The following is a 243,793-nucleotide window of genomic DNA, read 5'->3' as shown; positions in this document are numbered from 1 at the left end:
TTTGCTTTAAAATAGCTTTTTTTAAAAAGAAAAATAAACTTTTTTTGTAACAAAACAGAGAACAATAAACTGTGTTGTGAAGGCAGGGTTCTCATATCCCTATGAGGAGGAAGTTGCTGCAGTGTGAAGGCAAGGGGGAGAGGCAGCCATCAGTAAAACCCTGAAGTAAAGTGAGGAAGGAGTGTCACTTTAGTCAGTACTACAGTGGAACAATTCTTTTTCCACTCTAAACACGTGAAAGTCACTAAGGCATAGAGAATGCTGAGGAAGGACATCTAGTTGGTGGAGCTTAGAAATTTATGATTTTAAATATTAAGATCTACCAGGGGACTCCTGGAGCCAGAGTCAAGGGTAAGTGGCAGATCATTCTGCTTGCTAGCATTCTATGCCCATGACACATACAATTAATCCAATACACCAGCAAAACATTTAAAAATTGTATTGATATTAAAACTTGAAAAAAATGAATAAGGAGTTTAAGGATTGATACTCTGATGTGCTAAATTAAATTTGAAAATGCAATTGATTTAAATTTTTGAAAATAATTCTGTCAAGCTAATACTTGAAACACAAGTAGGTCTAAGACTGAATCAGTAGGGCGTTGGACACCCTAACTCAATTTAGAACCAGTGTGTGGTGGCAGGATATGATCACTCAGCCCAAAGGAACTCTGAAAAGTCTGAGACAGAGCAAGAAGGCACACACTGAATCCTTAGTGTTCTAAGAAATGCCTTTGGCAGAGCCTGGTTTGGAGGTGAAGTACTCCTGCTCTCTCCGTTCAAGTGTTAAGGACCTAACTTTCTTCAAGAAGCACCATATCTGCCTAAGTAGAAGGAACTGAATGGCCCCATGGGTAAACTCCCTATTCTCAGTTCTCAAACTAGGTTCTCAGCTTTCCAGCACAACTTTTCTAATGTCAGCTATGAGACATTCCACTTGTATTGAAATTCCCACTCACATGTAACCCATCAATCATGCCTTAGACTGCAGGATCACCAGCTTTTCATTTTGTGGCACAGAAAGCATGAAACATCTAAAGTTAGAAAAGAACTACAGTGGTGTAACAAAGATGGGGCCATACAACAAATTATAAATGACAAAATCATAAATTGTCTAATGTAGACTGTTTATTCTACACACTTTAAAAAATGACAAAATGGTACTTTGTTCTTTAAATTTTTCTGATACATTGAAATTGGATATTCTTTTATGTCTAATTCAGCAGTTTCAGAAACACGGAAACATTCTGTATACAGCTGTGCTCCTACTCGCACAGACTCAACATCTGCCAAAGCAAATATTGGTCTCTCCCTGTAATTCTACCACTCCACAGGATTTCTCCTGTATTTATGGGATGGGCGTGTTGATTATAAGCTAGACTTCTGGTGTTTGGTTCTTGACTACATTGTATTTAAGTTCATTCTATGTGTTTTTGGTTAGAACTTGAAAGCAATGCCACTTTTAGATTTGGGAGGGTGCAAAGAAATAGAGCCAGACAGTTACATTATACTCATGACATATCCTCATTATATGTCTTTGGATGATGTGTATGTTTGAAGTGCTCACTATTTCTTTCATTCCCTCCAAAAAAGAGATTTTAACACTATACTACAGATTTATATTCTGTAGCAGTTAAGAATACAAAAATTGAATCCTTACCATTTTAATGTATTTTGTGCTACAGAAAAATATACATTGATGAAAGGGTTTCAAAAGGCGTCAGTCATTATATTATTCTGGGAAGCTGATTTCTTAAGTTTAACTCCTTTTAAGAATGAAAAGTTGCTCTTAATATTGGCCAGTTTAACAAGGAGTAAAATGTTACTGATCTGGAACAAGGTAGATGAACTTATGTCTCTGATCTACACTCCTCTCTATGCTCATCGTTTAGTCATCTGATAATTACATTATGACTTTTCTTTTCAATAATTACACTATACTTCTACTTTTTATAGTTTTCAAATGGTAATATGCATCTGTAGTAGAAGAGTAAATAAAATTAGCTTTCATGCATTTAATCTTGTTTAATGTGGTAGGCAGTTTATTCGATATTTGCACATGTATTACAAAGTTGGATCAGAGCTATATCAGTAAACTAGATGTATATATTCTTGGCATGCCACACTGCACTTGAATGTGGTTACACATAAAGCTTTTTTGAAATTAACTTTTTAAAGCTTATAATATAATCTCATCATTTCTCTCTTCTCTTTCTTCCTTCTAAACCTCCACACAGAATTCCTTAATTTTTTTTCAAATTCATGGCCCTTTTCCATTAATTGTTACATATGTGTGTGTACATGTGTATGTATGAATATTCCTTCATAAGTACAACCTACTCCATTCATATAATGTTACTTGTACATATGTTTGCAGGAATGATCATTTGCTATTAGATAACAAAGTGGTGCTATCTTTCCTGGAAAGACAATTTCTCCAAGTCTCAGCATTCTTAAGTTGCCTGTAGTTCTTTGTGTAAGACTGAAGCTCTCTGGTCTCTTCTCCATCCATTTTGGAATGTCTATTGTAGTCCTTGATCAGGTCATGTATAGCAGTTGTGGTGATGAGATTTTGAATGTGAAATTTCTGAAACTAAGGAAACTCAATCTGAAAATCATTAGCAACCTTCCAGGTACTTTAGCTCTTCTAGTTCCCCCTCCTAAAACAATTTTTCAGCTTCAAGTACAGGAATTGTTCTGTAGATGTGTCTACTGGGACTTTGCTCCACAACTCTATATTCTGACTCATTGTAAATTTCTGTAATGGTCTCTATCTGTTGCAAAGACAAGTTACCTTGAAGAAGATGAAGACTACACCTATCTGTGGTTATAGGTCAAATAGTGAGAATGTATTTAGGGATTGTGCTGGTTTTGTAAAATGGTGGTTGTTAATTCAAGATGTATGACTTTACTTTCCCTGAGAAGTTTGCAAGGTTTCTAGTAGTAGGCATGGCTTTCCTCTTTTTAAGGAAATCCTAAGTACAATTAGAGAACTGTAGGTAACTACCAAAGTAGACATGCTATTATTGTATCCTTAGGATTATCATTCTGTATGGATCATCATTGTGGTTCAACGGTATTATCCTATCTGGATAGGATTATTGATTACTTCCCTCATTTGGAAGCTTGTAAAATGTTTGTATGTAAAACTTTATGCAAAGCTTCTTAAACCATGCACCTAGTCTTCAATAGGACAGGTTTTAAAGTCAGTTTCAGCTCTGGCCCACTGAGCACTTTGTCTGAAGTACATGGTATTTAAAAATAGGGAATTACCTCAACTTCTTTTGGGCAAGCAAGGGTATTAGCAATAGCTTGTAATGTTTGAGAATGTCTTATATACCTTGACCGGCATCTCAAAAGAAGGTTTCTCATGTTTGATTTAGGGGATTTTATAATGTGGCATTTGTGTTTGGAGGAAACATTGTCAGCTTAGATGGGAAAATTTTGTTAGTATTATACTTACTTTATTCTAATTTTAACACAAGAAATCCTTTGTTTTTTATTCTCTGCTTCTCTAATCAAAATTTTCTCCATATCTTCAAGGAAAGATGGTTATATTTCTTCAAAAAGTGAATTCTTTTTAAAAAAATTATTGTATATTTTATATATTTACATTTCAAATGCAATCTCCTTTCTCCCTCTTTCATGCCAACTCCCCCTGCTTCTATGAAGATGCTCCCACTGCCACCCATCTACTCCCACCTCAATACTTGGCATTCTACTACACTGTAGAAAAGAGCCTTCACAGGACCAAGGGCTTCTCCTTCTATTGATGCCAGACAATGCCATCCTCTGCAGGTGGAGTCATGGGTCCCTCCATTTGCACTCTTTGGTTGGTTGCACTCTGCAGGAGGTCTGGAGGGTCTGGTTGGTTGATATTGTTGTTCTTCCTATGAGATGGCGAACTCCTTCAGCTCCTTTAGTCATTTCTCTAACTCCTTCTTTGGGGTCTCCATGCTCAGTCTGATCATTATCTGCAAGCATGCTCATCTGTATAAGTAAGGATCTGGCAGATCCTCTAAGGAGACATACATATCAGGCTCCTATCAGCAAGCGTATCTTGGCATCAGCAATAGTGACTGGCTTTGGTGGCTGCATATGGGATGGATCCCCAGGTGGGTCAGTGTATGGAGGTCCTTTACTCCCTGCTCCACATTTCGTCCCTGTAGTTACTCATGTGAGTATTTTGTTCATCCTTCTCAGAAGGACTGAAACATCCACATTTTGGTCTTCCTTCTTATTGAGCTTCATATGGTCTGTGAATTTTTTCTTAGATAATACAAGCTTTTGGGCTAATATCCATTTATCATGGTAATATCCATTTACCATGTGTGATGATATTCACTTTTTGTGACTAGGTTACCTCACTCAGGTTGATATTCTCAAGTTCCATCCATTTACCTAAGAATTTCATGTAGCCATTGTTATTAATAGCTGAGTAGTACTCCATTGTGTAAATGTACGATATTTTCTGTATCCATTTCTCTGTTAAAGGACATCTGGGTTTTTCCATCTTCTGGCTATTATAAATAAGGCTGCTATGAACATAGTGGAGCATGTGTCTTTGTTGTATGTTGGGACATCTTTTGAGTAGGTATAGTTGGGTCCTCAGGTAGTGGAATGTCCAATTTTCTGAGGAATCTCCAGACTGATTTCCAGAGTGGTTGTATCAGTTTGCAATCCCACCAACAATGGAAGAGTGTTCCTCTTTCTGCACATCCTCACCAGCATTTGCTGTCACCTGAGTTTTTATCTTAGCCATTCTGACTGATGTGAGGTCAATCTCAGGGTTGTTTTGATTTCCATTTCCCTGATGACTAAGGATGTTGAACATTTCTTTAGGAGCTTTTCGGCCATTTGATACTCCTCAGCTGAGAATGTTTTGTTTAGCTCTATACCCCATTTTTAATAGGGTTATTTGGCTCTCTGGAGTCTAACTTCTTGAGTTCTTTGTATATTTTGGATATTAGCCCTCTATCAGATGTAGGATTAGTAAAGACCTTTTACCAATCTGTTGGTTGCCATTTTGTTCTAATGACAGTGTCCCTTGCCTTACAGAAGCTTTGCAGTTTTATGAGATCCCATTTGTCAATTCTTGATCTTAGACCATAAGCCATTGTTGTTTTGTTGAGGAAATTTTCCCCAGTGTCCATGTGATAGAGACTCTTACCCACTTTTTGTTCTATTAGTTTAAGTGTATCTGGTTTGATGTGGAGGTCCCTGATCTACTTGGACTTAAGTTTTGTACATGGTGATAAGAATGGATCTATTTGCATTCTTCTACATGCTGAACCAGCACCATTTTTTTTAAATGCTATCTTTATTCCATTGGATGTTTTTTTAGCCTCTTTGTCAAAGATCAAGTGACCATAGGTGTGTGAGTTAATTTCTGGGCTTCAATTTTGTTCTACTGATCTGTCTGCCTGTCTTTGTACCAATAACATACAGTTTTTATGACTATTGCTCTGTCTGTCTAACTGACTGCTTTAGGTCAGGGATAGTGATTCCCCCAGAAGTTCTTTTATTGTTGAGTATAGTTTTCACTATCATGGGATTTTTGTTATTCCAAATGAATTTGCAAATTGCTCTTTCTATCTCTATAAAGAATTGAATAGAAATTTTGATGGGGATTGCATTGAATCTGTGCATTGCTTTTGGCAAAATGGCCATTTTTACTATATTAATCCTGCCAATCCGTGAGCATGGGAGATCTTTTTATCTTCTGAGATCTTCAATTTCTTTCTTCAGAGACATGAAGTTCTTATCATACAGATCTTTCACTTGTTTGGCTAGAGTCACACCAAGATATTTTATATTATTTGTGATTATTGTGAAGCTTCTCCCTAATTTCTTTCTCAGCTTGTTTATCCTTTGAGTAGTGGAAGGCTACTGATATTTTTGAGTTAATTTTATATACACTCAGTTTGCTGAAGTTGTGCTGTTAAACTGGTAGTGTATGCTATCTCTAGTTTTGATTTGAAGGCACTCAGAGCTATGAGTTTTCCTCTTAGCACTGCTTTCATTGTGTTCCATAAGTTTGGGTATGCTGTTCCTTAGTTTGCATTAAATTCCAAAAGGTTTTTAATTTCTTCCTTGACTAAGTTATTATTGAGTAGAGTGTTTGCTTCCCTGCATATGTGAGCTTTCTTTTCTTTTTGTGTTATTGAATATAAGACTGAATCCATCATGATTTGACAGGATTCATGGGATTATTTCAGTCTTCCTGTAACTGTTGAGGCCTGTTGTGTAACTGATCATATGGTTGATTTTAGAGAAGGTATCATGAAGTTCTGAGAAGAAGGTATATTTTTTGTTTTAGGATGAAATGTTCTATAGATACATGTTAAATCCATATGGTTCTTAACTTTTGTTTGTTTCACTGTGTCTGTTTAGTTCATGTTTCCATGATCTGTCCACTGATGAGAATGGGCTATTGAAGTCTCTTATTATTGTGTGAGGTGTAATGTATTCTTTGAGCTTTAGTAATGTTTCTTTTATGAATATGTGTGACATTGCATTTGGAGCATGGATTTCCAGAATTGAGACTTCACCCTGTTAGAACTTTTTACTGTGATGTACATGAAGTGTCTTTTCTTATCTGTTTTGATAACTTTTGGTTCTTTTGACCATTGTTTCCCAGCCTTTTACTCTGAGATAGTAACTGTCTTTGTCACTGAGTTGTGTTTCCTGTGTGCAGCAAAATGCTGGCTCCTGTTTATTTTCCAGTCTATTAGTCTATGACTTTTCATTAGCAAATTGAGTCCATTGATGTTAACAGATATTAAGGACCAGTGCTTGTTGCTTCCTGTTATTTTTGTTGTTAGAGGTGGAATTATGTTTGTGTGGCCTTCTTCTTATGATTTTGTTAAAAGAAGATTACTTTCTTGCATTTTCTAGGGTGTAACTTCCCTCCTTGTGTTGGACTTTTCCGTCTCTTGTCCTTTGTATGGCTGGATTTGGTGGAAAGATATTGTGCAAATTTGGTTTTTTCATGGAATATCTTAGTTTCCCCATCTATGATAATTGAGTTTTGGTGGTTTATAGTAGCCTGGGCTGGCATTTGTGTTTTCTCAGTTTCTATGGCATCTGCTCGGGATCTTTAGCTCTCGCAGTCTCTGTTGAGAAGTCTGTGTAATTCTGATAGGTCTGCCTTTATGTTATTTGACACTTTGCTCTTACTGTTTTCAATATTCTTTTTTTTTCAGTTTGTCATTTGACTGTTATATAATGAGAGGAATTTCTTTTCTCGTCCAGTCTGGAGTTCTGTAGGCTGCTTGTATGTTCATGGATATCTCTTTCTTTAGGTTAGGAAGGATTTCTTCTATAATTTTGTTGAAGATATTTACTGGCCCTTTAATTTTGGATTTTTGCTCTCTTCTGTACCTATTGTCCTTAAGTTTGGTCTTCTCATTGTGTCCTGGATATCCTGGATGTTTTGTGTTAGCAGCTTTTTTGCATTTTGCATTTTCTTTGATGGTTGTATCAATGTTTTCTATGGTATCTTTTGCCCTTGAGATTCTTCCTTCTATCTTTTGTATTCTGTTGGTGGTGCTTGGGTCTATGATCAGTCAACTCTCCCACCACCAAGCATGAAACAATCTCAGGGGCATCTAAATCACCTGTTCCCCTCTCTCACAGGCAGCCAAACAGGAGCTCCACAGGCTGCCTCACCACCTAAATTGAGCCATGTATAATTAGTCAGTAAAAGTCCCTGAAAATCCCCCAAAGCCTTAACCAATCACAAGGGCATCTATACTCCTGGAGAAAAAGCCAACCAATCAAGGGAAAGAAAGGTAAAATTCACCCACTCCTACCTTAACAGGCTGTAAATTGGACCTGCAATGTCTACATATCTTTCTTCTACCCTGAAGTACGGTAGATCCCTGCATGCCGGTTCTTTGTAGAATAAATGCTCTTTGCTGGTGCGTATTATTTGAGTCTGGGTTATCTTGTTTTCTTTGCAAATCATAAACCCTTATAATATATTCCAGCAAAATCTTTCAAGCAGTATAACATTGCAATGTGATCACAGTTTTTTCCTTCTAATTAATGATTATAAAAGAGCAATGTGTTCTCCAGTAACTTTTACAGGAAATAATATTATTATTATTAATAAATTAAATATTAAAATATTATTATTAATAAATAATAATATTATTATACAAGTAAATAAAACTAATTATTCCCAAGGACCCATGTACATTTGTAACTAAACAAACTGTTATAGATTAACAAAATGTAAGCAAGTAAAGTAGTTTTCTCAGCCTTTTTCTCTCACTAGCAGGCAGCAATTTTCTGATACAGAGAAAAAGAAATTATTTTATTATTTATCTTAAAACATAACCTTGTAAAAATCTTGAATCTAAAAATCTGAATTTTTATAAAAAATCTGTCATATCTACCTTACGTCCTCATAATGCATATCTGCTCATCAGCAATCCTTCATAAATCATATCATGAAGCTGAGAGCAAAAATATGGGTAAAAGAAATCAATCATCACCAGTCCAGCCTCAGTGAGAGTCATGTCAGTCAGTTTTGCTATTTTTCTTGATCCCTGACCATAAATGGTCCCATCTTTTAATGAGTGTGCTTTTCTGAACTTCAAATTGTTCCTAAGATTTTTCTACATAGAACCCAGTAGTAAGCATTTTCCCTTCCGGTTTCTGCCTTTGCCCAAAGCTGAACTGGTCCTACAGATTTCTACCGAAATTTCATGGGGGTTGGGGGAGGAGATCTGGACTCTTAGAAATGAGGACAATCCTGAGAGCTCAGGGGAGACCATCACTTCTGCTCACATTCCTGGTCAAAGAGTAACCTGCTTAGTGCCCTCTGGGCACAGGAAGCTAGGAGGAGTGAGTGGCAGGACCCTCTGGTTTCTATCTGGGCCAATAGCTGAAAGTCAGTCATCAGGAGCGCTAACACTCCTGAGAGCAGAGGTAAGACCGACTCTGACTCTTCTCTTCCAAGCAAAACCACATGGAAGCCTCAGGACACACAAACCCAGGAGCAGTCTGGGACAGGACCCTTCCATTATCTGCCTGGCCCATAGTTGAACTGGTCCCACAGCCCTCTGAACCCAGCACTGACTGTAAGAAGACAGGTCTACAGGAGTGCTGACACACAGGTTTACAGGGGCGGGGGGGGGGGCGTCAAGTCACTGTCAGAGACTGCAAGACAAGCTAACACCAGAGACAACCTGAAAGCAAGAGGCAAGTGCAGGAACCCAAGCAACAGAAACTGAGACTACTGGGCAGCTTCAGAGCCCAGTTATCCCACCAAAGCAAATACTGGATATCCGAATACACCAGAAAAGCAAGATTTGCACCTCATGATGATAATGGAGAACTTTAAGAAGGACATCAATAACTCCTTTAAAGAAATACAGGACAACATATTTGCAAACAGGTAGAAGCTCTTAAAGAGGAAACACAAAAATCCCTTAAATAATTACAGGAAAACACAACCAAATGGGTGAAGTAATTGAACAAAACCACCCAGGATTTAAAAATGAAAATAGAAACAATAAAGAAATCACAAAGAGAGACAACCCTGGAGATAAAAACCTAGGGAACAGATCAGGAGTCATAGATGCAAGCATCACCAACCTAATACAAGAGATTGAAGAGAGAATATCAGAGACAGAAGATACCATAGAAAACATAGACACTGTCATGAAAAACATGAACTCCTAACCCCAACATCCAGGAAATCCAGAAAACAATGCAAAGATCAAACCTAAGGATAATAGGTATAGAAGAGAGCAAAGACTCCCAAATTAAAGGGCCAATAAATATTCTCAACAAAAGTATTGAAGAAAATTTCCCTAATATAAAGAAAGAAATGACCATAATGAACAAGAAGCCTACAGAACTCTAAAAAGATTGAACAATAAAAGAAATTCCTCCAGTCACATAATAGTCAGAACACAAAACGCACAAAATGAAGAAAGACTATTAAAAGCAGTAAGGGATAAAAGTCAGGTAACATATGAAGGCAGACCTATCAGAATTACACCAGACTTTAACAGAGACTTTGAAAGCCAGAAAATCCTGGGAAGATATCATATAGTTCCTAAGAGAACACAAATGCTAGCCCAGGCTACTGTATCCAGCACAACTCTCAATTAACATAGATGGAGAAACCAAGATATTCCATGACAAAACTAACTGTACACAATATATTTCCACAAATCCAGCCTTACAAAGGATAATAGATGGAAAACTCCAAAACAAGGAGGGAAACCACACCCTAGAAAAAGCAAGAAAGTTACCTCCCTGAAACGAACCCAAAATCTGCTTCCTGAAGACAGGCTGCCCCAAGGAGGAGTGGATCATGGACTTAGGTGGTTTCATGGGGACCTTCTCCCCATTCTAAGTGGTCAGATAAAGGCTGGAGCCTGTGATTGGGCAGTGGAAGGGAAAGTGGGGCTGGAGGTCTTAGAGAGTGGAGGAAGGGAAGGGAATGGATGGAGGTAGAGGAGGTGTAAGAGAGGTGGAGCAGGACCACATGGCCTGGAGAAGCTGCAGGTAGCAGGGGGTCTCAGCTGGGGACAGGGTAGATCTGCTCAATCTAGGCACACAGTTTATAAATATAATTGGGTTGTGTCTTCTTTGCATGGGTTTATTGGTGTTGGAGATTACTACAACAGTCATGGCACACCGAGGTTTACCCATGTGCTCTGGTAACCGATGGGATACACTTCATGAGTTCTAAAGTCATTTATTGTTTCTCCTGTAATTGTCTAGGATTTGGCAAGAATGAAGCCTCAGACTCAAACAGTACACAACAGCAAAGAGCGTTCATTCTGCAGAGAGCCTGCATGAAGATGTCAACCACACTTCCAGGATGAAGACAGACACGTAGACCTTGCAGGGTTCATTTAAAACTTGTTAGGATAGGAATGGGTGACTTTTACCTGTCTTTCCCTTTATTAGTTAGCTCTCTCTCCAGGGGTCTGGGTCCCTTTGGTTAAGGCTCTGGGGAAATTTCAGAGACTTTTACTGATTAATTTTACTTGGCTCAACCTAGGTGGTGAGGCGGCTTCTGGAGTCCCTGTTTGGCTGCCCATGAGGCTGGCTCTGGTTAGGTGTTAGGTTAGCTTTATGGTTGGCTGCGCGTGAAGGATGTTTTTTTTTTTCTTCTTCTGGAATTGACTTGTTTTGAACTCTCACAGCTCTGGCGAACAGAAAGTTAGGCCTAGTCTTCCAAATTGCCAGTTTTCAGCCTGTCATGGTGCCAGCATGGTTCGGCTGACTAACTTGGTCCTCTCAAAACATTCACATCTCAAGTAAAATTTAAAGCACTTTACTTGCCACACTGGCAAATTCTTAAGCAGCAATGAATGGTAGAGAGTATTTCTTTGGAGTATAATAATTTTGCTGGGTGTGTGTATATAAATTAATAATAATATAAATAAATGTATATATTAATGATGTATATTATTTCTATTATTATATATAATTATATATATTTATACATGATATAACCTTCAGTTTTTTTTAATAATGTTGGCATCATATAGTAATGAATATTTGTACCTTTTCCACAGAAAATCCTATGAACATTAATTGTTGACAATAAAATTTTATAATCACTCAATGTCTCACTTCATATGTAAGTTTCATTAAAAATAACCAATGTTATTTGTAATTGTCCTCAATGCCCTTTTATTCTTACCATTGCTGACACCTTACTGTTTTCTTTTTTAAGTAACTTGAATTTGAGTATTCAAACTATTTTTTATTATTGCTTCCTTTTTCAGGCAACTAAAACCTAGATGGTGTCTAAGACACTTAAAATGAACTGTTGGCTTCATCTTTCTATTAAAAACTGTTTTTTATTTTTAATTTAATTTTATTATTTTATTTTTACTATAAACACATCATACCCTTTATGCAAATAGTGAATAGAGTAGTCGTCCATTCAGAAAGAAATTGTGAAAGGGGAAACAAGTTGTGTAAGTAGAAAGCATTCTCTTTAATCACATTCAAACAGTATTTGCTGGTTAGTGCATTTTCTAAAGTTCTGTTTAAATTCCCCCATAATGACAATACCTTCCAAGATTACTTGTGTTTCTTTTACCCTTATTCTTCCAATGTTTTGTGTAACTGTATCTTTTATTTTCTCTGAGGAAGGGATTAGATGAGAGCTGTACTTAAGCTGTATGAATACGCAGCGTAGGCTGAGCCCAGAACATTTCTTTATCTGTTCTAACTATTCCTGGACCTAAGCCTGGAAGCATCTAGCCTCTGTACAATATAATCTAGGCTTAGAATTTACAGCTGAATAAGCTGATCCTTTCTAATGCTTTCTGAACTCTGGCTGCCTAGTTTAACTCCCATGGTCTAGCACAAACTCCTCTCCAAACTGACTGAATCAATTTGGCTTCTCTTGGTTTCCCACTGAATTGCTTTGCTTGGCCTCATAATAACTCTAGCAATTTTTTTCTAATCTCCTTGCTCCTTCTTATTCTCTGGCTTCAACTACCTCTGTACAAACTCAAGAGTAAATGCAACTATGTAAACTGACTGAACAAACTGAATGAATAGACCTCAATTCCAAATAACTGAACAGAATGGACTGAATCTATCTCCCTTAACTGGTCTCTCTCTCTCTCTCTCTCTCTCTCTCTCTCTCTCTCTCTCTCTCTCTCTCTCTCTCTCTCTCTCTCTCTCATCTTTATTAACTTGGGTATTTCTTATTTACATTTCGATTGTTATTCCCCTTCCCCATTTCCAGACCAACATCCCCAAACCCCCCTCCCCATCTACATGGGTGTCCCCTCCCCATCCTCCCCCTATTACCGCCCTCCCCCCAACAATCACGTTGACTGGGGGTTCAGTCTTGGCAGGACCAAGGACTTCCCCTTCCACTGGTGCCCTTACTAGGCTATTCATTGCTACCTATGCAGTTGGAGCGCAGGGTCAGTCCATGTATAGTCTTTGGGTAGTGGCTTAGTCCCTGGAAGCTCTGGTTGCTTGGTATTGTTGTACATATGGGGTCTCGAGCCCCTTCAAGCTCTTCCAGTTCTTTCTCTGATTCCTTCAACGGGGGTCCTGTTCTCAGTTCAGTAGTTTAATGATGGCATTTGCCTATGTATTTGCTGTATTCTGGCTGTGTCTCTCAGGAGAGATGTACATCCAGTTCCTGTCGGCGTATATGTATGGGCCACGTGTGGGGCAGGCTCTGAATGGGTGTTCCTTCAGTCTCTGTTCTAAACTTTGCCTCTCTATTCCCTCCCAAGGGTATTCTTGTTCCCCTTTTAAAGAAGGAGTGAAACCTTCCCATTTTGGTCATCCTTCTTGAGTTTCATGTGTACTGTGCATCTAGGGTAACTCGAGCATTTGGGCTAATATCCGCTTATCAATGAGTGCATACCATGTGTGTTTTTCTGTGATTGGGTTACCTCACTCAGGATGATATTTTCCAGTTCCATCCATTTGCCTATGAATTTCATAGTCATTGTTTTTGATAGCTGAGTAATATTCCATTGTGTAGATGTACCACATTTTCTGTATCCATTCCTCTGTTGAAGGGCATCTGGGTTCTTTCAGCTTCTGGCTATTATAAATAAGGGTGCTATGAACATAGTGGAGCATGTGTCTTTGTTATATGTTGGGGCATCTTTTGGATATATGCCCAAGACAGGTATTGACTCTTTCTCTCTTTTTTTTTTTATTAACTTGAGTATTTCTTATATACATTTCGAGTGTTATTCCCTTTCCCGGTTTCCGGGCAAACGACTCTTTCTCTTAAATTACTCTTTTCCTTAGAGTTGGGAATATCTTATCTCTTACTTATTTTAAAAAAATCTCTCTGTTTTGTCACTTTGTCTGCCTCTAAATTAAACATCGTTGTTTGGCATTAAATGTGTGTACTGAGGGTGTGGCCTAGAAGGTCTTTGAATGTAATTACAGCAGACACATTGCTGGCTGAAAATTCCTCTATAGTTACTTATACTTCCATAGAGCTCAGCTCTACACTACAGGTAGAATAGATGTTGGTGCCTGGATTAACCAACTAATCCTCTATAGGGCTGGGACTGCTCTGTAAACACTCATGTCACTCAAGTGTTTTCTCACCATTTGTGCATTACATCAAAAGATGCACAACCTTGCCATGAAATCCCCCTCAACCTTAAATTGGGTAAGGACATTAAGATGAACAAAGGACATTGAAGACAAGAGTATGGTCACTAATGCTGATATCTGAGGAGCATGGCAATTTTTTAATTCTTCTTACTCCTTTTAATTTCCATGTTACAAAGAGCTGAAATATTTCAGGAGATTTCAACAGATTCTTAAAAATGTAGTAATAGAATTCATGTAGGAAATAAAGCATTCTATAGCTTCAGGAATTGAAGTGCTTGAGTAACTACAGGATAAGCATAAAATTAATAAAATTATCTTTATGCAGATGAATGGATATAAGTTGAAGGTTAACAAGTAATGGACAGACTTTCTAAGAACTATTCACTTGTCTATGCTTTGTATTTTATACACAGAAAGATATTTCAGATATTTTATCAATACTTTTCCGGGGCCTTTTTGTTTTTGAATGAATGAGGTAAGCATAAGGCTGAAAAGAAACCCCATAGGAAGAACAACAATATCAACCAACCAGACCCCCCAAAGCTCCCAGGGACTAAACCACCAACCAAAGAGTACACATGGAGGAACCCATTGCTCCAACCTCATATGTATCATAGGATGGCATTGTCCAGCATAAATAGGAGGAGAAGCCCTTGGTTCTGTTCAGGCTCATTCCCCCAGTGTAGGGGAATGCCAGGGTGTTGAAGTGGGAGTGGGTATGTGGGAGTGGGAGCATCTTGATAGAAGAAAGGGAAGCAGAGAGGGGGGATAACATTTGAGATGTGAATACATAAAATATTTAATAAAAAAGAAAGTCAAAGGACATTTGTAAATCCCTACTCATTCAGTAACACCTTAAGATCCTATTTGTTCAAGAGAAAACAAAAGTTGCAGTAAAAAAGTGAAACTTTTGTGTTCTTTAGAATTTTATGAGAGTATGCCACTTATACACCAAAATTAAAGCAGTACTTGTCCCACTGGTGAGTGCAACCTGTGATAGAATCTACTATGCACTAAGAATAGTACAAATCTTGTAGGAAGTGATCACATTGAACTTTGTCTTTTATTTTTTCTGCCAAGGAGCATTCAGGTTTATGAAGATATGATAATCGAAAAAAGATTTAAAATCAAATTCACAAACTGCTTTTTAACACCTCTTTTATATGAGTATTTATTTAATGCATATGTATACATGGAATTATTCTATAATAATTAAGGTAAATATACAGAATGCTTCTGATGTCAAAATCAATGAGTGAGCACTCTGGTCATGTTTAGAATATTGGAAAAACCTGAATATATAGTAACTATATTTTAATTCATAATTCAAACCTCAATTGTGATGGATGAAGTTTAATTCAATTTACGTTTTTGAACTCACTGATTATGTTAAAGATAATTGCAATTTACGTATCTAATATATTTTAAATCAGGAATGTAGATAGCTTTTAACCAATTATTTAGACACATATGTAAAGAATTGTGTTCTGAGAATCTGAGCGGAAGTTTCTATTGCTCTGTATTAATTAAACCTGAGCCCTACTCTTCATTTTCCATGCAACATACTCCAGTTAAGAGAGGGAAAACAGATGATACTTTTATTAGTCAAAAATTCTTTAAAGCATATTTTTTAAAATGTTAGCATTTCATGCTTCTGACACATTGATAGGTGGGATGATTACTTTTATTCAAACACTAAACAAAATTATAACCTATAAAACACAACACCACAGAAATGGCACTCAAGCAGGTTTGCTCTCTGTCCTGTCTAAGACCTAGTTTACAGCAGTTTCCTGATCTCCCTGCAAAACAGAACTTACGGAAACTACAAGAAAGTAGCTCCCCCAGTCCCAGAAATATTAAAATTTTAACACAATATAAATAAACTTATAAAACAGGATAAAATATGTCACATGGTTTCCCAGCTTTCTACTGCCCTCTCTATATCAAGAGAAGACATAGGTCCAGGCCCCTGGGCACCATATAATGGTTAATTGAACAATGAATGCCAGACCTTGATGAGCTGAAGGGTGCCCTCTGTAATGACTATCCAAAAATTTTTAGTGCTTGAACTTTTTCTAAGCAGACAGAAGTGGTGGCCTGTTCATTTGCTATAAATGGCTTTTGGTGTCAGTGAGCTACTAGACAATTTGTCCTTTATAATTAGTACCTAGACTTGCCATTTTAAACTTTCCCCCGGGGAAGCCCTGACTCATGGCTCTTATTTTAGCTACAGAGAATTGTCTATTCCAAATCAATCATCCATGCCTCAAACTTACTAGACTTAAAAATAAGTAATAAATTAGTGATTTTAAAAGAAATAAAGGTTTAAATTATGAACACAAAAACTTAAAACAAACTACTTATAGATAAGATATAGGCCAACAGGGATGAACTTTAGAACCAGACACAGAAAATTGATCATAGAATGAATCTATACATCTAACAATCTAGAACAAGCTGTAGAAAAAGGAAATTAGGTCAGGCTGTCAGGCTTAGATAGCAGGGAAGGCTTACTCAAAATAGAAGACTTTGGGGAGGTAATATGATAATATCAACCCTGTAGCTTGCTATCATGATTATGTTCTCACACATTTGGCATAATCCAAAAAATTGTATACCTTATAATTTATCTTTTATTCTGTATAAATCCTCTACAATAAACACAATACCAAAAGAAGGGGTCAAGTGGAATTTAGTCATTAAATTTTTTAGTAAACATGTTTTTTAATTTTTAAGGACAAACTAGAGAAGCACAAATAAGCTTACTTATTAGATAGGCACTAATACACCATGTTTGTGCTAGAGATTTCCTAAAATCCTTATAACTGTGAACGCATTGTATTCTCATTACAATGATGAGGCAGATGATATTATTAACCCCACTTTTCAATGAAGAGAGTGAGTTAAAGAGAAGACATGGGATTTCTTAGGACCACCAATCTGGTAAACGGAAGGAGGATCATTTGAGCTCTCTGGTTGGCTTAAGGACCATGCTGCATTTTCATGGAATTTTTTTAAAACTTTTTTTGAGTTAATAAAATTTGGGTAACTTTTATATTATTAAAGACAGTTCGAGGAATGCTCAGACATATAAAGTTATACTTGAGAATCATCCTTTACCTTAGTAGAGTTCTGAAATCAAGTTAATTAATGTCATTGATATTTTCTATGGAGATAAAAGCAAACATTTATTTTTTTTCCAGTCAGTGCCACTGATAACAGACTAATGAAAATTCTACCCATCTAGCTTGGTAAAACAGTAAATCTACTGAAGGTACTTAAAGAACTTGCAGAGATTCAAAGGCAGCTACATCACTGAAAAGCCTGTCAGCATGGATAATAACTCATAAAAGCAAATTTGCAGGAAGCTAGGCCCCGAGGAAAGTCCCTTCTTCCCAGTAAACCTTACTGCTTATGTGACCTTGGGAAGTAGCCTTATGGATCTTTTAAGTTTCAGGCACTTGCTATGTCTGGGAGTTTTGCTTGCTTTCATGAATCTTAGTCTTTTCCATTGCCCAAAAGGTCTCTGTTCAGGAAGGATTGTTTCAATTCAGAGAAAATATCTTCATATAATTAATTGCTTTGAATCTCAGTAACAAGGACCATCACATGATTATTATTGTGAGTTACCTGAGATGTTTGAACTTGAATAGTGTTTGTAGAGTAGAATGCTATAATTGCCAAAGCTGTTTAAGTTATGTTTCTAACCTTGATTTAGAGAACACTCCATAAATACTAAATATGAGTGGTTGTTGCCTTAGAAGATAATTTAATATTTTTAACTATAAAATATGAAAATTTTCTTAAAATATTACTCAGCTAAAGTATAATTCATATTAAATGGAAAATTCATATAGAAGGAATTTATAATTTTCTAATATAAAAAGATCTCCTATTATGCAAATAAATACATTTCTAATGTGGGCATTTAAATGGAAGTAACAAATTTATGAGGTTTATATATAGATAACATTTATAATAAATCAATTAACACATATGTTTATTTACTTGAAAAGATTGTATGCCACCCGTGAGTGCCTCAGCAAATAAGGATACCTGCAACCTCCCTTTGATCCCCAAGATCTACACTGAGAAGAGCACTGACTTTTGCAAGCTGTTTTTTTTTTTTTGCTGAAAAAGAGATAATAGCAATTTCAAAATGAAATGAGAATGAAGTGGTTTTAAATATATAATTTCACAGAGAGGACATGAGCGTAGAGAAGGTGCAGAAATGACTGATATACTGATTTGGTGAAAGACACTGGTTTTTCAAGCACCCATACTGTAAGACAGTTCTGTCCTCTTTTTCCTGGATTAAGACTTGTCCCCTTCTCAAATTTACTACCTCACTGGTTTATGAGACAATGCCTTCAGCAATGATTCACTTAGGTCCTGAGAATACACCCTGGTCTAGTTATATGTTCAACTCTTTAGCAGACTCCCTGTAATCTCCCTGTAATACTTCTCCTTTCAGAGCTCTGAGACAGGTAGATGCCCGTCATCAGGTAGGGAAGAGTGGGTTGAGCACATCCTGTTTCTCTGTAACTCTGAAGTACTTTAAGTGTACCTCTCAGTGTGACAAGTGGACCATCACAATCTAATTCCTACTCTCTGAAGTCAACACATGTGTCAGGGCATTAGAATGTCCTCACACATGCACGCATACATGCATATATATGTGTATATACACTAAATAAATGAACAAGAGGTAATTTAAGAGAATTAAAGATATTAGAAAGATCATCTGATTTTTACACTATTGCCACATGTTTCAGAAAATTAGTGACACAATTTAAGGTAATGAAATAAACATTGCAAGATAACTTTGAATTCCATTCCTCTTCTAAAAGATTGCAGCCAGGGCTTCAAATCTGGATCTAATACTTCTCCTATATGTTATTTGATTCAAGTTATTAAAATTCTGTTCTCAAATTCCTTCGTCATTGAGAAAACAAGCAAATTATAGTTCTTCCTTGGTAAGTTTAATTTGAATATTAATTTAGTTAATTAATAACATGTAGTGGTTACATGGTATTTAATAATACTAACCAAATTATTACTGTGCTAATTGTTTTCACAGTGGCTTCTATTCAGAATATATTAATAAAGTAGTGTTTCTTTCTTCAAACTCACATGTTGCTCTTTTAAAGAATTCATATGTATAGGCACACTAATCCATGACCTGTTCTTTTTCTGGTCAGTTACCTATTCGTCTTCCTTGTATGGTAGAGATATTTCTGTCATTTTTCCAAGAATCTGGAGTTAACTGTGTACACATTTATTTATATTGACTGTAATTTCTCTCTTTGACCTAAACCACCTTTTAGATTATTTATGAAACAGTATGTATTCAACAAACAACTACTTGGCATAATAAGCAACAGAAGTCTTTGTCATCCAGGAGCTTTCGATATGGTTTAAGATATAGATAAATAAAGTGTTATATGGAATACATGTGTATACACAGGTGCACAGAAAATTAGCCATGAGCTAAAGGTAAAAGATAGTGACTAGGCTTCAGCAAATGTACACTCGAGAGGAAGAGATGCTGTATTAGTCAGGGTTGTCTAAAGGAAAAGAACTGACAGAAAAAGGAATGTATGTCTATTATAAATGAACACACACATGCACACATACACGGAGGCATGGAGTTCTTAGAATGGCTTAAGGGCTGTGTTCTGTGGACTAGGTAGTCCTACGCAAGCCGCCTCATGCTGGAAAACTCAAGACTCCAGTTGTTCAGTTTCTGAGACTGGAGGTCTCTCTCACCAGGGCTGTTCTAGGTCTGGAGTTCCAGAGAAGTCCTGGAGAGCTGCTGCTATTCAGGCTATCTATGTTGGAATCCCCCCCCCCCAAAATGCTCCTAACTTCAGCAAAGAGATGCTTTGACAATAAGATAGATAAAATTGGCAGTGACTGTGAGGGCAGTAGGCAGAAAGCACAAGCTTCCTTCTTCCAAGTCCTTTTATATGGGCTGCCAGCAGAAAGTGTGGCTGATATTTAGAATGAATCTTCTCACCTTAAATAATATAATCAAGAAAAATTTCTTACAGGCATGTACAAGCGGTTTGGGTTTTAGTTGACTCTGGATGTAGTTAAGTTGACATGTAAGACTAGCTATCCACATTACCAAAGGAGAGAACGAACATAATGTCCCAAGATAAATTGAAGAGATAAAATGGATAGAGAAGAAGAGATCAACTCTGAAAGAGTGCTAATATGTATTTTTACCTTGAGATTAGAATATGATATTAGGTCTAGGAGGAGCCAGCAAGCACCAGTAACACTTACTTTGAGGTTAATCATCACTCAAGTAGAAGCTTAAGAGTACTAGTCAGGCAAACTAGATCAGGTACGCTTCTTTTATGTATATATATATATATATATATATATATATATATATATATATTGAAAAGCAGTAATAATCTTTTAGGATTGTTATGAGAACTGTTGCAGATTCACTCAAGTACTTGTAGTGTGTGGATGGATTGCTGGGGTGCTTCATGGGGACGGGACCTGATTTCTGATGTCCCCAGTGATGGCTTATGTTCATTCTCAACTTCTCTTAAGACTAAGAAAAAAATGGCACTTTCCCAGAAACTCAACTACATCCATTAAACTGATACATCTGGTGTCACCAGTGTATATTCTAGAATTTTCCACATTGTTGTATAGGATCCTAATGATAAACATGGAACAAAAGCTCTAGCTAGAAAAAAGTTTACTGTTTATGGTATGATAGCAACAGATGGCAGACGTTCACAGAGAATGAAAAATATAGATACTGAATTATCTCAGTCCCCAGGAAAATATTCCTTTGGTCTTATGTTACAGACTTGTGCTGTGAAGCAGAGATTGTAGAAACCATTGGAAATTGAGAAAAGTTTTCATTGTTATTTGAATTTTCCCCATGAGAGTTGTTTTTATAGTTAAACTTAAATCGCTTTTATTGATAAGCATATGGCAACTATTAGAAGAAACGGAAGCAGATAGGAACAGGTGATGGGGAGTAGGTGTGCTCAGTTTGGACAGATCTTCTAATCTTACCTCACCAGTTTTGAACGTTCAGTCCACAAATAGTTTCCAATAGTTCTAGGTTCTCTACAAACCTCTATTATCTCAACACTTCAGTGAAGATTACAAGACACACAAAATTTTGGCCCATTTTTGGTGCCAGGTGATGTTGGTGTCTGAAATGGTCTTAGAGTAAAAGAAAACTGGTAATCTCAGAGAGGACTATGTTTTACCTGTATTTATTTATTTTTCCGTCACTCCCACTGAGTATTTAATGAAGTAATTAATCAAAGTACTTAATGAAAGCATTGGTTCCTTTTTCCTTTCATATCATACTTTTACAAATTCATGGCCTATTTTTTCATAGTTGTTACATACATATATGTATACATCTAGTTCTAAGTGTATGGATGCACCCAGCTCTGTCTATATCAGGTTACCTGCATGTATATTTTCAGAGCTGACCATTTGCTATTGCATAACCAGTGGTATACTCCTCTCTGGGGTATGTTCTTATGTTCAGCATTCCTTAGATGCCTGTACTTCTCTGTGTAAGGTTGAAGCCTCCTGGTCATTCTTCTGTCAAGTTGGGCATGTTTATTGTTGTTTTCCTTGTTCAGTTCATGGTGAGGCAAACATGGTGGTGAGATTTTACGCATATAGCTTCTGACATTTCTATGATTCCTTTATTCTTACGGACTTTCTGCCTCTTCTTCCTCAATGTTCTCTGAGCCTTATGTTCAAGAGTAGTTTGATAGATATAACATTGAGACTGGGTTACATGATTCTGCATTTTAATTGATTGAGGTTTTCTGAAGTGATTTCCATCTGTTGCAAAACAACATTCCTTTGATGAAGGATTAACAAGAGCTTTTACATCATGGGTTTTTTCAGCTATTGTTCAAATAATTAGAAGAAATTTGATTTTTGTTCCTTATTTAACCCATTCATTAAGTGTGAGCAAGACAGCCATGGGAACAGCAGTATGTTGGTGAAAGAATTCACTAGACATAGACAGGTCTTGATGTCAAGTTATTCTCTATGGTACAGGGCGAGAAAGTTATTTTGGGAACTTCTCCAGAGCCTAGCTCTACCTCTTTTGGATTTTTTTCTTTTATTAAGGAAATTAAACAGTAAATGAAGTTTTATATACCTATTCTAATTTTAGACTATTCTTTTTTTGTATTTATTTTGGGTTTAATTCATTCCACAAATAGCTGTATATCTGGTTTGTATTTTTTGTTTCATATAGATGTATTTTTTTCAGCATTTACATAATACGTTTTTTAAAGGTGATAGATTCTGCCTTTGTTTCCAGTATGCCATATTCCCTCCAATATTCAGGGTGTCTCAGAGTACCTGTTCAGTGCTGAGAAACTACGAAGACTTGAGTCATACGTGTTGTGTGTGACTTAATTCTGTTCCTCGAGAACTCACAATATCAAATGTATTAGACTTTTAAAAACACTGAGGGCATTTAAATCTTGTCAAGCTTGAGTAGGGCAAAAAGTTAATGACTTGCTCTTAAGAGACATATACAGCTGGGACTACCATGTTCCCTGGAAAGCTGGTGTGGGGGCTAATGACAGCGCCATCCACTTTTATGTAGCTCTTTGCAATTTGGAATCTAGTTAATAGCATATTACTCAGTTTAGTATCACCAGATCCTGCACACTCGTCAGGCCAAAGCCCCCTTTCCAACAAGAAAATTGGACAGATAAAGACTATGTATAAATTCACAAAATTGGTGAGTGGCAGATCTGATGTGGGAACTCACCCTTTCTGAGACCTAAAGCAGTGTGTTTTCCTCAGTCAACAAGCTTGGTGGACTTTTTTTTAAAAAAAAAAAAAAACACAGTAAAATGCTCTGTGACAAGGAGAATGTATAGCTATGCCTCCTTAAGCGACATGGAAGCAACTCAATGAAAAGGACCTCAAGTTCATTTTGAGTCGGGTGTATTCTGCCTCTTCTCTCTTCCAGAATCCTCTCACAGCATGAGAAAGGGAGCACAGTGAAAATCGGGACAAGAATCATTCCTCTGCTGTCAAAAGAACAGGTTAAAAAGTGACGTTTTAAAGGCTTAAGTGATGAAGAGAAGTCTGAATTATCTAAATGCAAAAGAAAAACAAATCCACTAAAAGGCTGTAATCCTCCCTAAAGCTTTTTTAGTGTCTCTGGAAAAAGTCAGTGGGTGTGTGTCTGGGGGAAGAGTTAGGGAGGGAGGAGCAGACTCCTTCTAATAGGCTTTCTTTTAAAAAAAGAGAAGAAAAGAAAAGGCATACACACTCAAACAGAAGAAGAAATAAAAGTTCGTCTCTGTTGGGAAGCTGCCTCTGCGCTTAAAATCTACAAGGAATACTGAAAACTCAAGTCGCAGAGTCCTGCGCTCTGATTTGGTTGCTTACCATCAATCAGAGGGTTGCTTGGCAGACACTGGATGGTTATGGGCCTGAACAAGCTGAAAGGGGCAGGAAAAGAAGTGGAGGCAGCATTCTTCCTATTTAAAGCTGCGTCGCTTGAAAAAAGTTTTCACAGACTCTGCTGGAGCTGGTGCTGAAACAGACTGAGGCAGCCCCTGGGACTGGTGCTGAAAAAGAGACCCCAGCCAAATTCATGGTGCTACAGTGACCTCCATATCTACTCTTCGATCCCAGGAGGACCCACATGTCTCATATTTAGGCATGATGGCAAACTGGGTGGTAGCAAGACCTCTCCTCATTCTTTCTGTTTTATTAGGGTACTGTGTCTCAATAAAAGCCCAGGAACAAGAGAATGGTGAGTTTGCCTTTTGCTTTGCTTATGGTGTTTATGGCTTGGTTTGGGAACTAGATGGAATGTTAAGCTTCAGGAGGAGCGTGAAGGGAAGACTCTGGTTTGAAGTTTGAGAAGGGGGCTGTAGGATTTGCACCTGGGAAACAGCTTGGCTCTGGAGACTAGGCACGTCTGCAAATCCGGAGCTTCTGTGTGTGCCCTGGCAAAAAGTTAGTTTCTGACATCCTCTAAGAGCGAGGATCCGATCAGTCCTTTTGCCCGAACGTAAGAGTGTGATGTTTAAAAGAAAAGAGTGCTTAACCGGAGGCACTTTTTAGTTAGAGGTCTGTTGTGTGGGCTGGCGCTTTCCAAGCTGGGAAAGCCGCCGCCGCCACCGCCGCTGCTGCTGCAGAAGCAGGGCAGGGTGGAGTCTTTCCTGTTCGAACTTCAGCAGCAGTCTTTGTTTAGAAAAACCTCTGCAGCAACCCTGATAGTTCGGAGTTTCCTTTGTCTTTGCTCTTCATTCCTTTCTTTCCAAAGCTTTATCCTCCCCTCCTAACGTTTTCATCTCTGATCTTAAAATCTTGTTTGCTTACTGAGAGGGAGTCAAGTTTATTTCTTCATGACAGACGCTGATAGAAACCAGATTTCTTAAACTGCGGTACTTTCCCACCCTACTGACTTGATTATTGGGATAGTGTAGTTCCTGGGAGAATGGCTGAAGGCAGACAATCAGCACGCCTTATATATAACTTACTTGGAATAGAGTATTGAGAAGGACTTTTCCCTTAAATCCATCCCTCCCTCCCTCCCTCTCTCTCTCCTTCCTTCCTTCCTTCCTTCCTTCCTTCCTTCCTTCCCTCCCTCCCTCCCTCCCTCCCTCCCTCCTTCCTTCCTTCCTTCCTTCCTTCCTTCCTTCCTTCCTTCCTTCCTTTCCGGTTCCCTTCCCTTCCCCCTGTTCCTTCTATTTTCCTTTCTTTTAAGGCATATCTTGCTTGGTTACTGTTTTCTTGTTTGTTTGTTTGTTTCCCCTGTGTGGGTTACATATGTTAGTGGTGAGTCATATTGTTAAGCAAAATGGCATGGCTACTATAGGACAAAACTTTAAAAAAAAATAAAATAAAACGGGCGTCATTGATATTAACCTTAACTTTTGAAGATCGAAGTGTCAGAAATAGACACATTCTCACTGTAAGAGGCCAGCATAGATCTTCGTCACTGTTAGCATCAAACTCAAGCTTTCAAAACTTTGTAATGTGTTAACCATGTCTACTATTGTCTTTCTCATGTGTATATCCATCTATCTGTATATGTTTTTTTCCTGCCTTTCTGAATTTTTCTCTAAAGATATTTAGAAACTATTTAGCAGTTTTAGAAATCCTATAACGTTCTGGAGATAAAATTCAAGTCTGTCAATAGTCCCATAGAGGGGGCACTTTTCTAAAATCTTGAAACTTTTAAAATCAGTTTCTATGTTTCAAAAAGAGAGGGAATTTATGAAGGGTGAAACGAATTTCCTCATAATGCCATGAAAAGTCTGTGTTGTTTTCAAACTGGAGAACAAAGAAGTCAGAAAAGAGGAAAGCAGACTGCAACATTAGGATAGAAGGAAAATGTCTGAGTATCAGTGAATCTGCTCACTCCCCTCCCCTACCAGAAAACCTACTCTAAAATATCTATAGAGACTTTATTCTAAATTTATATTAAAACGATGCACTTAACTTTTGTAAAGTACAAAAGTAATCAAATATGTATGTAAATGAAAATATAGGATGCTCAAAAGCTTTTGAGAATAGGTCTTGTGCTAAAACTCTCATCTAGGTCATTGAATTTATTCTCTAGGTCTTACTTAAAAATGAGGGGTTTACTGTTCTCTAATATTAATTTACATACATTAAGAATAGGAGGTATAGTTCAGAAAGTCCTGCCTTTGGGCCAAATCCTTTTTCCTTGGTGTCATTAAATAGCAGACAAACTCCAACCCCAAACTAAAGGTTTTTACCAAGAAAGTGAATTATCTCAGACAGTCCAAATAGTAATTCAGATAGTTGTAATGAAAATTAATAGCAGAAACATGTATGTCCGAGTAAGGAAAATATTGATGACTCAGTAATCTGGTGTATTCAGAACTCCTTAACTTATACTTCCCTTGCATGCCTGGGTGTGCCCTGATACCGTGTGGACACTTCTTATACGTCATTTACCCTGTTAGAGCCTAGTCATTCTATGTAATTTTTGAATTTGAGGAAGAGCCACTATGCTTATATTAAAGAAAAGTCTAAGGCCTACATGTCAAGAATATACAACTTTCAGATCACTGCTATAAGTAGCATGGGTTGTGGTATTTCCTCTGTGTTCCATTTAATATGTGTTGCAGAAATCAGGCACTGTATGTGAGTATGTATGTAATAAGCTTAGCCTTTCCCTTCTGTTAGTATAGGATACAATTTTCTTTCTGACTGTGGAGTATGAAATAAGCAAGGTCCTTCTGACAGGGGCATTTGTGGAAGCTAAGGTAGAGTAAGTAAAGACTTAGACATTTCTGGACAAAATCTCTTTCACTAAAGTTAACAATTAATTGGGATTTTAAAAGATTGTTAGTAACTAGTTTTATTGGCTGTAGAGATAAAATACAGAATCAACCCAGATGTCCAACAAAATTAAATAATACAATTTGTACGTATATGCAAAAAAAGAGGAAGAGTTTGGGAGTTAGGCTAACTTTAAATTTAGTTGAAAGTATAATGAAGCCAAGAGTCAGAGCCAAGATGATAAAAACAGCTTTTCAAGACACCCCTCTCTCTCTCTCTCTCTCTCTCTCTCTCTCTCTCTCTCTCTCTGGTGTTTATTGTGTAGGGAGGCTTTGGAATGTCCCACATTTGTTTTTCGTAAAAGAAAAATGCTAGACTATTTACAGTAAAGATTTATTTCCAAATCAAACTGTAACATCTAGGGAGCTATGTACACTTTTGCTATTAGCACTAGGCATACTTAATCTTAGGGAATGATCTTTGTTATGAATCATTTTATTCAATATCATATGAGTGATGGAGAGAGAAGGTGTAGAAGGAGCTTTCAGAAGCCAGGCATGTAACATAAGCAGTGATGTAATAGTTTTGTGTTTGATGGGACTTGTAGAAAACTGAAGACACATACATGTCCACTTTAAACTTTCCAAATTAGTATTTTTCAAAAAGTATTGCACAAGACAAATTCAATATATATAAGATCCAAATCTGCCTCATGGACTTTTCATTGACTAATTGTCAATACCCATGTTGCAACCCTACACTGATATTTGGTCCCAAGCCAGCTGCTAACTAGGAAGTGAAAAACTTCACATAGGATTTTTAATATTGAAGTATCTTACATTTTATGATGCTATATTTGTGATTTATCTCATAAGAATATAAATAGGAATCATTAGATGTATGATACTCAGAAGTACTTAGATAACAGCATTAGATACTTAGTACTTAGCATCATTTCAAAGGAGGCACAGAGAAACAGAATGAATATGTCTTAAGATATTTGTATTCATAGATTGTTCTAAGTTGAACTATTGAAGTGGTTTTAGAGGGCTTCACATAGTAGAACATAGTTTCAACAAAGAGGAATGCAACAGAATCTTCTTCTCTTACTCAAAAGAGGCTCTCAAGTAGAGTGAAGAGCTGGTATATTGAAAATAGTTGCAGACTCAAACTTTAACTCTCTTTGTTATTTTATTCCTAGTGTACTGTCTTTGACTTCACAGTCCTTCGTGGCTGCTGGTGATCCAGCTATTGCATGTAGTTTCTTAGGTGATTCTACATTTCTTAAATGGAATCTTTTTCTGTCTTCAAAACATTTAAACTCATCTACATTTGGCTGGAATTTAATCTTATGGTCACACAAAGATGTAAGAATTAGTAGGAAAATGTAGAATTTTAGGTGGACTATATGGTCAGATACTCAACGATGGAAGACAGAAGAAAGAATTGCTTTAGTGGACAGAACACATGAGTGACACACTGGATACTATTCATTTCTGAGCAAAATGCAAAGCCACGACTATGTCAGAAATATATACTGAACCACAGTGTAACATCACTCTGAAAACTCTCCCCACCCCCTCTCTGTGCATGAGAGACTAGGTAATTCATTATATTGACCAGCGCAATATGTGCTTCCCCCTTGGTTTAGGACTCCATAAAGTGTCATCTGCAGATATAGCTTCCAGGTTTTATCCTCTTAAATATATCAGTAAACTTGGACATGATATGAGAATCAGACCTTTGTGGGTGATCTCTGATCGCACTGGTGAAGCACTATATCATGCTTTTGACTAGCCTTATTTTAATATTGCTACAGATCCCATGATTTTTAGGCAGTAAAAAGGTTCATTTTACTTATCCAGCTGACTGAAGTTTGTAAGTAAATCACTACAATTTTGACATTTGAGGAGAAGATCATGCAAAACCAAACCTACTCATGGTATTAGGTAAATAAATTTGCTATACAGAGGACACATGTAATTCCAGTGTATGTTCAGGTAAATGTGAGTTCACTTTCCATTCCTCTTCCTGCTCTTCACACACTTAACACTATCACCTCAAGCCTGGGTGGACTACTGTGCTCATCCCAAACACTCACTTAGCTCAAGGTACAAGATACAATGGAAGGAGCAGGCTTTGTGTTGAGAAAGTATGATGAGAAGGCTGGAATCTGCTGATCTGAGGTGACAGTATGAAATAACTTTAAACATACAGTTTGCTCCATTTCAAAGGATTGTGTCATTGGACTTTGGAGCATATGTAAGGGTTGGATTGGGGATATTTTGACCTAATGTTTGCTGTTTCTGAGATCATTGAGAAGTACATGTTTACATATGAGAGAAACAGTAATGATAAAAGGAAAAGATTATAATATTTAGTTATTAATTTAGTATGTAAATTTGAGTAGATTATATAAGGTTTTTAAAAGTTAAATTTATCTTAGAGGTGATTAACATTCTTTTATTTACTATTCTTTTGTTTGTTTTATTTACTATTCTTTGTGATTTATTTCTGTAGATGTTGATATGTGATAAAATACTATCAATTTACTGAAATTTTGAGTGTTTTGGACTATTTCCCATGAATGTGTACATGTTCATGTTTGTACTTGGGTGTGGGTACACATGTGTGGAGGCCAAAAATTGACATTAGGTATTGTCTTCAATTGCTTCCCAATCTCACTTTAAAATGTATTCTTAGTGCATGTATGTGCATGTGTGTTAGTGTATGTATTCGCATGATGTATGTCAATGTCACATGTACACATCATGGTTAGAGAACAATTTTGTGGGGACATTTATCTCTTTCCATCTTTGAGGTTGATTTGGGGGATCACTTTTAGATAAATAGGATTTACCGTATGAACTTTTGGCCTTCAATTTTATTTTTTATTTTTAAAAGATTATCCATTTATTTTTATTTTGTGTCTCTGAGTATTTTGCCCTCCTGTATGTGTGTACCTGGTGCTTTCAGAAGCCAGGCCATCAGATTCGGAAGTAGAGTTAGGTGTTTGTGAGCTGCCACATAGATGCTGAGAAGTAAACCTGGGTCTTCTGCAAGAGTGACAAGGGCTTTCCTTTGCTGAGCCCTCTCTCCAGTCTCCAGTCCCCTCAGTTTTGTGTTTAAGGCAGGATAGTCCTCTGGTTGTCTAGAATGATGGGCGGTATGTCTCTTGTGTCTGATTCTCTTGTGCTAGGATTGCAACACAACTTTTATATATGTACTGTTTATCCTAATTTAAGCTCTCATATTTGCACAGTGAACACGGTACCAGCTGAACCATTTCCATAGCACCTGATCATTCTTATAACAAAAAATATCACACTAAAAGTTAAAATAACCAGAAAGATATTGACAGGTTTTTTACTTTTAATTGTCTTCCTCTGTCAGTATCGTATAAGACTGAGTTGTCCTTCCCATGGCTCATCCACATGGTAAACACTCCTTCCAGCTTTTTCCTTAAGGTACTGCTGTATGAATAATTTTATCCTGTTATAATTTTTATAAACTGTACTTCAAATGATATTAATGTGAATTTACCTTCTAAATATATTCAATAAGGAAAAATACAGTGAAGCAATACTTTCTTCAATATACCTTGCTTTTTAGGGATAAATCATGTCAATTATATTAATAAATTAGTACAAAACATTAGTGAAACTTTATCCCTTCAACATTTGGATATGATATTGAAACTGAAATGTTTATCTTTTTTCAAAGGTTAGATCTAGGAAAAGAGAATGTCACCATTTGTCTTGTCTTTTATTTTCCTCATTCAGAGCTGGCTTTAGTTTTTAGATGGGAGCAAGCATGTGCTTGGTTGCAGCCCCAGTTGTCATTAATGTCAGCCTTATTGTCATTCCCATCACTTCTCAAGAGTCAGTACTTTCTTGCTGGACCCTCTACCGTGTGAGAACTGTGTTCTTGACATTGCTGCAGCTTTGCCACCATTCATGTCCTTTGCATTATTATCCTGAATGCTAAGAAATAAGTCAAAGCCTTGCAATCTGATTTTGGAGCTCTTATCTGAGATATAGAAAGTGATATGAATATGTATTTCAGTCATGACAAATACACACACTAGTAGCATTTTTTTCCCTTTAACCAAATCTTTGAATTTTTTGAAGTATTCTTTGGATTTGGACATCTGTATTTTGCTTGTTTTTCATCTTAAGGAACTTTATTAATCATGACCTCATCAACTATTCCTTGTTATTGGCTCTTTCTTCCTAGCCTATGAACAAGTTCAAACATCTCCCAGAACTTGTGTTTAATTTCTCAGTCCAGCTTCCCTCAATGAAGAATATTCAAGTTTTCTGTCTCATCCTTTTCCTACTGTCCTCTGACTATAGACCCTCCAGTCCATTTAAGCTACTACAGTAAGAAAAATAGCACACGTCCTAACCACATTGACCTTTTCTCTTCAGTTAGTAAGAACTTTCTCTTGTATTAATACCACTGAGCACTCTACATTTCAAAAATGCACTTCTCTGAATGTCTTCCACACCTTAATGGCTTCCCATTCTTGTTCCTTTATAGGTTCCCTCTTGATCTCCCACTTTACTGTTTTTCATTTCCTATTGGTTCTGTCAGGATATTGTCTTTCTAGGCTACCAGGAAGCTTCCATATTTTCAAGAGTTTACTTTGTATCTAATTGCTAATTCATAACTCTGCTGCTAATCCTGATCTTTTATATGAACTCTAGAGAATATGTCTAGCTACTGAGAACCATTTTGAGTTTGTTGTGTTTGAGTTGGGTGCCTTGCAGGCTTACTGCTGAATAAACTCACCCTTTCCAGTTTTTTCTTCTGAACTCTGGCTGGATCATTCAACTCAGTTCTCCCTAAGCTGTCTGATTCAAATTGGCTTCTCTTGGCTTCTTACTGAATGGTTCTTCTTGGCTTCAAACTAACTCTGACAATATTTTCTAATCTTCTCACTCATTCTCATTCTCTGGCTTCTTCTAACTTTACCTGTGAACTTGTCTCTGTAAAATTGTTCCAGTAAAACTGCCTCCTTCCTTTCTGACTCTCTGTGCTGCTCTCTTACATTGTATATCCTACCTCTGACTCATTCTGCCAAGTCATTCTGATTCATCACTTTGTCTGCCCCTCAATTAGATGTCATTTTCAAACATGTCTGCTTCCTTTTATGTCTGTGCCTTCATTATTTGGATTAAAGGTGTATACTGAGTAAATGTCTGAATTCCAGACAGATCATGCTGTAAACCAGGGCAGATCTGAATAGCAGCAGGATCACATAGACCTAGGTCTTTGGTTGTGATTTCTTGCAAGAACAGCCATGTTGCTGGATTAAAATTCCTCTATAAACTACCCTACAACAACTGGCCATTTTCCTGCATAGTATTTCTGTCTGTTCATGGCAACACCATTGTGTCATTCAGTCAGTAAATTTCCACCCGTCACTAATTTTGCCATTTTATTTGCTAAATACTTCTCATATAATTCTTATTCACCCTTATTATAGGTTTTCCCATTCTTGCTCTCCTCATTCATCCCTTGGTTACTGCAATGTCAGCTAAATTCATCTTCTTGTCTCTCTGTGGCTATTTTCCTTATACTCTTTTTGCCTGTGCAGTTCAACAGTAAATGTAAGTCTGTTTTTACCTTTTAATTCTTCCATAGCAATTCTTAGTTTCAGGAAATGGTAAAAGTAATGTTTGTTAACTTGCACACATTCTTAATGTGATTAATTTCTACAGCATTAGTCACACTGCTTGTCATTCTTTACATCACCATAAAACGTCACTTGTAGTTTTCATGCCCAGTGCAAGCAATCATGCACACATGTCATCAGACACATACATGCAAAACAGGCATGCATATGTGTACATACAAACATCACTCACCCATGTGCACATACACAGATCTCTCTCTCTCTCTCTTTCTCTGTCTCTCGATCTTTCTCTTACACACACACACACACACACACACACACACACACACACACACACAAACACACATTCATTTTTTCTTTTCTCAAACCACCACTCTTCAGAGAGCACTCAGAGTTTTAATTTTCTCTGTAGTGGATTATAGTGACAAATTTGAAGTTTTAGTTTCTTTGAAAAACACGTGACTATTATGGAAATATGTTTTCAACTTAATTCCAGGTGTGAGATTTGACGTTGCTTCTGACTGTCCACAGCAGCTGACTATGGTTTGTCCTGTGTTCTATTGGGCATGATTTTGCAAGCTGCAGATTTTTTTCTGCAATTGAGTGACATTTGGAATCCTGGGGACTTTTCAGGGGGTGTATAAATATGGGGCGATTTGTTGGCTGGTAGTTCGTTGTTGTTGGTTGTTGTTGGGTGCTGTTGGTTGCTATATGTTTAATAGTGCAATGAAATTAGATATCCTGGCAGCCAAGACTAAACTTGCCCCAAGGATTTCGATGCCCCTAATCAGTAAGAAGTAGGCTAATAATAATGTTGTTCCCTTTCTCCTCTATCCATTTTTCTCTCCTATCTAGTGTTAGGAGGTTGTAAGGGTAGAAAAGTGGCGAAGACAAGTAGAAGAAAAAAGAACCCACAAAGTAGCCAAAGTCCAGCTACAGTTGATCCAGTCTTCTACTTTCTTTTTTCTCACAGAACTCAACACATCTTTCCCTGAATGAGCCATATGTGGAGTTCTGCCTTATCTATCTTACCTGTTCCTGTAAGATTTTTTTTTTTAAAATCTTATGTTCACCTCATAATCTTCCAATTTGGCAATTTATTCTGACTTGCCCACTAGTCAATGATTAATATATTCTATTGATTACTAATATTCTTTTCTAAATTTAAAGAATGTTGGAATTATCCCTCTAACTTTCAAGGCTAATGAACTCATTTCCTCTATGTCAACAGCTATTATTATTTTTATTGATGCTTAATACTATGGGGCATCTTTTCTCATGTCAACACAATGTTTTAATTGTTTAGTTTGTAGTGATTAACCTCTTTCATTTCTCTAAATGTTCTCTGAGTGAGCAAGTATGTTGATGCTAATTCACTGCCTTTTGCGAATTAGAGAATTAGAGGTTATACCATGAATTCATTTCACATTTTTTTCTCTTATCAAGTCTTTGAGTTGTTTTACACTCGGTTTTTCTTTTCTTTTTTCCTTTTTTTTCATCTTTATTAACTTGGGTATTACTCATTTACATTTCTTTTTTTTTTTTTTAATTGTTATTTTCTTTATTTATTGCTAAGGGGATGGCAATGCTTGCTACATGCATAGTTTCCTCTTTAGGATGGTGATAAACACCATTTTTTTTTTTTTATTAACTTGAGTATTTCTTATATACATTTCGAGTGTTATTCCCTTTCCCGGTTTCCGGGCAAACATCCCCCTCCCCCCTCCCCTTCCTTATGGGTGTTCCCCTCCCAACCCTCCCCCCATTGCCGCCCTCCCCCCATAGACTAGTTCACTGTGGGTTCAGTCTTAGCAGGACCCAGGGCTTCCCCTTCCACTGGTGCTCTTACTAGGATATTCATTGCTACCTATGGGGTCAGAGTCCAGGGTCAGTCCATGTATAGTCTTTAGGTAGTGGCTTAGTCCCTGGAAGCTCTGGTTGCTTGGCATTGTTGTACTTTTGGGGTCTCGAGCCCCTTCAAGCTCTTCCAGTTCTTTCTCTGATTCCTTCAATAGGGGACCTATTCTCAGTTCAGTGGTTTGCTGCTGGCATTCGCCTCTATATTTGCTGTATTCTGGCTGTGTCTCTCAGGAGAGATCTACATCCGGCTCCTGTCGGTCTGCACTTCTTTGCTTCATCCATCTTGTCTAATTGGGTGGCTGTATATGTATGGGCCACATGTGGGGCAGGCTCTGAATGGGTGTTCCTTCAGTCTCTGTTTTAATCTTTGCCTCTCCCTTCCCTGCCAAGGGTATTCTTTTTCCTCATTTAAAGAAGGAGTGAAGCATTCACATTTTGATCATCCGTCTTGAGTTTCGTTTGTTCTAGGGATCTAGGGTAATTCAAGCATTTGGACTAATAGCCACTTATCAATGAGTGCATACCATGTATGTCTTTCTGTGATTGGGTTAGCTCACTCAGGATGATATTTTCCAGTTCCAACCATTTGCCTACGAATTTCATAAACTCGTTGTTTTTGATAGCTGAGTAATATTCCATTGTGTAGATGTACCACATTTTCTGTATCCATTCCTCTGTTGAAGGGCATCTGGGTTCTTTCCAGCTTCTGGCTATTATAAATAAGGCTGCTATGAACATAGTGGAGCACGTGTCTCTTTTATATGTTGAGGCATCTTTTGGGTATATGCCCAAGAGAGGTATAGCTGGATCCTCAGGCAGTTCAATGTCCAATTTTCTGAGGAACCTCCAGACTGATTTCCAGAATGGTTTTACCAGTCTGCAATCCCACCAACAATGGAGGAGTGTTCCTCTTTCTCCACATCCTCGCCAGCATCTGCTGTCACCTGAGTTTTTGATCTTAGCCAATCGCACTGGTGTGAGGTGAAATCTCAGGGTTGTTTTGATTTGCATTTCCCTTATGACTAAAGATGTTGAACATTTCTTTAGGTGTTTCTCAGCCATTCGGCATTCCTCAGCTGTGAATTCTTTGTTTAGCTCTGAACCCCATTTTTTAATAGGGTTATTTGTTTCCCTGCGGTCTAACTTCTTGAGTTCTTTGTATATTTTGGAAATAAGGCCTCTATCTGTTGTAGGATTGGTAAAGATCTTTTCCCAATCTGTTGGTTGCCGTTTTGTCCTAACCACAGTGTCCTTTGCCTTACAGAAGCTTTGCAGTTTTATGAGATCCCATTTGTCGATTCTTGATCTTAGAGCATAAGCCATTGGTGTTTTGTTCAGGAAATTTTTTCCAGTGCCCATGTGTTCCAGATGCTTCCCTAGTTTTTCTTCTATTAGTTTGAGTGTGTCTGGTTTGATGTGGAGGTCCTTGATCCACTTGGACTTAAGCTTTGTACAGGGTGATAAGGATGGATCGATCTGCATTCTTATACATGTTGCCCTCCAGTTGAACCAGCACCATTTGCTGAAAATACTATCTTTTTTCCATTGGATGGTTTTGGCTCCTTTGTCAAAAATCAAGTGACCATAGGTGTGTGGGTTCATTTCTGGGTCTTCAATTCTATTCCATTGGTCTATCTGTCTGTCTCTGTACCAATACCATGCAGTTTTTATCACTATTGCTCTGTAATACTGCTTGAGTTCAGGGATAGTGATTCCCCCTGAAGTCCTTTTATTGTTGAGGATAGCTTTAGCTATCCTGGGTTTTTTGTTATTCCAGATGAATTTGCAAATTGTTCTGTCTAACTCTTTGAAGAATTGGATTGGTATTTTGATGGGGATTGCATTGAATCTGTAGATTGCTTTTGGTAAAATGGCCATTTTTACCATATTAATCCTGCCAATCCATGAGCATGGGAGATCTTTCCATCTTCTGAGGTCTTCTTCAATTTCTTTCCTCAGTGTCTTGAAGTTCTTATTGTACAGATCTTTTACTTGCTTGGTTAAAGTCACACCGAGGTACTTTATATTATTTGGGTCTATTATGAAGGGTGTCGTTTCCCTAATTTCTTTCTCGGCTTGTTTCTCTTTTGTATAGAGGAAGGCAACTGATTTATTTGAGTTAATTTTATACCCAGCCACTTTGCTGAAGTTGTTTATCAGCTTTAGTAGTTCTCTGGTGGAACTTTTGGGATCACTTAAATATACTATCATGTCATCTGCAAATAGTGATATTTTGACCTCTTCTTTTCCGATCTGTATCCCTTTGATCTCCTTTTGTTGTCTGATTGCTCTGGCTAGAACTTCAAGAACTATATTGAATAAGTAGGGAGAGAGTGGGCAGCCTTGTCTAGTCCCTGATTTTAGTGGGATTGCTTCAAGTTTCTCTCCATTTAGTTTAATGTTAGCAACTGGTTTGCTGTATATGGCTTTTACTATGTTTAGGTATGGGCCTTGAATTCCTATTCTTTCCAGGACTTTTATCATGAAGGGGTGTTGAATTTTGTCAAATGCTTTCTCAGCATCTAATGAAATGATCATGTGGTTCTGTTCTTTCAGTTTGTTTATATAATGGATCACGTTGATGGTTTTCCGTATATTAAACCATCCCTGCATGCCTGGGATGAAGCCTACTTGATCATGGTGGATGATTGTTTTGATGTGCTCTTGAATTCGGTTTGCCAGAATTTTATTGAGTATTTTTGCGTCGATATTCATAAGGGAAATTGGTCTGAAGTTCTCTTTCTTTGTTGTGTCTTTGTGTGGTTTAGGTATAAGAGTAATTGTGGCTTCATAGAAGGAATTCGGTAGGGCTCCATCTGTTTCAATTTTGTGGAATAGTTTGGATAATATTGGTATGAGGTCTTCTATGAAGGTTTGATAGAATTCTGCACTAAACCCGTCTGGACCTGGGCTCTTTTTGGTTGGGAGACCTTTAATGACTGCTTCTATTTCCTTAGGAGTTATGGGGTTGTTTAACTGGTTTATCTGTTCCTGATTTAACTTCGATACCTGGTATCTGTCTAGGAAATTGTCCATTTCCTGAAGATTTTCAAATTTTGTTGAATATAGGTTTTTATAGTAAGATCTGATGATTTTTTGAATTTCCTCCGAATCTGTAGTTATGTCTCCCTTTTCATTTCTGATTTTGTTAATTTGGACACACTCTCTGTGTCCTCTCGTTAGTCTGGCTAAGGGTTTATCTATCTTGTTGATTTTCTCAAAGAACCAACTTTTGGTTCTGTTGATTCTTTCTATGGTCCTTTTTGTTTCTACTTGGTTGATTTCAGCTCTGAGTTTGATTATTTCCTGCCTTCTACTCCTCCTGGGTGTATTTGCTTCTTTTTGTTCTAGAGCTTTTAGGTGTGCTGTCAAGCTGCTGACATATGCTCTTTCCTGTTTCTTTCTGCAGGCACTCAGCGCTATGAGTTTTCCTCTTAGCACAGCTTTCATTGTGTCCCATAAGTTTGAGTATGTTGTATCTTCATTTTCATTAAATTCTAAAAAGTTTTTAATTTCTTTCTTTATTTCTTCCTTGACCAGGTTATCATTGAGTAGAGCATTGTTCAATTTCCACGTATATGTGGGCATTCTTCCCTTATTGTTATTGAAGACCAGTTTTAGGCCGTGGTGGTCCGATAGCACACATGGGATTATTTCTATCTTTCTGTACCTGTTGAGGCCCGTTTTTTGACCAATTATATGGTCAATTTTGGAGAAAGTACCATGAGGAGCTGAGAAGAAGGTATATCCTTTTGCTTTAGGATAGAATGTTCTATAAATATCCGTTAAGTCCATTTGGCTCATGACTTCTCTTAGTCTGTCTACATCACTGTTTAATTTCTGTTTCCATGATCTGTCCATTGATGAGAGTGGGGTGTTGAAATCTCCCACTATTATTGTGTGAGGTGCAATGTGTGTTTTGAGCTTTAGTAAGGTTTCTTTTACATATGTAGGTGCCCTTGTATTTGGGGCATAGATATTTAGGATTGAGAGTTCATCTTGGTTGATTTTTCCTTTGATGAATATGAACTGTCCTTCCTTATCTTTTTTGATGACTTTTAGTTGGAAATTGATTTTATTTGATATTAGAATGGCTACTCCAGCTTGCTTCTTCTGACCATTTGCTTGGAAAGTTGTTTTCCAGCCTTTCACTCTGAGGTAGTGTCTGTCTTTGTCTCTGAGGTGTGTTTCCTGTAGGCAGCAGAATGCAGGGTCCTCGTTGCGTATCCAGTTTGTTAATCTATGTCTTTTTATTGGGGAGTTGAGGCCATTGATATTGAGAGATATTAAGGAATAGTGATTATTGCTTCCCGTTATATTCATATTTGATGTGAGGTTATGTTTGTGTGCTTTCATTCTCTTTGTTTTGTTGCCAAGACGATTAGTTTCTTGCTTCTTCTAGGGTATAGCTTGCCTCCTTATGTTGGGCTTTACCATTTATTATCCTTTGTAGTGCTGGATTTGTAGAAAGATATTGTGTAAATTTGGTTTTGTCATGGAATATCTTGGTTTCTCCATCAATGTTAATTGAGAGTTTTGCTGGATACAGTAATCTGGGCTGGCATTTGTGTTCTCTTAGGGTCTGTATAACATCAGTCCAGGATCTTCTGGCCTTCATAGTTTCTGGCGAGAAGTCTGGTGTGATTCTGATAGGTCTCCCTTTATATGTTACTTGACCTTTTTCCCTTACTGCTTTTAATATTCTTTCTTTATTTTGTGCGTTTGGTGTTTTGACAATTATGTGACGGGAGGTGTTTCTTTTCTGGTCCAATCTATTTGGAGTTCTGTAGGCTTCCTGTATGTCTATGGGTATCTCTTTTTTTAGGTTAGGGAAGTTTTCTTCTATGATTTTGTTGAAGATATTTACTGGTCCTTTGAGCTGGGAGTCTTCACTCTCTTCTATACCTATTATCCTTAGGTTTGATCTTCTCATTGAGTCCTGGATTTCCTGTATGTTTTGGACCAGTAGCTTTTTCCGCTTTACATTATCTTTGACAGTTGAGTCAATGATTTCTATGGAATCTTCTGCTCCTGAGATTCTCTCTTCCATCTCTTGTATTCTGTTGGTGAAGCTTGTATCTACAGCTCCTTGTCTCTTCTTTTGGTTTTCTATATCCAGGGTTGTTTCCATGTGTTCTTTCTTGATTGCTTCTATTTCCATTTTTAATTCCTTCAACTGTTTGATTGTGTTTTCCTGGAATTCTTTCAGGGATTTTTGCGATTCCTCTCTGTAGGCTTTTACTTGTTTATTAATGTTTTCCTGTGCTTCCCTAAGTGTGTTCAGGTCTTTCCTGAAGTCCTCCAGCATCATGATCAAATATGATTTTGAAACTAGATCTTGCTTTTCTGGTGTGTTTGGATATTCCATGTTTGTTTTGGTGGGAGAATTGGGCTCCGATGATGGCATGTAGTCTTGGTTTCTGTTGCTTGGGTTCCTGCGCTTGCCTCTCGCCATCAGATTATCTCTAGTGTTACTTTGTTCTGCTATTTCTGACAGTGGCTAGACTGTCCTATAAGCCTGTGTGTCAGGAGTGCTGTAGACCTGTTTTCCTCTCTTTCAGTCAGTTATGGGGACAGAGTGTTCTGCTTTCGGGCGTGTAGTTTTTCCTCTCTACAGGTCTTCAGCTGTTCCTGTGGGCCTGTGTCTTGAGTTCACCAGGCAGCTTTCTTGCAGCAGAAAATTTGGCCTTACCTGTGGTCCCGAGGCTCAGGTTTGCTCGTGGGGTGCTGTCCAGGGGCTCTCTGCAGCGGCAGCAACCAGGAAGACCTGTGCCGCCCCTTCCGGGAGCTTCAGTGCACCAGGGTTCCAGATGGTCTTTGGCTTTTTCCTCTGGCGTCCGAGATGCGTGTGTAGAGAGCAGTCTCTTCTGGTTTCCCAGGCTTGTCTGCCTCTCTGAAGGTTCAGCTCTCCCTCCCACGGGATTTGGGTGCAGAGAACTGTTTATCCGGTCTGTTTCCTTCTGGTTCTGGTGGTGTCTTAGGCACAGGGGTCCTGCCGCTCCTGGGCCCTCCCCCACGGGAGCCCAGAGGCCTTATACAGTTTCCTCTTGGGCCAGGGATGTGGGCAGGGGTGAGCAGTGTTGGTGGTCTCTTCCGCTCTGCAGCCTCAGGAGTGCCCACCTGACCAGGCGGTTGGGTCTCTCTCTCACCGGGTCTGGGAGCAGAGAGCTGCTGCGGGCCGGGATCCGCGGGTGTGGGACTTCCAGTAAACACAGAACGTGCCCGGTTCTAGAGAAATTCTGCTTCCGTGTGTCCCAAGCTCACCAGGCAGCTTTCTTGCAGCAGAAAATTTGGTCTTACCTGTGGTCTCGAGGCTCAAGTTCGCTCGTGGGGTGCTGCCCAGGGGCTCTCTGCAGCGGAAGCAACCAGGAAGACCTGTGCCGCCCCTTCCGGGAGCTTCAGTGCACCAGGGTTCCAGATGGTCTTTGGCTTTTTCCTCTGGCATCCGAGATGTGTGTGCAGGGAGCAGTCTCTTCTGGTTTCCCAGGCCTGTCTGCCTCTCTGAAGGTTTAGCTCTCCCTCCCATGGGATTTGGGTGCAGAGAACTGTTTATCCGGTCTGTTTCCTTCAGGGTCCGGCGGTGTCTCCGGCAGGGGTCCTGCCGCTCCTGGGCCCTCCCCCACGGGAGCCCAGAGGCCTTATACAGTTTCCTCTTGGGCCAGGGATGTGGGCAGGGGTGAGCAGTGTTGGTGGTCTCTTCCGCTCTGCAGCCTCAGGAGTGCCCACCTGACCAGGCGGTTGGGTCTCTCTCTCACCGGGTCTGGGAGCAGAGAGCTGCTGCGGGCCGGGATCCGCGGGTGTGGGACTTCCGGTAAACACAGAACGTGCCCGGTTCTAGAGAAATTCTGCTTCCGTGTGTCCCAAGCTCACCAGGCAGCTTTCTTGCAGCAGAAAATTTGGTCTTACCTGTGGTCTCGAGGCTCAAGTTCGCTCGTGGGGTGCTGCCCAGGGGCTCTCTGCAGCGGCAGCAACCAGGAAGACCTGTGCCGCCCCTACTCATTTACATTTCAATTGTTATTCCCTTTCTGTGTTTCCGGGCCAACATCCCCCAACCCCTCCCCCTCCCCTTCTACATGGGTGTTCCCCTCCCCATCCTCCCCTCATTACTGCCCTCCCCCCAACAATCACGTTCACTGGATGTTCAGTCTTGGCAGGACCCAGGGCTTCCCCTTCCACTGGTGCTCTTACTAGGCTATTCATTGCTACATATGAGGTTGGAGCTCAGGGTCAGTCCATGTATAGTCTTTGGGTACACTCAGTTTTTCTAAGAACATCCTATTTTCTTTCACTTAATCTTCATCTCCTTGAGTTTGTTGCATCATGATTGACACTTTTCTGTAGAACCAACAGATGACAGATTTTTGTGCCTATATATTAGCTGAATATTTCTGTAAAGATTTGAAAAATGCTAATACTATTTATTCAGTTGTGAGTGAACTGAATTTGAAAGTGTGATTTTTCAAATTATATTTGCATAGTCTTGGGAAATTTAACATTCTTGATTCTTGGTTTATTCATACATAAAATTACAGTAATATAATTCACTCCAAATAGTTATAGTATGACTATCAGGTATATATTTCGATTGATTATAAGTTATTTCCTATTAATGGCAAATATTTGTTGATACAGAACAAATACACATTTTTTCACTCCAAGAGATGAAAATCAAGCATAAAACTCAAGGTACAAGTTCTATCTAAAACTCATATCATTAATGCAAATATTGTCAATAAGCGCTCTTAGCCTATTGATAGATGAATTCAATTTTAAAAATTACTTATGGTTCTCATCTTTATTTGTCTCCTTTTTAAAGCTGAGACAAGCAAGGAAAGAAAAGCTTCTTACTCACGAGACTGTTCAGGGAACTTGGGCCAGGAGACTGAGTGTTCTCCTGTTTTGAATTTTCCTTCTCCACAAAGCATGCTCCACCCATGTCCCAGTGGCACTCTGAGCTTGTACCATCTGTCTACTGCAGACTTGGTTTTCGAAAATATGTGAGTCATAAAAGCCTTTATTGAAGATTGGAAGTTGACTTTCCACTCTGCCTGGCTTGGAGTTTATATTTGGAAGGAGAGGAGCTGCTTAGAGACATGAGGATTTACAGGGCAGCTCCAGGACTACCTGAGTACAGTAAGGAGCTGAGCATCCTTCCAAACTACAGAATCTCTTCTGTCTCCTGAGGCTGCTAATACACTTCAATCCCTTCACCACCACAGGATTATTGTGGTTGACTAAAAAAAACACAAAAACTCAAAAAACCCCAACTCACTGAAGAACAAACAAACAAACAAATAACAACAAACAGACAAACAAAACCCTGACTGCCAGGTGACTAGGCACTTTTCTGATTTCAGAGTTCTTTTCTTGCTTTTTGGTTTTAAAAATGTAAAGAAAACATCAACGTCAACAGCATGATGAGAAGAGCATGATGGGATTAATTCTGGAGAGATGCAAATAGAATCTCACTCAATGACTTGTTACACTGAAATTCCATAATTCCATCTGTGATATCTAACATGGTTGTTCTGTCTTATTATGTAATTCTGAACATATATACTTATAGATAGGACAAATATACTTTAATTTAGAGACAATATTTTCCTTACGTTCATATTTTATTTTCTCCTGCAGTGAAATAATCTAGCAGGTTTATTCATACTAATTTTAAAGTATTTTTAAAGCCTCTTTTTTCTCAGTTTTCTAGGGTTGTATCTGGAATGAGCGACAAGTTTCAATTTAATTCAGAGAATTATAGTTCTCCTGCAAATACTAAAAGTTTTAGTCAAAATTTATGATAAGATGCTTGTTGGATCTTGTTGGATATGTTTGTGAGATTGATCGACTATCAAGAGAAAATAAAATGCTTCTGTTCTTAATTAAAGATACTAGAGACACGAAATCTCTCTGGAATGTGATCAGAAAAACCTAGAATGGCTATTTCAAGGCAAATAAAATATCCAGATGTAGTAATCTTCCCTTGGAAGAATTTGTACTGAATAAACAAACAAAATATAATAAAGCCCCAAAGCTCCTGTTTTAGTTAAGTTTCTGTTGCTCTGTTAAGACACTGTCATAAAGAACAACTTAGGACGAAATGGTTTATTTGGCTCATAGGTCCCAATCCATCATTGATGGAAGCAAAGGAACGAAGGAACACTGCTTACTGGCTTTCCTGATAGTTTGTTCAGTTTGCTTCCTTATACAACCCAGGACCACTTGCTCAGGGACGGTACTATCTACTGTATTGTAGGCTATTCCTCATCAGTCAAGAAACTGTACAGACTTGATCACATCTTTTCAGATGTGTCTAGTTTTATATCGAGTTTAAAAAGACACATTGTCATCATAAGATGTCCTTTTAGTTGCTTTTAAAATGTTTTCACATGCCTTAATCTTTTCTTTTTTAAAATATACAATTTTATTTATTCTTTGACAATATTATAAATGCGTACAACACATTTCAGTCATACCTATCTCAGTCTTTCCTTTAATTACCTGCCCCATACTCCCCTCTAAATTCATGCTCTTTCCATTTTAAAGAGTATAGCTCACTGAGTCCAAAGACTGTTTCAAAAAACGTATAAAGGGGTAGCCATCCACTGGAGCATGACCATTTTACAGAACTCTAAAGAAAACTGGCCTTTGTTCCATAGCAGCTATTAACTGTCATTAGTTCCTTTGATATGGTTGGAGTCTCCTTCATCCAGGCTAGAACATTGACTGTCTCTATTTTGTAGGAAACTGTGAGTCCCTGAGTACAGCATCCTGTCATGTTTGAAAGAGAGATTTCCTCAGTCATCACAGCCTCTAGTTTTCACAATCTTACAGCTCAGGATGATTTCATTATACTTAAAATCTGTGAAGTTTATTAAAGATGAAAATTATTAGAATAATTTCAACTCTTTTATACAGAATCGAGGCAAATTGAAATGGAATTAATTTCAGATGAGTCAGTGAAGACACTCAGGTTTCCCTGTAGATATTTGTGTTCAGATAAATGGAGGATGACAAAAGGAAATAAAATTAGTACAACATATGATATTTTCATGCAAAGTTTGGCTCATACATTTAGTAAATATTCAGTTCCCTTGGGCTGCCTCATATACCTACCATCTATCTGTTCCTTTGGTGGAATGTGCTAGAGTAGTGGTTCTCAACATTCGTAACACTGTGACCCTTTTATATAGTTCCTCATGTTTTAGTGACCCCCAACCATAACATTAATTTGTTGCTACTTTATAACTGTAATTTTGTTACTGTTATTATTTGTAATGTAAATACCTGTGTTTTCCAGTGGTCTTTGGCAACCCCTGTGAAAGAGTTGTTCAACCCCCTTGGTCACAACCCACAGGTTGAGAACCATTGTGCTTAGAAAGAAGAGCAGGTCCAGATCTTAGTTAAAAAAAATCAATTTTGCTAAGATGTTGAATCAAAACCATTCAGGATTTTGATACCGTAATCACATTTGCCTCTGCAGGCTCTTATGCTGAAACTTTATGTGGATGCCACTTTCTTTGATGATTTCTGTTTTTTGGAGGGGTTCTCTACATAGCCCAGGCTGTCCTGGAGCTCACTATGTAGACCAGGCAGGCCTCAAACTCAGAGAGATCAGCCTGCTTATTCCTTCCCATTGCTGGGATTAAAGGCGAGACCAGCAAATCCAAGTTTGGATGCCATCTTCTTAACCTTTTTAAAATTTACGTCAAATTTGAGATTCTCTATTATAGCCTAACTGCCTATCAGAATTGCCCATGGCGGTATTTACTTATACTCTTCTCTGTGGGGAACTATTACATTCCACATGCTCTCCTAGTTATTGTCCTACTGTACAGAGTAATAGTATTTTGTGTAATGTGGCCTCCTTTATGGTAATTTGTCTTTGAAACATTTTCCCCAATATTCTATAGCCATTAGAGTGTGCTAACAAAGTGTCTCTGGTGACAACAAAAACAAAAACAAACAAACAAGCAAACAAAACAAACAAAAATCAAAAAGCCAAAATTTATTGTCTTGACTAGACACTTGAGCTCAACTCTAGGTGAACTTCAGTTGACATAGATGTTCTATCCTTGTCCATGACATTTACCAACTAGAACATTGCAACCACCTCAATTCTATTTAAAAACAAAACCTGAAAATTCAAGTTTTTGTGCTTATACCTCTAAGGTTGCTATATCAGACATGGCTCAATGGAATTGTGATTTGCTTCCTAATTAACAAATCCCGCAATGAATTCCAAAGGAGTCCTTCAGACCTCTCTTCTTTATGATGTGTCTGCAGTGCCTCCCTTTTCCTGCTGTAGGTGGTTAAATATTTTTGATTTTCTTTTCTTCCTAAGGAATCCTAACAACTTGATATTTGAAGAGAATCGTTGCTTCATGTAGTCAGCCATGTGGGAATTTCGGGGGAGAGAGTTTGGAGAGCACTAAGTAAAGAAGGGACTTCAGAGAGTGCAGTCAGTTAATTCCAAAATACAGTTGAGTTAGGTGAGCCTAAAAAAAGAAAATATACTATTTCATGCTACATTTCTATATTTTATATCCAGTGTCTCTCTCTCTCTCTCTCTCTCTCTCTCTCTCTCTCTCTCTCTCTCTCTCTCTCTCTCCAAAATGTAGCTTTCTGATAAAAGGTGAAATATACTATCATTATTACCTCTTCTTTATTCTTGCCTCATCAGGAAGCTTGTCTCCAAACCAGTTAGTTCTGATGCTCTGTTTGGAGCTTGGCATCTTTTTTACTGTGGGTTGAAAGCGACTTGTAGCAAGAAGCTGACGAAAATCCCCAGCAATCAGCTGAGTGTTTATATAAAGGCTCCATCATTTCTCAGGCTTGTCTGTCTTCTGGTATATTTTAAGACTGCTTGTACAGAGAGAAACATGCAGTTAGTGAGATGAGAGCTTCAACTAAACAGGCCGTAACTTTCTTTCGTGAATGAATTTTTGAAATAATTTTAATGAGAAACTTCTAACTTAAAACTAGACCAGGACACAGGAATTATGCATTCTAATTGCATCTGTGTCCTGGGTTTACTTGGTGATTTTGTGGAAGTGACTATAATTCTCTGGGCTTCAGAAGTTTCCTTCAAAACATGTGTGTAATAATGTTAAACTATGAGAGTCTGCAATGACAGAATATCAATGTAAATTTTTTTTCACATAGGTCAGGCTAATGGTCTAATACTACAGAATATATCCTTCGCATAGTTTGACCATTGGAACTATGATGCATAATGTCTGTGGTTAATATATTTGTGTCCTTTAAAAATAGTATTTAAAATTTTGATCCAGGTTTCTGGTTATTTCTATGAGAATGTAGCTATGAGTTATAGTTGCTATTTTCCCCAGCAAATAACATAACTATTGAAGAGTTTATTCATAATGTGACAGCCAAACCTGTTCAGAACTAAAAAGAGAAGGTGGAGAGTAAAAAGGGATGAAGAGGAGAGAAAAAGGAAGAATGAGAGAAGGAAGTAAGCTGCATTTTGACTGGCTATGGGGACATGGAATTTCCATATTTATTCTCATTATTCTTAATTTCTTACTCTTCTTTACATTAATGTTAATTGGAAGATGTGGAAATGTTCAGTCTGAATACTTAGCTCTGATTTATTGTATTGTTATTTCCTGAGACCACCTGAGACACTTTAGACCATGTTTTGTGACCTTTTTTCATTTCTGTGTTTTTCTCTCTCATTTTCATATACATGAAAGATGAATGAGTTCTGTGAACATTCATGTTCCCAAGTTCTGCTGGGATTTTCACTCTCAGACATTCTAAGCAGAAAATAGGACTGACAAAACCGAGGGCCAAATTAAAAATGTCAGATATTTTGATATATTCCAATATATTGATTTATGAATTAACTTCATATAAGAGCTATTTACATCATTTTATTTGACTGAATTAAAACTCAGGTAATTTCTTTTATTTTTATACTACTTTTTCAACAGAGGAGCCTCTTGAATAGTAATGAAATAAGGAATATAATGTATTAGGTTTTTGCACTGTGTTTTTGCACCAATATTTTTATACTAAGAAGTGTTTATAGTGCTATTAAGATAATATGTCAAGTGAAGGACTATGATTTAATTACGAGTTAGTGAAATCATGGCTTATAACTATTTAATCTACACATGAATAATACTTTCTACTACCATATATATATATTAGCATAATTTCCCACAAAGAATCCATTAATATAGTACCAGTCATTTCTCTTATCTTTAGGTATTACTGTGATGAATCTTAGGAGTTCAACAAATCATTATTGAGCCATTGTCTATAACATTTGCAAATAAAAGTCAGCAAATATTCATTGGATATCTAGTATATTTGGATATTATTCTAGGTTATGGAGATGCAATAGTATGTACAACATGAACTTATTGCCTATGAAGGGAAAGAGAAATAAAGGTATAGAATATAAAAATTTAAAAACTAAATGCCTACCATTTTCTATTTAAGACAGAAAGAAAGTGTAATGTATGAATATGTTATATTCTAACTAGTTTATATTTCTAGTGATTTCATTGATGCTAAAAGTAATGTCTTCAAGCTAGCACACGGCAAAGGAAACACGACATCCTGAAAAAACACTTGGCAAAGATTACATCAAATAAGAATACCACACTGAAAAATAACTCCACTGAAAAATTAGCCTACATTTTTGGTTTTCATTACATCCCAGCCGCTCTTTTACTGGTATGCATGACAGACACTTTGAGGAAGACAATAGTCTAGATTAGAATTCCATTCGGTAGACTCTATGAAGTCAGGTTGCAAAGTGATCCAGCTATTACCTCTTTAAACAGACAGCATGGGCACACTTACATGATTATTACTGAAGGCATAATATTAAAAGTATTCTTATGTCTTTTGTGTATTTTATTTAAATGTTCTTAGAAAGTATTTTAGTAAATGTTTTATACTTTTTCTATATAACTGTTTGGTCTTTTGCTTGCAGTTAAACTTGTAGATGTATTTTAAAGGCTTATTTACTTATATATGTGCATGTGTATGTGTGAGAGGAGGGGCAGAGTATCACTCTCTGGTCTATTTTTTCTTTTTCTTTCTCTCTCTTTTTTTTTTTGAGATATAGTCTCTCTGAGAATCTGGGCCTTGTTCCTCTCAACCTCAAAATCCTTTTATTAGTATAGATTCCCAAATCCTGGGTTCATAAACCCATCTTTAAATTTTCCTTTTGGAAAAATGTTTCTTCGAAGTATATTAAAGCATGTACCAATAACAAAGTATTTTGGGGCTTAAAGAGATGGCTCAGTGGCTAAGATCATTTTCTTTCCAATCATTCACAAGGCTAGACATCAGTACTCATGTAAAAGCCACATATCCTGCATATGCCTGAAATGCCAGCTCAGAAGGGCATGGAGAAAGGAACCATTCCTGAGGCTCGATGGCCTTTAGGCTGACTTTAGAAGAAGTACATAATTATACACCACTTTAAAAACTGACTATAAAAATTATAATAGTGAACAATAGTAAAGAGGAAAGAGAAAGGAAGTAATTTGATATGATGGTATAATTTTAGGATGGATTTTATTTGGTATATAATATATATCAGAAACATCATTTAGGAAAAATATATGTAGAAAATAGTTTAATTTTTTTTTAGATTAGCTGCTTTCTTCAACATAGCATGCATTCCATTCACTGTGATGGGCAAAATATAGATGGTTAGAACTGAAGTCATATTACAAAACATTTAAACTTCCACTTCCTGAGTGGATTACAGGTATGCAACAGTATACCTAGATAAAAAGGAATTTGAAGAGTAATTTATTCAGTAAATACTCATTTATTAAGTGTATGTAGTTGACCCAACCATTTTTTTTAGGCTACAGTAGTAGTAGTGAGGCAGTCCACAAGCATATAGACCTGAAGTCTGTACTAGAGTAGAATTTATGTTCTAATTCTAATATTCATTGGAAATGTATTATCTCTAGTAATAGATAGACCTGAATTTAGATACCATTGATACATTGTCTTTCTGTGAACCTAGGGTTTATTCCAATCCTTTTGTTACTGCAGCTAATCTCTCTAATCTCTATAACCCATGTTTATATTGCCTACTGCAGAAAAGGAAGGTAAAGTTAGTTGAAGAAGTCACGGTGGCCAAAAGCTGGCCTCTAGGTTAGCCTGCATTAACTGGCTAGGCATCCTATGAGCACCAAAGTGATGGAAAAGGAAGAAGGCAGAAGAGATATTGTCCAGAGGAAGGCAGGGAAAAAAAGCAAACCTCAGAGCTAGAGTGACATTTGAAGGTGTTCTCTGATTTTGGTAGGAACAGGAGAAATTCATGCTGTTTCTATGAAACAGAAAAAGACAAAGACATGGGGTATATTCTAGGATCTCCAGAGGGGCAGGCCTGATAACACTGTGAGGTTAGTCTGGTGAAATTCATTTTAGACTCAATAATAAAAGAACTTCCTGGGGAATCACCATCCTTGACCTCAAGCTGTGTTACAGAGCGATCATGATAAAAACTGCATGGTACTGGTACAGAGACAGGCAGGTAGATCAATGGAATAGAATCGAAGACCCAGAAATGAACCCACAGAGCTATGGTCACTTGATCCTTGACAAAGGGATTAAAGCCATTAAGTGGGAAAAAAGAGCATTTTCACCAAATGGCAGTGGTTCAAATGGAGGTCAGCATGTAGAAGAATGCAAATTAACCTGTTGTTTACTCCTTGTACAAAGCTCAAGTAAAAGTGCATCAAAGACCTCCAGATACACCGACAATAATAGAAGAGAAAGTGGGAAAGAACCTTGAACACATCCTGAACAGAGCACCAATGGCTTATGTCTAAAATCAAGAAATGACAAACGGGACCTCATAAAATTACAAAACTTCTGTAAGAGAAAGGACATGGTCTTTAGGACAAAATGCAACCAACATATTGCGGAAAGATCTTCACCAATTCTTCATTTGATTGAGGGCTATTATCTAAGAAGTTAGACTCTAGAGAACGAAAACCCAGAGCTAAACAAATAATTCTCAACTAAAGAATACAGAATGTTGAGAAGCACCTAAATAAAAGTTCAATATCTTTAGTCATCAGGGAAATGCAAACCAAAACAACCCTGAGATTCTACCTCATACCAGTCAGAATGGCTAAAATCAAAAACTCAGGTGACAGTAGATAGTAGGGATGATGTATAGAAAAAGGAACACTTCTCCTTGTTGTTGGGATTGCAAACTGGTACAACCAGTCTGGAAATAAATCTGGAGGTTTCAGAATATTAGACTTAATACTAACTGAGGACCCATCTATTGGTAAATCTCAGGCATACACCCAAAAGTTGCTCCAACATATAACAAGGACACATGCTCCTCTATGTTCATAGCCCCTTTATTTATAATAGCCAAACGCTGCAAAGAACTCAGATGTCTTTCAACAGAGGAATGAGTACAGAAATTGAGGTACATGATGGTTTTAGCTCCTTTGTCAAAGATCAAGTGACCATACAATTTTTATCACTATTGCTCTGTAATACAGCTTGGTGTGAGGGATGGTGATTCCCTCAGAAGTTCTTTTATTGTTGAAAATAGGTTTCACTATCCTGGTTTATTTTTTGTTATTCCAAATGAAACTGTAAGTTTCTCTTTCTAACTCTATGAAGAATTGATTAGGAATTTTGATGGAGATTGTATTGAATTGATTTTGGCAACATGGCCATTTTTACAATATTAATCCTGCCAATCCATGAGCATGGGAGATTTTTCCATCTTCTAAGATCTTCAATTTCTTTCTTCAGAGACTTGAAGTTCTTGTCTTACAGATCTTTCATTTGCTTTGTTATGGTTCTCAGCCTGTTTATCCTTTGAGTAGAGGAAGGCTCCTGATTCTTTTGAGTTTATTTATATCCAGCCACTTTGCTGAAATTGTTTATCAGGCTTAGTAGTTCTCTGGTGGAACTTTTGGGGTCTCTTAAGTATGCTATTATATCATCTGCAAATAATGATATTTTGACTTCTTTCTTTCAAATTTATATCCCTTTGACCTCTTTTTGTTGTCTGATTGCTCTGACTTTGAGTACTATATTAAATAAGAGCAAAGAGAGTGGGCAGCCTTGTCTAGTCCCTGATTTTAGTGGAATTGTTTCAAGTTTCTCTCCATTTACTTTAATGTTGGCTATTGTTTTGCTGTATATTGTTTTTTTATGTTTAGTTATGGTCATTGAATTCCTGAACTTTTCAAGACTTTTAATATTAACTGGTGTTGAATTTTGTCAAATACTTTCTCAGCACTTAATGAGATGATCATGTGGTTTTTTTTTTCTTTTAGTTTTTATATATAGTAGATTACATTGATGGATTTCCATATATTGAAACATCACTGCGTCTCTGCCTATGATGGATGATTTTTTGGATGTGTTCTTAGATTCAGTTTGCAGGGAATTTATTATGTATTTTTGTTTCAATATTCATAAGAGAACTTGATCTGAAGGTCTCTTTCTTGTTGGGTCTATGTGGGGTTTGGGTATAAACATAATTGTGACTTCATAGATGAGATTGAGTAGTGTTCTGTTTGTTTCTAGTTTGTGGAATAGTTTGGATAGTATTGGTATGAGGTCTTCTATGAAGGTCTGAAAGAATTCTGAAGTAAACCCATCTGGTCCTGAGCTTTTTTTGGCTTGGAGACTTTTAATGAGTGCTTCTATTTCTATAGGGGTTATGTGACTGTTTATGTGGTATCTGATCCTGTTTTAACTTTGGTACGGGGTATCTGTCTAGAAAATTGACAATTTCTTCCAAATTTTCTAGTTTTGCTGAGTATAGACCTTTGTTGTAGAATCAGATTATTTTTTTGAATTTCCTCAGACTCTTTTGCTATGTCCCCTTTTTATTTCTGATTTTATTAGTTTGGATACTGTCTATGTGTCCTCTGGTTAGTCTTGTTAAGGGTTTGTCTATCTTCTTTATTTTCTCAAGAACCAGCTCCTAGTTTTGTTGATTCTTTGTATAGTTCTTTTTGTTTCTACCTAGTTCATTTCGGCTCTGAGTTTGATTTATTCCTGCCATCTACTCCTCTAGGTTTTTTTTTTTTTGCTTCTTTCTGTTCTGGAGCTTTTATATATGCTGTCAAGCTTCTAGTGTGTGCTCTCTCCAGTTTTTTCTTGGAGGCACTCAGAGTTACGATATTTCCTCTTAGCATTGCTTTCATTGTGTTTCATAAGTTTCGGTATGTTGTGCTTTCATTTTCATAAATTGTAAAAAAGTCTTTAATTTCTTCCTTGACCAAGTTATCACTGAATACAGCATTGCTCAACTTCTTTGTGTTGGTGGCTATTCTTTTGTTTTATTGAAGACCAGCCTTAGTCCGTGGTGATCTGATAGAATGCCTAGGATTACTTCAATCTCCTTGATTCTATTGAGGCCTGTTTTATGACCAATTATATGGTCAATTAGCAAGAAGGTACCAGGAGGTATATTCTTTTGTTTTAGGATAAAATGTTCTAGAGATGTCTGTTAAATTCATTTGGCTCATAGCTTATTTTAATTTCTCTGTGTCTCTATTTCATTTCTGTTTCCATGATCTGTCATTTGTGTTCTCTTAGGGTCTGTATGACATCTGTTCAGGTTCTTCTAGCTTTCATAGTCTCTGTTGAGAGTTCTGTTATAATTCTGATAGATCTGCCTTTATATGTTACTTGACCTTTTTCTCTTACTGCTTTTAATATTCTTTCTTTGTTTTATATATTTGGTGTTTTGACTATTATATGACAGGAGATCGCTTCTCGGCCTTTTGGCTAAGATCAAGTGTAGACAGGAGAAATTTCTTTTCTGGTCCAATCCATTTGGAGTTCTGTAGGTTTCTTGTGTCTATTTGTATCTCTTTCTTTAGGTTAGGGAAGTTTTCTTCTATAATTTTGTTGAAGATATTTACTGGCCCTTTAAGTTGGGACTCTTCATTCTCTTCTATACCTATTATCCTTAGGTTTGATCTTCTCATTGTGTCCTGGATTTCCTGGATGTTTTGGGTTAGGAGCTTTTTGTGTTTTACATTATCTTTGATGGTTGTGTCAATGTTTTCTGTGGTATCTTCTGCCCTGGAGATTCTCTCTTCTAACTTTTTATTCTGTTGGTGATGCTTGCATCTTTGACTCCTGATCTCCTTCCTAGGTTTTCTATCTCCAGGGTTGTCTCCCTTTGTGATTTCTTCATTATTTCTATTTCCATTTTTACATCCTGGATGGTTTTCTTCAATTCTTTCACCTGTTTGGTTGTGTTTTCCTATAATTCTTTAAGGGATTTTTGCATTTCCTCTTTAAGGGCTTCTACTTGTTTCCCTTTGTTGTCCTGTATTTCTTTATGGGACTTCTTTCTTTCTTTCTTATAGTCCTCTATCATAACAATGAGATTTGATTTTAAATCCAAATTCTTGGTTTCACGGTGTGTTAGAATATGCAATGTTTGGTTTGGTGGGAGAACTGAGTCCTGATGATGGTGAACGGCCTTGGCTTCTGTTGCTTAGCTTCCTGTGCTTGTCTCTTACCATCTGATTATCTCTGGTGTTAGCTGGTCTTGCTGTCTCTGACTGTGGCTTGACCTTTTTGTAAATTTGTATGTCAGTACTCCTGGAGACCAGCATTCTTCCAGTGGGATCTGGGTACAGAGATCTGTGACACAGGGTCAGCTCAAGGCACAGGCAGAAACTGGAAGGATGCTGGCCCTGACTGCTCCTAGGTTCCTGTGTCCAGAGGGCTCCAGGTGGGTTCCTCTTGAGCCAGGAATGTGAGCAGAAGTGGTGATCTCCTTTGTGCTTTCAGGATTGTCTGCACTTCTGAGAGTCCTGCTCCCTCACTAGGGGATCTGGGCACAGACAGCTGTTGGACTGGGTCAGCTCCAGGTGCAGGCAGAAACTGGAAGGATCCTGTCCCAGACTGCTCTGGGATTCCTGTGTCCTGAGGGCCAGGCAGGTCCCTCGGAGCAGAAGTGTTGGTCTTACCTCTGCACTCAGGTGTGTCAGAGTCCCTGGAGCAGACTGTGAGTTCTCTAGTTTGATTCCTAAAGACATACACATTGTTCAGAAATGTTTCCCAGTTATGATTGATGGCTAATTTTCCATGTTGACCTCATACATAATTACACACTTAAGCAAACCATAACAACTGAGGCTACACATAAAATTTTACATTTGCATTGTACTAAGTTGGAAATTGCTGCCAAACAGCACATACATAATTTTTGGAAATATGTGTTTAAGCCCCTTCTATGAACAGTAAATAAAAGGCTGTCTTTTAGTAAATGTTACTGTGGAGTTTTCCTTTCGAAAAATCTGACTAGTGAAATGGCCTATTGGGTAAAGGTGTTTGCTGACAAGCCTGATGACTGAAATACATTCTTAGAACCTATGGTAGAATGCCACATGGCACATTAGAGAACATAACTATGCATCCCAAGAGATGTGTTGTATGTTAATCAATGAATATATCATTGAAAATATTATCCTACCTATGCTACCTACTATCATATGATCTAGTGAGTTTTTGTTAGAAAAATAAATGCCATCCTGAGACCTGCAAGGAACCAACAACTACAAGCTATCCTCTGACTTCCACATGTGTGTACCTGTGGTTACACACACACACACACACACACATATTAAAAAATAAATAAATGTAAAAGAAAGTCTTCATCTTGCTCTCTTTTTTAAAATCTGTCTATTAAGTAAGAGAAATGCCAGTATATGTAACCGTGGAATTTTATTTACTTATTTATTCATTCATTCATTCATTCATTCATTCATTTATTTATCCTGAAATATAATTACTTGATAAATTACTTGTGTTTTTGTGTGCCATATTTTACAGCCCTTACAACTTCAGTTACAGTTAAAATGGGTTTCAAATTTAGATTCAACCCAATGAAAAGAGAAGCCATCTTTTATGGCATTTATAATGGTCAGTTGCAGTTGTCTTTGTTACATGTGAATTGGCCTTCATCCTTACATGTTAATTGTGTTGTCATTTTAATGTAATGATTTGAGGGGAGGTGCCATCTTTTATTTCATTTGTAGTATCCATTTCAGTTTAACTGTACTGTCTTTGTAATGTGAAATTTGAGGGGTTAATGATGTGAAAGTCATTGCTTTTTTATAGTGTAATGGTAAGATGGCTACAAGTAAAACTACCTTGTGTGTTTCTTTAAGAATTATTCATGCTTAGAATTTGATGAAATTTATGCCCCTCATTAAATATATTGACTAATACTTCCTTTGTGATTGTGGAGAGTTTAAGTTTAGTTATCTTTCAAATATTAATGTTCGGGATTATTAACCAGTTAAGTATTTTTACATTCCTTTTACAAATAAATTAATTTTGTTCAAAGTTTACAGTCAGTCATCTTCCCAGTTAGTTTCTGGAGCAACATACAGAAATTAATGAAGGAGAAACCCTCACCCAAGCCTGTATTCCCCTGATGGCTAAGATTGTTGAACAATTCTTTAGGTGCTTCTTAGCTATTCCATATTCCTCAGGTGAGAATTCTTTGTTTAGCTCTTTACCCCATTTTAATAGGGTTATTTGATTCTCTGGAGTCTAACTTTTTGAGTTCTTTGTACATATTGGATATTAACCCTCTATCGAATGTAAGGTTGGTTAAGATCTTTTTTCCAATATGTTGGTTGCCATTTTGTAATAATGACAGTGTCCTTTGCCTTACAGAAGCTTTTCAATTTTATGAAGTCCCATTTGTAGGTTCCTGATCTTAGAACATAAGCCATTCATGTTCTGTTCAGGAAATTTTCCTCTGTGCCCATGTTTTCAAGGCTGTTACCTACTTTCCCTTCTATTAGTTTCAGTGAGACTGGTTTTATGTATAGGTACTTGATCCATTTGGACTTGAGCTTTGTACAAGGCTATAAGAATGGATCAATTTGCATTCTTCTATATGCTGACTTTCAGGTGAACTAGCACCATTTGTTGAAAATGCTGTCATTTTTCCACTGGATGGTTTAGCTCCTTTGTCAAAGATGAAGTGGCCACAGGTGTGTGGCTTCATTTCTGGGTTTTCAATTGTTTTCCGTTGATCTGCCTTCTTGTCTCTGTACAGATACTATAGAGTTTTTCTTTTCTAATAACTATTGCTCTGTTATACAGCTGGAGGTTAGAGATAGTGATTCCCCCAGAAGTTCTTTTATTGTTGAAGATACTTTTCACTATCCTAGGATTTATGTTATTCCAAATGAATTTGCAAATTGCTTTTTCAGAATTTATGAAGAGTTGAGTTGGAATTTTGTTGGGGATTGCACTGAATCTGTAGATTGCTTTCAGCTAGATGGTCATTTTGATTATACTAATCCTGCCAATCAATGAGCATGGGAAATCTTTCCATCTTGTGAGATCTTCACTTACTTCTAGAGATTTGAAATTCTTGTCATACAGATCTTTGACTCTCTTGGCTAGAGTCACACTGAGGTATATCAGTTATGACTATTGTGAAAAGTGCTGTTTCCCTAATTTCTTTCTCAGCCTGTTTATCCTGTGAGTAGAGGAAGACTAATGATTTGAGTTAATTTTATATCCAGCCTCTTTGCTGAAGGTGTTTATCAGTTATAGCAGTTCTCTGGTGGATAGTATACTTAAGTATACTATCATATCTTGTGCAAATAGTGATATTTTGACATCTTTCTTTCCAATTTGTTTCCCTTTGACCTCCTTTTGTTGTGTAATTCATTGCTCTGGTTAGGACTTGGAATACTATATTGAATAGGCAGGGAGAGACCGAAAAGCCTTGTATAGTCCCCGATATTAGAGTGATCACCTCAAGTCTCTCTCCCTTTAGTTTGATGTTGGCTATTGGTTTGCTGTATATTGGTTTTACTATGTTTACTGACTTTCCAAGACTTTTATCATGAAGGGGTGTTGAATTTTGTCAAATGATTTCTCAGCATCTAATGAAAAGATCATGTGTTTTTTTTCTTTGAGTTTGTAGACATAGTGGATTAAATTGATGGGTTTCAGTATATTAACCCATACCTGCATCCCTGGGATGAAGCCTACTTGATCATGATGGATGATCATTTTGATGTTTCCTTGGATTGGGTTAACTAGAATTTCATTGAGTGTTTGGCATCAATATTCATAAGGGAAATTAGTCTGTAGTTATCTTTCTTTGCTGGGTCTTTGTGTGGTTTAGGTATAAACATAATTGTGGCTTCAGAAATGGAATTGGGTTGTGCTCCTTCTGTTGTTGTTGTTAATAGTTTGGAGAGTCATTGTATTAGGTCATCTTTGACAGTCTGAAAGAATTCTGCACTAAACCCATTTGGCCCTGATTTTTGTTGTTGTTGTTCAGAGACTTTTAATGATTGCTTCTATTTCTTTAGGGGTTATGGGACTGTTAAGATCTCATTTCTGATCCTGATTTATCTTTTGTACCTAGTATCTGTCTATGTCCATTTTCTCCAGATTTCCCCATTTTGTTGAGTATAGGTTTTTGTTGTAGGATCTGATGAGTTTTGAATTTCCTCAGTTTCTATGATGCTCCCCTTTTCATTTTTGAATTTATTAACTTAGATACTTGCTTTGCGCTCTCTGGTTTCTCTGGCTAAGGCTTTATATATCCTGATGATTTTCTCAAAGAACAAGCTCCTGGTTTTGTTGATTCTCTGTGCAGTTCTTTTGTTTCTACTTTTGTTGATTTCAGCCCTGAGTTTATTTCCTGCTATCTACTCCTTTTGGGTGTATTTGCTTCTTTTTGTTCTAAAGGTTTCAGATGTGCTGTCAGACTGCTAGTGTATGTTCTCTCTCATTTCTTTTTGCAGGCACTCCAACGAGCTATGAGTTTTATTCTTAGTACTGTAAAAAAATTGTTTGCCATATATTTGTGTGTTTTGCCTTCATTTTCACTAAATTCTAAAAAGCTTTTCATTTCTTTTTTATTTCTTCTTTGACTAAGTTATCATTGAGTTGATCATAGTTCAGCTTCCTTATGTATGTAGTCTTTCTGTCATTTTTGTTGTTATTGAAGATCATTCTTCTTCCACAGTGATCTGATAGGATGCATGGAATTATTTCTCTCTTCTTATATCTGTTGAGGTCTGTTTTGTGTCCAATTATATGGTCAATTTTGGAGAAGGTACCGTGATTTGCTTAGAAAGTATATTCTTTTGTCTTAAAGTGAAATGTTCTGTAGATATATGTTAAATCCATTTGGTTCATAACATCTGTTAGCTTCACTGTGTCTGTGGTTTAATTTCTATTTTCATGATCTGTCCATTGATGAGAGGGGGCTGTTGAAGTCACCCACAATCATTGTGTAAGGTGGAATGTATGTTTGGGACTTTAGCAAAATTTCTTTTATGATTGTGGGTACCCTTGCATTTGTTCAGAATTGAGAGTTCATCTTGGTAGATTTTTTTTTTGATTAGTATGAAGTGTTCTTCCTTATCTTTTTTGATAACTTTTGCTTGAATGTCAATTTTATTTGATTTGAGAATTGCTACTCCAGCTTGTTTCTTGGAACCATTTGCTTGGAAAAAAATTTTTCCCCATCCTTTTACTCTGAGGAAATGTCTGTCTTTGTCACTTTGATGTGTTTCCTGTATGCAGCAAAAATCTGGGTCCTGTTTATATATCCTGTCTGTGAGTTTATGTCTTTTTATTTGGGGGGAATTGAGTTCATTGATGTTGAGGAATATTAGGTACCAATATTTGTTGTTTCCTATTTTTTTGTTAGATGTAGAATTATGCTTGTTTGACTATCTTGACTATCTTGACATTAGGGTGTAATTTTCTTCCTTGTATTGGAGTTTTCTATCTATTATCTTTTGTAGGGCTGGATTTGTGGAAAGCTATTGTGTAAATTTGGTTTTGTCATCAAATATCTTCGTATATCCCTCTATGGTAATTGATAGTTTGGTGGATATAGTAGCATGGGCTGGCATTTGTGTTCTATTAGGGTCTGTATGACATCTGTCAAGGTTCTTCTAGCTTTTAAAGTCTGTTGAGAATTCTGGTATAATTCTGATAGATCTCCCTTTATATGTTACTTGACCTCTTTCCCTCACTGATTTTAATATTCTTTCTTTGTTTTGTGCATTTGGTGTTTGACTATTATATGACTAGAGGAATTTCTTTTCTGGTCCAGTCTATTTGGAATTCTGTAGGCATCTCTTTCTTTAGGTTATGGATGTTTTCTCTAAAATTTTATTGAAGATATTTACTGTCCCTTTGAGTTGGGAATCTTTAAGCTATTTTATACCTATTATCCTTGTCTTTGTTCTTCTCATTGTTCCTGGATTTCCTGGATGTTTTGGCTTAGGATCTTTTTGCATTTTGCATTTTCTTTGACTATTGCGTCAATGTTTTCTACCATATCTTCTCCTCCTGAGTTTCTCTTGTCTATCTCTTGTATTCTGTTGCTGATGCTTGTGTCTATGACTCCTGATCTTTTTTCTAGATTTTCTATCTTCAGGTTGCGTGATTTCTTTATTTCTACTTCCATTTTTAGATCCAGAATGCTTTTATTTAATTCATTCACCTGTTTGGTTGTGCTTTCCTGTAATTCTTTAAGTGATTTTTGTATTTCCTCTTTAAGGACTTCTACAAATTTACCTGTGTTATCCTGTAATTCTTTAAGGGAATTATTTATGTCCTTCTTAATGTCTCTAACATTATCATGGGATGTGACTTTAAATCAGAATCTTGCTTTTCTGGTGTATTGGGGGTATCCTATACTTGCTGTGGTGAGAAGAACTGGGAATGACCTTGGTTTCTGTTGCTTAGTTTCTTGCCCTTGCCTCTCGCCATCTGCTTATCTTTGGTGTTAGCTGGTCTTGCTGTCAGTGTGTATCAGCACTTCTGTGAGACCAGCTTACTCCCATCAAGATTTGGGTGCAGAGAGCTGTGGCACAGGGTGGGTTCCTGACCCAGAAGGAAACTGGAAGGAGTAGAGCACATTTGTTTTGAGTCTTTAACTTCTCAGGCTCAAAGCTTGATATTTTATGTATAGTTCTCCCCAAGTTCATACTTTTTTGGGTTTGTGTTTGATTTTGGTGTACTCTTATCTATTTTTGTATCTTCATTTAAATGTAAAAACCTAACATGCATTTTCCATTTCATTATATTATATTATATAATTATAATTATGTGTGTATGCATATTATGTATTTGTGATTCTGTATGTGTAGTCTTCACTATACTATTAGTATGAAAAATAGCATTTTCCTTGACTATCATCAAGAATGACTCCAAACTCTGAGATTATTCCCCTGGGTCTTTCCGATCATAATGAGCTTGTTAAATATGTGAAAATGTCTCCACTTATAGAAGTATATTCTCTATGAGTGCAAATAAATTATCCATAAGGAAGTTCATTAGTCCTTCATCTATGTATTGAGGATCTTCTTTAATAATAGTCAATTCTAATGTTATTTTTATTCTCCAGAGGAATTAGGACTGTCCAACAGTAGTTGAGTCCAAAGATTTGGTCCAAATGCTGAAGCCCTTCATGACCATGTTATCTGGTAGATGTGTAGAGTTTAGAAAAGGGAGAAATCTGCTTTTTTAAAAACCTTCTCTGATTCTTCCTTTTCTTTCTCTCTGTCTTTTTATTCTTAATCTCATCCGCAAAATTTTATGGAGGTATCCCAGAGAACTAAGAAAGCCACTGAGCTGTGTTTCAACATAAAACCGTAAAATATCACTTTGATTTTATCTATAATTATCTGGATTGTGTTGTGTGAGTAGTTACAGCATTCAAAATCTTGTAAATCTCCACATTTAGCCTTCTCTATCTGAAGAAACACTTTTTCTTTCAAGATTTGTTTGTGTCTTAAGTTATGTCATCTTTCTATTAATGTCTATGCATCTTCTAAATCCTGTAATGAGAAAATATTTACGTTCTTATCCTTATATATACTCTTTGAAAATACAAATAAATTATATCTATCAATGCCCATTTAGCTTAATAATCCAAAAGATTAATTGCACATTACTTTCATTTCCAGCCCCCTGATTCCATCTGGGGTCTGATATATTAAGTAAGTATGATGTATGCATATCTTCTTTGTAGTAGATCCCATCTAATTTTATGGGTGCATTTTATTTTTAGACTATCAGAACATACAAATGATTCTGTTTACAAATGGGACTAATGTAGACAGTTCATGGATTTTTATTTTGGTTAATTCATTTCTGAGAGGTTACATGACTGGCTCATTGTTCAATATCTCATCTTTATATTCACTGATAATTTTGTGTATAAACTATAGTTTCTCAAATATTTGTGTCTAGTTTTATAAGGAATAAATGACGTGGTTTTGATAGTTTATTTAGTACTTCTTAAATGTCAACTAAAACTACATTGAAGTATTCAAATTATTAAATAAAAAATTAAGACATGAAAAACAACTAGTGATCCTTTGAATATTTTCCAAACTTACTATTTTATTATTAGGATGCCTTTGGGTCCTTCACTTGGGTCCTTTTCCTGTGTTTGACATTTTTAAGTATCTTCTTGTTGGCTTTGAAATGTCTTGTAACATAGTTTCACAAATAGTTTTCTGCTTTGCATTGTGTCTGACTTGTTACACTTTGGACACCTTTCTTTTTCCCCTCATTAGTAAGCTTCCTGTTTCATTCTTGTTTATCCTCATAGTCAGCATTTCTTGCAAACATGTGAACTGAAATTAGTTAGTTTGTTTGTTTGTTTGTTTATTTATTTTTATCCTTGCATCTGTCTTGTAAAAAGGACTTTTTCTCATCTCAGTCACTTTCACAGTCTCCCCTCATCTTCAAGTATTAGATTTCTTTCACGGTTTCAGGATCTGTTCAAAGTGTATGCTTTCCTTTAAAATAATAAATTTACATAGTAGAAATAATTGTTAAAATTTCTGTGTTGATCTAGGCAATACAATAGATAAGAAATAAGTAACAGATAAGGTTTTAGGATGCTTGGATTCATGAGGTTTCTGATTCAGTGTGTGGTCAATATAATATTTAATTATCAATTATTTGATTTAGACCTCCAATTATAAAGTAGTAATAATGTGGATTTTTATTGTTCATCCTTCAATGGGCACATAGAATATATATACATGTTAATGTTTTTCATATTTGCTTCTATTCTTACTCATAATCATGAATTATTTTAATTTGTTGTTTGCAAGTTCTCTTTATCAATTTACATTTGCTCGAATGCTTTCATTTTGTATGTGTGGAATTAAATATAACATCTATATATTAGTTGTTCAACTGTGGTGAATATTTAACAAATATTCGGGGGTTATGCTTATGAATATATTATCATATTTGTTTCATTACTGCACTGAAATCTACTATATCTATATTACTATATTTTAACATTGCTTTGAGAATGTAAAAAACAAAGAGAAGAAAGGTATGTAAGGGATAAATTATTTTTAATTCTAATAATTAGTCTAGGTAATTTCTTACTTATTTTGCTTGCCTCTTGAGTTGATTTGAATTGATAGTTGACAGGTCACAATGTTTGTATGAATGCAATTATTTTCACATCCTATCTCATTTTATTTGGCCAGATCCCATTTATGAAGTTTTTATATAAGCATGAAAGCACTCATCACTTTCATCTTTCCAAACTGTATGGATTGAGAGAGTAGCTTGTGATCTCAGAAGATGATTCTGGTTGTAAAGTAGAGAAACTCAGGTTTCTATGAGGTTCCAAACTCAAAGAAGCGCCAGTTTAGCATGGATCACTGTAATAATAGAGAATGGCATGCTAATGCACCACAGGAGCTGGGAAAATCCCTTATCTTATTAATTTGGCCAAACGGAGGCCCTCTTCTTTAGAATGCAATTTCCTCTCTAAAGGATGTGAGTCATCTGTTCCTATTCAGAACCCAATAGGGAATGCTTCATCTGTATTAGTTATGCTGCTTAGTGTTCAGTGTGCTTGGGGCTCAGGATACTTTCCTACTGGACTAGTTAGCACATCTCATATCTCATGTTATTTTTTTGAAAAAACTCCAAAGTATCATTTAGCATATATGTATAATATATATGCAAATATATTATATGTGCACATACATTTTATTTGACTTTACTCTTGAGTATATTATGCCTCGAAGAACATATTGCATCTACTATTTCTTTATGAAGATAAACGATACCCATAAGTTCAGTTTTCTAACTCAAAATTTAGAACAAAAAGTCTTATTTGTCTTCTTTTTTCTTTAAAAATACATTTGCTGTCCAAACTAGGTAAAATGAATCAACTTATCACCCATTTGTTTAATAAACCAAGGTTCTTAGTAGAGGGAGTTTATCCCCCCCCCTTTTTTTTGATTTCTGAACCGCTAAGAAAACTCTCAAGCACTTTTGTATTCTCTGTTTTTAGAGGCCAAAGTTTGCATCACAGCAATTGGGGGTTCTGTACGGGGAGAATGCCTTTGAGTGTCCACGCCCTGTTCTACAACCATCTGCTTTGCAGATGATACATACGAGCACTGACTTTTTTTCCCTCCTTCAAGTTCTGAAAAGCAGATTGGAATCAAAATTCTACCCCAGTAATGCTTAGCAAATTAATCTTCACAATTGTATCAAATTGTTTAGAAATGTTATCCTTGAGCTCTTTGTTTATTTCAAGAATGGACACATCACACTTATCAATTATCTTCTGCAGAAAATCTTCTTCCTGCTGTGATGCTGTCCGTTTTTTCCCCCTGAAGCCTGGTTATATCTCATTTCTTTTCCAAATTATATTTAAATGTTGCTCTTCTGTGAAGGGTCTTCTGTATCTTGTTCATTACCTAGATCACTGGATTTATACCACATCAACATTTACATTGGCTCAAATACCTCATCTTTGTGTTTGCTTCTCTAATCAGACTGTGACTCACTTGATAACAGAATTCTTTTTTGTTATGCTGTCTCAATACAAGGGACATTCAGAGCCTATCTGCTGAATTGATACTAAGTCAATGCCATTTAAGAAGCCTAATTCTAATAAAGAACATGGGTGTCTTTTAAAAAACTGTGCAGTCAGAAGTTTTGGAAGTTGTTTCTGTTATCCTGGACAATTTGGCAGTCAGGAACACCAAAACAAAACAAAACAAACAAAAACAAAACAAAATCCCACACAAGCAATAAGCAAACCAGAACTGCATCCTCTAATGGGCAGAGCTTCAAGCTAGACCTCATAGTACAAGATGGAAAAGAAACTCTGGATCTGATGTCAGCCCATAGTAGCCCTTGTAAACCTGTGTGAGTTTACAAACTTCCACACAATTCTACTCAGGTTTCTGCTGTGATAGAAGAAGCAGGGGAAGAGCTTAGTGGATTGTGAGGTAGCTAGTTTCACATAACCTGTGCTAGAAGCCAGACATTTGAGAATTTCATGTGACCCACTGGGAGAAAGATGTGAGTAGTTCTTTATGATATAGATATAGGGTTTTGAATTGGCATAAGAAAACAATCTGAATGAAAATAGATAGTCCAGAGAGTAGGGGATAATGAAGTCAAAAGAATAGCAGATAGAGCCTGTAAGATGTGAATATCCAGAGATAATGAAATGACACAAGTCTCAAGGTGACAATGAATTTGTTATTAAAACAGAATGTGTTTCAGAACAATTACTGAGGTTTGGAGAGGGTGAAATGGTTGAAATAACATTTAAGAAGCCAGTTTTTTTTGATTGGATATTTTTATTTACATTTCAAATGTTATTCCCTTTCCCAGTTTTCTGGCCATAAGCCCCCTATCCTATCCTCCTCCCCTTCTTCTCTAAGGGTGTTCCTCCTCCCCAATCACCCCTCTTCTGCTCCCCCAACATTGCCCTACACTGGGGGGGTCCAGCCTTGGCAGGACAGAGGGCTTCTCCTCCCATTGGTGCCCAACAAATTGTAGGATAGTTATAGTAAAATAATATCTGTATGTCAGTGACATTAAATGCTGAAAAAAATGGAGCAATGATTAAGGCAAAATACATGCAACATATGGTTGACTTTATGTATGCTTCCAATCTTGGCAAGAGTGCTTAGGAAATTAAAAAGATGGAATAAATAATGATAGCTATTATATTTCATGGATATTTATTAATAATATTTATCATTTTAAAATGACCATTTCTTAAGGTCCTAATGAGTAGACTGAGTTATTAAACTTATATGAATTATATTCTTATAAATAAAGCAAGAACTATTATGATGGCATTAGCAATATTATCTCAGCATAGATACTTAAAACTTTTTATTGGACATTTTGTTTATTTATATTTCAAATATTACTCCCCTTCCTGGTTTCTCCTCCGAAAGCACCCTATCCCATCCTCCCTGCCCTCTACTTCTAGGAGGTTGTTCTCGCACCGACCCACAGACTCCTGCCTCACTATCCTAGCTTTCCCCTACTCTGGAGCATTGAGAACCACCGGCCTCCTCTCTCATTGGTACCAGATAAGGTCGTTCTCTGCTACATATGTAGCTGGAGTCATGGATCCCTCTGGGTATACTCTTTTGTTAGCGGTTTAGTCCCTGGGACTTTTGGGGGATCTGGCTAGTTGATATAGTTTTTCTTATGGGGTTGCAAACCCCTTCAGTTTCTTCAGTCCTTTCCCTAACTCCTCCATTGGGGTTCCCATGCTCAGTCCAATGGTTGGTTGCAAGCATCCACAGCTTTATCAATAAGGCTCTGGCAAATCCTCTCAGGAGACATCTATATCAGGCTCCTGTCAGCAAGCACTTCTTGACATCAGCAATAGTGTCTGGGTTCGGTGGCTGCATATGGGATAGATCCCCAGGTGGGACAGTCTTTGGATGGCCATTCCTTCAGTCTCTTCTCTACTCTTTGTCCTTGTATTTCCTTTAGACAGGAGCAGGTCTGGGTTAAATTTTTGAGAAGGGTGGGTGGCCCCATCTCTCAATCAGGGGCCATGCTTAATCTCTGGATATGGTCTCTACAGCTTCTTTTTCTCTCTCTGCTTTGTTGGGTATTTCAGCTGATGTCATCCCGGTTGAGTCCTGGGAGCTTCTTGCTTTCCTGGCGTCTGGGATTTTCTCTTGACTACCCCAGTTCTCCATCTTCCATTGCTACACCTCTGTTCAATTTCTTGACCCTCGATATATCTCCTCTGTCTCCACCTACACCTGCTCCTGCTCCCTTTCTCCCTCTCTGTTTCAAATCCACACAACCCTCTACCTCCCGTGATTATTTTGCCCCCCCTTTATTTTATTAGATATATTTCTTTACTTACATTTCAAATGTCATTCCCTTTCCTGGTTTCCTGTCCATAAACTCCCATCCCCTCCCCCACCCCATACGGGTATTCAACCCACCCATCCCCCTTACTAACCCCCAAATATTCTCCTGCACTGAGGGTCCAACACTGGCAGGACCAAGGGAGTCCCCTTCCACTGGTGTCCCAATAAAGCTATTCTCTGCTACATATACAGTTGGAGCTCTGGGTCAGTCCATATATAGTCTTTCGGTAGTAGTTTCGTCATTGGAAGCTCTGGTTGGTTGGCATTGTTGTTCTTATTGGGTTGAAAGTTCCTTCAACTCTTTCAATCCTTCTTCTAATTCCCCCCAAGGGCGTCCTGTTCTCAGTTCAGTGATTTCCTGCTAGATTTGACCTCTGTATTGGAATGCTCTGGATGTGTCTCTCAGGAGAGATTTATTTGGTCCCTTTCAGCACGAATTTTTTAGCTTCATCAGTCTAATCTAGTTTTGGTGGCTGTATATATATATATGGGCCACATGTGGGACAGGCTCTGAATGGCCACTCCTCAGTCACTGCTCTAAACTTTGCTCACATATCCCCTCCTTTGGATATTTTTATCCCCTTTTAAGAAGAAGTGGGAGCATCCACATTTTAGTCATCCTTCTTCTCGAGCTTCCTGTGGTCTGTGGATTCCATCTTGGGTAATTCGAGCTTTTTGGCTAATACCCACTTATCAATGCGTGCATACCAAGTGTGTTTTTCTGTGATTGGGTTACGTCACTCAAGATGATATTTTCTAGTTCATTCCATTTGCCTATGACTTCCGTGAAGTCACTGTTTTTGATAGATGGGTAGTATTCCACTGTGTAAATGTACCACATTTTCTGTATCCATTCCTCTGTTGAAGGGCATCTGGGTTCTTTCCAGCTTCTGGCTATTATAAATAAGGCTGCTATGAACATAGTGGAGCATGTACCTTTGTTATGTGTTGGAGCATCTTTTGGGTACATGCCCAGGAGAGATATAGCTGGGCCCTTAGGTAGTACAATGTCCAATTTTCTGAGGAACCTCCAGACTGATTTCCAGAGTGGTTGTACCAGTCTGCAATCCCACCAACAATGGAGGAGTGTTCCTCTTTCTCCACATCCTCGCCAGCATCTGCTGTCACCTGAGTTTTTTTTTTTTTTTTATCTTAGCCATTCTGACTGGTGTGAGGTTTTGATTTGCATTTCTCTGATGACTAAGGATGTTGAACATTTCTTTATGTGCTTTTAGGCCATTAGATAATCCTCTGCTGAGAAAGTTTTTTGTTCAGCTCTGTACCCCATTTTTAATTAGGTTATTTGGGTCTCTGGAGTCTAACTTTTTGAGTTCTTTGAATATTTTGGATATTAGCCCTCTATCACATGTAGGATTGGTAAAGATATTTTCCCAATCTGTTGGTTACCGTTTTGTCCTAACTACAGTGTCCTTTGCCTTACAGTTTTGCTTTGCAGTTTTATGATGTAACCATTTGTCCATTCTTGATCTTAGAGTATAAGCTATTGGTGTTTTGTTCAGGAAATTTTCCCCAATGCCCCTGTGTTTGAGACTCTTCCCTACTTTTTCTTCTATTAGTTTGAGTGTATTTTGTTTGATGTGGAGGTCCTTGATCCACTTGGACTTAAGCTTTGTACAGGGTGATAAAAAAGGATCGATTTGCATTCTTCTACATGCTGACCTCCAGTTGAACCAGCACCATTTGCTGAAAAATGCTATCTTTATTCCATTGGATGGTTTTGGCTCCTTTGTCAAAGATCAGGTGGCCATAGGTGTGTGGGTTCATTTCTGGGTTTTCGATTATGTTCCACTTATCTTTCTGCCTGTTTCTGTACCAATACCATACAGTTTTTATGACTATTCCTCTGTAATACTGTTTGAAGGAATGGTGATTCCCCTAGAAGTTCTTTTATTGTTGAGTATAGTTTTTGCTATCCTGAGTTTTTTTGTTATTCCAAATGAATTTACAAATTGCCCTTTCTATCTCTATAAAGAATCGAGTAGGAATTTGGTGGGGATTGCATTGAATTTGTAGATTGCTTTTGCCAAAATGGCCATCTTTACTACCTTAATCCTGCCAATCCATAAGATCTTTCCATCTTCTGAAATCTTGCTCAATTTCTTTCTTCAGAGACGTGAACATTTTGTCATACAGATCTTTCACTTGCTTGGTTAAAGTCACACCAAGTATTTTATGTTATTTGGCACTATTGTCAATGGTGTCATTTCCCTAATTTCTTTTTCAGCCTGTTTATCCTTTGAGTAGAGGAGGCTACTGATTTGTTTGAATTAATTTTATACCCTGACATTTTGCTGAAGTTGTTTATCAGATTAAGTAGTTCTCTGGTGGAACTTTTGGGGTCACTTAAGTACACTATCATATCATCTGCAAATAGTGATATTTTGATTTCTTCCCTTCCAATTTGTATTCTTTTGACTTCCTTTCAGTGTCTGATTGCTCTGGCTAAGATTTTCAGTACTATATTGAATAAGGAGGGAGAGAGTGGGCAGCCTTGTCTAGTCCCTGATTTTAATGGGATTGCTTCAAGTTTCTCTCCATATAGTTTGATGTTAGCTACTGTTTTGTTTTATATTGGTTTCACCATTTTTAGATATCGGCCTTGAATTTCTGATCTTTCCAGGACTTTTATCATGAAGTGGTGTTGAGTTTTGTCAAATGCTTTCTCAGTATCTAATGAAATGATCATGTGGTTCTTACCTTTGAGTTTGTTTATATAGTGCATTAAATTGATGGATTTTCATATATTAAACCATCCCTGTATCCCTAGGATGAAGCCTACTTGATCATGAGAGATGATCGTTTTGATGTGTACTTGGATTTGGTTTGCCAGAATTTTATTGAGTATTTTTGCGTCAATATTCATAAGGGAAATTGGTCTGAAGTTCTCTTTCTTTGTTGGGTCTTTTTGTGGTTTCAGTATAAGAGTAATTGTGGCTTCGTAGAAGGTATTCGGTAGTGATCCATCTGTTTCAATTTTGTGGAATAGTTTGGACAGTATTGGTATGAGGTCTTCTATGAAGGTCTGATAGAATTCTGCACTGAACCCATCTGGTCCCGAGCTCTTTTTGGTTGGGAGACTTTTACTGTTTCTATTTCTTTAGGAGTTATGTGGTTTTTTTAGATGGTTTATTTGTTTCTGATTTAATTTTGGTACCTGCCATCTGTCTAGAAAATTGTTCATATCCTCCAGATTTTCCAGTTTTGTTGAATATAGGTTTTTGTAGTAGGATCTGATGACTTTTTAAATTTCTTCAGATTCTGTTGTTATGTCTCCCTTTTCATAGGACTGAAGCATCCACACTTTGGTCTTCCTTTTTCTTGACCATCATATAGTCCATAAGTTATATTATAGGTATTCTAAGCTTTTTCCTAATATCCACTTATCAGTTAATGCAGCGTGTTCTTTTGTCATTGGGTTACTTCACTCAGTATAATATTTTCTAGTTCCATCCATTTGCCTTTGAATTTCATGAAGTCATTTTTAATAGCCAAGTAGTATTCCATTGTGTAAATATACCACATTTTCTGTATTCATTCCTCCATTGAGGGACATCTGGGTTTTTTCCAGGTTCTGGCTACTATAATTAAGGCTGCTATAAACATAGTGGAGCATGTGTCCTTGTTATACTTTGGAGCTTCTTTTGGGTATATGCCCAAGCGTGAGAGAGTTGGGTCCTCAGGTAGTATGATGTCCAGTTTTCCAAGGAACCTCCAGACTAATTTTCAGAGTAGTTGTACTAGCTTGCAATCCCACTAACAATGGAGGAGTCATCCTTTTTCTCCACATCCTGGCCAGCATCTGCTGTCACTTGAGTGTTTGATCTTAGCCATTCTTACTGTTATGAAGCAGAATTTCAGGGTCATTTTGATTTTCATTTCCCTGATGACTAAGGATGTTGAACAATTCTTTAAGTGATTCTCAGTCACGGGAGATTTCTCAGTTGAGAATTCTGTTTTGCTCTGTACCCTACTTTTAATAGGGTGATTAGGTTGTCTGGAGTTTGATTTTTTGAGTTCTTTCTATATTTTGTACATTAGCCCTCTATCAGATGTAAGGTTGGTAAAGATTTTTTTCCCAATCTGTGGGTTGCCATTTTGTCCTGTTGACAGTGTCTTTGCCTTACAGAAAAGCTTTGCAATTTTATGAGGTCCCATTTGTTGATTGTTGATCTTAGGGCATAATCTATTGGTGTCTGTTCAGAAAATTTTCCCCTGTGCCCATGTGTTCATGGCTCTTTCCTATTTTCTCTTCTTTTATATTCAGTGTATGTGGTTTTACATGGAGGTCCTTGATCAACTTGGACTTGAGCTTTGTACAAGGGGACAAGAATGGGTCAATTTTCATTCTTCTACATGTCGACCATTACTTAAGCCAACACCATTTGTTGCTATCCCTTTTCCACTGGATGGTTTTAGCTTCTTTGTCAAAGATCAAGTGACCAAAGCTGTGGGTCTTCATTTCTATTTCTATTTCTATTTTCATTTTTGGGTCTTCAATTCTATTCCATTGAGCTACCTGCCTGTCTCTGTACCAATACCATGTGTTTTTTTTATCACTATTGCTCTGTAGTTTTTAAGTGTTATTTAACACAGTCATTTGATGAAATCAATTTGCAAACTATATTTTTTTTGGTACAAGCTAACTTCAGCATTACTCACATTCCGAAATCATGTGGTCAGAGGTAGGCTACATTAGCCAGTCACTCAGATAAATTTAAAGAGCAAGTATTTTTTTAGGTTTCTACATTATGTTTGTACATATGGTAGAAAAAACTATATAAATGATCAAATTTGAGACTATTTCAAATTATGTATTACATAGAACCCAACTTAAAGTATATCTTAATGAGCCAAATATGGTGGCACACACTTTTACTCACAGCACTCAGGAGGCATAGGCATGCAGATTTTTGAGTTCTAATCCAATTTGACCTATAGAAGGAGAGCCAGGATGCCAGGAGTACACACAGCTAATCAATCTTGAAAAATAAAATAAAAAGTGTATCTTCAATAAACAATTAAAAATAAAAAAATAATGCATACATATATCACCAATGGATGCACATAAAATTGTAGTTACTGTAAAATAATATGAGACATGAGAGAACTAATTTTCACATTGTGTGTCATGAAGGTTAAGCTTTAACCTTATTACTAAAAATAAGATAACTGGAATTTCATGGTAGGATTACACATGTTTTAATATGTCTAATGTGAGAGGTAGATTTTCAAATAGAAAATACTTTGCTATTTTAATAAAATTTTTGTTCAAAATTGTTTTAAACAAGACTAGTAACATAATTTTATATCTTCTATGACCACGTGATCCTTTTGAGTACATATTTTAGTGAGCAAGAGATCCAGAAACACTAATGAATCATCCCAATCAAGTTTTTTTTTCTTCACTTCGTATTACTAGAAGTCTGGCTAAAGTCTCAGAAGAACGGGCTCTTTTGGGTCACATAAAACTTCTTTTCAGAACTAGACTCATTGTTGAGTTGGTAAAATCATGTCTCTTCAAAAGCTCTAATGCCTTATCTGTAAAATCTATCTGATGCTTCACGTGTGCATCAGATGAGTTGACAAAAGTGTACATATGCAGGAAGACCCTGTCATTATTATTTTTTTTATTAACTTGAGTATTTCTTATATACATTTCGAGTGTTATTCCCTTTCCCGGTTTCCGGGCAAAAATCCCCCTCCCCCCTCCCCCCTCCCCTTCCTTATGGGTGTTCCCCTCCCAACCCTCCCCACATTGCCGCCCTCCCCCCAACAGTCTAGTTCACTGAGACCCTGTCATTATTAACGCTGTGGACCGAGAACATCTGTAGTACACCATTGCTTTTCTTCATGTGTTGCTCAAATATTTCCAACAGTGACTCGACACCAAGCTCTTCAGAATCACAGTTCATGTTTCCCGTCTCCCAACTGTGCCTGTTGCAGTTTTACTTTTCCAAAAAGCTCAACGTAAACATGTCCTAAAATGAACGCATAGAGCTAGTTTAATAATTTACTTTAAATAAAGCAATAATGGTTATCGCAGAACACTTTAAAATCCCAAACATCAAGGTGTGCTTTTGGGTGCATTTTAGGTAGACTGGTTTGTTTTTGAGATGGGAACTTCCTGTATAATCTAGGCTTGTCACTAATACAAAAATCTTCCTGTGTCTTCCAAGTTCAATGTATCACTCTCCAATAGAACATAAATATGGATCAACCAATAGGGAGTGTTTGTGTAGTACTTAGTAGTCAAAAACCTTTTTTCATGCAGCTTCTTTCACTACCCTTAATGCAATTGTTAAAATGACTTTTTATTAGAAGAACTGGTCCTTAGACACATGACTTAGTACAGATCTCCCTGATGGTAATTCTAATTATAATGAAAATCACGAGCGTGTCTTCTGATGCCAGAACGGGGTTGTCTTATACACCAAGACAGAAGGGGGAGAGGGAGGCGACCTCAAAACATAAGCAAAGGATTGAAATTTAACTTTTCCCCTATAGTGTGACATACTTTGACTAATTTTAGACCATTCTAAAAAAAAATTCCATTCTCTTCTGCATTGTGTGCGTATCTGAATATACATCGACATAAAGTTTTAGCATCCTTAATCATTGTTGTATTAAATGTAACCTCAGCCTTCTAGTGTATTAATATGTAGAACACTTCCCTAATGGAATAAAGGACACAATGGAAGATAACCTACAGGGGAGGGTACTAGGGTGGGATTTATAGAAATCAGCTCACCCTTAGAGCTTTTGCCATGACTGCTGTATCTTAAAGCACCAGAATAATTTTTCTATTCTATATGGATTTTATGGCGTATTTATGAATGTAAAAGTAATATTGTTTTAGTAATATTTTTGAAACTTTGAAATTTATCTTTGTTTCTGTGTTTTTAATACATGGACAATTTTGAGTGTTAGCCAATTTTACTTTAAATACATCCTAATAGATGTTCATTAAAAATACATTTCTTAAAAATACACCCTAGAAGAACAACAATATCGGTGAGAGAGAGACCCAACCGCCTGGTCAGGTGGGCACTCCTGAGGCTGCAGAGCGGAAGAGACCACCAACACTGCTCACCCCTGCCCACATCCCTGGCCCAAGAGGAAACTGTATAAGGCCTCTGGGCTCCCGTGGGGGAGGGCCCAGGAGCGGCAGGACTTCTGCGCCTGAGACACCGCCGGAACCTGAAAGAAACAGACTGGATAAACAGTTCTCTGCACCCAAATCCCGTGGGAGGGAGAGCTAAACCTTCAGAGAGGCAGACAAGCCTGGGAAACCAGAAGAGACTGCTCCCTGCACACACATCTCGGACGCCAGAGGAAAAAGCCAAAGACCATCTGGAACCCTGGTGCACTGAAGCTCCCGGAAGGGGCGGCACAGGTCTTCCTGGTTGCTGCCGCTGCAGAGAGCCCCTGGGCAGCACCCCACGAGCGAACCTGAGCCTCGGGACCACAGGTAAGACCAAATTTTCTTGGTGAACTCAAGACACAGGCCCACAGGAACAGCTGAAGACCTGTAGAGAGGAAAAACTACACGCCCGAAAGCAGAACACACTGTCCCCATAACTGACTGAAAGAGAGGAAAACAGGTCTACAGCACTCCTGACACACAGGCTTATAGGTCAGTCTAGCCACTGTCAGAAATAGCAGAACAAAGTAACACTAGAGATAATCTGATGGCGAGAGGCAAGCGCAGGAACCCAAGCAACAGAAACCAAGACTGCATGCCATCCTCGGAGCCCAATTCTCCCACCAAAACAAACATGGAATATCCAAACACACCAGAAAAGCAAGATCTAGTTTCAAAATCATATTTGATCATGATGCTGGAGGACTTCAAGAAAGACATGAACACACTTAGGGAAACACAGGAAATCATTAATAAACAAGTAGAAGCCTACAGAGAGGAATGGCAAAAATCCCTGAAAGAATTCCAGGAAAACACAATCAAACAGATGAAGGAATTAAAAATGGAAATAGAAGCAATCAAGAAAGAACACATGGAAACAACCCTGGATATAGAAAACCAAAAGAAGAGACAAGGAGCTGTAGATACAAGCTTCACCAACAGAATACAAGAGATGGAAGAGAGAATCTCAGGAGCAGAAGATTCCATAGAAATCATTGACTCAACTGTCAAAGATAATGTAAAGCGGAAAAAGCTACTGGTCCAAAACATACAGGAAATCCAGGACTCAATGAGAAGATCAAACCTAAGGATAATAGGTATAGAAGAGAGTGAAGACTCCCAGGTCAAAGGACCAGTAAATATCTTCAACAAAATCATAGAAGAAAACTTCCCTAACCTAAAAAAAGAGATACCCATAGGCATACAAGAAGCCTACAGAACTCCAAATAGATTGGACCAGAAAAGAAACACCTCCCGTCACATAATTGTCAAAACACCAAACGCACAAAATAAAGAAAGAATATTAAAAGCAGTAAGGGAAAAAGGTCAAGTAACATATAAAGGGAGACCTATCAGAATCACACCAGACTTCTCGCCAGAAACTATGAAGGCCAGAAGATCCTGGACTGATGTCATACAGACCCTAAGAGAACACAAATGCCAGCCCAGGTTACTGTATCCAGCAAAACTCTCAATTAACATTGATGGAGAAACCAAGATATTCCATGACAAAACCAAATTTACACAATATCTTTCTACAAATCCAGCACTACAAAGGATAATAAATGGTAAAGCCCAACATAAGGAGGCAAGCTATACCCTAGAAGAAGCAAGAAACTAATCGTCTTGGCAACAAAACAAAGAGAATGAAAGCACACAAACATAACCTCACATCCAAATATGAATATAAAGGGAAACAATAATCACTATTCCTTAATATCTCTCAATATCAATGGCCTCAACTCCCCAATAAAAAGACATAGATTAACAAACTGGATACGCAACAAGGACCCTGCATTCTGCTGCCTACAGGAAACACACCTCAGAGACAAAGACAGACACTACCTCAGAGTGAAAGGCTGGAAAACAACTTTCCAAGCAAATGGTCAGAAGAAGCAAGCTGGAGTAGCCATTCTAATATCAAATAAAATCAATTTCCAACTAAAAGTCATCAAAAAAGATAAGGAAGGACACTTCATATTCATCAAAGGAAAAATCCACCAAGATGAACTCTCAATCCTAAATATCTATGCCCCAAATACAAGGGCACCTACATACGTAAAAGAAACCTTACTAAAGCTCAAAACACACATTGCACCTCACACAATAATAGTGGGAGATTTCAACACCCCACTCTCATCAATGGACAGATCATGGAAACAGAAATTAAACAGTGATGTCGACAGACTAAGAGAAGTCATGAGCCAAATGGACTTAACGGATATTTATAGAACATTCTATCCTAAAGCAAAAGGATATACCTTCTTCTCAGCTCCTCATGGTACTTTCTCCAAAATTGACCATATAATCGGTCAAAAAACGGGCCTCAACAGGTACAGAAAGATAGAAATAATCCCATGCGTGCTATCGGACCACCACGGCCTAAAACTGGTCTTCAATAACAATAAGGGAAGAATGCCCACATATACGTGGAAATTGAACAATGCTCTACTCAATGATAACCTGGTCAAGGAAGAAATAAAGAAAGAAATTAAAAACTTTTTAGAATTTAATGAAAATGAAGATACAACATACTCAAACTTATGGGACACAATGAAAGCTGTGCTAAGAGGAAAACTCATAGCGCTGAGTGCCTGCAGAAAGAAACAGGAAAGAGCATATGTCAGCAGGTTGACAGCACACCTAAAAGCTCTAGAACAAAAAGAAGCAAATACACCCAGGAGGAGTAGAAGGCAGGAAATAATCAAACTCAGAGCTGAAATCAACCAAGTAGAAACAAAAAGGACCATAGAAAGAATCAACAGGACCAAAAGTTGGTTCTTTGAGAAAATCAACAAGATAGATAAACCCTTAGCCAGACTAACGAGAGGACACAGAGAGTGCGTCCAAATTAACAAAATCAGAAATGAAAAGGGAGACATAACTACAGATTCAGAGGAAATTCAAAAAATCATCAGATCTTACTATAAAAACCTATATTCAACAAAATTTGAAAATCTTCAGGAAATGGACAATTTCCTAGACAGATACCAGGTATCAAAGTTAAATCAGGAACAGATAAACCAGTTAAACAACCCCATAACTCCTAAGGAAATAGAAGCAGTCATTAAAGTTCTCCCAACCAAAAAGAGCCCAGGTCCAGATGGGTTTAGTGCAGAATTCTATCAAACCTTCATAGAAGACCTCATACCAATATTATCCAAACTATTCCACAAAATTGAAACAGATGGAGCCCTACCGAATTCCTTCTACGAATCTACAATTACTCTTATACCTAAACCACACAAAGACACAACAAAGAAAGAGAACTTCAGACCAATTTCCCTTATGAATATCGACGCAAAAATACTCAATAAAATTCTGGCAAACCGAATTCAAGAGCACATCAAAACAATCATCCACCATGATCAAGTAGGCTTCATCCCAGGCATGCAGGGATGGTTTAATATACGGAAAACCATCAACGTGATCCATTATATAAACAAACTGAAAGAACAGAACCACATGATCATTTCATTAGATGCTGAGAAAGCATTTGACAAAATTCAACACCCCTTCATGATAAAAGTCCTGGAAAGAATAGGAATTCAAGGCCCATACCTAAACATAGTAAAAGCCATATACAGCAAACCAGTTGCTAACATTAAACTAAATGGAGAGAAACTTGAAGCAATCCCACTAAAATCAGGGACTAGACAAGGCTGCCCACTCTCTCCCTACTTATTCAATATAGTTCTTGAAGTTCTAGCCAGAGCAATCAGACAACAAAAGGAGATCAAAGGGATACAGATCGGAAAAGAAGAGGTCAAAATATCACTATTTGCAGATGATATGATAGTATATTTAAGTGATCCCAAAAGTTCCACCAGAGAACTACTAAAGCTGATAAACAACTTCAGCAAAGTGGCTGGGTATAAAATTAACTCAAATAAATCAGTTGCCTTCCTCTATACAAAAGAGAAACAAGCCGAGAAAGAAATTAGGGAAACGACACCCTTCATAATAGACCCAAATAATATAAAGTACCTCGGTGTGACTTTAACCAAGCAAGTAAAAGATCTGTACAATAAGAACTTCAAGACACTGAGGAAAGAAATTGAAGAAGACCTCAGAAGATGGAAAGATCTCCCATGCTCATGGATTGGCAGGATTAATATAGTAAAAATGGCCATTTTACCAAAAGCAATCTACAGATTCAATGCAATCCCCATCAAAATACCAATCCAATTCTTCAAAGAGTTAGACAGAACAATTTGCAAATTCATCTGGAATAACAAAAAACCCAGGATAGCTAAAGCTATCCTCAACAATAAAAGGACTTCAGGGGGAATCACTATCCCTGAACTCAAGCAGTATTACAGAGCAATAGTGATAAAAACTGCATGGTATTGGTACAGAGACAGACAGATAGACCAATGGAATAGAATTGAAGACCCAGAAATGAACCCACACACCTATGGTCACTTGATTTTTGACAAAGGAGCCAAAACCATCCAATGGAAAAAAGATAGCATTTTCAGCAAATGGTGCTGGTTCAACTGGAGGGCAACATGTAGAAGAATGCAGATCGATCCATGCTTATCACCCTGTACAAAGCTTAAGTCGAAGTGGATCAAGGACCTCCACATCAAACCAGACACACTCAAACTAATAGAAGAAAAACTAGGGAAGCATCTGGAACACATGGGCACTGGAAAAAATTTCCTGAACAAAACACCAATGGCTTATGCTCTAAGATCAAGAATTGACAAATGGGATCTCATAAAACTGCAAAGCTTCTGTAAGGCAAAGGACACTGTGGTTAGGACAAAACGGCAACCAACAGATTGGGAAAAGATCTTTACCAACCCTACAACAGATAGAGGCCTTATATCCAAAATATACAAAGAACTCAAGAAGTTAGATCGCAGGGAAACAAATAACCCTATTAAAAAATGGGGTTCAGAGCTAAACAAAGAATTCACAGCTGAGGAATACCGAATGGCTGAGAAACACCTAAAGAAATGTTCAACATCTTTAGTCATAAGGGAAATGCAAATCAAAACAACCCTGAGATTTCACCTCACACCAGTGCGATTGGCTAAGATCAAAAACTCAGGTGACAGCAGATGCTGGCGAGGTTGTGGAGAAAGAGGAACACTCCTCCATTGTTGGTGGGATTGCAGACTGGTAAAACCATTCTGGAAATCAGTCTGGAGGTTCCTCAGAAAATTGGACATTGAACTGCCTGAGGATCCAGCTATACCTCTCTTGGGCATATACCCAAAAGATGCCTCAACATATAAAAGAGACACGTGCTCCACTATGTTCATCGCAGCCTTATTTATAATAGCCAGAAAATGGAAAGAACCCAGATGCCCTTCAACAGAGGAATGGATACAGAAAATGTGGTACATCTACACAATGGAATACTACTCAGCTATCAAAAACAACGAGTTTATGAAATTCGTAGGCAAATGGTTGGAACTGGAAAATATCATCCTGAGTGAGCTAACCCAATCACAGAAAGACATACATGGTATGCACTCATTGATAAGTGGCTATTAGCCCAAATGCTTGAATTACCCTAGATCCCTAGAACAAACGAAACTCAAGACGGATGATCAAAATGTGAATGCTTCACTCCTTCTTTAAATGAGGAAAAAGAATACCCTTGGCAGGGAAGGGAGAGGCAAAGATTAAAACAGAGACTGAAGGAACACCCATTCAGAGCCTGCCCCACATTTGGCCCATACATATACAGCCACCCAATTGGACTAGATGGATGAAGCAAAGAAGTGCAGACCGACAGGAGCCGGATGTAGATCGCTCCTGAGAGACACAGCCAGAATACAGCAAATACAGAGGCGAATGCCAGCAGCAAACCACTGAACTGAGAATAGGTCCCCTATTGAAGGAATCAGAGAAAGAACTGGAAGAGCTTGAAGGGGCTCGAGACCCCAAAAGTACAACAATGCCAAGCAACCAGAGCTTCCAGGGACTAAGCCACTACCTAAAGACTATACATGGACTGACCCTGGACTCTGACCCCATAGGTAGCAATGAATATCCTAGTAAGAGCACCAGTGGAAGGGGAAGCCCTGGGTCCTGCTAAGACTGAACCCCCAGTGAACTAGTCTATGGGGGGAGGGCGGCAATGGTGGGAGGGTTGGGAGGGGAACACCCATAAGGAAGGGGAGTGGGGAGGGGGATGTTTGCCCGGAAACCGGGAAAGGGAATAACACTCGAAATGTGTATAAGAAATACTCAAGTTAATAAAAAAAAATAAAAAAAAAATACACCCTAAATCAGATACCTTATATGAAGTCTTTAGACTGACATATTCTTGCACAAAGATTTGGTTTGACTCACAGTAAAAGTTTCCAGGCCCAATTTTCGTTCTTCTAGAGATTCTATTGAAACATAATGAATTGATATTGATAGACCCTTATAAATAAAATAAATTTTATTTACATTTCTTTGGCCTTTATCTCATGGCATTTTCCTGTCCCAGAATCCCATGCAACACAGTGTTGCACTTGATGAGTCCTTTTCTCTAGGCCCCTTTGGTTGGGACAATTTGCCAACCATATCTTATTTTCATGACTTCGAAAATCATTGAGAAGATTTAATGAGGTATTTTGTATAATGTTCCCCATTTGGGATGCGATTTTTCTTTTCTTTTTCATGAATAGACTGGTGTTCAGTATTTGTGAGGAAGCTTGTCCAGGTCAAATATAATAATTAACTGACAGTTAAATTTATAATGAATTCATATTAAATTTAAATTTATATTAAATTTATTTACATTATTATTTATATTGAATTTATATTAAATTTAAATGATAGTAAACTAATTCGTGTAGTGGTTCTCAGTTATCTTCATTTTTATCTAGCATTTCATCCCATACTCTTAGGAAGAACTCAATGTAAATACACATAACTTCAAACAGTGGAGTTACTCTCTATCTCTTTGAAGTTGGAATATCACACAAATTGTTTGAAATTCTTTGTGGACTTGTTCATTTATTTGTTTATTTTTCGTTGTGAAGTCTCAGATATTTATTTCTGGAAGTGCTGGCTTCTATGTCCCTGTGACTAAACCGATCATACCTTCTTCCTTTTAAATTCGGATGTAACTCCATCATATGCACCCTCCCTTTCCAATACTGATATAAACTCATCATATGTACCCCCTTTCACATTTTCCCTTCTTTAATGACATTTAATTATGAACCATTTCATGTATGTCTCAGGCTAGTTCTAAGATCTTGCATTTCTTCAAACTGGCTCTACATTTTATTATGGGATATTAAAAAACCCCATAATCTCTGATCTAGTTGTGCTTGCTTTCATACCTACTTAGCTGACAGAGCATGGACATATATATGTGTGTGTGTTCATGAATATATTTTATATGTATATACATATGTATTTATAGACACATAACTATTTCAATGAACTATACAGTTCTTACAATGTTTGGAGTAGACATGGTAAGATGACCTAAACTTCTGTATTTCCTATGAGATCACTAGAGGAAGCAAGCCAGACCATGTTAGCAGATAGTAAAACTAGGCAGAAGTTAGAAATAATGTTTTGAGCAAGAAGAGTGGATTGCAGGGACAGGGAGATGAGAGGAGGACTGGGGAGAGGAGGAACAGGAAACTGCTGTCAAGATGAGAGAATAAATAAAAGCAAATTATCCAATAAGAAAGAATATTTTGAGAATGTACCATAAGTCAAACGTTTCTACCCAGTCATGGGCTGAATATGCCTGCCCATGTATTTTGTTTGGCTCATAGAAAACTTTGTAAACAGTTTGAATTGCATCCATGAGGTCAAATGCAATACTCATTTTTAGATACTCCAGGACTCACATTTTTAGACACTCACGTCTGGGAGAACTTGTACCTGTATTCTCTACTTACCCATTCTCTTGCACTGATCAGCAGTGCCAACGTTAGTGAGGACCATAAAATCACTGTTTTTCCAGACTGAATACCCATGCCCATACTCAACTCACACTCTCCTGTGCCCTGAGAGCCAACTCAGGCCCCAGATGCACATGTACTGTTGCTTTTATTCTAATATAGAAGAAAGAAAATTGTCTGTTGAGTCCATGACTAACAAATTTGGAAAACGAGAGAGAAAAATAATTTCATTTGTCTAACGAATATTATTTATAAATAAAAAAGTGTGTACTCTATTAAAATACTTATTTGAAATTCTAGTACAAAATAAATGTAGCTTAGTAAAATTTGACTTCTGTCAAAATCCTGATTCTCTAATGACAATCATAAATCTGTCTTCCTAACCCTGTTTCAAAATAACCTAAGGAATATGAACCAATATAAAAGTTAGATTTATAGAGATGAAGAGATGGCTTAGAGGTTGCTGTTCTTGCAAAGGATCTGATTTCAGTTCTCAGAATCTTGTCACTTGTGACAGTTCACAACTATATGTGACACAAGCTCCAGGGATGCCAACACCTCTGGCCTCAAAGGGCAACTGCAGTCATGTGCACTTATCTATATACAGGCACACACATCTACATAGAATTAAAAATAAAATTTTAAAATTTGGATTTTGATGTAGTTAGATAAATATGTTGTTATTATATGATCTATATTTTAAAATGGCAGGAGATATTTCTTATATAAAAATAGAATTTTATTTTTTGGTAATTTTTTATATGTTGAACTATACTGAATTCTGTAAAAGGCTGGTGATAGATATGAGTTTATAACTCACATACTTTCACTACATTTAAAGGCTCAGGGTTGAGATTTTGTTTGTGGGGTCAGCTTGATAAGTCCTAAGGGTAGAAAGTGACAGGGTGTGAGCATTGGAACACTGCAAAACATGGCCACCAACCCAAGGATGGGTCAGTTTACCTTTATTGAAAAACAACATTAATTAAGGAAAAGGTACTAATTACAAAGTAAGTATTTCTGATATCCTAAAGATATAAGCTATTTTATTTAACATTTGACTTCTGTTTTATCAAATAGTATGAAACAATAAAAATCTGATCCATCAATAGTAAAAATTCAAATAAAATCCAGATCGTAAGCAGCTGGGAGTGAAGCAACCTGGCAGCTCTCCGGGTGTTGCTGACTGAACTAAAATAAAATTATGTTACAAGACAGTGAGCTTACAATATAATGAAAGTTGAACATTGTAATTATCACAATGTGGTGAATTTAGTTAAATTTACAGAGTTAAAATAAATGTAGCATAAGTCAAAAATGTAGCTAAAATAACATTAAAATATGTATGTCAAGTCTGCACATTTGGCTTTCTTCTCTCCTATCTCCATATGGGTGCATGGTTTGTTAGTGTATTTCAAAAATACTTGCATGTATCTCCCTGTACATGTGCATGCACAAGCCTGAAATTTCACCATGTTTGCATATATTTAGTTTTATGTACATATAATATTTATTAAAAAACCAAAATCTATAGCGGTTAATGTATAGGTATTGCTATAAAAGGTAATATCTATACATATAATACACAGGTATAAAATGATGCATTATATGCAAATATACATATACTTTTTAATCAGTCCTAGTGTACAAACACAGTTATAATGACTATAATGCTTTCATTAGAAGATTTTGGTTAACTCTCTGGAAACTTCTTACCTGCATAAGTTTTGACTACTCTGTTCTCCCCTTATATAATAACATTTCCTCTGAATAGACATAGTGTAGGTTAGATTTAAAATTCAATCGTGAATGCTGATTGAGTTAACCAGGAATTTTCTGTACTTTCAGTGCTGAGGAACTGGAACTTCATCAGGCTTCTACCTAGGAAGGTCCCAATCTAGTGACATTTTATCCTAATGTGTGCCTGACCACAACCCATCCATGGAATTAATATCTATCCATGCATTTCTCTGTTCATTTTCAATACTTGTGAAAAAGCTTTCAGCAATAATAACACACCTGCTTTCGATTTGGGACCTGTCACGTATTTGGTGTGGGAACTGCTCTCAGCTACTGCCAGTAAGTCATCGGATAAATGGGCCTGTATTTGAGAGTTGATTATGTCTATAATGTGAAACACAACTCTGCTTAATGTATTTAAGTTCTCAAGAAATATTAGCTTCTAATTTTCAGTTTTACCCCTACAACTATGATCACTGCCATCTTAAACAAAGACACTTAAATTTAATTATTTTTATTTTAATGTCATTTATAGAATTAAAGAAGAGGCCAATATTGAGTGCTGAATTACGAGTTATTTGGCATTAATCTGAAGATTTCCAAGCTTTTGCATGTGGCCTTAGTATTTGCAAAGAACAAACAACAGGATGTCCAAGATTAACCTGTTCATACGCAACATTTATAACACCCAGGAGCAAGGCTTAACAGCAGTCATTAGATTGCCTCTTTTGTGAATGGAAGTAGTATTTCTTTTACTGAGGAGACACTGGACATTTCATGAAACATCCAAAGCTCTTGAGATACTATCGCAAAAAGCCCAATTGGATGTATGGCAATAATTTATCTTATTCATTTATATCATAAACTAAAAAATGCTCAAATATCTAAGCTTGGGAAGTGGTTTCATGAGGGGTTGAGTTAATTGTACTTGACTATCTATGGTAGGTTCTATTTAATTGATTAGTCTGAATTAAATTTACTGTATTTAAAATTAAAATATAAACCAATCCTTCTTTCTTATCTAACTGGAGTGTACCCATAATTGTAAGTTGCAATGAAAAATAGAAATAGAAAAAAACAGGAAAATTCTTTAACTTGAATTGAAGATTTATTTCATGCAATATATAATCATTATATTCTATCTCCCCCCATCCCGACTAACCCAGTCCTGTGCTCCTGGACTATAGATACTGAGATACTATCTTTAGTGGAAAGATGACTTTCTGAAACTTTGCTACTAATGCAGCTTTGAATGCATGAATCTATAGTGTCACACAGGAGATAGAGATAAAAAAGATGAGACTGTAACTAGAAGCTTTTCCTTTGTAAAGATCCAAACAGACACTCCATGATTCTCTTAACTCCATTCTTTTATTCAAATTTAAGACATGTACTTGGAAACATTTTTATGAGAGAATTCACTTCATTTTCCTGAAATCTGCCTTTGGCTTGTGTTTTGTAACTCTCAGATTTCAGAAAGGTGTTTTATTATGATTTAAAACATCCATTTATTGAATGTAAATTTACTTTATGAAGAACAATTAAAATTATAGACTACAATAGCATTTAGGAGGTTGTCAAAAGGTTATCTTTACATTATCAGTTGCCATAGAGGAAATCTCAGAAACTTGTTATAAATTACCATTGCTGCTATAAAGCTTCCTGGTTAGAGAGAGGATGAGGCTCTGGGTATCAAAGGGTATTAATAACTTTATAAATGGAATGAAAAAATGTTAAAAATTGTCACTTTATGGATTCAGATAAACCTGGTCAGCGTGCTGATTAGTTTTTGTCAATTTCACATAAACTCAAGTCAGTTTGGAAGAAGGATTCTTACCTGAGGAATGGACTTTATCAGACTGGCCCACTGGCCATGTCTAAGGCTCATTTTCTTGATTAATGATTGATGTGGGAGGGCATAGGTCACCGTGAGTGGTGCCACCCGTGGACTGGAGGACCGGGATTATACAAGAAAAGTAGGCTAGTAAGCAGCTGTACTATAGTCTGTCTCAGTTTATGTTATCAGGTTTCTGCTTTGATTGACTGCTTTGGCTTCTTCGTATGATGGACTGTGACTGGGAAACTTAAGATGTAATAAATCCTTTCATCCTCAAGTTGCTTTTGGTTAGTATTTTGCCACGTCAACAGAAAAGCTAGGATTGTCAGTACACAGTTTCAATATATTTTTCTTGATGTTTAGGTAAGCTTGAGAAGACTCTATCTGGCCATATCCCCAATACACTGAGGTGGAAGAGACGAGTTCATGTGCGTCTCTCTAGTACTTTGTTTAGAAAGCTCAGCCCATTTTCCAACCCCACTTCACGCCATCAAAACAGAGTGATAGCTCATGCATTTGTCAGAGCAGAGCAAGGTAGGGTGTTTTCTTATATGAAATATAATTTCTGAACTTCTGTTTCTGATATAGACACTTAGGTAGGTGGTGTGTCTTTCCAGCTGCTGTCCTCCTCCCTTTCTTTTGTTCATAGCTCGTAGGAGGTTACCTTGTAGATTTGTCTGCGGATTCTTAACCACTTTTCTGTTAAATTTTGTCCTTTACCTAGCATATCTGGAGATCCATCTGGCTATTTGCCGTTTTTCTGCTTCCTGAAGTAAAGATATTCATGGAATCACATCACCAACCATGAATTCCAACCTACAGTAATAGCTAATGTTCTCTGTGTCAATGTTTGGAGGCAGTCAGTGCTCTCTGGCATTTTGCCTACTTTCTACCAAAGTAGTCTCTACCCTAGTATTCAAACAAGACATTCCATCCTGAACGTCTTTGTCTCTGATTAATTACTTGGGTGTTTCCTGAGTTGTTATTTCTAAAGCCTCTTGATAGTGATACCTGAGCACAGTCCATACTGTGTTATTGTTTTTGCAATTAATTAACTGGAGAGTTAGCATCATATAAAATGTATTTTTATTCTTATTATCTTTGGTTGTTTTACTTTCAGTCGTTTTTTGATTCTACTATTATTTTCAAAGAACGTCAGTTATATCCAGTTAAAATTAAATGCAGTTATAATCTTAGAAGATAAGATAGATTTTACTCAATATTGAAAGGCAAAAATAAAAATGTTTTCCATCTCCTTTAAGGGTACAAAATTTATGTTCTCTAATTAACACAACTTTTAAAGCGTATAATTACAGGGTAATCCTTCCCAGAATAGTTTCATAGTTTCATTCTTTCTTGGATGTTATGAAGTTGTCTGTACCAAGATGATACTATTTTTTTGGAATACTGATGTGGTAAGAAACTTAGACTTATGTCTCTAGAAACTAGGTCATAATTACATATCGTTAAGATAGATGTGAAATGTGGCTACTCTGGTTTCTTGGGGATGAGATTGCTTGATCATGTGTTTGTATAGCTAGTTGTTTTTTGTTTTAAAAGTAACAGACATAGTATATTATAATCAGGAATGAATTTCAGTGGTAACATAACATCAATATTATAATAAACATTTGTCATCCTCTAAGTTAACTCAAAGTTCAGTAATTATTTAGCATTTGCATTAAAGTTATTTTGTTTGAGATATTTAAGTAAATTTATTGATTAACACACAGAATCTCATCCTTTTTCCCTCCCATTTGTTTGCCCAAGTCTAAGAGGCAAACCTGGTTAGGAGGACCTTGGCAATCTCTTGGAAGGACCTTACTCTTGTGAGACAACACTAGAATATTGATATTTACCAACCACTACTTAGTGCACATTTCCTTAGATTTTCTAGATTTTCATTTTTTTAGACACAGTAGGCATTATCTGTGTGTTCTTTTTTTCTGAGGTCCAATTTCACACACACACACACACACACACACACACACACACACACACACACACACACACTGTGTTTTCCCTCTGCAGAGCTTTCTCGTCTCATTGCACGTAGTGAGCACTCTGTTCCCAGTCATTCCTATACCTGAAGGATTTATTTAAAGATGATATTTCCACTGGAATATAATGATTCTTTGACAAACAAATGTTCTTAGTTCTTTCTCCAAATATTTTAATGTTTTTTTTGAGAAAGAGGGTTTTATGTAGTTTAGGTTGGCCTCAAAATTATTTTGTATCAAACGATCATCTTGACTTCTAATCCTTAAGTTTCTACCTTCCAAATATTGGTATTACAGACAAGTACCTCCGTGACAACTTTATGGGCTAATGATTGAACTCAGGGGTCCATGCATGCTAGGCAAACACTAACAACTGAGCCATGCCCTCGTCTCCTTCCATAGATATTAATATAAAATTTAAACAAATAAACTACACAGCAACTGTATGTTCTTTAATTTCAAATTTTGAAAATAATTTCCTAAGGTTGAAAGTCCAGAAACCCCAATGGAAAAGGAATCTGAAAACACAGCCCAGACCTAGCTGACAGCCTTTTAGCACTGGCAACTCCAGCCATGTGTTTTCTATAAGGCAGTTGTTCTCCCTTATTAAATTCTCTATGTGAAATGCTTTTCTTGAGATTCCTCTTTTTCTTTGTGAATTCTGTCCTGTGATAAAACTTACTAGGGGACCATAGAAGTACATGAGCATTCTGGGACCTTTGCAACCTGCATTCACACCAGAAGCTCACTGATCTGATAAAAACCAGACCCTTGGCAGGGATACTTTTGACTGACATACTGAATGGTTCTAGTGATTAAAGTTTGTCACTTTGTCACAAACAATAGCCAGGAAAAGCACTCAATGAAGATGGTCATACATAGGCATGGCAATATTCTTGTTCCTGTGTTTAGTGAAAAAGACGTCACCGTGAGGGCAGCAGTAACTACTCCCATATCTGCACCCAGACTTTGAGAGAAGTGTCAAATAAATAGTGCTTTCCTGACTCATAGCAAAGGTAGAATCAGTAAGAGCAAAAGGCAAGAATTAGTATTAAAACAACTCTTGAGACTTGGGTTTGAGAAGAACCAAGTTAAAAACAAAGCTAAATTTAAAATGAAATTAAAAACCTTCAATTTGAGAGATACACAGTATTTAAAAAATCACAAAACACATAATTTTTATGGGACTCATTTTCAATGAAATGTTTGAATTAAGGAAGTAAAAGATCATAAATATATGGTCTTAAAAATAGCCTGGACCTTTACATGACTCGGAAAGATAACAGAGGGATCTGCCTCCCCATCCCACATGCACAGACACCTACTTTTAAAACTTGTAACTGGCAAAATATGGGTTATATTGGCAGAAATCACAGAAGACTTCATAGCTTAAAAGCCTCTTGTTAAGATGCCGTGTAATTAGCTTCAGAAGTTTCCATCCGTGATGCTGTTAAACACAGGTGCATTGCTCTGGGCAAGCTGCTCATTTATTGTGACATTAACAGCCCCAGTTCTTCACTACAGCTGTGTATTCACCATCACATATTAACCCAGAAACGTTCTTATTGGGCTGGAGAAATATAGTCCCTCTGTGCCACACTCTTATCACTTATGCTCTTCAAATAGGAATGCTTCAGGTTTGTAACATTGTTTAGTCCCGAGTTGATCCCTGAGTGTTTTATAGAAGAAGCGAGATTTGTCCAGGGAATTGGTAACCCTACCCTATATGAACAGGTTTCTGCCCATTCACTGACCTTGTCCTCTTTGGGCTAGTGTACATTCTGATAGGCTTCTCTTAAAAAGAATAGTGACACAACCCTACTTACACAAGAATGGTTGAGTGATAGAAGACGAGTCTGGGAGACTTTGTGCTTAAATAATAATTTTTTTGTATTTTATGTACACTAGTGGAATTTTCCAGACCATTTTTATTTTATAACAGTTCAAGATGTAGTACAACTTTAAGAGATGGGTGTACTGAGCCTAATTAAGATGAAGAGTAAGCTGAGGACCAATGTATTGTTTTTTGCCAAAGGCTACAAAATATGTACTTTTTCAGGGTTAGAGTGAAAAGTAATGGAGTATGAAGAATTTAGGTTTCCCTAAATATTCAGTCAAAATGATACTGAAATCTGATCTGTTATAGTAAATCTGCCTTCTCTCCATTCTTCTTTCTCTTGTTCTTTCTTGACAGTGTCCTACTTTCTTTGAGGAGGCGTTCAGATAAAGCACATCAGAAATCACTGTCCTTAAGATGCTACACACAGATTCCTGCCAATGCTACTCCTCCCCACCCACCCCTCTTTCTTCATAGCATCTCTTCGGCTCATAACATATTTCTTGTTGTCTGAGAAATCACTATATAGACCACATTGTCCTTGAACTCATAAAGATCTTCCTGCGTCAGCCACTAAAGAGCTGGGATTGAAGGTGTGCATCATTCTGCTCATCCTCTCTTCCTCTACCTTACTTCTAACCTAGTAAATCATATATGCTTTCTCAATAAACACTCTTTCTTTTCAACTCTCAGCTGGTGCAGCAAGTCTGCTAAAAATATCAACCTGATCCTCAAAAAATGTGCCATAAACAAGCTGAAGCACGAGACAAGCCTGTGTTAGTTGTATCAGGACTCGTGCCATCATGTACTACAGTTGCCTGCTTGGACACCTTCTTCATGGCACTGTATTTGTTTTTAATTATACTGATACATTTCCTAGACTCTAGAATCTAGAGCCTAATTGAAAAAATGTAATAGTCATCAACATTTTCTGCATAATATTCTCTGTGCAAAACCTGCTTCAGCATTCCTTGTAGTGTTCCTACAGATAATTCTTAAGAAGCCTAATCTTCCTCAGTCAGTCAAGGATTTCAGAAATATACAACAACCATGCTGGAAGTACTCTTAAATGTACAGTTTCATATATGAAGAATATTTCCAACATTTTCCCCTCCCTTGCCACCCAATTATGGAAGTACTTTTGGTACCATTAGCGTCTATGTTACCTCTACAAGAGTTAATAGATTTGACATTCATTATTTCACTTAGATGATTTATTACATACATGTATATATATATGATATATTTATGTGTATATGATGTGTGTGTGTGTGTGTGTGTGTGTGTGTGTAAAATAAGAAAAAATAACTTGTGCCTCTTGAGTTTTAGGAACCAGTGCACTAATTTCCTCTGTGGATTTTTTCCTTTTTCTTTTTTGTATGTTATTCTGTGCTGTCCTTCATGGGCTACCTCATTTCCTGGAAAGATAATCTCATTTTGCAATGTGGGAAAAGATAAAACTTTGCATCTTTTGTTTAAAGACGATAAGGAGTTTGTGGGTATGTGTGGTGTGTAAGCTGTGCGTGCTGTATGCTATTTATGTAGTTGCTTGTGTAAATGTGTGTGGGGGTCCATATGCATTTGTACATATAATATAAAAGTCATAGGTTGACTGGCTACATTTTTCATTGTTCTCTACCTTATCGAGTCAGATTCTTTCTTTGCTTTTCCTTTTTTTTAATGCAACCCATTCTGACACAGTTTCCCTGTACTCAGTTCCTCCAGTTCCATTCAGCTTTCTCTACTTCCCCTCTCCCCCAGATTTAATTCCCCTCTGTTTCCCTTCAAAAAAGGGCAGGTCTCCAAGAGATAACAATCAAATGGAACAAAACAAGATATACTAATTCAAAGTATATTGAGTCTGGATAAGTCAATTCAATAGGAAACAAGACCCAAGAGTAGACAAAAGAATCAGAAACACACTTGATTCCACTACTAGAAGTCCCACAAAACAGCAAGCTAATAGTCCTCTCATAAATGCCTAATATGGTCCATGCAGGCTATGTGCTTGCTAGTTCAGTCTTTTTATAGACATATGAACCCACACTATAGGGCACTTTATCTAGGGTCTCCCCCTTTGAGTCCTGAGGATCTCTCACTTCCCAGGTCTCTGATACATTCTAGAGCATCCTCCCAACCTCCTTCTTCCTGAGGGCACCTGTTTCCATTCTTCCTGCTGGCTCTCAGTGCTTTAGTACTTTCTCCCCCACCCAATAATAGATCTTGTTCCCCTCTCCCACCACAACCATCCCCTTTCCTTTCCCTGTCCCTCCCTCCCTTTCCCCTTTGTGGTTGCTTTCTTCTCCCTCCTAAGTGGGACTGAGGTGTCCTGACTTGGGCCCTTCATCTTGTTAACCTTTTTGAGTTCTATGTTCTGATGCAACCGTTTACTTCATATACTGTTCAAGGATAACAAAACCCAGAATTCAGGGCGATAGACAAGCTTATTTTGTTGTATGATATGAGGTAGAACAATGTTGAGAAGTGCACAGTTACTCATACTCTGCAGTAGAATAATATTGAACACAGGCATTGATACACTTGCAGTTTGATATGAATACAGAGAATGATTTTATCTCTGTCTCAGAGTTCCTAACTGCTAGAAAAATCTAGGTGATGAGTTTAATACTGCCTTTCAATCAACTGTTCTGTTTACCAATTCAGATGCTTCTGATACATTCCTCTTCCAAAGTTGATCTCTATATCATAAGAGACATATACTATTAGAGATAGACCTTCTTTTTCTCTTTACGTCTTGCAAATTTTATCTCATTTTATAATAAAGTCTGATCATTCCAAATATGTTTGACATCATGAAAAAATCATAATTAATAATGACCTGTTAGCCATTGCTATTTCATTAATGTCACCAGAACATCTAGAATTTACTATCAGTTTCTATTATTCAAATATTCAAATAATTGCATTTAGATTTTTATAAAGGATATGTTGTCATGGTATAAAGGAGCATTCACAATCATATTTTCCCTATATTTTACTTTTTTCCCAATCCTGAAAGCCAGTTAACCTACTGCACCCAACTTAACAAGCACAAGGAAGAAGACAGTTATACTTGGGCTGTGTTGTTCGCGGATGCTAGTTTTCAAATTCCTTTGCAAAGCAATTAGAAAACATCGAAATGTAGTTGAGAAAATTTAAAACTAGTTTAGACTTAAGAAAAGGAAAAGGAAATAAAGATCCAAGTATTACATAATTTACAGCATAGATAGCTGATGGCTTATTTTAAGTTGTACATTTCAAAAACATTATTTAGTTAGTTTAAAGAAAAAAGAGTGCAATGTTATTGTTTGTTATGAACAAGTCATTTTTAAATAATAAAAGCTGAGTATTCTGGGGGAAATTCATTTCCTTTGCCTGGTAAAGTAATTTAGGAAGGTAAATAGTCGGTATGCAGTCATTTGCTCACCATATTCATGCAAATCTAAAAACTTATTCAAGACACGGATTTGGTTCTCTCATCATCCTGGATCACTACAGGAAAGCTGACTGTAATCTCACCGGATATTAGAATGGAATATTTGGTGGCTGAATAGACCATGTGCCTCAAGATAGAATTCTGGCCACTAAAGATTGAGAAGTAAGGAGAAAGTATAGAGTCATTTTCTTCCCTAGAATAGCAATCTCAGTTTCAAATACTGATTGTTTTAACCTCTCCTTTCAAAAAAGTTAACCTACTTCATATTGTTTTCCTTCAAGTTAATATATGCTCTTGGGCTTCTTCCTTTCATATATGTGAATATATATATATGAATAAAATGTATATATAATATATATTTATATATATGTAATGTGTTATATATGTATATATATATAATATAAATTTATTTTTACATTCCAGATTTTATTTCTCTCCTGGTCAAACCCCTGACTGTTCCACATCTCATATTTCCTAACCCCTTTTACCCTCCCATCTCCACAAGGACGTCCCCACCCCACCCACCCCACCAGACCTCTAAACTTCCTGGGGCCTCCAGTCTCTTGAGGGTTAGATGCATCTTCTCTGACTGAACCCAGACCTGGGGGTCCTTTGTTATATGTGTGTTAGGGGCCTCACCTCAGCTTGTATATGCTGCCTGGTGAGTGATCCAGTGTCTGAGAGATCTCTGTGGTCCAGGTTAATTGAAACTGATGGTCCTCCTACAGGGTTACCCTCCCCCTCAGCTTTCTCCAGCTTTTCTCCAATTCAACCAAAGGGGTCAGCAGCTACTGTTCATTGGTTGGGTGCACATATCTGCATCTGACTCTGTCAGCTGCTTGTTGGGTATTTTGGAGGGCAGTCATGATAGGTCCCATTTTGGGAATGCCCCATAGCTTCAGTAATGTTGTCTTACTGAGGTCTTAGGGCCTCACCTTGAGCTGGATCCCACTTTGGGCCTGTCTCTGGAGCTTCTTTTTCTCAGGCTTTTCTCCATTTCCATCCCTGCATTTCTCTCAGACAGGAAGAGTTATGGATGAGAACTTTGATTGTGGTATAGCAACCCAGTCCCTCACTTGATGTTCTGTCTTTCTGCTGGAGGTGGGCTCAACAAGTTCCCTCTCCCCACTGTAGGGCATTTCATCTAGGGTCTCTCACTTTAGTCCTGAGCATCTCTTAGTTCCCAGATCTCTGGTACATTCTAGAACATCCTCCCAAACTCCTTCCTTCTGAGGGCACCTGTTTCCTTTCTTTCTGCTGGCTCTCAGGGCTTCAGTCCTTTTCCCCACCCCAATAACAGATCATGTTCCCTACTCTCCACAACCCCATCCCTTTTCCCTCCCCTTTACCCCCTCCCCATCATGGTTGCTTTCTTCTCCTTCCCAAGTGGGACTGAGGGGTCCTCACCTGGGTCCTTCAGCTTAAAATATCATCCCGAGTGAGGTAAATCAAACTCAAAAGGATATGCATGGTGTGTTCTCACTGATAAGTGGGTATTAGCCAAAAATAAAAAAAAAGTACAGAATACCCGAGATACAAGCTACAGCACTCAAAAAGTCTTCTTTCCTTCATGTAAGACAATTATCCGTTTTACTGCTTTCAGTTAATCAAATTCCAGATTAGATTTTAAATTTCAAATTTTTCTTCATGTATATTATCTTTTCTAATTAAAAGTCTGTTCTGCCAATCCATGAGCATGGGACATCTTTCCATCTTCTGAGATCTTCATTTTTTTTCTTCAGTGACTTGAAGTTCTTGTCAAACAGATCGTTCACTTGCTTGGTCAAAGTCACACTGAGGTATTTTATATTATTTGTGACTATTGTCAAGGGTGTCATCTCCCTAATTTCTTTCTCAGTCTGTTTATCCTTTGAGGAGAGGAAGGCTCCTGATTTGTTTGAGTTAACTTTATACACAGCCACTTTGCTGAAGTTGTTTATCAGACTCAGTAGTTCTCTGGTGGAACTTTTGGGGTCACAAGTATACTATCATATCATCTGCAAATAGTGATATTTTGACTTCTACATTTCCAATTTGTATCCCTTTGACCTCCTTTTGTTGTCTGATTGCTCTGGCTAGAACTTCAAGTACTATATTGAATAAGTAGGGAGAGAGTACACAGCCTTGTCTAGTCCCTGATTTCAGTGCAACTGCTTCAAGTTTCTCTCCATTTAGTTTAATGATAGCTACTGGTTTGCTGTATATTGCTTCTACTGTGTTTAGCTATAGGCCTTGAATTCCTGATCTTTCCAGGACTTTTAACATGAAGGCGTGTTGAAATTTGTCAAATGCTTTCTCAGCATCTAATGAATTTATCATGTGGTCATGTAGTTTTTTTTTTCCTTTGAGTGAGGATGTGTAGAAAGAGGGACACTCCTCCATTGTTGGTGGGATTGCAAGCTGGTATAACCACTCTGGAAATCAGTCTGGATGTTCCTCAGAACAGTGGACATTTCACTACCTGAGGACCCAGCTCTACCACTCCTGGGCATATAACCAAAAGATTCTTCAACATACAACAAAGACACATGCTCCACTATGTTCATAGCAGCCTTATTTATAATAGCCAGAAGCTGGAAAAAACCCAAACGCCCTTCAATAGAGGAATGGATACAGAAAAAATGGTACTTCTACACAATGGAGTACTACTCAGCTATCAAAATAAATGGCTTCATGAAAATCATAGACAAATGGATTAAACTAGAAAATATCATCCTGAGTGAGGCAACCCAGTCACAGAAAAACACACAGGAATGCACTCATTGTTAAGTGGATATTAGCCCAAAAGTTTGAATTACCCAAGATACAATCCACAGACCACATGAAGCACAAGAAGATGGATGACCAAAGTGCAGTTGCTTCACTCCTTCTTAAAAGGGGGAACAAAAATATCCATAGGAGTGGATCTAGAGGCAGAGTTTGGAACAGAAACTGAAGGAATGGTCATTCAGAGCCTGCCCCACATGTGACCCATATATTTACAGCCACCAAATCTAGGTAAGATGGATGAAGCTAAAAAGTGCATGTTGACAGGAACCAAATATAGACCTCTCCTGAGAGACACAGCCAGAGCATGTCAAATACAGAGGCAAATGCTAGCAGCAAACCACTGAACTGAGAATGGGACTCCCGTTGGAGGAATTAGAGAAAGGATTGAAAGAGCTGAAAGGACTTCCAATCCCATAAGAGCAACAATGCCAATCAACCAGATTTCCCAGGGACCAAACCACTACCCAAAGACTCTACATGGACTGACCGATGGCTCCAACTGCATATGTAGCAGAGGATGGCCTTGATGGGCACCAATGGAAGGAGAAGCCGTAGTCCTGCCAAGTTTGGACCCCCTGTGTAGGGGGATGTGGGGAGGGGGCGAGCAGGGGGATGGATGAGAAGGGGAACACCCTTATAGAAAAAGGGGAGAGGGATTGAATAGGGGGCTTATGTTCAGGAAACCGGGAAAGAGAATAACATTTAAAATGTAAACAAAAATAAAAAAGGTTTGTTTTTGTAAAGTGTAAGAATGACAATAACATAAGCATCCAAACATTAGTTCTACATCTCACTGGGTTTCATGGGGCTTGAGAAAATTATTAATACCTCTTTTATGTAATTGAAATGACCTCTTCTTGTCCTACCCATATGATATTTTTCTTCTTCTCAATGCCTCTTTCATGGAATCCCCTCTCATCTTCCAGGCAGTGTTACTCATTGCACCATGTGGAATTGCTTGAATCCATTCTCCTTACTTTTAAAAATTAACTAAATTTGCTGTTAGATAATTTTGAACATGTATGCCATGAAAGCTGACCATTTTCACCCCCACCACACCTATCCTTGCTCTCTCCTGTACATAAATCTACTTGCGGTTAGGTGTATTTGCTTTGTTTCATGACCCAATAAGATAAACTAAGGCTGTCTGCGACCATGTTTTTGGATTTATCCATTGGAACTGGTTTGGTTCAGCAATAGGTACAAACCTAAAGGCATTGATTCCTCCTTTCTCAGATTGTGTCAACGGTCATTAGCTCAGCAGTGAACTGGAGGAGCCCATTGACCGGCTTCACCCCACCTCTTCTTCCATGATTGATGCTAGTGCTGTTTGGTATGCGTGCAGTGCAAATAACTACAGTTGGGAATTCATGGATGAAATAGTTATATTGAAGCCAAAAGATGGCTTTTTGCCACCCTTCACCCTATTGTCTATGTGTTATGTATTTTCTGGCCCCTTTTCCACATATTTTAACATTCGGGTATTAGAGGAGGTGATAGATTAGTATTTTATAAAAATAAAATACATGACTACTTAAAATCATTTAAGGAGTAACTGGTCAGAAGATACCTAATTTAACTAGTTCTTAGCAAAAACGTTCTTTGAAAATATGATTTATAAGCTTTCTCTTCTTTTCCTCACCTACAAACTCCTCTGGAGTAGTATGTGTAATTCTTATATCTTCTTGCACAGATATAGTCAATCATATGGTTAAAAAATCAAGTAATCTATGAAAACTGATGTAAGTGGATTTTCTAGGAAAAAACTAAAAGTGAGATCCTTGTACAAATGTTTGGTACCTCTCTAAATGTTCAGTGTTTACTAAATTTTAAATCAGCACCTGTGTAGAAAATTTAGCTATTTTACAAAGTAGACATTAAACAATGCATCTTTTTTGAAATGGAAAATGTCATAGGGATATAATCCAGAATTCTGAAACTAAATTTGAAATATGGCTATGGAATTGAACTTGGAGAAACACATTTATGGAATAGCCTACTGTTGCCAAAATAGTCACTGGCAACAGAGTTTCCCTCTCTGTTTTACTGTGCAGCCATGTCCTGGTTTCTGGGGGGTTCTGAAGAGTGATAAGCTACAATCTTTTCCCAAGGCACCTATTGTGGATCCTGACTGATTCAGATACAAGTATGCTATTGTTTGATTGGTAGAAAATGAAGAAGAGGAAAGATGGTAAAGAAATCAAAGGATTTGGGAAACCACCATGTTTCTTCAGATGTATCCCAGGCGATTGGCAAAGAAAATGAGTCTGTTGCCAGTTGCTAGCATGAGCCAGGAGTAACACTACTTATTCCACAGCTTGGAAATGGGTTTTTGGAAGGAACCACTTTGGATTTTGGTTTTCTTCCTTAAAAAAAGAATTACTCTCAGTACAGCAAAGAAAGAAAATAAGGCATTACAGAATTAGAATCATTGAAGTTTTTGATGTCTCTGCCCTCCAGCCTAGGTCCTTCTAAGCACTCCAACATCCAAGTCTGCCCCAGTTTTATGTTTAAAGACTTTAAACTATAAAGACAAGAAAGAATACATCGATTAACTTATTTTTATTTCTAGTGTTTAGCCTAATAATAGACGATAGATTTATGTTGAAAGAATAGCATTATCAACAGACGTTCATTATATTATTTTGTCATTTGTTACATGGGTAAATTGTCTATTTTATAATTTGAAAATAATTTTCATTGTCAAAGGTGGTAAAAAATTAAAACATTTAAGAAAAGATTGAACACAGGGAATCTTGACTTAGTTACTTAGAACACTACACCCAAGGGCTCCTAGCTTGATGTGCAGTATTGGTTTTCCACTCTTCTTCTGCCATGTGTCCTGATGCTTTAAGTCGAAGGCTTGAATTATGTTCCATTACCGAATCAGACCCCGAGGATGGCTGATTATCCCGTTTCCTTTTAAGATAACTAACGCAATTTAAAGTTGTATATTCCTTCCACTTCTAGCTTACTTGGTGTCTGTTCTTATAAAGGCATCCTCAACTCCTTTAAGAAGGATTGAAGGCTGCTATTGTTTTACATTCTAGGAAAGTCTCATATGAATGCTGTCAGGATTTAATTTTAATAAAGACAAAAATGTACACAATTAAGTAAACTCTTGCCAAAGCAGTGGATGCTTCTGGGATACTATTTTTAAAGCCTCCAAAGAGCGACTAGGTTTGTGGGAAAATAGAATTGAGTTTATGACTGTCAAGCTCTTATATTTGATTGGTTGATCCCCAATTGGTAGAGCTATTTGGGAAGGAATTGGAGGTACAGCCTTGTAGGAGTAGGTGTGTCTATCTCTGGGGTCAGGGATCTGTGAGGTTTCAAAGGCCACACTATTCACAGTTAGTCCTTTCTTTCTGCCTTGTGCTTGTGGATCACATGTAAGCTATCAGCTACTGCCTGCCTGCTGCTATGTTCACCACCACAATGACAATGGACTCTAACTAAACCTCTGGTTCCATAAACCTTTAAATTAAAGGCTTTTTTTGTAACTTGCCTTGCTCATAGGGATTTGTCACAAAAATATAAGAGTAACTAAGACATCAATATACATTTAAATTTAATAATGTATGTAAGAGAATTGTGAATATGTACAAATAGATATACTTCTTTAAGAATTTAATAACTTTCTGTAGCTTTTGTATGTTCTGATTATTTGTAGGTCGGTAACTGTACCTTAAATTTCTCTTTCACTGGCCTCAATTTGTTCCCTCCCACCTCTCCACCCCAGGAATCACCTACATTGGGGATCTAGCCTTCACAGGATCAAAGACTCCCACCAAAGCATCTCCCACTGATGCCTGACAAGCACATATGCAAGGAACCCTTGCTACATATGCAGCTGAAGCCAGGGTTCCTACTGTGTACTCTTTGGTTGGTAGTTTAGTCCTTGGGAGCTTTGGGGAGTCTGGATGTTTGATATTGTTGTTCTTCCTATGGGGTTGCAAACCTCTTCATCTCCTTCAGTCTTTTCTCTAACTTCTCCATTGGGGATCCCATACTCAGCTAAATGGTTGGCTGAGAGCATTCACCTCTGTATGTGTCAGGCTTTGGCAGAGTCTTTCAGGAGACAGCTATATTAGACTCCTGTAAGCATGGGCTTAGCATTTACAATAGTGTCTGGTTTTGGTGACTGTATATCGGAAGGATCCCCAGGTGGGGCAGTATCTGGATGGCCTTTCATTCAGTCTCTGCTCCATACTTCGTTTCTGTATGTCCTCCTGTATTTTGTCCTCGTCTAAGAAGAACTGATGCATTCGCACTTTGGTCTTCCTTCTTCTTGAGCTTCATGTGGTCTTTGAATTGTATCTTGGGTATTCAGACCTTTTGGGCTGATATTCAGTTATCAGTGAATACATACTATCTGTGTTCTTTTGGGCTAATATCCACTTATCAGTGAGTGCATTCCATTTGTCTTTTTCTGTGATTGGGTTACCTCACTCAGGATATTTTCTAGTCCCACCCATTTGCCTAAGAATTTCACAAAGTCTTAATTTTGATAACCGAGTAGTATTCCATTATGTAGATGTACGACATTTTCTGTACCCGTTCCTCTGTTTAAGGACATCTGGGTTCTTTCTAGCTTCTGACTATTATAAATAAGGCTGCTATGAAGATAGTGGAGCATGTGTCCTTGTTATATGTTGGAGCATCTTTTGGTTACATGTCCAGGAGTGGTATAGCTTGGTCATCATCTTCTCCATGTTCAATGTTCATGTTTTTTCTCTTTTATGCATTAATAAGTACAGAAACTGAGGCATATGTTTACTTTACTAATTTAAAGATAAGTCATTAATTAGTAAACAACCTAATCTTTTAGCTTCACTTTATATTCCAAATTTAAACAAATATTGATATATTCTTCTACAACTACTTATTGAAATAATTTTAAAATCTGAATTGTCATTCATATTTGAAGAAATACTGGGTATGTGCTTTTCCTTTATATATTTTTCAAAGTCATACTATTTAGAAATTTGTCATAATGATTAAAATAATAATTAAAATAACTAAAAGCAATAAAATTTATTTATACTCGAAAACTTTAAAATTATATTAAAGCTTATGCATATCCACCTTGCATCTGCTAAAGATTTAATTTGATTTGTGTTTATTTACTTGTTAAGAAGATATCAAAGCAGATACACTCAAACTAATAGAAGTAAAAGTGGGGAAGCATCTTGAACACATGGGCACTGGAGAAAATTTCCTGAACAAAACACCAATAGCTTATACTCTAAGATCAAGAGTCGACATAAAACTGCAAAACTTCTGTAAGGCAAAGGACACCGTCATTGGGATAAAACGGCAACTAACAGATTGGGAAAAGAACTTTACCAATCCTACATCTGATAGAGGGCTAATTTCCAAAATATACAAAGAACTCAAGAAGGTAGACTCCAGTGAGCCAAATAACCCTATTAAAAATGGGGTACAGAGCTAAACAAAGAATTTTCAGTTGAGGAATATCAAATGGCTGAGAAGTACCTAAATAAATGTTCAACATACTTAGTCATCAGGGAAATGCAAATCAAAACAACCCTGAGATTCCACCTCACACCAATCAGAATGGCTAAGAACAAAAACTCAGATGACGACAGATGCTGGCAAGGTTGTGGAGAAAGAGGAACATTCCTCCATTGTTGGTGGGATTGCAAACCAGCACCACCACTCTGAAAGAGCTGAAGGGGCCTGCAACCCCATAAGAGCAACAATGTCCAACAACCAGAGTTCCCAGGGACTAAACCACTCCCAAAGAGTATACATGGACTGATCCATGGCTCCATATGTAGCAGAGGAAGGCCCACCTTGTTGGGCACCAATGGAAGGAGAAGTCCTTGGTCCTGCCAAGATTGGACCCCCAGTGTGAGGAGTGTTGGGGGGGGTGGGAAGAGGCAGTGAATGGGAAGGGAACACCCTTACAGGAAAAGGGGAGGGAGACGGAATAGGAGGTTTATGTCCGGAAACCGCGAGAGGGAATAGCATTTGAAATGCAAATAAAAAAATCCAATAAATAAAAAAATATATGAAGAACTTGGAAAAAAAGATATCAAATCTTCCCCCAAATGAGATCTGTTTACAAATACAATTTTGGACTTCATTATTTGTAGTTTCCCTGTCTAGCCCATAGTTCAGAAGTCTGTCTTGAACTTGCCTTTGTCGTCTATTAAAGCAACATGGAAATCCCCTTCAGTTAGTGGAGGTACAAGAGAGATGCTGGCTTTGCTTGTTAGACTTTTGCTCTCCTTTCCTGACTTCATCCCTCCTCTCTGTCTACACTCCATCTTCTGCCTTTTGCTTGTCCTTTTTATCTCCTGAAGCAGAAAAATGTCCAGTGAGTATCTCTAATGTGTATCTCAAAAGTTGTTATATGAGTCTCTAGGTATCGCTTTGTTGTTCAGCTGGTTCTGAGATTGAAAACAGCAAGTCTTTACTTTAAACATATAGTAAGTTTACTTTACATAATTGTTAATGCATAGTAAAGGACAAACTGAGAGTAAAGACTAGGAAATGTATTTAACTCTTGAGTAATGATTCCAGCCTTACTTAGAATCCAACGCTTGTTCTGGCAATGACATGGAAGAGAGACTTATAGTAAAACTGATCTTTGCATTTATTCCTTCAATGAGATTACCTGATTTTTATTAGTTACAAAATAATGAAACTGAAGCCTATGCAGAGAAGAACAAAATCTAGTGTTAGTTTACAAGTATTTGATAAAACAAGAAATTTCCCCTTGGGATGAGAATGCTCCTTTCCTTTCGCTCTGTTCTCCAGAACCCAATTCAGAGGGAAGAGATGCAAAAGAGGTAATGCTTGAAGTTCTCTTTAGAAACTTTCTTCAAAGTGTTGCAAACATTTTTGTAATGAAATGAATGGGATTAAAGAGCCCTTAAGGACTATAGAGTGTTTGGTTGATTGTAAAATAAAAAATGCTCAAAATGGGTAGCAAATGGGTAAAGAGGTAAAGAATAAATTAGAACAAAAAAGTTGACTCTTACAATATCTGGTTCTCTCTCTCTCTCTCTCTGTCTCTCTCTCTCTCTCTCTCTCTCTCTCTCTCTCTTCCTCCCTCCCTTCCTCCCCACCCAGGTCAAGTTGGCTTTGAACTCAATAAGTAAATGAACTTGAACTTGTACTTTTTTTCCAATTCTTCTGCTTCTAACTCCCCATTACTTGGATTATAAACATACACCACCTATTTTGATTATGTGGTGCTGAGAATGGCACCCAGGACTTTGTGAGTATTAGGTGAGCACTCTTTTGACTAGGGTAATCCACAGCATTCAATGTATAGGTTATGTATACAGACACTAATTATTATTTCAGATCAGGAATGATGGGAGAAGGTTAAATAGAATGTAAAGACAGTTAAAAGATATAGAGTTAAAGTGATTTTGAAAAACTCTCTTAGACAAAATGTCTAATTTTATACCCATCTGAGTCTCTTATACTTAATATTAAAATATTATAAAATCTTTTTAATAAAAAATTAAACGTATAAAATGTCCATTTTGGATTAAGATATCTGTACTGAAAGTGTTAGTATTATATAGTATCCTCACAGTCTCAATTGCTTGATAGTTTTCTAAGTATGGACCACACTTGAAATAAACAAGTTAAATGGTGTTTTTGTGAAAATCATGTAATAGACCTGGATTAAAAGATTTCATGACTGCATCCAATATAGTCTATATCTCATTATTGGTCTCTCTCTACTACATTTCTACTTTTTCCTCTATCTCTATGTGTATATGTGTACATGTAAATTACTTGTATGAAGTATGTTAGGCCTTCCTAACTACTGTAGGAGGATAGGTTCACCTCATCCTCTGCAGTGTTTTTGCAGCTCAGGGTTTTGAGCTTGTATTATATCTCTGTGTGTAAGCAAATTAACAACAGTATGGTAGTTTGGAAGTTAAAATATTGGAAATTATATCACAGAAATTAGAAAACAATAAAAACCCTGCCAGATCTCAACCTCTTCTAGATTTTAGGAACCTCAATAAATTATAAGTAAGCAACGAGTGTCAGTAGTACTAAATTTGTAGAATGTTGAGTGTTTGTCTATGTCTCTGTGTGTTTTATAGAACTTGACTTTAGATTCTAGATGCTGAGTTGATTAGCAGAGTCTTGAGGGGACTATTGGATTTCTCAATATGTCTTTGAAAATTCGTAATATTTTGTACTGACACAATAAAAAGGTGATGACATAATTTTTGTATTTCCAAACTGATTTCCGTTTAAGTAAGTGCATTGTACAAACAGAAGGGACAACGGCCACACTGTGTACAGCTGCCACCTCAGAACACAGAAGCAAGAGTGGAAGGTGCTGTTTTGTAGCCTTCCTCGCTTGGCACACAGCTTTCATCACAAATGAACAGCGAGCCTTCACTGAGCTTTCTGTGATGGCAACAAATTCTTGTGTGGGCGAGGAGAAGGCATGTTTGGTCGTGAATGTGGTTTTTCATCTCCTTACTATTTAAAAGCATTCCAAGAACACGTCCATATCATCTTAAATTTAATTATAAATTTTCAGGAGAAAAATACCAGTAATGAATCTGGCTATAAAACCAGCTTTTAGTGTTGCCATTTAAAGACAAAGCAATACAGTGACCCACTTCCCTGCTCCGTGAGTTGAGGTCACATAGTCTGAACTTGCTCTTATTTGTGTTAACGCGGGACTGAAAGGGTGAGTCTTTTTTTTCCCAACCCTCCTACTTCTTTTTTTCTTCAGGCCCAAGAACAAGTTTCTTTGGCATCCAGAGAAAACACTACAGATGAATTGAAAATCCCAGTAATCATTAGGAGATGATTTAGGACAAGACATGCCTTTTGAGTTAGAAATAGAATAGAAATAGCTTACTAATGAAGACAAAAATACTCCAAATAACACAAGTGGATGAGTGAGTGAGCTGGTTTGGAAAGCGTTTTTGGACCGTCTCTGGAAGTACCTTCAGAAATAGATTAAGCCATTTGTTGAAGAGGTTCTTATACAATTCCACAATATCTAATTGAAAATGTACACACCATCCTGCATATCTTCTTGACTTCCCTATTCTTATTTTTTATTTCATTTAATTTACATTGTCTATGTTATACACATCTAATAATATACTGTATATAAGAGTATTCATTATAATGTATAAGATTAAGTTGGTAGTTGATAGCATGCTAAAAATTAAAATTATATAGCATAATATACTCTATAATTATGTTTAGTAACACTTATATATTTATATAAATTTGTTTTTTATTGTATCAGTAACTATAACTTGAAATGTTGTATATAGTGTTATATATAACAATTCATAGATATAAACATATGATGTTTCATAGTGATACAGTTTTAAAAACAGAACACCTATGTATTCATTATCTGATCAATTAGCACATACCTGCTAATACCTCATCCATGTTAATATGTTTGAACATTATTGACCGCCAAACTTGGTAACCCAAATCGTGAGAGAGATAGCTATTTGGCTTTATGGAGAGTTTCATTCTTAAGCAATGAGTTGAAAACTAATAAATAGATAGATACTGTTTCCGTAATCATAAAGCTTAAAGAACAAATTATTTTATTTTAAAATTACATTTATTCATTTACTTACTTGTGCATGCCCACGTTTGTATGGAGGAGACGGGCACTTGAGAACAGAAGTCAGAAGACAGCTTTGGGCTCTGCTCTCTTTCCACTCTGTGGATTCCATGGGTTTGGCTAAAGCAGACTTTACCTACTGAGACATCTTGCTGGCCCAGCAGTTATTTTTAATTTATGTAGTTAATGTAATTGTTCAATTGTTTATGAATATAAGTCCATGTTTTTATATATATCATGTTTAGAGATATTTATTTTGGAAGTAGAATTCTTAAAATGGTTTTAACACAAACACAGCACATTTTATTGTTTGAGCATTTCAGACATGTACATGATGCAATTTAATTAGTACCTGCTCCCATTTTCTCCTCTCCAATTTCTCTGTTATCCCCTTGTCACTTAGTCTTCCTGATATTATGTGCTCTTTTTTCTTTAAACCCAGAGTTCATGCAGTGCTACCTGAATGCATATGGGTGTAGGGACATATACTGGAGTTGGGATAGCCATTCAAGGGGCATCCATGAAAATAACCAGACTCTCTCTCTCTCCCAAAAGCCATTAGTTGCCAATAAATCCTCGACTATGGGTAGAGCCTCATAAACCCTGCCCCAATTCATACTGAGAATTTTGATTGGTTTGATCTTGTGCAATTAGTTCCAGCTAATGTGAACTCTTTTATGTAACTGTGGTATGCCTGGGACATACTGTTTGCTAGAGACAACCATTGTTTCTGCATTTAACAGTCCTTCCTTCTTCTCTCTCTCTCTCTCTCTCTCTCTCTCTCCCTTCTTTCCTTCCTTCCTTCCTTCCTTCCTTCCTTCCTTCCTTCCTTCCTTCCTTCCTTCCTTGTGCTTTTTGAAATATGGACGCATGGTCTTACTGTGTAGTTCAAACTGACCTGGACAGATTCTCACAATCTTACTGCCTCCTCTGCAGCTGAGCCTAGAGGGTGGGACTGTGATGGAATTGTCCTTGCACAGTCTCTTGTCCTCAGCACAAGACAGATGGCCTGTCTATTGATGAGAGCTGGGTACAGTCTTGTTATATCTGTTTTTGTCCTGGGACTGGAGAAGTTTGTTGGTGGTGTACTCCACCTTCCCTTCTCTGTTCATTTGCCTTTCTTCTTTCCATGGAGGTGTTTCAAATGTTCAGGTGAGGACTAAGTCTTAATATAGTTGACATGTCCATTTTTCTCTATAGTGTTATTATGGGAAATTACAGAGGGACTAAGCAAGGGAACTTGCTGTCGTCTCCTTGCTGAGAAGGGCCATACAGCGTTGGATTGGTACTAAGGAGCTGAGAAGACCCTTAGTATTGAGCACTGTGTGATGATCCACTTTGTGTTTTAATTTACATATGTTGGCTTCTTATAAAATTGAAGCTAAACATAATATGTGTATTTTTCATGTTTTATAGCTCTTTTTTTTTTTTTTTTTTTTTAAGTGGAAAAACCAGAAACATGAAAGTGAATTTATTTATATAGTTATATAAATATGCATAACATGGCTATCAGGTAATTTACATATGTATTCACATATATACATATGTATTATTTATTTATTTTTTTTTCTTTTTTTTTTTTATTAACTTGAGTATTTCTTATATACATTTCGAGTGTTATTCCCTTTCCCGGTTTCCGGGCAAACATCCCCCTCCCCCCTCCCCTTCCTTATGGGTGTTCCCCTCCCAACCCTCCCACCATTGCCGCCCTCCCCCCATAGACTAGTTCACTGGGGGTTCAGTCTTAGCAGGACCCAGGGCTTCCCCTTCCACTGGTGCTCTTACTAGGATATTCATTGCTACCTATGGGGTCAGAGTCCAGGGTCAGTCCATGTATAGTCTTTAGGTAGTGGCTTAGTCCCTGGAAGCTCTGGTTGCTTGGCATTGTTGTACTTTTGGGGTCTCGAGCCCCTTCAAGCTCTTCCAGTTCTTTCTCTGATTCCTTCAATAGGGGACCTATTCTCAGTTCAGTGGTTTGCTGCTGGCATTCGCCTCTGTATTTGCTGTATTCTGGCTGTGTCTCTCAGGAGCGATCTACATCCGGCTCCTGTCGGTCTGCACTTCTTTGCTTCATCCATCTAGTCCAATTGGGTGGCTGTATATGTATGGGCCAAATGTGGGACAGGCTCTGAATGGGTGTTCCTTCAGTCTCTGTTTTAATCTTTGCCTCTCCCTTCCCTGCCAAGGGTATTTTTTTTCCTCATTTAAAGAAGGAGTGAAGCATTCACATTTTGATCATCCGTCTTGAGTTTCGTTTGTTCTAGGGATCTAGGGTAATTCAAGCATTTGGGCTAATAGCCACTTATCAATGAGTGCATACCATGTATGTCTTTCTGTGATTGGGTTAGTTCACTCAGGATGATATTTTCCAGTTCCAACCATTTGCCTACGAATTTCATAAACTCGTTGTTTTTGATAGCTGAGTAGTATTCCATTGTGTAGATGTACCACATTTTCTGTATCCATTCCTCTGTTGAAGGGCATCTGGGTTCTTTCCATTTTCTGGCTATTATAAATAAGGCTGCGATGAACATAGTGGAGCACGTGTCTCTTTTATATGTTGAGGCATCTTTTGGGTATATGCCCAAGAGAGGTATAGCTGGATCCTCAGGCAGTTCAATGTCCAATTTTCTGAGGAACCTCCAGACTGATTTCCAGAATGGTTTTACCAGTCTGCAATCCCACCAACAATGGAGGAGTGTTCCTCTTTCTCCACAACCTCGCCAGCATCTGCTGTCACCTGAGTTTTTGATCTTAGCCAATCGCACTGGTGTGAGGTGAAATCTCAGGGTTGTTTTGATTTGCATTTCCCTTATGACTAAAGATGTTGAACATTTCTTTAGGTGTTTCTCAGCCATTCGGCATTCCTCAGCTGTGAATTCTTTGTTTAGCTCTGAACCCCATTTTTTAATAGGGTTATTTGTTTCCCTGCGGTCTAACTTCTTGAGTTCTTTGTATATTTTGGATATAAGGCCTCTATCTGTTGTAGGGTTGGTAAAGATCTTTTCCCAATCTGTTGGTTGCCGTTTTGTCCTAACCACAGTGTCCTTTGCCTTACAGAAGCTTTGCAGTTTTATGAGATCCCATTTGTCAATTCTTGATCTTAGAGCATAAGCCATTGGTGTTTTGTTCAGGAAATTTTTTCCAGTGCCCATGTGTTCCAGATGCTTCCCTAGTTTTTCTTCTATTAGTTTGAGTGTGTCTGGTTTGATGTGGAGGTCCTTGATCCACTTCGACTTAAGCTTTGTACAGGGTGATAAGCATGGATCGATCTGCATTCTTCTACATGTTGCCCTCCAGTTGAACCAGCACCATTTGCTGAAAATGCTATCTTTTTTCCATTGGATGGTTTTGGCTCCTTTGTCAAAAATCAAGTGACCATAGGTGTGTGGGTTCATTTCTGGGTCTTCAATTCTATTCCATTGGTCTATCTGTCTGTCTCTGTACCAATACCATGCAGTTTTTATCACTATTGCTCTGTAATACTGCTTGAGTTCAGGGATAGTGATTCCCCCTGAAGTCCTTTTATTGTTGAGGATAGCTTTAGCTATCCTGGGTTTTTTGTTATTCCAGATGAATTTGCAAATTGTTCTGTCTAACTCTTTGAAGAATTGGATTGGTATTTTGATGGGGATTGCATTGAATCTGTAGATTGCTTTTGGTAAAATGGCCATTTTTACTATATTAATCCTGCCAATCCATGAGCATGGGAGATCTTTCCATCTTCTGAGGTCTTCTTCAATTTCTTTCTTCAGTGTCTTGAAGTTCTTATTGTACAGATCTTTTACTTGCTTGGTTAAAGTCACACCGAGGTACTTTATATTATTTGGGTCTATTATGAAGGGTGTCGTTTCCCTAATTTCTTTCTCGGCTTGTTTCTCTTTTGTATAGAGGAAGGCAACTGATTTATTTGAGTTAATTTTATACCCAGCCACTTTGCTGAAGTTGTTTATCAGCTTTAGTAGTTCTCTGGTGGAACTTTTGGGATCACTTAAATATACTATCATATCATCTGCAAATAGTGATATTTTGACCTCTTCTTTTCCGATCTGTATCCCTTTGATCTCCTTTTGTTGTCTGATTGCTCTGGCTAGAACTTCAAGAACTATATTGAATAAGTAGGGAGAGAGTGGGCAGCCTTGTCTAGTCCCTGATTTTAGTGGGATTGCTTCAAGTTTCTCTCCATTTAGTTTAATGTTAGCAACTGGTTTGCTGTATATGGCTTTTACTATGTTTAGGTATGGGCCTTGAATTCCTATTCTTTCCAGGACTTTTATCATGAAGGGGTGTTGAATTTTGTCAAATGCTTTCTCAGCATCTAATGAAATGATCATGTGGTTCTGTTCTTTCAGTTTGTTTATATAATGGATCACGTTGATGGTTTTCCGTATATTAAACCATCCCTGCATGCCTGGGATGAAGCCTACTTGATCATGGTGGATGATTGTTTTGATGTGCTCTTGAATTCGGTTTGCCAGAATTTTATTGAGTATTTTTGCGTCGATATTCATAAGGGAAATTGGTCTGAAGTTCTCTTTCTTTGTTGTGTCTTTGTGTGGTTTAGGTATAAGAGTAATTGTAGATTCGTAGAAGGAATTCGGTAGGGCTCCATCTGTTTCAATTTTGTGGAATAGTTTGGATAATATTGGTATGAGGTCTTCTATGAAGGTTTGATAGAATTCTGCACTAAACCCATCTGGACCTGGGCTCTTTTTGGTTGGGAGACCTTTAATGACTGCTTCTATTTCCTTAGGAGTTATGGGGTTGTTTAACTGGTTTATCTGTTCCTGATTTAACTTTGATACCTGGTATCTGTCTAGGAAATAGTCCATTTCCTGAAGATTTTCAAATTTTGTTGAATATAGGTTTTTATAGTAAGATCTGATGATTTTTTGAATTTCCTCTGAATCTGTAGTTATGTCTCCCTTTTCATTTCTGATTTTGTTAATTTGGACGCACTCTCTGTGTCCTCTCGTTAGTCTGGCTAAGGGTTTATCTATCTTGTTGATTTTCTCAAAGAACCAACTTTTGGTCCTGTTGATTCTTTCTATGGTCCTTTTTGTTTCTACTTGGTTGATTTCAGCTCTGAGTTTGATTATTTCCTGCCTTCTACTCCTCCTGGGTGTATTTGCTTCTTTTTGTTCTAGAGCTTTTAGGTGTGCTGTCAAGCTGCTGACATATGCTCTTTCCTGTTTCTTTCTGCAGGCACTCAGCGCTATGAGTTTTCCTCTTAGCACAGCTTTCATTGTGTCCCATAAGTTTGAGTATGTTGTATCTTCATTTTCATTAAATTCTAAGAAGTTTTTAATTTCTTTCTTTATTTCTTCCTTGACCAGGTTATCATTGAGTAGAGCATTGTTCAATTTCCACGTATATGTGGGCATTCTTCCCTTATTGTTATTGAAGACCAGTTTTAGGCCGTGGTGGTCTGATAGCACGCATGGGATTATTTCTATCTTTCTGTACCTGTTGAGGCCCGTTTTTTGACCAATTATATGGTCAATTTTGGAGAAAGTACCATGAGGAGCTGAGAAGAAGGTATATCCTTTTGCTTTAGGATAGAATGTTCTATAAATATCCGTTAAGTCCATTTGGCTCATGACTTCTCTTAGTCTGTCGACATCACTGTTTAATTTCTGTTTCCATGATCTGTCCATTGATGAGAGTGGGGTGTTGAAACCTCCCACTATTATTGTGTGAGGTGCAATGTGTGTTTTGAGCTTTAGTAAGGTTTCTTTTACGTATGTAGGTGCCCTTGTATTTGGGGCATAGATATTTAGGATTGAGAGTTCATCTTGGTGGATTTTTCCTTTGATGAATATGAAGTGTCCTTCCTTATCTTTTTTGATGACTTTTAGTTGGAAATTGATTTTATTTGATATTAGAATGGCTACTCCAGCTTGCTTCTTCTGACCATTTGCTTGGAAAGTTGTTTTCCAGCCTTTCACTCTGAGGTAGTGTCTGTCTTTGTCTCTGAGGTGTGTTTCCTGTAGGCAGCAGAATGCAGGGTCCTCGTTGCGTATCCAGTTTGTTAATCTATGTCTTTTTATTGGGGAGTTGAGGCCATTGATATTGAGAGATATTAAGGAATAGTGATTATTGTTTCCCTTTATATTCATATTTGGATGTGAGGTTATGTTTGTGTGCTTTCATTCTCTTTGTTTTGTTGCCAAGACGATTAGTTTCTTGTTTCTTCTAGGGTATAGCTTGCCTCCTTATGTTGGGCTTTACCATTTATTATCCTTTGTAGTGCTGGATTTGTAGAAAGATATTGTGTAAATTTGGTTTTGTCATGGAATATCTTGGTTTCTCCATCAATGTTAATTGAGAGTTTTGCTGGATACAGTAACCTGGGCTGGCATTTGTGTTCTCTTAGGGTCTGTATGACATCAGTCCAGGATCTTCTGGCCTTCATAGTTTCTGGCGAGAAGTCTGGTGTGATTCTGATAGGTCTCCCTTTATATGTTACTTGACCTTTTTCCCTTACTGCTTTTAATATTCTTTCTTTATTTTGTGCGTTTGGTGTTTTGACAATTATGTGACGGGAGGTGTTTCTTTTCTGGTCCAATCTATTTGGAGTTCTGTAGGCTTCTTGTATGCCTATGGGTATCTCTTTTTTTAGGTTAGGGAAGTTTTCTTCTATGATTTTGTTGAAGATATTTACTGGTCCTTTGAGCTGGGAGTCTTCACTCTCTTCTATACCTATTATCCTTAGGTTTGATCTTCTCATTGAGTCCTGGATTTCCTGTATGTTTTGGACCAGTAGCTTTTTCCGCTTTACATTATCTTTGACAGTTGAGTCAATGATTTCTATGGAATCTTCTGCTCCTGAGATTCTCTCTTCCATCTCTTGTATTCTGTTGGTGAAGCTTGTATCTACAGCTCCTTGTCTCTTCTTTTGGTTTTCTATATCCAGGGTTGTTTCCATGTGTTCTTTCTTGATTGCTTCTATTTCCATTTTTAATTCCTTCATCTGTTTGATTGTGTTTTCCTGGAATTCTTTCAGGGATTTTTGCCATTCCTCTCTGTAGGCCTCTACTTGTTTATTAATGATTTCCTGTGTTTCCCTAAGTGTGTTCATGTCTTTCTTGAAGTCCTCCAGCATCATGATCAAATATGATTTTGAAACTAGATCTTGCTTTTCTGGTGTGTTTGGATATTCCATGTTTGTTTTGGCGGGAGAATTGGGCTCCGATGATGGCATGCAGTCTTGGTTTCTGTTGCTTGGGTTCCTGCGCTTGCCTCTCGCCATCAGATTATCTCTAGTGTTACTTTGTTCTGCTATTTCTGACAGTGGCTAGACTGACCTATAAGCCTGTGTGTCAGGAGTGCTGTAGACCTGTTTTCCTCTCTTTCAGTCAGTTATGGGGACAGTGTGTTCTGCTTTCCGGCGTGTAGTTTTTCCTCTCTACAGGTCTTCAGCTGTTCTTGTGGGCCTGTGTCTTGAGTTCACCAGGCAGCTTTCTTGCAGCAGAAAATTTGGTCTTACCTGTGGTCCCGAGGCTCAGGTTCGCTCGTGGGGTGCTGCCCAGGGGCTCTCTGCAGCGGCAGCAACCAGGAAGACCTGTGCCGCCCCTTCCGGGAGCTTCAGTGCACCAGGGTTCCAGATGGTCTTTGGCTTTTTCCTCTGGCGTCCGAGATGTGTGTGCAGGGAGCAGTCTCTTCTGGTTTCCCAGGCTTGTCTGCCTCTCTGAATGTTTAGCTCTCCCTCCCACGGGATTTGGGTGCAGAGAACTGTTTATCCGGTCTGTTTCTTTCAGGTTCCGGCGGTGTCTCAGGCGCAGAAGTCCTGCCGCTCCTGGGCCCTCCCCCACGGGAGCCCAGAGGCCTTATACAGTTTCCTCTTGGGCCAGGGATGTGGGCAGGGGTGAGCAGTGTTGGTGGTCTCTTCCGCTCTGCAGCCTCAGGAGTGCCCACCTGACCAGGTGGTTGGGTCTCTCTCTCACCGGGTCTGGGAGCAGAGAGCTGCTGTTTTATAGCTCTTATTCATATCTACACGTGCATACATAGTTGTAAATATTAAAATAACTTTCTAAATATAGAAAGGTAATTATTGAAGTTATATAACATGATATTGTTTTTGCTATAATTACTCTTTATTCATTTGAATGTAAAGATAATTCCCTTATTATCTTTATGAGTTCTGTGTTTCTTTCACAGTTTAACAGAAACTATATAGATGTAGTATACTACATATTTGTTTGGTATGAATAATGGAAACCTAATCCAAGAGACAGGAAATGGTTATTTCATTTTCACTTCATGTTTAAAACTATTCTCAGACCATCAATATGATACTCTTTGGAAATTTCTCCTAGTACGTGAGTCCATTTGAACTCTTTGTATGGGATTTACTTGTATGAAAGTAAATTCAGGCATGTAGGACTTACATGTACTGAGGTTACATATTCTGTTTAGAAATCCTTATTTGCTCTTTTTCAGATATTATCATGTTTAGTCACTCATAATTTAAAAAATAGAACCTTGTGAGAAGCATTCTTTCACTAAAAAGCACATTTTTTCTTTTTGTTTCTTCCTATATTAGGGCAATGTGTATTTCATTTATTAATTCATGAGGAACGCTTCACTATTTTATGTACATCCTAATTGCAAGAAGTTCATCTGTCTTTCAACTCTCTTAAGGAGAGATTTCTCTTTCTCTTCTCACCTCTTCCTCTTTCTAATCCTCCCCAACTCCTGTGTGCCTTTGTTAAAGACAAAGCCTGTGGTTGGGTATCTATCACAATTGTTTTCTATCTGTTTTCTGGGATAGGATCTCTCACTAAACTGTCCACCTGACAGCTCTTGGCTAGCTTAGCCATTTACATGGGTGCCAAGGCTCCATTCTCAGCTTGTCATACTTTTCCAATAGGGACTTTGCTGACTGAGCCAGGTCCTTGGCTTTAGGAGGTTAACTTATAGAACGTTTTTAAACTGAAAAGATACTTTATTATCTTAAACATTTACCAAATTATAAAATTTCAGATTATCACCTTTTTGTTTTATTTCAGATGACTATGATGAAGAAATAGCCTGTACACAACATGGCCAGATGTATTTAAATAGAGACATTTGGAAACCTTCTCCATGCCAGATCTGTGTCTGTGACAATGGTGCTATCCTCTGTGACAAGATAGAGTGCCAAGAAGTGCTCAACTGTGCCAATCCTGTAACACCTCCTGGGGAGTGCTGCCCAGCGTGTCCACAGACATCTGGAGGTGGAGATACAAGTTTTGGTAAGACTGCTCAAAGCTGTTTCAGAGGACAGCTAGCAACTCACCTTTATCTTCCAGTGATTGTTGCTTTTCAAGTTTAACAACTCACATGAATAATCATAGCAACTAACTCAGTGACCTCAGGGATTAGTGATTTTGAAATTATTTTTATATATATATATATATATATATATATATATATATATATATGTACACACACACACACACACACACACACACACACACACACACAATTCTAAAGTGTGGTGAGCTTCCTGGAGTTAAGTAGGGAACCTTTTTACCCTACTTAGGCCATTAACATTGAAATATAGAGTAATTTTTTGTCTTCTTAATTGTCAGAAGATCTTAGTTTGAAGGGTTGTATGTGCCTTCTAGATGACTGCTATTATTGTGTGTATGAAAGGTGCCTCCATGATATTTAGTTGACTTTCTATTGTATTGCTTTAATGTCCAAGAAACACAGAAAACATTTATTTTCTCTCATACAAGTTTCACTCTAGAGAATGCAATAACTGTTTTTAATATAATTTATTGCTCTAGCAACTTCTCTTACATTGTCTCAACAATCTACGGAATGTGTAATGTGGACCACATAATAGAAGGAAATGGAATCAATTTCTTGGAGGAAAGAATGGTACAAGATTCTGGGTTCAAAAATACTTTTTCAGGAAAAAGTATCTGTGTTTAATTGATATTATACTTTGGATTATGCATCAAATATACAGACATATATATTTATGTTATTTGCATATTTTAATGAGCTAGGTAAGACCAACATTAAGCATTTAGGTTGTTTGCTTCAGTCCTTGTACCAATTGTATCAATTGCCAAAACATTATCAAAGCTTCATTTTTTTCAAATTCCATTGAAAATAGTAATAAATATAATAAAAATATTCAACAGTACACACAGAGAAATATTAGACACATACATCTTTTCATCTTGGAGTTATTTAGCAGAGACTGCATCTAAAATAATTATTTAAACTTAAATTTATAATGTGTGATAAAATTGGGTCATAGTATGATAAAAATAACACACAAAGGCTACTGGAAGCAATAATTTCATAGAATCCCAGGAGTAAATACAATTAATCCTGTGGGGGGATAAACAAATAGCACGTGAGAGTAGTCATCAAATATCAGAAAGCAAAATATATAACTTCCTGCCAGTAAGCAGTGTAGGGGAGCACAACTCATTCAGGGGAAGAGTGATATTGGGCAGCACTAGATTTATAAAAGACATCAACAGAGAAGGGTGATTGAATTCCATTGACTTTACGAGACAAAGGACATACTGGCATATGTCTGGCCACAGATTGGGCAAAATTTCTGGAGATGAGTAGAGTGGCCTATGTATTTAATTCTAGGACTTGACAAGTAACATAGGAGGATCGCCAGTTCAAAGTCAGCCTGAACTACAAAGACCAGCCAGCAGGAGCTCAAAACTAGATATCAAGATCAAACAAAACTAACCCATACCAAACTGAACTAATAGAATATTTAACCAATTATACATCTTCTTATTTTCTTATTTATTTATTTATTTATTTATTTGTCTGTTTGTTTGTTTGTTTACAGACAAGTTCTCATGTATACCAAGCTAGTCTTTAACAAATTTAGCCAAGGATAGCCTTGAATTTTCTAAGTGCTGGGTTCTTTCTATATACATAAGTGGTACTAACTAAGTACTAAGTTGTGCCTTCAGCTCAAAACCTAGTGAAATCATAGATGTGTCTAAGAAAGACGGGTTTTCAGCAGAAACAACATTCAATGAATAGGAAAAAAAGCAAGCCTATGAAAGATGAAAAGGAAGTTAAAGAATGAGGCAATAATGGCCAACTTACAGAAGAGATATAGATGACATCCATGAGAAAAGAAAAATAATAAATTAAAATCAAGAAGAATTAAACACATTACAAGACATAGTACATGCAAAAGATATGTGTATTCTTGAAAAGTTCCAAAAGACGACACTGATGTAATAGAGCAGAACAAATCATTCAAAAAAAACCATCTTAATATTGACAATGCTTGGGCAAGAAATTTTGTTAGTTGGGCAAATAGAGCAGATATTTGGAAATTATAATTTAGGCTTCTGTACATTTTGTATTACTAGTAACATATAGTAGGAAAGATCTCCCATGTTCTTGAATTGGCAGGATTAACATAGTGAAAAGGGCCATCTTGCTCTTGCAGAAAGCAATCTACAGATTCAGTGCAATTCCCATCAACATTCCAACTCAATTCTTCATAGAGATAGAAGAAACAATTTGCAAATTCACTTGGAATAACAAAAAAAAAAACAGGATAGTGAAAACTAATCTTAACAATAAAAACTTCTGGGGAATCACCCTTCCTGACCTCAGGCTATATTACAGAGCAATCATGGTAAAAACTGCATGATATTGGTACAGAGACAGGGAGGTAGATCAGTGGAATAAAATTGAAGACTCAGAAATGAACCCCCACACCTATGGTCACTTGATCTTTGACAAAGAAGCTAAAACCATGCAATGGAAAAAGGACAGCATATTCAACAAATGGTGCTGCTTCATCTGGAGCTCAGCATGTAGAAGAATGCAAATAGATCCATTCTTATCGCCTTTTACACATGGGCACAGGGGAAAATTTCCTGAATTTTCCAGTGGCTTATGCTCTACGATCAAAAATTGACAAATGGTACCTCGTAAAATTGCAAAGTTTCTCTAAGGTAAAGGACACTGTCAATAGGACAAAACAGCAACCAAAAGATTGGGAAAAGGTCTTTACCAATTCTACATCTGATAGAGGGCTAATATCTAGTATGTACAAAGAACTCATGAAGTTAGGATCCAAAGAACCACATAATCCTATTAAAAATTGGGTACACAGCTAATAGTAAAAGTAGAAGTTATATTTTTATGGACCTAGTAATAAAAATATCTTGATTTATTACCCACATTGCCACTTCCAAGCAATTCTGAGCATTTCACATGTCTCTGAGCTGTAATTTTCTTACCCGATAAGTGGGAACAATAATCACCATTTTAGAGACATGTTTCTAAGCTCTGTTTCCCTTCCCTGACACCTAGCAAGCCCTCTAAGCATGCTCTCCAGGAGAGCAAACCAAACATTCACCCATTAACTTGCCCTCATCAGAGGCTACTGGCCATTTAGTTATATTTCTGAGAACTAATAAGTTTCCTCATGCTAGACCTAGCACAATTACTTCATCCTGTATCAAGAGTCAGGTTACTCATTATTCTATTTCTATGGCCTATATACTCTCTTCAGATGATAAATACATACGTACTTCAGAGGATAAGGGCTTTGGAATACTTACATTAATTTATGGGAGTTCCTGTGTTTTTATTTTATCAACTCCATTTGAGAAGAGGCAACATGGCATTGTGGAGAAAGCATACACAATGGAGTGTGGCTATCTGAACTTGGATGCTGTAGGAATATGGCACTGAGAAAACCATTTGACATTTGAACAACTGAATTTTCTCTTTGTGAGAAAGAAAAATGGTGTGCTCTGGAATGTGAATACTCAGTAATATTTCTATAGCATCCCCACTCGTCCTTCCCCATTTCTTTTCTTTCCTTTCTCCTTCCAAGCCTTCTTTACCCTCTATCTGTCATTCTTCCTTCTTGATTCATCAGCCAGTGTTTTTGGTATGAGTTATGACCAGGGCCAATGAATTATTTTGGGAGATGTTTTTATGTAAATAAAATTCCATCTCCTTTGAATGACTTGGGCAATAGTATATCTATGTTGTACACATTATCCCAAAACCTAGCAGTGCTTTATGTGAATTTGGAAGCATTTACCTTTCTATATAGTAATGCTGTATCTCCAGAAAACTGCCTATCCTGTGGAAACAGCTACAGTTTGAATTCTTTTACAAAAAAGTCATCTTTTTTCTACAATGGGGCAAAAGGGGAGCATCGCCAACCCTGTGGCAATGGGCAAACAATGAAGTAGGTATTGCTGCACTTAGCAGAGATCGGGTATCAGATCCGTGAGTGGCTAAGAAATTATGTACGAGTAGTGAGATGAGATGACCTTTCTACATCATTATTATCCATAATAAAAGCACAAATCCAAAAAAATTGGGTACAAAGAATTTTTAACTGAGGAATATCAAATGGCTGAGAAGTGCCTAAAGAAATGTTCAACATCCTTAGTCATCAAGGAAATGCAAATCAAAACAAGCCTGAGTTTCCACCTCGCACCAGTCAGAATGGCTAAGATCAAAAACTCAGGTGACATCAGACTGGCAAGGATGTGGAGAAATACAACACTCATTCATTGTTGGTGGGATTGCAAGCTGTTACAACCACTCTGGAAATCAGTCTGGTGGTTCCTCAGAAAATTGGTCATAGAGCTACCTGAGGACCCAGCTATACCACTCCTAGTCATATACACAAAAGATGCTCCAACAAGGAACAACAACACGTGCTCTACTATGTTCATAGCAGTCTTCTTTATAATAGCCAGAAGCTGGAAAGAACCCAGATGTCCTTCAACAGAGGAATGAACACAGAAAATGTCGTACATTTATACAATGGAGTTCTACTCAGCTCTTAAAAACAATGACTACATGAATTTTTTAGGCAAATGGATCGAACTAAAAAATATCATTCTGAGTGAGGTAACCTAGTCACAATAGAACACACATGGTATGCACTAACTGAATACCCAAGGAACAATTCACAGACCATATGAAGCTCAAGAAGGAACAACAAAATGTGGATGCTTCATTTCTTAGAAGGGTAACAAAATACTCATGGGAGAAAATACAGGGACAGAGAGTTGAGCAGGAACAGAGACTGCCCCCTTGTGAATCAATCCCACCAAATCAGTCACTATTGCTGATGCCAAGAAGTGCTTGGTGACAGACTGATATGGATGTCTTCTGAGAGGCTCTTCAAGAGCCTTACTGATACCTATGCAGATGCTTGCAGTTAACCATCGGAACTTAAGGGATGTGCAACCCTGTAGGAGGTCATCAATACCAACCAACCAGACTCCCCAGTGCTCCTGGGGTCTAAACCACCAACCAAAGAGTATACATTGAGGGACCCATAATTCCAGCTGCATATGTAGTAGAGGATGGCATTGTCTGTCATCAGTAGAAGGAGAAGCCCTTGGTCCTGTGAAGCCTTGTTTCCACAGTGTAGGAGAATGCCAGGTGTTGAGGTGGGAGCGGGTGGGTGGGAATGGGAGCATCTTCATAGAAGCAAGGGGATAAGGGAGCATGGATGGGAAAGGGAGGACAGTGGATAACATTGAAATGTAAATACATAAAATATCCAATAAAAAAGAATAATGAGAAAGGTAAAAAATATTACAAACAACATTTGTTAAATATAATTCATTAAATATAATTCATTAAATATAATGTAAATAATGCCTAGTGTTTTGCCAATACTAGAACCTCTATGAATGCAGGATGTTTTTCATAGTTGTTTTTCCATATTAATGACATTATTTTTCTTTTTGTAGGTAGAGGAAGAAAGGTGAGTTTTACTTCCATGATTCCTTTTGCATAGGCAAAATTCTTTCTGAGACTATCTCCATAGAACTGTGCTCTGAAATGTCTGGAAACATCTTAAATATCAATCATAGATTCCACCCACTCACTGATATTCAAGGATGTTCACTGTAGTTCTATTTTTTAATGTAACAGTTTAAGATACAGCAGTGCAGCTTTGATTAGATAAACAAGTGTGCACAAAAATGATGTGATATGTCAGAAAGTTAGCCCTGGCTATATTCAAAGTGCTCAGTGAAGTAAGGTCTTCCGAGTATTTGCTTTGTTTCCAAAATTCTCTACTGCCCAAAAATTTGACTTTATAATTAGGTAAAATAATAATGTATTTAAGAGAAGAAAATTAAGTAAATTTAAATGCATTTCTCCCACAGTCCTTGCTCCTAGAATTTATTTGTTGAAGTCATACTTCTTTTCTCCAGTTGCTTGATTGAACATGTTAAGATGTGATAATTGATATTAATTAATTAGTAATGATTAATTCAAGAAGAGAATCAAGGAAGTAAAATAGGCAGATACAATGATGTCATTAAGGAAATCAAAATCACAGGAAAATACTGAGGTAGATAACACTAAATAGTATATGAGTATGTAAACGTCAGACGATATAATTACAAAAACACTTCAAGAATCTGTAGTTCTACTACTCAAATGGAAAGCCACTTATGTCTACTTTGTTTGCTGTGCCTGCACTGAGGCATGTAGACTAGCCTGGCAGTCTCTTCCTATGCAATTCACTTTTTCCAACTCTCTCCTCAGAGACTGGGCAAGTGCACAACTGCACCTTTTATTCAGATGAGAGAAGCATATTTACCTTCAGTTACTCTTGGCATTTTCTATGAATTCTGTCACAGAGAAACAGGTGGCAAGAATGGTATTTGATATTCCTGAGAACCCTGTCACTTAGTGTGTGAAATGCAAATACTCTCCTCTGGTTTTCTTTGGGAGATGTTTCAGTTATGTTCTGTCTTTATATCTTTTTCCCTGACCTTTTTTTAAAATTCTAGTCAATTCTTTGCTATTGATGTAGTAAAAAATGGTGTAAACCAAAATTTTTCTCATTTCATATGTACTTTAACTGAGTGGAAATTTTATTGACAGTAATATCTGGCTGAATGCCTTGATTATTGAACATTAACTTTTTGTTTTTGAGGTTAACATTCCTAGAAACTGCCAGTATTTTCTATAGCCTAATGTGACGTTATTATTCTAAATACTTTCTATTTTCTAATTGGCATCTTTTCTGAAAATAAATCTTTCTAGGGACAAAAAGGAGAACCAGGATTAGTTCCTGTTGTAAGTATATATGTGTTTGTATGTTATATTATGTATATATGTATATTTATCTCAGACATAAATATAGGAGTTGTATATTGTTTCTTTCTCTCAAAAAGCAAATTATTTTATAATAAAACATTTTAATATAACATGAACAAGATATAATACAATATTATTTGATACAATATTCTACAACATTAAATTTTATAATCATATGATTGAAAGTACAAAATCATGATTTTATAATATTTAATGTATCACATGTATACATACTGTCAGTTAATGTTAGTGTTCTTGGTTGAATGTTCCACAATTTTAGAAGTGTGTTATACCTTGATCCTCATTGACATTTCATGTTACTACAAAGATCCTTAGGGTATATTTATTCTTGTAGGTAACCAGAAGGCTTACCAGGGTATTATGAAATTGCTATCATTTCAAACCACGGATTTTTATGGCAGTTTTTAATCAGTCTGTTATGGGAAAAGACTACACAGTTAATTATTTGGTGTTAAACATATTTTCACTTTACCTTTAAATTCCATTTCCTTAGTTTTTCTTAAAAGTAAACATTTCCTATAGTTTCCCCTTTTCATGTTTGATATATCTTAGATTCCAAATATCTGACATTTATTAAGACACGTAATTCTATGTGGTTATTTCCTACACACCATTTGCATTTGTGTCTTCCTGTAAATTTTCACTTGAAGAAGCTTAGTACACAGAGATTATGTAATCAGTTCAAGGTCACACAGTTGTCATGTGGGTGACACTCTGAGTGCAGTGTGGATGTTTCAGTTTCCATTGCAATTACTACATTCCTTTGTTAGCACTCAACCTAGATGACCTTTTAACTCATAAGGCAGGGGGAGTACAACTGGTTAGGAACACCTACATTCTTAAAAAGATTCTGCTGTGCTTTTGTTTTTATTCATCGGACTACTGAATTTTCCATTCCTTGTGTAAAACTTGGTCTTTACAAATTTCCTTGTTTGGTGTTTAGGTAACGGGCATACGTGGTCGTCCAGGACCTGCAGTAAGTATTTTTCTCCAGTATTTGTTAGGAATACTGAACATCATTTTTGCCAAGGCATACATGTAAACACAGTAGGACATAGAAGAGCGTGTCAAAGTGTTTTGCTTCAAATCGTCTTCAGATTTTGACTTTTTATTTTGAAATACAAGATGGTACACAAGGGTCAGTTTCATCCTGAAGTTGATAAACTTTACTTTTCCTTATGCATTAGTTTTTCTCTCGGTGAAAGGAAAAATAGGCTATGTTTAAATTGTTAATTTTATATTGACCTTGTTCTTTAAATGAGAGTGTATTTGTGTGATGAGTGATTAAGAGATTTATTTACTTAAATAATATATCACAATAGAATTTGAGAAGTATGCTTGCATGAGAGATTTCTGGCTTTGCATGAAGACTAATTATCTTGAACTCTGACTAATCAACAGCGTTTTTAGGTAACTAACGAATAATATGTGCTCATATATACACCATTTCAATTTCAAAAACCCGTTAGATCTTTTGAAATAAAATACTAACATAGCTCTAAAGACTCATTTTAGGCTATTGTAAGTTTCTGCCTTTACATAGTGTTGCAGAGCAGGGCATGGGATTAAGACACATAGTTGCTGCTTTTCAGGAGGCTGAAGCAAGAGGATCCTTAGAGCCAAGGAATTTCAAGGCTAGTCTGTAAAACAACTTAGTACAAAATCAAATAAAACAACAGGAATAATGCCGTTGGGTGAAATAAATAATATGAAATAAAATGTTTGTAAGTAGAACAGCAACTGTGACAATTACAAGTTGAGACATTATAAGTAGATTCAATTTGTCTGTATGTGTATGTATATGCAGTAAAAATAACACATTAAGTCACCTAGTGTGTATACACAAAGCAATATACACAGTCAGACCAGTGATGACTGACCTAGAGCGTTGTGCACCTGTTTGAATGCACATACTTTTTTTTACCAGATAATTGAAAATTTAGGGTCCACACTTTTATGTGAGTCTCCACACCTGAACTCTTCTTTGTGTGTCTAGATCTTAAGGGCTAATTCGGATCTATATTGGGAGAAGTCTGTAAAAATGGTATTTAAAATTTCACAATTACAAGTTACCCTAATGTGCTTAGCTACACGGCCTCTTCATGTGTCATCTAATTCTTTACAGATGTTCAAACTTCACTCTTAAAGCACCCTGCCCTTTGGTGTATGATACATTCACATGCATAGACTTTGCTGTCCAGCCTTCCACTGCTCTCAGTTGGAAATGTGATGTTTCTGGGTCAATGATCTTATTTTAACTGAATCCTTAGAAAATGATTCATAAATGCTTATGTGCATAATTTTAATTTATGTTCTAGGGCCCTCCAGGATCACAAGGACCAAGAGGGGACCGAGGCCCCAAAGGAAGACCTGTAAGTTGGCAGCTGTACTCCCCTGACCCCCAATATGCATCAAATACACTTTCTGCTCTGAGGCACTGTTACAATAAATTCCACAAAATTTATGATCACAAAATGATCTTACATTTATCCAAATTCAGAGCAAATTACTGCATAAAAATTATTGCCAACTGTTTTCTAGAGAGCATTACTGCAATTCCTTATTCTTTATAAGGTCAAATTAAAGTCAACTTGACCAAAGAAACAGGGATAATGTATTGTGGTGAGGTCAGAAGTTAGCATTCATTGACAGAAATTGAGAAGAACGTGTAGTCAAGGTAAAAACCTGAACTTTTAGTTAGCTGTGGGAATACCCAGCTGAATAGAGGAAAAAGACATTATTAATGAGTAAAATTCACTTTCATGGCGTTACACTGATAATTTATTTCCTAGGAAGAATTATTTTCTTTGCAAGGTACAGTTGCTATAGAGAGCCAAAGCACATCGTCCACTTGCTGTATAGACTCATTATTTACTTTCATACACGCTGTATTATTTTCTCCATGTAATTGTATTTTTCTTACATTTCCCTCTAAAATAGAAGGTATTTCCTATTTTGAATGACTGAATTAAATTTTATGGCTATTATTTATTTAGAAAAATATTAATGTCATTTATTTTTTATATCTAATTGTAGCTACTAAAATTCAATTCTCAGTGGAAGTTTAGCTGTTTAAATGTGCTTTTGTCAGTATGTAAGTGGAAGAAACAGATAAGCAAGGGGGCCGTGCAGGACTTATGTGAGTAGAATATATTTTAGGTCACACAATTATGAATACTTGCTGCTATTTTCCTTAAAAGACCTTTACATATTTCACCAAGAATGGGACACTTCTACAGTGGAGCTGTCATTAGGGTAGGGATGGGATTTGGAGGCCTATAGGTGAATGTCAGTGCCCCCAAGCAAGTTGGGACCACATGTGGGGGAAGAAATGATATTCTTTCATTCTGTCACACACTCTCCATTGCTGTCCCACTGACTTACTTCACAGTATTAGTAGTTTAAAAGCTTTTAGCTCTTCAGGGGTCACTAGAGAATGAAAATGACAGGCAGAAGTTGAATTCTATTGGGTGGGGTCTGGGTGGTTACACACAAAAAAGACTGTTTTGCCAATGTACTTGTACATTATATATATTTGATGACACTGCCCAATGTATACATGGAAGTTGCTATGGAAGTAATGATTGCACATTCAGAATTCCTAGTTAGAAAACAATGAATCTAATCTCCAGCCGCTCTCCCTTTTTGTCTTTCATACTGAGATAGTTGTTTTCTATCTTAGTCCCATGGTAGAGAATGTTGATCAGATATAATTCTGTGTGTGGATATAAAAATAATGGAAAGTAGTTATTTAAAAGAGCATAGGTCAACTACAATGGGCACCGTCGTCTTCTTCCTCTTCTTCCTCTTCTTCCTCTTCTTCCTCTTCTTCCTCTTCTTCCTCTTCTTCCTCTTCTTCCTCTTCTTCCTCTTCCTCTTCCTCTTCCTCCTCCTCCTCCTCCTCTTCCTCCTCCTCCTCCTCCTCTTCCTCCTCCTCCTCCTCCTCCTCCTCTTCTTCTTCTTCTTCTTCTTCTTCTTCTTCTTCTTCTTCTTCTTCTTCTTCTTCTTGTGCTTCCTCTTCTTCTCTTCTTCCATCTCCTCCTCCTCCTCCTTTCAACTCCCCCCGTCCCAAAATCTACTCCTCTATTTCCTTCAGAAAAGAGCACCTTCCCAGTGATATCAACTGAACAAAGCATAACAAATGCAATAAGCCTAGGCATAACCCCTCATACTATGGCTGGATGATGCAATCCAGTAGGAGGAAAAATGTTCCACAATCAGGCAAAAGTGTCAGATGCTCCCACTCTCACTGTTCAGAGTCCAACAACAACAGAAAACCCCAGTTAAACAGCCACAGCAGGTATGCAGATATCCCAGTGCAGACCCATTAAAGATCCATGGTTGCTGCTTTAGATTCTTTGAGCCCCTGTGAGCCCTGTTTAGTTTATTCTGTGGACTCTGTTCTCCTGGTGCCCTTGACCCCTCTAGCTCCTACAATCTTTCCTACCCATTTTCTGGTATGAATACATTACTCTGATAGTCCTAGCAGTGGAGGGATATGTGATGGCAGGTTAATAATTAGCATTCCTTAATTTCTTCTTCTGATTTGTAACTTTTGCTGATTGCCTTGGTATAAATATCACTAATTTCTAGCTACAAGCACACCACAGAATACCGATAGGTAGAAGATTTTGATTCAGGACACAATACTCCTTGGAGGTGTTTGCTGGATTGAGGTCTTTACTGTCACAATAAGGAGTGCTATAAAACTCATTGCAGTTTTATTATTATCGAACAATACAGATCATTGACACTATACAGTGTGTGGTTTCTCAAACTCAACAGTATAAAAGTCTTGATCCAGATAACCCCTTATGTTGTGGGATTGTTGTCGGCTCTACATACCAGAGGCCAGTAATACCCTTTTTTCTCTTCTAATTGTTGCAATACAAATGACTTAATGCTGCCAAATCTATGCACAAGTGTACTTCATTGAGCAATACTAATTTGTTAGAAACTCATGAAGCCAGTGACCACCGCGATTCTCTTATCAAAAGTTCCTGGTTTACAATGTATTATTCAAATTGCTTCACACTCAAAAGTCTTTGATCTTAAAGTACATTATTATCCAGGTTACTTCATGTTGACAAACTAGACACTTATCTGGAGATGAACATTCAATGGAACGTTAAGTACAAATGCACATAATATCTAAGGAATCATCTGTAAAGTAACACATATACAAGTTATTGCAGCTGTAACATTCCACAATACATGTGCATGTGTTTGTGCATCAAATTGCTAACCCATGGGAGATAAAAAGTTCTTGTGGAATATGTAGCTTTTCTTCATGTGAACGTTTAAAGTTTGCCACCTAGTGGCCATCCACAAGTACTTTTATGCAGAGTGCTGCCTGAGAGGAGTCTGGCAGATGGAAGAAAATGATGATACACAGAACATTTGCTTACCTTAACACAGAATTTATATGATTAAGTTTAATTGGAAATATAAGGTATATTTTAATGTATTCCTAATTATAGTTCATTTTATGTTTATCAGTAAAATGTCTACATAATGATTTCCTGATTCTCATTAAATTGTTTACATTCATTTTGTTTTAGAAAACTTAAACATTTATTAATTTAAATTTTAAAGTGTGTTAGACTAACACACAACGGATATTTAAAGGCAATTCCAAGAGACTACAGACGAGACCAAATCAGACCCAGCTTGGCATCAGTTTCGAGAATTAAACTAACCAAATCTCTTTCTGTTCACATATAAAATAAATATAGTTTTCTATTTATTTTGGGGATTTTTTAATTAACATTTTATTTCCGTTACTGTTTTGTATATAATAACAGTTATCATTTAGTAGTTTAATTGGGGTGGGGAGAACTATGAATAAGCTCTAGTACTATTCCATTGTTCTGGTGTAGAAGTAAAAGGTGTCCTCGCACTGTGCAATCTAGGAGCCTGAGTCAATAGCTGGAATCAGCTTTCTCACGCATACAGAAAGAGCTTAGTGAATTGTCAGTTGTTTAGGGGCAAGAAGAAGGTTGATTTTTAAAATATAAGAATGTTTTTCAAGAAGTTATGTTTTGAATTTTCTTTCTTAAAATTGGATACACTTCTTTATTTACATTTCAAATATTATGCCCTTTCCCGGTTTTCTGTCCATAAGCCCCTCCATTCCCTCCCCCTCCCCCGTAAGGGTGTTCCCCCCATCCACCTCCCCTTACCATCCCCCCTTTCTATCTTAATCCAAAGTCATAAATGTTGCTTTTTCGTCCACTACTGAAAGACAAGGATGCTTGAATATAGAAAATTGTGATTAACCAGCTTCTTCAGCTTGTCCCAGCCTTCTCACCTGCAATATTGGTCCTGATTTGAATTGCTGACTGTGGGCCAAGAAGAGCTCCTCTCTTGACTAAGAATTAGAAGCTTCCGTTATTTTTAAACAGCAAGCATCATACCACTTTACTTAATCACCATGTTTATTGCTAAAAGTGAAAGTATTTGATAACTTCTATGTTCTTCTCTTTTCTATCAGAGTTTATTAAGACTTTTAAGATTAACACACACATGCACACGCACATACACACACATATATGAAGACATGCATGCATCACATGCATACATGAAGACCCAAACATGCACACCCATACATGCAGACACAAATACACACACAGACACACATGCACTTACAGACACACATGCACACACACACAGGCACACAGGCACAGACACACACACACACACACCCCTAATGAGAATGATGAAGCTAGGAGATCTAGCAGACACAAATATACACCCATAGACACACAGACACACATGCATTCACAGGCACACACAGACACACAGACACACAGACACACAGACACACAGATACACACACACACACACACACACACACACACACACACACCCCTAATGAGAATGATGAAGCTAGGAGATCTAGCAGACACAAATATACACCCATAGACACACAGACACACAGACAGACAGACAGACAGACAGACAGACACACACACACACACACACACACACACACACCCCTAATGAGAATGATGAAGCTAGGAGATCTAGCAGATACAAATATACACCCATAGACACACAGACACACATGCATTCACAGGCACACACAGACACACAGACACACAGACACACACACACACACACACACAAACACACACACACACACACACACACACACACACACACACACCTGATGAGATGGGTGAAGCCAGGAGATGTAGCTTTTCCAGACTTGAGGACATGGCTATTCCTCAAGCTGTCCTCAGAATGTGTGTTAGAAGAAGGGTGGGGCTTGGCAGCAAGGCTCGTTGCTCACTCTTCTATGAACTAGATTCTCCTCGTTCACAGTGCCTTGCCTCTGAATTTTCATTGGTTTGGTTGACCACTTGGGTGGGAAGGAAAAGAAAATGTGCCAGACTTAAAGTATAGAAGAGTGAAATGTGCAAATGTTATCCACAGTATTGGATGACAACTCTGCACCAGATATTCTGCAAGTCTTGTGGACTTTGGACGATGTAATAGACCTGCAAACTCTACTGAGGTCCTTTATATTTTCAGATAAGATAAGATGTACTCAGATTAAGCAGGTTCTTTCACAGTTAACTGTAACAAGTTGTAACAAGACAGACAAGTGAATTTAAAGCCAAGTTTTAAATTTCACGTAAGCCTCGAAATCTCATTAAACAAAGCTCATTCTAAATGCTAATAAGGTGAACTGATTTTCTAATTATTGTACAGTTTCTACTTCTAAGAAATATACTTCAAGTAAAGTCTTACCAATACTATGTCTCCATAGCAGAAGCTCTGGCCAGTGTTGAAACTGACAGTGTTTAGATTGTCTGTTGTAATTATCATGATTGTCATCTACAAGTATGTGCATTTAGCTTTCTACTAATGACACATTCTGTGATGGTTCTAATGACCATTGTTTTCTTTTCTAGGGTCCTCGTGGTCCTCAGGGAATTGATGGAGAGCCAGGTGTTCCTGGTCAGCCAGGTGCTCCAGGGCCTCCTGGGCACCCCTCTCACCCAGGACCTGATGGCATGAGCAGGGTGAGTTGTGTGATCTGGTTAGTGTAACAATTAGGTTACACACAAATCATCAATCCACTCCTATGGTGTTAGACTGTATCAGTTCAGAGGTGAGGGCTTACTCCAAAATCTGTGTAGTAAATGCAGCCCTCTATGCACAACAGTGAAACTGATAAATCCGTGATAGGTTGTTTAAAAAACACAAAGTATTATTTTCTGAAGGCTTGTATCAAATTGTTTGTTTTCACCCCAAACCTTTGTCAGTGATTTTGCAGTCTGCAAAACAGCAGGACAGAAATGTATGCTCTTTAGTTCATTATTAAAAAAAAATCAAAGTCAAGCCTGTATCCTCCTGGGAGAGGATATCATGTCTTTGATGATGGAAAGAAAAAAGTTGTACAGACTCTTGGAGTAGACCCTTTTCGTCACCATGGCAAATGCTGACAAGAAACAGTTTAAATAAGATTTTGTTTATGTTTACAGTGTAAGAAGTTCCATCCATGGTTGCTGGCTCCATTGTTTCTAGGTCTGTGCTGGGCCAGAGCATTATGGCCTAATGCTGGAAGAGCAAATATGCTCCTTCTTCATGGCTAGGAAGAAGACAAATAAAGGAAAGAGTTTGGAAAAAGATATAGGTCCCAAGAACATGCCCCCAGTGACTAATTTTATTCAACTAGATTTCACTTGTGTTTCTTCATCTCCCATCAGTGGATGGATTCATTGATCAGGCAGTTCCATGGACAAGTTACTGCCACATAGTAACTGTGAACATTATCCTGGGGACCAAGATTATTTATTTATTTATTTATTTATTTATTTATTTATTTATTTATTTATTTATTTTTGAGATGCCCTCTACCCCTGCCATTTGCAGATTTTCATTCCTTCTTATGACCATCTGGCCTTCTCTCCTGTCCTTCCCCATACCTGATCCTGACACCACCCCCACTCTCCTTCCCATCCTCTCTCCCACCCTGTCCCCTCCCTCTATCTACTACCTATGGCTATTTTATTACCCCTTCTAAGTGAGAGTAAAGCTTCCTCACTTGGGCATTCTTTCTAGTTTAGCTTCTTTGGGTCTGTGGGGTGGAGTATTGGTAACCCGTATTTTATGGCTAATATCCACTCATAAGTGAATACATACCATAAACGTCATACCTCACTCAGGATGATATTCTCAAGTTCCATCTATTTGCCTACAAAATTCATGATGAATTGTTTTTGATAGCTGAATAGTATTCCATTGTGTAAATGTACCACATTTTCTTTATCCATTCTCTACTTGAGGGACATCTAAGTTGTTTCCAGTTTCTGGTTATTTTCAAAAAAGCTGCTATGAATAAAGTTGAACAAGTAGAGGGCTTAGATTTTAACACAAGTCTTTTGGGTGTGTTGGGGGAGCCACAGCCAAACCATAACCAGATTACAAATATTCCTTACACTTTAATATGATTACAAATAGAATGTCTTGTTCTGTCTACTCAGTTGAACTCTTGATAGCTGTGTGTGTCACATAGGAGTATATTACATAGTACAAGTGACCTTATGGGGTCTGAAGATTATTAGTGTTTTATAACTCTTCATGCATTTGCTTCTAATTGAAGAAAGAATTGTCAGTTTATTTTTTGAGCAATACAGATGTTTACCCACTATAATCTGGAAATTAAGAAAACTGCTGAAATATAGATGAACAATTTTGGCCAGTTTAATTGCCAGAATATTTTAAAGGTCATAGAGAATAGGTAAAACTTTTTCCATTTCCTGGAAAAAGCAGAAATTGATTGAGATGATTATGAAAATTTTGTCAACTTACATTAAATCATTTTTAGGTTACTTTTCATGAGTGAATAAAGAACACCATTTACTTAAAATGTAATCTGGCATCTTTAGGATAAATATTTAAAATACATTCTTTAATCTTTGTGCTGTTACTAGCATGTCCAGGGATGGAACGAAGGCAGATGAAGTTCTCATAATCCATAGCTGGCAACTGGGTTCCCTTGCCTTTGTCTGGACCCAGACATGTACTCCATTGCACCAGTTCTTCTCTGAAACAGTATACATACAAAATGCACTGGGGGAGAATGGTCCATCAAAACCACATACAATGAAAAACAGCTAATTTGTTTCCTATGTGCCGAATGTAAATGTTTAAAATGGCTCTAAAAGAATTTTGTCTGAGCATGGCAGAATGTGCACATTTCTTACTATTAAAAGCATGTTGACATGCATTTTTTAACAGTGGAAACAATGTCACCACTTTATTTTACAGCCCTTTTCAGCTCAAATGGCTGGGTTGGATGAAAAATCTGGACTTGGAAGTCAAGTGGGACTCATGCCTGGCTCTGTGGTAAGCATAAAATTACTGATAAAGTATTTGTTGAAAGAAGCTTAAGTTAGCTTGTTAAAGGCCAATGAGGTGACTCAGCTAGTGCTGCCAAGATTGCTGATTTGAGATCAACCCCCAAAAAACATATGATAGAAGAGTACAGACACTACAGACTTCCCCATGTGCAACATGGCACACACACACACACACACACACACACACACACACACATCCCACACATACACACACACACACCCCACACATATACGCACACAAACATACACTCATACACATACAGAAACACACTGAGACACACTCACGTGCACATGTGCACACATCCACATTTGTACTTGTATACATGCAGAGATACATATATGTACATAGGAATACACACAATCACACACAAACACAGACAGAGAAACACATTCACACATACACACATACTAACACTCAGAAAGACACAAATGATCACATATTCACACATACATGTTCACACACATATATACATTATACATGTACACACAAACATGCAGACATACACAGACCCACACACAAACTTTACACATACAAAGAAAATTAAAATATTTAAAACACACTTATTAATACCTTTAATTTATTTAACAAGTCCTACTGTGTGCAATTTAGAAGCCCAGTGATGTTCCATTTATACCCATGCTAAGCATTTGTGAAAATCAGTAAACTCTATCTACATATTTCATTTAGTACTTGAGGATGAAGAAGACATAACTACCACCATGATCTAAAAGTATATTTATTATATTTTATTATGTTGATTAGAAATACTGACTTGGCAGAACTGTCAACCAGATTTCCATTTTTATGACTTCCTACTCACCTCACATGCTTTGGCCTCTTTATTCCAACAACTCTGCTTCCATGGCTAGTCTTCTTTTGTCTCTGGTCTCTTAAATTTTCCATCTCCCCTGGTTAATTTTTAAGTTGGCTATTTGAAGAATTCCAGACTCTGAGAAAAAAAATTAACACTCTTCAAATCAAGTCTCCCATGCTTTTTGATTACAATAATTCAAAATTGTTCCATGTTAATGAAATCTCATACAGTAAGAAGTGAAGTCACATCTCATAGATCCTCACCTCACTTTTCATCCTTAAGGCCAGCTTTAGGATACCTAAAACATGATTTGTGTGTTTTCTAAGTTACCCATGGCACTATTGACTGGTTGGTTTGGTTTGTGATAATTTTCTAAGAATTCAGACTTATATATGTAAAGTTTAAACTACAAATATTTATACTTATTAAAATTTTATTTTTAAAGTTTTTTAACTTAAAATTAATGTTTTATTTGCATATATTAATTGTACATAACAATGGGTTTTCATTATATCATCTTTATATATATATACAGAATTTGATAATGTTCATTCTTGAATTTTCCTTTTTTTTTCTTTCTTTTTTTCTTTTTTTTTCTTTTTTTAGGAGCTGGGGACTGAACCCAGGGCCTTGTGCTTGCTAGGCAAGCGCTTTACCACTGAGCTAAATCCCCAATCCCGAATTTTCCTTTTCTATTAATCTTCTTTCTCTGCCCAAGCACCCATTCTTCTACCTCCACACTTTAAAGATCTTTTTACTCCTTAGTAGCTAGCATGCACAATAAGCTAAAAATAACTTATTGATTGAACTTAATTTTAGTTAAACTGATTTTATTTTATAAGGTTTGACATTAAGTTTTGTTGTCCTCATACAGAAATAAAATTTCATGAAGCCTGCATTTCTCTCATCCCTGTTTCTTGTGCTTCAGCGAATAATTTAACGTGTAGATAAGAAAGACTGTTTATACTTTTAATATATGTTGTGAAAGAAAGAAATGTTCCAGAGAACTCAGTGGCTGGATAATTTTAAACTGACATTGGAAATAATCTAACAAAGACTGTCGGTTTCATAAACTATTAACTTAGCTTGTTATTTAAGTTAGGCTGCTGTGGAACTGAAGCATCAAACTGGCCGTCTACCAGGACTATGTGCTTGCCAAGATCTTCCCTTTTTAAGTTGGTTTACTTTATTAGAACAATCCATTAGCACATGTGCAGGCCCTTGCCCTAAAGACAATGGGTGTGTACAGGCACGGTCATCTGTCCTTATGGCACAGATGATTCACAATGAAATCATCACGACTGTTACTCAAATTTAATCTCTGATTCCATATTCCTCCCAGAAGAGCAAGACTGGGGCATGCCGTTATGGCCCTCTAGTCAGTCTTCACTTTCCAGGTTCTAAAATACATTCAGCATTTTAAAAATGTAAGTTGAGGAGTTGAAGAGATGGCTCAGCTGGTAAGAGCACCAGTTGTCTCAGAGAACCCAGGTTTGATTCTCAGTACCCTCATGGTGGCTTTCAACTATCTATAAGTCCAGTACTAGAGGATACAATATTCTTGTATGGCATCCAAGAACACCAGGCATAACATGTGGTACACAGGCAAACCTATGAGCAAAACACTCATCTACCTAAAATAAAATAATCTAAAAATAATATAAATACAATGTGACACAAATATAATGTAACTTTTTTTCCACTTGTTTTTAAGGGTCCTATTGGCCCAAGGGGACCTCAGGGTTTACAAGGACAGCAAGTAAGTGTCTTTTATAATTAATTTATATGCTGTAATAAAGAAGGCTCAGGACTCATTACTACTTTGGACTGAACATTAAACTGTAGAATTCTCACTTGGAATGACATCTACCAATTTTTCCTACTGATTTAGAAGCACATGTAGCCTTCTTTGTTGATAGTTTATTTTTTTTAAATAATGTGCGTGTGTGCATGTGCATGTGTGTGTGTGTGTGCATATGTGTGTGTGTGTGTGTGTGTGTGTGTGTGTGTATGTGTGTGTGTGTAGACTAGAGGCTGAAGTCATGTATCTTCATTGTTCTTTGCTTGATTTCTTGAAACATGGTCCCTTGCTGAACGTGACCACTCATTAGTTTAGCGAGTCAGGTGACTAATTTGCTCCAAAGATGCCCTGTTCCCATTTCTGTTTACCAAGCACTGGGATTAGGGTGGCCACCATATCTGCCCAGCTTTCACATGAGTGGTGGAGTGGCCCACAGTGTGATCATTCTCATGATTGCATAGGAAATGCTTAATCCACTGAGATATTCCCTAGTCCTCATAGTTTCTTACTTGCCCCACATATTTGTCATCTGATTTCTTTACGTGACTGCCCTCTAACACTTGGAGTTATGTTATGTGTCCTTGCTTCGAAAAAACAGAACATACTTCTTGTCTTATAACATTCCCATAATTGATTTTTCCAAGTCTCTGGCTTTACAATTAGATAATAAAAGGCCACTTGCAATTAATATTTTTTTTGTGTGAATTAAAGCCAAGGTGGTTATTCTGGGGAATCTTACTTGAAGAATGTTCTAAAACTACATAGTTCCTTCTCACATCTAACAAGTGCAGGTAAAACTATGATGCAGAAATATTTGACTCTTTATAATAATTTAATGGCTATTACCTAATAATATTTCAAAAGAAAAATCTTTACCTTAACCAAGGTAATCACGTTGTCATGATCATTTGTATGAATTGTACTTTATCACATTGCTGAACAAAAAGGTAGTTGCTAATGGTGAGGAAGGTGGTGGTGATGATGGTAAGTACTGTTGTGTGAGCACACAATCTGTGCTAGCATTAGTCTATTTTAACACAATTTATCTAAATGGACCAATGAACTAAGTCTTAATCTTAGTCCAGTTCTTCACATGAAGAAATCACATTATATTCAGTGACAATAATTTATTGGAATTACATATCTGGGAAGAGGCAGAGACCGATATCAACATTGTACCTTGTCAACAGTACAGAAGTTGGTATACTGCTTTCCTCTGATTCATTTATCATTTGTTTTCAATTTTAGGGTGGTGTGGGACCTGCAGGACCTCCTGGTGAGCCTGGCGAGCCTGGACCAATGGTAAATGTAGAATAAGGATGTCAGCCCATTGAGCATGGGCCTAACTTCCTGATGTGTTTTGAGATTTTTGCTCTCCTAGGCACAAAAATAATAATCATGGCAGCCCTGTACTGTGAATTATACCTAAGTTCTGTGCATTTTACTCAGTATATCAATGTTGTAGAAAGTACTGATACTAGATTTGAACAATTCAATGTTTCTCTTCTTGTGCACCAGATTTGAGACACACAGATAAAATTCAGAACATTAGTAATGCTAATTGATGGTTTTTCATTGTCTTAATAGTACTCGAATAGTGTTGGAAGGAAGAGGTTGGATACTCGTTTTAGCTTTTATTTTTCCTCTTTTCTTAGGGTCCAATTGGTGCCCGTGGACCAGAAGGCCCACCTGGGAAGCCTGGAGAAGATGTAAGTTTCTATGGAACACTCCTTTGGAGTCTAAAAGAGGTTAACAAGGAGCTTCAAGGGCCAGGAGAGGATTCTGTTCTGATTCCTATTCATTTTCTCATTCCTTCAGCTCCTATTAAATCCACTCTAAAGTGGAGAACACAGGTTAAGGTTTTCCAAAATCAAGAAGGACTCTTTATTATGAGAGTGCTAAATTATTAAATTCTACATTGTATTCTCCAATAATTTTATTAATATTTATCTTTGAAAACAAATGAAAACCCAACTTTTTGTCCTTTAGAAGGCTAAAAAGAACTTACTCTGAACATCTAACACATGCTTATTTTACTTTTTACTGTGCTGGAATCAAATGGTGTATTGTGTATGATAGACAGGGTCTCTATTTTGAGCTGTGCCCAGCCCTTTGCACATAAATTCTGATGTTCTGAAAGTGGCAGATCCACTTTGCATCCATCTGTTCTCATTGATATCTTAAACAGTAGGATTAAGTGTTACCGGAGATAAAGCCTAGGTTCTGTTTTGCGACATAACACAAAACTTACTACAGACATTTCATCTGTAATTTGTCATGAAATCTCAGATTATAATAATCTCTCTATACATCTTACCTTCTCTTTCCCATTAAGGGTGAACCTGGAAGAAATGGGAATACAGGTGAAGTGGGGTTCTCAGGATCACCAGTAAGTAATGGTTACTAGTAAAATGACACAAAAGTTAAAGAAAGTGAATCTTCCAGCTTGTGGTACACATGTGCATTAGACACTGGGTAAAATGCGGACACACAAGTGATATCCCCTTATATCAAAATGTAAACTATGGAAGGATATTTTGCCAGCATTACAATGAATTCTAGTTCTCAGAATTGAATTGGTCCCAGATGAAAACCTTAAAGCTAAAACAATTTTATCATGACTATAATACACAGATACTCCCAAAACTAAAAATTTCCACATTTATGAAGTATTTTAAGAAGTCATCAATGTGAACTATTTACAATGTAAACACCTGAGTTTTGTTGAGCTCTAAATATTTTTATTATATAGCAGCTCATCTGTGTGAAATAACAACTTTGGAGTTTGTTGCCTTGTGTGTGTTTTTAATCAACTGGATACAAAACTGTGGACAGGATGCTCCTTTGGCTGCTCACCAAGTTTTAATGTGTCCTGAAATCCTTTATTAGTATCTTGGGGCCTCAAATCTTAGGAAGAGATGTACTTATTGCCAGGATATCTAACACAGCTGTTTTCTTCCCCCTCAATTCGCCCAAGGAACACATATGTGTGAACCAATTCTATCAGAATTCAAGATCTGGAACCTTGTACATTCCTCAAGCCTGCCTGTTTGGTTCTCATGTTGCTTTGTTTAGTTTCTTTTATAGTATGCTAGATTGGAATCAAGAAAATAAGAGACAGAGAAAACAAAACTTGTCCTCTATCTTGCCAACATGTGTAGTTTCTCTTACCCAACAGCTCCCAGCTTAATCCAGCCCCTCTTCATTTTAGGTTTTAAAATTTCCTAATGTTTTTATGCTTATTATAGCCACCCAGTACTGCATGACCCCCTTTTACTTTCTGGAAATTGATGAGGTTCATTGCTTGGATTTTGTTTTAAACAGAGGACTGTTGATCCTTGACTGGGATTTATAGGGCTCTAAGGATTATTAATTTTAAATGATGAAGCCAACCCCCCATCTCTCTGCTTTCTTTCTTTCCTTTGCTCTCCCATCAGCCTTAGTATAAGTGCAAACAAAGGCATGAGATTTAGCCACTAGGCCAGATGTCCTTTTTCAACAAATTCAGGCTGGAAACTCCTATGACCTTCTGTTCTCCTGCGTGGACTCAGAACATGTATGTCCATGGGGAGGAAAGTACTCTGCCAGCACAGCACAGATGCCCTCTGCAAGCTCATTGCAACAGCATGCGTTTGTGCTGTGATGACAGCCCCGGGTCAGCAGAATGAGAATGAGTCACTGTGAGTGTTAGTACATCTAGTTCATGTCCTTCTTATACTAGAATATGTAATCACACTGGAATTCCCCCCACACCATAAAAGCTGAAGTTAACTGTTTACTTGAAATAAATAGCTCGTTTTTTTTCTCACGTAGACTTGGATGAGTGTGCCCGGAGTTGCTCGGTCAAGGTGAAGGGAGATTTATCTCAGCAAAAGGGAGGGCACTAGTAAAACACACACACAAAACTGGAAGGGACTTCTTGATGTGAAAGATTTCCTAAGGAAGGTTGTGTCAACAGAATTAGTAGCATCTCATCTCTTCTGAGGGACAATTAGTATACCCTTAATTTTGCCACTTTCAAAACACTAAAGAAATATTTGTCCTGCAGAAGTCACAGAAAATATTGCTCTGAGATTTTTATTGCCTTACTTATTCATTTGGTAAATAGTAAATAAAGACTATATGTGTGTTAGAAGGACTCTGCCGTACATGGAAGCTCTGGGGCAAGAGATGTTCCTCTGAACAGTTGGCGGGAAGTGAGGCGGTAAATCTTTCAATCAGTTGTCAAGCTAATGATTATTTATAGTCTAAGGCTTTATGTTAGGGACCTTATTGATGATTAAAATTTATAGTTGATATTTGACAGTAGTTTGATAACAGCAATATGTACTATCTGGGTATAGACCCTTCCAGTGGCAGTAATAATGGGAATTCAGTGCAAAAATAAATTGATGCAGGCAAAGATAAGATATTTGCATGTGTTTGAGTTTCTGGAGCCTTATTAAAGAAGCATATATGAAAAAAACCTTAAAATTGTTTCAAAGTACTTATATAACTAGGTTTATGGTTGTATTTCTATTCTTTGTTTTAATGTGCTTGAGTAGAGGAAAGAGTATTAGCAGAAACATAGAAACGACTAACTCAGAACACAAAACCACCCTCACATTTCCTGACTTTTCTGCTGGATATTTTAGCTCCCCATTTACTTTTAAGCAGTCGTCACTTCCATAAAGCTTGTCTTGAACACTTACTATTTAGAAATGAGGATTATATTATATTATCATTCCACTGCCAATGTTCAGACAATAATAAAAATAATCAAAATCCTTGGCTTGCACCATATAAGGACCTCTTTTACCACAGTTGAAACTCAATGGAAAGGAGACCCTTCCACCCACACATCTTTGTGTCATGCTTCCATTTCCAACAGTGTGTTTGCATTTCTAGTTTTGATCACACTAGTAACATATTTATAGACAAAATCCTGTTTTTTCCTTTATTATGTTGGTGTATATGATGTGTCAGTTGATGGGGGGGAAGGCATACTAAGTCACTTTTTTATTTAACCACAATGCACCTTTGTACCTTTCTCTAAGGGTGCTCGAGGCTTTCCTGGTGCTCCTGGTCTCCCTGGCTTGAAAGGTCACAGAGTAAGTTGTCTTATTTTGTGTTTTTACTGAGTGGGGCATGGGGATAATTCAATCAAAAGGTTTGCAACTCCCAGCGACAATTGTCCTTCATTTCTTGCCATTGCAATGTTCTTCTGCACTACTAAAATCATAATGCCACACTAAGATTCCGTTAAATTCCATATGATTCTATACTGTATTACATAAAATGATATCATGGTGAGAAGAGTCTCCGACTTACAATGTCAGGTGATAAATGGATGCTCTTGATAAAAGAGACAATTATTGTATAATGCAATGAGTTACATAATGAAAATAAAGTACACTACATCAAAAGGCCCAACAAAGAAGGGTTCTAAACTTAAGATAATGAATAGGTAATTAATAAATGTACTGCTCATAAATATATAGATAGATTAATCATCAGCCATCTGCTATATATGTGTCTGTATTGGATATAGGTATTATCTCTTTATCTTCTATCAAATTATATATCTAAAACCAAAGCCAATCAGTTATAATAAATGGGGAAGTCATTTTTTGAGTAGTTGAGAAGAATGTGTATGGCTGTGCTAGTTATCAAGTAACATTTTTGATGTCTTTTAGAAATTTGTTCCAAGACAATCCCTACCAAAACATGGGTTAAAAAGAAACTTATACAAATCCTATTATCTGCCTAGGGTTAGTATAAGTTTTTTGCAATGTAGATTAAATTTCTGGGAAGTCATCATATTTTTGATGATCCATGCTTTAAGCTGATAATTTGTGACATTTTAGAAATACAGTGAGCAATGATTTTTACTTGTGATACTTGTTTTCCACGAGGCACTTTTTATAAATGTAATTTGATTCTTTCATCTTTTATGCTTTTAAAACTGACAAAAGCTAAGCATATTTATGAATCTATATTGTTATTCTCAGGGAAACAAAGGTCTTGAAGGCCCCAAAGGTGAAGTTGGAGCACCTGGTGCTAAGGTTGGTCCCACACTAAACTTGACTTATGGCAGCAATTCAGATGCTTTGAGCACCTTTTAAAAAAGGAATAAGATGGAGAAGGATGTAAATGAACATCCATGTAAATAAAAACTTTCCTGGTTACTATATTCTATTCCAGGACCTTCTAGCCCTTCTTTTTCACGCAAATGATTTGCGTATATAGATAGGGAAAATAGCACAAATGTATCAAGGAATTCTTAGGAGAACATAATTATAATATACGTGCATAGAAAATTGCTTTAATATTTTTATTTGTCAATTTCCTAAGAAAATAATTTAGTTACTTTTAACATTGTTAAACTTTATTTGGGATATGTTAGACATGTAAATGCCCACTGACTAGAGATGACAATTTATATCAATCTTCTTTAAATCCCCAGGTTAGATTTTATTTCTATCTTTGATAATTAAATTTTCATTTTATTCTCAAGGAAAGATAGTAAAACAAATTCTGAAGCTTTCCCTTAAAAGCACAATTTTCGAGTGTCCTTTTTGAAAATGTGCCTTCAAAATCATGTATGTATGGACTAGTAGTTTGGTAATGATTTTTAGATTTCTCACCCTGTGATGTATCCTCCCCTCTGCTGTAGGGTGAAGCTGGCCCCACCGGTCCAATGGGTGCTATGGGCCCTCTGGTAAGCATCACATTCTTTATTTCTTTATTTTTAAGATCAAAATAAGAATGTTCAAATAAAAAGTACATGTTAGCTAGTAAATCACTCTGAAAAGCAGCTGAGAGAAAAGCAACCGCAGGAGATGGATGCTCCATGTGAAAGTTTGTCCTTCCAGGATGTCACTGGTCTTCTTGACTGCTGAATTCTCTTGTTTTCAGTGCTGCAATCAAGAACGATTCTTATCTATTTTGTTTTTAAAATGCAGGTTATGTTAAACCTATTTGTATCAGGATTTGGATTTCCTTAGATAAGCAGATGTTCACTACTTGCAATATTGCTTTTTGTGTTAATCATATTATTTCATAGGTCTCATACTATGTTCAAATTGGATGGGGAAGTGAATTAAAACCAGCCTAGAACTTATATAGATCCTTACTTTTTTCCTCCTATCTTACTTATAGGGACCAAGAGGAATGCCAGGAGAGAGGGGAAGACTTGGGCCACAGGGTGCTCCTGTAAGTACCTATACTTGATCATGTATTTATTGAGAACTATATTTAACTTTTTTAAGTTATGTTTTACTGGATTTGTTTTCTAAATTAGAGCAAAGCAAGGCTTACAACTTTATGGTGGGAATATTTTATTTTGAAATAAACTTCAAGTTTGAAATGCTAGCCAGCATGCCATGACATTCTGAAAGTTGTGAAGAGAATTCATAGAATGTACTTCCTTTCAGATTCAGCCCCCATTATCCTTTTGGTCTGTTATGCACTAGGCCTTCCCAAATACCTGAGATAGCTATTGTATGCTTAGTCCTTTCCTTTACTGTGGATGCTGTCTCAGGGCACTGTTGGAGACAACCACAGCAAGCCAAGAATGATCCCTTCTCCATTTAATGCCAACTGGCCACTGGTTATTGAGGAATCCAGATTAAATTGACTAATTCAGAGTCTGTTCTCTTGTAGCACATTTGACACCAGCAGACTTTGGGTCTTAGGTCAGTTTTCTTAGACATCAGCTTGAACACTGTGACGTGTGTATGAGAAATTGAAGGGAGTGAGAAGGTATACCAAATGAGAAAATGAATAAAGGAAGCAGACTTGAAAGGAAAGGTAGATGGTGTTCCAATTATAACAGAGATCTCTGTAAATACCCAGGGAATTACCAGCCTCTGTAAATATGACCAAGGAAAGGGCAGAAGAGGAGGAAAAAACCTGATACAATTTTTAAGGAGAGTGTCAATTACAGACTTCAGCAAATGTTATCCCATTGACTCAATGGACCTTGACGGGGATCTGGGTGAACCCCACAGAATCGATTTGAGCTTAATTCTTGTTTGTGCCTCATGTATTATTTCCTTTATTTTGCAAAAGCTCTTGTCCTCAGAGTTAGTCTGGTCAATAAAAGGCCAAGATGCTCAAACTGTCATTGTGTCTGAGTTTATCTGACACAGGGTAATACAGCTATGTAAAGAGAATAGGTTGCTTTTTACTGACACAAGGATAAATATGTTTATTGTTACTTTATCTGCTTTGTAGAAACTCATGCCTTCTAGTGGTTTTGGTTATCACTCAGCCTTAGTATTTTTCTTCAGTCTTTTCACTGGAAAATGTTTGGGAAACCAATGAATTATGAAAAAAACAACGTGAAATTCTCTTTTTAAATTCTCATCTTTTCTGCAAATTAGGGACAACGAGGTGCTCATGGCATGCCTGGAAAACCTGGACCAATGGTGAGTTCTGTTATTTTTCATAATAATTAATCTATTATTAATTTGTATATTTTTATTACTCATTTATTTATCCATTATTTTACTTAGTTTGTGTAGACATTTACAGAACACCTGTGTTCTACACAATTGGATTAAAATTATGATTAAACACAGTTCTTATTTTTGAAAACTGGATATATTAATTTATATAAATGTGTAATACTACTATTAATGTTATTGTATAGAGTGAATTTGAAATATAAGAAAATAGAGTAGGATGAGCTCTAACCTGCAATAGATGAAGGATGTAAATAAAAAAATTAAAAATTAACATCAATAAAACTTTAAGTCATTGATGTGTAAAAGGCATGGGTATAATTGTACCTATAGTATGAGTAAATGAAACAAACATGAGGAAGTACTAAGGGGTCCTGTTCTCAGTTCAGTGGTTTGCTGCTAGCAATGACCTCTGTATTGGACATGCTCTGGATGTCCCTTTCAGCCTGCACTTTTTTGCTTCATCCATCTTATCTAATTTTGGTGGCTGTATATATATGGGCCACATGTAGGCAGGCTGAATGGCCATTCCTTCAGTCTCTGCTCTAAACTTTGCCTCCATATCCCCTCCTATGGATATTTTTGCCCCCCTTTTAAGAAGGAGTAGGAATAATTTTTAATGATAATTTATTTTTATGAGTAGTGCTACCTTGGTTTTCACAAAAGTGTTAAGTTCCATTTATAGTTAAAATGGTTATTCATAAAATATACTTAATATCATAGATTTATGATCAAATAGCTATGAAGATGTTTTGGAAAGAATAAAAGTTAATTCAAGCAGCAACACAAGATAAATTGTGCTAATATTATAAAACCTCATTAATGTGAAGTAGAAAGGACAAAGGGAGTTTTTTGATCACATAGGCCAATTTTAAAGCTTGAAATTTTTTATATTCCCCAAAACAAATAGAAATATATTAATCAAACTGTTTGACCCCACGTATTTTTCTTCCCCATGTTTCCCATAAAAATGAAATGAAATTTAGGACAATATGAGTATACTTTGAAAGGATTATATTAATCACAACTCATGGAGTCAAAACATTATTTAAAGAACTGAGGTAATTTAGTACTGTATCCCTGAAGTCATACTGTTTAAACTGGTTTACACTGATCACAGAAGCCATCATGGCATTTCTAAACATTGAAAGTTGTAAATAGCACATGATAGTGCCTTATCCAGATGGCTGTGAGCTGCCTTGTGGGTACCACGAATAAACTCAGCTTCTGCAAAAGCAGGAAGTGATGTTTTTCCTGCAGCACCATCTCTTTAGCCTTAGTAGCTCAACTTTTACGGTTGGTATGATTTGAGAACTACTTTAGGATAGTGTTGGATGATGGTTAGAATTTAATAATACTGTTCTTTGTTATGTACACATTGTATCTACCTATTGAAATACAAATATTTCCTCAAAGAATAGGAAAAAAGGCATAATTGTATATTGATTAATATGTGAATACTTTATGGTTTTTCCCACACTTAGGGTCCCCTTGGGATACCTGGCTCTTCTGGCTTTCCAGGAAATCCTGGAGTGAAGGTAAGTTAGTAACAATACTTGATAAGTGAAGAGTGTAGAAGCTATTTTTAACAAGAAAAGAGCCTAGAGTAGTAGGTCCTTAAGCAGGAAAATTAAAAAAGAAATGGGGAAAAATGAACGCTGTTGTATGATGTGCCATTAATGGAAAGTTATTTCAAGCCGTGTAATTGGACTCTAAAAACAGACTTTTGAAATGACTGTAAGGAAGACCATTGATGAACTGAGTGAACACTGTTTGTGGAAAGTAATCAAGAGCAGACTGTTTTAAACAATGGGAAGTTAAATTAGATCTTGCCAAAAAGATCTAATTATAATGTTGTGTTATAACATGTTGACCATTATTCTGCCCCTCCCTCCCAAGCCCTTAAAGATGTGAGCAGGAAGGACACTTGGATTCCCCTGTGGGAATGGATTAAAATATTTGGTGGGAATTATATTCTATCACAAGTTGTTCTTTCAGTTTCTTTGGGAGAGAGTTAAAGATTATTCTAACTAAATCACAAAGTCAATCAAAACACCAATTCTAAGTTGTGTGCCACTGGCTTTGATTTCCCCTTACTCCAGCAGCAATAACTTTCTTTATCTTGAAAATGAGATTTCCTTACAAGATTCAGCTTGCCAATATGACTGCATTTATAGCCCACCAGGAGCCTCTCTGTAACTTAAGACAGAATTCTGTCTTAAGATTAGGTGTGATTATCTGTACAAATCCTTAATATAAAGGGGAGAGGAATCCAGCCAATAGGTTCATGCTTCTTGTTAGTAGCTGTACTCAGTCTGCATTTGAATTTAGAAATTGAAAGAAACTGCCATTTTAGGTATTTGAAATGTGAGAATCATTAAGTCAAACTCTCCAAGTCGGAAGCTTTAAACTGAAGTCTGAAATCATTTCAGCAACTAGTTCCTTCTCTCAGTGAGACCCTCTTTGTTTCTTTAGGATTTTGATCCTTCTGAAGTTCATATTTATGTTCTTCCTCTTCTTCCTCCTCCTCCACCTCCTCCTTCTCCTTGTCTACTCATCCTCCTTTTCCTGGTCCCGTTTCTCTTACATAACACTTGTTCTTCTTCCTCCTTCTTCTGCCCTTCTCTTTTCTAATACTAGGGTTCAAAGCTATGGCTGCACACATTTAAGCAGGTATTGATTGTTGTGCTACACCCCAGCAATGAAGTTCAAATTTTATTTATTAGATACACATGGATACATAATCTTGACACAAACTTCCTCCATGCCCTAATGAAAATTTATGACATTCCTTAACACTTCTATTGAGCCTTCTCATGCTCTGACTAAGTGCTGGCTAGGAAAAGAAGGAAAGGATACTCACTGAGCCTTGGTCTATGAACTTGCAGAAAGAGGTTTGTCTTCATTCTGCCTGGACATTAGTTCAACTTCGCTAGCGACTTACACAACTAATTATTAGTGCTACTGGCAGGTACACCTGTGCATTTGGCTATTGCACCCTTTTGTTTTGTTTTATAGGTAACATGGGGCACTCAGTTTTGTTTCCTGTCTTGCTTAACTAAAATAGTGAATATTTTGGGTATTTTTACATCTAGTAAGTGATCCATATATGAAAATTAGTGGGTGCCTAGGTATTAATATAGTAAAACTACAAAATCCAGACAAGTCTGCTGGTAACCTGTCATAGGTGGGATCTTCATACCTTGATTTATATGAATGAAAGCCAAATGAATATGGTGTCTGGATGAATGTCTTGGACTGAAGCAAAGGTTGCCATGGCTGTCCACTTCATTGTTATTGCTGTCATTTTAACATCTTTTAGTCTCTAGAAGAGAAAGTGTTTTGATTTGTTAAGACATTCACTTTTCTCTTTTATGTTGCCAGAAGTCATCAAATTTATTAGCCATTTCAAAACCTTGTGTTTTTCATTTTATTTAATAAATATTTCTTTGAGGTTAATAAATGAACATTTTATAATTCAAAACTTAACTCTAAAATACAGTTATATTTTATTAAATATAATTACATAATAAATTACTATATATATTACTATATATATATATGGTACATATATATATATATATATATATATATATAACATAGAACAGAAAATTTTCTTGTCTCTAAATGATAGTGTGAATTTCACATGCAATTTTATGGTGAGTTTAACCCATTCAAGGAGTTATTGGGCTGGTAACAAGTTTTAGCTATAAAATACTGCTGAATTGAGCTACATTTGAAATCTTCCGTTGCCTTCTGTATTTCAATTAAGCTTTAATTGTGCAGTCTCTGGTTGGAATTCCAATGTCCAGGCTTACCCTGAAAAGAAACAAGCACTTGTAGCTTCGGGTACTTAGATTGAAAATGACAAACTCCAAACATGCAATTACCTTTACATCACAGTGTTTTACCTAAATTAACATTTTATTTCCCATTCCTTTAGGGAGAAGCAGGTCCTACTGGGGCCCGAGGCCCTGAAGGACCTCAGGGACAGAGAGGTGAAACTGGGCCACCTGGTCCTGCTGGCTCTCATGGCCTTCCTGTAAGTTCCTAACATATCTAAAAGATAGCCCAGAAAGATGCTTATTCATTACGGTATCAGAAAAATGTAGCTTAGTTAATATAATCAATTCTGAGTTATTAGCATTCAAGAAAAAATACTTTACATGTCAATACAGCCTACTTTTTCTATCTTATGGAAAGGTTCCTAACAAAAAGTACTGTTATAATTATATAATTATATATAAATTATATATATATATATATAATAAAAATGTTAAATTTTGCAATTTTTTCTGCCTATTCTTAGGTGATCTGAATACTACTAGGTGTATCAGATATAGTTTAATATTTCAAAATATGGTTCATGTACATTTTAGGGTGCGGTGGGGACTGATGGTACACCTGGCGCTAAAGGACCCACAGTAAGTACCAGAACTTATGTCAGGTGATTCTCAAAGGGATGTAGTCCTTGGCTTTAGATGCTAGTGAGTCCTACGCTCATCATGTTACTCTTGCTATTGGTAGGGCTCTCCTGGAACCTCTGGCCCTCCTGGCTTAGCAGGGCCCCCTGGGTCTCCTGGGCCTCAGGGCAGCACTGGACCTCAGGGAATTCGAGGACAACTGGTAATGTCTGTTAAATTATGGTTGAATTGTTCTCAGATTTTAGTGTAATTACATCATTTTATCACTTCCCCTTCCCTTTCATTCCTCCAAATCCTCCTGTATACCCCTTCTCGGTCTCTTTCAAATTTGTGACCTCCTTTTCCATTAGTATTGTTCCATAAATATATATGTATATGCATGCTGGGCATGGACGACCATGGTTTTAATCGTAGGGCGTGGGAAGTGGGGACAGGCACACAGGTGCCCATTCACTCTTACATAAGTCCTCTTACTCCACATGAACATGCACATATGGACAAAATTTATTGCATTTTATTTTAGTACAAATACAGTATAGACTCAGCAGCCTGAGTCACTGTACTTAGCTAGAACAGAAGGAACTGTATAAATTCCTTGCTTCTTTCAACGAATGAAATTTTATTTTAGGGTGATCCAGGAGTTCCAGGTTTCAAAGGAGAAGCTGGCCCAAAAGGAGAACCAGTAAGCCTTCATTATTTTAATGTTAAAACTATAAATATGGTCTAATGGTATATTACTTAAATTTTTCATGTATTTAAAATAATTAAACATTCTTTAAATTGTTTAGTGACTTCATTATATGAGTTTCCTGACTTTTACTTACTGAATGACTCTTCCTGGGACCTGTCTTTCTGTCTTAATAGGGGCCACATGGTATTCAGGGTCCTATTGGTCCACCTGGAGAAGAAGGCAAAAGAGGTCCTCGAGGGGACCCAGGCACAGTTGGTCCTCCAGGACCAATGGGAGAAAGGGTAAATATGAATAATAAAATTATTGTTTGTCTCCTCTCCTGAACATGTGTTTTTGAAAGTCGCATGAGTAAAATTGTGAGTAGAAAGGAAACAGAAAGCAAGAAAGAGATGGTGCAGATGCCTCGCAGAGCATAGTGTTTATCTTGATGTAAAAAGAGCCAAATGTTTATTTAAGCTTCACTCATTGATTCAACAAATATTGTCTGACTGATTAGTGTAAGCCAGCTCTACATTGAGTGTTTGGGATATATCAGTGGACAAGAAACTTGTGGTCCTAATCCTCATCTGGGTTGTAGTGGATGGACTTAGTGGGTAGCAAACAGTGAAACACATTGTAGTAAGTGCCCTATACAGTTTTAATTGGTGATAGTGGGGACTAATGATGGGTAGAGATCAGTGACAGCTGCTATATTAGGTGGTAGGAGACACAGGAGTATGAGAAGATAGCAAGTAGGTTGAATCTGGAGGAGAAAAAACCTGCTAGGGAACATGTCAGACAGAACACTCAGTTCTCATCAGAGAAGCAAGAGAGAACTTGGCAGGTTCTCTTTGTTTGTTTGTTTGTTTGTTTTTTGTTTTTTGTTGTTGTTGTTGCTGTTGCTGTTGTTGTTGTTTTTATTTTTGTTTTTTATTGGATATTCTTTTATTTACCTTTCAAATGTTATTCCCTTTCCCAGTTTCCCATTCATAAGCTCCCTATCCCATCCTCTCCCCTTCTGCTATAAGGGTGTTCCCCTTCCCCAAACACCTCCTCTTCCTGCCTCCCCTCCCTGATATTCCCCTGTACTGGGGGGTCCAGCCTTGGTAGGACCAAGGACTTCTCCTCCCATTGGTGCCCAGCAAGGCCTTCCTCTTCTACATATGCAGCTGGAGCCATGGGTCTGTCCATGTGTATTCTTTGGGTAGTGGTTTAGTCCCTGGTTGGCAGTTTTAAAGAATAGAAGAGGGTGGGTCAGTGGGGTACAAGAAAATGGACATGAAGAAACAATGCTGATTTCAATTTGTATAGTTTTAGTATAAGCCAAAGTCTACAAGATGACAGAAAATTCTCTACTGATGACACTTTGATCACTATAATCAGTAACTGTGCTTCTTGTTTCTATATATTAGATTTTTTTGTATTTATTTTACAATTAATTTTTAGAGGGTTTCTTTTGAAAGGTTTGGTTTACTACTCATGTTTGTCAAAATTTCAAGTAATTTTTCTAGTAAGATTATTTTCTTTGTATTTTTATTCTGCTGTGTTAACTTGGTCAGAGCTCTGAAAATCTAATAATACCTGAAATAAATCCTTTTACTAGGTACATGTGCCAATGATAAATATCTCAAAACTGCATTTTTGGTCCATTGTAGGGTGCTCCTGGCAATCGTGGTTTTCCAGGTTCTGATGGTTTACCTGGACCAAAGGTAAGATCATACGAAAGCTGACATTTCCAGGTTGGGGATGTGTCCCTGGCCCATGTGAATCCATACCCATAAGGGATGCAGAAGCAGGTATTGGACCTAACCACAAATCTATCTTGTCTATTTCCCCCCTTATTCAGCTTTAGGAAGTCCTGGGAGATAAATGGCAATTTGAATAATATGAGACATTGCTTCTAGGCTTTTCCAGCTCACCCCTGAGAACAAAAGGTTGCCATGCTTTAGCTTGGATGGAATTCTAAATCTAAAATTCTTTCCTTATTGGAGTGAGTTTGCAATTTCAGCTTTCTTTCCTTAATGGTGAATAAGGTATTTTTTGTACAGGTTGCAGGTTAGAACAAAATATTCAGTGATGTTGTTTTCAAATACATCTTTGTCACATCATGACAATAATTGCATTTTGGTATGTATTTGGAAAATAAGACCTTAACCTCTTTTTGTTTTTTTCTCAATTTTGCCCTGTCTGTCTTCTTTGGAACAGGGTGCTCAGGGAGAGCGTGGCCCTATAGGTTCTTCAGGGCCTAAAGGAGGCCAGGGAGATCCAGGACGTCCAGGCGAACCTGGACTTCCAGGTGCTCGGGTAAGAAGTCTACTGTAGTATGCTATGGTAACCCCAAGTGCTTCCACAGTTACTAATGTTTCATTTTCTAGTTTTATATTTAACTTGTTTTTACAACCTTGTTTTGATAGCTATGAATGGATGCATTATTTTAAAAATGCTATTGTGCTCTTGCTGATACCCACCTAAAATGCAGTAATTTCTAAAAGACCCTTTGTAGATGACCATATACAAATAGCTTTGACACTTGTTCTTGCAAGATTATCCATCTGTAAATTTTTAGACTTTCAAATTTCATGCTAAAAATAACTTGTTTGACCTTTGGTAAAGAAAATTCTTATTTAATTTAACAAAATGTCATTTAAAATTTTACTTGAACTGTGGAATTGCCCTTCTGCTTAGTTCGTTTACAGTAAAATATTGTTTTCTTTTCTGTTTAAAGTCTTTACTTCAACTGCTTTTCAGCAACAGATTAACAGTTGATTTTCATTGTCAGGGCCTGACAGGAAATCCTGGTGTTCAAGGTCCTGAAGGAAAACTTGGGCCTTTGGTAAGAAATTTAAATAATTGTATCACTTTTAACAGTTTCCCATAGATATATAAGTTATATTTATTTATCCTGTGAATGATGGTCATGGTTACATTTTGAAGTGTCCACTAGTAATAATTTCTTAGTATCTTTGGATTTTCAAATTGAACAAAACGTAAGTTAAATTTTCTTGATTGAATGTTTGAAATTGAAATTACCTCAATGAAAACATTGCTGTATTCAAATAATGTTAAAATTTTTTTAATATTCTCTTTCCGTGATTGTGTTCCACTTTTACATGTTTAGAGAGAAATATATTGTCAGCTTATGTATTTTAGTCGTTTTTAAAGTAAATATAACGTGAAGTTGTAATTTTAATGTTTAAGACTACAAAACAGAGTAAATAAAAGGAGGTAAGGCCTGCCCGTTAATATGAGAGGGCTAGGAGATGGTGACAATGAGACCTACAAGTGGAGCAAAGTTAGAGCTTCTGTTCTAAATGCTCAAAATACTTCAGGGATTTATCAGGAAATAATAGCTAGCTTTTCTCATTCGCTGAGATAAACATAAAGAGATTAATATTTTCTTAAAGTGACTTCTATTGTTAGGAAAGACCGGCAACAATGTGTGTGGGGTAGAGTGGTGCTTAGAAACAGCTCACGCTCAACTTAACTTCCTGATGTCAACCCTGCAGGGTGCTCCTGGCGAAGATGGCCGACCAGGTCCTCCAGGCTCCATTGGTATTAGAGGGCAGCCTGGAAGCATGGGCCTTCCAGGCCCCAAAGGTAGCAGTGTGAGTACTCTGAACAATGTTTAATAGCCCACTGGAATCTGCTGTTGGAGTCCAAGGTATATTGCTTGACTTAAGTGAATTAAGAGTACTGTTTATTTATTCTTTAGGGTGACCTTGGGAAACCAGGAGAAGCTGGGAATGCTGGCGTGCCTGGGCAAAGGGTAGGAATTCATTTTTTTGGTATTGAAATAAAGGATGTAAAACCATACAAAATCTGACGGCCTCATCTAAAATGCCCATGTGATCCTAGGGGGCTCCTGGCAAAGACGGAGAAGTTGGTCCTTCAGGCCCCGTGGGACCTCCGGTATGTGACTTTCTTCGATGGTATTGCACATGTGAACGTTGCATTTCTCATTGTTTCTCCAAAATTAATCATAAGTAAGTTTCAGTGAAATGGAATGAGGAAGTAAGAGACTGAAGATTAATTTCAGTTTTTACTTTATTTCTCTAATGTACTGAATCCCCCCCTTTTTTTAATAAAAAGACTGATCTAATTTTAAACTGTAAAGTGATTTATAGTGACGAAGTCTGCCCTATCAAATTTGTATACCATAGTTGAAGAACAATAGATCAATTAAGGAAAATAGTGTTTGAAAATATTTATAATGTATTTTATTTAAAATGTATAAATGCAGGATTATACATACATTTGATAATTTCTTTTATTAAAAATATGTATTTAAGTTGCCTGGTTTTGAAAAGGCAAAAAGAAATGATCTTCATCTTTTGATGCTAAATTTTTATTCTCAGATTTTTAAATTATTTATCAGAGATATTTTGACATATTTAGCTTTTGTGAGGTCAGGTTAAGTAGCCTATTAAATGTTAATATTGCTTTTTAAAATCATTCTATTTTGAAATTATGAATGAATTATAATGAATAGAAATAAGCATCAATAGAAATACAACCTCTTAAATTGGATATAGGAAATAACACGTTTCCAATATTTCATCTGTGGTTAGCTCTAGGCCTATTATGTTTGGACTAAAAACAGCAACATCAACAACAAACCATGCTGTAATTTCTTCATTGGCTTTTTAAATGAAATTTTTCTCACTTTCAAGAAATTCAAATAATGTCTTTTTGTGATTTTTATTAATATTTTATTATCTGACTAATATGTAAATTGGACGGTTGAAAGAATTACAGAATGATGAATACTACTAGTTTATAGAAACAGGAAGCAGACATAAAAGTCTGGTGGGATTCATGCTTTTCTTTTTCTTTGACTTAGGGCCTAGCTGGGGAAAGAGGAGAACAGGGACCTCCAGGTCCTACTGGCTTTCAGGTATGCACTAATTGAAGTTTTCATTTATACTATGAATTGCTTTTTAAAATACTTTTTCTTGTTTTTAAATAATATAGGAAGTAGCCAGTTGTCAATGCTCGCACCTGCCCTTCTACCAACTGGGAAACTGAGTTGGGGAGGGGGGCTGTGAGTATACAGCCATCCTGTGCTACCTACTAAGTTCCAGGCAAGGCTGGAATTTATAGTAAGACCCTGTATATGTGAGTATGTATTTATACAAACACACAATAGATGTTTGATTGAGGCAAGGTTCTTTAATTTTCAAAACAGACATCTTTATTAGATAGTATAGATGGTTGTATTTAACCAAACATTATTGTTCAAAGATACAGAATGTCTTGTCTCTGAAAAAAAAAAAAAACAGTTCAAACGCAAAGCTGGTAAGAAATTCACAATATAAAACGTTCCCAATATCTCAATAAGGCTTATTAACTTAAGCTTATGTGGTTTTACTGGTACCTTCACTAAAACTTCTTGTTAAATAAATGATCACAGATTGCTTCCGCATAGTATACATTATTTAAAGGCATAAAAATTAGATTATGGAAACTTCAGGCCATTTTCCAGTAATGTTCTAGCATTTTCAAACTTAGTGCTAGAGCCATAATAGAGTCTATGAACATGAAGGACCTATTATATTCTTACCTTAATTTTTAAGTGGTATGGATAAAGAAGAATCTAGCTTTATAAATTTACAATCTCCTGTGCTTTATAATAGGTGGCTTTCTTAATGTACGTGGACGATATTTTCATAACTTTTGCTTTTACTTTCATTGTCTTTTGCATGAAAAAATGATGGAGTATAAATGTAAAATATTTGGTATTGGTGGCTGATCAAACTTTCAATAAATCGCTGGTTTTATTTGTCACTTTTGTTTTAGGGACTTCCTGGGCCTCCAGGGCCACCTGGAGAAGGTGGAAAGCCTGGTGATCAAGTAAGTTTTTAAATAATATCAGAAGTATAAGTTGTTGGATTATAACATCATCTCTGAAGAGTAAAGCTATAGGTTTTTCTGAGAAGCAATTCAAGGGACTCACATATTAAGCAAATTCCCCAAAGTCACACAGCTCAGACCATTTGAACCCAGCACACGTGCTTCCTGTGTTCACAACTCCCATCCTTCCTGTGTTCAAAACTCACATCCTCCTTTCCTTCCACTTCTCCCAGTCTGTCTTCTTACCCCCATCTCCTGTAGATCCTCTCCTCCATTTTTATTCAAGACAAGAGAAGCCTCCCAGTAATATTAACAGAATATGTCATAACAACTATAAGACCAGGCACATATCCTCATATCAAGCCTGGACAAGCAAACTTGTAGGAGGAAAAGGTTCACAAGACAGGGAAAAGAGTCAGAAACACTGCCACTCCCACTTTGAGGAGTCCCTCAAGAACATCAAGCTTACAACTATAGCATGTGTGCAGAAAGCCTAGCGCAGACCGGTACAGGTTCCTTGTTTTCCACTTCAATCTCTTTGAGCCCCAGTGAGTCCTACTTAGTAAATTCTGTGAGCCATGTTTCTGGTGTCTTCAATCCCGTTGTTTCCTACAATCCCTGATCCCCTTCTTCCAAAGGGTTTCTCCAGGGTCATTAAAGAAGACGTTTTGAAATAATATTAGGTATATCTTATTCCCACAATTCCAAGTGAAATATATAATATATATCCTAATGTGGAAAATATATATAAACACAATTTATTTACTAAATTCAATATCACTGAAATTGATAAGTTGAAATAGCTGGCGCTTATATATTTTTGTATGTTATTTTCTTACTATTTGCATACTCTATGATAATTGTTTTTAAAAAGACACTGTAAGTGTTCTGTTGTCTCTGAAAAAATATAATCTATTTTTTTCTTTTTTATTGGCTATATTTGTTTACATTTTAAATATTATGCCCTTTCCTGTTTTTACACCCATAAAACCTCTTTATCATCACCCTACCCCTGCTTCAAAGAAGGTGCTCCCCCACCCACCCACCCACCAACTCCCACCTCGGTGCCCTAGCATTCCCCTACACAGGGGCATTGACTTTCACAGGACCAAGGGCCTCTTCTCCTATTGATGCTAGATAAGGCCATCCTCGCCTGTGCATGCAACTGGAACCATGGGTCGCTCCATATGTACTCCATTTGGCTGTTTAGTTCCTAGGAGTTCTGGGTGATTTGATCATTCCTGTTGAGTCCTGGGAGCCTCTTGATTCCTTGAAATCTGGGACTTTCTGGTAGCTATCTCTAGATCCCATCCCCCATTGCTGAACACTCCTGTTCAATTTCCTGACCCTCTGTATATGATCCCCATCTCCTCCCATACCTGATCCTGCCTCTTTTAGGCATAATGAAACATTTAGCCATAATATAAATCATTACAGAAAAATCTATTTTTACATTGATATCCCTCAATTATAATAGCATATATGTTTTTAATTCTTTAATGTTTATTGTAATGGTATACTACAGAAAACTGAATGTTTGATTTGGAAATACTTACAATAATATGAGATCTAGGTCAATGCTTATCTTCTGTTTTTTTTTTTTTTTTTTTCAAATCTGTTTAGGGTGTTCCTGGAGAGCCTGGAGCTGTTGGGCCATTAGGACCTCGGGTAGGTGTTTTCTTTCGTGTGATTAATTTTGTTTCCCACAGGCTACATATTAAATTGAAGTCTTTTATCTTAAGGAGTGCTTGATGTTAAGTATTAAGCTATTCTACTATTTGAAAAAACCTTAACTTGTGAATATAGAGTATCTTTAATTCTAATTAATTTCTTTGCACTAAATTAGGAAACCCGAGTCATTAGCATAGCTCTACTACCAAAATTTTACCAGTAGAAAACATTTTAGAAACATTTTAACTTATTTTACATTAATATTGAGGTGATTTCACATCTTGGTGTCATACTAGGGAGAAAGAGGGAATCCTGGAGAAAGAGGAGAGCCAGGGATAACTGGATTACCTGGGGAGAAAGGCATGGCTGGAGGACATGGCCCTGATGGTCCAAAGGTGAGTGCCATCCTGACCTGGTCTTTTGAAAGCTCTAGAACTTAACAAATGCTTCTGGAGTCATCTTCTCTCCACATTTCAGTAAAACCTGATTACATTGTTTCTTAAAAAAATAAAGCAAAACAAAACAAAAAACCCTTCAATGGGTGCATGATGGGCTTTTACTGACAACTAGAAAGTGATCTTTTGTGTTCACATATACCACCCACCCACCCACCCACCCTTCTGACACTTGTACATTTTGTTGGTTGCCACTATGAATGAACAGAGCAGGAAATGGAAAGTCATACTTTATTAGCAGACAAAACAAACTGTGTGCCCCATGTTCTTTGCCTTGTCTCCACAATTATAGTTACTGATTGTCTGAAAATGGACAATTTTAGCATTGGTAGCTGACCATGCAGTCAGATATCATATGAGGAACTGAAGTGAAATTTTGCATGATTATTAGATTACCTTAACTTTATCAAGATCCAAAGTGATGGAGCAAAGGCCATCTCAATTTGATTGTGCAATTAACTTGGAACCAGCTTAATCTCACAATTTTTCCAAGGAAACAATGTAATGCTTCTGTTTTCTAAGCACAGTACCTTCTTTTTTTTACTAATATGTCTGTCATGGCCAACCAATGGAAAAGCAAGAGCAATTCAAGCCATTACACTTGAAAAGACTTTAATTTTTCTTTTTATTTGAATTAGTATTTAATTTTCTATAAAGAGAGGATGGGTATGCATCATAAAACTTGGATGAGGACCATGGGAGAAGGGAAGGGATATTGACTTTGACAGAGCATATTTGACATAGAAGTAGAAAAAACCATGGGAAGTGGTATAATGCAAGAGGTTCCAAAGGGGTTTGGGGGGGATGAGATGGACCCTCATAAACAAAACTATGGTCAAACTTCTACATTGAATCCTAATAATCTATATGCTAATACCAAATAAAAATTAAAAGTATATTAAGGAACAGTTAAGTTAGGGAAAAGAACAATATGATAAAGAGGTTCAGGTGAACAAAACAAAGAAGTTGGAAATATAAGCCAAAAATATAAATGCAAATCTAGGTTGTTTTCAAGAAATCCCACTCAGACACAGTTTCCATAATCTCAGAATCAGAGCATTAATCAAAGCTCGGTCTAATTGTTAATATTCAATTATAGAGGGATTCAACAGCAAATTCACAGTCATTTATTTATTTTAGGGCAACCCAGGTCCAACTGGGACCATTGGAGACACAGGGCCACCAGGTCTTCAAGGCATGCCAGGAGAAAGAGGAATTGCAGGGACACCTGGTCCTAAGGGTGACAGAGTAAGTCCTGTCTTTTGTTGTTGTTATTATTGTTGTTTTGATTGTTTGTTTTGTTTTTCTTTTTTATTGGATATTTTTTAATTTACAATTCAAATGTTATCCCATTTCATGGTTTCCCATTCATAAACCCCCTTCACATCCACCTTCCCTTTATTCTATGAGGATGTTCCCTCACTCATCCACCCGCCCGTTCCCAACTCCCTGCCCTTACTTTCCCCGACACTGGGGAATTTCATGAAGTCATTGTTTTTAATAGCTGAGTAGTATTTCACTGTGTAAATGTACCACAATATCTGTATCCATTCCTCTGTTAAGGGACATCTGGGTTCTTTCGATCTTCTGGCTATTATAAATAAGGCTGCTATGAACATGGTGGAGCATGTGTCCTTGTTATATGTTGGAGCATCTTTTGGGTATATGTCCAAGAGAGGTATAGCTGGGTTCTCAGGTACCACTATGTCCACTTTTCTGAGGAACCTCCAGACTGATTTCCAGTCATTGTACCAGCATGTAATCCCACCAACAATGAAGGAATATTATTCTTTTTCCACATCCTCACCAGCATCTGTTGTCACCTGAGTTATTCATCTTAGTCATTCTGACTGGTGTGAGGGGGAAATTTGGGGTTGTTTTGATTTGCATTTCTCTGACAACTAAGGATGTTGAACATTTCTTTAGGTGCTTCTCACCATTCAGTTTTCCTCAATTTCAGTTGAGAATTCTTTGCTTAGCTCTGTATCCTATTTCACAGTAGGGTTATTTGATTCTCTGGAGTCTAACTTCTTGAGTTCTTCTTATAAATTGTATATTAGTCCTCTATCAGATGTAGGATTGGTAAAGATCTTTTCCCAATCTGTTGGTTGCTAATTTGTTCTAATGACAGTGTTCTCTGCCTTACAGAAGTTTTGGAATTTTATGAAGTTCTATTTGTTGATTCTTGATCTTAGAGCGTAAGCTATTGGTGTTCTGTTCACGAAAAATTCCCCAGTGTCCATGTGTTCGAGGTTCTTCCCCACTCTTTCTTCTATAAGTTTGAGTGTATCTGGATTTATGTGGAGGTCCTTAATCAACTTGGACTTGAACTTTATGTCAGGTGATAGAAATGGATCAATTTGCATTCTTCTTCATGTGACTACCAGTTGAACTAGCACAATATGCTGAAAATGCTATGTTTTTGTTTGTTTGTTTGTTTTTTACTGGATGGTTTTAGCTCCTTTGCCAAAGAGGCAGTGACCATAGGTTTGTAGGTTTATTTATTTCTGAGTCTTCAATTCTATTTCATTGACGTACCTTCCCTTCCTGTTTCTGCACCAATACAAAACAGTTTTTATCAAAATTGCTCTGTAATAAAGCTTGAGGTCATGGATGGTGATTCCCCCACAAATTCTTTTATTGTTGATGACTGTTTTCACTATCCTGGGTTTTTTGTTCTTCCAAATGAATTTGCAAGTTGCTCTTTCTATCTCTATGAAGAATTGAGTGGGAATCTTGATGGGGATTGCATTGAATCTGTAGATTGCTTTGGCAAGACGGCCATTTTTACTATATTAATCCTGCCAATCTATGAGCATGGGAGATCTTTCCATCTTCTGAGATCTTCTTTAGTTTCTTTCTTCAGAGACCTGAAGTTCTTATCATACAGATATTTCACTTGCTTGGTTAGAGTCATACCGAGGTATTTTATATTATTTGTGACTACTGTGAAGGTTGGCATTTCCCTAATTTCTTTCTCAGCCCGTTTATCCTTTGAGTAGTGGAAGGTTACTGATTTATTTGAGTGAATTTTATGTCCAGCCATTTTGCCGAAGTTGTTTATCAGGTTTAGGAATTCTCTGGTGAAAATTTTGGGGTCACTTAAAAAGATTATCATTTTACCTGTGCATAGTGATATTTTGACTTCTTCCTTTCCAATTTCTATCCCTTTGACCTCCTTTTGTTGTCTAATTGTTCTGGCTAGGATATCAATTACTAAATTGAATAGGTTGGGAGAGAGTGGGCAGCCTTGTCTAGTCCCTGATTTTAGTGGGATTGCTTCAAGTTTCTCTCCATTTAGTTTGATGTTGACTGGTGGTTTGCTGCATAACTCTTTACTATGTTTAGGTATGGGCCTTGAATTCCTGATCATTCCAAGATTTTATCATGAAGAGGTGTTGAATTTTGTCAAATGCTTTCTCAGCATCTAATGAGATGATCGTGTGGATTTTTTTTAACTTTGAGTTTGTTTATATAGTGGATTACATTGATGGATTTTTGTATATTGAACCTTCTGTGCATCCCTGGGATGAAGCCTACTTGATCATAGTGGATGATCGTTTTGATGTGTTCTTGGATTTGGTTTGTGAAAATTTTATTGAGTATTTTTGCATCGATATTCATGAGTGAAATTGGTCTGAAGTTCTCTTTCTTTGTTGGGTCTTTGTGTGGCTTAGGTATAAGCATAATTGTGGCTTCATAGAAGGAATGCGTAGTGTTCCTTCTGTTTTTATTTTGTGGAATTGTTTGGACAGTATTGATATTAGGTTTTCTATGAATATCTGATAGAATTCTAAAACTAAACACTCTGGTTCTGGGCCTTTTTTTTGTTTTTTGTTTGGGGGACTTTTAATGACTGCTTCTATTTCAATAGTAGTTATGGGACTGTCTAGACAGTTTATCTGATCCTGCTTTAACTTTGGTATCTGTATCTGTTTAGAAAATTGTCCACTTCAACCAGATTTTCAGTTTTATTGAGTACAGGCTTTTATAATAGGATCTGATGATTTTTTTAATTTCCTCATTTTCTGTTGTTATGTTTCCTTTTTCCTTTTTTATTTTGTTAATTTGGATACTGTCTCTCTGCCCTCTAGTTAGTCTGGGTAATGATTTATCTATTTTATTGATTTTCTCAAAGAACTAGCTCCTGATTTGATTTTTTGTATAGTTCTTTTTAGTTTCTACTTGGTTGATTTCAGCCCTGAGTTTGATTATTTCCTACAGTCTACTCTTCAGGTTTCTGGAGTATGTCTTTAGACTATTTATGATTATGATTTCCGAAGCAAATTATTACTCTTAGCCTGAATTATAAGTAATTTCTTTCTTATAATCTTCATTGGTTGAGAATATGCATAGTCTTGTGTTGTCATAGTCTTTAGTGTGTAAAGTATAAAGGGGACAAGTAAAAGCTTGCCCTCCTGAAGCTACATCTGGAATGTCAAAAAGACAATAAATGAACAACTGGTGCTTTGTTATTGTGTGTTTTTTCAGGGTGGCGTAGGAGAGAAAGGTGCTGAAGGAACAGCTGGAAATGATGGGGCAAGGGTAAGAGACATGGGAAGGGCCTTTTCCACCATGGGCTACAAACCTACATTTCTGCTCATTACCCTACAAACTTCCTGTAAGTTTTAGCAACAAATTAATCATGATGTTTTATAGTCAAGACTACAAGAATGATGCAATTTGAGACTGGATGTAGATTGATAGTGCCTACTTATTTTACTTACCCTGCATTAGTGAAATAGAAAAATGCAAAGTCCTTCCTGAAAGAATAAAAGGAAACAAACAACTATCCCTATATCTCTGGCACTTAGGAAAATATGTGTGATAGATCAGGCTAAATACAATTATTGTTCTATTTGTAGTAAGTGCAATACATTGTTTTAGGAAACAGTCATTTTCTATAAGGAAAAAATAATGTCTTCTTTGTTTTAAGAACACCTCCCCTGTAGTAATAGGGAACTTACTTTTTGTATCCATATAAGCAACAAAGTGATTTTATACAGTTTTAGAAAAAATATTAGAAAAATATATAATATGTTTTCCATATTATATCTGGAGAAAAGAATGTTTTTCTCAAGAACATACAATTAATAAATCAATATTATTCTTTACATTCTTATATATATGTATATATATGTATATATGTATATATGGAGAGAGATAAAATATTGAGGGGCCTATGAGGAAGAAACATAAAATTAACAGAGAACTTGTACAGAACTCCCAAAAATTTATTTAATTATTGTGATTATGTGTTGTGAACCTCCAAGTCCTGCCCCATGTGGTGGCCCCATTCTCCCTGTGTAGAGAACAGCACCAACAGCAATGAACCTTGACTGTGGATGGCTATTTTATCAACAATGAAGACATTTTACTGTAACTGTATTTTAAATAAAAGAATTACACTTTTTTATCATATTAAAATTAAATATATTACAAAAGAAAATTCAATTTTCAATCTCTTCTCAACATTCAAAATAGATACTAACAAAATTAAATGGGTTACATTAACAAAATGCTGCTAATTTAGAACTTACTTGAAGACAGTTTCTTATACTGAGCAGAGTTAGATGAAAGAAGTCAAAATGTTTTTTAGAGAAAAATCTCATTGCTAGATTATGGATGACATAGCAAATTCCCAAAAGTGGTGTCATCTATAGTAGATAATGACTTGCAAAAGCAATCATGCTACAACAAAATAGCTGGTTTGTTTGTCTATTTAATTAAACACGAAAACTTCTGTACACTCTTTTCCTCGGTATACTTACGTTTTGTTAATTTACAGGGTCTTCCTGGTTCCTTGGGACCTCCAGGTCCTGCAGGCCCTACTGGAGAAAAGGTAAGTTGGAAGATGTTAGACCCAAATTGTTACTGTTTCTCAAGACTCTGTTTGAGGTAGACTATCTCAGAGTTTTCCCTACACTATCTACTTTCACATGTGCCTAGTAGTCTCCAATTGTATTGTAGATCAGATACTTAGCTATGTAAAATCTACTTTATAGGGTGAACCTGGTCCTAGAGGATTAGTTGGCCCTCCTGGCTCCCGTGGCAATCCTGTAAGTGAAAACCTTCACCTGTTTTTGTTTTTGTTTTTGTTTTTTTTGTTTGTGTGTGTGTGTGTGTGTGTGTGTGTGTGTGTGTATGTGGTAGAACAGTAAAAAGATTTATCTCTTATAGATCTAACTCTCTCTCTCTCTATCTCTCTATCCCTCTCTCTCTCTCTCTCTCTCTAATTTATCATTTATTTATATGTCATCTCTATATATCTTCTATTATCTGTCAGTCAGTCATTAATCACTGTCTGTCTAACTGTTAATATAATTTTCATGCTTATTGTGGTTATTTATATAAATTTCTGGATTTCAAATTTATTAAACTTAAAAAAAGTTGTCAGCTTTGAAATCTATAAAGTCAAGACAAGTAACTTGTTTGCTAAGTAATTAAGCAGTTTCTTTGACCACCAATTTATTATTTCACTTAAGGTTCTTCCTCAAGCAATGTAGTTTATATATATATATATATATATGTATATATGTATATATATGTATATATATGTATATATATGTATATATACATATAATATATATATACAATTATCTATATAAAATATATATTATATATGTGAAAGCTACAATAGTATTTGCCTCCTTTTAGGGTTCTCGGGGGGAAAATGGTCCAACTGGAGCTGTTGGTTTTGCTGGACCCCAGGTAAAATTTCCAAGTATTTCTAACTTACAAATTAACACCCTTTATAGTAGAGTAATAAGTTTAGGTACTACTCAAATATGTTTTGAGTTATATATTAACATTTTCATTTTTAAAATATTTTGTGTATTATTCAACATATTTCAATAGGTGGAATGAACGTTGATGCTTATAATATTTAAATTTATGTAGTTATTTTCTATGATGAAAATATGCTGGCACAGTTTAAGAAAGTTTCAAAGAAGGTATTGCAAGTTTTCCATACCATGCATACACTAATTCCACAGCAACATTCTATAAGACTAAATGTCATGTTAATAATAATTACTATGAAATAATTTGTTAATAAATTTTAAATATGGTTTCTTATTTGAACAATTGCATTTAGGGTCCCGATGGACAGCCTGGTGTCAAGGGTGAGCCTGGAGAGCCAGGGCAGAAGGGAGATGCTGGGTCTCCTGGACCCCAAGGACTTGCAGGATCACCTGGCCCTCATGTGAGATATAAAAAATCAAAAAGAATATTTTGATACCAGAGCACAGTATTTATGATGCACAGCTCATGCATTGGGCTTACTCTAGTGGTCTTTTGTTCTTCCATTTAGGGTCCTCATGGTGTTCCTGGACTGAAAGGTGGTCGAGGAACCCAGGGTCCACCTGTGAGTCTCTTTTATTTTTCTGGGAATTGTGCACAGCCAGTTGCAAATATCTAGTGTGCCCTACTCATATAAATGTTAGCTGTCATCTAATAATGTAATACAATGTTATTCTATGTGTCAACTGCATTATAGAGCAAAGTGTGCTTAGCTTAATTTGGAGATCTGGGGGGAAAGGATCTGGGAGAAAAATCCGTTTTGTTAATCTTGAAACCCAAGTGCTTTCTTTATATGGAGAATAAATATTATATATTGAAGTAAAAACACTTTATGTAGTTGATTATATAAAATACCTATGTGACTTTAGGTCTACTTTTATATTTTTAAAATAAGTAAAAGCCGTAAGAGGAAAACAATGTACCTCTACTGGCTAATACAGAATCTGTAGAATATTTGCCACACGAGCAGAATAGAAAACTTCACGGTCATAAATAAGCAATTGGATCCACAGACCCAGAACCTCCCAAGTGAAATGAAGGCTTCAGGAAAGTAGAGAAATAACCAATATGTCTGTTGTTCCCAGGGTGCTACAGGATTTCCTGGTTCTGCTGGAAGAGTTGGGCCTCCAGGCCCCGCTGTAAGTCAACTTAGATTTTCACCATTATACATGCATGTGCACCCACACAATGTGATATTTTAATTATTGTTTTGATTTAGTCTCTTATGATTTCTTCTCTTTGTTAAGTCTTCTAACAATCATAGCGTAGTTTAATCAAAACAAATTCAATGTTACAAATCAATTACCTTAGAGGAGATGATTTGTAAGTTCTTTCTAATCCAATGTCTGGCTGTTCTTCCATTTGAGTACTAAGTACTTTATTGTTATGTGCTGATAATAAATCTCAGTCAGAAAGCATCTCTAGACTCTCTGAAACTTCCTTTTCAGAAGCAAGGATGATAAGTATATCTGTATATCTGACTGTGCCTGCATGGGTTTATGGACCATGTGCATACAGTAGCTTGTGGAGGCCAGAAACTGTGTTAAATCCTCTGGTGTTTGTGTGAGAAGCAGGTGTGGCCACCATGTAGATGCTAAGTATCACATCCATACCATCTGCCACAGTCACAAGGGCTTCACGATCACATCAACCCCTAAACGTTTCCATAGTAACTCCTATCATAAGACCAGTTCAAACTGGTTCAAATGAAATAAATAACATTATAATCTATAGTGAGAACAGCCTTAAATAGGTTTCAAAATTAATTTCAGAACTTTTTAAAATAATGAATGGTCATCTGAAAAATGGAATGTAGGCCTCTCTCAGGGCATTAATCTACAGCTATACTTTGTTTCTTTTGCTTTACTTAAGTATGCTCAGTGGCCAATTATCTAAGAAGATAAGAAGCAATCCTGTACAGCACTGCTCTCTGCCCGAGGGCGAGCCTTCTCAGTCCATTCTTCTTACTTGGCTTCCACTTTGCCCTCCTCATTGCTTCTTTCTGTATGATACCAGGGAGCTCCAGGACCTGCAGGGCCCATAGGAGAACCTGGGAAGGAAGGACCACCCGGTCTTCGTGGGGACCCTGGCTCTCATGGGAGAGTGGGTGATAGAGGACCAGCTGGCCCACCTGGTAGCCCAGGAGACAAAGGGGACCCAGGGGAAGATGGACAACCTGTAAGTTTGGCATCTGTTTCACTCCAACTGAAATATTTATAAAACTTACCACAATATTATTCTGGAAATATTTCTAAATGCTTTCATCTCACTAAGTTTCAATTTTTAATTCTCTGATATAAAAGTACATGGTTTTCTAAGACTAAACCTTCTTGGTTGAATGTTTTCTTTGTGAAGACTAAATATTAACAATGTTTAGCAGTCCTTTAAATTTTCTTTTTGTTCTCTTAAATGGGAAAAAATAGATTTTATTTGAAATAGCTCTCTTTTTATTTTCACTACCTAGCAAGGTCTCCTCCAGGTGTTGAATAATATCGGAGGCTATGCTAACATTCAAAGTGTTCCCATTCATGCTTGGATAAAACAAGAAGTTTTTTGGTTGGTGGTTTTGTTTTTTCTATTTTTATTTCTCATACCTCCCAAATTCTATAAAGCCTTAGTTAACTATATAATTTCTTTAGGTATGAAATCATCCTTTATAGTAGTAACTATAGTCTATCACCATTAGGGTCCAGATGGCCCCCCTGGTCCTGCTGGTACCACTGGGCAAAGAGGAATTGTTGGAATGCCTGGACAACGTGGGGAGCGAGGAATGCCTGGCCTTCCTGGCCCAGCGGTAAGTAGCTGTATTAGTCAAGGCTCGTCTGAGATGTTATTTACTTTTTTTGTGGAAAGAATTGGATTCTTTTGCTTAATGTGTTTGTTCAGAGAGTCTTAAGCTGACATTACTTCTTAGCTTTTAAAAACCTTTTGGTCTTAAATATTAAGTGCTAACACACTTGACAAACATATCTGTTTAACTTTGGGTCAAGAGATGTAGATAAGTGTTTGGATTTTTGGTGACTCAGTATTTCTTCAAAGATAAAACTGATGCCTGGTGCTAGAGAAGTGGGATTACCTCCTGGTCATAGTATCTGTTAAAATAAACATCCTTAACAAAACAGCCCTACTTCACAGTACACAACCAAAGAGAAGACATAGCTGAGCTAAGGCCACTTCAGAAATCGTTGCTGGTGAACTACAATCCCCTGTTCCTTTTGGGTGCTTGGGGTTCTTATATTATTCTGAGTATGGAGGAAAGTTTCACTTTATTAAAACTTTAAAGGAACTAGATTTTTCCAGTTGACAATGCTTGAGGGAGAAATGATGTTTTCATGTGGAACATAGACCACTGGTACGAGAATCTAGCAGACTATTGGGTACAAATATGAAGTGAACAAATTAGGAGTTAAAGTTTGTCTTATTGATATCGGAATTGAGTCAAGAATCAGAAAGTAAAAGTTTTAAACACATTTTAAAAAATGAGCAGAAAAAGCAGGAGTGATAAAGGTATGTATATCTTTGATAACAGATAAGAGAAGCATAGCTATAGTTGACTACATATGATAAGGGTGTGTATATCTTTTAAGTGATACAGGAAGCAGAAGCATAGCAAGAATTGACTACATAGATTCAAACACAAAATGCATACTGAAGCAGGAGATGTGGGATGATTTTGGTCTCTTCGATATGTCTTGAGCAATGTGATAAGAAGTAGACATGTCTTTAAGCAATCATGGGTACTGTATGATATGGACAGTTATACTGAAGTACTACTGAATAAATGGGCCTGTAGAAATTGATATTCTTACATTTCTCTGCAGTGTTTTACCTACTTGTGTTTTAATTTCAGGGTACACCAGGAAAAGTAGGACCGACTGGTGCAACAGGAGATAAAGGTCCCCCTGGACCCGTAGGACCTCCAGGTTCCAATGGTCCTGTGGGGGAACCTGGACCAGAAGTGAGTACTATGGTCCTTAACAAAGACACCTTTATTTCAGACACATATGAGGGGTATAGTTCTTTCATTATCAAATTGATGTAGATATGTGGAAATGGATTGCACACATGAGTTTAAGAAAGATGTTTGTCACGCTGTTTGATGTACTCCTCTTCCCTAGAGATTTGGCTAAGTGATAGAGAAACCGAATTAGCTCCTTTCCACTGACTTTTAGAAAAGCTGAAGGGAGTGTTTTGGTTGACTTAGCTTTTGGCAAATTGTTTTGAAGGTGGAAGGATATAGCCATTCATCTTTTTCCTTGTTATTATTTCATTATGTAATGGAATATTTATCAAAATTGTCAAGTTTTATGGAGATAGGATTAATGAAACTATTATGGCTCATGAAAAAGGGAAAGTAGAGTGTGTTTCTCTTATCACTATAAAGTAACATTATATTTGTCATATTCCTTTCATCTTTTTTTTGAGGAAATAAGGCTCTAACAGGCATTTTGAGAAGCTAAAGAATAGAATATCCTCTGTTTAATAGCTTAATGAGTAAATTACCAAAACATCACATTTTTTCCTGAAAGTATTAGTCAATGATTTTAAAGCTAATTGTGTGTGTGTGTGTGTGTGTGTGTGTGTGTGTGTGTGTGTGTGTAAAATGATCAGGAAAGAATAGTATATACTTTGAAACATAATCTTATATAACATGAACACAGTCATATAGTTTCAAAGTCTGAAAAACTATTATTTGGATAAACAAAGTGAGAATTCAGGTCAAATGCAAGAAAGCAGCTCAGGGATTGTGATTGATTTCCATGCATCTGGGGAGTTTTTCTTTAATGAGAGCTAGCAATGAGCAATAGGAGTAAATAATAATATGGTAACTTTACAATCGTTGACAATAAAAAGAGAGGGGAGCCACTTCTCTCCTGCCAAGGTCCTGGTGAGTGTTGACTGCCATTTTATGGTTTTAAAAAGAGGAAACATGTTGGTCAGTTTCCTGTCGACTAGGCTGAAAGTTTAAAAACCTCCTTAGGAAGCTGTGTCTAACACTATTCTTTTTAGGGTCCGGCTGGTAATGATGGTACCCCAGGACGGGATGGTGCTGTTGGAGAACGGGTAAGTGCAATGTTGATTAGATAGAATTTTAAAACCATGTAAGAATGAAATCATCATGATTCTAGCATAATAATAATTTTAATGAAAATACTTTCTATCCCTAGCCCCAGTGAAACTCTGATTTTTCTGATGGCAAACTTTTTACTAAGGTCATAAGCTTGGATAATCTTGTAAATGAAATAATATCTGAATGCATGACAAAGTATGATACATGTCTTCAAAAGCAAGAAACCAACTTGCTTTTTCATATTTGGTGTAACATAGAGGCCTTGGATGAAGATGGTAAATGTATATTCTAAATTTCTGTATCACTCACTCAGCTAAGTGACATCTACGCTTTTCTCTTCATTCTCTAAAGAAAGTAACTTACAAGAATATAAGCAATGACACGCTCTAAGCTGTAGAGGTGGTATGTGTTTTTAAGTTAGTCCTGCATTGAGCTGATGATTTTACAAGGTATAACAGCAGCTGAGTTTCTTTTGGTGGTTACACAGCTGTTATTTAGGGAACAGATCTGGCCAGTAAAGGTAAACCAGACATTGAAAGTATTCATATGCTTAAATTTTTCTTCAGGGTAAGCACACAAGAATGCTATCATGTAATTAATAGGAAGATGGAAAAATGTGGAGAAATCCTGGGCTAAGACTCTCCTTATCTAACACAGTCATTAGAAATTGTCTGACATCTGGAACCTTTGCCTTTGTTAGTGTACTGACCTAATGTGGAAAATATTCAAAGGTCTTGATATTCACTCCCAGAAATATTATTGCTGTTCCATGAACTCCTATGTGGACTTTAAATTGCTGTTTCAACTTAGTCACATGGGATAGTCCGAGTGAAGTTAGGGGGAGCTATTTCTCCCCTAATTCTTTCAAGTGAGATATGCAATCTGAATACAACTTTGTTTGCCCCCAATTCATTGCCCTTTGAGGGTATTATACCGTAAGATGCTTGCAGTTAGCATGGCAGCTGCCCTTCTTGCATAGCATAGGGGAAGAGCTCTTTTAAAAAATGCTCAGAATGATTTTTCTGAGCGATTGTGCGTGGATCTGAAAAATGGATGAAGTGGTTTCCACTGTGAAATTGCATTGTGTGCTACAAATGTGGACACTCCTTGAAGTCTGGTAGTCTAGGAAATCAGACTAGCAAATCTTCAGTTCTAGAGACAAACACTACTGTCCTCTAGTACTCTGGACTTAGGGAACAGCAGGAATCAAGAGTGGACAAGATCTAAAGCCAAGGTAGAACAGTCCTATGCCTGAGAATTTAATTTACTGACTAGTGAATAAAAGTAAATAATTAAATGAATAATAATAAACATGTTTGAAAAGATATATTTTCATATTGTAAATAATATGAGCAATATTGAACACTGTTGCTCTTATAGAATAATTATTTAAAGAATAATATATTTTTTGTCAGGGTGACCGTGGAGACCCCGGGCCTGCTGGTCTACCAGGTTCTCAGGGTGCCCCTGGGACCCCTGGCCCTGTCGGTGCACCAGGAGATGCAGGACAAAGAGGAGAGCCAGTAAGAATGTCAACTTCATATTGACAGTTATATGACATTGATATACTGTCCTGTAACTATGTGTCTATGCATCCAATCTTAATTATGTTGGTAGCTGAGGACTCTAAATAATGATAAACAGACAATTATGAATTAAAATATATATTTAGTTTTAAAGCTAATTTGCATTTGAATATGGATTTAATCCTGATATAGTTACTTTAATTATTTAAATAAGTTGTGATTTATAGGAACTGTAATACATTTGAATAACATTAAGCAACCAATGTCATTTACTAGAAAATTAAGGTAAACTTTATTTGACCAAGCTAGTATTTGAAGTTCACTGTGATGTGTTACTAGAGTGAGGGTATTCTTGCCTGATGTAAAAACATTTGACAGACACCAATGTGTACATTATATTTATATCTATGCTTATATTGAGATGTTACTCTTAGATTTATATTCATGTGTATATTTATGCTTGAAGATCCTAAGTTTTATGAAAAATTTTCTAGGGTTCCCGAGGCCCTGTAGGACCACCTGGTCGAGCTGGAAAGCGTGGTTTACCTGTAAGTGCTATGTTTTCTGAACAAATATTTTTTTCTGTGTAAAATATATACCCAAAGGGAAAATACAGCTTAAGATTCATAAATAGAAGGGGAGAAAGGCTCTTGGAAAATTACGGATCCCTAGGAGCCAGAGACTCTCTTAGGTGGTGGTAGCAATATAGTATGATAGTTCGGTACCAAATATTTCAAAAAGCTGAAAGACAGATTTGAAGGATTTTAGTACAACAAAATAATGTGGGTGACAGTACACATTATCAAAAATCACAAGGGAGTTGGTCTTGAACCTGGTATGGGGAAAACAGAGGTCCTTGGAGAGCAACAGCAGCTTTCTTGCTTCAGATGAGCAGGAGCTAGGGGCCAGAGGGGATGGCTTTCCCAATCCTTTTCCAGTCAGTGGCTTTGAATTGGGTGGCTATTGGTTATCCTGAGATACAAATACACCGATTTAGCCCTACTTTGTTGCTCAATGCAATCTTGGCAGTCCTAACTCATCAGTTTATTTGCATATGTAAATTTAGTATTCCTAGAGAAAGCACGGAAGGTAAAACTTATTTTAAAATTTAATTTTAGAGAAACTATTTAAAAATAAAATAAATAAACCATAAAGCGTAAAACTGCAATAAATTCTAGTCTTAATTAATGTTCATGATTGACTATTTCTAGGGACCACAAGGACCTCGAGGTGATAAGGGTGACAATGGAGACAGAGGTGACAGAGGTCAGAAAGGCCACAGAGGCTTCACTGGCTTGCAGGGTCTTCCTGGCCCTCCTGTAAGTTATTTTTTAAATGCTGTCTTTTCCTGCATATGAGAATATATTAATACATTGAAAGAAACATCTATGGAATAGATGTTTAAATTATCTTTATGTTTAAATTAATAGATTTTAAATTTAAAATTATCTTGATGGATAATTATATAGTTACCTAATATAAATACCCATCTATAGGCTAAAACATTGTGGGGAAGAAATGATGCATAACGCTACATGCCCCTTTACCTACATAGCTGTCTTTGGTATCAGTCAGATGTTAAAGAAATCAATGGCTTTGTTTGTAGTGCTAATATTAGAAACAGCATACCTTTAATGATACAATACAGCATAATAGAGATCTAGGTGTTTTGGCAACACTTTCATTATTCTTTCTCTGTAGGGTCCAAATGGTGAACAAGGAAGTGCTGGCATTCCTGGTCCTTTTGGCCCAAGAGTAAGTAACAGAAACTATTAAGCTTCAGGTATACTATTTCTTGAGTACAATACTTCTGGTAATTAAAATTTATTCTTTCATGTTCTCTGAGGTGGGCGGAAAATTTATGGGACAAATTTAGCAAGTAATGTAAACTAGAAATATCCTGAAATATGGCATATTTTGTGTTGTAAAATCTATTACCTAGGTTTTACATATGCTTGTGTACAATTTCATATTTGTGGTTAAATTTCCACTAAACATAAATTCTTAGAGATGATTGGTACTGCTTATGAAGTAGAATCGAATTTTGAAGATAGACATTTTTTTCTTTAATTGTGATAAATCCCTAGAAGCTTAGACAAAGATAATTTGGAAGCAAATCATAGTAGAGAACCAATACTTGAGGCTTTTAGAAATTCTAGAATCATATAAGTGCTGTTTCTTATAAATCATTGTTGTCCTAAGACTGTTCACACAGATATTTATGGAATAAAAAAATAGAAAGATTAATTAGCAAAAAAAATCTGCTATATTTAAGTACAGTGTAAATATACATAAAGTGAGAATAGTACTAAGGAAATTGCTAGGGTTTGATGTGGCTCTGTGGTATAAGTACTGGTTTCAACCATAGCACACACTCAACTTACATCATTTCCTTCTAAATCAATTGAATTTTCAACCAAGTTTATTAACTGTTTGATGAAACAGTTGCTACCAATAAAAGTTGGTGATTAACCGCTTTACATTTTAAACTTATTTTGGTCCTTTACTCAGAATTAGTGATGGACAGTTCACACACAGTAAAATTGTAAATATAACGAAATGCTGAAAGGCTACTTATTAGTTATTAAGACTAGAATCTGAGCAGTCAGGGCAATTACTCCATCTCTATAATGGTTCTTTTATTAGAAAGACATTGTGCAGTAGTTCTAAAATACATTTCTGTATTCTGACAGGGTCCTCCAGGACCAGTAGGTCCTTCAGGAAAAGAAGGAAACCCTGGGCTACTTGGACCAATTGGACCTCCTGGTGTGCGGGGAAGTGTAGGAGAAGCAGGACCAGAGGTAAGGTCAAAAGAGTTTGCATGGAAGATACTGTTGCCAAAATTTAGTCTGTCCAATAGTATATGAGGAACCTTACCAACAAGAGTTCCAAGAGACTCTTAAATAAACCTAGAAGTCACAGCAAGGTTAATTACTTAAGTAATTATTTCTTGTCTTTTAATGCTTGGTATTTGGAGCATATAAAATGAGAATTCATCAATTACAATGGGACATAAAATATATTTTAAAAACTGTATCACAGTAATAAGACAGAGAAGGGAAAATGAAGCTACCCGGGAGAAAAGCTTTGCAGAGTTGAAATTAATTTGATATTCAACAAACTGTAATAACATAAGTTACAATGTTTACTCTCATTCCTAGGGTAAATATTAAGAAAATTAAAAAAAGAGAGCTCGAGATACCAAGTCTTTGAATTGATATTATACCAAGGTTAAATATCAAGCAATGATTGCATTCTTATCAAAGTTAGATAAAATTGCATTGTCTGAAATTATAATTGTCTCAGTTTGCTTTCATGTTGCTGTTAAAAACTCTGACAAAATCAAGTTAAAAGGGTTTCTTTCCGTCATAGGTCATGATAGTGCCCCATATGGGGGGAATGCCAAGGCAGCAGGCGTTGGAAACAAAATAAAGTTATATGAATTTGAAAATTGTCTTCCCTGAAAATGACATTTAAGATTCCATCTTTCAGGTTTCAATTTTAGATCTAATGGCATTTAGTATAAGATAATCCCAAACACTAAACCACGTTAGTTACTGTCTTCAGACATTCAGCATCTCGCTACGCATGTACCTGCTCTGTACATTTAAAGCGCGTCTGATTGGGCTTTGATCTTATTTATCTGACCCCACCGTCTTAGTCTTTATTTTCCCAATGGCAGTGCCATTGATTCAAATATTTATTATCTATTATGTGGCTGTATAAGCTCATTCTTCTTCTAGTCAGGAAAGTTTCACAGACTTCCATTTGACTTGTGTGGCTTGATTTGCTCTCTTATGGCTCAGTGGTCTTACAGAGATGGGACTCTTCCTCTCATATTAGTGTAGGGTGTGTGAAATTGTGATGATCCCCTAGGAAGTCAATTATCTATCTCTTCATATATCTATCATGTGTCTCTCTCCCTATCTTCAGAAAGCACTGGCACAGGGGTTAAAATATCTTCCCTGAAGCCTCGTTAAGCGGCAGAGCAAGTAATAACACATCAGCCTCTGACACCAAGGGTTGTACTCTTTACCTGAGGTGTGTCTCTTTAGTAGTTACTTGGCTCTTTCAAGACTCTTAAGATCTTCCTCTGAAAATGCAGAAGAATTAATGGAGAACACTCAGCTTGTAATATTTGTCATTTGCGGGGGGGTTATCTAAGTGGTCACATTCTATCAGATCACCCCTGAAAACAGAAGAACAGGAGACACTTTTAAGGGTATAAAAAGGATAATGGAAACCTTTTTTATACATGCAAAAAAGCTTCCTGTGTTTTTTTCCTTGATTTGAACAAACCAAAACGTTCTCTAATGAGGGTCTTGTAGTTATTATCCTGTATTTACATGCAGACATATAGAACCAGCTCTCAGAGGCTGGCATCCTTTTTCTGCCTTCTGCCCACAGCTCTGTTAAAGAATTCCAGTAATATTTTGCTCAAAATTGTTTTGAAAAGAATGTAACTCTGAAAGTTCTTCACATGAAATACATCATATCTTCAAAGACAACATCAAAGTGAAAAGTTTGGCTTTAAACTTTGTTTATCTCAGAGCCTGACTGGTGGATACTTTTCTTGAAAAGCAGTTCCAAATCACTCCTCATTTTGCAATGTTATCTCTTGACAGGCTAGCCCTGCCTGTCTAAGAAGCATGAATCACACTTCTTCAGTATTAACTTATTACTGTGCCAAGTTGTAACTGTTCCTACCTAGCATAGTAGCAATTTAGTGAAAGAAAACAAAATGCTATTAAATGTCTTCCCAACTTCTCCTTAATTAGGGCCCTCCTGGTGAACCTGGCCCTCCTGGCCCTCCAGGTCCCCCTGGTCATCTTACTGCTGCTCTTGGTGATATCATGGGACACTATGATGAGAACATGCCAGATCCACTTCCAGAATTTACAGAAGACCAGGCAGCTCCAGATGACACAAACAAAACTGACCCTGGAGTCCATGCTACTCTGAAGTCTCTCAGTAGTCAAATTGAAACCATGCGGAGTCCTGATGGTTCCAAGAAGCACCCAGCCCGCACTTGTGATGATTTAAAGCTTTGCCATCCTACAAAGCAGAGTGGTGAGTAGACAGGGGCCATTTGAGTAAAACATGCTGTTTGCATTGAATTATTCTCAACTGCTTCCCAAAACGTATTCTTAACTTTATAATTAATGATAGACACAAAGGTATATTGTTGAGCATGCTCTAGAATTCAGAGTTTTGTGGTTGAGACAATTATATGAAAAGATGATAGATAACATATATAAATAAATAATAAAGGTGATATCATATGAAAATTGAGGACATGGTATATATATGCATATATATATACAAGTAATATTGCTCATGCATAATTAAAGATATATTCTTACCTATATCATCATTCACAGTTTTAATTAGGTAAATCATTGAGGGGTCATTAAAAAACATGTTTTCCTAATTGACTTTCATATGGAATCAATTTATTGCACTTTAATGATCTGCAAATCAATCTTTTGCCATCCTGCCTGGCAAGGTCATGGGTAGTGAGCTTTTATGGCGGTTGGAATGAAATAGTGTTTCTACCTTAGTTGTGTGACAGTGTTCTTAGTTTGCCTCCTTCAATAATTTTAAATCAGTTAATTAGTCCCAGAGAAGAGGGATCTAAGATTTGAAGGAGTTGGGAAATATCAGGGTTTCAGTTAACTTCGAACTTTGACATCGACAGAGACAAAAGTGTTCTATGTAAGGAATATACACTTTTTGTGCTATTTAATTTGTGTCTTGCCATTTCCCTTCCGTTTTATATAAAATTTTATTTTTTGCAGTTTATGTGTAATAGTACAAGTGTGTATATAAACCTATATAAATAAATGTAAATGGATTTGTCTATGTAATTATAGATCAAGCATAAAAAGCACTATCCTGGTTTAAAAATCACTTGGATGTTTTGAGTCTTTAGTTCATGGTTTGGAAAAGTGCTTTTGAACAGCAGTTAGCATGAGGAAGGCCCCCAGTGCTCAATAGCTACCTTTCCCCCTATGTATATATGTGAGTGTCTACATGCATGTTTACTTGTATGTCACATGTGTGGAGCTGCATGTGAACATATGTGGAGAAGGCTAACACGAGGTATCTTAATTACTATACATCTTATATTAGCATATAAGATGAGGTTTTTGCTGAGTCCACAGCTCCCCTTTTTAGTTAAGTCTAGCTAGTCAGCTCACTCCAGGGATCTCTTGCTTCCGTCTTTCCACCTGCTGGGATTGCAAGTGGGCGATGATAACCCTCTAGCCTTTGTGTAGATTTTGGGAATGGAAACTCAAGTCCTCATGTTCACATGCAAACACGTCACTTGCTGAACCTTCTTCCCAGTCCCTAAGTAATTATATTTTGAATAAAGGACCATGACTCTGCTGATTAATGTAGAGAATCACAATCATGTTTGAGATAATCTTCACTTAGCACATATTTCTATCTTGGAAAATAGGTGAATATTGGATTGATCCTAACCAGGGATCAGCTGAAGACGCAATCAAAGTTTACTGCAATCTGGAGACAGGAGAGACATGCATTTCCGCAAACCCAGCCAGTGTTCCACGGAAAACGTGGTGGGCCAGCAAATCCCCTGACAATAAGCCCGTGTGGTATGGTCTCGACATGAATAGAGGATCTCAGGTGATTTAAAATATTTACCCAGATTATATTTTTACTTTTTATTACTTATTATATTTTCATATTTACTAAAATGATGCTATTATTGTTTGACTGGATTTGATATATTATGTTTACTTTTAAGTGATATGTTCTCATTAGAGATTATTGCAAACATTACCTAAACATGTTTTGCCATGAGGTAACTTATACAAACTTATAATTAATTTTACTTTTTAGGAGAATTAAATAAATACTTTTTAATATTAGTTCCCTTAATACATGTTGCTGACTATGGACGACATTGAAAGGGGACTTGTCTCAACTCCAGGAGACCTAGGCCACAATTAGAATTTATAAAATTACTAAATCCTTTAAAACCTTTTTGCTACTTTAATCTAACGGTGATAAAGCTGACCTCCCCATCACTACTAATGTTAGTTATTAGTGTAGTGTCTGAAAAGATAAATATACATATTAGGTACATTTTTAAAATACTGTAATTTCTTAAAACCTGTGAAGTATTTGAATCATTATTTTAATTAGGTGAAATATGTGATACCTTTCTGAGTTCCTGTATACTTAATATTCCTATTAAGGTCTAGCTGGTTCAGAGTTTCTTCAGATCTTGGTTGTCCTATTGCAATATCAATATTTCATCTCAGCTTACCCCTCTGCCCCCAACCCTGCCCCAGTTAACATACTATGCAAGTGTTATAATTTTGTATATGATAAGTTACAATCTACTATAATTTGATAAAAGTTTAATTTAACATATGTGAATAGCTGAATTTAAGTATAAATGGCTGAAATGTAATATAAACAAAATAATATGTCAGACTCCAAAATGAGACCATTGAAAACAGAACTCAAAGCTGAAGAAGAATAGGAAAGAGTTAGTTGGAAATGAGTTTTGATAACTTGTCTTATAGAAAATAGTATTTCTGATATGTTTGTAATTATTCAGTAAAATAGATTTATACCTATACTTAATTCATATTTTTATTCTAATTAATGATAAAGTTGAGTTGTATTTATTAAATACAATTAAAATATAATTAAAGCAGATTTTAAAATATTTAACTTTTCTCTAGGAAATTAAAATCACTCAGCTTTTCACCTCTTCTCTGAGGTCATAAAGACATGGATTCTTATTACTGTAGATAGATATTTGAAAATATTTTTATATATAAAATAACTTATTTTATATACATCAAGAAATAATCTTCAAAAGTGATTTATCTATAGTCTGTTAATCATCTATCAGTTTATCTGGCACCAACCTGGCATCTCTTTGGGTAGCATTATGAACCCCTTTAGTGTGTCATATTATATAGATTTTTTTCATTTCTCTAGTTCACATATGGAGATTACAAGTCCCCTAACACAGCTATTACTCAGATGACCTTTCTGCGCCTTTTATCAAAAGAAGCCTCCCAGAACCTTACTTATATATGTAAGAACACTGTTGGTTATATGGATGATCAAACTAAAAACCTCAAGAAAGCTGTGGTTCTTAAAGGGTCAAATGACTTAGAAATAAAAGGAGAAGGAAACATCAGATTCAGATACACCGTTCTTCAAGATACCTGTTCAGTAAGTGCCTTTTAGACTATGCTTTTCTATTGCTTCCTCTCTTTTTTCAGCAAGGCAGGATTCTGACCCACTTTTAATCATAAGCTTTTTAGAAGTCTACAATAGAGAGTCACTGATTTGTATTTCTCCTTTCTGCCACACACAGTGGTTCATAATTACCAGAGCTGTATATAATACTGCTTTTTGGTTTTTTTTTTTGTTTTGTTTGTTTTTGTTTTTTAACTTCTTTTTTTTTTTCATCTTTATTAACTTGGGTATTTCTTATTTACATTTTGATTGTTATTCCCTTTCCCGGTTTCCAGGCCAACATCCCCCTAGTCCCTCCCCCTCTCCTTCTATATGGGTGTTCCCCTCCCCATCCTCTCCCCATTACTGCCCTCCCCCCAACAATCTTTCACTGGGGGTTCAGTCTGGGCAGGACCAAGGGCTTCCCCTTCCACTGGTGCTCTTACTAGGCTATTCATTGTTACCTATGAGGTTTGAAAGGTTACTTGTGCACATACGTAGGGTGGGGTGTTCCTGAATAAACTTCTTGGATGGATATATTTATACACACACACACACACACACACACACACACACACACACACACACACACACGCACACATAATCCTTTGTCCTTTTGAATTTCAGAAGCGAAATGGAAATGTAGGCAAGACTGTCTTTGAATACAGAACACAGAATGTGGCCCGCTTGCCCATCATAGATATCGGTCCTGTGGATATTGGCAATGCAGACCAGGAATTTGGCTTTGAAATTGGGCCAGTTTGTTTCATGTAACAGAAGTCCAGAAGTATCGAGACTACCATCAATGACCAACACAAGAACTGTGACTGTTTGAAGTTCATCCTGAGACTCTTGAAGTAATGGCTGGTCCTGCATCAGCTTTGTACATATGATCTGAAGTGCCTGACCACCTTATCCTTCAGAATATTTATTTTACTTACAATTCTCAAGTTTAATTGACTTAATTTTTTTCAATATGGCAGTTTAGATTAAAACAACGACAATGACCACCTTTACAAAAAGTAAACTGATTAAAAAATACATATGTTTTCATCAATTTATTTCACTATAATGAATACGTTGCTTAGGTATTTATGAGGAAATTCTTCTTAGCAGGTAGCTTACATGATGGCACATGTTGAGTGTGCTTGGCTGCAGTATGAAAAGTAGAGAGTTATGCCCCTTTTATCCTCTTATCGCCAAATCATCAGTGATAAATGAACACCTCTATACGAGTCTTAATATTATACTACCATTATAGAAAAAATTTAAGTTTAATATAATATATCACTTTTCCACTGTCTTAAATGATATATTTAAATAACATAGTCATTGATTTTAGGAGGAAAAAGAATCCATGAAATTGCTTCAGCTTTACAATTTATTTTGTAAAGACTGGTAGACTTTGAGTTTTTTCCTTGTTCAAATTTAAGAGTAACATTTTCCTTTTTGTTGTAATCTTTCAATACGGATAAAGGTTATATTTGTGGTTTCTTATGTAAGAAGATACTGGGTAAAAACCCCAGTTGCCCACACAGTTTTCTAATACACATACACAGTAATGAATGCTGAGACTCTCCCACAGGCACGTCTCATTTCCTGAAGCTATCACAAAGAAAAGATCGAGAAGCCCAGAGTTTTGATGATCACTCAAATAAAATTAGAACATTCATAAGAAAATATGACCCAACAGTTTTTAGCATGAGCTACCTCATCTCTACAAGTTGGGATGGATTTCCTGTTTTTGTTTATTCTTTTTAGGTGTTGAAAGGTACTATGCTTCTGTTGATATTCCAAGACTGGAGATAGGCAGGGCTAAAATTATTACTTTTAATGATGGTGCTATAATTCTTTCTATAACATTCTTTAGAAATAAAGAATCCATGCCATTTGTGAACACAGAACTGTTAAACATCCTATTTCTGAGAGACAGATCATGATTTCAGGGTCTTTAACTGTTCCTCTCATATTGTATTTAGAATATTGTTTAATACTTGCATGTGTCTTAACCCAAAACACATAGGTTCCCTTGTATATCAAGACTTTTTTTCTTAATTGCAGTTGTTTGCTCCACTGGTGTTTCTTACTGAGAAATAAATAACCCAGGCCATCCCAAAGGACAAGCCACACACACACAACTTTGGTCATGTATCTCTGCAAAGCATCGAATTAAATGCACGCTTCTGTCATGTCAGTCATTCTCAGTTTCTTGAATTCTTTGAACATATTAGATCCTTTTAGATTCTAATAGTGAAAACTAAGATCCCCTTGTAGTTTTTGTTCACAATTTAGTAGAAGATGCAACAAATATCTACCATTGTGTTTGCACTGGCTTAGAAAAGAAACCTACCTGTGACATTTCCTGCCAAAGCATGATGACATCAATGAAGACAGTCTATGCCTTAGAAAACTCAGGCTAGTGATTGGTAAAGAGTAAAGGAAATGGAAAAATCCATGGTTGAATAGACTAATAAGAAACCATGCCTCAGTGTGTATCAAGTATAAAATTAGCCCGAACAATATCAGAATTCTATTTTCAATGTCTGTTTCACTGCTTCATTATTTTTTTTCTAATTTGGGCTACTTACCTTGAATTTGACTCTATAACTATGGATATTTGTACATTTTCTTGGATTTTCTTTATGCCCAACTTGTGTAGTTTGTACAGATTTATAAAGGTAGTCCAGAAACCAGTCTATTTCCATTAAATGAAAATACTAATAGTTTCTACTCACAGGAATACTAGCTCTGACCTAAAGGTCAAGGATGCTTCTAAGACCCCTGAAATTAAAGCAAAGCTTTGCCCTTTGTTCCAGCTACACAGCTCTATACTGGTATGTTTCTTTACCTGTATGACCTAGAGGTAGCTCAGATGCTAGATGATCAAAAGCAAATTAATCTACATCTAGGAGGACAATGATATCAATTTATTAAAAATAGTAAGAAATACTCTCATAAATTAGCTTAAATGCAGGAAAAAGAAGCAAAGAGGGCAAAGAAAACAAGCACAATGCTGAGACACGATGAGTTCATTATGAAATCTGATAAATCCTGGCTGTGTTTATTGCGATTTGTTCTAATTTTCAAAATATTTAATTTTATAAATTACAAACAATAACCTCTCCCTACAGATGACATTATAGGCCTGTTTTAGTTAGGGTTTTGATTGGTGTGATACAACATTATGACCAAAATCAGCTTGGGGAGGAAGGGGTTTAATTTGCTTACCTTTTCTCATTATAATACATTATCAAAAGAAGTTGGGGCAGAAGTGAACTAGGGCCAGAACCTGGAGGCAGGAGCTGATGCAGAGGCCATGGAGGAGCTGGCTTGTTTCTCATGGCTTTCTCTGCCTGCCCAACGATAGCCCAGTCAGCAAGACTGGGTTCTCTCACTTAAATCATTAACAAACTAAGAAAATGTCTTAGAAATTTGTCTACAACCTATCCTATGGAGGCATTGTCTCAATTAAGACTTTTCTTTGCAAGTGACTCTAGCTTGAATCAAGTTGAGAAAACACTACTTAGCCTGTAGAGAGCTGCGACTTGCTGCACCTAAAAGTTGGTGCTGGTTTCCGCCTTCCACCCTCCCAAAGGTGAGCGCTCCTTGCAGTAAACAAGTCCTTATTTGGCTATGTCTGCCTGACCCGCTAGCTTCCGCATAGTGACAGCCTATCTACATGACCCACGTGGCTTGCTAGGACTGGCCAGTGCTAGCTATTTAAGTGTGGTGCAGGGCGTTCCCCGGGAGGAGAAAAGAGAGTGTCAGAAGGGAGAGAGTCAGAAGAGAGAGAGAGTCAGAGAGGGAGAAAGAGTAAGAAGGGAGAGAGTCAGAAGAGAGAGAGTCAGAGAGGGAGAGAGAGTCAGAGAGGGAGAGACAGTCAAAAGAGAGAGAGAGAGAGAGAGAGAGAGAGAGAGAGAGAGAGAGAGAGAGAGAGAGAGAGCGCGAGCCAGAAGAGAGAGAGAATCAGAAGGTTGTATCAAGGTTCCTGAGTAAAACTGCTTGAAGAAAGATCTCCTGTGGTCATGTCTTCCTTGCTGGTCGAGGTTGGGCGCGGCATTAGCCCAGGTCCAATAAGAAAATAAAGCAAACAAACAAAACACACAAACCAAAAACACAGAAGCAATGTTTGGAACTATCACACTTACGAAATGCTATCTTACCATAGCTCAAAAGACTTTATTTTCTTTTTCAAATTATAAATGCTTCAAGAGTCATAAAAAACATTAAGAGTTTATTTTGGAGAAAAAAGACTTACAGTGGCATTACGGGCCCCAACCCACAATCTGTAGAACACCGGACATGCCAGTCACGTGATTTTCTTTTAAAAATCAAAATGGCTATGCCAATCAAAAGAAACTTCCCACTTAGTTAACTCGTGCTGGGGCCAACATCTTGGATCTGACACCAAGTGATTTATTTTAGCCATATTTTTTCTTTTATTGGATATTTTTTTACTTACATTTCAAATGTTAGTCCCTCCTGGTTTCTCCTCCAGAAGCCCACAATCCGATCTCCCATTCCCCTGCTTCCATAAGGTGCTTCCCCATCCATCCATCCACACCTTTCCACCAACCCACCTCTACCCAAAGAAATGTTCAACATCTTAGTCATCAGTGAAATGCAAATAAAAAAAATGGGATTCCACCTCATGCCAGTCAGAATGCCTAAGATCAAAAACACAGGTGACAGCAGGTACTAGTGTGGATGTGGAGAATAGGGAACACTCCTCCATTGTCGGTGGGATTTCAAACTGGTACAACGATTCTGGAAATCAGTCTGGAGGTTCCTCAGAAAATTGGACATAGTACTACCTGAGGACCCAGTTTTATCAGTCCTGGGTATATACCCAAAATACGCTTCAACATATAACAAGGACACATGCTCCACTATGTTCATGGCACCCTTATTTATAATAGTCAGAAGCTGGAAAGAACCCAGATGACCCTCAGCAGAGGGATAAATAAATTTACACAATGGAATACTACTCACCTATTAAAAACAATGACTTTATGAAGTTCATAGGCAAATGGATGGAACTAGAAAATATCATCCTGAGTGAGGTAACTCAATCTCTCTCTCTCTCTCTCTCTCTCTCTCTCTCTCTCTCTCTCTCACACACACACACACACACATTGTATGAACTCACTGTTAAGTGGATATTATCCCAAAAGCTCTGAATACCCAAGATACAATCCACAGACCACATGAAGCTCAAGAAGGATGACCAAAATGTGGATGGTTCAGTCCTTCTTAGAAGGGGAAACAAAATATTCATAGGAGGAGATACAGAGACAAAGTTTGGACCAGACACTGAAGAAATGGCCATTCAGAGTTTGCCCACCTGCGGATCCAACTCATATGCATACAGCCACCAAACTCAGACAATATTTCTGATGCCAAGAAGTACATGCTGTCAGGAGCCTGATATAGCTGTCTCCTGAGAGGCTTTGCCAGAATATGACATATACAGGGGTGAAGTCTTGTAGCCAATCATTGAACTGAAAATGGGATCCACATTGGAGGAGTTAGAGAAAGGATTGAAGGAGCTGAGGTGGTCTGCAACTCCATAAGAACAACAATACCAAACAACCATAGCACCTATGGACTAAATCACCATCCAAACTGTACACATGGACAGATTCATGCCTCTAGCTGCATATGTAGCAGAGGATGGCCTCGTTGGGCACTTGGTTGTTAAGAATTACACCAAGATATTTTATATTGTTTGTTGATATTGTGAAGGGTTTTGTTTTCCTAATTTCTTTCATAGCCTATTTATCCTTTGTGTACAGGAAGGCTACTGATTTATTTGAATTAATTTTATATCTAGCCACTTTGCTGAAGTTGTTTTATCATCTGTAGAAGTTCTCTGGTAGATATTTTTGGGGGCTTTCTTATGTATACTATCATATCATCCACAAATAGTGATACATTGACTTCTTGTTTTTCAGTCTGTATCCTCTTGATCTACTTTTGTTGTCTTATTGCTCTAGCTAGAACTTTGAGGACTATGTTGAATTATATGGAGAGAATGGGCATCCTTGTCTTGTCCCAGATTTTAGTGAGATTGCTTCAAGTATCTCTCTGTTTAATTTGATATTAGCTGATGGTTTGTTCTATATTGTGTTTATTATGTTTCGGTAAAGGCTTCCTGATCTCTCCAATACTTTTGACATGAAACGTTGTTTTATTTTGTCAAATGCTTTTTCATGTGATTTTTTGAGTTTTTTTCATAGAAAGGATTACATTAATGGATTTTTGTATAATGAACCATTCCTGCATCCCTGGGATGAAACCTTCTTGATTGTAGTGAATGATCGGTTGAATGTGTTCTTGGATTCGGTTTGCCAGAATTTTATTGAGTATTTTTGAATTGATATTCATTGGCAGTATTTGTCTGAAGTTCTCTTCCTTTGTTTTTTGGATCTCTGTGTGGTTTAGGTATCAGAGTAACTGTGGCTTCATTGAATGAATCAGGTAGTATTCTTTCTGTTTCTATTGTACGGAATAGTTTGAGGAGTGTTGGTATTGGGTCCGCTTTGATGGTCTGGTAGAATTTAGTTGGTTGGGAGGTTTTTAATGAATCCTTCTGTCACTCTAAAGTTTGTGGGACTATTTAGATAGTTTACCTGCTCTTGATTTAACTTCAGTATGTTGTATCTGTCTAAAACGTCATCCATTTCATCTAGTTTTTCTAGTTCTGTTGAGTTAAGGCTTTTATAGTAAGATCTGATCATTTTTTGAAATTTCCTCAGATTCTATTGTTATGTCTGTCTCCCTTTTCATTTTTGATTTTGTCAATTTGGATATTATCTCTGTGCCCTTTAGTTAGTTTGGCTAAGGGTTTATCTATCTTATTGATTTTCTCAAAAAAAAAAAAAACCACCTGGTTTTGTTGATTATTTGTATAGTTTACTTTGTTTCTACTTGGTTGATTTCAGTCCTGAGTTTGCTTATTTCCTGCTTTCTACTCTTCTTGTGTGTCTTTGGTTCCTTTTTTTCTAGGACTTTCAGGTGTGCTGGTAAGTTGCTAGTGCAGGAACTCCAGTTTCCCTATAGAGGCTTTAGTGCTATGAAATTCCTCATACCACTGCTTTTGTTGGGTCCCATAAGTTTGAGCATGCTCTGTGCTCCTTTTCACTGGATTCTAGAAAGTTTTGAATTTCTTTATTTTCTCCTTGAGCAAGTTATTATTGAGTAGAGAGTTGTTCAACTTCCAATGGTATGATTTTCTGATTTTATTTTTGTTGTTGTTATTATTGAAATCTAGCCTTTATTCCTGGTTATCTGATAGGATTCATGGAATTATTTCAACCTCTTTTATTTGTTGAGGCTTCTGTTGTGACCAACTATATCATCAGTTTTGGAGAAGGTACCATGGGGTGCTGAGAAGAAGATATATTCTTCTGTTTTAACATAATGTTCCATATATACTGTTAAATCCATTTGGTTCATAACTTCTATTAGTTTCACCATGTCTCTGTTATTTTCTGTTTCAATGTTCATTGTTGAGAGTGTAGTTTTCGAATCTCCCACTATGATTGTGCGAGGTTCAATGTGTTTTTAGTAAACTTTAGTAAAGTTTCTTATATGGATGTGGGTGCCCTTGTATTTGGGCATTTGTGTTCTGAATTGAGATTTCATATTGGTGAATGTTTCCTTTGATGAATATGAAGTGTTCTTCCCCATCTTATTTGATAACTTTTGGTTGAAGGTCTAATTTATTGGATGTTAGATTAGCAACTCTTGCTTGCTTCTTGGAACCATTTGCTTAGAAATCTTTTTTCTAGCCTTTTACTCTGAAGAAGTGTCAGTCTTTGTCCTTGAAGGCAGAAAAATGCTGGATCCTGCTTGTGTCTGTTAGCTTCTGTTTTTTATTGGGGAGTTGAATGATGTTGAGAGATATTAAAAACATATGATTGTTACTTTTTGTTATGTTTGTCTTTGGATGTGGAATTATGGGTGTGTGTGTGTGTGTGTGTGTGTGTGTGTGTGTGTGTGTTCTTTTAGATTTGTTGTAAGATGATTAATTTCTTGTTTTTTCTTTGGTGTAGATAGTCTCCTTGTGTTGGAGTTGTCCATTTTGAGTCCTCTATAGGGCTGGATTAGTAGATACATATTGTTTAAGCTTTTATTTCTCATGGAATATTTTGGTTTCTCCGTCTATGATGATATTTTTCTGAGAATAGTAGCCTGGGATGGAATTTGTGTTCTCTTATAGTCTGCATGGCAACTATCCAGTATCTTCTGGCTTAGAGTCTCTGTTGAGAAGCTTGGTATGATTCTGATAGGTCTTTTTGTAGATGTTACTTGGCCTTTTTCCCTTACAGGATTTGATAGTCCCTTTTGGTTCTGTGCACTTTGTGTTTTGATTATTATGTGACAGGAGGATTTTCTTTTGTGGTCATATTCATTTAGTGTTCTGAATGGCCATCTCTTAGTTTAGAAAAGTTTGCTTCTGTGATTCTGCTAAGGATATTTTAGGCCCATTGACATGGGAATCTTCACTCTTTTTTATTCCCATTATTCTTTAATTTTGTCTTTTCATTGGGTCCTGGATTTCCTGGATACTTTGGGTTAGGAGTTTTTTATGCTTTGTATTTCCTTTGACCATCATGTCAATATCTTTTATGGTATCTTCTATGACCGAGATTCTCCATTCTATTTCTTGTATTCTCTTGGTGATGCTTGCATCTGTAACTCCTAACCTCTATCCTAGGTTTTCCATTTTCAGGGTTGCCTATATTTGTGTTTTCTTTATTGTTTCTACTTCCCTTTTTAGGTCATGGATCACATTGTTTAATTCCGTTACTTGTTTGATTGTGTTTTCCTCTGATTCTTTTAGAGATTTATTTATTTCCTCTTTAATTGTTTCTATCTGTTTAAGTATGTTATATTGTATTTATTTAAGTTAGTTATTTAAAGGTCTCTATGATCTTCAAGAGTTGTGATTTTTGGTCTGCATCATGCTTTTCAGGTCTATTGGTGGTATTCATGCCTTGCTCTGGTGGGAGAGCTGGGTACTGATGGTGTCAAAGTATATTGGTTTCTGTTCATTATTATCTTGTACATGCCTCTCACCATTTGATTATCTCTGGTGCTGTCTGGCCTGGATGTCTCTTTGTGGAGCCTGCCTCTTGGGTCTCTGGGTTACTACAGGTCTCCTGTGGAATCTATGGCCCTAGCTGCAGCTTAGATTCTGGTAGACTTGCAGACTGTTGTCCTGGCTGCAGTACATCTCCTAGGAGGCCTGCAGACTATGCAGTGCTGACTGAGAGGAGGAGACAGGCCGATCTGCCTCCACAAAGGTGTAGACTAGAAAGGAGATGGCTTTCTTGAATGGGTATGAGTCCTGTGTCTGCTGGGCACCTGGGAGTTCCCAGCTGCTGTGGTTATTTGAGCCTCTATCCTACATGTTGCACTGGCTGCAGCAGATCTTCTGGGAGCCTTGCAAATTGTAAGGTGTTGAGAGAAAGAGGGATACAGGTTGATCTGCCCCCAAACAGGTGCAGATCTGAAGGGAAGGAAAGAGAGCCTTTAAAGGAAGAATGCTTGACCACACCTCTGATTCCATGATGGTGATGATGGCATAATTTTTGGCCACTCATTTCCAGAATTTCTGATTAAATTCTTGAAAATAAATGCAAGTAAATATGGTGGAAGCTAAAATTCTAATTGAAGATTAACTAGGTAAGGCATTGTAAAGCTCTTATGAAGCCATAGAGATAAAATTGATCTTTTTATTATTTATTTACATTCCAAATGTTGTCCCATTCCTGGTTCTTCTTCACAAGTTCTTCACCCCATTCTCCCTCCCCTTTGTTTTTGAGAGAGTGCTCCCCCACCCACCCACTGACTCCCACACATCCAGGAATCCCATCTCACCACACTAGCATCCTGGGGTATCAAGTTTTTACAGGATTAAGCTTATTTTTTCCCACTAAGACCAGACAAGGCAGTCTTCTACTATCTCTGCAACAGGGGCCACAGACCATCCCACATATGCTCTTTGCTTGGTGGCTTAGCCTCTATTAATTCTGAGGAGTCCCAGCTAGTTGAAACTGTTGTTTTTCTATGTGGTTGCAATCCCCTTCAGTGCTTCCCCTAACACTTCCATAGGGATCCTACTTCAGTCCAATGGTTGGTTGTAAGGATCTGCATCTGTCTCAGTCAGCTTCTGGTAGAACTTCTCAGAGGACAGCCATGCTAGGCTCCTGTTTGCAAGCACAACATCAGTAATAATGTAGAGGTTTGGTGCCTGCACATGAGATGAATCCCAAGTTGGCCTGGTCATTGGATGGCTTTCCTTCAGTCTCTGTTCCATGTTTTTGTCCCTACATTTCCTTTAGACAGGAATAATTCTGGATTAAAAATTTTGAGATGAGTGGCTGCTTCCCTCAAATGGGGGCCATGCCTTTCTTCTGGCGGTAGTCTGTTCAGGTTCTATCTCCCCTCTGTTGGCTATTTCAGCTAAAGTTATCCCCATTGGGTCCTGAGAGTCTCTCACACCCCTGGCATCTGGGACTTTCTAGTGTTTCCCCTCGGCTCTTCCCCCAACCCCTACTGCTATACATTTCTATTTATACTTCTGGCCATCTGGACTTCTCTCTTGTCCCTTCCCATACCTGAACCTATCCTCTTTTTTTCCCTCCACCCTCTCCCACCCAGGACACTCCCTCCAATTGCCTCCAGTGGTTATTTTGTTCACACTACTAAAAAAGACTGAAGCATCCACACTTGAGCCTTCCTCCTTATTAAGCTTCATATGATCTGTGAGTTGAAACATGGGTATTCTGAACTTTTTGGATACTATCCACTTTTTTATTGGATAATTTTTAAAATTACATTTCAAATATTGTCCCCTTTTCCGATTTCCTCTCTGGAATCCCTCTATCACTCCCCCCTTCTCTGCCTCTATGAGAGTGTTCACTTATCTACCCACACACTCCCTCCCATCCCCCCAACCCAGGGATTCCCTTACATGGGAGCATTGAGCCTTCACAGCGCCAAGGGCCTCCCCTCTCATTGATGCCCAATAAGGCCATCCTCTGCCACATACGTAGCTGGAGCCGTGGGTCCCTCTATGTGTACTCTTTGGTTGGTGATTTAGTCTCTGTGAGCTCTGGGGGTTCTGGTTGGTTGATATTGTTGTTCTTTCTATGGGGTGAAAACCCCTTCAGCTCCTTCAGTCCTTTTTCTTAAACTGCTCCATTGGGGCCCCAGCTTTCAGTACAATGGTTGGTTGAGAGTGTCTGGCTCTGTATTTCTCAGGCTGTGGCAGAGACTCTCAGGAGACAGCTATATCAGGCTTCTGTCAGCATGTACTTCTTGGCATCAGAAATATTGTCTGGGTTTGGTGACAGTATGTGGGATGGATCCTCAGGTGGGACCGTCTCTGGATGACATTTCCCTCAGTCTCTGCTCCACACTTTGTCTCTGTATCTCCTCCTGCGAATATTTTGTTCTCCCTTCTAAGAAGGACTGAAGCTTCAACTCTTTGGTCTTCCAATGTCTTGAGCTTCATGTGGTCTGTGGATTGTATCTTGGGTATTCTGAACTCTTGGGCTAATATCCAATTGTCAATGAGTGCATGCCATGTGTGCTCTTTTGTGATTGGGTTACCTCGATTGGGATGATATTTTCTAGTTCCATCCATTTGTCTAAGAAGTTCATGAAGTAATAGTTTTTAATAGCTGAGAAGTACTTCATTGTATAAATATACCACATTTTCTGTATCCATTCCTCTGTTGAAGGACATCTGAGTTCTTTCCTGTTTCTGGCTATTATAAATAAGGCTACTACGAACATAATGGAGCATGTGTCCTTGTTATATTTTGGAACATCTTTTGGGTATATGCCCAAGAGAGGTATAGTGGTATAGCTGGGTCCTTAGGCAGTATTGTGTCCAATTTGCTGAGGAACCTCCAGACTGATTTCCAAAAAAGTTGTACCAGCTTGCAATCCCAATAGCAAAGGAGGAGTGTTCTTCTTTCTCCACTACCCACCAGTATCTTCTGTCACCTGAGTTTTTGATCTTAGACATTCTGAGTGGTGTGAGGTGGAATTTCAGGGTGGTTTTGATTTGCATTTCCCTGATGACTAAGGATAGTGAACATTTCTTAAGGTGCTTCTCAGCCATTTGATAGTCTTCACTTGAGAATTTTTTGTTTAGCTCTGTTACCCATTTTTAATAGGGTTATTTGATTCTCTGGAGTCTAACTTCTTGAGTTCTTTATACACAGACACACACACACACACACAAACACACACACACACATATATACATATATATACACATATACATATACATATAATATCCAATATATATTGTATATATATATATATATATATATATATATATATATATATATATATATATATTAGTAGAGTGATATTAGCCCTCTACTAGATGTAGGATTGGTAAAGATCTTTCCCCAATCTGTTAGGTGCCATCTTGTTCTATTGACAGTGGCCTTACCTTATAGAAGCTGTGCAATTGCATGAGGTTCCATTTGGCAATTCTTGATCTTAGAACATGAGCCATTGGTGTTCTGTTCAGGAAAATTTCTCCTGTGTCTATGTGTTCAAGGCTCTTCCCCACTTTCTCTTCAAGAGTTTGAGTGTATCAGGTTTTATGTAGGTCCTTGATCCACTTGGACTGAAGCTTTGTACAAGGTGATAAGAATGGATCAATTTGCATTCTTCTACAGGCTGACCTCCAGTTGAACCAGCACCATTTTTTGAAAATGATGTCTTTTGTCCACTGGATGATTTTAGCTTCTTTGTCAAAGATCAAGTGATCAGAGCTACCTGGGTTCATTTCTGGGTCTTCAGTTCTGTTCCACTGATCTATTTGCCTGTCTCTGTACCAATAGCATGCAGTTTTTTTTATCACTATTGCTCTGTAATACTGCTTGAAGTTGGGGATGGTGATACCCCCCAAAATTCTTTTTTTGTTGAGAATGGTTTTTACCATCTTGAGTTTTTTGTTATTCAAAATGAATTTGCAAATTGCTCTTCCTAACTCTATGAAGATTTGAGTTAGAATTTTGATGGGGATTGCATTGAATCTGTTGATTGCTTTTGGCAAACTGGCCATTTTTACTATATTAATCCTGCCAATCTATGAACATGGGCTATCATTCCATCTTCTAAGATCTTTTTCAATTTCTTTCTTCAAAGACTTGAAGTTCTTGTCATACAGATCTTTCACTTGCTTGGTTAGAGTCACACCAAGCTATTTTATATTATTTGTGACTATTGTGAAGGTTGTCATTTCCATAATTTCTTTCTCAGCCTGTTTATTCTTTGAAGAGAGGAATGTTATTTGAGTGAATTTTACCTCCAGCCACTTGGCTGAAGTTGTTTATCAGATTTAGGAATCCTCTGGTGAAATTTTTGATGTCACTTAAGAATACTATCCTTTTATCTACACATAATGATATTTTGACTTCTTTCTTTCCAATTTGTATTCTTTTGACCTCCTTTTGTTTTCTGATTGCTCTGGCTAGGACTTGGAGTACTATATTGAATATGTTGGGAAAGAGTGGGCAGCCTTGACCAGTCCCTGATTTTAGTGGGATTGCTTCAAGTTTCTCTCCATTTAGTTTGATGTTGGCTACAGGTTTGTTGATATTGCTTTTAGGTATGGGCCTTGAATTCCTGATCTTTGCAAGACTTTTACCAAGAAGGGATGTTGAATTTTGTCAAATGCTTTTTCAACATCTAATGAGATGATCATGTGTTTTGTTGTTGTTGTTGTTGTTGTTGTTTTGTTGTTTTGTTTTTTACTTTCAGTTTGTTTATAAAGTGGATTACATTGATGGATTTCTGTATATTGAACCATCCGTGGGATGGCCTACATGATCATGATGAATGATCATTTTGATGTGTTCTTGGATTCAGTTTGCAAGAATTTTATTGAGTATTTTTCCATTGATTTTCATAAGGGAGATTGTTCTGAAGCTCTCTTTCTTTGTTGGGGCTTTATGTGGTTTAGGAATAAGCATAACTGTTGATTCATAGAATGAATTGGGTAATATTCCTTCCATTTCTTTTTTGTGGAATAGTTTCAAGAGTAGTGATATTAGATCCTTTTGGAAGGTCTTATAGAATTCTGTACTAAATTTATCTGGTCATGGGCTGTTTTTGGTTGGGAGACTTCTATTGACTGCTTCAATTTCTGTAGGGTTGATGGGACTACTCAGATATTTTATCTGATCCTGACTTAACTTTGGTACTTGGTATCTGTCTAGAAAATTGTCCATTTCTTCCAGATTTTCCAGTTTTATTGAGTATAGGCTTTTATAGTAGAATCTGATAATTTTTTTGAATATTCTCAGTTTTTGTTATGTCTCCCTTTTCATTTTTGATTTTATTAATTTGGGTATTTTCCCTGTGCCCTCTGTGTAGTCTGGCTTAAAGTTTATCTATCTTATTGTTTTTTTTTCAAAGAACCAGCTCTTTTTTAATTAATTCTTTGTATAGTTCTTTTTGTTTCTACTTGTTTGATTTCAGTCCTGAATTTGATTATTTCATGCCTTCTACTCCTCTTGGATGTATTTGCTTCTTTTTGTTCTAGAGTTTTCAAGTGTGCTGTCAAGCTGCTAATGTATGTTCTCTCTGGTTTATTTTTGGAGGCACTCGGGGCTGATCTTCCTCTTAGCACTGCTTTCATTATGTCACATAAGTTTCGGTATATTATGCCTTCTTTTTTTTATTAAATTCTAAAAAGTCTTTAATTTCTTTCTTTATTTCCTCCCTGACCAAGTTATCATTGAGTAGATCATTGTTCAGCTTCCCTGTGTATGTGGTCTTTCTGTTGTTTTTGTTGTTTTTGAAGACCAACTGTATTCCATGGTGATCTGATAGGATGCGTGGGTTGTTTTCAGTCATCTTGTATCTGTTCAAGCCTGTTTTGTGAAAATGGTCAATTTTGGAAAAGTTACCATGAGGTGCAAAGAAGAAGGTATATTCTTTTGTTTTAGGATGAATCATCCTGTAGAGATCTGTCAAATCTATTTGGTTCATAACTTCTGATAGTTTCACTGTGTCTCTGTTCAGTTTTTGATTCTATGATCTGTCCATTGATGAGAGTGAAGTATTGAAGTCTCCCAGAATTATTTTGTGTGGTGCAATGTATGCTTTGAGCTTTAGTAAGGTTTTTTTCTCCTTGTTTTCTTTCTTTTCTTTCTTTTTATTTTTTTTTTATGAATGTAGGTGCCCTTGCATTTGGAGTATAGATATTCAGAGTTCATCTTGGTGGATTTTTCCTTTCATGATTATGAAATGCCCTTCCTTATACTTTTTAATAACTTTTAGTTGAAAGTCAATTTTATTTGCTATTAGAATGGCTACTCCAGCTTGTTTATTCAAACTACTTGCTTGGAAATTTGTTTTCCAGCCATTTACACTGAGGTAGTATCTGTTTTTGTCACTGTGGTGTATTTCCTGTAAGCAGAAAATTCTGGGTCTGGTTTATGTAACCAGTCTGTTAGTCTATGTCTTTTTATTTGGGAATTAAGTCTGTTGATGTTAAGAGATATTAAGGAGTGAATATTATTTCCTGTTATTTTTGTTTTTAGAGGTAGAATTATGTTTTTGTGACTATCTTCTTTTGGGTTTGTTATAGGAAGATTACTTTCTTGCTTTTCCTAGGCTGTAGTTTCCCTTCTTGTCTTGGAGATTTCCACCTATTATCCTTTGTAGTCCCGGATTTGTGGAAGGATATGTATAAATTTGTTTTTGTCATGGAATATTTCAGTTTCTCCATATATAGTAATTGAGAATTTTGCAGGGTATAGTAGCTTGGGCTGGCATTTGTGTTCTCTTAGGGTTTGAATGACATCTGTCCAGGATCTTCTAGCTTTCATGGTCTCTGTTGAAAAATCTGGTGTAATTCTGATAGGTCTGCCCTTAAATGTTACTTAACCTTTTACCATTGCTGCTTTTAATATTTTTTCTTTGTGTTGTGCATTTGGTGTTTTGACTATTATGTGACAGGGAGAATTTCTTTTCTAGTTCAGTCTATTTGTAGTTCTGTATGCTTCTTGTATGTCCATGGACATCTCTTTATTTAGGTTAGGGTAGTTTTGTTCTATAATTTTACTGAAGATATTTACTGGTCCTTTAAGTTTGAAATCTTTGATCTCTTCTATACCTATTATCCTTAGGTTTGATCTTCTCGTTGTGTACTGGATTTCCTAGATGTTTTGGGTTAGGAGTTTTTTGCATTTTGCATTTTCCTTGATTGTTGTACCAATGTTTTCTATGGTATCTTCTGCATCTGAGATTCTCTCTTCTGTTTCTTGTATTTTGTTGGTGATGCTTGTGTCTATGTCTCCTCATCTCTTTTCTATGTTTTCTATCTCCAGGCTTATCTCCTTTTGTGATTTTTTTATTGTTTCTATTTCCATTGTTAGATTCTGGATGGTTTTTTTCATTCCTTTACATGTTTGGTTGTGTTCTCATGTATTTCTTTTTTATTTTCATTTTTTAAATTTTTTTATTTGATATATATTTTTATCCTTTTTTAAAGATTTATTCATTTATTATATATATGTATACTGTAGCTGTCTTCAGATACACCAGAAGAGGGTATCAGATCTCTTTACAGATGGTTGTGAGCCACCATGTGGTTGCTGGGAATTGAACTCAGGACCTCTGGAAGAGTAGTCGGGTACTCTTAACCGCTGAGCCATCTCTCCAGCCCCCAAAGGTAAGGTAATTCCCCTTCCTAGGTTCCTTTCCATAAGCCTCCATTCCCTTCTGTCCCCCTCCCCCATATGGGTATTACCCTTATACATCCACCTTACTGCCCCCCTCCCCAAATTCCCCTGCACTGAGAGTCCAACCTTGGCAGGACCAAAGGCTTCCCCTTCCCTGGTGCCTCAACAAGGCTATTCTCTGCTACATATGCAGTTGGAGCCCTGGGTCAGTCCATGTATAGTCTTTCGGTAGTAGTTTAGTCCCTGGAAGCTCTGATTGGTTGGCATTGTTGTTTTTATGGGGTTGCAAGCTCATTCACCTCTTTCAATACTTCCTCTAATTTTCCCCAAGGGGGTCCTGCTCTCAGTTCAGTGGTTTGCTGCTAGCATTGACCTCTGTATTGGACATGCTCTGGATGTATCTCTTAGAAGAGATCTATATCCAGTCCCTTTCAGGACGCATTTTTTAGCTTCATCAATCTTATCTAATTTGGTGGATATATATATATGGGTCACATTTTAGGCAGGCTCTGAATGGCCATTCTTTGAGTTGCTGCTCTGAACTTTGCTTCCATATCCCCTCCTATGGATATTTTTTACCCCTTTTAAGAAGGAGTGGAAGCATCCACATTTTGGTCATCCATTTTCCTGAGCTTCATGTGGTCTGTGGATTGCATCTTGGGTAATTCAAGCTTTTTGACTAATATCCACTTATCAATGAGTGCATACCAAGTGTGTTTTTCTGTGATTGAGTAACCTCACTCAGGATGATATTTTCTAGTTCATTCCATTTGCCTATGAATTTCATGAAGTCGTTGTTTTTGATAGCTGAGTAGAACTCCATTGTGTAGATGTATCACATTTTTTTTAATCCATTTGTCTGTTGAAGGGCATCTGGGTTCTTTGTAGCTTCTGGCTATTATAAAGAAGGCTGCTATGAACATAGTGGAGCATGTGTCTTTATATGTTGGAGCACCTTTTAGGTATATGACTAAGAGAGGTATAGTTAGGTCTTCAGGTAATGCAATGTCCAATTTTCTGAGGAACCTCCATACTGATTTCCTGAATGGTTGTACCAGTCTGCAATCCCACCAACAATGGAGGAGTCTTCCTCTTTCTGCACATTCTTGCCAGTATCTGCTGTCACCTGAGTTTTTTATCTTAGCCATTCTGACTGGTGTGAGGTAGAATCTCAGGATTGTTTTAATTTGCATTTCCCTGATGACTAAGGATGTCGAACATTTCTTTAGGTGCTTTTTGACCATTTGATAATCCTCAGCTGAGAATGTTTTGTTTAACTCTGTACCCCATTTTAATAGGTTTATTTGGCTCTCTGGAGTCCAACTTCATGAGTTCTTTGTATATTTTGGATATTAGTCCTCTATCCTATGTAGAATTGGTAAATATCATTTCCCAATCTGTTGGTTGCCACTTTGTCCTAATGACAGTGTCTTTTGCTGTACAAAAGCTTTGCAGTTTTATGAGGTCCCAGTTGTTGATCCTTGATCTTAGAGCATGAGCCATTGATGTTTTGCTCAGGAAATTTTCCCCAGTGCCCATGTGTTTGAGACTCTTCCCTACTTTTTCTTCTATTAGTTTGAGTGTATCTTGTTTGATGTGGAGGTCCTTGATCCACTTGGACTTAAGTTTTGTACAAGGTGATAAGAATGGAATGATTTGCATTCTTCTACACGCTGACCTCCAGTTGAACCAGCACCATTTACTGAAAATGCTATCTTTCTTCCATTGGATGATTTTAGCTTCTTTGTCAAAGATCACATGACTATAGGTGTGTGGGTTCATTTCTTGGTCTTCAATTCTGTTCCACTGATCTATCTGCCTGTCTTTGTCCCTATACCATACAGTTTTTATCACTATTGCTCTGTGATCCTGTGATCCTGGGCCTGTTAGAGCACCTAGCTGATGGGCTTCCTCTGGGTTTTGAGGGAATGGGTGCTGAACCAGAACCCAAGGTCTGCTCAGGACACAAGTTCAGAACTGATTGGAAATGGGCAGCCGGCTAGGTGAGGGTTCCTGTGTCCCTGGGCCAATTACTCTGGGTGTTGGTGCAGATCTTCTGCCACTCTTACCTGTGTTCCTAGGTGTGTTAGAGCACCTGGATTTTGGGCTTACTCTGGGTGTTGTGGGAATGGGTGTGGCACAAGTTCAGACTGGAAGGGCTACTATCCACTTATCAATGAGTACATACCATGTATGCCATTTCACGTCTGGGTTACCTCACACAAGGTGATATTTTCTAGTTCCATTCACTTGCCTGCAAAATACGTCATATCTGTTGAGCAATATTATATATTATGTTTGCTTATAATTTTCTTTCACATAAATAACCTTAAGTAATTTAATTTACATTTTAAAGATAAGGAATGTATCTAATTTTGTTCAAGAATATGATTTGCCAAAAAGTAAAGGATAACATATTGAGCACACACAAATATAAAAATGTTGGGTCAAAATCCATATATTTTGTAAGTAATTGGGCAGCAATTGGGTGTAAAATATCAATGGAGATTCAAGTAGAAGAAGACAAGACTGTGGTGGTATTGCGAACAGTTTTCTCTTTTGTAATATAAGGCAGTTGGAGATAAAGAATGACTACAATTGTTAGTTTAATGAGAACATGAATTGGAAACATCTGTATTTAGAATTGGAGTTCTAAAGTTCAAGAGAATACTGAGGTCTTAAGTACTGTGAGTCCTCCTACAGGTGTGTGTGTGTGTGTGTGTGTGTGTGTGTGTGTGTGTGTGTGTGTGTGATGTTGACTCTGTGTCATGTTATGCAGGCTCTGAAGAAAAGCTATGGCCTCCTGTGATGTTGACCATGGCAGGATTTGAGGAACAGCTGCCTTCAGACTGTGATTTTGTTGGCTCTAATGATGGCAGAGTCAAGAGAAGCTTTGAAAACCAGACTCATTTGTTTTATCATAACAGCAATGCTATCTGCCTTCTGTTTAATTTCCTTTTTGTCCCTATAGCCTTTGTCAGCCTTCAAAATTAAATCTTCCAATTACGTTAAACAAACTCTGTGGTCTCAATGCATCTTTGTATGGTCTTTTGTCTATATTACCCTGTCATAAGTACCCTACCCCATAATTGTATGTTCTGTTCTCTGAGGTCATTGTTTGGAGCCAGCTGATTTCATCATCCATCTGTACAAGAATAGTTTCCACATGTACTTAGCCACCCCTGACCTACTATTCTCCAATCACTCACACATTTCATCATATTCAGTTACCCTTCCCAATGAATCATTTTGTGTCTAACTGCCACGTAGGAGACTGTTAGAAACCCTAGAGTGAAGCAACTTTGCACTTAGTGTTTTCTTTAAAGAGACCTTTCCCACACAGCTGTTGAAGAGACGATTTCAGCTGCCCACTCTTCTCTCCTTCACCTTATTTCACAACATTTGTGTCTATACTCTTTCTCAGAGTAAGTCCTTGAAGTAATGTGCTGTATTTCTTGTTCTGAACTTTGTCTCATCTTTTCCTGTAAATTGTTCTTTGTGTTTCTTTCTTCCATCATAAATACGGCTGGTTTGTTCCCTTTGAAACTCATTCTGAATCCCCACTGTGTGATGTTAAAAGACTAGTTAGGTCAAATTACCTTTCAAATTCATGGTTTTCAACCTTTCCAATGCTGTGACTCTTTCACACTGATCCTCATGATGTGGTGTTCCCCAACCATAATATTATTTTGTTGCTACTTCTTAACTATAATTTTACTACTGCTATGAATCATAATGTAGATAAATGTTATACAGGATATTTGATATGTAATCCTTATGAGGGTTGCGACCCATAGGTTAAAAAGCACTACAAATGATTATGTTTTAACTATATATTATTGCTGATATCACTTTTGATTAGAGAAGCTTCTAGTTGAAACAAAAAGAAGTAACTTCAAAGATTTAAACCTATTTACATTTCTAAGAATAAGTAATTGCTGAATAATTAGCCATAAATAGAATATCTCTGTCAGTCCCTACAAATCTCTGGGGATATCAGAGAAAGGAAGAACACAACACCCAGAGAATGGGAAGGTATACTGTGAAACAACGATTTCTGTGCATGACTGGTTGTTCAAAAGAAAAAAAAAAAAAAACTCTTAAGAGTCTGGCACTCGTTTAATGCAAACTATGTACTACCTTACTGGTTTTTACCATGTGTGCATGTACAAATAGATTGATATAGAAGATTTTCTCTTTACATTTTTTCATATGAAAGATAGTTCTAAAATATTCTTAATAATTGTTTTTAAATCGATCGATATGAATAAAACTTCAAAAGATTAGTTTTACAAAGCAAAGGATCAGGGCCCAGTTGTTACCATTAATAAAGGATCAGGCTTACATTCTCATGAATGGAATCATTTTTATGGTTAATTCACAACTGTATTAGAGGTTACGTTCTGAGTGTAAATGTTCAACACTTGCTACCTTATAAACGTTTTAGCTCAGTATGTTGCTAGCATGGAGGAAGTCGCCTGGTGTGTACATAATTCCTAGAGTGAAAACAATAAGTCAAAACAAACCCCTTGAACAAGAATATCCTTGGCTGGGAATAGGGAGGCAAAGTTTAGAACAGCGGCAGGAGGAGCACCCATTCAGAGCCTGCCCCACATGTGACCCATACATATACAGCCACCAAACTAGATAAGATGGATGAAGCAAAGAAGTGCAGGCCGTCAGGAACCGGATGTAGATCTCTCCTGAGAGACACAGCCAGAATACAGCAAATACATAGGCAAATGCCAGCAGCAATCCACTGAACTGAGAACCGGACCCTTGTTGAAGGAATCAGAGAAAGGACTGAAAGACTCGAAAGGGCTTGAGACCCCATATGAACAACAATGCCAACCAACCAGAGCTTCCAGGGACTAAGCCACTACCTAAAGACTATACATAGACTGCCCCTGGACTCTGGCCTCATAGGTAGCAATGAATAGCCTAGTAAGAGCACCAGTGGAAGGGGAAGCCCTTGGTCCTGCTAAGACTGAACCCCCAGTGAACGTGATTGTTGGGGGGAGGGTGGTAATGGGCGGAGGATGGGGGAGGAAGCCCATATAGAAGAGGACGGGGAGGGGCTAGGGGGATGTTGGCTGGCCCGGAAACCTGGAAGGGGAATAACAATTGAAATGTAAATAAGAAATACTCAAGTTAATAAAGAAAAAAAGAGAAAAAAAACCCTTTCCTTATAACCTAGCCAATTGATGCTTTTATCTTAAAAACAGTGGGAAATGGTGCCTTTCATTGCCTGAAAGGGGATCATGGTTCCTCTCATGTCTTTGAGTTTGTGCTTTTTGTCCAAGCAATATTTTTCCATAGGTAAAATCTATCCAGGACCATGCAGGAGAGCTGGCCATGGAGGCATTAATTTGGAAAACTTGGCCCCACCCTTTGCTTGGTCAGTGTGAGAGATAAAACTTCAAAGCCAAGACATAGAAGTGAGATGATACATGCACAGAGGACTGAGGTTATTACAGGAACAGAGTTTTTGGGTATGTGGGGGGGCAGCAGTTTTATTTAATTATTTGTGTGCTTATTTATTTTTAGAGCCCTTTTTCTAATCTTTATTCTTATTTTCTGTTTTCTTTTGGGAGGAAGCTACAGTGGTAGACAGCAGATATGGAAGAGCTGGGAGATGTGTGAGATGGGCCAATGATGCCTCACAGCTCTGGATGTACTCATTTATTTCTTCCTCTAATTTAAAACACAATGCTACATGTTGGAGCATCTTTTGGATATGTCCAGTAGTAGTATATCTGGGTCTTAGGTACAACTATTTCCATATTTTACAGGATTTGCCAGACTGATTTCCAAAGTAGTTTTACCAGCTTACAATCCACCAGCAATGGAGGAGTGTTCCTCTTTCTCCACATTCTCACCAGCATCTGCTGTCACCTGCATTTTTTATTTTCGCCATTCTGATTGTTATGAGGTAGAATATCAGGGTCGTTTTTATTTGTGTTTTCCTGATGACTAAGGATGTTGAACATTTCTTTAGGTGCTTCACAGCCATTCAAGATTCCTCAGTTGAGAATTCTCTATTTTGCTCTGTACTCCATTTTTAATAGGCTTATTTGGTGTTCTGAAATCTAACTTCTTAAGTTCTTTGTATATTTTGGAAGCCATCTATCAGATATAGGGTTGGTAAAGATCTTTTCCAAATCTGTGGGTTGCTGTTTTTTCCTATTAACAGTGTCCTCTGTCTTACAGAAACTTTTCAATTTTATCAAGTCCCATTTGTCAATTATTGATCTTAGGGCATGAGCCATTGGTGTTCTGCTCTGGAAATTTCTCCCTGCGTCCATGTGTTCAAGGCTCTTCCCCCACTTTATCATCTTTTAGATTCAGTGTGTCTGATTGCGAAGGTCCTTGATCTACTTGTACTTGAACTTAGTATGAGGAGAGAAGAGTGGATTGATTTGAATTCTTCTACATGCTGACCTCCAGTTGAACCAGTATATTTGTTGAAAATGCTACTTTTTTCCTATTGGATGGTTTTAGCTTTTTTTTTTTGTCAAAGATCAAGAGACCATATTGTGTGGGTTCATTTCTAGGTCTTCATTTCTATTCCATTGATCCACCTGCCTATCTTTGTACCAATACCATGTGGTTTTTATCACAATTGCTCTATAGGACAGCATTAGGTCAGGCGTGTTTATAGCAGCCTTATGAAAATTTACTTATGTTATATGTATATAGTCTTCAAAAGCATCAGAGATCCACAAAATATGACATTTAATGTTGTTTCACTATTAAAGATCATTTGATTAGGAAAAAAGAAAACACAGTGTTATATAAAGTTTTTCCATATTTGGTACTCAGTGTATGAGAGTTCAAAGAACATGGTTGTTCTTTCCTTACTTCCTTCTATTGCTTTGAATTTCTCTATTAAAACTTATGCTGACTCTTCTGGCATGAGTACGTAAGTCACCATGTTTTTGTTAAATTCTGTGATTCTCCCCGAATCTTGTACTTAGCTTTGCCCTGATCCCTGTGTTTATTAATGACTCACTGATGAGTCTAGACATAGACTACAAGTCTTGATTGTATTTCTACTTTTGTTTTGTTTTTTAGCAATGAAATAGATAGATAGATAGATAGATAGATAGATAGATAGATAGATAGATAGATAGATAGATAGATGATAGATCTTTTAAAAGGCTATCTTGACATGACAACCATACAGGCCAATACCTTTTTTAATTGACTCTTAATATCCCTTATGTTTAGTCAAGCTCAATTACTGTGTAGTTTTTCATCTTTAAATTTTTGTCCCATTTTTTTTCTAAGTCCAACATATGTATCCTAGACAATGCCTTTCTATGTGAAACCCATTTTATGTAGTTTCCTCTTATATTGCTCAGTAGAGTATAGGATGGTCTGTACTGGAGGACTTGATATTTCCTTCAGAGTCCCTCTCCATTGTCATAGTTGATCTACCTGCTGTAAATATTTGCACAGAGCTATAGAGAATCCACAGACATGCCACTGCTGATGAGTGCCCTCTGTTACCAAGTCTGTCTTATTGAAGATCCCCAAGATCCTGGTCCACTTAATAGGAATTTAATTTAGACATAAAACAATCTGTCTTCTAAATTGGAAACCTTGTAGAATCTTCAGAAACTTCAGTGACTCTTGCAAGTGGGTCAGCTTCCCTTTTAACCTGTCTTGTTTTTTACATTTCCTTAAAAACACATCTTAAAATGACTCCCTAACCAAACAATTTGTGACCTTAGAGGCAGTTTCCAGAGAGTTCAACCAAGACAGAGTTAAAATATTATTTTATCACACATAATTAATTATGTAATTTCTCATTTTTACGAGTTTAGCAAGAATAGCACTCCTTTCACATAATCACTAAATTGATTTCATAAAATATGATTACCATTTCTAAAATTAAAGATCACAAAGACAGCCTGATTCTTTACACTAAGTGCCATGTCAGATGTTGCCCAGAGATAAAGTAATTCAGTGCATTTTAGTAAAAGAATCTATGAGTTTTAAGGAGAAGCATGTTTTAGAAGAAAATTTATGGAGATGTGAAGAAAAGGGAAATAAAAAATATTATTATAGAAGAATTTTGTTATAACAATTCTAGCCATGGATAATGGACATGGGATCCATGGATAGCATTTCTTTTTTTTTTATTTTTTTTATTAACTTGAGTATTTCTTATATACATTTCGAGTGTTATTCCCTTTCCCGGTTTCCGGGCAAACATCCCCTCCCCCCTCCCCTTCCTTATGGGTGTTCCCCTCCCAACCCTCCCCCCATTACCGCCCTCCCCCCCCATAGTCTAGTTCACAGGGAGTTCAATCTTACCAGGACCCAGGGCTTCCCCTTCCACTGGTGCTCTTACTAGGATATTCATTGCTACCTATGGGGTCAGAGTCCAGGGTCAGTCCATGTATAGTCTTTAGGTAGTGGCTTAGTCCCTGGAAGCTCTGGTTGCTTGACATTGTTGTACATATGGGGTCTCGAGCCCCTTCAAGCTCTTCCAGTTCTTTCTCTGATTCCTTCAACGAGGGACCTATTCTCAGTTCAGTGGTTTGCTGCTGGTATTTGCTGTATTCTGGCTGTGTCTCTCAGGAGCGATCTACATCCGGCTCCTGTCGGTCTGCACTTCTTTGCTTCATCCATCTTGTCTAATTGGGTGGCTGTATATGTATGGGCCACATGTGGGGCAGGCTCTGAATGGGTGTTCCTTCAGTCTCTGTTTTAATCTTTGCCTCTCCCTTCCCTGCCAAGGGTATTCTTTTTCCTCATTTAAAGAAGGAGTGAAGCATTCACATTTTGATCATCCGTCTTGAGTTTCATTTGTTCTAGGCATCTAGGGTAATTCAAGCATTTGGGCTAATAGCCACTTATCAATGAGTGCATACCATGTATGTCTTTCTGTGATTGGGTTAGCTCACTCAGGATGATATATTCCAGTTCCAACGATTTGCCTACGAATTTCATAAACTCGTTGTTTTTGATAGCTGAGTGATATTCCATTGTGTAGATGTACCACATTTTCTGTATCCATTCCTCTGTTGAAGGGCATCTGGGTTCTTTCCAGTTTCTGGCTATTATAAATAAGGCTGCGATGAACATAGTGGAGCACGTGTCTCTTTTATATGTTGAGGCATCTTTTGGGTATATGCCCAAGAGAGGTATAGCTGGATCCTCAGGCAGTTCAATGTCCAATTTTCTGAGGAACCTCCAGACTGATTTCCAGAATGGTTTTACCAGTCTGCAATCCCACCAACAATGGAGGAGTATTCCTCTTTCTCCACATCCTCGCCAGCATCTGCTGTCACCTGAGTTTTTGATCTTAGCCATTCTCACTGGTGTGAGGTGAAATCTCAGGGTTGTTTTGATTTGCAATTCCCTTATGACTAAAGATGTTGAACATTTCTTTAGGTGTTTCTCAGCCATTCGGCATTCCTCAGCTGTGAATTCTTTGTTTAGCTCTGAACCCCATTTTTTAATAGGGTTATTTGTTTCCCTGCTGTCTAACTTCTTGAGTTCTTTGTATATTTTGGATATAAGGCCTCTATCTGTTGTAGGATTGGTAAAGATCTTTTCCCAATCTGTTGGTTGCCGTTTTGTGCTAACCACAGTGTCCTTTGCATTACAGAAGCTTTGCAGTTTTATGAGATCCCATTTGTCGATTCTTGATCTTAGAGCGTAAGCCATTGGTGTTTTGTTCAGGAAATTTTTTCCAGTGCCCATGTGTTCCAGATGCTTCCCTAGTTTTTCTTCTATTAGTTTGAGTGTGTCTGGTTTGATGTGGAGGTCCTTGATCCACTTGGACTTAAGCTTTGTACAGGGTGATAAGGATGGATCGATCTGCATTCTTCTACATGTTGCCCTCCAGTTGAACCAGCACCATTTGCTGAAAATGCTATCTTTTTTCCATTGGATGGTTTTGGCTCCTTTGTCAAAAATCAAGTGACCATAGGTGTGTGGGTTCATTTCTGAGTCTTCAATTCTATTCCATCGGTCTATCTGTCTGTCTCTGTACCAATACCATGCAGTTTTTATCACTATTGCTCTGTAATACTGCTTGAGTTCAGGGATAGTGATTCCCCCTGAAGTCCTTTTATCGTTGAGGATAGCTTTAGCTATCCTGGGTTTTTTGTTATTCCAGATGAATTTGCAAATTGTTCTGTCTAACTCTTTGAAGAATTGGATTGGTATTTTGATGGGGATTGCATTGAATCTGTAGATTGCTTTTGGTAAAATGGCCATTTTTACTATTTAATCCTGCCAATCCATGAGCATGGGAGATCTTTCCATATTCTAAGATCTTCAATTTCTTTCCTCAGTGTCTTGAAGATCTTATTGTACAGATCTTTTACTTGCTTGGTTAAAGTCACACCGAGGTACTGTATATTATTTGGGTCTATTATGAAGGGTGTCGTTTCTCTAATTTCTTTCTCGGCTTGTTTCTCTTTTGTGTAGAGGAAGGCTACTGATTTATTTGAGTTAATTTTATACCCAGCCACTTTGCTGAAGTTGTTTATCAGCTTTAGTAGTTCTCTGGTGGAACTTTTGGGATCACTTAAATATACTATCATATCATCTGCAAATAGTGATATTTTCACCTCTTCTTTTCCGATCTGTATCCCCTTGATCTCCTTTTGTTGTCTGATTGCTCTGGCTAGAACTTCAAGAACTATATTGAATAAGTAGGGAGAGAGTGGGCAGCCTTGTCTAGTCCCTGATTTTAGTGGGATTGCTTCAAGTTTCTCTCCATTTAGTTTAATGTTAGCAAATGGTTTGCTGTATATGGCTTTTACTATGTTTAGGTATGGGCCTTGAATTCCTATTCTTTCCAGGACTTTTATCATGAAGGGGTGTTGAATTTTGTCAAATGCTTTCTCAGCATCTAATGAAATGATCATGTGTTTCTGTTCTTTCAGTTTGTTTATATAATGGATCACGTTGATGGTTTTCCATATATTAAACCATCCCTGCATGCCTGGGATGAAGCCTACTTGATCATGGTGGATGATTGTTTTGATGTGCTCTTGAACTCAGTTTGCCAGAATTTTGTTGAGTATTTTTGCGTCGATATTCATAAAGGAAATTGGTCTGAAGTTCTCTTTCTTTGTTGTGTCTTTGTGTGGTTTAGGTATAAGAGTAATTGTGGCTTTGTAGAAGGAATTCGGTAGTGATCCATCTGTTTCAATTTTGTGGAATAGTTTGGATAATATTTGTATGAGGTCTTCTATGAAGGTTTGATAGAATTCTGCACTTAACCTGTCTGGACCTGGGCTCTTTTGGTTGGGAGACCTTTAATGACTGCTTCTATTTCCTTAGGAGTTATGGGGTTGTTTAACTGGTTTATCTGTTCCTGATTTAACTTCGGCACCTGGTATCTGTCTAGGAAATTGTCCATTTCTTGAAGATTTTCAAGTTTTGTTGAATATAGGTTTTTATAGTAAGATCTGATGATTTTTTGAATTTCCTCTGAATCTGTAGTTATGTCTCCCTTTTCATTTCTGATTTTGTTAATTTGGACACACTCTCTGTGTCCTCTCATTAGTCTGGCTAAGGGTTTATCTATCTTGTTGATTTTCTCAAAGAACCAACTTTTGGTTCTGTTGATTCTTTCTATGGTCCTTTTTGTTTCTACTTGGTTGATTTCAGCTCTGAGTTTGATTATTTCCTGCCTTCTACTCCTCCTGGGTGTATTTGCTTCTTTTTGTCCTACAGCTTTTAGGTGTGCTGTCAAGCTGCTGACATATGCTCTTTCCTGTTTCTTTCTGCAGGCACTCAGCGCTATGAGTTTTCCTCTTAGCACAGCTTTCATTGTGTCCCATAAGTTTGGGTATGTTGTACCTTCATTTTCATTAAATTCTAAAAAGTTTTTAATTTCTTTCTTTATTTCTTCCTTGACCAGGTTATCATTGAGTAGAGCATTGTTCAATTTCCAGGTATATTTGGGCATTCTTCCCTTATTGTTATTGAAGACCAGTTTTAGGCCGTGGTGGTCTGATAGCACGCACGGGATTATTTCTATCTTTCTGTACCTGTTGAGGCCCGTTTATTGACCAATTATATGGTTAATTTTGGAGAAAGTACCATGAGGAGCTGAGAAGAAGGTATATCCTTTTGCTTTAGGATAGAATGTTCTATATATATCCGTTAAGTCCATTTGGCTCATCACTTCTCTTAGTCTGTCGACATCACTGTTTAATTTCTGTTTCCATGATCTGTCCATTGATGAGAGTGGGGTGTTGAAATCTCCCACTATTATTGTGTGAGGTGCAATGTGTGTTTTGAGCTTTAGTAAGGTTTCTTTTACGTATGTAGGTGCCCTTGTATTTGGGGCATAGATATTTAGGATTGAGAGTTCATCTTGGTGGATTTTTCCTTTGATGAATATGAAGTGTCCTTCCTTATCTTTTTTGATGATTTTTAGTTGAAAATTGATTTTATTTGATATTAGAATGGCTACTCCAGCCTGCTTCTTCTGACCACTTGCTTGGAAAGTTGTTTTCCAGCCTTTCACTCTGAGGTAGTGTCTGTCTTTTCTCTGAGGTGTGTTTCCTGTAGGCAGCAGAATGCAGGGTCCTCGTTGCGTATCCAGTTTGTTAATCTATTTCTTTTCATTGGGGAGTTGAGGCCATTGATGTTGAGAGATATTAAGGAATAGTGATTATTGCTTCCCTTTATATTCATATTTGGATGTCAGGTTATGTTTGTGTGCTTTCACTCTCTTTGCTTTGTTGCCAAGACGATTAGTTTCTTGCTTCTTCTAGAGTATAGCTTGCCTCCTTATGTTGGGCTTTACCATTTATTATCCTTTGTAGTGCTGGATTTGTAGAAAGATATTGTGTAAATTTGGTTTTGTCATGGAATATCTTGGTTTCTCCATCTATGTTAATTGAGAGTTTTGCAGGATACAGTAACCTGGGCTGGCATTTGTGTTCTCTTAGGGCCTGTATGACATCAGTCCAGGATCTTCTGGCCTTCATAGTTTCTGGCGAGAAGTCTGGTGTTATTCTGATAGGTCTGCCTTTATATGTTACTTGACCTTTTTCCCTTACTGCTTTTAATATTCTTTCTTTATTTTGTGCGTTTGCTGTTTTGACAATTATGTGATGGGAGGTGTTTCTTTTCTGGTCCAATCTATTTGGAGTTCTGTAGGCTTCTTGTATGTCTATGGGTATCTCTATTTTAGGTTAGGGAAGTTTTCTTCTATGATTTTGTTGAAGATATTTACTGGTCCTTTGACCTGGGAGTCTTCACTCTCTTCTATACCTATTATCCTTAGGTTTGATCTTCTCATTGAGTCCTGGATTTCCTGTATGTTTTGGACCAGTAGCTTTTTTTCGCTTTACATTATCTTTGACAGTTGAGTCAATGATTTCTATGGAATCTTCTGCTCCTGAGATTCTCTCTTCCATCTCTTGTATTCTGTTGGTGAAGCTTGTATCTACAGCTCCTTGTCTCTTCTTTTGGTTTTCTATATCCAGGGTTGTTTCCACGTGTTCTTTCTTGATTGCGTCTATTTCCATTTTTAATTCCTTCAACTGTTTGATTGTGTTTTCCTGGAATTCTTTCAGGGATTTTTGCGATTCTTTCAGGGATTTTTGCGATTCCTCTCTGTAGGCTTCTACTTGTTTATTCATGTTTTCCTGTGTTTCCCTAAGGGAGTTCTTCACGTCTTTCTTGAAGTCCTCCAGCATCATGATCAAATATGATTTTGAAACTAGATCCTGCTTTTCTGGTGTGTTTGGATATTCCATGTTTGTTTTGGTGGGAGAATTGGGCTCCGATGATGCCATGTAGTCTTGGTTTCTGTTGCTTGGGTTCCTGTGCTTGCCTCTCGCCATCAGATTATCTCTAGTGTTACTTTGTTCTGCTATTTCTGACAGTGGCTAGACTGTCCTATAAGCCTGTGTGTCAGGAGTGCTGTAGACCTGTTTTCCTCTCTTTCAGTCAGTTATGGGGACAGAGTGTTCTGCTTTCGGGCGTGTAGTTTTTCCTCTCTACAGGTCTTCAGCTGTTCCTGTGGGCCTGTGTCTTGAGTTCCCCAGGCAGCTTTCTTGCAGCAGAAAAATTGGTCTTACCTGTGGTCCCGAGGCTCAAGTTCGCTCGTGGGGTGCTGCCCACGGGCTCTCTGCAGCGGCAACAACCAGGAAGATATGTGCCGCCCCTTCCAGGAGCTTCTGTGCACCAGGGTTCCAGATGGCGTTTGGTGTTTTCCTCTGGCGTCTGGATGTGCGCAGAGTGCAGTCTCTTCTGGTTTCCCAGGCGTGTCTGCCTCTCTGAAGGTTTAGCTCTCCCTCCCACGGGATTTGGGTGCAGAGAACTGTTTATCCAGTCTGTTTCCTTCAGGTTCCGGCGGTGTCTCAGGCACAGGGGTCCTGCCGCTCCTGGGCCCTCCCCCACGGGAGCCCAGAGGCCTTATACAGTTTCTTCTTGGGCCAGGGATGTGGGCAGAGGTGGGCAATTTTGGTGGTCTCTTCCGCTCTGCAGCCTCAGGAGTGCCCACCTGACCAGGCGGTTGGGTCTCTCTCTCACAGGGTCTGGGAGCAGAGAGCTGCTGCAGGCCGGGATCCGCGGGTGTGGGACTTCCGGTAAACACAGGACGTGCCCGGTCCTAGAGGAATTCTGCGTCCGTGTGTCCCGAGCTCACCAGGCAGCTTTCTTGCAGCAGGAAAGTTGGTCTTACCTGTGGTCCCGAGGCTCAAGTTCGCTCGTGGGGTGCTGCCCACAGGCTCTCTGCAGCGGCAGGAACCAGGAAGATATGCGCCGCCTCTTCCGGGAGCTTCAGTGCACCAGGGTTCCAGATGGCCTTTGGCATTTTCCTCTGGCGTCCGAGATGTGTGTGCAGAGAGCAGTCTCTTCTGGTTTCCCAGGCTTGTCTGCCTCTCTGAAGGTTTAGCTCTCCCTCCCACGGGATTTGGGTGCAGAGAACTGTTTATCCGGTCTGTTTCCTTCAGGTTCCGGCGTTGTCTCAGGCATGGGTCCTGCCGCTCCTGGGCCGTCCCCCACGGGAGCCCAGAGGCCTTATACAGATTCCTCTTGGGCCAGGGATGTGGGCAGGGGTGGGCAGTGTTGGTGGTCTCTTCTGCTCTGCCACCTCAGGAGTGCCCACCTGACCAGGCGGTTGGGTCTCTCTCTCACGGGGTCTGGGAGCAGAGAGCTGCTGCAGGCCGGGCCATTTCTTTTTTTTTAATGTCATTGACTGAATGAGTTACTCTTTTTTTCCTGTGTGATATTTATGTAAATATATTTTTTCATACATATAACACATATGACTACATATAATATAATTATACAATACATATATGTATCATATATATACATGTTATCTTTTATGTATTATATATAACATAAGTACATATTGCATATACTTGTATATATGCATACATATATATTATATATAACACATATATGTATCATACATAACATGGAATTTTGTATATTTTTCCCATTTGTCTTAAAACAATATTTTTGAAATTCTGATTTCTCATTGTCTTGAGTAACACGCTCCAAATCTAAGCCTGTTAATGTTGGCTTCTAAAGCTATACACATGATACAAGAAATATACTTGAAATATTTCTTTGCAATCCATCATCCTGTCTTAAGTTTTCACTAATGAATCAATATACATGAGTTTCTCCATGTAACTTTTATACAGGCAGAAACTTAGAAACTCAGTACATCTTCTGCTGTTTATAGAATCATAACTGAGGTGTTGACAGTCATTTCTGTAAACCTTTGGTATGGCGGAATGTAGATAGAGATTTTAGAGAACTTTTTTGTATGAATGGTCTTATAGAATGCTTTATCAGGCTTTCCTAGTAACTTTTACTTCACTACAGAATAACATCTGTATGGAAAATACTTTTCAAAGTTTCTGCCTCACTTATAAAAATAGGAAAATTTCTCTAAGATAGAATCTAGACAAGTATAATTGTAGTATAAATCAGAAAAATAAGGTTTCTTGATGTTTTTCTTTTGTTTCAGAATATTGCTTTAAAATGGTTTTATATTTTCTCAACTATTACCAAGGTTTGAATAATACTTTATAGATAACAGTTGTGTCATGTTTAATTAAAGCATCAGGATGCAAAATTGCATGCTCAGTGTTGTCACGATCACCTTCAAATATACCTGGAACAAAGGAAATGCTCACCAGTACTGCCGTAGATAATCCATTTCTTTTATCAAATATTTACAAATATGTTGTAATGGTTATTGTTTTATGGATTTTTTTATGTCATACAATGCTTTCTTCTAGTCATGACATGGCTGATGAATCCTAAAATATTCATTAGCTGTGGTCACCTGAAGGAGAACTATGTAGGAATGGGTCCATTAACGTCCAATGACAGGTGAAGAGACTTATGGGGCCATTACCTTTCCAAGAGTTATAAAATGTCTAGTTCCTGGGTAGCAGAATAGAAGGCTCCTGAGGCCAGGTTCATCTTCAAGAATATATAGAATATATTAGTTTTCTTCTTTTCTTCTGTAGCACAGCCACATCCATAAGTTAATGATGAACTTAGAATGAAATCCTCGTCCACACTCCTATAAGCAGCCCTAATTGAACTCACTAATTCACCAAACTGGACTTAGGGTATTTCTTTGGCCTGTTGCTTATACACAGTCTGAGATAAATAAGCAATTGTTTCTCTCTTCAGAAAAAGTTCTTACAACAGTATAAATTGAGCTTCAAATCTAGCCCCAGGTCAATTTATACATGTCCTGTAACCATGTGAGTAGTATCTGTGCCAACAGGGACTTAACATATATTTAAAGAAGTTAATAAGGGCCAAAAGAGTAAGAAAGATGTCATTATCAGTTCTTTCCTGATGAAACCTTATTGTAAATAACATGAATGGGGAAAGTATCCATAATCCATGGTCATTCTCCATAGGTCATTTTATCCTCTTATGCTAGAGCACTGTTTTGGGGCTGCTGTAACTGGCTCTTTGAAGCTAGGTTTCTTGACATGGCTTAGACTATATTTTTACCTACCATGGCTGCTACTAGAGTTCGTTCCCTGCCCATTGGCCCTTCACTGGCCATATCTGGCTGCTGAGAGATGTCTGGGATAGTCATTTCTATCTCTATCCCTAGCACAGTTTCTTGCTGAGGAGAAATAGGGCAGCATATTCAAGATAAATACCCACACCTAGATCAACCTTAATTTTTTCCTTGTGCTACTCTTTTATTGGCTTCCTTCACACCCTGTTAAACAAACCATTGATCAGGCTTTAAATCTTTTCAGAAGCAGAGAATATACGTTTCTGAAAAGTTAAAACTTTAACTTTTAACTTTTGGTTAGTTCTTGTACTAGAAACTCTGGTTTACACAAATTTTGAAGAGTTTGCTCTTTAGTAACATGAAAAGTAACATGATTTCCCCCGTTTTAATTTCTTTCTGAATGTTTTATTATCATATGAACTAAATTTACATGATAGGTTAAATTATTTAGAACACAGAGCCTCTTCTACCTCATAAAGATCACATCTTATTATGAGGTCCAGCAAAGCATTTAAAGTCACGTTCTGGTCCAGAAGTCCTCCTGACTCTAGACTTATTTCGTTCACTAGACTGTAAAATATTATGGCATCTGGCATTCTCTGTTTCTTCAATAATGTATGTCCTCCCTATATTGTCTCCCAGGTCCTGATATTCATAAAGATCTCAGATGTCAAACAAGCATCTATGCTGGCTTCTACGAGTCAGTCTATCAGAGTTCCCTAGTTTCGTCTCAGGTTATGCAGCCTTTGCTTCAAGGAGGAATGGGTAGCCATATCACACAGTGTTTCTATTTAAAGAGCAGGCAGATGGATCCCATCACCCTCCATGAGTCACAGTCCTGTGAGCCAGGCTCTGAAGATTTGTGTCATTCCTTGCTTAAAAGTCAAGCACTATGCACGCTGATTCTTTTGTGATTGTCAAATATTTCCGATCCTGCAGGCATAGATTAGGATTTTGTGTGCCTTTTCAACTACGGTTTTCACTTCTGCATTAAAGTTCAGAATTTAGTGAAGTCTTATAGGATTCTATATTCCTCTCTTCTCGCAACTGGCCTAGGTTTCAAGCTTTTAGACGGGAGGAAGCACATATCTCATGGGTCTTCTCTTTCCCTGCCAACTGTGAGAAACAACAAGCCAACATCTCCATTTCATCCCCCTATCCTTTTACTTTTTCTGCCAAATCAGACATGGATGCAGAGAATAATAACTACAGGTCTTTTCCCCATTGCAATTTGTCTCCTTTGTGGAAAGATATTATGGTGTAGAGAGCTGAGTTTCAGGTTTTTTGTCTTATTATCCACAACCAAGACCATTCATCAGCCTTCATGGTCTGCATACAGTCAAATCCACATGTACTTTTCAGGGACTGTATTCATTGTACTTACTATAAGTCATCTTGGGATACATTCTTGTATTTGTGTGGCAGATTCTATTTATCAAGGAAAATTATGCCACCCAATACCATGTAGAAGAAAAACAGCAGGCCTTAGAGTTCCCCTAAAAACATTTTACTTTCGAAAGGATAATACTTGTTTTTGTGTCCTTTTAACCATCACATGGAGCATACAACCGCCAATACAGCAACAAAATATAAAAAATCTCACATTACACATTTATTATCATCAGGTAGATGAATGTCAGTTGCCCACGATATTATCTATACAATAGCTCTTACCTAACACGCCTTTGGCTATGTCAGTACCACTTTGGGCGTTGATTGCATTATGTGGCTTTTTTAGTGGAGACATGAACAGATATCTATTCATCTCAGAGGGGTACTAACAACAGACCAAAGGAAGATTTCACTGAAATCCACTTGGTGAACCAATGGTTGTATTAAAATTATATTTAAAAACATCATTTAAGATTACTTACAGGTGTCTGGGTGGCAACAATATCACTAAACTGCTCACCACAGCAGGTAAGAACACTCACATAAGTCACATGGCTGGACGTCTATGCCCAACTTGATGGCTGTTCCGTGGAAGTAAATTGTTTTCTTATTATTTTATGACTTTTGGGTGGGGCCTCATGAGTTTTCCAACTATATATTATAGCTCCAAAATATGAAGAGCAACCACTGTCTGTTTGTCAACTATTCCACTACCCGGTCATTTCTTCCTTCTGTTCTGTTGAGTTTCCTTTACTTCCTTTGGGTCATTGTGATAGTTTGTAAGCACTGAAATACCTTAGGTCTTGTTGTATATGTTTCCTCCTTTCTAAGATTCAATAGACTGATGGTTTCAATTAGTTTATTGCATCAATGATAGGTATCTAAAACATAATGCACTCTGTTAGGAATGTTAATCTCCTTGATATTTTGTACTTTAATCATTTCTGGCAACTTTTTAAATTAATTAATTTGCTGTACTTTGAAACAGGTTGTGACTACATAGCCCATGCTATCTCCAACTGCACAGCATTCTCCTGCCTGAGCCTACTGCGTGCTGGGATTACAGATGTGTATCTTCTTGCAATCCTTTTCTTTAGTTACTCATGCCAAATGCCTTGGTTTATGCCTCACTTTCCTCTTTGTCTTAAACCACATACCCAATTTGTTAGCAACTCATGTTGTCTATGTATCAAAATGCATTCAAAATGCAACTACTTTCATCCCATCTACTGTGACCACTTTGGTAGAGGTTACCATTATCCTTGGCCCAGATTATCACAATAGACTAAATTATGAACTCTGCCTCGTGCAATATTATCCCATAAAACCAGTCTAAGCACTACTCGGTAACTGTTGAAAACATCTGTTACATTCAAATGTTTATCTTCCTCAGAGAAATGGCCACAACCTTCACTTGGCTTAGTAACAGTAAAAATTCTATAATATCATCAAAACAAGAACATTGATTGCAATTTGACAAGACCAATAATTCCCTAGGAGATAAGTTTCTTGGCATGCCATGACAGATTTTCCAGATTATTCCAGAATGGTTCTGAAGTATTATCTAGATAATCTAAACTGAGATGATAAGACCCATCCTAAAATGGGCAGCACTATTCCATGAGCTCAGTTTCTTGGAACAGAATAAAAAGAAGAAAGGTAGCTGAGTCCAAGCACTCAAAATTCTCTGCTTCTTGAGATGGACACACTATGCGTAGTGTGGAACTTCCAGCCTTTCAAATCCTTCCTGAAGTACCTTTTATCTAGTATTTTGTCACAGCAACAAGACCAATACTATCATAGAAAATGACATCTACTAGAAAATGAGTGAGTCTACCAGATACTGTAAGCCTATGCCAGCATTTCTGTCTTTTAATGTTTCAGAATTATATTATTTGCCTGCCAGAAAGTTTCAGATGTCTCAAATTTGTTTGGTTTCAGCATATCTGAGATCGGGGTTTACTTAAATAACCATGTTAAGAAATGCTCCAACATAGAAGGGAAGAGGGAGTGGTTAGGGGGATGTTTGCTTGGAAACCGGGAAAGGTAATAACAATTGAAATGTAAATAAGAAATAACCAATTTAATATAGATGGAGAAGAGGAAAAAATATTAGTGGTGATTTAGAAAGAGACCAATATCACTGAGGTAAAATCTTCTGGAAGTGTTTTCTGAGAGCACAAAAAAGCTGTGTTCCAGAGGTAGTCAATGTTATACCTCATGCTACAGCTGAACTTGGTAAGTTTTAAGAATCACACAGGTGGTACTACTGGTTTTGAAGACATGAAAGGGTCATGAAGAACAGCTGAGGCTTGACACTCTGAGAGGCCATTGAAGGCCATTGGTGAGAAGTAGAGCCTCAGTTGTAGTTGACAATCCAGGACTGAAGGGGTCATGCAAAGGAGTTGAGGCTTGGCACCATGAAGAGAACCTATGAGAGGCTATTAATGAAGCCTAGTTACAACAAAAGACCCCAGTGTATTAGAGATGCCAGTACCATGGGATGATCACCAAGGACAGCAGCAGCAGTGGAATGAGCTTAGAGTGCTATGGAAGGCAGAGCTGGAGAAAGACCCTTTGAAAGGCCCTTTGAAAGACCATGTGTAGACCCCAGACATTGAAACAAGCTGTAACATTGAAACTGCCTTAGAGACCCAAAGATGTTATTGATGCCAGAGCTGCAGGCTGTCTGCTGAGGAAAGCTGCTAACAGGGAGTGGAACCAGCTCAGGAGAAAAAAGTTTGCTACAGTCAACAAAGATGAAAAGGGAGTTGAAGATCTATCAGACCACTTTGACATCTAATCAGACATGGAGATTGAAGAATTTGAAGTTTGCCCAGTTGGTTGCCTGTCTTAATTAAGGGCTTACAGTTAAGCGATTAGATAGATCTCAGAAGAAACTTTGAACTTCGGACTTTTAACATTGTTGATACTGCTATAGAGACTCCTTTCTCAATAACACTGCTCCCATTATCCCATTTTATATTGCAGCAACTGATTTTTTATGTAGAAATTAACTTTTAATACTGTTTAAAAGTCAGGCTAACAGTTTAAAAAAAAGGAATGCTCCTAGAGCATTACATCACAGGAGATGGATGGGCTTTGAGTTGAAGGTCTCTGCCACTTCCCGTTTGTTCTCTCTGCCTTCTGCTTTCTTGTGTGAAGATGTGAGTGTTCAGCCTGTTGCTAGGACTACCTTTTGCTGCCGTGCTTCCCAGTTATGATAACCATTTACCTCCCTGTAACTATAAACCAAAATAAGTTCTTTCTTAAGTTAAAAAATGATCCTAGAACTTCCTGCTGTTCAAGTACTGATAATTTTTCACTCAAAACTCATGAAACTCTGCTCTTCAGAACTGGTATGCATATTTTTCAAATTTTAAGCAGGAAAAATTAATGAAATCTGTTCATTCATTTTGTTTGCAAGCCTCTCAAGACTGACATTTTAATTTTTACCCCTGAAGCATTCTGAGATCTGACTCTAGTTATATGTCTGGACACTCCAATCATTAGAGGAATTGAGATATGAGAACTGACCTTGTGACCATTTTGACTTTTAGGAACAAAAGAATATTACCATGTTTTGAAAAGACATTGTCCTGGATGATCTGGCTGGGCCTAAGTTCTCCAAAAGGTGTTTATACATGACAGATAAGAACAGAAGGGCAACATCAGAGTCCTGCAATGTGAAAAGGAATCAACCAAGTGTGTGGCTTTATAAATGAAAGAAGCACATGGAAAAATGAACCAAAGTAGCCCCTGTAGATGGGAAAAGGAAAAAGAATAGTTTGCCTAGAGCCTTTCAGAAGGAACACAGACTTGATTGTGCTCTCTAGATCAATCAATCCAGTTTAAGATTTTGACATCCAGAAGTGTAAAAGCACAAGTCTAATGTATTTGCTTTTGTAATAATTTAAAACTAGTGAAGGTCTATTCAGGCAGACAATGATAGGCATGCCTATCTGGTTTTTCAAATTCAGATCACCCCATTCAGTGAGATAAATTTCTTTGCGTTTTCCAAAATGAAGTATTCAACTATAAATACTGTGCAGGAAGATATAATTTAGATGCTCAGAAACTGTTAAGTCAACAGATTTTATGTGTTAAATGGAGCATTAAGTGTAAGTAGCACATGATGTATTAAGGCTTTGTAATACAGTGAGTTACAGATATAAAAGGCAGGGTGCTATATTTCATGTGCTTTTCCTAACTTAAAAGAAAATTCTAATAATCTTATTTAAGTCATGTTCTCAGTTTGCACTCATTTTTCCTTATGTCTAAAATTCTTTTGCATACATAATTAATATGTAATATATACAAATGCGTTGTAACATCATAAATACACAAGGTTGTTTCTAGGTGAATGTTTGACTGGCAGGATTATTAGATATTTCTTAGAAGACTATATTGATTTTCCAAAGTATTAGGCTCCCTTATAGTCCTTTTCTGTTTTGTAGCTAGGATTGAACCTAGAGCCTTTCGCTTTTTCAGCAAACATTACCTTGGACTATACTCCCAGCTCTGCATGTTGCCTTGCTGAGTAAACAGTTAGACTATCCTTTGCCTATTATTTTTACTCTTTTAGTTGCCAAACGAAACAACAGAATTGATTTGTACATTTGGCTTTATAATTTGAATATTACCCACTGTATATTACTAGGCAAAGCATCTCAAATTAAAAATGGAAATGAGCAAAATATATTAAACTCTGGAAGTTTCATAATAAAATCTATCATTTGTTGAGCATAATACCCAAGCTTATAACTCAATTTCCCAAGAGGCGGATGCAGGGGGATCATATGCTTTGGAGCAGTTACCCTGCAGAATAAGCTCAAGAAACTTGGCAAGGAACGAAAGTCAGCAAAAAAAAAAAATAATGATTAGTGGTTCATTTTGGGATTGGACACCAGAAATGAAAAATAATTTTAAGTGTATATTATTATTAATTATAGTCACCAACAGATATTTGAATTTACTCCCACTATTTTTATTTTATACCTAGTGATAAAAATAATCAAAATATTGCTCCACTCACACCCCGTAGTAATCTATATCTATTATTCTCAAAATATTTAAATTCTACATTCATGTGAAAGAGCCCAGTGTTCATGTCTACTTAGTATTTCCTGAGAATTTTCAGCATCTTTTTGCTTATTCCCTTTTTGAGGACATACACGTTTTCTCTGGGATCTTTTCCAGATATTGGTCCCCTCAAATCTGGTGTGCTTTTTTGAAATAATATCAATGTCTCTACTAGCTATGATGCAAAATATACAGAATTAATTTGCATACATCTCTTTGTTCTACAAATATAATATGCCATGTTTTAAAACATTGTTTCAATGAACTACACAATTAGATATTTTCGAGAAAATTGCTGAAGTTCTTGTATGTAAACATGTCATTGTTAATTCTGTGAGAAGTGACAAAAACAGGAATGTTTCATTATGTTATTTTACTATGTGACTGGAAGAACAAAAAGGATCAGCAACTACATACAAGCTTACAAAAGAAAATGTTCAAAACATTCTCTGTGTTATTGTGACAAAAACCCCAAACTTGGTTTTATTGATGATTTTTATAGGAAAAGAGAAGAGACTGTGGCATGCTAGTCAATCTTTCTGGCAGAAAACAAGGGTAGATACTGTGCATTTCTGGCTTAAATAAAGGTCACAAATTTTGATCTGGGGTTCTAAATGTGAAAACATATTAGCATTTTAACATGTATCTTTAAAGCCCTCCCAAGTATTTGCAAGTTCACCAGCAACAGCAGAAGAGAAGCAACTTTAAAAGCATTTATACCTATGATGAAGACAATTATGAACTGAAAATACTCCTTATGATCCCTGCTCTATAGTCTAACTTTTATCAACATTCTACATTGTTAACCAATGAAATTCATAAGTTTTGTCAAGTTATAAATGATTGTGTAGTCTTCTAGACGCAGAATTTATTTGTTCTGACCAGTTGAGGTAGTTAACATAGGGAGGTTATATCTAATTTTGAAATTTTCTGTTTGGAAATAAAGATATTCCATGATGTTGAGTATGACCATTGTTTTGCAGATGGGCTAGACTTCAAAGAATGTAACACAGTGTTATCATAAAAGTGTTGATGTTTATTTATTATAGCACCATTGAGACATTATGAAGTTGGAATTGGTAAAAAAATAAAACAAAAGCATTTGAACTGTATTGGTGGGTGAAACAGCAAAAAAATTGTATTCTATTTTTGTCAAATTATGCTTTTTCCAAAAGTTTGGAAATAAATAACTGGAATTTAGTTGGTCACTTTCACTGGTTGACGAGATTAAAGCAAGAGGAACACATGGATGTGGTTTTTGTTTTGCTGGGGTTTCAGAGAGTTTGGCTTATAAAAAGCAAACAGGGCCAATGTCCACACCAAATTCTTGATCAGGACCACCAATGTCATAGGGTGCGATATCTATGATGGGGAGTCTCATGGCCTTGCGTGTTTGATATTCAAAGACTGTCTTGCTCCATTCACCAGTGTGTTTCTATTCAAAAGAGAAAAAGATGTGTTAGAAAAAGTCATGACTTTATTTTTATCTACAGATTATCCTTAACTGATCACACATATTTTCTGATCCCACAAAGCAGTTAGTATACATGGAGCCTTCTAGATATATGAAAACATCTGTATTTAAAGTTTTAATGTTCTCAGTTAATCAAAATCTGGCAAGACTCAAAAGTTGCCCTGAAGGGAGATGGCCATGGGCTAGCTCACTCCCAAGCCTGCTTCTGCTGACTGCTGCCACACTATGGTTGACTTACAAAGAAGTAGTTGAGTCACTCGCATCAGCAATGGCTCACATTAGAGGTCAGTTAGCCCACTTAATGACTTATGAGAAAAAAAGAATAGATCTTAACTCGTTACATTTTTAAGGCAATAGTAACATCTGACATACCTCATATAATTAACAGTATGTGTAATTTACAGTGAATATCCCCGTTATCAAAGTTGTTTTTATAAATTTAAATTTCAATCATTTTTATTTCAACTGTTTTCCATCTAGAAGTTAAGAGCTATTCAATTTTTTCAAATATTTACCATCTTCCCATAAGAATTAAGTAGAGGTTATATAATTCCTGCTTCCAATCAGCTTTTGTCTCCCTTACTGATTTTATTGCTTCTCAAAATAGCTTGGATGATTAAGCAATAAATTTTGAGTATATTTGCCACCCTATGTGAAAAGACATTGTTACTTACAGTGCAGCCATCCTCTAGAACTGTGTAAGTGAATTTGCTATTTCCTTCAGCCTTGAATTCTCCCTCATTGGATCCCATCAGCTTCAGAGACTTCTTTACATTGCCATTGGCCTGATCCATGTAGGCAATGCTGTTTTTGCAGTGGTATGTAATATTCTGGGAGGCCCGGCTGGAAAGAAGTCTGAGGAAGGCCAGCTGTACATCAAGGACATCTTCAGGAAGATCAGGATTGCCATAGCTGAACTATAAAAAAAATAGTACATCTAAGTTTGTGAGTGAAACCTAGGGTAAGGGATTCATACAACATTAGCATGGACATTGCGTTATAACTTGTTCACACACATTGTATGATTATATTTTATTGTGTGCAGAGGTGAATGCATTAACAAGTTAAAGAAGGGTGTTTACATGAAACGGCCTTGGTATAATTTAGCCTTTTATAGGAATAATAATTGTCTAACCACAGGCTTTATTTGGGGTGTTCTACTTAGCAACCATAAACAAGTAAAAGGAAAAAAGTGTTAGTAGGCACATCTCAGTTTAAAAGGTACATATCTTTTCTTACCTGAAAACCACCATTCATAGATTCTCCAAACCAAACATGTTTCTTCTCAGCACCAGCATCTGTCCACCAGTGCTTCCGCGGGACAGTCATGGGACTGGCATTTATGCATGTTTCTCCGGTTTCCATATTACAGAACACTTTTATAGCATCCATCTTGCAGCCTTGGTTAGGATCAACCCAGTATTCTCCTGGAACGTCACCAAAGGGATAATGGGAATTAGTTATAAAATTTAGAAGTGGAGCCTGACCAGAAGATTTGTTTGTTACTTGGTTCAGTGTATGGAGTACTAATGTGTCTTTTTGAAGTATATAGCACAACTGGTTGATATTTCTGAAGTAGAAGAATTAAAAGGAAAACACAGTGTTACCATTGACTGATGATATACATATTGGTGTGTTTGATTTGTCTAAATATCTATCACCTGGTACTTTAAAGAAAGCACCATAGACCAGATTTGTGGCATCATATTTTAGCTTAATTGGTACTTATTTCCTATTTTAAATAATTACCAGAAGTTAGTCTGAGTAAAAGCAGTGGTCTACCAAGATATTTAAAAGTTTGAAACAGGCTGGGGATTTAGCTCAGTGGTAGAGCGCTTACCTAGGAAGCGCAAGGCCCTGGGTTCGGTCCCCAGCTCCGAAAAAAAAAAAAAGCTTGAAACAATTTTGAAATAATATTTCAAAATTTGAAAATGTAAAGCCTAAGTTTATATAATAAATATACTTTAGTAATGAAAAATAAAATGAGGCATGCCACAGTAGGTAAAAACGAGAGTGATTAATGAAAAAGAGTTTGAAATTTAACCATTAGTTCATTAAAACGGATTCTTTAAAGATATAATGTAATGATAAAATAATAAAATTATACTTATCTAACCATGGAAATAAGATGATATATGCTACTTGCTCATTTAAATCATTCTGCTTTGGTATTCAGAAATATTTGTGCTAAAATTTCCATAGAAATGTCCGTAAAGTTTCTTATATATGAAATATCTTGCAGGTACTTTTGTTATAATACTCCTTCAAACATTGTTTTTCTTCTTTACTATCGAGCATTTTCAACTCAATTAACAATGTTCTGATAGTATAAAAGGCTCAAAATATTTTTCATTAGAAACATTTTCTTGGCCAAAGTCTAACACAGGCAGACTTTTTTCAGTAAGTGACAGCATGAGAGATAAAGACTCAAGCATACCGCTCTTGAGTTCAGGGTGGCAGAATTTCAGGTCTCTGCAATTCCGAGCAGGGTTTTTTCTAGAACCATCAGGGCTGATAAGACTCTCTATTTGTCCGTTAACAGACTTGAGTGAAGACATGATCTCCTCAGTGTTGATCTTGAAATCCATTGGATCATCCCCGTAATATGGTGAAAAGCCGCCAGACTTTTCACCTCCAACTCCAGCAATAGCAGCACCGCCACCACAGCAGGGACCAGGGGCACCAGGGGGTCCAGGGGGTCCTGGCTGTCCAGGGTGACCGGGCGAGCCCTAGACAAGTAAAAATATACACTATAGAAGGGTTTTCTTTGACCTCCACTGAAGGACTATGTCACTTGTCTAGAAAAATGAACCATAAATAATCCATGTATGTTGTGACAATTACTTTAATGAAAAAGTATTTGGAATGTTTTTAGTCTCATGATTGTCGATTTATAACGAATATGATCTGTTACCTACAAATAATGTTATTCTATTATATCGGAGTAAGTAGTATTGAGCATAAGCTTCATCATTTCCTCTGGGTAAAGATGTAAACAAATAACCCAGAAGGCATAATACTAACCTGAATAGAATAAAACAGGGACTTCATCATTGGGGCTCAAATTATGCTTGCGACTTATTAGTTTTTCATTTGTCACATGTCATTGTCAATACAATGGTTTGCTATTACATTGGTCCTGACACTGTACAGTAAGAAGGCATTAGCCATGATTTTATCAGTAGCAATACAGAAGTTTTATAGGTTGCTAAATCAATAAAACTCTACAGAAATAAAATGATCTCTGAGTTTTCTGATGTGAGATCAGCATGGTATAATTTATTTGGTTAGTTGAGTACATGTCATTTTATTGAGATGTCACTTAGCAGAGCATATATATATATATATATATATATATATATATATATATATATATATATAATTGTGGTGTAAAAGGTATTAATGTAATCGAGAATGCATTAAATCAGCTTTCACTTTCTAAGGTAAGTGACTATCCTGTCTATTTCAGTTTACAAACAATGCAATGTTGATGAAACATTGTATTACAGCAAATTAAATCATAATGTATATGCATTTTTACCTCAGATCCTCTTTCACCTCTGTTACCTCGAGGCCCTGGTGGTCCAATGGGACCTGGATGTCCACTTGATCCATCTTTTCCAGGAGGTCCATGTGGACCAACTGGGCCCTTAAGAAATGAAGATGATGATGTTTTAATGCTGAAATATATTCCTGCTGTATAAACATGTTTGAAATATTCACCTTCCAGTGTACTTACTCTGGGACCTGCAGGGCCTGGACTACCAACTGCACCCTGGTGTCCAGCAGCACCCTGGAAAGTAAGAAAGAAGAGAGACCAGTGAAGAACTCCAGGGCTTAGGGAATGGACTGTTCTCAGTCTCTGCAAAACCCAATGATTAGGATGAAACAAATATTTCTCTCTCTTCCACTTATTGTTTCTTGCCAAACTATTATTTCAAATAAGCCCTTGAGTTTGTATCTCATCTCTCCAGTCCATCTCATTAGTCATGCAATGAAGGAGAACTCCTAAAAGTGGATGCACTTACGGGAGAACCTGGGGGACCTGGATTGCCAGGGAATCCTCGATGTCCTTTGATGCCATTAGAGCCACGTTCACCAGTTTCACCTTTGTCACCTCGTGGACCTTGGGGACCCTTTAAAAATATATTTTAAATTAAGATTATTATCATACAGACATATTGAGATATTAAAATCGAGCTTATAATAAACCTATTATAATCTATATAATTGTATTAGCTTTATAACAAATATTATATAACATCCTATAAGATTTATATTAATAAGTGTATTATATTATTTTAGTAGAAATCCCTATCAAAGGAGACTTCGCAAATGTAAGAACAAAGATTATTTATGATTTAATTTTGGATTGACAATTGTAATTCTTAGGATTGATGTCTATATCATTATCTTTTTGATACTGAATTTTTTCTGTATCATAAAATGAAAGTTTTCATTTTTTCCATAGTTACATATCTGTCATCCTAACTATTTTCTAGAGATTTCAGAAAGCAACAGGGTGTTTCTCATACACCAAAATGGGTTTTAAACCACAACAGTACAAATTTCTAATACTTACAGGAGCACCCCGAGCTCCAGCAGGACCTGGAGCACCAGAAGGACCAGCAGGACCCTAGAATGCAAGCAAGCAATTGAACAAGTGCACTTTGAACTGAATCTTGTCACTGATTCAACTCCATTTTAAAAAGTTGACTGTGTAGGGAGTACAGAAGGATGTGAGAAGAATAGGGGAGGGTAAACATATTGTATAAAGAATTGATTAAAAATTAAATACAGTAAACAATTCTGAAATTTATTCAAAAATGAAAAATTTCTTGAAATGCTAACTTCACTGTGGTGGGATCGTAGCACAATACTGTTATTGTAAGCTAGAGTGCTATACATTCTGATTTCATTCCCACAGTATACAGAAAGCTGCCCAATTAATACCAAAGGAAGTCAGTACATGTCAGGATGGCAAAAGTACCATCCTATTGCCCCACCCCAGCCTCTTTTTGAGAGATGAGGGAATGTATCGAGAGAAGCATTGTATTAGAACTCACCGTTTCTCCTCTGTCACCATTTTTTCCAGATGGACCAACAGGACCAGGTGGTCCTGGATGACCAGGAGCGCCTGGGGCACCAGGAGAACCATTTTCACCACGATCACCCTAGAAAAAAATTCATGGCTCTCACATAAGCATGATGACCATTAGATCTAATTACACATGTCTACTGTACATGGATTTGTTCTGTACCTTGCCACCAGGAGATCCGTCTCGACCTGGCTGACCATCTGATCCAGGGTTTCCCTAGTTAAAAGAGAGCCTTTTACTCTTTTAAAAGATAATTTATAGTTTGTAAACAAAGTGTCACATACATTGTAGCAGTTTTGAACAAAGGATATTTTTGTAAAATTTCCTTCCCTGTCATATCCCATTCCATTGCTGCTCTCCTATGCTAGTGGAAGCCAAAGTTGGTCTTGGTGACAAGAAATCACACATATTACATACAATGTGGTTTAACTCTTTGAAGAACCATAATTCTTTAGCAGATATGTAAGGTATTTATATTCCTAAAGTTCCACAAAGTAATATGAAGTGAGTACTAATAAAAAGAAAGCCTAAATGGTTTTTAATGATAGCTAATAAATAAATTTTGAGAAGTGGGGATCTAAATTTGTTATGAAAATCTAAAATTGAACTTTATTTAATATTTCCACACTAAATATGTCTCTCAAAAATCACATATTTGTTCAAATATATTCTGCTAATATAATATATTAATTTAAAAATTAAGAATAATCACAAATGAATAATGAACATTTTTATATAAAATTGAATCTTATAATTTTGCATATTAACTCATTTTCTAAATTAATTTGTGATTACATTCTCTTCATTACTGAATATACTGGGAATTGTTCTTGGTCATAGGCCTTTCTATTAACTTACAAAAGATTGATTATCAGAGAGGGAAGGAGAACTCGGTTACAGGGACATGTTTTATTTAAATCTCATACACTAAGGTTTAGTGGACCTTTCTTTAACTAATACTTGAGTTTCAGACTGGGGAGATGGTTCAATGGCTAAAGGTTCTTCTAACTAAGCTTGATGATTTGAATTCAATATCCTGGTTGCCATATGGTAGAAGGGGAAAACTGACTCTTGAAAGCTGTTCTCTGACCTCCAAATGTGCACCATAGTTTCTATGTACTCATGCATATACACACAAACACAATTTAATAATTATAATTTTAAAAGTATAACAAACAATATGAGCACCTGCTGACTGGTTAAACATTATGATGGCTACTTACATCCCTTCCGGGCTCACCAGCTGTACCAGGCTGACCAGGAAGACCTTGGGGTCCAGGAGGACCACGTTCCCCATTATGGCCACTGGCTCCTGGCTTTCCACTTTCACCCTGAAGACAAAGAAATAAAAGATATTTCACTTTGAGATTCCACCTAATGAGGAGTTACCAGATTGGAGGGTGAAATGTAATTTAGTCAATGTCTATTGATGTTTATGTTTCTTGAACTATGCCCTTTATATGAGAAAAATGGAGAGCAAGGATTTTCGATTTTTTTCTAATTGCTCAGGGATTCAGAATAGTAAAATGCTCTCTTAATCAGAGCACAGTCAATTGTAAAGAAAAGAAGCTTATGAGTACAACAAGAAAAATAAAAATAAACCATCTCTCAATGACCCTTAGAATTAGGAGTTATTGGAAACTTGCTAGATATACTAATTTAAAATTAATTATATTAAAATTTCCTGCTACTATCTTCTATCATTCTGATTTTGAAAAGGGTACATAAAATGTTATACTATGAAACCTGCTGCAAATGGAATTATGTTAACTTATTTGCTGAATGGATATTTCAGATACTGAGCACTGTCATGTTCTGATAATATCAGTGAAAGAAACCAAGTGTTTTGACCTCAAAAGATGGGTAATTTACATCAATTAAAGCCTTATATATTTATAAGATCAAACAGTTTATTCCTTTATAGTTATTGTTAAGAAACTGAAGAATGCTCACAAGTTTCCTAACAGTGGTGTTTGAGAAAGCAAAATTTTTTTTCTGTGATGTGGCTTGCTTGTGTATACATTCAAAGCTTTTTTATGACTTTCTTTGCCTGTGTGTTTTGGGAAGATTTAATAAAAGTTTTGTTCTTGCAAGCCTAAGAGTGTCAAGAAGGTAAGCTCTTTGATAATGTACACCTTGATTAGAAACCTTTTTATATATGATTTGGTGTAGAAATCTCTATACCTAGGAAGGGAAGCAAACATCAGATCCAAAGTGACTACACATACCTTGATACCCTGAGGTCCAGGGCTACCCCGTGGACCTGGCATGCCTGGTGGTCCAGCAAGACCTCGTGCTCCAGTTAGCCCTGCAATTCCAAGTGGACCTGGAGATCCCTGTTGCAATAGATAAGGGAGGCTCAGCTCATTGCTACAAAGTTGTATTTTCCTCATTATGTTTGTTATCAGAAAATGGGGTCTACCAACAGAATAGGAAAAGTACTCACTGGAGGACCCTGAGCACCAGGTGGCCCCTTCTCTCCTGGTTGGCCAGCATCACCTTTTGGTCCAGCTACTCCAGGGTTTCCAGGAGAACCACTGTTACCTGCAGGACCTGGAGGGCCATCCTTGCCAGGAGCACCACTGGGTCCTGGGGGCCCTGGATTACCCTGCAAAGAATTTAAATTTTAACATGGTAGAAAAGGTCTTTTTGCTTTCCTTGCCTTTTATTTATTTTTGATTTTATATGGGATTTGGTAAATGCCAAAATTTGGTAGGTATCAAAATATCACTTTCTTATTCTAGACAAATGGAGTCTTTCTGTATGTTTCATTGAGAAAAAAAAAACTGTAGAGAACTTACATTGTTGCCGGGAGGACCAGGAAGACCACGGCCACCGGGAAAGCCAGCAGCACCCTATGAAATGACAATGTACTAATTAGTGCAAAACTGGAACAAAAAATCTGCAAACACATAAATATAAAGGAAAGGAATGGACCAGGAATTCAACTCTATCAAGTCATTTAGGGTTTGCCAGCTCCCTTTGAATTTACACAAACTATGAGACAAAAAACAAAACAAAACAAAACCCTGACTATCACATTCTTCTGGTCACTATGTGGTCTTCACCTAGATTGGAATCAATAAATATGTTCAATAACAGTCACAGAGTGATGGCTATGAGAATCCATACTCACAGGACCGCCAGGACTGCCCCGTTCACCCTTTACACCTTGAGGCCCAGGAGGACCCTAAACACAAATGAGAAGAAAGGAATATTGAGTAAAGTAACAAAATAAAAATTTTAGAAAAGCATTAAGAATTGGGAAACCAGTAATGTTCCCTTAAGAGATTAAATTAGGTCACCTATGATAATATCCAAACTACTAAAAATAAAATTAAAATTACGGTCTATATTCCTGTGAAAATTATATTCTCCTCTAACACAAAAATGTTACATGGAATATTATCTTCGTATTAACCCTAAATGTCTTAGTGAATGGTTTACCAATAAGACTTACAGCAGGTCCAGAACCACCAGGGGGTCCTGCGGCACCAGGAGGGCCTCCTTCACCTTTCTCTCCGGGGGCACCTCTTTCTCCTTTAGCACCTGGTTCACCATTCTGCCCCTGAACATAGCAAGCATGACAATCTGTGAGTCAACTTCCTTCACAACATGCTTGACTTATCATTTTTTCTCTTTAAAACAATTTTTTTAAAGCTGGGAAGATGTTGCCATCAAATAGAAATAAGGGCCTCCCTGAAAATGTGCCAAAGCAAAATTAGTCAAAATACTGTGGTAAGAGAAGAAGAGGAGAAGGAGAAGTAGGAGGAGGGGGGTGAGAGGAGGAAGAAGAGAAGGAAGAAGAGGAGGAGGAAGAGAAGGAGGAGGAGGAGAAGGAAGAGGAGGAAGAGGAGGAGGAGGAGGAAGAGGAGGAGGAGGAAGAGGAGGAGGAGACATTTTGCCATGAAAAAGACCATATTCCCAAGGGTCTTGAATTTGCAAATGAGCATCATGATGCTGCATAAAGAAGGGTTGGTATTTGAGCTGCCTAAAAATGGGATAAAGTAATTTTGAATGGTAAAGTGACTGAAGAAATACTGGAACCAGAGAAACTTGCACCTGCTAGTTTCAGCAACATAGTAAAATTGGCATTGTGATATTCATGCTTAGAAGTCCATACTTACAGGAGCACCCGGGAAGCCAGCAGGTCCTGGAGGGCCATGTTCACCTCTCTCACCCTGAAGGAAGGTATATTATTAGTCACAGTGAAGGCCTTCTTCACAGGGATTATGCACATCTTTTTTACTTCTTAACAACATTAGAAAGCAAGAGCACTACAACTACTGATTTCTTCTGCCTCTGAACTGGGATATAATTCACAAGGTCACTACAGTGACCTATCGTGAAAGTGTTCAAATATTTAGTACACTTAAATATATAACTTCTAAGTGTGAAGTATTTAAAACTTGGCAGAAGGGTAAAACTAATATCAACTAAAACATTGATTAAACAAACACACTTGCTGTAGCTTTATCTTGATTGCCAAGTTCTTTTAGGGGCAAAGATTTTTTGATTTGGAAGAAGCTTTTGGTAACATTTGGGAGATGCTCATTAAGAAATGTATACTATTTTTCAATTTATGTCCTTCCCCAAAGATTTTCAGTAAATAAGGTATCTCAAATAATCTCAAGTGGACTTTAAACAGCTTTAAATATTTTCGTGAATCTCATATATTTTAAACATAGAACCTTAAGCAGAGGACCAGAGGACCAGGGGCAAAGTCGCTAAAGCTATGGACTGTGTGGGGTTGAGAGTATGATAAAAATTCCTTTAACACTTACAGGGCCACCTCGAGGTCCAGCTATACCTGGAAGTCCAGGGGCACCACCTTCACCCTGAGAAAAGACCAAATGATATTACTACTGTTCTAGGTCTATTAAAGCAAGAATTATTTTTTGTTTCCAATAGTGTTGTTACCTTATCTCCAGGCTGACCAGCTGGGCCAGGGGGACCAATAGGACCAGCAGGACCCTGCATAAAGAAGCCTCTTTAGTTTTGAAAAAAATAAACATCATTTCTTGTATTAATCAGGGCATAGAGGCATTTTATTACTTAAGGTGATAGATTTTGTTCTTTTGTGGCTCAAATGAGTGCTATGTATAAATATGAGAGTCTAGTATGTTCACTATTCTGTCGGTATAGTAGAAGAAGGTAAAAAACTAAGTGATTTTATTGATTCATTCTTTTTTAAAACCTTAATTAGCGAAAACAAAGAGGATGTGATAAAATATCTTATGGTAACATCTTTTTAAAACTGTATTTCTTGGCTATATTAATTGCTTTGGGTTTCATTGATACATTATGATAGCCATTCCTTGCTTGTATCATAGCTCTTCATACTTAGGTCACTGTAGGACTATCAGGATAGAAGCTAAAAATTTAAGCAGCCAAGTGATCAGTGTTTTAATATTCAGAATGTGGTAACATATGGTCTCATTTAATGAAGCAGTGAAAGCTGAAGAAGGGTCTACAATACATTGTATATAACCAGGGTTCATTTCTCATTTATGTGAATACTCACTCTCGGCCCATCCTTTCCTGGAACTCCATCAGCACCCGCACCGCCTGGCTCACCCTGCCATTCAAAAGCAAATGTCATCAGATAACAGCAACCCCAGGGAAAGTCAGCATAGCACAGCAATCCTCAGGATATTCTGGTCTGTTAGAGCTGATATTCTGATTGATATTTGTTCTAGGACTGTATGTCAAAATTCATTTAAAATGATAGCAACGATTTTGAAAATAGTTTCTAGAGCGGTTGCACTCCTGTAATCTAGAAGTGTGTCTTATGGTAGAATGAAGATTAAAACTATAAGCACCTTTTCACCCTTTGGGCCAGGACTCCCAGGACCTCCTCTCTCTCCTGGCATCCCTTGCAGACCAGGAGGACCAGAAGTACCAGGGGGACCAGGGGGACCAGCAGGGCCCTGCAATGAAGAGATACATGACAGATGACAAAAAAGCAATTGAAGTGCATCTTCTAACATGTAGGGGGATCAGAAACTACAGTTACCTTTCCTCCCTCAGGCCCAGGGGGTCCAGCTCCACCTCTAAGCCCAGGGGTTCCTGCGGTTCCAGGGGGTCCACGTTCTCCAGGGGCACCAGAATCACCCTATCATTGAAGCACATTGTCAGAAAAGAAAAACACTGGAAATTATGTAGTTTTGATTATGTCTACTAGGTTTTTAATAGTTTTGAACATTTTATGAGTATAAAACTTTGATTCAGTGAAAGAGAGCAGGAATATTTTAGAAAGCATAGAACAATGAAGTGGGTATTTGTCCTGATTAAAGTAGAAATGTGTTTAAAGTGATTACTGTTATTATGTAGAGAGGTAAAGTTTATGCTCCTGCCACCAGGACAGTTCTCTGAAGAGAACCCATGCATCAGCTGTATTTCCCCTTGAGTGGAACACTCTGTGGTGCTTATTATTGTTAGAATATTCAGATGGGGCAAAATTAGTGCATTGGAAAAAATTAGTGCATCAGAAGTACTTGCAGTTTGCTTACATGGATTTACTGAACATTAGGAATTTCTTTTTCCTTTGCAAAGAACCCTTTAGAAGTTAAAGAAATTACCTTGCCTCCAGGAACTCCAGGTGCTCCAGCTTCACCCTTTGGACCCTAGGAGGCCAACATTATGTAGGTAAGCATTTGTCAGTATGCACTGCACAGTAAAAAAAAACCCATTGACGTCTGTCATGTCTGTATATTGTGCAATTGTTTAAATCTTGACACTATGCATCTTGATTCTGTTGTTTTATATAAAATTAAGTGGCATTATATGTAACTCATTTTTGTTTCATTGTTATTTCTGAGACAGGGTCTCATGAAACTGGAACTCTTTTAGCTAAAAAGACCTTGAACTTCTGATAATCCTACCTTCCTCCCAAAAGGAAATGGGAAGACAAACAGATATTTTGTTTATATTCTGCTAGAGATCTCAACAAATGTTTCATGCAGGCTAGCACTCTACCAATTGACCTACACAATCAAAACTCAGCAATTAGCATATACCAAGTTAATAATGGATAAGTGGATTTTGTGTTTCTCATTTAGTTGCTATTTAAAAAAAATAAGATTCAACTTACTGGTTCTCCTGGTTTTCCATTTTCTCCTGGAGGACCACTGGTACCAGGTATGCCCTAGAAGTTGATAGAATTACATTGTATGGTCACTTCAAACATGGCTATATAAAACTTTTCATATGTAAACTTATTTTCCAGGTAGTTAATAACATGATTTTCATATTTTTAAGGTACAAAATATTTGCCTTATTCAAATCAGTTACAGATTGAGGATAGTTATATCTTAGAAACCTATGTTAACATCTATCTTTTTTGTTTTCTGTAGATACAGACGAGCTGATGGATAAGGACAGGTGAGTTTAGCTATATGGACTTTTTATTACAATAGAAAAGTGTATGCATATAGAACTGTAGGAGTTCAATTAATTTTTAATAACTTTATGTGTATTCTAGAATACCAATAGTAGAAAACTGTAAATGTTTTATTTGAGGATGGAAGAAAAACTTACGAATTAAGTTTTAGATGAACACATAGCATGTTAACAAACTTCGATATATATTTATCCAGTAAAAATAGGTGTAAAATATGGAATTGTCTGTTAAAAGCTAATGATATTTGGAGAGTAAACTCTTACTTGTAATCCTTGTGGACCAGGGGGTCCAGCGTCTCCCTTGTCACCAGGTGCGCCCTGTGTTCAGAAGCACAATTATATACTCCATTATAAAATTGTCATATCCTAGTTAGTCTGCTGTCCACCTCTCAGCAGGCCTATTGCTTACTTTAAAAGGTAAACATCTTAAGGGTAGGAAAATCTTGGTTTATAGGAGATATTCAAGCACATTAATATAATATATAATTAATGCCAACATTTAACTTGATAAAAAATAAGAAAGTCTAATGAGTATTATGGCACAGTGATAGGGGTAACATAATTTCTAATCTCTTGACCTTGTTCTACCTCCACCCTACTTCTATCTTCAATTATATTTATACTTACAGTAGGTCCTGGGGGACCCTGAGGTCCAGTCTCCCCATTCTTTCCAGCAGGACCCTAAAAATGACAGTCACGGAAGCAGAATGAATGCATGTAACAAGGAAGCATTGAGGCTGAAGCCAACAGAAATGATTAGAAAGCAAGAAATAAACAAAAGACACATACTGGAAGGCCAGGACCCCCAGGGCCACCCCGTTCTCCGTTTTTGCCAGGTGCACCCTAAAAAAAAGATAAAGGATTTACATACTCAAAAAATTCACTATAGTGCAAATCCCATTTTTGATCCTGCTACACATACAAAGTCACACACACACACACACACACACACACACACACACACCCATTGCCAACTACATATTTGTGCCTATTCATGCATACTAGTCAATTGTCACATATTCTTTCATGTTTAAAGGAGAGACTAAGCATTGAGTGCTTTTGCACTTTCATAGAGTGGTCAAAGGCCTTCTGTCAAATATTTACTGAAGAAAATAATTATAGAACTTACATCATTTCCTTTAGGACCAGGGAAACCCATGACACCAGGCTGACCTCTGGGGCCAGATGGGCCAGGAGGACCAGGGCGACCACTTTCTCCTTGACTTCCCTAGTAAGAAAAACAACTGTCATAGTCAGGTCTTAATGAACAAATAGTCTAAGTATAACACACAGACACACACACACACACACACACACACACACACACACACAGACACACACACAGACACACACATACACTCACACACACACACAGACACACACACAGACACACACACAGACACACACACACACACACACACACATTCACACACATACACATTAAAATCTAGCCAAGATATGCATTTCTTTTTTTTTTTCGCTAGGTCAGTTAAAAGAGACATCATAATTGTACGTACAGGAGGTCCTGGTTTCCCATCATTGCCTGGTCCACCTGGACTTCCGGGCATACCCTAAATCAGAAATAAAGAAGTCTTAAACTATAAGCATTTAAATATAACAGTCTTAAAATGTAAAAGTACAAACATACTTAAGATGTACAACTTCAAGACTTCCATGTTTATATATATCCTTGTAAATGTGCTCTCTATTTTCTGTTTAAAAAACACATCCTACTCAAATATTTAATTTTATTCTCATCCTTGGTCTGTATTGATCCATGTTTTCTTAAAGGAATTTAATTTGTTTCCTATGAGATTTTGAAAGGTATCATCTGGTTGAAGTTGTCTTTAACCTATCATTGTTTGTATTGTCTTTCTTCTTATCACATTACAGCATTATTCAAACAAATATGTAAGAAGTTACCCGTATCCCTGGACCTCCAGGGGTTCCATCTCGGCCAGGTTCTCCAGCTACTCCTCTAGGTCCTGCAGGACCTGGGCCACCACGCTCTCCAGCAGGACCCTAAGTTGGGAAATAACAAATCTTAAAGATTTCTGATTGACTTAGACACTGAATACTTAATCTATAACTATTGGAGTTTTTGGCCTCCCAAGGAGTTTATGTATTGCTGAGTTCTGCTTTATAAAATCATCTGTTTTAGTTTGGTTTTCATCTTGAAGAAAAATTGAGGCAACTATGACTAATATCCCATGCTTACAGCCAACATTATCAATTGGACTTAACTGTTTTTGTACTTAATTGAGCACATTTAAAGATTAGAAGTTCCTTTGGAGCTTCCACCATATGTGCAGGTGAATTTTTTTATGATTCTTGCAGTGACACCAACATGGCGTTCGTGAAGTAGCTTTCGTTCATCACATAGCTACGGGAGCACTGAAGTAGAGGCTTGAGTCACAGGATGATGATTTGGGGTTTTTATCCTGATATGCTTTCCTCAGATATTTACTGTTCTATTAATGGTATAACATACGGAAGAAATGCCTATTTACAGTAATGGTGTTTAGGAGCTGAAGTATTTACCTTTTCTCCTGGGGCGCCATTTGGCCCTGCAGGTCCTCGGAAGCCAGGGGCACCCTAGAAACAATCACAGTTAAATATTTCAGTTTAAAAGATGAAAACGTCTTCATACTCCATGGGTCGCAATAGAATTATTCTTATATTACTAAGTTCTTTAAACAGGAGGTGGGGATTAATTTAGGGGTAGAGCATTGCTACAAAACAGGTAATGGAGTAAGTTCCCAGCACTGAGAAAAGAAAACAAAAGACAAACCCTAAACTCCTAAACTGTGAAATATCCTGAATCACAGGAAAACCAACCAAACAAATGTACAAACAAAACAGAAACAAGCAAACTAAAACTCTTTCAGATTTTAAGTTTAAACTGGACATGCCATGAAAAACACTGGACAGAAGGGCAGGGTGGTTCACACTTTAAATCCCGTGTTCACACCTTTAATCTCTTGAGAGACAGAGTTAGAAGAATCCCTAAATCTGGATCAAGCCTGTAGTGAGTCATGATTACAGGCTTTCCTTGTCTCTTAAACTGGTGTGGTGGTCCAAACCCTTAATCTAAGTACTAGGGGAAGCTGAGGCAGGAGGATTACCATAAGTTTGAGACCTAGCTAGAGAGTAAAGGTCAAGCCAGAGTAGTCTATATGTATGACCATGTTTCAACAAATCGGAAAAAATAATCAAAGGTTATTTATTGTGTCTCAATGATGAAGCTGGTAAAGATGGAAACCTACCCTTTCTCCTGGGTTTCCTGGAACTCCATTTGCACCAGGTTCTCCTGGTGACCCATCTTTGCCGTCTTCGCCCTTAGGTCCTGGAATCCCTGGGGAACCAGCTTCGCCCTAACAACATCAAGGATTGTGACTAGATTTCGTTGAGAAACTTACCCATTACTTTCTCATCACTCGGCAGTTTTCTGAGTAGCTAAGCCTGTTGTCTTAGTACTGACCCGTTCACCGCGAGCTCCTGGCTCTCCCTTTGCTCCATTCTTGCCCGGTTCGCCCTGAAATGAAACAAAATCTCCATATAAAAACAACAGGGATGTGACTAACAAAATCATAATTAGCCAGATGTTTTAGAGCTAGAGGGAGACCTGTATAAATTAAACTGAGAAGGAGCAAGAGGAATGTCAGTATTTGGTTGACAGAGTTAAACGTAAACTTCCAGGCATTGAAGGAGAGACAAACTTACTGAAGGACCTCGTTGTCCCGGTGCACCATTAGCTCCTGCTGGTCCAGGGGGACCCCTAGCTCCTAGGAGTCCAGGAGCTCCAGGAATGCCAGCTGGACCCTAAAAGCAACACAAGCACTATCATTAGCTAAGCTCAGACCTTCGTCTCTGCTATCTGGTTTAAATAATTAGTTTTCCTGTGTGTGGATGAGCTGAGGGTGGGGCTGCTTACCATTTCACCTTTCCCACCAGGACTGCCATTATTGCCAGGAGGGCCCTAGACATACAAAGTAAGAGAGCATATTATCAGACATGACAAGAGTGCATGTATTTGGAGTTCTCTGTTTAGAGAATATATTTCCTGACAGGTATTATAACTGTAGAGGATATGTTATTTCTCCAACAGCAGCACAGCATATATATGTAGGGAAAGTAATTATGAATTAAGTCAACTAGATACGTGGTCTGAATTGCTAAAAATACATGAATAAGAGAATTTTAGTTTTATTTCTTTTCTGCTTGTTGGGTAGTGTCAGCAACCTGAATGGATGGACTAAACTTATCAGCTTGGCTTATCTCTCTCTCTCTCTGCTACTTACAGGAGGTCCTTGAGCACCAGCGTGTCCTTGTGGTCCAGGTTCCCCTCTTTGTCCTGGAGAGCCATTTGAGCCAGGGGATCCTGCAGGTCCAACCTCACCCTAAAGAGTCAAATTCCAACATGTCAAGTTTCCTTTCCACTTTTAATAACTAAGCTTAGCCCTCAGCTCTGTTTCAACTCATTTTTCTAAAGCTATAGTACTATGGTTATGAACTATAAATAAAACAAAGGATTATTAATTACTGTAAGAACAGAGGACAAAGGTAAATATGGTTCTGCCCATGTTCTAGGTGTTTTCCAGAAAAGACGAAAAAAATTGAAGCCCTCAGAAGAGATATGAGGATGGTAGAATGTTAGTGAGAGTATATTATGTATCATATATATGCTATATGTTATATGCTATATATTATATACTGTATATATACCCACACATATGTATGAGAGGGAATCAAGACAAGATTGGGGTTTTAAAGTTCTCTATAGGGTAGGAGAATGCTAGGACACTGAGGCAGGAGTGGGTAGGTGGGTAGGGAAGCACCCTCACAGAGGCGGGAAGGGGGAGGGGATAGGGAGGTTGTGGAGAAGAAACTGGGAAGGGGGCTAACATTTGAAATGTAAATGACTAAAATAATTAACAAAAAATGAAAAATAAAATTCTCTGAAGATGAAATATATATTTGATTATTTTACTGGGCAATTTTGAGAAGCAATACAATGATTTTTTTCCTATAAGATACTTTTACATTCTTCTAAAGAATTGTATGCTTACCTTAGCACCAGGAGATCCAGGGAATCCTGCAGTTCCAGGAGGACCAGGGGGACCCTAAAACCAATGTACAATTTGCATGTAAGGAAAGTTGGTTAGACTAAACATCTAGAATAATCATCACATGAAGCCTCCCATGAAATAATATATGAATAATCTAAAATACAGAAGAAACTATGTAAATAAAATGGAGTTTGCCATCCCCACAGGAGGATTCTACAGAGAAACATTGTGTAAGATAATAAGGGGTTAAATCTGCAGTTAGAACAACAGGATTCCTATCCACTTTCTTCATAAATCCTGTGAGTTACGGGATATCTATCTCTGAGCTTTTGTACTCTTCACTTCACAGAGAGAGTATCACCATCTATTTTGTATTTCTTTTAAGTGGCATGTCCAATATTGGATATAAAACGCAAGTGGCATATACATGTCAATGAATGACTGAAAATAATGGTCAGAACTGCAAGGAGGCGTAGTTTACAGGGTCAATATCAGTTTGAATTGTATTTTGACAGATAGTATCTAGTATTATACCTAGAAATTGTTTTTTATTTTCTAGGTTAAAAATAATCCTGAAGAAGCAATATGGGTTTGCTGTCTAACGGTATAATATGGGATGATATAATGCAATGTAATGTGTAATTCACAATCTGGAAGCAATAAGGAACAAAGCGGGATTGGATGCAAAGTTACTCACTGGTTGCCCGTCACTGCCCCGAGCACCATCATTGCCTCGAGCACCCTACAAAGAGAAGTTTGTCTCACTATTTTCTTACTTATGAAAGGTTAATTAAAAGTAACATTAGAGTACAATTCAAGATCAATTAAACTGAGTTTTTCTCAAATAAATTATAAAAAGTAAAGTTTGTCACAAACGTTTCCTTCATTACTAAAGTTTAATTACAAGTAACATTAAATCTACAATTCAAGCTCAGTTGAGTTGAATTTGCTCAGATATATTTAATTCCACTTATCCATCACACATTTATAGAGTCAGTGTTAGACTTTCGAGGCACCACATGAGTGGCACGTAGCAAGACCAGATTCTGGGTTTTAGAATTGAATTTGATTATATGGCTCTAATAAATGTATGAAACTAACACCCTACGACCATCTAAATTGTGATGAGAGGGAGCAACGTCAAGGCCTTCCTTTCCATATCATTGTATTCAAAGCTTGACTGAGCTGAATTTGAAGATAGTTTTTCATTAAAGATCACCCCCCACATTCATCTGGGTACACTGTGGCAACACTCACTGCGGCTCCAGGAAGACCTGGTCGTCCTCGCTCACCAGGAGCCCCTCTGGGACCCTGCAACGAAAATTGAAAATATAAGCTTAGCTGTAAACATGACACGTATAAGAACAGCTGGGAAGAAGAAAGACAATAGGGTTGGATGTTTAATACTAATATTGATAATCACATTAGAGGAAACATAATTACCATGGGGCCAGGAGCTCCGTTGTCTCCCGGAAGACCGTTTTCACCCTAGGGATATGCAAAATGTTACTATTTCATGCAAAAGACACTTTGACATTACAAATATTGTATCATAGAAAATACTAAGAGAAATGAGTAGTTTAGTAACATCAAACTGCTGAATGAATTTTATTTTAATTACCAGATATTTAAGTTTCTGCATTTTAAATGCAGGAGGATTAAACTTAGTATGTGTTAGACACACTGAGATATGCAAACATTTTTTAAGCCAGATTCTTTGTTATTGGCTTTCATAGAAGATTTACATATGGCTGATGATGACTAAAGGAAAAGAACAGTTGTGAGACAAATTTAGGTTCCATAAGATAAATTTTAGTATCGTTCCAGACTCTAAAGGAGTTTACTCAGAAACACATATGCTGCAAGTCACCTTCAATCCAGGAGCACCGGTTTCACCCTTCTCTCCATTGCGTCCATCAAAGCCCTAGAAATATTTTTAAAAAGAAAAAAATTATTAAAATTTGTTAACAACTCAGCATAGTTAGTAAGTTTTACATTGGATTTCCATTGCTGTTTTTTATTACATATGTCTATCTGTAGTGATAATTCAAATCATGTAACATACACTGACCTACTGAGGACATATGGCTTAGCTTTATTTTTAAAAAAGTAAAACTAATGAGAATGTTCAATCTTGTGTGATTAGAGAGTTGCCTTAGGTACAGAAGAGGAAAACCTAGTTTTGTGGATATTGTTCATAGGTTGATAGATTTGTGGATTGATTGACTTTACCTCAAGTTTGTTAAAACTAAAAATGTTCTGTCCATTTATAAATTATACCTACATTCGTGAATACAGGGTTAGCCTTAGGGTCACTTACTCTGTGTCCTTTCATACCCGGGAATCCAGGGATACCAGCTGGGCCTTTGATACCCTAAAGTAATAAATGGGAAAGATGCTAATTAACATTCAAATCAGCATTGAGTGGTAAAATGCATTTACTTTGATGTTTATTTCAACTTGATTATTTGCTTTTTGAAGTTAAAATTGACATACTGTGACTGTTCTAGGTAGTTAATTTAATGAAAACGTACTGGAGGTCCAGGCAGTCCACGCTCTCCAGGTCGTCCGGGTCTTCCTGACTCTCCCTAGGCAGAGAAATAAAGTATACATAAAGGCTTCTGTATGGGGGAAATGTAGAGCAAGTAGGGAGTAATCTTGTTGGACTGACAATATAGTTGTGAGATCATTTTTTCCAATTATTTATTTATTTAAGATACAGTCTCCCTAGGTGACTCTGGCTGGTGCTGAACTCCTGATCCTTCCAGCCACACCTCTAGAGTTCTGAGATTAGCATTGTCACCTGCCCAGTGTGACATCAGTTTTCTCAATAGAAGAACTGAGGGAGGCTCTCCCACCTTGACAAAAACCTATGGAGAAATTGTATATGTATTCATGTTCCTGAAGTGTTCATATCTTTCCCAAATCAATAAAAAGAATTTAGCATTGGAAGTTAAATAAGGAAAAAAGGAGAACATATAATATTTGTAAATTTATGCTTATAAAGTAATGATATTAATATATTGAGTATGTGACAGATGAAGAGAAAAAAAATCCTGGTATTTCTGAAATGAAAATAAAGTGGATCGGAGGGTTCTATTAGTTTAGAATTTATCAAATGTTGTATAACTTTGTGAGTACAACTCAAAGATTACTACTTAAATGCAATGATCGTATCCTAAAATGTGAAAAATGACAATCTCATCCCACAGTGATTCAGAGATACAATAAATTTTACAAGATTTCTAATGAGGATTTAAGTAAGATAATGTAACTCTCTATCAAAATACCCTAGAAGTAATAAGAAGAACTGATCAGCGTTAGACATAACCCATAAGGAAGGTAATTTGAAGCTAGGACATCCAGTTTAAAATGCTGTGGGAATTCTCCCAACCTCCAATCTGAGCTAAAATGTTTGTTGGGTACAGATTTTTTTAAAAGAGTTTGCATTTCTCAGATTCTTCTGTGGTAGATGCATAAATGACAGTTTGTCATTTAAAATGAATGTTGCTCTATTTCTATTCAACCCATAAGTACGTACATCCTTTCCTGCAGGGCCAGATGGACCAATAGCACCAGGAGGTCCTGGAGGGCCCTGAAATAAAAAAAATAGAAACAGAATTAATCAACATTTTATGTTATATCTTGTCACTCTATGATATATGAATTCTGGAAGGAAACCTATCTTTAAAACACTCCTCTGTCCTCATCATGAAAATTACCCCAAATTAATATTATACATTCATTATATTTGTTTTAGTGTTGATTAAATTTTAGTAAAATTTTTAAATATCATATATCCATACCATACTAAATATATACATTTTTATTTCTTTATTTTGAGATACTGACTATATAAAAATATAAAAATGTTTTTTAATATTTCAAAATATTGTGTTAAAATAACATTTATTTTACTTTTTGGATGCTTTTATGGCTTGATATTCTGGTATATTCTTATCTTTATCTTTGCTCTATGCAGATGTATACATACATGTAGGCACAGTGGTAGAATACATATAAGACAAATTTATAGAACCACTAACATGTATTTCCTAGATAGAAAGTTTTCTTATGGCTGAGAAGTAGATCATTTTGGTGGCTAACCAGTCAGGAATATTTAAGATCTTTGAGTTCAGCTCAAACTCCACAAAGAAAAAAATGCTAAATTGTCATGGAAAAATTCAAACATGTTTAATCTATACTCTAGATGAACCAATGAATGATTTAGAAACTGATGATAGAATTCATGTGGAAAATGAATTTCCAGTGTGTTCAGTAATACTTAAATATTACTTACTGCAGGACCAGCTTGACCCGGTTCACCAGGAGGACCTTGGTATCCAGGAGAACCCTAAAATAGAGCAGTGGTGTAAACATTTAGAGTAACAAGAGCTTCACATGAGCAAATTACATCTGGATTACAGTAAGAAGTCATGATTAGTGAATACAGGCAGAAATTGTATATACTTTACAATGATTAAAAGGTTTTCAGGATCAAAATAATGTTAGTATATTCCATTAGTTTTATTTTATTGCTCTGAAATTGAATGGATCAGAACTCAAAGACCTGTTGGATACAAATATGATATATATTTTAATTTTACTAAAGTTTTAATTGCTAATAATTGTTGGGGAGTGAATCGTTCATTGGTTGGTATTATGGATGATGAAATGGCTAATTTATATCCATATTTACATTAGCTTGCTTCATATATTTATGAAGAAGAAAGCACCAGGAGGAACAATACTTACAGGAGATCCAGGATGTCCAGAGGAACCAGGGGGTCCTGGAGGGCCTGGTGGACCCTGGAATATAAATTTGAATGATAAACACAGAATAGACAGATGCACACATTGCAGAGTGATGTCTATTTACACATGACGCCAATATGTACTAAAACATATACAACTTTATATCTTGTTATCTGATAACACACCTGAGTATGTTTACTTCTGAGATATTTTCAATAAAGATTTTTGCACGAAAACTTTACTTCAGATGAAATTAGAGAGTCAGTCTAGATTACCAATTGATATTAAATGTTAGCTTTAACACTTAAGAAAATTCAGAGGTCAGTGTAAAATGTGATAATAAGCTTTATAATATTTCATTGATACATCTCTGGGTTATAAACATTTTTTGGCTAAGCATAATGGGAAAATATCTTCATACTATAGATCTTATGATACAAGTTTCTAAACTAACCCTGTCAGTCAACTCTAGACCTCATAGCTATGTTGATATACCACAGTCATATTGATATGAAGATTTAGATACAAACATGTATCATTATTCGTGGGACACTCACAATTTAAAACAAATTGATTATTCAGAAATTCACACCAAACTAGAAAAACAGATTTATCCTATTTTTATATTCTGATAACAATATTTTTACTTAATTTTAAATTATCTTTCTGAAATGTCAATAAATTGTAGTTCTATTTAGTTTTGGTAATCTTACAAAGGAGGGTTGATAACATGAGTGTAATAATAACCAATATTCCAAAAAGTAATTGGTTCTCCAATTGGTTTTCACATTGTTTAAAAATATTCTTTAGAAAAATATAAGTATATATATTTCAACTTCTTTTATACCAATAACAATAGTCTTCTATAGACACCTTGGATCTACTCATAAAAGTTCTTTAATTTTGAGAGCCACAAATATATTGCCACATTGTGTTTATTTATGCTGATACTTCTAGTATGTGAAGTGAATTATAGGCTTCAATAGTGTTGTACTTTCTGAGAGCTAATTCCAAAGCAAAAGTCACCAACATAGGTGGCTTTAAATCCAGCTTTCAATGCTTTTTGCTCTTTTTTTGTGTTATTAAATATCTAGCCCATTTAAACCATTTTGAAAATCCTTTACTGAAAAGGTAAATAGGTATTGTCTAAGGTAGTGGAACATAAAATATGAATGCGTTCTGAAAACATTAATAATAAATTTAAACCTTGAGGAAAAATGGACTGTAATATTGAGCATTCATTACTTAAACTATCGTTTAGAATGTAAAGTCACTGAACAAGAAGGAATGGAAGATGCTGAGTAACTTGGTGAGAAGATGAGAAGTAGAAGCACTAACAAAAGTACACCCAGTTGCACAGTAGACAAGAAAAGTATGGACCAGAGCATGGTGGTGTGATAGGTCCTGATGCAGGTGGACCTTAGGAAGAAGCAATATGGAAGGACAAATCACCACAGGGAGGGAATGAGTTAGGATAGAAGAATCACAGATAGGTTGCTGTTTTCTCTTCCAACCTTGGTAGTCAATGAACATTTTTGTACAATTGCATTGTAATATTGTGTTTCCAGAAGTAAAGGCAGTGTGATACTTGAAAATGATCAGAAAAATTAGTACTTACAGCTGGTCCAGGATAGCCACCCATTCCTCCGACTCCAGACTTGACATCATATGAGTCGAATTGGGGAGAATAATTCTGTATCAAAAGGGTCAATCAAGAGCATACATCAGATCACATTAATAGAAGGATTATAGCTATTTTCTAAACCATTTCAAGTTAGTGCATGCAATATCTACTGTTTGCTGATATTTCTGCATGCCCTATGTGATATGTATATCTTATTTATTCTGCTGTCTATGACTTTAAATACTAGACACACTATAGAAATTCTTGCTTATGTAATTTATGGAGATTTTAACCAACTGTATTAAATAAAAAGTGTCCTCTTCAATTTGGCTTCCAAAGCTATTACTGAAACCAATATTTCTACACAATTATTATAGCATTATATATAGAATCATCGAGTATTTGAGGACAAAATAACTTTAATAACTTTGAAGTAACATAATCCAAGTCTCTAACTCCAACTAATAATAAATTTACTTTTACAAGAGGTCAATAAAATTATATATATATATATATATATATATATATATACATATATATATGCCATCTGATTTAATATAATAAAAGCTGAAATGCCAAGCAGTCATGAACCACTGTAAACAAGAAAACAAGTCAGAAAGGGTTAGAGCTTGCATTGTGTTCTAGGGCTAGCTAAGTTGTATTTGATTTCTAGGATGCTCCTTGCTGCTGAATTGTTTTGGAAAAAAACCTTTTATAAATCATACATACCGGTTGTATAGTTTTCTAAGTTCCCTTAAACTCATACAACAAAGCTTTACAATATTTATCTTCTTGGTTATCTTATTTTATGTGCAGATAGATTCGTTGCCCTGACTCAGAAGAAACAAAGGTGTACTCTGAAGGCTGAACAGAAGCGTGGGCTACCCTGTTTATCCGAATCCAGTAGGCAGTTTTTAGAGCTGCTTACTGTTTAGGGCCTAGCCTCAAAAGTCTTTGCCATTGGTGCTAGGATAGGAGTAGGGAATAGATTAATAATACACTTTCTGAATACTCAACGATTTTAGGAGCTAATAGTCTGTTTATCAAACATGGTGAGTACAACATACTTATATTAAGGTATTGGGAATTTTAGAAGGAAATAGTAGCAATCATATTTCATGGTGACAGTGGTGACTTTTAAAGCTCTTAGCACATAGAAGCACTAAGCTAGGGTTTAATAAATATAAAAATAAACAGAGGATAGAAGTTGCCATTGTGAGATATAATATAGGGCAAACAAAGACAAAGTAAGCCACGTATACAGAGAAAATTTTACTTTCTTATATTCTTACCTGGCCACCAGTTGGACATGATTCACAGATTCCAGGGGAGCCAGGAGGACCAGGGAGCCCTGGTTGTCCTGGAAGACCAGGGTCGCCATTTCTCCCAGGAATGCCAGGAGGGCCCTAACAAAATAAGGAAAACAAAACAAAACAAACAAACAAAACAGGGGAAATATAAATTCAGAATCATTATTAGGAATTTGTTTCTATGCTTTATCAAATTAATTATCAGTACAATGGGGTTAAGTATATTTCAAACTAAGTCTTATGGATAAT

General features: G+C 37.1%; 2 protein-coding genes and 1 pseudogene across 3 annotated transcripts in view; 2 read left to right on the top strand and 1 right to left on the bottom strand.

The window, feature by feature from the left end:
- Positions 1–23,638: 23,638 nt before the first annotated feature.
- On the top strand, positions 23,639–178,803 carry Col5a2 (collagen type V alpha 2 chain). Of its 2 annotated transcripts, NM_001399195.1 has the most exon segments (54): positions 23,639–23,883; positions 113,375–113,599; positions 119,093–119,106; positions 120,402–120,434; positions 121,420–121,452; positions 122,795–122,848; positions 128,396–128,506; positions 130,758–130,835; positions 133,379–133,423; positions 134,714–134,767; positions 135,121–135,174; positions 135,801–135,854; positions 138,502–138,555; positions 139,456–139,509; positions 140,121–140,165; positions 140,606–140,659; positions 141,832–141,876; positions 143,397–143,450; positions 145,856–145,954; positions 146,292–146,336; positions 146,440–146,538; positions 146,965–147,018; positions 147,201–147,308; positions 148,662–148,715; positions 149,212–149,310; positions 149,786–149,839; positions 150,513–150,611; positions 150,719–150,772; positions 150,862–150,915; positions 151,847–151,900; positions 152,803–152,856; positions 154,480–154,524; positions 154,824–154,922; positions 156,123–156,230; positions 159,474–159,527; positions 160,771–160,824; positions 160,988–161,041; positions 161,640–161,693; positions 162,079–162,186; positions 162,295–162,348; positions 162,869–162,922; positions 163,800–163,961; positions 164,470–164,577; positions 165,634–165,741; positions 166,794–166,847; positions 168,270–168,377; positions 168,875–168,928; positions 169,592–169,699; positions 170,082–170,135; positions 171,074–171,181; positions 173,159–173,450; positions 174,844–175,031; positions 176,364–176,603; positions 177,237–178,798. In NM_001399195.1, coding segments are annotated over 54 exon segments (4,497 nt in total). In that variant the 5' UTR covers positions 23,639–23,789; the 3' UTR covers positions 177,384–178,798.
- LOC120094964 (U2 spliceosomal RNA) lies at positions 52,646–52,775 on the top strand (annotated as a pseudogene).
- A 39,024-nt stretch (positions 178,804–217,827) lies between the features above and the next one.
- Positions 217,828–243,793, bottom strand: part of Col3a1 (collagen type III alpha 1 chain) — a 35,875-nt gene continuing 9,909 nt past the window's right edge. Inside the window, 48 exon segments of the mRNA NM_032085.1 lie at positions 217,828–218,247; positions 218,961–219,203; positions 219,526–219,713; positions 220,724–221,015; positions 221,828–221,935; positions 222,026–222,079; positions 222,315–222,422; positions 222,869–222,922; positions 223,353–223,460; positions 223,548–223,601; positions 224,609–224,716; positions 225,614–225,721; positions 225,832–225,993; positions 226,187–226,240; positions 226,522–226,575; positions 226,846–226,953; positions 227,513–227,566; positions 228,170–228,223; positions 228,306–228,359; positions 228,910–228,963; positions 229,208–229,315; positions 229,402–229,500; positions 229,967–230,011; positions 230,479–230,532; positions 231,051–231,104; positions 231,414–231,467; positions 231,576–231,629; positions 231,916–232,014; positions 232,304–232,357; positions 232,710–232,808; positions 233,328–233,381; positions 234,053–234,160; positions 234,268–234,321; positions 234,510–234,608; positions 234,721–234,765; positions 235,088–235,186; positions 235,856–235,909; positions 236,553–236,597; positions 237,113–237,166; positions 237,299–237,343; positions 237,726–237,779; positions 238,176–238,229; positions 238,390–238,443; positions 239,397–239,450; positions 240,156–240,209; positions 240,611–240,664; positions 242,229–242,303; positions 243,527–243,640. Coding sequence (NP_114474.1) covers positions 218,101–218,247; positions 218,961–219,203; positions 219,526–219,713; positions 220,724–221,015; positions 221,828–221,935; positions 222,026–222,079; positions 222,315–222,422; positions 222,869–222,922; positions 223,353–223,460; positions 223,548–223,601; positions 224,609–224,716; positions 225,614–225,721; positions 225,832–225,993; positions 226,187–226,240; positions 226,522–226,575; positions 226,846–226,953; positions 227,513–227,566; positions 228,170–228,223; positions 228,306–228,359; positions 228,910–228,963; positions 229,208–229,315; positions 229,402–229,500; positions 229,967–230,011; positions 230,479–230,532; positions 231,051–231,104; positions 231,414–231,467; positions 231,576–231,629; positions 231,916–232,014; positions 232,304–232,357; positions 232,710–232,808; positions 233,328–233,381; positions 234,053–234,160; positions 234,268–234,321; positions 234,510–234,608; positions 234,721–234,765; positions 235,088–235,186; positions 235,856–235,909; positions 236,553–236,597; positions 237,113–237,166; positions 237,299–237,343; positions 237,726–237,779; positions 238,176–238,229; positions 238,390–238,443; positions 239,397–239,450; positions 240,156–240,209; positions 240,611–240,664; positions 242,229–242,303; positions 243,527–243,640 — 4,056 coding nt within the window. The 3' untranslated portion in view covers positions 217,828–218,100.

The sequence above is a fragment of the Rattus norvegicus genome, chromosome 9, assembly GCF_021556685.1.
Source record: "Rattus norvegicus strain SHRSP/BbbUtx chromosome 9, alternate assembly SHRSP_T2T, whole genome shotgun sequence".
Classification (NCBI taxonomy): Eukaryota; Metazoa; Chordata; class Mammalia; order Rodentia; family Muridae; genus Rattus; species Rattus norvegicus.
Note: the sequence above shows the minus strand (reverse complement) of the source record. Positions and strands in the feature narration are given on the sequence as shown.

Bases quoted from the DNA above. Each gene is read 5' to 3' on its own strand.
- Col5a2 (XM_087567889.1), top strand. The intron at 133,424-134,713 runs GTAAGTGTCTTT...TTTCAATTTTAG, and splicing joins AGGGTTTACAAGGACAGCAA to GGTGGTGTGGGACCTGCAGG. The intron at 149,840-150,512 runs GTAAGAAATTTA...TCAACCCTGCAG, and splicing joins AAGGAAAACTTGGGCCTTTG to GGTGCTCCTGGCGAAGATGG.